The following is a 274,211-nucleotide window of genomic DNA, read 5'->3' as shown; positions in this document are numbered from 1 at the left end:
ATGGGGGTCTCCGCCGCCGCGGCAGCCGCGGCAGCCGCCGGCGCCGCGGTCTCGAGTACCAGCGGCTCCGCGCTCTGCCGCGCTCCCGGCCGATCGCCCGCGTTTGCCGGGCGCGCCCCGTGCTGCCTCAGCCCCCGCCTCCTCCTCTGCCCGGGAGAGGAGGGATTTGTGCCGGGAGAGGTTTCTTAGTCGCCCCTTTCCATCGGCAGCACTTTTAAAAGCATTTAATCCGCCCGGTGCAGCCTTCAGAGGTAATTGACAAAGTCCTTAATCTGCGCTGTTAACGGTCTGCCCTTGTGGCTTTTGACCGGGAGGCGCCCACACGACCCGACGCCGCGTTCCTCACGGGCCGCCCCCTCCCCGGGCCGCCTCGGGCTCCTGACCGACTGCCACCCCCGTCCCTCTGTGCGGCCCCTTATCTTCTGCTCCCCCAGCTTCAGAATAGACCCCCCTATTCCCTGCCCCCCGCTTCTCCCCAAAGCTGTTTCCCGGCTCCCAGGGCGCCTTGGCCCGCCACGCTGTTCCCTGGCACCATCTTCGTCTCTCTCCTGCCGGCTGCCAGTCTGTCGCCCCATCTCCTTCCCTCTCCCGGCCCCTCACGGATGCAGCAGACTACCTGGGGGTGGGGGTCCGGGGCACTCCCTGCCCCTTGCCACCTAAGCAGACTGTCACTCACCCAGAGAAGCTGGGTTCACAAACTGCCAGCTGTTTGTCCCCAGCCTCCTCTTCCTTCCAGGGCTGCCTGCCGGCCTCACCTGCTGCCCCACCCCCTCTGCCCCAAGGGAGGCAGCCCAGCGACCCGGAGTGGGTCCCACGGCACTAGCTGGGAGTCAGGGGACCCGGGTTGGAGTCCTGGCCCCGTGGCTCTTTCTGGATGGCATCTCTCCCCGGAGGCCTTTCCTGTGGATTGGCAGGTGATGGCTTGGGCCATCAGGCTTGGGCAGAGGGGTGTAGTGGAAAGCACAGGGCCCTGGCCAGATGGCCTGGGGCAAGCAGCTGTGCCTCTGAGCCTCAGTTTCCCCATGGATGCTAAAAGGTTAACAGCACGTTCTTCAGAAGGGCTCTTGTGAAGTTCTGAGAGATAGTGGATTGAAACACCTCAGCAACTTTCCCACTATGACTTGGGCAGATTTCCTGTCTTCTCCAAGCCTCAATTTTCTCATTGAATAAGAAATCACAATCTCCCCCTTCTAAATGGGGGAACTGTGAGGTTTGTAGGCATGAGGATGAGACGGCAAATCGATTCCAGTTTGGGGAGAGGACGTAAACTCCAGACGTGTCTATGCACAGACAGAAGACCACGCTGGGGGGACCCTGAACTGAGATTCTAAGTGTTGGGAGGGATACAAAGGACCAAAAGAGTTTCAGGGTATCTGCTCTGGGTGGGCGGGGAAGGCGTCCTGGAGAAGGAGGGGTGTGAGCCAGGCTGTGAAGGTGGGGACAACTGGATGTTGGGGGGAAGGCATTTTGTGAAGCCAAAAAGCAAAGGCGGAGGATGGAGAGCGACAGTAGCCTGCACGGGCAGGTACCAACCGGAGGCCGCTGGCTGGAGCATCGCCTCCCAGGCCTGCAGAAGGGCGGTAGGACAGCTAAGCGGGGGCCACCTAGCGGCTCCTCCTGGCACTGTTTGCTGTCAGGCTGTCTCACATGCTCGGCCATAGACTCCTCACTTTCCTGCCCGCGGGGCTGTGGTGAGTGCATGTGTCGGCGTGGTCTTCACCCATCACCCCCTCTGTGATGAGGCCCCTGCTCAGCCCCCCAGAAGAACAGTCAGCCCTGGCGCAGCTCTGCCAGGAGCCTGCAGGCGTTTGCTCAGCGCCTTACACACTGCCCTCACCTGACACGCTTGGGGTGGTGTCTTGGGGAGGGGAGGGGCCCCCCTGTTCAGCGGCCCAAGGAGACCTCAGTGAGCAAAAGTGCAGCTGACCCCGCAGAGGGGACAGTGCCCCGCCCTCTGATTTCCTTTGGACAAAGTTGGTGTCCACAGAGCCCCAGGGATCAGCCCACGTGTGCTCAGCGGGATAGAGTGGGATCAGGGCTTTCCAGCCAGCCCAAGATAGGGCATTCCAGGAACCAGCCAGGACCTCAGGGGAGCCGGAACCCAGGACCCCCCAGGCTGCTCTGGCACCCCAACTGCCCACTCCCTGCGCGTCCACTCACCCTTCTCCCTCTGGCTCACCGATTCCCCGTGTTCTTGTCTTTCCCGCCCGTGGCCACCTAGGTGTGATGGCCCCACCAACAGAAAGCTCTCGTCTGGGATTTTTAGTTTAAATTCCAGAGAGACGGGCTGTGTTTCGACCTGCTCATCCTTTGGAGCCGGGACACGTCAATCATAGGTCATTAGCCGGCCGAAGACAGCTGTCCTTGGTCAGGTGCCCACCATAGTCCAAAGGAGGGCATGGCTGTGGGATCCTGACGCAGGGCGCCCCCCTTAGCAGGCAGTGGGTACAGGGCAGGCAGTGAGACATGCCAACATGAGGAAGGTGGAAAGGAAGAGAGCCTTCTCATCAAGGAGATGAGAGAGTGTCCAGAGACGCTGGGTGACAGCATCCAGGTTACTTCTGTTTGACCGACTGTGATCCGTTGCCCATCTTCCCTACACTCAGCCCTGTGCCAGGCACGCTGTATCCTCCCAGCCACCCTCATAAACGAGAGCTATTGGTATCCTCATTTTATGGATGACAAAACTGACTCCAAATGGTAAGTTACATAACTTGGGTAAGAGTGCTCTTGGTAAAATGATGTAAATAATAGCTACTTTTCAGGAAGCATTTTTCATGTTCTGTGTACCATTCATTAGCAATGTATCTCTTTTTTTGTTTTGTTTTTTTTCTGTGGTACGCGGGCCTCTCACTGTTGTGGCCTTTCCCGTTGCGGAGCACAGGCTCCGGACGCGCAGGCTCAGAGGACATGGCTCACGGGCCCAGCCGCTCCACGGCATGTGGGATCTTCCCGGACCGGGGCACGAACCCGTGTCCCCTGCATCGGCAGGCGGACTCTCAACCACTGTGCCACCAGGGAAGCCCCAGCAATATATCTTATTTCATGTAATCCTCACCAAACGCCTATGGGTGTCATTAATATTCCCATTTTATAGATGAGGCAACTGAAGCTCAGAGAGGTTAAGTAACTCGGCCAAGATCACACAGCAACTGATGGGACCAGAATCTGAACCCAGGGCTCTGCACTGCTGGAGTGTATCTCCCTTTCTCCCCTGCCTCCATCCTTTTGGTTGGCTAGAGCTGGGCCTGAGACCAGTGAACGTGGAGCTCAGTGAAAGTGGGCTGAATGTTGAATACTTTTGTCTCATGGGGCCCCAGGGACCGGCTGGCAGGGTTGTTGGGACCTCTGGCCTTCGTCCACCCAGCCTCTGCCCCACGCTGCCGAGGGCACTCAACTCTCACTGAAAAGCTGTCTCAACTTAACTCTGACAGTCACATTTATCATTAAAAATAAATTTATCTTGGCTTCCCGTGGCATGGAAAGCTACTGAGCAGTGATTCAATGGGCTTGTCACCCCTCACGGTTAGGCACGGGGAGAGGAGCAACTGGATGGTCTCCAAGGCCAGCTCCTCATTTTCTGCGGCTGGAGCCAGAAACGTACAGTGAGCTGACATTTAATTTAGCATCCAACATACCTTGACATAAACCCATAATACAAAGGCGGGGGCGGGAGTGGGGACTGCCAAGCCCGGTGGGTGTAGGGACATTCCAAGTGACAGGGCGGGTTTCTTTCTTTCTATTTTGTATTTTGCTTTGTCAACACTGAGTGGCGGATGACAGACTAGAGGCCGCGATCAAAGGCGAGAGTGAGTATGGAGAGAACGTGCGTGTGTGAGTGTGTGAGGTCTTGGCGTTGATGAGCCGTGCACGGGCCGGTGGGTCTGCACCCCGAGTCCACTGGGATTCTGTGTGTGGCATCTCTGCGGCGTGCCCTTCGGAGGGAACCAGAGAAACCCGTGCCAAGGCTGGGCCCTCAAGGCTGCGTCTGGAACCCGGGAGAGGGATAACTCAGGCAGAATGGGCGAGATGGGACCTCCCCATGGGTCTCCGAGACATAATCAGTGCCCTGGAAATATGGAGCAGGACAGGAACACCGTTATTTTAAAAGCTGGAGGCACAGTTCCGGCTTTTTATTCAGCAGAACATCCTGATGGAATATTTGGGTGTGAAAAGCTGAGGCTCAGGCTTGGCCAGGGAGGGGAGGGCAGGACCCAGGAGGGAGGCTAGTAACCCAGGGAGAAATGTGGTTTTGGCAGAAGCAGCTGGAAGGGGAGGGGCCGTGAGGGAGGGAGAAGGGAGGCAGAAGGAACAAGAGAGGGAGAGGTTGAAGCCCACCCAGCCCGGATGGGGGCCTCGCAGGAGATCCCATCTGTCACCACGCCCGCCCCCCCCCGCCCCCCCCCCCCCCCCCCCCCCCCCCCCGTCTTTGGTAAGAGTCTGCTCTGCACGACAGCCTGTGTTCGCAAGGCTTTGGGGGAAATGGAGGGAGTGGGCCCCGCCCCCGCCAAGGTCAGCGCAAGGCGAGGTGAAAGAAAGGTCCAAAGGTCCGGCTATGGGAGGGCAGGGGAGGGATGCTACAGAGGTCCAGAATTCGGGCCAAGCAGGAAATCCGACCAGCAGGTGACCTGACCTGGAGCCGTTTCCGTTTTCATTTTAGAGGAATCAGGATAGGTGCCGTTTTATTGCATGCCCACTGTGCCAAGCACCATGCAGGTGACTTGGATTTTCTCACTGAAACCCTCACAAGAACCTAAGAGGCAGATGCTCTTAGTTCTTCCGCCATCTCACAGATAAAGGAACAACTAAAGTACGTGAAGGCCAAGTACCTTGCTCAAGGTTACGCATCTGATAAACATCACAGCTTGAATTTGAGCTCTGCAATTTGGCCCCAGAGCCCACTTCTCCAGAACCCACAGCTGCCGAATTCCCTATGCAGCGAAAGCTTGGGTTACCAATGCTTGTTGTTGAATGAAAGGAACTGGGCGTGGAAAACAAAAATCTTGCAGCCAACAAAAATCAACCATCCAAACAAAACTCCTAACTTACAAGCGGCCAGACTTTCCAAAATGGCATGACTTGTTTTCTGCTGCTTTCTGTGTGCTGTAAGATACTGGATCCACCATCTCGAGTTCCCGCAGTGCTAATCCTGTCGGTCACTATGTCTGCCAACTCTCACTCATGGTGATTGTTTCCCCGTGTGTTTTGTAATTTTGGATTGTGTGTTCCTTCTTTGTTAGAGCTTGATTTTTGGGAATCCAGTGTGTTCTGGGATGAGAATTTGTCCTTCCCTAGAAGAATGGCTTTTGTTTCCACTGGGCACCTGAGGACGCTCTGAACTCAGGGCTACTTTAAGTTCTCACCCTGCATATAGAATAAATTCAAACCCCAAATCTTCATGAGAACAGACCTGTAGTTTTTAGTCTAAAGTGGAAACTTTTAAAAAAAAAATTATTTATTTTTGGCTGTATTGGGTCTTCGTTGCTGCACGCAGGCTTTCTCTAGTTGCGGCGAGCGGGGGTACTCTTCCTCGTGGAGCACAGGCTCCTCATTGTGGTGGCTTCTCTTGCTGTGGATCACGGGCTCTAGGCACGCGGGCTCACTAGTTGTGGCTCCCAGGCTCTAGAGCACAGGCTCAGTAATTGTGGTACACGGGTTTCGTTGCTCCGTGGCATGTGGGATCTTCCCGGACCAGGGCTCGAACCTGTGTCCCCTACACTGACAGACGGATTCTTAACCACTGCACCACCAGGGAAGTCCCTAAAGTGGAAGCTTTTACACACATTGTAAAGCAACTATACTCCAATTAAAAAAAAAAAAAAAAGTGGAAACTTTTTCCTTGTTCTCTTCCCTTCCCCCAAAGCTGGAATTTTTCCTACTTTCTGCCCATCTCCCTGCAGGTTCCCTGCCACCTTTTGGTTTCTAGCCACTGTTGATCGCCTTTTTTTTTTTCAGTTTAGCTACACATTTAAAAGAATATTTGTGATATCATATCCAACTTTTGTAGGCTCTTTTGTTGTAGGCATCTAGTCTACCATATTATTGAAAAGTCCCTTCTTCTCTCATGCCTATTTACCTTTTTTAACTTAAAAGAATAAAGTCTAATTTATATATGATGAAATGCACAGATCTCAAGGGTAGAGTCTGGTGAATTTCGGCCACCACACCTGTCATCTCCATCAGCCTAGAAAGTTCCCTCACGGCCCTCCCCCGACGCACTGCCCACCCGCCGTGGCCCGAGGTAACCAGCGCTCTGATTTCTGTCGCCATCGCTTCGTTCTGCCTTTTCTTACTTTCCGTGTAATGGAAGCACATGGCGTGTTGCTCTTTTGGATCTGACGTCCCTCGCTCAGCGTTAGGCTGATGAGATTCATCCACGTTGTGTATTTCAGTAGTTTGTTCCTTTTTATTGCAATAGTATTTTATTTATGGTCCTGCATAATTGGCTTAACCGCTTTCCTGGTGATGGACATTTGGGACGTTTCCATTTGGGGCTGTCAAGCCCAGTGTGGCTGTGAACATTTGTACGCCCATGCTGGTACACATGTGTACACATTCCTTGGAATTGCTGGGTGATGGGATGGGAGTAAGTTTAACTGTTTATGAAACAGCCAGATTGCTTTCCAATGTGGCCATACCGTCTGACACCCCACTAGCGGTATCTGGGCGGCAGGCGCCCTGTATCTCACACCTGGTTTTCTCCCGGTGTACCTGTGGGTACCGCGTGGGTAATGGTGGCTCTGGTGTGTCTGCTGGAAGCCCCCTTGCTCACTCACTCAGTCATTCCACAGATATCTCCTGAGCACCTGTCCCGCAGGCCTACCCCCACCTGCCTTGCCCCACCCCCACCTGCCTTGCCCCATTCATCTGGGCCTCAGGGTGGCCGGGCAGCCCTCCCCCATGTGCCGCTCTGCTCTTGCGGGTGGTGTCCTTTCCTATCATGCCTGCCAGAGGGTCTGTGTTGCAGCCGTGGCCGGGAGGGCAGCTCAGCTGTCATCTGTGCTCCAGAGTTGGCATCCTGGTCAAACCTCAGAAATGTGTCAGCGTGGGGAGGGGCCTGTCGATCATCGTTCTATTTCCCATTCCACCACTCCCCCACTTTCCAGGTACACCGCCCGGCACCCACCAGCATCAAAGGCCGAGGGCCGTGCCCTCATGAAACAATGGCCAAATGGCTTCCCAGCGTGCTTGTAGCACTTGCTGTTCTCATTAGCACCATGAGGGGTAGAATAAATTCAAAGCCTCAGTCTCCATGAGAGCAAGCCTGTGGCCACACATTTGCGGGAGACACTTTTTCCTTGTTTTTCTCCTGGCCCCTTTACCTGCAGGTGGATTTGTTCTCAGTCTGCCTGTTCACTGAGGGTGTGGCCCTGGCTTTCTGCTGGGTTCTGACTCCCTGCCTTCCTGGAGCCTAAGGCCTTGGAGTGGGAGGGTCCAGGTGCTCCCCATCTCATGCGCCAGGTCTCACCCGGAGTGCCAGGTGAGGCCAGATAGACAGAGCCCAGCAGGTAGACCGGCCCCTGAGAGCTCCTGCGGGTGAGAATGTCCCAAGCCTCAGCAGGGATTGGGTCACCCTCTGGCGGGGCCCAGGGCTCAAGAGCCGTTGTTCCCATGCGATCCATGCCCCCTTCTGGAGACCCATCTGAAAGCCCCCCACACACCCCCAGCACCCTGCACCAGACCAGCTGAGTTCCAGGGAGAGTGCTTGCTCTCTCCCCTCTTCCCTCACTTCCCATGTCCAACCCCTCAAAGAGTTCTTTCAACAAATATTTATTGAGCACCTACTATGTGGAGCTTAATTCTAATGAACAAATAAGATACTTTCAAACGGTGATACATGCTCTAGGAAAATAAAACAGGGTGCTGTCATACAGGGTGGTTGGGGAGGAGGTGGTGCTTGAAGGACAAGAAGGAGCCATGGGAGGCTCTGAGAGAGGGCCCTCCAGGCAGACGTGCCAGCAGGTGCAAAGGCCCTGAGGTAGGATCGAGATCTGCATATGTTAAGACCTGACAAAGGCCTTGTGGTTGGAGCACAGTGGACAAGGGGGCAGAGGTGAGGTTGGAGAGGGAAGGAGGGCTGGATGATGGCAGGGCAGGGAATGAGTTTGGATTTTACACTGGTTGCATTGAGAAACCATCAGAAGATTGTAACAGGGACATGGTGTGAGCTGATGGATGTTTTTGTGAGTTCATTTTGGCTGCCCTGTTGAAGCTGGGCTTCAGGAGGCTCTGGGTGGGAGGGCAGGGACCACGGAGGTTGCTTGCAGCCCTCTTAGTAAGAGATGGAGGCAGCTCAGACTGGGGAGTTAGCAGTGGATATGGAAAGAAGTGGACAGATGTGGGACACGTTTTAGAGATGGAGCCAGTAGGCCTGGCCGATGGAGTGGATGCGGGAAATGATGTAAAGGGAGAGAGCAAGGGTGATGCTGAGGTCTGGGGCCCGAGACCCAGGTGGATGTATGGTGGTGCCACTTACCAAGACAGGGGAAGCCCAGGGGAGGCGTGCTGGGGCTCTTTGATCCGGAGTTCTGTCCCTGCCATGTTAAGTGTGGGGTGCCTGGTAGACCTCGCAGAAGGGCATGGAGTGGGCATCAGTACCAAACCTGGGGTTCCAGGGAGAGGTCCAGGCTGGAGTCATCAACTCTGAGCCAGGAGACGAGGTCACAAGCAGGTGGTGGGCTCTGGAGTAGATGGAATTATTGCTCCCTCTTAGGGAATCACGCAGCCATGCCCCTTGCCTGGTAACTCTCCTGTACCTCCCACCCCATTGACATTGGACTTGGCCATGTGACTTGCTTTGGTTCCTGGAATGCGCGCAGAAGCGCAGTGATGTTCTGAGCCCAGACCTTGAGAGATACCCTCCGGCACTTGTCTCATGACCTTCAAAAGCACATGCCCTGGGAAGCCACTGGTCCAAGGGGTTGAGAGACATGAGGCACAGGCCTGAACCCAGCAGAGCCGCAAACCAGAAAAACTTATGCTGCTGCAGTAAGTCATCGAGTGTTGGGAGTGGTTATTACACAGCATTGCTGCAGCCGGAGCTGACTAATGCACAAACAGAGGCAGGGCCAGCTCCTCCTTCCCAGGGCAGGGGGGAGGAGGAAATGCAGCCATGCACCTGTGGGCTCAGTGCAGGACCTGGTGCACAGTGAGTGCTCAGCCAACACCATTTAGTGTCACTAACATGGAATTAACTGTGAATCTAAACCAGAGATGTTCCCCTAAGTGTCTTCCCAACCCTGGATTCCTCATGGTCGCCCCTGCCACAATCTGTCCTGTCTATGTTTCTTTCTTCGATTTCATCAGTTTTTCCAGTTGTAGAAATCACCTGTTTTAGTTGTGCCCAGAGACAATCCTGGCTTCCATTTGGGGTTCTTCCTTCCAGTCTTTTCTAAGTATTTACCGGACACTATGGGCCACGGGACCAGCAACGTCTTGGGAATCTATTTGTATGTACTGATATAAAACACACACGGTGGAGGGACTTCCCTGGTGGCGCAGTGGATAAGACTCCGCACTCCCAATGCAGGGGGCCCGGGTTCGATCCCTGTTCAGGGAACTAGATCCCACATGCATGCCGTGACTAAGGAGCCCGGATGCTGCAACTAAGGAGCTGGTGAGCTGCAACTACGGAGACTGCCTGCCGCAACTAAGACCCAGCGCAACCAAATAAATAGTAAAAATTTTTTAAATAAATAAAATTTAAAAAAAAAGAGCATTAGTAAAACAAAACAAAACAAAACAAAAACACACACACATGGGGAGAGGATCTTGGTGGTGTTTTTTTTTTTTGGTGGTGTTTTTGTGGGCAGGCCCGTGGAGTTGAGATGGGAAAATACCAGCAGCATTTATTCAATGTTTACCAGATACCAGTGCAGCGGGCACTGCTGGATCTCTGCCCACGTGGGCACTCACCACGCACGGTTCCAGAATGTGCGGAGACCAGCAACTGCACCCTCTCCCCGAAGGGCAGCCCTTGGTGAACGACAGAGGGGAGTCGGGGGAGAGTGAAGGGTAAATACCCCAGCTCCCTCACTCTCTGGCAAGGACATGGTCTACCCCATTTCCCAGAGTCCCCCTGGGGACCAGTGCTCCAGGTGCCACGGTACAATCTGATACACGACACACCCAGTGCAGGCTGCCTTCCCTCCCCTGCCTCACCCTCCTACTCTACTGGCAGCGCTTCTTGGGATCACCTCCAAATAAACCTCTTGTATTTACATCTCTGCTTCTGGGGAAGCCAACATAAGGCAACCGGGTGCTGTGTGTATAGGCTTTACGTGTACCTCTGTCCCCTCTCACAGTGATCCAGCAAATTCTAGCGTAACCATATTCTTGTGTTACCTCTACTGCTACTGTACGCCAGACACTGACCGTGGCCAAAGCGCTGATGGAAGTGGCCCAGCGTCTGTGCCCCAGCGACCAGGTCTCACCCTCAACCCAGAGGAGGGCCTCAGGCTGAAGTGGAGAAGGTTATTTCCGGCACGCATCACGTTTTACCATATGGAGATCATACCATACATACCATTGCATAACCTGATCGTGAGGACCGTCCCATGTTCTTAAAGATTCCAGAACTCACTTTTAGAGTGAAGCCTGCGTAATGATGCTATTAGCTAATATGTACGGAAGATGATCTCTCTTTCAGGAACTGAGCTTAGCCTGCGCCAGGTGCTAACTCATCAGACCCTTACAGGGGCCCGTAGCTAAGTCCCGTTATTCTCCCCACTGACAGAAGAGGAAGTAGAGGCACAGAGAGGTCACAATTGTAGACTGGAGATTTATATCCGGGAGTTGGGGCTGGGGACACAGCGTTTATAAGCCTCGCTTATTTTTGGACATTTACTTCTATTTTCTAGTTGTTGTAAACAATGCACAGCTAACAGCCTCACCTCCCCTTCCAACCCCCCGCCCGGCCCCCATTGCTGTCGGCCTTGCTAATTTCTTCCTTAAGGTGGATTTCCAGGAAGAGAATTACAGGGTCAAAGGACGGGACTGTCTTTAACACTCTTCAATCCCAATTCCCCTGCTCTGGCCTTGCTTTTGGAATCTCTTACCTTCTTTCCCACACTGTCTTGAGCCAAGCGTCACTGGGAAGCGTCAAGACTTGGCCTCTCTCCACCTGGTTCCAACCTGCCCAAGTCTGCACCTGACCTCCAGCCCGACATCCCAGGTCCTGACTTGTGTCCCCTCTGAGGAGGGCCGAGGCTCTCAATGAGGCAGCTTTCTCTCGGAAAGGATGGGAGAGGAGGGGAGGATCTTAATGGAGGGATTGTGGCTGCTCCTGGCACACAGTAGGGGCTTGGTTATCATTGAATGAATGAGTGAATGAATGAACAAGACCCCTGGCCTGCCTGGATCCACTTCTGGTTCCCCAGCAGCTCCTTGTGAAGCAGCCCCCCCGACTCTGGAGCCCACAGGGGCAGCTCCCCACCACTGGGTGGGGAGACAGGAGGGAAGGGGACATGCAGACCCAAACCCCTCGGTCTGCAACCAAAGCCCTACGGCTATCCCTGGTTTCATCCCCACTGTGCACCTTTCCTGACAACTGCTTTTCTTTCTGAGATGGGTGCTCCAGCCAGGGCACCTTTGCTTAAGCCAGACCTGCTCCCCAGCGTACCTTGGAGCTCAGTTTTCAAGTCTGGACAACCAGGGAACAAAAATACCTATTGTACTGGTTATCGACTGTGGCATTACAAATTACCCCCAAACTAAGCAGCTTGAAACAACAAATGTTTATTTTCTCACACAGTTCATGAGGGTCAGGACTTCGGGAGCAGCTTCGCTGGGTGGTTCTTGCTCAGCGTCCCCCAGGAGGATGCAGTGAAAATGCCGGCTGGGGCTGCATCATCTGAAGGCTTGACTGGGGCTGGAGGACCCACTTCCAAGGTGGAACACTCACATGGCTGCTTGGCGGGAAGCCTCAGCTCCTCACCACATGGCCCTCTCTAGAGGATGACTTGAGCATCCTCACAGTATGGCCCCTGGCTTTCCCCAGAGCAGGGGATCAGAGAGAGCAAAAGAAGCCACAGTGTCTTTTATGACCCATGGTTAGAAGTCACACTCCATCATTTCCTCCACATTTTGTTCATTAGAAGTGAGCACCTAGGTACAGTCCACATTCAAGGGCAGGGGAATTAGGTTTGCCCTAAGAGAGGGATGGAAATTCTTTAAAACCACCAGAGCTGCCTCCCAAGGGTGCTGAGAACACATGGAGATGTGCCTGACAAGCACTGAGCCTGGTGCTGGGCACCTGCAGGCCCTCAGTCCATGGTGACTCTGTTGTTTTATTGTAACTACCAGCACTCAGCCTGATTACAATTACCCAGCACCCAGCACCCAGTCTATGTCAAATGGCACCAACAGCTGAGTCAAAACTGGGAACCAGAGTGGATTTGTTCACAGCCTAAAAGAATGGTGCACCTGGGAGATCCAGCTGCATGCAACGAATGCAAGAGGACTTTCTGCTTTAGGGGTTCAGGAGGAGAAATGAGGCAGTCGCCTGGAACACTCGTCCAGGCTGTGCCCTGCACAAGGGCGCCTGGCCGAGAAAGGTGGTGGGAGCTGAAATGGGTGTCTTCTTCTAATTCATTCAAAAGCACCAGGTGGGACGGTGGGGCCCCAGAGGCATTAGCCCCAGAACATTCGAACCAGCAGCAATTCCCAGGAGAGACTGAGACTCTGGACACAAGAGTGTGTCTGACGGGCGGGAGGGGTTGAGTTCAGCTCAGCAAGGGGAAGGGGACTTCTCTCCGTGTCAGATCTGAGATGCAAGGCTGAGTCCAGCACTCACGTGGACACAGCTACCAGGGCTGGGTCCCCCTCGCACTGCTGCCTCCTGGGGCAGGAGCCTGCTCAGGGGGCTGCGGGTAGGACCTGCAGGCACAGCATTGGAGCCCCCTGCTCCTGGGGCCCTGAGAGCCCACCCCGAAGACTCCAGCACTAACCAGGACTCTGAGCGAGGGCTGGGGCCTGCCCTGGGCCAGGTGGACCCTCTAGAAGCATCTGATTCATCCTGGGAGCCTACACGTAGCTGTCATCACCACTACCACGACCGCCACTTCTGGGGGGTAAGGGCAGCTTCTGGAACTTAACCCCAAAGCAGGCACCATTCAGCCACAACAAGCCCCACAGTGTCAGGAGGGACGGTGGGAGGTAAAGGCCCCTCCCCGTGCTGACTGACCCCTGCCCCTCCAGGGTCAGAGACCCCTCGCTCTGACGGCGTGAGGATCCCTGCCCTCTGGGCTCACCTGGTCTCTTGCTCCCCACTGTGTAGTCAATCCAGAGCCTGGCTCAGGCATAACTCCACTGGGCCTCCAGCTCCTGGCTCTCCCCCTGGGGACTGCCATGCCCCCTTGGCCTGAGCTGGGGGGTGCTGGGCCCCCCAAGGAGTGCACCTCTAACACAAGCCCACGCAGCCAGCCCTGCCCACCTGTCATAGCTGCCCCCGCTGAGTTACAGGTTACAAACCCCCTGGCCCAGGGCAAGGGAAGGACAGCCCTGCCCAGAGTGTCTGCTCTGTGCCCGGCAGTTATCAGGCAGACTGTCCCCTCCCTCCAGGGTGCTCAGGTGATGGGAAAGAGCAAGGAGTGGGGGAGCCATAGGGGGAGGGGTGGCTCAGGGCTGTGTGGCGGGAGCTGGGGCCTCCCAGCTGCCCCCAGCTCCTGGCACCAGCTCTGTTCTGCCCGGAGCCCCATGGCTGAGCCCTCAGCTCAGACCTGACAGCCATTCGAATCCCGCCCCAGGCTGGCGGCCGCCCCTGGCTGGGAGGGGGCACTGAGCCACCCGGAGAGCTAGTTTGGAGTCCCCATTCGTTGTGGATGGCATCACGGTGCCAGCAGGAGATTAACTACACCCGGCGGGTCCCCGGCAGCCAGCCCCAGCGCCCCCAAAGAAGGCAGCTACCTATTAAGGCGAGTCCTGGGAAGAGGGCCAGGTGGGAGGAAGGTTAATCAAGCCTCCTGATTGTAAATCGTCCGAAGGTGCTGCCCTCGTCGTGAACAGGCAGACCGGGGCCTGCCTCCGCGGCTCAGCAGGGCTTCTCCCTGCTGGCACCGCGCTGGGTAATGTGCTTTCGGCATAACTTTATTTAAATTCACATTTCCATCATCCCCCCAGAGGAGCCCGCAAGAGAGCTGAGCTGCTTGGTGTAAGCCGGGAAAGGATTAGATGGGGTGGGTGCGATTTTTCCCCTTTTATTTTCCCTTAGTGATGGAGATGAGGTTATAGGAGGCAGCTGTTCTAGAATCCTACAGCATCAGAGTCAGAGGGCCGTGAGAGGCCATCCAGCCTGAACATCCCCCCAGTGTCCAGATGGGAAACTGAGGCCACAGAGGCCCTCAGCACACACAGCAGAGCTCCCTCGCCGGCTTCCTTCCCTGACTAACCCCGGGGCGGGTGTCGAGGAAAGGCCCAGAGCCCAGGTCTTTGCCCCTTTGCTAATTGGCAGGTGGGACAATTTCCCTCGAAGCCGCCTGAGCAACAAGCCGACCAGCTGAAACCCCCCAGAGACCCAGCCCTTCCCCTGCTGTGCTGCTGGGTGAGCTCGTCAGTCACCGTTCTCCGGAGCACAGCTGGGGCCTCATTTCCTCTGCAGGAGGCCCCCAGGGCCTGGCAAAGGCCGGGGCCTCCCAGGAGCGGAGGAAGGGGCAGGCCCAGGCGCAGGGCCAGATCTAGCAACCAGGAACGTGGCTCCCGGGGGAGGCCGAAGCCTGACAGAGGCTGTCTACAGGAGATGGAGCATTGTAAGGCGGGGTGGGGGGAGCGGGGAGGAGGCAGGGGGAGGCAGGGAGAGGGGGAGTCCAGAGAGGGGAGCTGGCCCTCCTGGCCCTCTGCTGCCCACCTGGAGGGTGGGGGAAGCGTAGCGCTGAAGGCAGGCTGCAGCAGGGGAGAGGAGGTTAGCTGCGTTTGGGATGAAACTCTTAGCCTTACGAATGCCAAAAATGTTCAAGGAAGCATCTGGTTTTGTTTTTTTCAATTTCCCCCATTATCAACAGCTTGCGTGCTGCGGAGAGGGCTGCAGCCCAGCCTGGATGTGCCCACTGCCAAGAGGCCTTGCCAGCCTGGTAGCAGCGGGTTGTGTGTGTGTGAGGACCGCCTCCTCCGAGCAGCCCGTGGGACCCGCAGCTCAGCCACTCACGTGAGGCTCGGGAAAGCTCTTCACCTCCGAGGCTCCTCCTCTGAGACCCGTATGAGGGGGCTTTTGGCTTGTCCTTAACTGGACTCCAACCCACTGGGATGTACTGGGTCCTCTCCTCTAGGGTGAGCACTTTCCATCCAGGGCGGTGGGTGGCAGGGTGGCCTCCTGCATGGATCCCAAGGCTCTGGGCTTCCACCACTCGTGCCCAGCATGGGCACTCTCCTACAAGTCCATGGACCAACATTTTGTCCCGTTCCAGGGCCTGTGCTGAGTCCTGACCCAGAGCGGTTGAGACACCCACCTATGGTTGCACAGCCAGGCAGTGACCTTGTGCTGCCCCCATTTGGGTGTCCCCGTGACCAGGCTGACGGCCCCAGGGAGGTGCTGGGTAGAACCTGGACCGAGAGTCAGGCACCTTGCATTCTAGACCAATGCCTCCTGAACTGTGCTCCGTGACCTCTGTCCAGTCACATCCCCTCTCTGGCCCCAGTTTCCCCATCTGCTAATCAGGTTTACCTCTTAGGACCACTGCGGAGGTCAAAGAAGACAAGGGCTGTGAAGTCAGTCTGCGGAGGAGGTAGTGAGTCACACACTCAGATGGTATCGGGGCAGGCGGGTATGTGAGGTGGCCCAGGGAAGGGCGACTGGGGTGGGGGGGAGGGGACAAGGGGTGTGCCAGTTTCCTCCAGCTGGTCTGCCACCTTCTGGCCACCTTTGTCCCTGCAGCGGGGGCCAATTATGAGAGGTTAATGCAGTGCTATGTAGGCAGGCAGACACGGGTTCCTGTCCCTACCTCACCACTTACCAACTGGCCTTGATCTTGAGGAGGTGACTTTGCCAGTCTGAGCCTCAATTTTCTCATCTGTAAATAGGATGATAACACAAGAAGCCACACCTCCTTGGGTGGCCATGAAGATGCAATGAGATAAGGCTCATCGACTCTTTAGGACAGGGCTTGGCACACAGCAAGGGCTCAGTAAATCCTGGGTGCTGTTGTTACTATCATTACTTCCACCACCACCACTATCACCACCACCACCATCATCACTACCACGACCATCACCACTATCACCATCATCACCACCATCACCATCATCACCACCACCATCACCACCATCACCACCACAACCATCATCACCACCATCACCACCATCATCACCACCATCACCACCACCATCACCATCACCACCACCACCACCATCATCACCACCATCACCACCACCATCACCATCATCACCACCATCACCACCACTACCATCATCACCACCACCATCACCACCATCACCACCACCACCACCATCATCACCATCACCATCACCACCATCACCATCATCACCACCATCACCATCACCACCACCATCACCACCACAACCATCATCACCACCATCACCACCATCATCACCATCATCACCATCACCACCATCACCACCATCACCACCACCACCATCATCACCACCATCACCACCACCATCACCACTATCACCATCACCACCACCATCACCATCATCACCACCAGTATCACCACCACCGCCATCAGCACCACCACCACCACCATCACCACCACCATCATCACCACCACCATCACCACCACCATCACCACCACCACCATCACCGTCACCACCATCACCACCAGTATCACCACCACCGCCATCAGCACCACCACTATCACCACCACCACCACCATCACCACCACCACCACCACCATCACCACTACCATCACCACTACCATCACCATCACCACCACCACCACCATCATCACCACCATCACCGCCATCACCGCCATCACCGCCATCACCGCCATCACCACCATCACCACCACCACCATCACCGCCACCACCGCCATCACCACCACCACCACCATCACCACCACCACCACCACCATCACCACTACCATCACCATCACCACCGCTATCACCATCACCACCACCACCACCATCATCACCACCATCACTGCCATCACCACCATCACCACCATCACCACTATCACCATCACCACCACCACCACCATCATCACCACCATCACTGCCATCACCACCATCACCACCATCACCATCATCACCACCACCACCATCACCACCACCATCACCATCACCACTGCTATCACCATCACCACCACTACCACCATCATCACCACATCACCACCATCACCACTATTGCCACCACACCTCCCTGTTACTTTTACACAAAAGTCCTCATTCCCCCCCTTTCACCCCAACCCTACTCTCCCCATAGACCATCAGGTACACCCCCAGGGCCTGGGCTGATTCTGAGTGGGCCCTTGAGCATTGGAGCTCTCTACCCAGCTCACAGGGCCCAGTGTTAATGCCTTGATTATCATCCCAGCTCAGGCCCGCCCAGTGGGACCTGCTTATGAAGTAAGGGCCTATCTTTAGCCCGGATTTCCTGCTGGCCTCCCTCTGCCCCCCGCCCGCCAGTCAGCCCCCTTTTCCATAAATTATCAACATCAAACCTAAGAGGGCTCACAGAGGACCAGGATGGGGTAAACCATGGACATGGCTACCCCAGGGCTCCAGCCCCAAAGGCACCTGGATAAGGGGGTGAGACAGACTCTGCAGGATAAGATTTGGCCAGGAACTCAAGATCCTGCCCCAGACCCCGGTCACCCCACCCCAGAGGCCCCTGTGGGAGATTGGTTCCAGGGACAATGATGGTGAATGGGAGGTGAAATGGGACTTGAGTGTGCCTCCGATTCCAGAAGGTTCTGTGGAGAGTTCTACCTAGTCCTGAGCAGCTCAGGTCTAAACTGCCCCGACTAAAGTGAGCTCAGAGGTGGTTCTGACCCCCAGGTGTCCACCCCGAGTCTGCCAGGAAAGGAAAAGTCGGTTTTCACCTCAGGCCCCAAGAGAAGGGGTATGGGAACAGGGGTGGGGTGTGACTGTTCTACCCTCTCTGGGCCGGGGCCTGGACTGTCCACTCAGGCTGTGATGGGAGGACGGGGCCCCCAAAGACCGAGAAGGAGAGGAGAGAGCTGTGGTCATGGGCTCTGACAGCCCCGCACAGCTCCCTCAAGCATGGTGGCCCGGAGGAGAGGCTTCCTCTGGACCCTGACGGGCGAGCAGAGTGAGGGCGTTTGGCCTCCTCTCCCCGGAGGCCAGCAGGTGCGACCTTGCCCTGGAGTTGTCTCTCAGCTCACACGACTGGTGAGGAGGGCTCAGGCCAGGGCAGAGAGAACAGGTGGCCTGAGGCCAGGATGGGCTCTGCCGTCCACAGGGCAGAATGGGAATCTCCAGCTCCTAGAATCTTCCAACTACTGAATCTGGGGACCAGAGGATCTTAGAATCATGAAATCATGGGCCTCCCAGGATGTTTGGGATAATATATATATTTTTAAGAGAGATAACAAATGACAAAGGAATTCGGTAATTCTTCCCAAACGTGAGGACGGCCGATTGCTCTGTGCCATCTTGGAGGGTGGGTGTGGGGTATCTGGGAGGGGGTGGAAACACAGAGAGGGCTGGAGAGGCTGCCAGGACACCTGCTGCTTCCTGGGTGAGAGCCAGAGACTGACACCCACTCCAGATGTTGCCAAGCCCCCCTGCTCCCTCCTTCTCCTGCTAACTCCATCCCTGTGGCTGGGTCCCCGCTGGCCTGGGATGTGGCTGAGGCCAGGAGGAGGCCCCAGCCCAGCGCCCCCTCCCCCAGGCCCAGCTACACTTTCCCCATCTTCAAATGGGGTCTCTGGATTCGATTTCAGCTGATACGCTCTGTTTAAAGGAGACCTTTTAAGGAACCCCGCAGTCTAAGAGCAGAGTTGTTCTGGGTTGGGGGGCAGGGTGTGCTGAAGGGCCCTGGGCCCCTTCTGGGCTCCCAATTTCCTCCTTCAGCCCCTCCTGCCTTCAACACCCCAAAGCCGCCCCACAGAACCTGAGATTGGGAGACGCCTTTAACCCCTGGCCTGGATGGATGCTCTGCAGACGTAACACCCACACTTCTGCACATTGGAAAGCCCTCGGATTCTAGGATGGTGGGTGAGCCCCTCAGATTCCAAGGGAGCCTGGGCTCCTTGCCAGCCTGGCCATCAGCTCTGTTCGTGTCTATAACCACCGGAGCAGGGGCCCCAGATGTCAGCGGGTGGAGGTGACTGAAGGAGGTGGGAGTTGGCGTGTCTGCTCCGAGGAAGGGGCCCTTCTGAGCGCCGACCTCGGGACACTTGGGGCTACGCGGCGCTGCTCTGGGACCCAGGGGACCAGGCCTGGCCCAAAGCAGGTGCTTAATAAATAGAGATTGAATAACTGGCACGGAAGGGGGTGGCCCATCTCGCATCTTGGCCTGAAGCCAGCTTCCTGGGTGATGCCAGGAATCTGACAGTGGAGCCAGCACGCCGTGGGCATTGGGAGGGTCAGCTGGTGTGGGGGGGGTGTCCCCCGAGAGCTATCAAGTGCCCTCTGTGATGTGTCCTGAGGGAGAGAGACCCCAGCAGGGCGGGAACTTGCTTGGGGGTCTGACCTGGTCAGGAAGGGTCCCCTGAGCAAGTGACAAGGAGCAGGTGAGATGGGAAGGCTAACAGGTGTTACAGGTGAGGAGAGGAGGGAGCCAGGGCCCTGTGCTGGGGTGGGGGGCTGTGGGGGAGAGGAGGAGAGGGGAAGGGTGTGTAATGGGGGCTGCAGGGCAAAGGGACCAGACTCTGTGTCCCCTGCAAGCCCTGCTGGGGAGAGAACCGGGAACTCACTGATGGTTTTATAGAGGGGCTTGATGTGATCAGATGGCGCTTCTGGAAGTCCACTCTGATGGTGATAGGAGACGGACTGGGGGCCAACCAGGGGTCAGAAGAGGTGCTGGCCACCTGGGCCAGCCTGGGGAGAGGAGACGGAGTGCGGAGGACAGAGCTGCAGGGACTTAGGAAGGACAGTGTCAGAAACAGGTGAAGGAGAGGCGGGTGTCATGAGTGACCCTAAGACTGGCAGGTGGCCCAGGCATTTCAATGATGGGGTGCTAGTCACTTCAACAGGAAACCCGGGTGAGAACCAGGCTTGGTGAGTAGATCTGAAGCTTCCTACTGACACAGTGGGTTGGGGGAGCCCCTGACTCATTCCATGCGGCAAGTTAGAGGCCACAGTTAGAGGCAGTTAGAGGTCCAGGTGCTGGACTGAAGGTGCAGGTCTGTATCATCGCTGCACGCGGGGTGATCATGGACGCAAGATCCCAGGGCCGAGTCTCAGGGACTCCCAGCTTGAGAATCCTAGGTGGCCATCCTGGGCAGGTCGCCTGCCGCTTGGCTGAGGGGAGCTTCCTTCGTCAAGGGCCGGTGCGGGACATCAGTAAGGACTGGTGGCCTCCTTGTGGGAAGCCCCCAGGATCTGGGTGGCTCTGAGAGTAGGCTGCAGCCACGAAGTCGTGTGGATGGTGGAGAGCGCCAAAGCGAGTCCTGTGTCTCACGTGACTTTGTCAGAACTCACAGCCGCTAGGGCCATTTAGATGCAGGAGAGTCCGTAGCAGCCCTTCCAAGATGCCGTGAATCTGAGAATCTGTGACCTCTGGTTCTCAGACACTGATCTCAGAGTCAATGATTGGGACCCATCACAAGCAAAGCTCCCGGGGGGCCGTCCCTGTGCCCCTCTCCTAAGGATGCCTCCAGCTGACCTTCCACCCTCAGCAGTGGCCCCTGACACTAGTGGGGGGTCAGAAGATGGAGGGAGAAGTGGGGGGGACGAGGGGCAGGCCTCCCGCATCTGTCCCACAGGCTGGGGGCTGCTTGGAAAGGGACCAGGCAGCCTGAGTTGCGTCCCTGCCCACGCAGCCCCTCAGACATCCTCATAATATTAATATTATTAATATTAATATTAATCATGAAAGGGCCTGCACTTGGCTCCAGCAGGAGCTTGGAATGCCAAGTTGTCCCCCGCAGACAGATGAGGGAGCATTTGGGCTGCCTCGGTCAGGGCGGCTCGCCTGCAGCCTGCACCCGCCCTTGAGGGGCTGTCTGGGCCGCCTTTAAGAATGCTTTGTTAAGCACCATTAAATATGCATCGTCCCCATGAAACTTTAATGTCCCATTAAAGGTGTCACATTTTTCACCTCCTGGGTTGAGGGAGGGTTGAGCTGCTGAGTGCTGACATCTGGCACTGGGGACCCAGGCCCAGCCCCTCGGCCATCGCCTGGGCCTTGGACAAGGCACAGCTGGGAGACACCGTCCAAGGGTGTGGATTGTGCCCCAAACCTCATGCACCCACCCGTGCCCCGAGGATGGGGGGCTCCTCCATAAGAGTTTCTCCTCTGGACAAAGCTGGGGTCAGCAAACTTTTCCTGTAAAGGGCTGGCAGTGAATGCTTTAGGCGTTGTGTGTACATCTTTGATTTCTTTTGGCAAACCTTTAAAAATATGAACACCCTTAGCTCACAGCCTGGAGTTGAATTTAACTCTGGGCTGTAGTTTGCCAACCCCTGGGCTACCATATTGTGCCTAGAGATGGGGGAGCAAAGGACTTTGGAATCAGGCAGACATGGGCCAGGGCTGGTGACCTTTGAAATATTCAGCAACCTGTTCATCTTTGTTCCAACAATCAGAACAGGTGCCCCCTGAGACCTGTTACCCTGCCTGGGTCCTCCTGGCTTTGCTGCCCACCACCCATCCTGTGGAGAACCCTCACCTCTGGCCATCTGTTTTCTCTCTTAGTGTAAAGTGGGTACACAAACAGGGCCTCAGAAGACTGTCATGAGAATCAGAGATAAGGTGGGGAAACACTGACCAAAGCATGCTAGGAGTTTATACCACAGGCTGCCCATCAGAACCACCCAGGTCCTGAAAAATTTCTGGGGGCAAAACCACAGTGAACCAACAAGGCAAGGTTGTCTGCTTTAACCACATCTGTTCAATGTAGTATTAGAAGTTCTAGCCACAGCAAGAAAAAGAAATGAGAGGCGTCCATCAGAGAAATGAAAATCAAAACTGGAGATACCACTTCACAACCATTAGGATGGCTATGATTTAAAACAAAACAAGGGGGTTTCCCTGGTGGCGCAGTGGTTGAGAGTCCGCCTGCCGATGCAGGGGACGCGGGTTCGTGCCCCGGTCCGGGAAGATCCCACGTGCCGCGGAGCGGCTGGGCCCATGAGCCATGGCCGCTGAGCCTGCGCGTCCGGAGCCTGTGCTCCGCAATGGGAGAGGCCACAACAGTGAGAGGCCCGCGTACCGCAAAAAACAAACAAACAAAAAAAAACCAGAAAATAACAAGTGTTAGTGGGGATGTGGAGAAATTGGACTCCTGTGCACTGCTGGTAAAAATGTAAAATGGTGGCTCCTTAAAAATAGAATTACTGTATGATCATCAATTCCACTTCTGGGTATATTCCAAGAAAAATGTATTCCCAAAAGAACTGAGAGCAGGGTCTCAAAGAGGTATTTGTACACCCGCATTCTTAGCAGTATTATTCACAATAGCTGAAAGATGGAAGCAGTCTAGATGTCCATCAATGGACGAACGGATGGACAAAATATGGTACATCCATACAATGGAGAATTATTGAGCCATAAAAAGGAATGACGTTCTGATACATGTTACAATGTGGATGAACCTCAGAATCATTATGGCAAGTAAGAGAAGCCAGACACCAAAGGCTGAATATGTATGATTCCATTTATACGAAATACCCAGAATAGGAAAGTACACAGAGACACAAAGTAGAATAAGTGGCTGCTAGAGGCTGGGGGGAGGGGTTGGAGGAGGAGAGAATGGAGACTGACTGCTTTCTGGGTTTCCACTGGGGTGATGGAAAAGTTCTGGAACCAGATAGTGGAGATGGTTGCACAGCACTGTAGAAGTAGTGAATTCCATTGAACTGTACACTTTAAAATGGTTAAAACGGGGCTTCCCGGGTGGCGCAGTGGTTGAGAGTCCGCCTGCCGATGCAGGGGACACGGGTTCGTGCCCCGGTCGGGGAAGATCCCACATGCCGCGGAGCGGCTGGGCCCGTGAGCCATGGCCGCTGAGCCTGCATGTCCGGAGCCTGTGCTCCGCAACGGGAGAGGCCGCAGCAGTGAGAGGCCCAAGTACCGCAAAAAAAAAAAAAAAAAAAAAAAAGGTTAAAACGGTAAATTTTATGTTTTGTGTATTTTACCTCTGTAAACAAATACCAGGAGATATCCGGGCTGGTGGAACCGGACGGTGCCGTGTGGGACCCAGGAATCTGGGCCTCTGATGTAGAGCCAGGGTTGGGGGGCAGCCACCTAAGGGAGGGCCTTCAGGAAGCGTACGTTTGGAGAGGAAGCTCATGGGTGGGGGGCATAAGCCAGTGAGGCGAGCAGTTTCCCTCCAACCCTCTGTTTTGTTGAGCCCTTGGGGACGAGCAGCATGGACGCTGCCCGCTAAGACAGGAAGGCTGTGCGGTCGAGCTGGCAGTCTGCAGAGAAAGGGCGGGCAGAGTCGGCTCACTGCTTAGCTGGGTTATGGTGACGATTCGTAGACCAGGGTGGCGAAGACCTTTTGCTCCATGCAGAGGCAGGACTCCAAGACCAAGCCCCAGAGAGGAGCCTGAAGTGGCCACACCCGTGCAGGCCCTGAGCGAGGACACAACGGCTGGGGGCACGGGCAGGAAGTGTTGCTGGGCGAGGGCCCCAGCCTGACGGACGGGAAGGTGGCCCAGAGCACGGGCTGGGGTCCCAGTTCTGCCGCCACAAGCTGTGCGACCTCAGATGGGACACCTCCCTCTCCCAGCTTTTAAATGAAGCCGTGAAGGCGCTCTCCTTCCTGCGGTGGCAAAGCTGAGAGGGGGCCGCGCGTGGGCCTGGCATGGGGTGGCCATTCTCCTGGTGGTGGCTGGAAGGGCAGCCTGCACGTTGCTGCCCCGGCCTGACCTGATGGGGTGCGGCAGGCAGGCCTCCCAAGATGGATGCCCAGCTCCAGCCTCCCCTCCCCTCTCTCCTTCAGGGTGCACAGAAGAGGCTCCACGCGGTTTCTGAGCTTGGAGAAGGAGGCCTGAGGTCCAGCAATCCACGGGTGGTCAAGAACACTCAGAACAGCCTCTGAGGAACAGTGGAAGGGACGGGAGATACCTAGTTTCCAAAATTGTTTATCAGGAATCTACACCAGCCAGACAACTCACACATGTTCAAGAAGTGAATGAATGAGTGAGTGAATGAATGAGTTGTGGACGGGGGAATGAATGAGTGAATGGCTCTCTGCCCCTGGTGGTGGACATTTGCCTATTTTTTTTTTTTTACTGAAGTATAGTTAATTTACAATGCTGTGTTAGTTTCCGGTGTACAGCAAAGTGATTCAGTTATACATACACATATATCTATTCTTTTTCAGATTCTTTTCCCATATAGGTTATTACAGAGTATTGAGTAGAGTTCCCTGTGCTATACAGTAGGTTCCTGTTGATTATCTAGTTTATATATAGTAGTGTGTATATGTTAATCCCAAACTCCTAATTTATCCCTCCTCCCACCCTCCCTTTCCCCTTTGGTAACCATAAGTTTGTTTTCTATGTCTGTGAGTCTGTTTCTGTTTTGTAAATAAGTTCGTTTCATTTTTTTTTTAGATTCCACATATAAATGATATCATATGATATTTGTCTTTGTCTGACTTACTTCACTTAGTATGACAGCCGCTAGGTTCATCCATGTTGCTGCCAATGGCATTATTTCGTTCTTTTTAATGGCTGAGTAGTATTCCATTGTACATGCGTACAACATCTTCTTTATCCATTCCTCTGTCGATGAACATTTAGGTTGCTTCCATGTCTTGGCTATTTGTTCACCCATTCTTTTTTTTTTTGGCAGTACACGGGCCTCTCACTGTTGTGGCCTCTCCCGTTGCGGAGCACAGGCTCCGGACGCGCAGGCCCAGCGGCCATGGCTCAAGGGCCCAGCCGCCCGGCGGCGTGTGGGACCTTCCCGGACCTGGGCACGAACCCGCGTCCCCTGCATCGGCAGACGGACTCTCAACTACTGCGCCACCAGGGAAGCCCCATTCACCCAATTCTTAGCAAAGGTCTTGGGTTGCTTGGTCCGCCTGCTCCTAGGACTTGGGTGGTAGAAACAGATTTAAAAATGGAAAGAACAAGAAGGGTCCGTGTCCCGATCTCACCTCTGCGGAGGTAGTTCTGTGGCCTCGGTCGCGTCACTTCTTTTGTTGGCCTCCGTATTCTTGTCTGGAAATGGGGTCACTATGCCTCACTCCGAAGGTCCGAAGGTCCCCAGATGGACCTGGCACATCAGAAGCTTTCGGAAAGCGTAGCTGCTGCTGGACTAGTGGTTCTCATCGTCTTCACCTCGTTTAACCCTCGAGACCACCCTGGAGGCAAGAGTTGGGGCCTCCCCCTCCATTTTCCAGATATAGAAACTGAGGCAGGAGAGTGGTGAGCTGGCCTGGGGTGGGAGGTCACAGCCCCTCCCATCTGTCTGACCTCAGGCACTGCTGTCAGGTGGTCCATCGTTCTGTGTCCTGAGCACTGGGGCAGGGGGATGACCACACACACGCCCCTCACCTGAGGACCAAGGACACTACCCCATAGCTAGCATGACAGTGGGCCCAGGACTCCAGCAGCTTCACCCAAGCTCCCCTGAGGAGGCTCAGACCCCATAGCTCTACTCCCCCCAGCGCCCCGGATCTCCGGTGTCCCCCATTCTCTGGGTGTCCCCCTGTGTCCCTGTCTCTGTTTCTGGGTGTATGTGTCGTGGTGGGGGTCTCAGTCTCTCCCTTTCTCTGTACTGTATCTCTGTGTGTCTCCGTGTTATGTATTTATCTGTGTCTGTCTCTCTCCATCCCTCTGTCTCTGTGGATTTCTGCCTGTATCTCTCTGTGTCGTTTCTCTCCGTGTATGAGTATCTCTCTCTGTTTTCGGCTGTTAATCTGTGTTTCCCTAGGTCTCTCGTGTCTCTCTGGGTCAGTCTCTCCCCCTCCCTCCTTCTGTCCCTCTCCTTCGGTGGAATATCGATCAGCCTGGCTTATTAAGCCTCATTATCTCTCAGAACATTTGCCTTTGAAATTCCAGCGGGTGGGCTGGGACCTCGGGTAGCACAGCCCACTGGGGGCCCAGCCGGAGGGGTGCTGGGTCCACTTCCCACTTCCCATTTGTGCAGATGTCAGACCAGCCTTCTTGAGGTCTCTGCCAGCCCCTGCGGCTCCCCGGCTGTGGGCAGCCGTCGCCTGTGACAGTGACAGTGACGGGGGCAGGGCAGGGCCATTCCAGGAAGCGTCGCTGTAGAAGAGAGTGGTGTGCAGGGAGAAGCAATGGTCCCAGCACCATGGCTGGGGACTCCCCTCCAGGCCACCCAGGGCTGATCCCCTCCCGGCGTGCTGCGGGGAAGAGGAATTGACCTAGGTCTGAGGGCACCGGGGTTCACTGAGGCCCCAGAACAGCAAGTCCCTGGCTGCTAACCCAGCCCGGCTTCCTTCCAGAGTGTAGTTGCCCACCCTTGGGCTGGGGGTGGTGGTCCCCTGCTCCCAGCAGCCTCCCATCGGCCCCAGCCCCAGCCTCTACCTCCTGCACATCCCCAGGTTGTTTAAATGACAGTCCCTCCATCAGGCCTGGAGGCTGGGGACACAGCTGTGGCCACAGCTGGGACCCTTCAGTGCAGACCCTGCCACCTCCCCGGTGGGACAGGAGGGGCGATCCCCTCCCTTCCTGGCTCAGCCCCACCTCCAGGACAAAGCCCAGACTCGTGCCTGTGGGTCTGCCGTGCCCACCTCTCCAGCCCCATGTCTCACTCCTCCCCCAACCCCCGCCCCGCCAGGAGCAGCCACCCAGCCTTCCCTTCACACACACTACACACAGATACTCTGTGTCTTTATTTCCTCAGGGCCTTTGCACAAGCTGCCCTTCTGCCTAGACCACTCTTCCCTGCCCGTCATCAGCAGCTGACTGTAGCTCTGGTTGATCCTTGGGTCCAGTCTTCCCCGACGGCCCGTGCCGGTTCCTGAACTTCCATCACAGCCCATGGCCAAGGACTGCGCACTCTGCTTCCTGCAGCTGTGGCCAGAGTCATGTCTGTGTGCATCCCCATGGTATCCCCTCCTCCAGTTCCACTGGCCCCAAGCGGGCACCCATTGAGGAAGGGGTGGAAATGCTTCCAGAGCTCAGTGTAGGAGGACCTGCCTCTCCGGGGCTTCCTTGGGGACCACACAGACTTTCCCTGAGCCGTGCTGTCACCTGTAAGCCCTGCATTCCCAGCTCTGCCCCTGCGGGAGGAGACAGGGAGCGGGAGACACAGAGGCAGCCCCTCGACGGCCCCATGATGGGGACTCCCCTGCCTTGGTCCCAGGCAAGTGGGGGGCCGTGGGGAGCTCCCATGGGGCAGCAGGAGCCAGGACAGCGATGTCCACCAGGCCACGAACCCTGGCCGTTCCGGCCGCTCCCACCTTTTGCTTTGGGCCACGTTTCACGCTCACTCCTGCCCAAACTCCAGGGACTTCTGCTCATTGTAGTTGATCATGGCCAGAGGATCACAGGTTTGGAAACGTGACCAAGACTTTCTCTCTCAAGCCCTGCCTGGGCTCAGAGAGAAGAGAGAAGCTTCACTTAATGATCCCTCAGGCCGTCACCTGATAGCTGCCAGCCTGGTGGGACGTGGCCCTTCTCCCAAGGTGAGGCCACACGGGCTCTTGGGGCGGGAGCAGTCTCCAGTGATGCTGGTGTCACACCTTCGATGGGTACGTCTTCCTTGAGAATGCAGACAGGTGAGTGGTTTCTTCCAGATGTGAAACACTCCACCATCAAGGCCCCTCGGTGGGAGAGGCAGTTTCCACAGAGGGCCAGTCCATTTTCACACCCTGTGAATCTCTCGTGGTCAGCAGTACCAGCCTGGGGGAGCAGGTCCAAAGGGCAGGGCTGGGTGGCCATGGTCATAATAGTAACAACTTTAGACACTGGAAGTTGGCTCCCCAAGTCCTCATAATGGCCCTTGGAGGTGGTACCATTTCATACCCATTTTACAGAGGAAAAGACTGAGGCTTCCACCGAGTTGTCCAGTGACTTGTCCAAAGTCACACAGCTAGTAAGAGGGACTGGAAGGGAGGTCTCTCTGGCTCCAAAGGCCAAGGTCTTTACTACCGAGAACCAGCGTGAAGCACATGCTCAAGGCTGGGGGTCTGACTCCTGGGGCCACAAGGGATTCTGCACGTGAACTTCAGAGAACACAGACCCTGAGCACAGGGGGCACCAGGCGCTGCCAGGACTGTGGGCAGGAAGGTCGAGTTCACGAGGGTGTTGCCCTATGAAGGGCATGGCTCATCCATGACGGGGGCGGGTCTTGGCCTGGGTGTGGACCCCAGGACAGGGGCAGCTGGGTCTGTGTCCCAGCTGGGACAGGCAGAGAAATTCAAATATATCTTCATTGACTCATGGCCACTCGAGGTGTCAACCAGTACAAGGCATTCATTCATTCATTTATTCAGTGACTATTTAAATGCCTCCTTTGTGCCAGGCACTGGGTAAGACTCTAAGGACACACAGTAAAAAGGCAACGTCGCCACCCACATGGAGCTTCTGTTCAAGTAGGGGAGGTGGATTGGGAGGAAGCATGGCTTGATGCAGTGGGGACAGGGCCTGGGCAGAGACTAGAGCATCTGTGGAGGGGTGTTAGGGAAGATGGAGGTCACACACACACACACATGCACACACACGCTCACATGTGTGCACCCACGGTTCCTGGGCCCTGACTCTGGGCTCTGGGGCTCCTTCACCCTCACGTTTACTGGTTTTTTACTGCAGAGGCCTCTTAGACGTCTGAGATGAGGCCTGAAGGAGGTGTGAGAGTGAGCTAAGATCGCAGGGATAAGTGTTCCAGGCAGTGGGAACAGCCTGTGTGCGGGGTTTTGAGGGACTGAAACAAGCCCAGATTGTCCCAGGGCTAGAAGGGAGCTGGGCTGGGGGTGCTGAAGGGACTGGATCCGGGTCCTGCCGCCCCACTTCCAGGGGCATGACGTCGGGCAAGTCTCCTCTGGCCGCTGAGCCTGTTTGCTTATTTGTGAAATGTCCCATCAGCATGACTGGTTGGTAACAAGCCCAGAATTGCCTTGGCTTAAAAGCTCTGGGGACCAGGCGAATGGAAGCTCCACCATTTGGAGGGAGAGCAGAGCCGGGGGTCCCACACCCACATGTACCTGCTCTGGTCCAGAAGTGGCCCCCTACCTCCCCGTCAGCTTTCCTTTGCCACACGTCTGTGTCTAACTTCGAGAGGTGACAGCCCCCAGAAGCGGGGTGTTGGATCCCACTTCCCAGGGTGTTGTGAGAATGGCAGCTGCCTTGTCTGGAGCCGATGCCCCGTATAGGCAGGAATGACTCTTCCAGAAGTGACTCCCCAACCCTGCCCCTCTGTTTCCTCCTCCCTCCACTGGGCGGCTTGATCCAAACCTCAGCCACCCAGCCATATCCATGGGCCAATGGTCACATCATTTACAGAATCGTTTTCTTTGAATGCACTCGTTTGTTTGCTCGCTTTGCAAGGCAAGGAGAGGGGCCCTAATCCAGGAACGTCTAATTGTCCCTCTGCGCGTGGGGAGTTATCCGGGTGTGCAGGGCCATAGGGGTATATATATCCAAGTCTTACCCACTGTACCCCCGTCGAGAGTCCCACTGCATAAAAGATACATGAGGCCCTGAGCTACATTTTCCATGGTGAGACGTGTATTAGACATGATACAGTATGTGGGATAATGAAGGCGTGTCACTTTGGCACCTACAATATGCCCCGTGGCTTCCTAGTAGAGAGCAGGGAACAGAGGGGACGCCGGCCTCTGAGTGAGGACACGCCAGCCCCAGGAGAGCCCATGCAGGACAGTGGGTGAGATCCCAGGGCTTAGCGCCTGGCTGGACTGGGTTTGAATCCTGGCTCTTCCACTTTCCAGATGTGTGACTTACAGCAAGTAAGGTAGAGGCTTTGGTGTTCGGCCGGGTGCCCAGAGTCCCCTTTATTGGCACTGTTGCCCGTCTGCCAGCTTCTCTGGCTTTGCTGATAACAGTCTACAGCCACTGGCTGGTGGGTGGGTACAGAAGCCCAGCCTGGTCCTCTGATGAGACAAAGGCCAAGGGTATAGTCCCGGCTCCAGCGCTCCTCACAGCACCAGGCTGAGTCCGGGCCTCACCTGAAATCACACGCTTGTCTGCCTTCTCTCCCTCCCCGTCCTGCTTCCCCCACTCCTTCTGGCTTCTCCTGGGAGCACTTCCTTCATAAAATCACTTGCCCTGAAATCCTTGACTCAGCTCTGCTCCTGGAAGACCTCGCCTAAGACAGCAGGTGACTTTGCCTCTCTGAGCCTCACTTACCTCACCTGTAAAATGGACAGACATAACATTCCCTGCTGCAAGCAGTTAGCACGAAGGGCCTTAGTGTAGGCCCTGGCACACAGTAAGTGCTCACTAAATGAAATCTCTTCTGATTGCTGTGGAATGCATAGCAGTCCTGTCAGTATGGATACTCAGGAACGAGACACTGCCTCTCAGGCAGTGGAGGGTGTCCCGGGTCACCTACACAGTGGTTGAGCAGAAGCGGCTTTAGAAAACGTCTGTAGCCCCTCTGAGCCCCGTCCCACCCACCCCTTCCCATCAGAGGGGTTCTCATCCTTGGCTCTGTGATTTAACTGCCCCTCTGACTCTCAGGCCGTGCGTTGGTGCCTTGGGGGGTGGTCAGTTACGAGAGTGGGTTTGGCCTCTGACACGGTCATTTCCTGGAGCTGTGGTCTAGGCCACGTGGGGCTCTGGATTAGAGAGTGTAGGCATTTTATTGTGAAGCCGTCCTCATTGCGGGGGGGCTTGAGGGTCTCTGCACAGACGGCAGAGCCGATAGGCTGTCAGAAAAAAGAGCCATCGGTGGGGGCCACCTGGATCTCATCCCCACCCTGGGCCACCCACCTCGGCCAGAGAAGACTCAACTGGCTGGGGAGCCCAGGGCAAGTCATATGGTCTCCCGGGGCTTGTGGCCACGTCCGTAAAGAGGGACATAAGTGAATAAGGGATCAAGGTAGGAACATGCCCTTGCCCCAGAGCAGGCCATGGTGAGCCTCTCTTCCAAGTCCAAGGGAGAAAATTGTGCAGTTCTGCAAACTGCTTCAGAAAAAGAAAAGGAGGGACTTCCCTCCTTTTCCAGTGGTTAAGACTCCTCGCTTCCAATGCAGGGGACGTGGATTCAATCCCTGGTTAGGGGACGAAGATCCCGTGTGTCGCGTGGAATGGCAAAAAAAAAAAAAAAAGGAAAAAAGAAAAGGTCAGGCTGGGGCGAGGCCGCACCCCACCACATCCATGATGAGGGCAGTGCCGGCCGTTGGATGGGGCTCCCCACTACGGGCCTCACTGTGCTCTCTCAGTCCACCCCCACCCCCCAACCCCGGGGAGGGGTGCCACTACTCCCCCAGTTCTGATGAGGAAAAGGCCGCCCAGCCTGTGAAAAGAGGGGACTCACGGCCAACCAGAGCTGAACTCTAACCACTGGCTGGCCGCGCCCACTTCTCAGGAGCCACGACTCACACTGGTCCCTCCAAGGCTCTGTCCCCGCCTGGGGGGTATTTGGGACCTGAGGACTTTGCTCACACCTGGGCCTGGCTTCCGCGACCCCCAGGCCACATCTCAAACCTTCAGTTGGTGTTTCCTGCACCATCAGAGCTGCCTTTAGTCTTATTAAGTCAGCAGCCCCGTGGAAGGAGGGCGTCAGCCTCCTTCTGCCTCTCCCCCCACCCCTCCCCCTGCCCCACGCCCCTCGCTGCACCTTTCATCACAGGGAAAAAACTCCCAAGAAGATGACTAACATCAACTCAGCCCGAGTCACCAAGACAACCTTCCCTGCCCACCACTGGCGGGCAGGGAGGAGAGGCTGGAGGGGCGACCCCACCCACACCCGTGGTGCCCACCCTCCAGCGGGTCCCGCCAGGAGAGGCTGGGACAGCGGGCACCCCTGCCACGGGGCTGTCAGCCTGGCTTGCAAGCTGCAGCTTTCATCTGCGAGACGCCTTTGAAGCAGATTTGATTCTCTCAGGTTCCCGGTGGCAAGATAATTGAGGAGGGGGTGACGAGTTGACGGAACGAAATCCTCTCCACTGTGGAAGGACCTCGGTCATGGCTGCTTCCCCCTGCTGCTTGCTGCCTCGTTCGGCCCAGGCCCGAATCTGGAGGTCCAGAGCCCTGGGGAAGGACAGCACATGGGCCAGGACCAGGGGCCCGAGGGGTCAGACCTGCCTGAGTGCGAACCTCAGCTCCGCTGTTTCTAAGCTGTGTGACGTTGGGCAAGCTACTTAGCTTTGCTGAGCCCCAGGACTGACCAGACACCAGTTACAGCCTTCGTGGGGTTGTTGAGACATCAAACGAGACACAGTGTGGACAGTCCCTCCCATGAACCTGGCACCTAGGAAGCGCTCAGTCGAGGAAAGGGGCTACTGTGGATGTCAGATCTGTTTCTGTCCCCACCCCACCCTCTGGAAGGGAAGGGGACAGATGTTTACGCAGAGCCTGCGGGCCACCAGCCCCTGTTCAGTGTTGCAGCAGCGATGCCCAGCGTTAGACCCTGTTTGCAGTTGGTTTGTGTAACGGGTGGGGCTCAGAGAGCGAGCTACTGCCCGCAGCACTCAGCAGGGAGGGTGAGGCAGTGCAATCCTGCCAGGCTGCTGTGATTCGAAGCCCAGGGTCTTCCCCAGAGCCTGCACTCTTCAAGCCGCCCCAAGTTTCCGTGGCTTCAGCAGCAGGGGATGCAGGGCCTGCAATTAACGGTGGGGACACTGGAGTCTCCATGAGGGTCCACGGCCCTCAGAGAGCCCCAGTCTCCTCATGACCACCCCTTCCTCCTACTCTGGGCCTCTTCCTGGGTGGTGGCCAGGCTTTCTACCTACCTCCTGTCCTTGTGGTGACCTCAGAACTGTGACAGAATCCCTGAGAGACACACAGAATCCAATCATCTGTCATTAGGAGTCCTCCATGGCAGCAGCCCTAACTGAGAGGAGGGATATGAAGAGCTCAGGACAGAAGGAATCAGTAAACTGATTAGCTGAATCCAATCTACCGGGGAAGGGGAGGACAGGATGGGGGGCTTCAGGCTGGGCTGAGCAAAGAGGAGAATGAAGGGCCCAGGGGCACATCCCCACCAGCCAGGGAGCCCCGGGAACCTGATCTTTCCAGGCTGGGTTAGCATCTTTCAGCCTCAAGAAGCTTTAGAATTAAGAACAGGCACCTTTGTGTCTTCCCTGGCCGCCCAGTGGTTAAGACTCCATGCTTCCACTGCAGGGGACACTGGTTCGATCCCTGGTCAGGGAACTAAGATCCCACATGCCACGCAGTGCAGCCACAGGGAAGAAAAAAAAAAGGCACTTTTAAGAGAATCAAAACAACATTAATATCTTTGTCTTTAGTGTGTGCAGGTTGGGTGGCTTAAGCATTTGTAAGTTTCAGGATTTGCCGATTAAAGCACTAGTCAACCTTGCAATTCGAATTTAAAATATGAAATTGAGTACTTGATCAAGACTTGGGATTTCAGGTTATACTCTTAGGAAGTTTGTAAACAGTGCTGGAGTTTACCACATTTACAAATTCCATGTATTAGATGTGCAAAGGATGTACTTAATTTTGCTGAGAGGCTGCCTTCTCAGTCCGATCGTTGAAGTACTTAAAAGAAAACTGGATATATTCAATTTACTTATGCAGTTTCAAATGCTTAAAGCAGTTTGATTAACTAGTTTTGTAAATGGGACCAAAGAGTAATCAAATGGCCCTTAAAAGAGACTGTTCAGTTGTGTTACATTTATAAATATAGAAATAGAAATAGAATAGTAAGATGTAAGGTGAACTTAAGAAAGAACAACATTTTTGTGTTTGGTTGTGTTTTTTTTTGGCCACACCACGTGGCTTACGGGATCTTAGTTCTCCAACCAGGGATTGAACCCAGGCCCTCGGCAGTGAAAGCACCTAGTCCTAACCACTGAACTGCCAGGGAAGTCCCAGAATAACATTTTTTCATATGGCACATTCATGAATCAAATCTGAATGTTTAAAGCCAAAGTCATTGTCTCAGCCATCTTTTCTGTGCACAAAAGTCACCCAGGGAGCAAACCAATCACAAGCCCACATTCCTGCCCCCGTTCAAAACTTATCCCTCCCGTGTACCCCACCTGCCATGTCCCTTCCCAAAGGTGAGCTCTGGAGGTGACAGGCCTGGCTGTACTCATGGGTTTATGGTTAACAGGCTAATGTCTGGCTTCAGCGGGAAACACTTGGCCCTTTGACCTTGGCCTTGGTCTCTAATGGTGGGGCTGCCCCGAGGCCTTTAGTTGACCCTCCTGTTCAAGGGGGGGAAGGAGCTCCAGTCATAACTAGGAAGTGTTCAAGGTACCCAACAAGGTAACAAAAGCTAACACGGCTATGGTGTTATTAACGCCAGGGATATTAACTCATGAGATGGCCAGAACAACCCATTTCAGATGAGGGGGCGGAGAACAACCCATTTCAGATGAGGGGGCGGAGACACAGAGCTGTGGGTGGCAAAGCTGGGACGAGGCTCCCAAGAGTCTGGTGGCAGGACTTTGGGTCTTCATCACGCTCTTTTCCTTCAGTATCTCCTCCATCCTCCCACCTGTGGGAAGTAGACATTATCGTCCCATTGTGCAGATAGTCAACTGAGGCTCAGAGAGTCTAGAGCCTTGCTCAAGGCTGCATGGCCAGCATGGGACAGACTCAGTAGCTTCTGGCCCTTCCAACCTCTGTGTAACCCAAATCCGGTGGGGGGAGATGGATTTCCACATACAGTCCTCAAATGGTTTTGTAATAATTATTGTCATGGCCAATGTTTTGCAGGCAGAGGACAGGGGCTCAGAGTGCACGCAGCAGAGAGACCTGGACTGGTCTGGGGACAGGGGAGGCCGGGTGGGTGCAAGGGAGGGAGATGGGGGGCAGGCTGGAGTGGGTAAAGGGACCAGGATGGGCAGCACCCTGGAGGTGCTTCCTGCCTTTGGACTTTCTCCTGAGAAGAGCTAGAGGCGATTGAAGGGCTCTGAGCACGGAAGAGACATGGTTGGACTTAGGTTTGTAAACCATCCATCATGGGAGGGCAGCAAGACAAGACAGGGAGACCAGAGAGGGGCTGCCTTTGACGTCCAGGTGAGGGAGCTGGAGCCCGGGCCAGCCTAGTGGCTGGAAAACTGAGCCAGCTGGGTGCGTTGAGGTTGGTTCAGTTGGCAGCCTGGACAGGGTTTGGCAAGGGTGGAGTGGGGGAGGGACTGGACATCAAGGAGGACCTCCAGGGCCTGCTTGGGCCCTGGCACGTGTGTGGACCCCCTGGCCTGCCATACCAGGACCCCAAGCCGAGGGCCTTCTGCTGGCCTGGAGTACAGCATGGAGAGCAGCCTGAGGGACAGAGAAGCATAGCCACAGGGCCAGCTACAACAAACTGGCCTCCGTCGAGCCCCCCAGCCTGGCTTGAGGTGCCCTCACAGCGACCTGAACCGCTTAACACCCCCCAGAGGCATCCGGGTAATTCAGTCTCTGTGTTTATTTCCACGGTGAGTGCCTCTGAATCTTTCAACTTGACTGCTGACTGTATCAAAATTCCCGTGGTAATTGGATCAGGTGCAGTATTTTCCATGAGGATATTAAATCAGGCCTTCTGCCCGCATCCAGAACGATCCGCTTCAGAATATAAAGACGCAGGCGATGGCATTACCCAAGGTATTTTTCCTCCTTTAAACTTTCTCCCCCGCTCTTAACCAGGGCAACTCTTTATTTGTTGCCAAATAAATTGGGTCGTCCTCCCCTCCCCCAGTTATCAGCCAAATGAAAGGAAAGATTCCTGCGGGTCGAAGAGGGAGGCCGGGAGTGTGAGGGAGGCGGGCAGGGGTGTGGGACGGCAGAGCCCAGGTTTGCTCAGGACTGTCCCACCTCTAGGGGACCTGTGGGCCCAGGCAGAGTGGCCAACAGTGTGTGTGTTGGTGGGTGGCGGGAGAGGGCGGGGGGACAACCAGCCACTTCCCTGTCCCCCAGTCTCTGCATCAGGCCCCTGGGAAGGCCACATGGAGGGGGACGTTCTGGGCACGGGGATGGGAGCCCCCGGTCAGCCAACCTTCAAAGTGGGATGTTTGGACCATCTGTAAACACCGTAGGAGAGAGCTCCAGGACACAGCAAGACTCAGGGCTGGGAGGTGGAAACTCAAAGACATTTAGTTGTTTAAAAAAATAAAGAGGGGAGGCTGTTAAGGTCACATCAGGAGTTGAGGAGGCCACGTTAAAACTGCTGTCATTTGGAACAAGACAGGGATGGTGGTTGCCCGACAGTGTGAATGTGGTACATGCCACTGGACTGTGTGCCTTAAAATGCTTACTTCTACGCTATGAGTCTCATGTTCCTTCAGAACAGGGGCTCTGCTAAATGCCACGTTACCCGCCACTGACTCGTTTCAACTGTTCAGCCAGCATTGATTGAGCCTCTGCTCTGTACCAGGCGCTGACCTAGGCTATGGGGATGCAACAGCGAGCAAAACACAGGTGCTGCCCTTGGAGAGCTGGCACCAGGGAAGGGGGGACAGAAGACAGCGGTGGGGGAAGGCCCGAGCACAGCAGGACCCATCAGGACCTCAGCTTTTACTTTCAGTGAGCTGGGAGCCACGGGAGGGTTCTGAGCAGAGGAGGGTCTTGACCTGGCAACAGTATCCCTCTGGCTACTGAGTGCGGGATGGAATGCAGGGGACAGGAAGTCAGCCCAGGGACCCCAGGTGGGAGGTCAGTGCAGTCATCTAGGTAAGAGTCGGTGGTGGAAATACAGATTAAAACCACAAAGAGATCTAGTACATAGCCACCAGAGTGGCTAAAATTAAAGACAGACATAACCAAGTGTTGACATGCACCTGTAGCAGCCAGAACTCTCATATGTTGCTGTGGACATGTAATGTTACGGCCGCTTTGAAGACGTACTTGGCGGTTTCTGGTAAAGTTAAATGTACTTCTACCCTACAACACAACAATTCCACTCACAGCCATATACCCTAGAGAAATGAGTGCTTTTATTCACAAAAAGACACATACAAGCAGCTTTATTCACAATAGCCCCAAATTAGAAACAGCTCAAATGTCCATCCGCAGGAGAATGGATGAAAAAATTGTGTATCCACACGATGAAATACTACACAGCAATGAAAAAGAAGGCACCCCTGATACATACAGTGACATGGATGCATCTCCTATACACTAATGTCAAACAAATTAGAAAACAGACACAAAAGAGTACATATTATATGATTGCATTTTTCTGAAGTTCTAGAACCTGCAAAGTAACCTACAGTGACAGAAGTGCAGCTTTGTTTGCAAAGGTGTTAATGACAGGGAGGGAGCATGAGGGAGCTTTCCCCAGTGACAAACATTCTTGGTCTTGATCCTGGTGGTGGGTTTTTTTTTTTTTTTTTTTTTTGCGGTACGCAGGACTCTCACTGCTGTGGCCTCTCCCGTTGCGGAGCACAGGCTCCGGACGCGCAGGCTCAGTGGCCATGGCTCACGGGCCCAGCTGCTCCGCGGCATGTGGGATCTCCCCGGACCGGGGCGGGAACCTGTGTCCCCTGCATCGGCAGGCGGACTCTCAACCACTGCGCCACCAGGGAAGCCCACCCTGCTGGTGTTTTTACATACCCATGTAAAAATTCATCAAGCTATGTACTTATGTGTGCATTTCACCAAATGTGAATTACATCTTGGGAAAAAAATTGTCATAGGATGAAAGAGAAAGAATCCAGGCTCCAACCAGGTGCCAGTGTGGTAGGTGTGCAGGTGGAAACAAAGGGCCTGCAGAAACTTACTTCCCTCCATGCGCTCACTGCACTGGGGTCTGGGCACCTTGTAATTCCAGCTACCTCCTGCCCTTTCCCGAGGACCCCGCCCCTTACTCTGGGTGAAGGCAGCCCGGGTGACCAGATGCCTGCCTTAAAGAGGGCAGGTGGCCTGAGGAAGTGCTTATTTATTTTGGGGACTCAGCCCGTTTGTGTAATGGGAGAGGGGCTGGTGGTGAGCATCGCGGGACCAGCTTCCCGATTATAACCTCATAACGGGCACTGGCTATTCGGGAGATGTTGATATTTATGGAATAAATACGACGTGATTTATGGCTCTATCTCCCTCTGATGTCCCATCTGATATGCAATTCAATTTCTTTTATTGTCTTTGGGCTTTTGCCATGGAGGAGAATGCATAAATAAATAAATATATGGGTAAATGGCAGCCGGCAGGCCAGGCCGGGGCTGCCAGCCCACCGTCTCCATTCCCATATTAGGCCCATCTATCACGCTTTATGAAGCCTGAGCCTGTCCCCCGGCTGGGACGGGAGCAGTCATGCTGGTCACTCCCTGTTATTTAGAGGTCTCTGCTGGCAGGCTGCCCTGCCCACCTTCTGCCTGCCACCGGGCCGAGGCGTCCCTACTCAGGACCGAAACCAGTGCCACTCGCTTGCAGGGACCCCTGAGGTCCAGATGTACCAGCTCTTCTGCGGGTGGAGAACACTGAAGACTCGTGACATGTGCCCCCTGCCCGCTCTCCCGTGGGGACCCCACGCCAAGTGGCCAGGCCGTGCTTCTGCTTGGGAAACAAACCACATCTTGAAAACCAAGAAGCGGCACCTCTGAGCCCTGGGGGCCTGGGTAAGTCACCCTGCCTGACCCCTGTCTCCTCACCTGTGGAGGGGGCAGCGGCCTTTATCCCGGGGCTGCTTCCAAGATGCAGGGAGGCCCTGCGCACGCTCGCGGCACAGGGCTGGGCGTTCATTCTGCACAAACGTTGCCCGGGCACTGACTGGTTGAGGGGCCTCGGGAGTGGGCAGACCCCAGCCCTGCCCTCAGCCAGCCCTGTTCTGGGGGTGACAGAAGGGCTCAGTGGCTGGTTCCCTGCCCCTTGCTGAGGACACAGCTGGAGAGCCCTGAGGCTGGCTTCAAGGCTGCCCTCTACAGCCTCTCTGTGGCCCCCCATCTCATGTGGACTCCTGTCCATGATTTGAGTAGCCTGCAGTGCCCACCCTGTGCCCCTCGGGGACGGTCCTCCAGGGGCCAGCCTCTGGCCTCGAGTCCCACTCCGCGATGTGCTCCCGTCCTGTGTCTCTCCATCCCAGCAGTAGACTCGGAGCCCCGCACGCCCCCAGCCGGGCCAGGCCACAAGGTCTAGGACAAGCACCGCTAACTTCAGGCTCCAGGGGATGCGTCCCTCACCCCGCATCAGTTCCCGCCACTCTTCCTCCTCTACCTCCCACGGAGCCTGCTTGCGGGACCCCACGTGTCTCAGGGCTCCACGGACTTCAGACCATGTCTGTGCCCACCCCCAGCCCAGGTCCCAGCACACACCACACACAGACACACACCACACACACCCGCCCATACCCCACATCGATCTCACACACACACAGCTCACACTCACAAAACACACACCTCTCATGTACGCACACACACGTGAATGCACACACATCCAAACGGAAGCCTGACAGCTCCGGCACACCCCTGACACAGCCGTGCGGGAAGGGCAATTTGCAAAGATGATCCCCATTGAAGAGATAAATTTCCCTGCTGGAGAGCAGGACGGACAATCGACCACAGCTTTGGAAAGGAAGGGGGTGCGGTGGGGAGGTGATCCAGTGGCAGGAACAGCGCATGTGCAAGGGCTTCATGGCCCAGGCAGAGCACCCAGGATGCTCTCGGGGGGAGAGCATGCTGGGGGGCCACCCTACATGTGGTTTGTTCTGGAAATCAGGAAAGGTGGGGGAGGGCAGGCATGGAGGCTGCTAGAGAATCCAAGAGAACTGAGTTCAAAACCCCACCTGACCTCTCCCAGCCAGGTAACACTGGGCTACTTTGCTTCCTGTGCCTCAGTCTCCTCATCCGAGGCGTGGGGCCGATACCTGCACCCTAGTAGGAGCCCCGTGAGAAGGAGCCAGATGGTTTGCGTGTCAGGTGGTCAGGGACAGGCCCTGTCCGAGGCGGGGAGGGTGAGCGGTCAACATTCAAGGGTGCAGCAAAGGGGGGCCCCCTAACCGCCCGGTCCCCACGGCTACCCTCACCTGTGGGAGGTACCCTCTCCACCTGCCTGTCCTCCAGGCGCCCCACTCTCCTGGGGGAGGCACAGATTCGGCAGCCTTACCGTTTTATTTTCTAGATGCTCCTGCCCCTGCCTTGGCCTTGGACCGGCCCCAGCAGGCGGCACAAATTTCCCGCAGCCCCTGCAAAGCCCCATTAAGCTGACACCAGGAATGCAAATGGCTCCTTGTGGCCCCAGGCTGAGAACCCCAGCCTCTCCCTGACGTTTGTCAGGTTCACGTTTTCAAAATAAAGCCACGTGAAGGGTGAGGTGCATTTGCAGATCACTTCCCAGTCATGGGTCATGGGCTTGCGAGATCCTTCCCCACCCTTGGCCTTCACCCCCATTTACGGGCAGCCTCACCCGCAAAGAAGAGCCCAGCTGGAGCCTGGGCCTCGCTGCCAGATTTCTTTCTCCTTCCTTCCCTCCCTCGATCCAGTCTGCTTTCCTGCACTCATTCATTCACTCTGTACTATTTATGGACCTCCTAGTGTACACCCTGCCTTGGGTGCACGTCAGGGACAGAGCGGGAAGCTACAGGATTCTTGTTCTCTGGGACCGGGAAATAGGGACATGAAAATAATGATGGGTCTAGAAGTGCCATGAAGTCAGGGGGCGGGGCAACCTGAGGAAGTGACATTATCCCGAGGCCTGAGTCCTAGAGGAGGAGCAAGAATCAGGCTGGTGAGAAGAGCAGAGGAGCGTTTCAGGCAGAGGGACTGGCAGGTGCCAAAGTCCTGGGGTTGGAGGGGACCTGGAAAGCCTGAAGGTCGGAAGGTGCTGGCCGACGATGTGGGAGTTCTGGAGTCTTAGGAGCTGAGGTCTCAGAGACCACCCTTACCAGAGAGCAATGGGAGCCTCTGTAGGGTCGTGCCAGGCCCTGGGGGCAGACAGGGGTCCAACTCAGGCCTGGGCGTCCCATCCTGTTTCCAGCGGTGCTCACGGCAATGTTTAAGAATCCCTGGGGCAGCTGGAGTGCAGGTGTGGCTTATCTGCGCCTTCCCTTCCCTTGCTAGGTTCTGCTGTTGACTTATAATTTCCATTTCCTTGTCCTCAGCAGAAAGAGCTTGGAAGTGAAATTACTGTTTAAGGGTAGCTTCCCTGCGGTGGGGACTGCTGGCACAGACAAGTGTCTGCGTGGAGCTCCTCACTCCACTGGGGACTCTGTGCCCTCATCTGCTGCTTTGTGCCCCATGGATTCATCCCACAAGTGTCCCTGCTGGGCAGAGAAAGGGGGGCAGCACAGTTGCCTCCCTCAGGAAGCTCCCAGTCTGATGGGAGAGACAGATCACAGACAAACAAGCAAGTCTGTGTATGTGTCACAGGTTAGGAAGGAAAACACTGCCCAGTGCAGGAGTAGGAAGCACAGGGGAAGGTCAAGGAAGGTCTGGGCCGGACTCTCCATATCGGGACCCTGGGGCAGGGAGGGACACAGAAATCTGCAGGAGCAGTGCTCCAGGCATAAGGCACAGCACGTGCAAAAGCCTTGAGGTGGGAATGCGCTGTGTGTGTTTGGGAAGGAGGCCCGTGTGGCCGGAGCTGAGTGGCCAAAAGGAGAGGGTGACAGGTGCAGTGGGAGAAATGGGGAGCGGGATATCAGGATGTGCCTACTTCTGAGAGGGCAAGGGCCCCAGAACTGGGGGCAGAGGTTGTGTAGGGAGAACCCAGGGAGCAGAAGCCCTCACTTCCCACATGCATGCATTCATTCGTCACCATCATAATCACTGTCATCATCACCATCATCACCATCATCACCATCACCATCATCATCACCATCATCACCATCACCACCATCATCACCATCACCACCATCACCATCACCATCATCATCACCATCATCATCACCGTCACCATCACCACCATCATCACCACCATCACCATCATCACCATCACCATCATCATCACCATCATCATCACCATCATCATCACCGTCACCATCACCACCATCACCACCATCATCATCACCATCACCACCATCATCACCATCATCACCATCACCACCATCACCACCATCATCACCATCACCACCACCATCATCACCGTCACCACCATCACCACCACCATCACCATCATCACCACCATCACCACCACCATCATCACCATCACCATCATCATCATCACCACCACCATCACCATCACCATCACCACCATCACCATCATCACCACCATCACCACCATCATCACCATCATCACCATCACCATCATCACCATCATCACCACCATCACCACCATCACCACCACCATCATCACCATCACCATCATCATCATCACCACCACCATCACCATCACCATCATCACCATCATCACCATCACCACCATCATCATCACCATCACCACCATCACCATCACCATCATCATCACCATCATCACCACCATCATCATCACCATCATCACCATCACCACCATCACCATCATCATCACCATCATCATCACCATCATCACCACCATCATCACCATCACCATCATCACCATCACCACCATCACCATCATCATCACCATCATCATCACCATCATCACCACCATCATCACCATCACCATCATCACCGTCACCACCATCACCACCATCACCACCATCATCATCACCGTCACCACCATCACCACCATCATCACCATCACCATCATCACCACCATCACCACCATCATCATCACCATCATCACCATCACCATCATCACCATCATCACCACCATCATCACCATCACCATCATCATCATCACCACCACCATCACCATCACCATCACCATCATCACCATCATCACCATCACCATCATCATCACCATCATCACCATCACCACCATCACCACCACCACCATCATCATCACCATCACCACCATCATCACCATCACCATCATCACCACCATCATCATCACCATCACCACCATCACCATCACCACCATCACCATCATCATCACCATCACCACCATCATCACCATCACCATCATCACCACCATCATCATCACCATCAGCATCATCACCATCACCACCATCACCATCATCATCACCATCACCACCATCATCACCACCACCACCATCATCATCACCATCACCACCATCATCACCATCATCATCACCATCATCATCACCATCATCACCACCATCATCATCACCATCACCACCATCACCATCACCACCATCACCATCACCACCATAACCACCATCACCACCATCACCATCACCATCATCACCACCATCACCACCATCACCATCATCACCATCATCACCATCACCACCATCATCATCACCATCATCACCATCATCACCATCACCACCATCATCATCACCATCACCACCATCATCACCACCATTATCACCATCATCACCATCACCACCATCATCATCACCACCACCATCACCACCATCATCACCATCATCACCACCATCATCACCACCATCACCATCATCACCACCATCATCACCATCATCGTCAATCACACTTACATCCATTCGTTCACTATCCATCCATCCATCCATCCCTCCATCCATCCATCCATTCATTCAGATGCTCTCATTCTTCATGTACTTTTCATTCACTTACCATCCATTTAATATTCGTCATCCTTCATTCATTCACTAGGCATTCTGCAAGCACCCACCCGGGGGATGAGTCACACCCCTCCTGCCTACCCTCCAGGGGCCCCTAGTTGGGGGAGCGGTGCAGACAAATAAGAAAACCCACTGAGGAGCAGCTGGGCTCTGTGATCTACCCACAGGGTGGGCTCCATGGCCTTGTGTTCCTGGCTGGCCTGTGTTGTGGGTGACTTTGGCTGCGTGTGGGCAATGTCAGGCACAGCAGAGACATGTCTGTGTGGACTCGGCCGTGGGGTTTCCCCAGGGAGTGCCAGGCCCAAGGATTTCCATGCTGGACCCTGAGTGTCCAGAGGAAGTGGGAGGGGACCTAGCAGGGGCCAGAGGCTGGATCTAGGGCAGGAGCCTCTCACTGGGGAGCGGGTAGCCTGGACCCCTGGGAGAGGTTGGAGAAGGGAAGCTGCTCTCTGGCAGTCCCCACGTGGAGTCCAGCTCTTCATCAGGACATGTGGGGCTGGCCCTTGCCCACCCCACCAGCCCCAACCTGCTTCTTCCCAAACTCCCATATCCAGCCACCCTGGACTTCCTTCAGTTCTTCGGTTTTGTCTCCAAGCCTTTCACATGCTGTTTCCTCTTCTGGAATGCTCATCCCCATCTCCTTTACTGGCTATCTCCTCCTCTCTGGGTCTCAGCTGAGACCTCACCTCTTCCAGGAAGCCTTCCCTGACTTCTCCAGACTGGGGTAAGCACCTTCTCTTTACTCTCTCTTCCCCAGTGCTCTGATCACTCTGTGTTATAATCACCAGTTTCTTATTGGGACCCCCCCAAGTGCAGGGACAGTTTCACCAATTCATCACTCTGTCCCCTGTGCCCAGCCCAGGGCATGGCACACGGACTAAGTAAATGTCTGTCCAGCGAGTGAATGAATGATGAGTGGACAGCCTTTTTTTTTTTTTAGAAATTTATTTATTTTTGGCAGTGTTGGGTCTTTGTTCCTTCACGCGGGCTTTCTCTAGTTGCGGCAAGTGGGGGCTACTCTTTGTTGCAGTGTGTGGGCTTCTCATTGCAGTGGCTTCTCTTGTTTCACAGTACGGGCTCTAGGCATGCGGGCTTCAGCAGTTGTGGCATGTGGGCTCAGTAGTTGTGGCTCACGGGGTCTAGAGTGTAGGCTTAGTAGTTGTGGCGCACGGGCTTAGCTGCTCTGCAGCATGTGGGATCTTCCTGGACCAGGGATCGAAGCCATGTCCCCGGCATCGGCAGGCAGATTCTTAACCACTGCGCCACCAGGGAAGTCCCAACAGCCATTGTTACCTCCTTTGGAGCCCAGCCTCTGGCCCCTGCACCACCCACAAGGGGGTGCATCATTTATCCATCTGGGCCCCTTGGATTTGAAGGGCTATCCAGGGTTGACTCAATCCCAGGCCCAGGCCCTGCTCGGGCTGGGGACAGAGGAGGGTTGAGACACTTGCTGTACTGAGGGGTGGCATGTCCCAAGGCCAACCATGTCCCTGGGCCTGTCTGAACTTGTTAACTCCAGGGAGAAGATGTTCTCTGAGGGTGACAGCTGAGGGGTCCCTGTCAGCTCCCATCAGTGTGAGCCCTCCCTCTCCACCCTGCCTCTCATCCCATCTTTCAGGTCTCCACTGTGCTGTCACCTCTTCCAAGAAGCCTCCCCTGATTGCCCAAACTAAACTTAGCCCCTCATCCTGGCCCCTTAGTGTGGTGTGGTCCCCTCAAGAGCGATTGCTAGGAGCTGGGCAAGGTCAGGGAGCACCCGGCTGGAGCCTCTTAAAGGAGCCATCATCTCCGGCCCTGCTCCTGTAGGATCAGCCTTTGCCAGCCATGTGGTTCCTGCTTGTTCCCCAAACATTCCCTGAACTATGCCCAGCTCAGGTCCTGGGGACAGGGGGTGATGCACACAAGGTCCCTGCCCGCCAAGAACTCACGACCCACGGCAGCCGCAGATCCTCTACAGGACGAAGCCCCTGCTCATCACCATGGTGCCCAGCACCCCACGTCATCTGGCCTCTGCACCCTGCTCCAGCCTCACCCCCAGGACCAAGTCCCCACCCAGAGTTGCAAACACACAACAGGTTTGCCCTCCCCATTCAGACATCTGAGCCTTTGCACAAGCTGTGCCTCCTGCCTGAGATGCCCTTTCCCCTACTCATCCTTTACAACTTGGTCTATTTATCACCTCTTCTAGGAAGCACCCTCCACCTGCAGGCAGAACTAGCCACCCCACCCTCCCTACACCCCAAGCCCCCCATGCACCACCTTCCGTTACATCCTATCAGCCTCTTCATGGACATCAATAGATGTGGTGTCTCTCCCTCACTAGGGGGTGGGATGGGGGTGTCTAATTCAGCTCTGTGTCTCCAACACAGTGCAGGGTACACAGTGGGCAAGAGTACACGTTTGCTGAGGAACAAACGAATGGAAAACACGTGGCCACAATCCAGTCTTATGAAACAGGCAAGAACAAGCCTTGGAATGTCATCAGGCTGTTTCTTAGTGCCCTGTCTCCCTCTCCAGTCAGACCAAGGGCTCATAGAGAGCAGGATCCTGTCTTCATTGTAGTGATAACAGTTTATTGCCCACCCTCTCCACCCTCACCATGCTGAGCTCGGCACCAAGCACTTGGCAAGTGCTTAGGTGTTTGCAGCAGGAAGGACTGAATGCAGAGAGGTAAGTGCTCAGGGGATGGATGGAAAGACACTGGAAGTGCTGACATCTAGGACATTGCAGAACTGACCCACCTGGGAAGCTGCCACCACCTGAGGCTCTGGGAGCTCACTCTGTAACTGCAATCCAGGGGGCAGAAATACGAGTCAGGAGCTCACGGCTGCTGCTACCACCACACAAAGCCCTCTCGACCCCCACAGAGCTGGAGAATGGGAAGCACGCTGCTACAGAAAGCCTCCTCCTCTGTGACCTCACCTGCCACCAGAAAAAAATCACAGAAGGGCAGAGGATGGCCTCTGCCCACTTTTACGTTCCCAGTCTCAAGCAAGGACATCTGATGGGAAGGACCTAGCTGTAAAGGCTGCAGCTGAAAGATAGTCCTGAGCGTGTTTAGGACGTTTATTACTATTTTCCTTGGAGTTTTTCTGGGAAGGGCTGCTAAGTTTTATCAAGTGTTTTCTCTAGCATCTATTGATATGAGCATCTGGCTTTCTCCTTTGATTTATTAATTTTAATGAATGGAGCATATAAGGGGGCATGTCCTGCGGGTGGGGGGAGGGAAGGTCTTTCTCTGAGGTGATGTTTGTGATGAGACCAGGTATCCTCGGTCACAAATGTCAGCTTAGAATCTCTGCTTTGAGAGCAGAGAATAGCCAGCAGCAGAAGCACTTTTCAGAGTGAATGGAACAGTGGAAACTTAAGGATCTACCCCTAGGGTGACTTAATTGCTGGGAGGAGACGTGCAACGGGAAAGACCAGGTAAAGACCCTGATGCCCCCTTTTATTTCAGGACTTGAAAGGCACTAGTGAGCAGTTTCCATGTCATGAACGGCCATTGAAACCTCACAAGCACGGTAATGAACCTGCATCATTACCAATCCCTTTTTACAGACGAGGACACCGAGGGTCAAAGAGCCAGGGTCCCCCAGCAGAGCCAGGGCAAAGCAGCTGGGGCTGACTCCCAAGCCGAGCACTCCCGGGCACGGCCACCAGGGGGGGTGAGCGCCCAGGGACGGAGCGGTCGGGAGGTTGGGGGGCGCTGCCCGCCGTCTGTCCCTCCCTCCCGCCATGGGTCCCGCCCGCCGGGGGAGGCGCGTACTGGGGCCCCGCGCGCGGTCCGCGCCCACCGGAGCGGGAGACGAGGCGGGCGCGCGGAGCCGGGCGTGCTCGGCCGGACCGCAAGGGCGTCGGTGCCCTGGACGATGGCGGCGGTGGCTGCGCTCCTGCTGGGTCTGGCGCTCCTGACGCCGCGGGCGGCCGGCGCGGGCATGGGCGCGTGTTACGACGACGTGGGGCGCCCGCAGCGCTGCCTGCCCGTGTTCGAGAACGCGGCGTTCGGCCGGCTAGCCGAGGCCTCCCACACGTGCGGCCGCCCGCCCGAGGACTTCTGTCCGCACGTGGGCGCTCAGGGAGCCGGGGCGCAGTGCCAGCGCTGCGACGCCGCCGACCCCGAGCGCCACCACAACGCCTCCTACCTCACCGACTTCCACAGCCAGGACGACAGCACCTGGTGGCAGAGCCCGTCCATGGCCTTTGGGGTGCAGTACCCCACCTCGGTCAACATCACTCTCAACCTGGGTAAGCGCGGGCTCAGGGCACCGCCATCACCTCGTCCCCTGTGCCCACCATCGGGGGCTCGAGGCTGCGCGCCCTGGGTTAGCTGTAGGATCCAGATATGGGGGGCCTCAGGAAAGGGACCTGTGCCCCCCACTATCTGGAAGGATAGACTGATGAGTGTCTCTTGGGGCTGGGAGGGGTGGGAAGCCTCCTGGGAGCCCTTTACAGAGCAGCGGATCTGGGTGCGAGGACCATGCCCTGTAGTGATTGTCCATCCTAGACCCAGAGCTGTTGTGGGCAAAGAAGGGAGGTGACCCACCAGGGGGTGAACTAGTCGGCTCTCTGGGGCAGGGGCTCCTAATCTTGGGGCATCTGGTTGACTTCTGGGGTTCAGTGAATCCCCGAGGCTGTGTGCCGTCCCTGGGGGTGATCTTGGGGACAGAGCCAGTGTGTTCATCACCGAGAAGGTTGCCCTCAGGGCAGGAGCCAAGTTTCACCCGGCCGTTGGGTAACTGGACCGGATGGCATGGCCTCTCTGCTGTGCCCAAGCCTCTCCACCCAACCCCACGCCATGGTGCGAGAGCCCTTAGGTCCCCGGGAATCACGATCCCGAGTCTGGACCCAGCACTTCACTCACGGCACCTCCCCCATTTCAGGGAATGGGAATAACCACCTCCCCCCCGACCCCTGGCTCCGTAGCCCTTTCAGGGAGGGAGTGTTTCCATTGGTCCACACTCCGTTATCTGTGGGTTCAGAATCTCCCAAAGCTCTGAAAACTCAAAAGTATTTTTTTTTATATTTATTTATTTATTTGGCTGCGCTGAGTCTTAGCTTGTGGCACAAGGGCTCTTAGTTGAGGCATGCATGCTGGATCTAGTTCCCTGACCAGGGATCGAACCCAGGCCCCCCGCACTGGGAGCATGGAGTCTTAACCGCTGGACCAGTGGGGAAGCCCCTCAAAGTATTTTTATAACTCATTTCGGCTGCTAAACCTGACCTGAGGCTACTTATAGACCTTGTTGATCCTAGAGTGAATAGTCATACATTCTGTTCCTGAGATGTTTGAACATGGCTGTTAGCCCCAGACCCGGCTGGAGGTGTTAACACAATGCATGGCATAAGGACTGCATCATCTCTCTGAAGTCTGAAGAGTTCTGAATTCTAAACCACATCCGGAGCCAAACGGTTTCGATAAGGAATTATGGGAATGTATCCCTATTTTTCAGATGAGAAAATTGAGGTTCAGAGAGGTTAAGTCTTTTGCCCAAAGACACACAGCTGCTAAATGATACTGACATCCGTGTGTATCCAAGATCAGAGCATAAACTTCTTGACGTGAATTCCACCCATCAGTGGAGTTGGCTTTTCCTAGCTCTGGGTGACAGTGCCTTGGGGAGGGCTGGGGAATGGCACTGAAGTGGTAGGGGGGACACCGAGCCTTCTCAGAAAAGCAGGCTGGTACCCACTGCCACCCCAAGAAGCTCGGTTGCTCTGAGGCCTTGTTACCACCCATTGACCTGTCGGGCTCTCCAGGTGGGGCTTGTCGATGGGATGGGAGGGATGGGATGGGACGGGTCTCTCTACCCAGGCGTGCGACAGGAAACCAGTGGGGGGAGAGAGGTTGGGGGAGCTGGCTAGACTGGCCTGGCAGGACCCCAAGGCCACAGGGGAAGGAATCTGGGATAGGATGGGGTCTGTGGGAGACAGTTTGTTCCATGACAGAGGATGCGGGATTGGCTGATGTGTTGCTTGTGTGGGTGGAACCTGGATCAGATGAGGGGCTCAGGCCAGGCACAGACGAGGCAGGAGCGGGCGGGGGAGGGTCTACGTGTTTGGATTTGGGGCAGTTCCCGCTTACACTTGGTGTGTGCCAGGCCCTACGCCACACACACACACACACACCATCGTTCTTCCCATCGTGTTGTGTAACACCAGGCATGTGGGAGGGGCTCTGGAAGGGTCTGTACAGTGAATGAATGAAGGAGGCCCCCACCTCCTCCGTCCTGTGCCCCGGGCCCAGCTCGGGTCTCTCCTTTGTCTGCCTCAGGCCACAGAAGGGGCTTTACACTCAAGCCCAGCACAGCCACTCACTGGGCAGACGCCACCCCCTCCCCGTGCCTCGGTTTCCTCCCTGTGAAATGGGGTGAGAGTTGCCACCTCTCGGGCAGTGTGCAGGTCCTGTGAGCTCAGGTAGGCCAAGCGCTTACAGGAGCAGGGACAGTCCTTGTGTGTGACCAACAGGACTCTGCTGAGAGCGGCTCAGGCTGAGGTTCCCCTTGGGATGGCCTCTTCCAAAGGGATTGAGAAATGTTCTCCCAGCTGGCTCTCAAAAGACATCCTGACCCTGGTCCCATTTATGCAGGAGGGGTTCTGGGGATCCACAGCAGCCCCAGACAGACGTGGCCCACGTCTGGTTCCGTTCAAATTTGGTTTTCTCCACGCTGAGCCACAGGTCGCTTAATATCAGGGGAGGAAGAGTTCTGGGATCATCAGGGTATACCCGGTGGGGGCCGGGTGGGTCCTCAGTCAAGGTGGGCGGGAGCCTCTCCTAGCCCTCAGGCCGCCTCTGCTGGCTCTGCCCCCTCTCTCCTTGACCTCGTTGGAGGGAGGAGTGGGCAGCGGCTCTGGCCCCGGCCTCCTGGAGGGAGTGGGGTGAGGCCGGGGGAGGGGCAGGCGGCCGGTCAGCCCTGGATGGAGGTCGCTGCTTTCCCAGCCCCCTGCGAGCTCGCAGACATCTGTTCCAAATCCCTGAGTCCTGTCGCTAAGTTGAGCCTTCCTGTCTGGGATGAAAGGCAGCAGCGGGGTCTGGTGGCTCCCAGCCCTCCACGGAGGCCATGGGAAGTGAGCAGGCTGGAGCCTTGTAGTGGGTGTGTGGGAGGTGGATGGTCATCAGGGGTAACAGTATTCAGGGGGCCCTCACCACGTGCTAGGGACCCCACTAAGTCAGCACCCCATCCCGGCACCGTTTGTTCTTTTTCTTTGACCACGCCGTGCGGCATGTGGAATCTTAGTTCCGCGACCGGGGATTGAACCCGTGCCCCCTGCATTGGGAGCGTGGAGTCTTAACCACTGGACCACCAGGGAAGTCCCCGTTTGTTCTTTTATAGACAGGGAAACTGAGGCTGCGTTTGGGGATGATAAACGTCCAGGTTGTGCCTCAGCTTTCGGCTGGCCTCAGGGGAGTCTCCCTTCTTGCTTGTACACTTTCTTGGATTCCTGAGAAGCTACTGGAAAGACCATTAAGTCCCTGAGCAGGTGAGTTCTGAGCCCCTGAGCGAGGGGCAGGTTTCTCCAGCCTCAGATCCCGGCTGGGGGCTGCCCGTGTGCAGGGCCAGTTCTCCCTGCATCCCTTCGGCATCGGCTCCATCTTCATGGCGCCAGAAGACGAGCTGGGCCCCGGGAACGATGTGGATGAAGATTTATGCTCAGGGGACACACCCGGGGTGAGCGGGCCTCTCGGAGATGTGAAGGGTGGCGGGAGTTGACAAAAGAGTGGAGGGCATCCCAGGTCAAGGGGAGCCAGCAAGCCGCTCTGTGTGTTCTTGGACCTGCACGGCCTGGATGGCCAGAGCGGAGGGGACAAGAGGACAGCGGGGCCTGGCCCAGTGGGAGCTGGACGTCAGAAGGACCTGCCGGCCCCGGTGGAGCCCGACGCCGGCTGGGTCTCCTGAGCTTTGACTCCACTGCGTCTTCCTGTCGAGTGGGCGGCCGTGTTTGCATTGGACGAGGCCAGTGCCGGGGCGCCAAGTCCTCCTTCCTTCTCCCTGGGGGTTCTGGCTGGAATGCCGGGCCCCAGTCAGGTCAGGGGTCAAGGCAGCGGCCCTGATTAGCCTCTACCGCAGAAGCAGCCCCCCATGGCCCTGGGCCCAGCTGGCCCTGGCTGGCCTCGCCCCCATCTGGGCTCAGGATGGACCCAGCAGTTGCAGGAGTGGGAAGTCCCAAAGCCCAGGAAGGATGCAGGCAGCCTCCAGATGTCCCCTCCCTCCCCTCCCGCTCTGGCTGCACCAGCTGCGCTTCAGCAGGGCTGAGGATGGGTCGAGACTGCCTCTGTCCTCCTGGTCTTTGCCTTTGCTGTTGCATCTGCCCGGCAAAGCTTCCTGTTCCCGCCTTCTCCTGGATAACCCGTATCTCATTCATAAACAGAACAGCCTAGTGCCTACTGCGTGCCAGTCCCTGTACCAAGCCCTGGGGATGCAACAGCGGACAGGCCGCTATCTGCCCCACTAGGCTTTGAGGTCACCTCCTACAGGAAGCCCTCAGCCCCCAGGATTGGGCAGAGAGCCTGCCTGTATGCTCTGGCAGCCCCTCACCCTTCCCCCGTCACAGTCTAGATCCTAGGCGTGAGGTTTTTGTTTGTTTGTGTCCATCACTGGCTCCAGGCTTCAGAGGGAATGCCTGTTTTCACAGCTGCACCCCAGCGCCCAGTGCAGGGCCCCCTGCACAGTGGTGCTGTTGGTTGGGTGGATGGATGGAATGACAGCATTTAGTCATACGTGTGCCGGGGACTGTGGTAAGTGCTTTGCAGGCATTTACTCACGAAGCCCTTTTATTGTGATGCCCATTTTGCAAATGGGGAAATGGAGTCACTGTGTTCAAGACACTTGCCCATTTCACTGGAGGGAGGTTAGGTCTTTTGCCCAAGGCAACAGAGCTGCTAGGCAGTGGAGCGGGGATGTGAACCCCAGCACATCATGGCTACACTGTATTTCCTCCCTGGAAACAAGGAATGAGTGGATGAACGCATGAATGAATAACTCCCCAGCCTTCCAGATCCATCCCAGACTCTTAAGCTGTGGCTCCGCCCTTCCTCCTGGCCCTGCCCCGCACCTGGGCACCCCAGGGCTCCAGCCGCTTCACCTGCCTCCCTTCCCCTGCTCTCTCTCATCTCCCCGCCAGCTGTGCCCTCTCCCCATCTCATGCCCCTGGCTTTGCCTGTTGGGATCATGGTCGACATTTGGGGCTCCACCTGCACCTCCAGCCCAGTCTCCCACCTGAGCCCTTGACCAGGTCATTCAAGCATCCTCCTGAAAGCCGACCGTTGAATGTCACACATGGGCCCCAAACTTAGGGTCCAAAAGTAAAGGTGCACCGTGTAACCCATATCCATAGCAGCATTATTCACGATAACTGAAGAGTGGAAGCAACCCAAGTGTCCGCTGATGAACGAATAAGCCAAGTGTGGCACAGCCATACAATGGAATATTTTTCAGCCTTAAAAAGGAAGGAGATTCTGACACGTGCTGCTACGTGGATGAACCGCGAAGACATTATGCTCAGTGAGATAAGCCAGACACAGGACAAACACTCTATGATTCCACTCATATGAGTCCCTAAACGAGTCACATTCATAGAGACAGAAGGCAGAATGGTGGTTGCCAGGGGCTGGGGGAGGAAAGAAGGGGAAGTGAGTGTTTAATGGGTATGGAGTTTCAGTTTGGGAAGATGAAAAAGTTCTGAAGATGGATGGTGGCCGTGGTTGCACAACAGTGAGTGTGCTTAATACCAGTGATCCATGTGCTTAAAAATGATTAAGATGGTAAATTTTATGTTATATATATATATTTAAAGTTAAAAAGTAAAGGCATCCTTCTTCCTTCCCCCTCATCTCTCCATGCACCAAAGCAAGGAACTCAGGAATCCGCTGCAGTTCTTCCCTCCTCATCCTTTGATTTCAGCATTCGCCAGATCACTAGATCATTCTCTAGAATGTTCCTTGTCTTTGCCTTCCTCTCCATCGTTCCCACTCAGCCCCTCATCTGTTCCCTGATTGATTGCAATGGTCTTAAATGCCCTGACACCTCTCTTTGCAGACTTGTAGTTTGTACGTTTCAGTCATGGCTGCATTCAGACTGGACCTCAGAATCCTTCTTAACACAAAGCCCTAGGCAATAATCAATCAGACGAAATCTGTTCACTCTCCCCAGGTTAGACAATAGGCTTGACAATCTTGATATCCATATTTGGGGTTTAGACTCTTGGCCCAAAGTTGAGGGAACTGTCGTGGGCCTAGCTCTGATTCAGCCAGGCTCTCACGGTGTCTGGCACTGTGGTCACAGGGATTCCCCAGCTCTTCACAGGGATTCAGCGAGCCCCAAATTGCCAAGAGCTAGGATGGGAGAGGAAGACGAGAACAGTGGATGGCCAGATGCTAGGGCGGAGGAGCCCTGCTGTGATGCCTCCTGCAGGCTGGGAGCAGCTCTCCCCACCTGGTTCTCATGCCCACAGTGGGCAGGGCAGCCTCGCCCACGCATTTCCGCTCAGCTCCCCACCCTGTCCCCTCCAGCCCCATCCCCAGGCCACTGCTCCCCAGATGGCTCCAATTAAAGGGCTTTGTTTTGTTTCCATTTTCCCAAAATAAGCCTCTCCTTCGGAGCTCGTTCTGCTCGGTCAGTGCCGGATGTGGGCCAGCCTGCTTTTATGGCCGCCCTGGTGTCATTCCTGTTGGGCTTTACGTCCCAGCTGGCTGGAGAGGACATGGCTTGGTGTTCCTGGTGCTGGCTTGGGCGACCTCTGCAGTTTTCATGGGCACTGGCACCTCCTTCCTGGGCAGCCCTTTCTCTCTGAGCATTGAATGGAGGGGTGGCTGGTTCGACAACCTGGGGTCAGACAAGCCTGAAGTTGAGCAGAGACTCAGCTGTTTTCTGCGTGACCTTGTGCGAGACCCTTTCTCCTGCCTGAACCTCGGGTTCCTTGTTAGTAAGATGTGCACGGTTATGGAACTGTTTGGGGGTCTCTGAGATAGAGTGTGCATAGAGCACTTAACAAGGTGCCTGGCACATAGTAGGTGCTCACTAAATGCTGGCTGTTGTTCAACAGACTCATTCGGGGGGTCGTGATTGGCAGAACCCTGTGACAGCCTCGGTCATGTTGTCAGGCCTGCCTGTCTCAACTTGTTCACTGGATTGTAACCTCCTTAAAGGTACAAATCATGCTTCATCTGGCAAGCATTTATGGAGCACCTACTGTGTACCTGGCATTGTGCTCAGCTCTGAGGATTCACTGCCCCGTCCCAAGGAGGGCACAGACTAGTGGGAGGGATGAGCAGGTCTTTACAGAACAGGGTGAAGAGGCTCAGGGCAGCTGGGGAGCACCAGTGAGGCACCCAAACCCACAGCTCCAGGGATGAGTAGCCATCAGGGAAGGCGGGAGAAAGGTGTTCCACGCAGGACTCAGGCTGGGGCAATTGATCAGTCTGCTAAACCAGTGGGATGAGCAGGGATGCACGGAAGCCAGCCAGGTGAGGAGCGGAGGGAACAGCGTTCCAGGCAGAGGGAACAGCCTATTGGGTGGCTGGGAGTTGAGATCCGTGTGGTCCCAAGCAGTATCACTCCGCAGTTAACAGGTGGGGATGACGTTTTGGCCCAGATTTTTTGATGGGAGCACACCTGTCTCAATCACCCTGAAGCTTCATTGGCCCCTGGAGCTTGCAAGGGTCTGGGTTGAGGCTGCAAATTTAATTCTTGTCACTGTTCAGAAGATCTCAGGGCCAGTTCCTTCCCCAGCCTTCGGGTTGCCTTTGGCAGAAACCTTTTTCATCGCAAAGCAGGGATTAAGTTGCTTTCTTAGCCCTTCTAATTAACTCTTGGCCCTTCTGTTAACTCTTGTAACAGAAAGTCCCTGCCGCGCCTCTGTGACGTACCTGCATCTTCTCGCACCTGCCTTGGCAAGGAAAGGGAAAAGCCGCGATGTTTCCTAGTGTGCGGTGTTGCTTATTTGCATGAAATCCCGGTGGCTGCCTTTTTCCAATCACGCTTCTAGCTGCCAGCTACCTTTTAAGTGGCTCCAGGTTCCCCTCCTGAGAGGTGTCTGGCTGCTAGATGTTTACAGAGGAATCTGGGCCTGTGGACCCACGGCGACCTCCACACAACATCCTTTCGTGAACGCGCACCTGGGGCAAGTCCTCACCTGGTTCCGAGGTCTGACTCCTGCTCAGAACAGAAGCGGCCGCCCCAGACACCGGCTCCGTTGGCAACACATGCTTTCTTTGAAGGAGCTTGGAGTGACAGTGCCAGGCTGTGCTGTAATGTAACTTTGAAAAACATCTTAAAACAGAACATGGCAAGGCGGTTGCTTTTTAAATTTTTTTTTAATTTGTGTTTTCTCCAGTTTTTAAATTAGAACAAACTTCATGAGAAAAAATTGGGAAAATGTAGAACACTTGAAAAGGGAAGAAAAGTCGCTGAGTCCTCTGCCCTGAGGACAGCCATGCTCATGCATTCGATGTCTTTCTTTTCTGCTTGTTCTTTAGGGATTTTTAAATATCATCTGACGATTCTAAACGTAAGGTCGTTTGTCTTTTTTTTTTTCATTCAACATTTTCACTTTCCCATGTAATATAAACTCACTGTCAGCTGTTTCCGTGGTTGCAATCACCCTGTGAGTTTATCCCTACAATTTATTGAATCCTTATGGTTCCACTTTTTTCCCTATTCTAAAAAAATTCCTTGATGAACTTCTTGATTTAGGTTCCATGCCTTGTTCGAATTCCCAGAAGTGGGATTTTTTTTTTTTTTCACCAAAGGCCAGGAATATTTTTATGGCCCTGCGTCTGTGTCACTACACTGCATTCCCAAGGGGCCAATAGGTATGCTTTTGCCGCAGTTTTTTCTTTTATTGTGGTAAAATACACATAACATAAAATTTATTACCTTAACCATTTTTAAATGTGCAGTTCACTGGTATTAAGTATATTCACATTGTTGTATTATTGTTGTATATTCTCCACCATCCACCCACAGAATTTTTTCATCTTCCTAAACTGAAACTCTGTCCCCATTAAATACTATTACTCTCTCCCCTCACCCACCATTCTACTTTCTGTCTCTATATATTCCACTCCTCTAGGGGCTTCATATAGGTGGAATCATATAGTATTTGTCTTTTGATGACTGGCCTAATTTGCATCACATCATGTCCTCAGGCAGGGTTCACGCATGTTGTAGCATGTGTCAGAATTTCCTTCCTTTTTAAGGCTGAATACTATTTCACTGGGTGCATGGACCACATTTTGTTTTTTAATTAATTAATTTATTTTGGGCTGCGTTGGGTCTTCGTTGCTGCGCGTGGGCTTTCTTTAGTTGTGGCACGAGGGCTCAGTAGTTGTGGCTCGCGGGCTTAGTTGCTCCGCGGCATGTGGGATCTTCCTGGACCAGGGCTCGAACCCGTGTCCCCTGCCTTGGCAGGCGGATTCCTAACCACTGCACCGCCAGGGAAGTCCCTGGACCACATTTTGTTTATTCGTCATCTGTTGATGGACACATGGGTTGCTTCTACGTCTTGGCTATTGTGTGTAATGCTGCTATGAACATGTGTGTCCAAATATCTCTTCAAGACCCTGCTTTCAGTACTCTGGGGTCTATACTCAGTAGTGGAATTGCTGGATCATATGGTAAGTCTATTTTAAATTTTTCGTGGAACCGCCAAACTGTTTTCCAAAGGAAATGCACCATTTTGTACTCCTACTAGTGGTGCACAAGGGTTCCAACTTTTCCACACCCTCACCAATGCTTGTTATTGTCATCTGATTTTTTAAAATATATTTATTTATTTACTTAATTTACTTATTTTGGCTGTGCCGCGTCTTAGTTGCGGCATGCATGTGGGATCTAGTTCCTCGACCACGGATTGAACCCGGGCCCCCTGCATTGGGAGCGTGGAGTCTTAACCACTGGACCACCAGGGAAGTCCCTGTTATCTGTTTTTTTAAAAAATAATAGCCGTCCTAATGGATGTGAGGACCAATTTTTAAAAATATATGTAACAGCTTTATGGAGATATAATTTACTGTCCCATTCACCCGATTCAAGCATACAATTCAGTGCTCTTTAGTATTATTCCTAGAATTGTATACCCATCACCACAATCCATTTTTGAACATTTTTATCATCCCCATTAACGTCCCCCTGTGCATGTTAGCAGTCACCTCCCCCTGCCAAGTGTTCACCCAACACCCCAGGCCCTGAAAACCACGAATCTACTTTCTGTCTTTCTGGATTTGCCTATTCAGGACATTTAATGTAGGTGAAATCATACATTATATAGTCTTTGGGATTAGCTTCTTTTATTTATCACAATATTTTCAAGGTTCATCCACATTGTAGCATGTGTCAGTACTTTATTCCTTTTTCTTGCCAAATGACATTCCTTTGTATGACATACCACATTTTATTTATTCGTCTGTCTGTTGACGAACATTTGAGTTGTTTCCATTCTTTGCATTTTATGAGTACCGCTGCTCTGAACATTGGTGTACAGGTTTTTGTGAGGACGTATGTTTTCATTTCGCCTGGGGACACGCCTAGGAGTGAGATTGCTGAGTCATGTGGTAACTCTGTGTTTAACATTTTGAGAAACCACCAGACTGCTTTCCAAAGCAACTGCACCGTTTTACATCTTCACCAGCTGTGTACGACGAGGCTTCCGATTTCTCCACCTCCTTGCCAACACTTATTTTCGTCTGTCTCTTTTATTTTATCCATCTTAAGGGAGTGAAGTGGTATCTCATTGTGGCTTATGATGTTGAGCATCTTCTCATGTGCTCATTGACCATTGATATATCTGTTTTGGAGAAATGCCTGGTAGATCCTTTTTTCTGTTTTCCATTTTTAAATTGGGTTATCTGTGGTTTTTTTTTTTTTTTTTTTGGCTGCGCTGCACACCTTCGAGATCTTAGTTCCCCGACCAGGGATCGAACCCGTGCCCCCTGCAGTGAAAGCATGGAGTCTTAACCACTGGACCTCCAGGGAATTCCCGGGTTGTCTGTCGTTTTATTTTTGAGTTGTAAGAATTCTTTAAATATTCTAGATAAATCCCTTAACAGATTTAATGCTTTGCAAATATTTTCTGCTATTCTGTGGGTTGGCTTTTCATTTTTCTCAGTGGTGTCTTTAGAAGGACAAATTTTTTGATTTTGATGACGTTCAATTCATCTGTTTTTTTTCCTTTGTCAGCTGTGCTTTTGGTGTCACATCTAAGAAGGCTTTGCCTAACCCAGGTCATGAAGATTTACTCCTGTATTTTCTTGTAAGAGTTTTATAGATTTAGCTCTCACTTTGGGCCGAGATGTTTAAACAGAGGATTGAAGTGACTTCTCCTCAGTGCGTAAGGGAGACTGTGGACAGTGACAGAGAGGTGGCAGCAGCGGGAAAGGCCTCCTGGGGTATCTGGGACCAGGGCAGAACAGCCAGAGGGAAGAAAGCAGATGTGGGAAAAGGGTGGAGAGAAGTTCGGAGCAGCTCTGGGGAATGGGAGGGCGCCCTCTCTTGGTCATTCATTCGTTCATTAGTCCATCGGTTTTTCTGCTCTTAGGCGCTGCTTGCTGACACCTGTCGGGGCAGGTGAGGATGTAGGCGGCTGTCCTCCCCACCCGCCCTGCTCCCCAGTCGCATGCGCCTTCCCATCCCAGCCTCCCAGCTCTGAGTAACTGTGGTGGATCTGGAGCCATTGTGAGCGCTCCTGCGGCATAAAGGTGGCAGCTGGGCAGAGAGGAGGGCAGGGTGGGGCCTGAAGATCCCACACCTTGACGTCAGCAGGGTGGGGGAGGGGAGCAGGACTAAAGCCGATGGAGAGGCCACTGGGAGGGGGGAGGGATTGAGCAGAGGGGGCCGAGGAGGGGACCCAGGGTGGGCTGGAAGGAGCAACCCAGGAGCAAGACCCAGGAGGCAGGGCCAGGAGTGTGGGCTGCACGGAGGCCTGGGAAGGGGGCTTCCAAGTAACAGCGATGATCCATGGCCCAGGAAGTAAGGCAAGGCGTGGTCCCCTGGCTGTGACCACAAGGGGCTCTTGGTTGCAAGAGCAGTTTCTGTCGAGTGACCCAGAGAAGCTGCATTGCAGTGGACTGAGGGTTAAATTGGGAGATGAGACCATGGGGCCAACAGATACAGACTTCTCTTAAGAACTTTGGATCAAACAGAAGTTAGATGGAAGCAGGAGACAGACAGGGGTTCGGGGGGGTTGTGTTAGGATTGCGGGGGCGGGGGGGCTTGAAACAGGCATGTCTCCAGACTCCAGGGGTCTAAAATCACTGGGAGGGAATGAGACCAAAAGGCACAGGTGGAAGGTTTGGTTTTTTGGAGTGTAGTAAAAGAAATGACTTTCTAATGGTAGAGCAGGCTTCTTCAGGATGTGGCAACATCCCATTGCTGGAGATAGTTGAGCAGAAAGAGATGGCTGCCTGTCAGGGGTGTTACTCTGCAGATTTCTGTGCAGGGAGACAAACGGGCCTAGTTAAGGGATGGCAAGTACTTGGGAAGCATGCCAGCATTGTCCTCTCCTGTATCCTTGACAGGCATCACTAATTAATCATGGCACACCCAGCACGGTGCTCCAGGCAGCCTCTAACGATCCATCCAAGATAGTATACGCAGCACAGCCGTTCTGCTCTCCCTGGACCAGGATTCTGACGCTCCCTTCCCTTCTGTAAAATGGGTCCACGTCTTCCCACTGCAGGGAAAGCTTACGAGATCACCTACGTGCGGCTGAAGTTCCACACCAGCCGCCCTGAGAGCTTCGCCATCTACAAGCGCACCCAGGCCGGCGGTCCCTGGGAGCCCTACCAGTACTACAGCGCCTCCTGCCAGACGACCTACGGCAAGCCCGAGGGCCAGTACCTGCGCCCCGGCGAGGACGAGCGCATGGCCTTCTGCACCTCCGAGTTCAGCGACATCTCCCCGTTGAGCGGCGGCAACGTGGCCTTCTCCACCCTGGAGGGCCGGCCCAGTGCCTACAACTTTGAGGAGAGCCCCGTGTTGCAGGTCAGAGAGGAGTGGGGCTGGGCGGGGGCCGGGTTGGGGCAGGGGCTGTGCTGGACACTCAGGTCCAGGGGACCACAGAGAAGTCTAAAAGGGCAGGACGACACAGGGGACTGTGAGACCTCCCGTGGTTTTCAGATTTGAAACAGCAGAAGCTTTTGTTGTATCTGAATCTTTTGTGGATGACTGATAATGAAATAGATGGAAGAGGGTGCCCTGTGACAGCCGCCAACTCAGCTGACCCCTTCCTTAGGCAGGTGTGGAAACTGAGGCCCGGAGTGGGGAAAGGACTTCCCAAGGGCACACGTGGGTTGGTGGAAGGGCCCAGCGCAGACCCTGAGGGTCCTGACTCCTAGCTGGAGGTTCTGCTAGAACTCCCTGCTGGGAGCCCCGCTTCCCCGCTCTGTGATGGATGGCGTTGCCTGCCCTGTGTGTCTCCAAGGGCTGTGACGGGGATAAAAGGGAAAACACGAAAAGAACGTGAGTTTGGAGTCATAGAGTCCTGGGATCTGTGCCGTCAGGCAGAGCTACCCAGCAGAACTTCCTGCAGCGACAGAAATGATCCCTAGCAACACCCTCCGGTATGGTACACGAGCCACGTGTCTGTCTGTAGAACACATGGAATGTGACTAGCACGACTGAGGAATTGAATTTTCATTGTTATTTCATTTTAATGAAGTTTAAACAGCCACATGGGGCCAGCAGCTGCCACGTTGGACAGCCAACTATAAAGTGACCCGCACAGTGCGTGTCCTAGAAGAGATGCTCATTCACGCTTTGAAGATAAGGGTTCGTGGTAGCTCACCCGTCTCATCCTCGTGGCAGAGAGCATGGCAGGCTTGTGGCTGTGTGCATCCATACAGGGCCCCCATCCTGCCCACCCGGGTCTACTCAGCTTTGTGGCCCTACCAGTATAAGCACCCACGCATGTCCACATTTCTGTGCGTCAGTGACGGTTCATCTGTGGCTGTGGTGGTCTGTTTGATGTTTCGGGGCATTGGACGGCCCTCTAGTCCACTTCCCTGCGTTCTGACAGACCTCTGCCGAGAAAAACTGCTATCTTCTTCCCTCGACATATTCAGAGCATTTCCTTTGCCTGTCTGGGATAATGAGGGGGCTGGGATTAGAATCCCGTTTGTTTCTGGAGGGAACACGGAGACCCAGAAAGAGGTTGTGCCCCACCCAGGCTGTCCAGCACAAGAAAACACGGTGTCAGCTGGCTTGAGGTCCCCAAGACCACCCTCAGCTTCAGTGATTCACTGGAAGGACTCACAGAATTCAGAAAAGCCGCTGTACTCACGGTGACGATTTACTACAGTGAAAGGATACAGACTGAAACCAACAAAGGGAACAGATACATGGGACAGGTCCAGGAGAGATCAGGCATGGGGCTTCTGGGTGTCCTCTCCTAGTGGAGTCGTGGCGGCAGTGCTGATTTCTCCCAGCAACTGCATGTGACAAGTGCATTGCCAACCAGGGAAGCTCACCTGTGCCTTGGAGTCCAGGGTTTTTATTGGGGGCCAGCCACATGCACATGGCGGACAGCCTATGGCTGACCTTGATCTCCAGCCCCTCCAGAGAGCAGGTGGATTCTGTGTGGCCCAAGGCCTCCCCATAAATCACATTGTCAGCATTGACCATCTGGGGTGGCCCAGGGCCCCAGGTGAACAAAGTTACTCTTATCAAGGAGGACATTCTGAGGGCTTGCAGGTGACCCCCCAGGAGTGGGGGGCAAAGGTCAGAACTCTCTCAGGCAAGGTTAATCCTTTCTGGCACAAAGTCTTATCTCCAGACGCCCAGGCCCTGCTTATCCCATTAAAAACGTTCACTTGTGGGCTTCCCTGGTGGCGCAGTGGTTGAGAGTCCGCCTGCCGATGCAGGGGACACGGGTTCGTGCCCCGGTCCGGGAAGATCCCACATGCCGCGGAGCGGCTGGGCCCGTGAGCCATGGCCGCTGAGCCTGCGCGTCCGGAGCCTGTGCTCCGCAACGGGAGAGGTCACAACAGTGAGAGGCCCGCGTACCACAAAAAAAAAAAAAAAAAAGTTCACCTGTGCTCATCACATGATTCTGTTGAAAATGACAGTTTCTTCTCCATGGGGCTCCAAGCTCTGTAGATTAGAAAACATCGGCCAAGGGCATCTGAAGACAAGCACAAGGGCGGGGCACCTGCTCTGCCTGCATCTGTGCTATCTGGACAGAGGGGCCCCCTGACTTGTTGCCGCTTATGTCCTGGATGCTGTCCCTAACGGGAAAACAGCCTTTTCAGAAATGAGATCCTTGCAGCCCCCAGGCAGAAGGACAGAGAAGGACAAAAAAAGCCAAGCCCCCCCTCCCCTTCTCTCCCCTCTGGGCACCCCCCCCAGGGTGGGGCTTCCTCTAAGGACGTGGAGCGTTGGGGGTGTGGGGTAACGAACGATGTGTCCATGCGGCTGCTGTGTCTTGGGTCCCTCTGTCCTCCATGGGGGCCAAGGACTTGGGGAGAAGGCTGACCCTCTCTGGGCTGCTTGGAGACGAAGCTCCTGCCTGCCGCTTTTGCAGTTAACGCTGCATCCTGGCTCCCACGTCTGTCCAGAGTCAACCCGAGAGCCCACTTGTAGGTTTAGCTGGGCCACTGCAAGTTGCAGGAGCTCCTTGCCTCTGCGTACTGGGGCTCCGGTTTGCCCCCAAAGTTACCTCTAAGGCATCGGGGAGTCACCCGTACAATTTGGGCTAAGGGAACAAATTCCCCTTCTCTCTCCCAGCTCCCTTGCTGGTGTCTCAGGGAGATTTTGATGCTGTTCCTATCACCATTGTCTTCAAGACTGATGGAGCAGGTCAGAGGCTGCAAAGCAGATGCAGGAACCCAAAGAGGGGTCACTGCAGGCCGAGACCTTGGGCAGGTCATTGCCCTCTGGGCTCCATTAGTATGATGAGGGCGTTGGAGTAGATGCAGGAAGGCAGGCTACCTAGTAGCGAAAGCTGGGACCCTGGGGTCAGATAGACCCGAATCCCAGCTCTGCGTGCACCAGCCGTGCAACTAGGAAGCAGAGTACTTACCCTCACTGATCCTGAGTCTTCCCATCTGTAAAGCATGGGTAAGAATAACACCTCCCTGTGGGGTTATGGTGAGGACCTGAGCCATAACCACACAATACGCGTCAGCTACTGCACCTTCCAGCTTGGACACCAGCTGGTTTGGGTTCTCTAGGGGCACTTTTTCTGCAGAAAGAAAAGACTCTTAGACCATCAGTTGTGCTCTGCTGGGCTCCCACCCCGGGCCTTAGCCCCTTTGCTCCTCAGCTGCTTCAGGGACCGACCAGCAGCATCAGTACCACCTGGGCACGTGTGGAAATACAGAGTCTCAGGCCCCACCTCTGATCAGAAGCTGCATTTTAACCTGATCCCTGAATGCACACTGACGTTTGGGAAGTGATTCGGGGAGTGACTCCCCGGAGGTTTACAAACTCAGCTGAGCGCTGAGGTCCCCTCTGAAGCTTTCTGGTCCTGGACCCCTCCCTGGCTGAAGCATCCTCGGGCAGAGGCCCTGGGCCCCAGGCCGCGGGCTCGAGAGGTGCTGAGCCCAAGGGGATCGGAGAGGCCCGCGGGCCTGAGTCGCGCTGGGGTGAGAAGTCAGACTTTGCCAGTTCATTTTCTGTCCTGATGAGCTTGGTTGCTGAACCAGCAGCTGCTGGGCTGAGTTAAAATGCTGGAGCTGACATTCAGCTGGAGCTACCTCTGATGATAACAGCAGGCAGACGAAAATGTCGGCGTTCACGTGGGCTCTCCCCCACCCCCCACCAGCTCTTCCAGGGCGAAGCCTCTCATTCCGCCACGAGCAGGTGTTTATCGAGTGCCCGCTGTGCACCCGGCAGAGCCCGCGCTGGGGATGCAGTGAGAACCAGGGGCCCTGAGTCCTTGTTCTCTTGGGGCTGTGTTCTGGTGGAACAGATGTCACCTGGGGCAGGTGCCCTGTCTGTGGGAGCCTGATACTTGAAACGTGAGAAGCCTGTAAACCCAGGGCCCACCCCACGCCAGGGCGCTGGGACGCATCTTCCCTCAGCTGCCCTCTAGAGCGGGGGTGCGGTCCCGCTGAGGAGTCAGGTAACCTGCGTGACACGGTTTTAGATGGGCTGCTCCGGCACCTCGACCACGTGCCGGATTCCGTGCCCCGCCGCTGACACTGGCCGTCCTCCTCCAGCACCCTCCTGGAGCCGACATTATTCCTTGTCCTATTTCACAGATGGGGAAATGGAGGCTCTGAGACATTGAGCAAACTCCCCAAAGTTGCACGGTTAGGAAGGGGCCGGGCATCCAGGTTGGTGTGACCCAGAAGCACAGGCTCCTTAGTTCTGCAGTGTCCTCGGAATTTGTCTGTGTCTGGCGTGTCCCTGTGTCCCAGAAGATGCCCCGGGGAGCCGGCAGACGCTCAGGAACCCGCTGATGGAGCCCTTTCCCGTGCATCTTGTCCCCCAGGACTGGGTCACCAGCACCGAGTTCCTCATCTCCCTAGACCGGCTCAACACGTTTGGGGATGACATCTTCAAGGACCCCAAGGTGCTGCAGTCCTACTACTACGCTGTGTCCGACTTCTCTGTGGGCGGCAGGTAGGCGGGAAGCAGGGCGGCGGCCGGGACGCTGGACGGGGTGGCGGCTGCCACGTGGGCTCACCCGGTGGCTACCGTGGAGGGTAAAGAAACCACTTCTGGTGCCGCAGGGGGAAAAGAGCAGGAGCCTGGTTCCCGGGCCCGGCGTTCGAGGCCTCCGTGACCCGCCTGCCTCCCGCCTCCCAGCCCCGTTCCTGCTGCTTTTCCCACGTCAGCTGTGTTTCCGCTGCTGTCGGCGGGACACACCGGCCCTCTGCACCTGTGGTTTCCTCTGCCTGGTGGTCCGTCCCCCTTTCTTTTCTTCCTTCCTTTTTTTTTTTTTTTGTTTTGTTTTGTTTTGCGGTACGCGGGCCTCTCACTGTCGTGGCCCCTCCCACTGCGGAGCACAGGCTCCAGACGCGCAGGCTCAGCGGCCATGGCTCACGGGCCCAGCTGCTCCGCGGCATGTGGGATCCCCCCGGACCGGGGCACGAACCCGTGTCCCCTGCATCGGCAGGCGGACTCTCAACCACTGCGCCACCAGGGAAGCCCCCAAGCATGTTTAATAAGGCCTTCAGGCATCTCCAAACAGTACGAACGGTTCAGGCCGCTCCAAAGCCCCACGGCCAGTGACCCAGACAGGTCACCGAGGAGGGAGGCACCGCACTTCTGACCCTTCTCATGTGAGGAGAGTCGGGCTGTTCCGTCGGGACCCCTGGCCCTGGCCTACATACTCCTGCAGCTTCGATCGGTGCACATTGTAGTTTAAGCATCTCGCCTCTCCAAGAAGCAGGGGCCATCCTGTACACACATGGCCACTTGGTACTGGGCCCTCCAGGCACAAATTACGTCTTCAATGTAAACACTCCCTCATCAGGCTCCTTCCTGGAAAGGAGAGAGGAGACAGATGTGTTCCCGCCCCAGGCAGACAGGAACCAGATCAGTCCCCAGTAATCATGTCGCACGCCCCAGATTAACAAGGATAGGAAGCCAGGGCAGGGTGTGCTGGCTGTCAGGGAGACCACCCTGCAGATGGGGACCCTGCGGGAGGTCAGGGGGACCACCCTGCAGATGGGGACCTGGCGAGGCTGGAGATGTGAGGGGCAAGCATCCCAGGTGGAAGAGCCAGCATGTACGAGACCCAGGCTTGACGAACGAGGCAACGGCTCTGCAGCTGGAACAGGGGGCATAGAGACGGCCGGAAGATTGTCGGGGCCGTGGACCAAGTTTATGCAGTCAGTGGGAAGCTGCTGAGGATTTGGCCAGGGTAGTGACAGGGATAGATTTCTAAGGCACCCCAACCCTTGCCATCGCAGGGGCACAGACAAGAGGAGAGAGAAGAAGCTGGTTGGGCAGAGCTGGTGGTAGGATGGGAGAAGTGTGGATCTGAAAGCTATTTAGGGTGGGAAGCCAGCTCCATGTGGGAGTGGTGGCCCATGGGGGTAGGGGGCGAGGGGCTTCCAAAATTCAAGGACGTTTAGGTGGCGTTCGGAGAGGTGAAGATGTCTGGGAAGGGAGCACGGGCACAACTGCCTACACGCAGGGTGTCTGCACCCTCTGGAGGCTGGCGCTCGGGAGTGAAGGGGAAATGGGGGGTGTCTGTGGGGGCCCCTCTGCTTCTCCTCCTCCCCTGCCACTCCCACACTTGATTCAGGTCAAACCGCCCGGGAGCAGGGCCTCTCCACGGATGGTGGATGGTGGTGAGCTACAGCGTCTGCCATCAGGGGGCTTCAGGACAGAGAACATCCGGGCCCCAGCTGCCAAAGCTGGACCACCCTCAGGCCAGCAGCTGGCTGGGGGGCAGTGGCCCGGCAGCCTGTGTCCCACAGTGGCCTGTAGGACTTTCACTCTTTCCCTTGGGATCAGAGGGCTTTGTGGAGGAGGGAGTGTTGGCAATATCCCCTTGGGGCCGTGGGTGTTCCCTTGTCCCAAGACTGCCTGGTGCCCGCCTCACCCCTGCTGGAAGTTCTGGGCATTACCTGCCTACCCTGAGCTCCCAGGGAGGCCAGGCGAGGAAATAGTGCTCTGTGACCTTCCCAAGCCCTGTGTCCCCAGTCCATGGGTACTGGCAGTGGCCAGAGGTTCTTCAACATCCATTTGGGACAGAGCGTGGAGCAGAGCTTATGGGGAGACACCAGATGGCCGTAGAGGAGTGTCTAGGAGCTCAGGGTCTGCGTGGAGTAGGAGAGAACGGGGTTCAGATTCTAGCTCTGCCACGTAGCATTGGCCACCTCATGGTCTGAGCCTCAGTTTCCTCATCTGTGCAATGTGCATAGTTATGGCCCCTCCTGCTGCAGTGGTGAAACTCCAGAGACATGACATGAGCTGGTTGCTCTGTTGGGGGCCGCTACAGAGGAAGGCTGGGAGCTGGAGCCACGGCCATCGTCTGTGTGCCTCAGCCTGGCCGCCCGGGATGGGGGCGATGACCCCACCGGGTCAGGCTCAGCCGAGCACACTGTGTGGCCCCCTGAGCACCTTTGTTCCTGCCTGATTCCACCTGTCTGACTCTGCGGGAGCGGGGGTGGGACAGGCCCAGGGCTGCCCTCAAAGGCACAGGCTCACTGGGGTCTTGAGATGAGCTGGGGGCTGTCCTGTGTAAGGCGCAATCTCCTTCTCATCCCTTTAGACACGAAGGAGGGGGCGTGAGGCGCCTTCCTGGCTGCCTCCACCTCCCACCCACTGCCCTGAGAGCTGGCCCACCCTCTAGCCAGGAGACTGAGATGACTTCTTCCTGGGTCCCCCTCGGCCCCTGGGTGTGGTGCCTTCAGTGGCAGCATCGAGAGCTTGACCATTACTAACTGGTGGCCTCGGGCAGCCTCTCTGCCTCGGTTCCTCCATCTGTTAAATGGGGATCATAGTGGGCTTGTGAAGACGCGATGGGCTTACGCGTGTACAGAGCTCAGAACAGCCCGGCGCGGTGGGTTCCGTTACTGTTGTCCCGGGCACATAGCAGGAGTTCAATAAAGCTCCGTAGCTGAGCGGTAGAACGAGGAGCTCACCCCAAGGCGGGGCTACCTGGTGATGAACCCCTTCTCCGCCGGCACCTCCCCAGCTGCCAGACACCCCCCACCCCCGTGTTCTTTTCCCAGGTGCAAGTGCAACGGGCACGCCAGCGAGTGTGGCCCCAACGAGGAGGGCCGGCTGGTCTGCCGATGCCAGCACAACACCGTGGGCACGGACTGCGAGCGCTGCCTGCCCTTCTTCCAGGACCGCCCGTGGGCCCGGGGCACAGCCGAGGCGGCCAGCGAGTGTCTGCGTAAGTGTCCTGGGACTTCGGTGGCCGGAGGCCGGGGGTGCAGGCCGGGAGACAAACTCCCCATCCCTGGCAGCGGGGCTGCTCCTGGGGGGCCTGGCCGCAGCTTTTGGGGCTCTAAATCCTGTGCAGGTATGAGGACGAGCTGAGGGGGGGCCGGAGGGGGCACGTGATCCTCCGTGCTCGCCCCCCCAGGCAGCCCCTCAGACCCAGTCTCCCCAGGTAGAGGCATGCGTGGCAGGAGGGCTGAGAAGGACCCCCAACTTGTTCCTTTGTGTCAACTGCTCCAACCACAGCTGTCGATCAAAGCCAGGCCACCCCAGGTCCTGGGGTGCTGACCTGCCCACCCAGCCTCTCCTGCAGGCCCCCAGGCAGCCCTTCGCTGCCCCGGCCCCCATGCGACGTGGCTGGCGCTGCCTATCCTCACAGACACGCTGGAGAGGATGTTGCCATCATACTTTTTCCAGGGATGGGGGGCCGCGCATGGGGTGGGGGGCTCCTCCCAGCCTGGCGTGCCCCTCCAGCTTCCCTCTGTCCACAAGCCCTGCCCTCCGACAGTCATCTGGCTTGCTCCGGGCTCCCATGAGTGGCTGGTTGTCGCTGGGCACCAGACTCCACCTGGCTCTGCTGCTGGCAGGAGGCATGTCTTCATGTGTAGGCGCTCCTGACGGCTCAGCCTCTGGACCCACTGTGCTCCTGGGCTGCTGGCATGTAGAGCTGGGGTGGGGAGAGGACGGCTTGTTCCATGGAACAGGATGCTGTCTGCAGGAGCTTCCCGGGGCCACTGTGGCCCTAATGAGTTCCTGCTGCCCGTGCTGGCCTGCCTCCACCAGGAAGTCCTCTCGGGGTCAAGGAAGCTGGCTGGCTCACCCGTTCTGAGGCTGGGGCTCTCTCCATGGTGGGGACACAAAAGGCCAGATTGCTTCTCCCGTCAGGTCCTCACCCCTGAGGTCACATCTCTGTCCTCCCAGCCTGGAACCTGCGTTTCGTGCCTGACCCCTCACGCTCCCCAGTCCAGGCAGCCCCTGAGCCGCACTCACATCCCCCCAACCCATCTGACTGTGTCCTTCTACGCGGTCGACACTGTGGTCCGGCCGGTCACCCCTCGTCTGAGCGTCTGAAGCCGCCACCCCCCTGCTCTCTCAGCCCCCGCACCCGCCTGCCGCCCAGCTGAAGGCACTTGCAGGTGCAGGTGCGATTATATTCATCTACCGAGCCCCTTGCTCCCAGGTGAAGCCCACTCACCACGGCTGGCTGCCCAGCCTCCCTGGATCAAGCCCTGGCTGACCCCTTGACCTCACAACTGCCCCTGCGCCCCTCCCCGTCCCAGCACAGTGCACAACGTCCCCACCCTCTGCCCTGCCCATCACGTGACGTGCCACCCTCCCACGCCACACTGGGTGAACCTTGCTTCTCTGCCTGTGCCACAACTATCCTCTCCCCTCCTGCCTGGGACTCTCCCTTCCCTCTCCTCCCCTCCTTTGCCTGGACACTTCCTGCTCACCCTTCAGGTCCCACTTAGCTGTGACTTCCTCCAGGAAGGCAGCTGTAGGGCCCTCCTTTCACCTCCCGGAGCCTCCCTGCCTCTCCCATCACAGCCCTTCACCTGCAGGATATCCACCTGCTTGCTGCATCTGACCTCCATCAAACAGTGGGACCATGTGTGCGGGCACTGGTCCACACCATGCTGGGCTCACCACGGGAGCCAAGACGGAGCCGATCTTTGGTACATACTTTTTTTTTTTTTTTTAACATGAATGTACTTTGTTTTTTTATTTATTTAGTTTTGGCGGCATTGGGTCTTTGTTGCTGCGCGAGGGCTTCTCATTGCGGTGGCTTCTCTTGTTGTGGAGCACGGGCTCTAGGTGTGCAGGCTTCAGTAGTTGTGGCACGTGGGCTCAGCAGTTGTGGCTCGTGAGCTCTAGAGCGCAGGCTCAGTAGTTGTGGCGCACGGGCTTAGTTGCTCCGCCGCATATGGGATCTTCCCGGACCAGGGCTCGAACCCATGTCCCCTGCATTGGCAGGCAGATTCTTAACCACTGTGCCACCAGGGAAGTCCCTTTGGTACATACTTTTTAAAAACGTAGGAAAAGTAAGCTGGGACGAAGTGAGAGAGTGGTGTGAACTAATATATACTACCTAATGTAAAATAGATAGCTAGTGGGAAGCAGCCACATGGCACAGGGAGATCAGCTCGGTGCTTTGTGACCACCTAGAGGGGTAGGATAGGGAGGGAGGGAGGGAGGGAGACGCAAGAGGGAAGAGATATGGGAACATATGTATATGTATAACTGATTCATTCTGTTATAAAGCAGAAACAACACACCATTGTAAAGCAATTAAACTCCAGTAAAGATGTTTTTTAAAAAACGTATTTATGAGTGAATGAAAGGTGACTTGTATTTTCCATGCTTCTGAGTGACCTCATGGTCACTGGGGATCAGATTCACATACTCTTATGGCTCAGAGGATCCACAGGAGATCTTGGAGGGAGCCACGCTGCCACTCGAGAAGGTAGCCAGTCTGTGATCCATGACCAGGTGACTGTACGTCCTGGCTTGCCTGGGAGGGTCCTGTGTGTGGGTATATTTATTAATGGTGCCCCCTTTGTTCTCGAGAGTGTCCTGTTTTGGAAGATCAATTGACTGGTCTCCAGATCCTTGATCAAGCCAGGCCTGAACTCCATCCTTGCCCTTCCTCCAGCTGCCTGCTCACTCACCACAAGGAAGCTGATTGGCCCATACTCCCCTCCTACCATGTGCTGCGGCCTCTCTCACACACCCTCCCCCACCTCCTGCCCACAGCTTGCAACTGCAGCGGCCGCTCTGAGGAGTGCATGTTTGACCGGGAGCTCTTCCGCAGCTCGGGCCATGGTGGGCGTTGCCTCCACTGCCGTGACCACACAGCCGGGCCACGCTGTGAGCGCTGCCGGGAGAACTTCTATCGCTGGAAGCCACAGATGCCATGCCAGCCCTGTGACTGCCACCCAGCAGGTGAGTGGGCCGCACTGCCCCGACCCCCACCCTCGCCCACCGCCACGGGCTCCTGCTGCCCTGTGTCCTTCCTCCCCAGGCTCTCTGCACCTCCAGTGCAATGACTCTGGCACCTGCACGTGCAAGCCCACGGTGACGGGCTGGAAGTGTGACCGCTGCCTGCCCGGGTTCCACTCGCTCAGTGAGGGCGGCTGCAGGTGAGGGCGGTGGGGACAGTGGGTGTAGATGACCCAGCAAGGGCGCACGGTGGTGGATTTGGACTGAATGATGGGAAGCAGGAGGGGGAGTCCCAAGCCCCTCAGAAGGCAGAGTTGGCAGCAGGCGGTTACCCGGGGGCGGAAGAGGAGGAAGGGATGAAGGCTGACCCCCTGGGGTTCTGCTTCAGGCACCTGGGCGAAGGGAGGCCATTCATGGCAAGGGGAGCACAGGGTGGGGAGAGGCTGAGTCTGCAGTGCTCGTGGGGCATCCAGGGGGACAGAGATCGGCAGGGGCTACTGGCGTCTGGACCTCAGAAGAGGGTCTAACGCTTTACTATCACTTGATTGAGAAAATACACAATGACCCAAAAAAATAAAGCCCTTATAAATTCAGAAGTACTATTAAATGATCTTGGCTTTGGTTCATTGCACCAGTCTCCTTGTATATTTGAAAGGTAGTGGAAATGCCGTTGGGGAGGTTTGGGGAGTCTCAGATCTCTCTCAAAATAGTCATTCAGGCATAAAACTGGCCATTAGGTGGGGACCTGGATGCTTCCCCAGGGTCTCTATGGCCTCTGGGCCTCCGTACATGCCACTTCTCCTACCCTGGAGCATTCTCTTCTCCCTCAACACCCTGCCTCTCCCCAGCCTGTGTCTGAACAAAGTCCTGCTCATCCTTTAATTTTCAGTCAAGGTACAACTCCCCACCTTGTTCCCACTCCAGACACCTCATTGGTGCTGCCACAGCCTCTTCTTGTACATCCTCTCCAATAGCTTTTATCAAAGTACAGCATCTACCTGTTTGCCTGTCCATCCTCACTGGACTCTAGGCTCTGTGAGGACAGGGACCGTGTCTTACCAGATGGGGGATGGATGGATGGATGGGTAGATGGATGGGTGGGTGGATGGAAAATGCATGGATGGGTAAGTGAATAGGTGTGTGGGTGGGATGGATAGAAGGATGGAAGGATGAATAAATGGATCAGTGGTTGGAAGGATGCACAGATGGATGAATGCGTGGATGGATAAGCAGGTGGGTAGGCAGAGGGATCACTGTTCAGGTGAGTGGGTGGGTCACTTCCTTCACTCAGTGGGAACAGTAGAGCCAGTGGGCAGGCTCTTGGGTCAGCCTGCCTCCTGTTCCTCTCGGGCGTGGGGAAGGATAGAGAGATTCCTTCCAAGGAGGGTGGGCTATTCCCACACTGGAGTTGCTCGTTGGATGCTTTCCTCTTGTCCTCTCTCTTTGGCAGACCCTGTACCTGCAATCCCGCTGGCAGCCTGGGCACCTGTGATCCCCGCAGTGGCCGCTGTCCCTGCAAAGAGAATGTGGAAGGCAACCTGTGTGACAGGTGGGTGAACCAATCCAGTAATAAGCCTGCTGGAAGTGACCTCAGTGGTGGTGGGAGGAGCAGGGGCCATCACCCTCCCAGACGTGGGCAACCCCACCACCTGGCACCCTTCCTGGAGCACCATGTATCTGACACCCAGGAAGTTATCTAAAGACTTTGCAATACCATTTATACTTTGACCCACCACCACTGAGAGTTCATAAGCTGTGAAAATACATCTTTTTTCCCCTATCTCAGAATCCTGAAAAGAAAGAGCTAGAAAGGGTAGGAGAGACCATCTAATCCAGGGAGAGCAGATACATGGTACTCGTACCACAACCCTCCCATCTCACACTCAGGGCAGACATCACTAGTAGAGCGCTACCACAACCCTCCCATCTCACACCCAGGGCAGACATCACCAATGGACCACAGCAGTTTACCATGAGCTCTACTGTAACCTCAGAATCCTTCTCTACGCCCTGCTCCAAGAAGCTCCCACCAGTTGAGCTGAGATTCAAGCTTGTTTGCCATCCTTGCCATCCTATCATGGTACAAGCGGAGCTTCTAAGGCTCGACGAGGCAGAAGGACTTTTCCCTGCCCTTCCTCCTTGATGTGTTTAGGGGGCCTCCTAGCCCCAGCAACGGGCTGGCAGACAAATGTGGGTTTACGAACTTGGGCACATTCTGTCCCCTCTTCCTGGCTTCATCTCCAACCTCTGAAGCCTTTGCAGCCAGCGTGGGGTGTGCCAGGGCCTCTTTGATCCTCTGGCCATGGGAACCTGACACAGCAGTATATTGTGGACTCTACCCTTGCCGGACTATGTTGGGCCTCTACTGGTTCAGGAAGAAGCCCGGCCTTGACTCTCACCTTGTCCACGCGGGGCCTGTGGGTCCTGGGGTGGGAGGTGGACTCCCTGCCGGGTCTTCCTCCCCCAAGACCCCTCAAGCTGAAGAGACAGAGTGGAGTTGGGGGACTAGATCCCACTAGCTCTACTCCACTGCCTCGTACCTTGAAGAGGTCTGCCTCTGAGCCTCACTTTACCTGTTTGTGAGATGGGGGGGGCTGGTGAGATGTGTTCGTTGGAGCTGGCCCAGCTTTGGGGTAGTTGGCATCTTCTTATGAATTGGATTCCTCCACCTGGGTCGGCCCGAATGGAGCCCTCATGGTGCAAACCAGGAATATGTGTTTGTAAAAGGCCTCTGCAGGGCTCCTGGGAGAAATGGCTGATTCTGGGGCTGGGGTGGGGAAAACACAGGATGAGCCCGAAGCATCTTGTAGAAAGCAGGGAAGTGCTTAAAAACAAAACCAGACAAAGACAAACCCAGAAAACCCCAAACCAGGATGGGGGCCCGTGTCAAACGGACATGAGCGCCAACCTGAAAGAGTTCCCAGAGCTGGAACAAAATAAGTAACAACAATATCGGATTATAACCCAAAGTATAAAATAAACATCCATGAGTCCACACTGATATAAATAGATGAGTGAATAAATAAATACAGGGGGATGAAGGGACAACTCTTCCTGGCAGAAGAATTCCACGTTAGAAATGGAGAAGGGATGAGGGAAATATTAAAGTACTGTTACAATATCAGAGTAACGATCGCTGTAGGCCAGAGACGCTGATGAATGCTGAAATTCGTGGGCAGAACTTGAGGGAGAAACAGGATATTTGCATGGCCCCCAAATATCTCCCTCAAAATATTTACTAATTACTGTGGTGCTTTCACCATAGGTCCACGATGCTTTGATTACTGCCCCCCTCCCAGAGGTGGAGTTTAATTTCCTTCCCCTTGACCCTGGGCTAGATTTAGTGACTTTTTTTGACGGCTAGAATATGGCAGTTTTGCAGTGGAGAAACCTGGCAGGGACTTCCCTGGTGGTCCAGTGGTTAAGACTCCGCACTCCCAATGCAGGGGGCCCGGGTTCGATCCCTGGTCAGGGAAGCAGATCCCACATGCCACAAGTAAGAGTTCGCATGCCGCAACTAAAGATCCCGCACGTGGCAACGAAGATCCTGTGTGCTGCAACTAAGACCTGGCACAGCCAAATAAATATTAAAAAAAAGAAAGAAAGAAAGAAAAGAAACCCAGCAGGCAGCGCCTTAACTAAATGGTGAAGGTTAACTTTACCAGTGACGTCATACATGACCAGTGATGTCATACATTACCAGTGACATCACACACCTATCATTTACCCTGATACGATGTGAGAAGACGGGCACTTCGCCTCTATTTCTTCCCCAAACCCACAGCCCCAGTCTAATCTTGAAAAACACCAGACAAACCCAAATGGTGGACGTTCTACGAAATATCTGACCAGTACTGTCAAAAGTGTCCAGGAAAGACCGAGAAGCTGTTACAAATGAGATGAAGGACACCACTAAATGCGATGTCATGTCCTGGATGGGATCCTGGAGCAGAAAACAGACATTTGTGGAAAAGGGGGAGAAATCCTAATAAAATCTGGGGTTTAGGAAGTAACGTTAATCAGTGTTAACTTCTTGGCTTTAATAAACGTACCCTGGTAATGGCAGATGTTAACATTAGGAAAAGCTGGGTGAAGAGGCCATGGGAGCTCGTGTCTACAATCTTTGCAACTCTTCTGTAAATCTGAGATTAAAACAACTTTCCCCGGTGATTCTGGGCTCCGGTTAGTCTAGCTGGGATCCCCCGAATGTAGCCAATTCATCTGGCCCCCGTGGGCATGTCCACCTCCATTGCAGATGTCGCCCGGGCACATTTAGCCTGCAGTCCCACAGTCCAGCCGGCTGCAGCAGCTGCTTCTGCTACGGCCACTCCAGGGCGTGTGCGGCCGCTGCCCACTTCCGGGAGCACCACGTCCTCTCCGACTTCCGCCGAGGTAAGAAGTGCCCCCACTGCAGCCACCTCCGAGGGGTCTGCTCCCAGTGCAGCTGGGACGGGCGGTCCTGGGTCCTGCTCTGGGGAGATCCTGCGATGGTGGTGTGGGTGGGTGTGGAAAGGAGGGGGCAGCCTCGGGCTCCAGCCCGGGCGTCTCCCGCAGGCCCACACACCGGCCATGCGCCTCGGGGTCCTTCAGTACCCCCAGCACCTACCTGCATCCCTCGGCTCCCTCCTGGCCGCTGCCGTCTTCCTCAGCCTCCAGCAGGGGTAGGGGGTGGGCACCTGGCAGCCTTTGGAGCCTGTGGGGGAATTTCCAGTTGCTCCTTGGCCCCCTAGTGCTGGGGATCCGGGCTCAATCCCCTGGCCTCCATTTATTGAGCACCTGCTATATGCTAGGCACCATGCTGACCTCGTTATGTCCGTGGAACCTCCTGGATTCCCTGGCAGGTAGATATTCTCATCCCCATTTTACAGATGAGGCACCTGAGGCCCAGAAAAGGAAGGTCACGTAACTTAGTTGTTGGCACCTTGGGTTCATCAGCTCCCGAGTTTTGCTCTTCACTGCTGTGCAGTTCTTCTTTCTAGGTCCAGGGGTGCTGTGGGGACCTGGGTCCCCAGCTCCAGGTGGCTCTTTGGAGCAGGAAAGCAGTGGAGCTCTGAACTCTGCATTAAATCATGGCCTGCGCGGGTCCCTGCCATGCCCACTGAGTCTCCCCACCCCAGCATCTCCCCCAGGGAGCTAGAACCTCAGGGCTGCCTCTGGGGCGCCCCAGATGCAGGGGGAGCAGTGCGCCCTCTGCTGGACACCACGCAGAAAGCAGGACGGAGCAGGGTTTGGAATGGGGACTGCCTTGTGGTCACTTGGGCTGTAGTCCAGGATGTCAGCGTCAGAAGGGACTCATTCTATAGATCCTAGAATAACATCCCGATCCTCCTCACTTGGAGCCAAGCCCTGGGTTTGGTCTCAGCATCTCACGTGATCTCACTAACACCCTTGGCCAGCAGTTCTCAAACGTTTTGATCTCTGGATCCCTTCATGCTCTTGAAAATTAGAGAGAACCTCACAGTCCTTTTGTTTATGTGGGTTGTTTATACGGATATTTTCTGTATTAGAAATTAAAACAGTAGTTTTTAAATATCTGTGTATTAATTCATTTACGGATGACCGTAGTAAACTTATAACAAAATATAACTTCTGCCTGTGAAAAATAACCCTCTTTTTAAAAGACAAAACACCTTGAGAAGAGCGCTACCCGTTTTACATTTTTGCACATCTCTTTAAGGTCTGGCTTAATAGAAGTCAGCTGATCCTTACCACGGCTTCTGCCATTTAGTCTGTTGTGATATCACACATCCTGTAGCTTCTGGAAAATTCTCACTGTAAGAAAGAGAATGAAAAACGCAAATAACATTTTAATGTTATTTAGAAGATAGTTTGACGCCATGGACCCCCTGAAAGAGCCTTTGGGATCTCCCAGGATATTCAAACCAACTTGAGAACTGCTACCGGGACCACAGTACCTCATTGCCTCCATTTTGCAGATGAGGCACTAACCGGCTTCAGAGAGGTTAAGTAACTTGCCCAGGGTCACACAGCCAGCAAAGGGGCAGAGCCTAGTCTAGCACGGAGGAGCCCCGGACTTCCCCTTTCTGACCTCCTTCTGTTTCTTCATCCCTCCCTCCTCACCCCTTGGGTGCCCCAGGTGTTGGGCCTCCACCGTATTCTCCAGCTGCCCCCCTGGAGAGCACCCTCTGGAGGTCACTTGCTCTGTGCCCGACTGTGCCTGGTGTACTGCCATCACCAGAGGGAGGGTGGACTGAACTGGGACTGGGTTCCCACCCTGACCTGGCCACTTCCTAACCAGGTGGCCTCCCTGGGTGCAGTGGGGCTCGTGGCACACACACCTGGAAGGACGGGGTGGTGAGGTCACGGGCGAGGAAATCCTCTGAAGACCTGAAGACAAGGTCTAGTCCAGTCTTGTTAGAGACTGCCCACAGTGGGGTCTCCGGGCTGTCCTCATGTCCTCATCATGTCCTCAAAGCCCAGTGAAGGGGACTTCCCTGGTGGTCCAGTGCTTAAGACTCCATGCTCCCAATGCAGGGGGCCCAGGTTCGATCCCTAGTCAGGGAACTAGATCCTGCATGCTGCAACTTGGAACCTACATGCTGCAACTAAAGATCCGGTGCGCCACAGTTAAGACCCGGCGCAGCCAAATAAATAAATATATATTTTTTTAAAAAAGAAAAAGGCCCACTGAAGGGGCAGGGCAGGCCCGGATGTCTGACTGTGCCCCAACAGAGCCCCGTCTCTGAGCCTCCCAGCTCCTCCTGGAGCCACCTCCCACCCCAAGACCCCCATCCTGATCTGGAATGGGGTTCCGAGCTGCCTGGCTCTGGGCACGGAGCGTTTGCTCGCACCAGCCAGTTCTCATCCCCCCCTGGCCTGTCTCTAGAACAGTCTCTCCCCTCCCTGGGTCCTGGTGTTTCAGGCTGCACTCAGGCCTCTGGGGGTCGTCCTTGGGACCCGGGAAAGGGTGTGAAGTGGGAGGGGGCAGAGGCCACCCTCCAGGGCCTCACCTCACAGGGGCCCTGTGTGTGTGTTTGCTGTCCAGGAGCCGAGGGCTGGCGGACCAGAAGCATGGGGGGCCCAGAGCATCCTGCACAGTGGAGCCCGAGAGGGCTTCTCCTGGACCCAGAGGGCAAGGAGGAGCTCACAGCACCAGGTACCTGCCTCCACAGGCAGGGGCAGGGCTGCCCGCGTCCATTTCCTGTGGCTGCTGTCCCAGATCACCACCAACTTAGTGGCTAAAAGCAACGCAGATGCATTCTTTTAGTGTTCTAGAGGTCGGGAGTTGAAAACGGGTCTTTCTGGGCTGAAGTCGAGGTGTCGGCTGGGCTGGGCTCCTTCTGGGGGAGGCTCGGGGGAGAATCCGTTGCCTGGCCTTTTCTAGCTTCTCGAGGTGGCCTGCATCCCTCTGCTCGTGGCCCCTTCCTCCTCCTTCAAAGCCGGTCAGATCTTTCTCACGTTGCATCTTCCTGACACCACCTCTTTTGCCTTCCTCTCCCATCTCTGAAGGCCCCTTGTGATTATGACACCACCTCTTTTGCCTTCCTCTCCCATCTCTGAAGGCCCCTTGTGATTACGTTGGGCCCAGCTGGATAATCTAAACTAATCTCTGCTTGAAGGTCCGGCTGATTAACAACCTTAATTGCCCCCGCCACGCAGCATAACATATTCACAGATTTCGGGGATCAGGACCTGGACACTTTGGGGGGCCATTTTCCTGCCGACCACGTGCCCCGCAGCCTCTGCTTCCTCATCACAGCCTTGCCACCCAGGGCTCCCTCAGACCACCGTCGCACCCCAGACAGTCCCTGCGCGTTTCCCATCAGCGTCTCACCCCGCCATGCCACCGCACCCCCATGCCCGGGACCATGGTATTCCTGTAGAAGCAAGAAGTTCTAGATTATTCTGAACCACTCCCCACCAACTAGGGCAGCTTTGGTCTCCTGGAAACCGTATCAGACCAGGAGCCTGGAGCCCATTCTTAGCTCCACTGTGGCCAGATTTGGGGTCCACTGGCTCCCTTCACCCAGTCCTGCCCTTTCCCTCTCTCTGCAAGAGGGGCTAGAGAGGGGCACTCAGACGTCTGAGGAACTGTGTAGATGCAGCACCCGTGTGCCCTGCAGTCAGGAAACAAAGGACATGGGGTCCTCGGGTCCTCTCCTGGGGCAGGTGTTCCAAGTTCAGAAGCCCGAGAGCAGAAAACACGCTCTGTTCCCTCGCTGCTTTGTCAACGGATTTAAGAAGAAGGAGTTATTCGCTCACGTGTTTGCTGGGTTCTCTGCTGGGTGCGCTGGGCACACTGCGGTGGGCAGGGCAGGTGGTGGGCGAACTCAACCGTTTTGATTTCACGCACACATCCAACAAACACTCTCGTGAGTACGGAAGGCCTGAAGGGAGGAAGGATGGGGTGTCTTTAGGTCCCTTTCCTTCTGAGTCATTATTTTCCGCCTAAGCACTTGGCTAATACAGAGAAATGACCAAGTAAGACGGGCCATGACAGGGCCCCTCGGTCCTTTATGCGTCTGCCTTCTTCCCACTGGGAGCAAGTTCTGATTCCCATGGGAAGTGTGGCCCTTGGGGGCTGTCAGTGCCCCTACTTAGTCACACGTGTAGCACGCTTGCCTGGTACTCGCTTTGAGCCTCACTAAATGCAGTGGATGCGGGTCCCTAGGGATTCTGAGCTCACGGTGTTGGGCGTCATGAGCGCTGTGTGCACGGGCAGGCAGGTGCCACCGCCTTGCGTACTGTGAGTTTCTCCTCTGCTCCTGTACAGGCTCCCTTGTCCCATGGCACTTCACTTACAAAACCCAAGTTCCATGATAAAAGTCTTAAGAGTGTCAAGATAGGGACAGCAGAGCGTTAAGCCAGGCGTGGGGCCCCAGGTAACTGCTGGGGTCACATGCCCAGGAAGCCAGCCCTGTCTGCGGAGGTATGAGTGGGCCACACTCAGCGTCTTCTGTGCAGGGACCCTTTGATTTTGTAGTTTTATCTTTCGAAGGTTTAATTGGCAATAAAATCAGTGTAGACATTTAAAATCCAGCTAATTAATTGAAGACCGTCAAAGCTGCCCTCTCTTGTCTTCAGAGAAGTTCCTGGGAGACCAGCGGTTCAGCTATGGGCAGCCCCTCACACTGACATTCCGGGGCCCCCCCAGGGCCTCCCCCATCCCTGTGAGGCTGAGGCTGGAAGGGGCGGGTCTGACCTTGACTCTGCGGCATTCCAGCTCGCCCAGCCCCCTGGACGCCAGGCAGCCGGGGGAGGTACAGCTCAAGTTCCTGTAAGTGTCCCGCTCTGTCCTGAGAGATGGGGTCGAGCAGTCGGGGTGGTCCCTGAGGTCCCTGGGGTCTGGGGGCTCCCGCCCTCCCCACTCCTGCTGGAGGATTCCTGGCACCACCTGCCCCGGGCCTCACGTTCTGCTTTGACCCCCTCCCCCTGCCAGGTTGCAAGAGACCTCCGAGGACGTGGACCCTCCGTTGCCGCCCTTCCACGTCCAGCGGCTGCTCACCAATCTGACTGCTCTGCGCATCCAGGCCAGTGGCCACAGTGCCAGCCCTGCCGGTGAGTAATGGTAGGGACACCCCCAGCCCCAAACCAGCTCGGCCCCTGGGCTCTTTCGTGCATAGCCTCGCTGAGTTCTCACAGCAGGCGATCATCGTCCCCGCTTTACCACGAAGGAGTCTGAGGCTCAGAGAGGTTGGGACACTTGCCCAAGTTCATGTAACCAGTAAGGGCAGCAGGAGGGGATGCTGAGCACAGAGGCAGGGGCTGGACAGGTGAGGGGCCTGAGGATGGACAGCTCTAAGGGACAGGTGCTTGGCCACAAGGCAGCCAAGAGCCTGGCGTGGTCGTACCATGGCAGAGTCCCCCACTGCCAGGAGGCCGCACCCTAGAGGGCCGGCCCTAGGTTGGTGCTGGCCGCAGGGGCCAGGCCAGGGTTCCCAGGGTATCGCTTCCCCCTGCTGGTGGTCGGAGGTGTTGCACCTAGAGAAAGCCTGGTTTCTAAACCCTCTGAACCAGCCAGCGAAGTCATCACAACTTCATCTGGGACTTCTCAGCACCTCCCATCCTGGTCACTGGGTGATTTTGCCCTGATGGTCCTCTGACTGTTCCTGGTTCCCTCATTTTTCCTCAATGTACTTTCTCTTCTCCCCACCCCGTGCCTGTACGTGCCTAGACCAGGGATCCTCCATGCCCCTTTTTAGAACAGATCTTTCATATGTAGCACCCCTTTTACTATCTGGAAATGAAATTCACAGATATTATAACCTAGACATAATTTTTTAAAAACAGTATAATATTCTAACTGTAGTACACAGAATAAATAAAAGGAAAGTAAGTGATATTTTTAAATAACCATATGAATTCCAGTCACTGCTTCTAGGAGGGTGATTTGAGAACCCCTGGCTTAGATGGGCAGCTTTTCCTGGGGCGCCTTTGAGTCCAAGACTTGGGGGTTGTAACCCAGCCCCCTCCAGCCCCAGACCTTCCTCCTCTTTGGGGCTGTGGTTTAATTGCCTTCACCCCCATCATCCTTGCCAGTACTCCCTGCTCCCCAGACCCCCCCCCCTTGCAGGAATTTCATTTTTACTCTTTCCAGCAGCTTCCAGAACTTCCTTCTGTCACTCACTCAGCCGTCAGTTAACAGATGTTTACAAAGCACCTACTTAGGCCAGGCCCGTGCTGGGGGTGAACTGGACACGCACGTGGACATATTGACACTCATCTCACCCCACCCCCCAAACCTCCTGTGCCCACTGATAACGTTCTGGGCTGTATCACTCCAGACCTTTCTGTGTGCGTGTACTTACATTTGTATTTTTTTAATAAAGAAATGTGATCCCACGGTATAGTGATCTGCCACTCGCTTTTTTCAGCTAACTGCATCCTGGAGGTTGCTGCTTGCCTTACGCGTAGAAAAGGCTGGCTCTGCATGTCCACCGCATATCACTCCGTGGTAGAGACGCCCCATAAAGTTTTACCCACCCCCCCCCACTCATACATATTGAAGTGGTTTCCAGCTTTTCACCATTGCCAACAGCGCTGCAGGGAACAGCTTCGTATAAAGGTCTTTTATCCTCGTGCAAGTGTGTCTTTAGGACACATTCCTCAAACTGGAAATGTTAGGTCAAAGAGTGTACATTTTACACTTTGACACATGCTATCAAATTTTGCTTCAGCAAGGCTGTACCAATCTATATTCTGATGACAGGTGTCCATTCTCCTTCCCTATTTACCTGCTCTGGTTTTCCTCCAGTGTTTGCAGAGAGTTTTTATATTTTGTCCCAAGTTGCTAGTTGTTTTCTGTGGGAAGGTTGGTCTGAGAGGAGCTACTCCCCTGTTACTAGGAGCAGGACCTCCTGGTTTGTATTCCCACAGTCCCGTGCCTGAGTTCCCCACACCCACATCCTCCACTGTCACTGACTGTAACATGCTCACCAATCTGAGGGTCGTGAATGATAGCAGTCTTTATTTATTTATTTTTTTTGCGGTACGCGGGCCTCTCACCGCTGTGGCCTCTCCCGTTGCGGAGCACAGGCTCAGTGGTCATGGCTCACGGGCCTAACGGCTCTGCGGCATGTGGGATCTTCCCGGACCGGGGCACGAACCTGTGTCCTCTGCATCGGCAGGCGGACTCTCAACCACTGTGCCACCAGGGAAGCCCAATAGCAGTCTTTAAATGTACACATCTTTAATAACCAGTGAGAGCGAATGTCTTTCTGTAAAATTCCCAGCCATATCTATTTCTCCTTCTGAAAATTACCTATATTTTCCTTTGCCCTTGGTCTGTTTTTTAAAAATTATAAGTGATCCATGGACTGCCTCTGTATACGTGGGCCAATAACCCTTTGCCTTTTACATATGTGAATAGGAAGATTTGGGGGAGAAACATGTGCATGGAACTCTCTCCTTCTCTCTCTCCTCGATCTGCAGGCCCAGTGTTCCTGACTGAGGTCCGGCTCACGTCGGCCCGGCGGGGACTCTCCCCGCCAGCCTCCTGGGTGGAGACTTGCTCGTGTCCCAGGGGCTACACGGGCCAGTTCTGTGAGTCCTGTGCTCTGGGATACAAGAGGGAGACACCACTGGGGGGTCCCTATGCCAGCTGTGTTCCCTGCACCTGTAACCAGCATGGCACCTGTGACCCCAACACAGGTGAGTCTCCCGGCATCCCCCCCCCCACCCCCGCAAGGCCTCCTGGGCCCACAGAACAGCGAGATGAGTACTGACCTGCACGGGGTCAGCTACTAGCATGTAAGTGATCACGAAAAACAATACTGATAAAATGGTGTCCTCGAGTCCCTCCAAGTGCCAGGCACCTTTTTATATGCTATGTCATTGAATCCTGCAAAAACCCCTGGCAGTGCCGGGGCCATTCCTGTCCCATCTTACAGATGAAGGACCTAAGGTGCAGGGAGGCTGCACGGCCAATAGGTGGCAGAGCTACTCCTCCCACAAGTTCAGTACCAGCTATTCATCCCCACTTGCAGCAGAGGAAACCTGGGGAAAGACCTCGCCCACAGTCACTGGGCAGGAGATGCCCGACAGGGGCTGGACGCTGGTCCCTCACACAGGAGGTGGGAGGGTCAGCACCCTGCTGCCCTCCTGGAGCTGCTGGGGTCTCTGAAAAGGGAATGCCTTTTCTCAGCTGGCAAAGCACAGTAACCTGGGAATGAACCGGCCAGCCAAGATGGGCATGCACCGGCAACATGAGGGGCCTCCCCGCTTCTTGTGCCCGTGGCAGGCATCACTAATCGAGCCAGATGAGACTTCATAGTCCTTCTATGCAGCGCTCCAGGAGAGTTGTCTCTTGAGACGGGACTAGTTTGTCATCCCTCAGAGCCCCTCGCCTTGGCATGACTTCCACCTCCATGTGGGCGAGTCCTCATCTGTAAAATGGGCACACCAGCCACTGCTGTCCACCCTGGATGGGAGGAGGAGTAGTGAGCACGTGGGTGCTGGGCCAAGAAAGCAGGGCAGGTGTGACAGCTCCCCCTGGATGCCACCCCTGCTCCGCTTGTCCGCCCTGCGTCCCCTCTCCTCCTGTTCACCTCAGTCCCTGCTGGGTGCTGCTGGGGGCCTCTGGGAAGTGCTGGTCTTGCTTATCCCCTTCTCGGCCGGGCTTCTCCCTTAGTCCCTGGCAGTGGCTCTGAGAAGACTCCAGATGCTGTGGGGCTGGAGAAGGGGGTTTGCAGAATCCCCTTCATTAGAAACCAGTGGGCAGAGACGGGGGTTCTGTTCTGTGAGACCAGGAAGCCTCTGGAAACCCATAGACCCCCTAAACGGGAGCCTCATGTCAAGGCCAGAATCCTGGATCTGTGTCACTGTCCCTGAAGTTAAGAGGACACGGAGGCTTCAATTAAAAAGATAAAGAGGACACAGGAAGAGGAAAAGGAAAACTGTGACAGCAAATGCTAGCTGTATCGTCAGCTGGTTCGGTTACGGGTTTGGGAATACAAAATAACAATGACGACAGCAATAATGATTGTGTGCAGGGCACTTTGACTGCGTGGCCTCATTGAATCCTGATGAAAACCTTTTGAGGTCAGAGCCATTTATGCCCATTTTGCAGGTGAGGACGTTGAGGCACAGGGGTGCCCAGGTTCACATGATCAGTAAGTGGTGGATGTGAACCTGGGGTGGACACTTCATCCCTGGGCTATGCTGCCTCCACCTTGGAAGTGTTGCCACCCCTTTTCTGCCTGGGACGCGCTCCGTGACCCCCACGGCCAGAAGCCTGCCTGCTGTCTCTGGAGCGTCTGGGCTCAGGCAGTGGTGACCAGGTGCTCGTCTTGCCCCTCAGGGATCTGCCTATGCGACCACCACACCGAGGGCCCGTCCTGTGAGCGCTGCTTGCCAGGTTTCTATGGCAACCCCTTCACAGGCCAAGCCGATGACTGCCAGCCCTGTCCGTGCCCTGCACAGTCGGCCTGCATGACCATCCCAGAGAGCAGAGAGGTGGTGTGTACCCACTGCCCCCCGGGCCAGAGAGGTGAGTGGCTCATGCCCTGGGGCCCTGCCTCTGCCCCGCCTCCAGGAGTGAGTCCTGGGTCTGGAGTGTGACAGATGACGGAGGGCCCAGCTTAGGGGTGACAGGCCTGACCTCTGGGGACACTGAGTCTCGTAGCCCCATAGCCAGGAGCCCGGGCTGAATGGGTTCCCGTCAGAACTTGGGCCACTGAACATACCACGTGGGATTTTGGAAATCCTTATGTCCGGTCCTGGCCCCGCAGAGCCTGGTTTAGTAGCTTAAGACAAAGCTCAGGAATCCGTATTCCTATCAATTTTCCCCCATAGTTAAGGTGGAAAACCTCTGATTGAACTTTCAGCTTTAAAAAAATGTCGTCGTGGGAATTCCCTGACAATCCAGTGGTTAGGACGCGGCGCTTTCACTGCCGTGGGCCTGGGTTCAATCCCTGGTCGGGGAACTAAGATCCCGCAAGCCACGTGGTGCATCAAATAAATAAATAAAATTGTAAACTGTCACCAGATAATGTGTGAAGCAGAAGTGTCCCCATCCCCAGCTCTCTCCCTGTTCCTCATTCCCACTCCAGGACTCAGAGTCATCCTAGGCATCTGATTTTTCTAAAAAAAAAAAGCGGCTTTATTGAGATATTATTCACATACGCTATGATTCACCCATTTAAAGTGTACAGTTCAATGGTTTTTCAGTATATGCCATTATTGACTTTTTTTTAATTTTGGCAAATACGCATAACATAAAATTTGCCATTTTAACCATTTTTAAGTGCACAGTTCACTGGCCTTAAGTACATTTACAGTGTTGCACAGCCATCACCACCTTCCATCCACGGGATTTTTCTTCATCATCCTGAATAGAAACGTCACACCCATTAAATTATTGTTGAACAGTTCTCCCTCCTCACAGCCCCTGCCATCCACCATTCTAGTTTCTGTCTCTGAATTTGACCATTCCGGGTGCCTCATGTAAGTGGACTCAGACAGCATTTGTCCTTTTATGTCTAGCTTCTTTGTTTCTTCTTCCTTCCTTCCTTCCTTCCTTGCTGCGTTGGGTCTTTGTTGCTGCGCGCGGGCTTTCTCTAGTTGTGGCGAGCGGGGGCTACTCTTCGTTGCGGTGCGCGGGCTTCTCATTGCCGTGGCTTCTCTTGTTGCAGAGCACGGGGCTCTAGGTGCGCGGACCTCAGTAGTTGTGGCACGCGGGCTCAGTAGTTGTGGCTCACGGACTCTAGAGCGCAAGCTCAGTAGTTGTGGCGCATGGGCTTAGTTGCTCCGCGGCATGTGGGATCTTCCCGGACCAGGGCTCGAACCCGTGTCCCCTGCATTGGCAGGCGATTCTTAACCACTGCGCCACCAGGGAAGTCCTGTGTCTGGCTTGTTTCACTTGGCATAATGTCCCAAGGTTCCCAGACATCTGGTTCTACATCTAGTACCTGTGGCTGCATCAGGACAGCCCATTATCTTGGTCCTGTCAGATGCCTGCTCTGTTGGGACCACTCTGAAAGCAGCTCCCTGATGGCTAGCAGGACTGGGGAGATGCCCCAGAGCAGGGGTCCCAAGAACGGAGGGAGTGAGGTCCCACCACAGGACCCTGCCCCCTGCCATCATGTTACCCCTTTGTTTCCATAAACTTCCCCACATTTTCTGGCTCCCTACCTGTGGCTTCCTCTGGTCTGCAACATGAGGGGATCCCACTCAGTGAGAGGGTGGACACTTAGAGAAGTTACCCAAGGGAGGATTTTGGGGAAGCAAGCCACTGCTGTCCACAGAGGGAACCCTGGGAAGGCTCCCTGGGGTCGACGTTAGGCCCTGGGGCTTTGTACCAGTTCCTGTCTTTATCACACCAGCATCCTTCAGGTCCCGCCAAAGCCCTCACCCAGACAGTCTGAGCCGGGACTGACCAGGGTCAAGCCCTGATCCCTGCCTGCCTCACTTGTCTACCATCCTGAACCCTTGCAGCTTGCCTCCTACCTGGGAGCTGTCCTCACTTGGTCCCAAGTGGATGGCAGGTTAACTATGGGGACCACATTCTTCACCAGCTTCAATCTCCCCCTTGCCCGTCTTACTTTTTTTTTTTGGCCGCGCTGCACAGCTTGTGGGATCTTAGTTCCCTGCCCAGGGATTGAACCCAGGCCCTCTGCAGTGAAAGCACGGAGTCCTAATCATTGAATTCCCCCCTCTTACTTCATTTCTATTTCAGAGTCTCAAAGCCAGACACTAGCCTCTACCTTGGACTCCATTCAGATTTTTCTTTTCCTTCCTTTTCTCTCTTTTTTTTTTTCACCTCTTCCTTAGTATTCCTCCTCTCCATGTTCAAGGTTGCCTGCCTTTAGTCGCATTAACTTGATTTCAACTGGACCAATGAACTTTGAGGATGCGGGAGCCCACAAGTATCTTTCACCACGACAGTAGCTATTTACCAAGAATGAACTGACACTGCATGAACCACATAGTCCAAGTGTGTCCTTTTATGCCCCATCTGTGTTCAGAGTGAATCTCCCAGGCCATGACCCTCCAGAAGCCTCCTCACACACCTTCTTTTCTGAGACTCACAGTAACCCTGGGGCTGAGAGATGAAGCAGCAGCCCCAGATCAAACCCAGGAAGCAAGGTGGGAGTATGAAATAAACGGTCCAGATGGAGTTCAGAAACCATGAGAAGCAGATAAAGGCAAAGGGGTCAGAAACCGCAAACGAAAAAGCCACCACAGCTGAGGGAGGGAGATGGGGGAGAGGATGAGGTACAGAAGGGTGAAGAGGAGGGTGACAGTGATGTTGAGATGGAGACAAGGAAGATGATGACGAAGGTGATGAATGATGAAGATGACGTCGACAAAGACGATGACGGCGATAATGATGAAGGTGATGGTCAAGGCGCTGATGAAGAGAATGGTGGTGATGATGGAAATGTGGGTGTTGACGTGATGACAAGGAGGGTGATGATGGTGAATGGGTGATAACAGCCACTACTGTGGAGCACCAGCCATGTGCCAGGATCTGTGCTAAGTGCTTTGCACAAGTGATCTCACCAAACCTTCTCAACAGTCCTTTGAGGTAGCTGCCATTATTGTCCCCGCTCTGCAGACAAGGAGCCCAAGTTCAGAGAGGCACGGTGACTTGCTTAAGACCACACAGCCTGCTAATGGCCCAGCTGGGCCCTGGCCCCAGGTCAGACTGACCCCAGAGCCCCTGCTCTGCTCCACAAGGAGACTTGAGGGAGCTCACTTTGGTTCATGCCCAGCCTCACCCTTCATGGACCCAGCGGGCTGGGTTCCTCAATCACACAAGGTTTCTCCTTTCCCAGGGTGGCGCTGTGAGATCTGTGATGATGGCTTTTTTGGGGACCCGCTGGGGCTCTCTGGGGCCCCCCAGCCTTGCCAGCTGTGTCAGTGCAGTGGGAACGTGGACCCCAACGCAGTGGGCAACTGTGACCCCCTGTCTGGCCACTGCCTGCGATGCCTACACAACACGACAGGTGCCCACTGTGAGAGCTGTGAGGAAGGCTTCTACGGGAGCGCCCTGTCCCCTCGGCCCGCAGACAAATGCGTGTGTGAGTACCCCCCTCCCAGACCCACAGGGTGGGACGTGGTGGGCCCCTTCTCCACCAGATCCAGCTGGCTGCTCTGCAAGGCTGTGCGACCTTAGGCAGGTTACTCACCTTCCCTGTTGCCTTGTCAAGAAAGTGTATGGGTTTGCTCTTCTCCGAGGTCTCTCAGCCTTGGGATCTGATCAACTCTGACCCTGTGATTTTTTTTTTTTTTTTCCTGCCCGGATAATTCAGCACTTACCTCACGCTCCACAGTTGGCATGCAAGACTGTCCCAGATGGCCTGCGGCACTCATCATGTTTGTCCTGCCCCTGGGCTTCCTGTCAGGCCGTGCCTCCCCACCGAGATGCTCAGCCCTCTATGCCCTCTCAGAGGGCCACAGCGTGCGTGAGCTCGTGGGAGGCTTCCAGAAGTGCTGCAGGGAGAAGCTCAGTATTTGCCCCAGACTCACTTGCTCCTGAGCCCTTGCTGTATATGGAGCACCCGTCGCCTCTTGTTTTATGGGGCCCAGGAGAGCAGAGACAAGTGGCCCAAAACAGTGGGAACAGAGGTCTGCCCCTAACCCCCAACCAAGTTTCTGGCCTTCTCTCCAGCCTGTGGGGATTCAGGGCAGGCTCAGAAGGGCCATCTGCCACCACGACTATTCTGGGCTGTCTCTCCAAGGACGTAGAAAATGGGCTGAGACTTGAGCCCAGCCCTAGAACCTTTTTTCAGAGACTGCTCAGGAGTCTGAGCTGAACGGGAGTCATCTCTGTGGGCTCCCCATCTTCTCTGCCTCTCCTGGGTCCCCAGAGGTTGAACGGATGATCGGCATGGTTCCCCACCACCCTTTCCTGCTCCCACCCCCAGCCTGCAGCTGCGACCAGGCGGGCTCAGTCGGCGAGCAGAGACCCTGTGACCCAGTGACCGGCCAGTGCACCTGCCTGCCTCATGTGACCGGACGGGACTGTGGCCACTGCAGCCCTGGCTTCTACGACCTCCAGCCTGGCGGGGGCTGCCGGAGGTGGGTGGGGTGAGGCTGTGGGTGCCCTTCCCCTGGGTGTTTCTCCAGGATGGACGAAGTCGCCAGGGAGCCTCCAGAGAGGGGCCTGGCTTGGCATGTGTCGTCCCAGGTCCACTGCCAGGTACACTGTGCCCTGCACTGAAGGGGGACAAAGGGACGGTCCCTTGGGGGTCAGATTCATGGCCCTGCCAACCCAGGCTGCAGGCCAAGAGCAGCCCTAAGGGATGCCCAGGTGGGCAGGGGCTGGTTGGGTCTCTGATTCCCTTCTCGGTAACTCTGTCGCTCTGTGACCTTTTGGGCCACAGCAGCAGCTTAGATACCATCTTTAGGGAGCAGTGGAGAACTCCAGGGAAATGCCCAGTGAAGCAAACAGGTTTCTTCCTGACCAGACTTCTCAGGCCTTTAATATGCTAATTGCATTGTGTCTTTCCAACTGAAGGGTATAGTCCAAATGTATATACGTCCCCATACCTTTTTTTAGGGGGTGGGGGGGGCATTTTATGAGACTGTGCTTTCCAGGGCACAGCTTGAGGGAAGCTGTTTGACATGTGCAGACACAGAGATGGGGCCTTGTCAACAGAGGCGTGATCACCAGCCCTAGCCGGCAGAGGTGGGACTGGGGATGGCCCAGAGCTGGACTCAGACCTGGGCCCCTTCCCTTATCGTAGCTGCAAGTGCCACCCGCTGGGCTCCCAGGAGAACCAGTGCCACCCCAAGACCGGGCAGTGCCCCTGCCGTCCAGGCGTCGAGGGCCAGGCCTGCGACAGATGCCAGCTGGGTTTCTTCGGCTTCTCCATCGAGGGCTGCCGGGGTAAGGAAGCCGGGTCCTTCCCAGGCTGCCTAGAGAGTGAGGCTTCTAGGAAAGAGGACCAACGGGGCAGACGGCCACGCAGCAGGAGAGAGATCAGATACGGGGCAGGTTTTCTTAGAGCAGCCGTGGGAACATGGAGTGAGTGAACAGCACAGAGGACAGCATGGGAGGCCAAGAATCTAGTCCTAGACTCCACTGCTGAATCCCTGTGTGCCTGGGGCCATCAGGTCACCTCTCTGGGCCTCATTTGTTTGGTTAGACTGTGTGGCAGTCCTAAACCTGACTGGTCCTCAGATCCCAGGGGCACTGAAATAACTCAGGCTCTCAGCCGTCACCTCCAGCCTTCTGAATCAGTCTCCCAGGAAGGACCCAGGAATGTACTTGAGCTGCCCACGGGGTCTGAAGCAGCCAGGCGCAAGGGTGCGGGGGACCTGGGGGTTCCAGTGTGGGGTGGCCATCGGGGCACCCAGTGCCGTCTGCCCCGCCCCCTAGCCTGCAGGTGCTCCCCGCTGGGCGCCGCCTCGGCCCAGTGTCACGAGAACAGCACGTGTGTGTGCAGGCCCGGCTTCGTGGGCTACAAGTGTGACCTCTGCCAGGACAACTTCTTCCTCACGGCCGGCGGCACACACTGCCAGGAGTGCCCGTCCTGCTACGCCCTGGTGAAGAAGGAGGTGAGCCCTCCCATCCAGGCCCTGCCCAGGGCCGCCCCACCTTCTGTTCATTTCACACCCCCAATGAGCACCAGCTCTGTGCTGGGCACCGGGAAATGCCCACTTACCCACAGCTCTCAGGCCTTCTAGGACCACCGTCCACCTCCTTCTTGTGCCCACCCAGCCATCTGGCCCAGCCCCACCTCTGCCCTTCCCTGGCTCCTGAGCGGACAGGAGAAAGGTGGCTTCTGTTGCATGTCCTTCCCCACCACCCAGGCCGAGGTCTCACACTTTCTCAAGTTCAATGGGAACGAGACCACAGAAGGCCCTTTGGGGGAGGGTCAGGAGGAAGGCAATGCCCATTATGGGACACAAGTAGTATCTCAGGCAGGGAGGTGGTGTCGTGCAGGGGTCAGGAGCATGACCTCTGGGGTTCCCCTACCCCCCCAACCCTGTTAGTTGTCACATGCCCAGGCAGGTGACAGCCTTGGTAAGTTTCAGTGTGTGTCTCCTACTCCAAAATGAAAACCTGCAGCCCCTTAACCTGAGTCCAGTGATGGTTCTGTAGAAAGATAGGATGGCGTGTGCTGAATATTAGGTACCACTCCCAGCGGTGCCTGGGCCAGCCCCCTAACCAAACCCAGTGACACATCTGCAGGAGAACAGGCGAATAGTCACACCAAGGGGGTAAATAAAGATCATAAGTAGCCTTGTTCAGAGCAGTTGTGTTTCTAATTGAGTGCAGGGTTTTTTCAACCTGATTTTGCCACCCAGTAAGGAATGGAAAGCTTTGCAGGTTTTCAGAGCGTTTTGGACTTTGGAATCGAGGACTGGGCTCGGGACCTGTATCCCCTGCCCCTTAGGGTGGTTACGAGGTGAATGTGAGCTGGTGCGTGGCCAGCGGTCGCTCATACCTGGCTCCTAGCAAGTGCCCCGTAAATGCGTGTATCGTTCATATGATTGAAAGAATGGGGCTAGGAGACGTGCAAAGCACACTCACTCAGCCTGCAAGGATCCTTGCAGGCAAAGCACACTCACTCAGCCTGCAAGGATCACATGCCTGCTCTGTGCCAAGTCCTGGGAACATAGCAAAACAGACAGAAACCCTCCTGGGGCTTCCCTTCCCATCCCTCCCTCAGTAGGGCAGAGGTGTGGTCGGCTGAATGCCAGCAGGTGCTGTGGGTATGAGAAGGGAAGGGACAGCTCCGAGGACAGGGTGGGCACAGTTGGTTCTCAGAGGTCCGGTGTGTGCTTAGCTTTGAGGCCCAGGGTGGGATTGGAGAAGGCAATGCTCGGGGGGGGCAGGCCAGGCTGAGGTTTCCAAGCAGGACTTCAGGCCACCAGCCTCACACACCGTTCCTTCCCTGACCCCTCCAGGCTGCCAAGCTAAAGGCCAGACTGACCCTGATGGAAGGGTGGCTGCAGGGGTCAAACTGTGGCAGGCCCTGGGGACCACTGGACATTCTACAGGGAGAGGCCCCACGGGGGGACGTCTACCAGGGCCACCCCCTGCTGCAAGGTACAGTGGGAGAGCAGAGTGGGAGACTGGGAGTCAGTGGGAGGGGGCTGGCTGGTCAGATACCTCCTTTGGAGCCCTTCAGTCTGACCTCAGTTGGGTTCACCCCTAGGAGAACTCACTTGCTGGGAGAGCCTGTCAGACCTCCCCAGCTAAGTGAGTTCCTCCTGCTATGCAGTCCTGTCATCCCACGGACCTCTCTTTCAACATCCCTCACCCAGTTGTATTTTGTAGCTTTATTAATATCAACCTCTGACTACAGCCTCGGTCCCCATGCCCCCTGCGCCACCTAGACTGCACCCATAAGCTCAGTGAGGACAGGGGGTGGGTTTATTCGTTGAGTCAGTCACTCAACAAATAATCGTTGGGGCGCTGTCCCAGGTGCTGAACAGGTAAAGTTCCTGCCGTCTTTGACTGTTGGCCGTTTTGCTCACTGCTGTATCCCCAGCATAGAAAATAAATGGGTAAATAAGAAAAAAGATTGTCATTAAGTCCACGTGGAATTTGTCCCTGGAACACTGAAATTTAGGAGCATCAAACGTGAATTGCTTATTTTGTTAAATTTCGCCTTCACAAGCACCTGTACTCCTGTAGCAGCCGTAGGTGAGCTGAGCACCTGTTTGCAAGACTAACAAAATAGGGAGCTGTCAGATGCTGTGCATTGAAACTCCCACCCTGAGCCACGCTGCGAATTACAGAGCTGACTCAAGGCGGGTTGTACTGCTGTCTCAGGTTCAGGAATTGTTTGCTGTGGATCTAGAAGGCCTGGATTCCTTCCAGTCCTTCCTGTGTGGCTGACTTTCTGTGTGGGGGACCTTGGGTCATGATTTGCCATCTCTGGGCCTCAGCCTTCGCATCTGTAAAATGGGGAGGCCTTTCCTTTGGAACCAGTGCTCAGGCCTGGTGATGGAGTCAAGCTGTGCCCAGGAGGAGTAGAGGACACAGATGGGGCCCCTTGAAGTTGCAGGCTTTATTGTGAAATCTCGACTGCTCTGTGACTCCTGGACTCTGGGCTTTCTGCAGGGGCCCAGGAAGACTTCCTGGAGCAGGTGACAGGCCTTGAGGGTGCTGTGAAGGCTGCCCAGGAGCAGCTGCAGGCACTGAGCAGGAAAGCCCACTGTGCCCAGGCCAGAGCTGAGAAGACCTGCATCCAGCTGGCAGACCTAGAGGCGGTGCTGGAGTCCTCAGAAGAGGAGATTCTGCATGCAGCCACCATCCTTGCATCTCTGGTACCCCAGGGGACCCCTCCCCAACTCCTCCCCTCTACTGAGCCTGGGGCATGCCCCCGCCCCCTGCCTTGGGAGGCTCAGTTTTTTCATCTGCAAAATAACGGTCACACAGTGCCTCCTCTGCCGATTCAGTGCGATAATATTTGCAAAGAACGAGCCGTATTCCAAGTAGACAGTGAATGCCCAGCAAGTGGTAGGCGTCGTTATTGTTATTTCCAAGCTCTAGGGCTCTGCCCACTGGATGCTGACTTTGTAGCTGGCTCTGAGCGTTTATGAAATAAGTGGCATGGCCCAGGTCTGCCCAACAAGTTAGCCAGATGTGGGCCCTGCCCTTCAGGGATGGACCATCAGTTTCCTCCTATTTCTCTCTCTTCTCTAAAGGCGATGCCTCAGGAAGGGCTCGGCCAGCCCACCAACTGGAGCCATCTGGCCATAGAGGCCCGTGCCCTCGCCAGGAGGTGAGCCCCCATGCCCTGGGAGCATGGTGAGGTCCTGGCCACACAACCATGAAGGGAGCCCAGCCCTTCTGCTGGGGGCTTCCAGGGTCAGGGCCAGCCCCATAGGTATCCCCACCCCGGGAGTTGGAATCACTTGAGTACAGAGCTGAAGTGACATCGCCATGGGAAGGAGAGGTGTGCAAGGATGGCATGAGATGCAGGGGTCGGGGTGGGGGTCTGCCGACATTGGTCGCCTGAAGGCATCTGAGAGCCTTCACTGGCTTTTTTTTTATAACAGCTTTACTGAGATATAATTCACATGTCCTGCAAGTCAACCAGTTCAAGTACAGTTCAGTGGTTTTCAGTGTATTCACAGAATCGTGCAACCATCTCCGCAGTCAGTTTTAGAACAGTTTCCTTACCCCAGAAACAGGTACCCATTAGGCGTCGCTCCCCATTCCTCTTCACCCTCCTCAGCCCCTGGTAACCACCAATCTACTTTCCGTCTCTATAGATTTGCCAATCTGGACGTTTCATATAAATGGAATCATACACATGGTCTTTTGTATCTGGCTTCTTTCATACAGCAAAATATTTTCAAGGTTCATGGCTATTGTACCATATATCAGTACTTCATTCTTTTTTACAACTCAATAATGTTCCATTGTACCAATATGCCACATTTTGTTTATCCAGTCATCCGTCGATGGACATTTGGGTTGTTTCATCCACTGCTTTTAAGAAGCAGCTTAAGATTCTAAAGACACAAGCTCTGAAGCAATTTGTCCCTTTAGCTGTACTTTAGGGACTGTAGGCCCATTTTACAGATGAGAAAAGAGACTCAGAGAAGTAAAGTGACTTGCTTAAGGACACGGGGTTAGAAGTGATAGAGCCAGACTCAAACCCAGGCTGTCTTTTCTGTGCTCTCTTTATTAGGGTAACCATATAATTTATTGTCCAAGCTGAGATTTTATGTGTGATCAAAGGCCCTATTATTTATTATGCCAGGACAACAGGCATAAACCCTATATAACAGGAGCGGGGGCACGGGTCCCCTTCCCATCAGTCTTCACTGTGCGTCAGGCAGAGGGAGGACAGGAGCCTGGTACCCGTGGCTGTACTCCCTTTGGGACAGCAAGAGGCCCATGCGGTGGCGGGGGGTGGGGGGTGGGCCCGGGCCCGCTCTGTGTCAGCCCCTGGTGATGGTCGGACGGGTGTTGTCATACAGTCACAGGGACACCACCACCAGGATTGAGGCCACTGCTCGGAGGGCCCTGCTCACCTCCAACAGCAGTTATGCGCTTCTCTGGAGTCTGGTGGAGGGGAGAACAGCCCTGGAGGCCCAGCAGGAGCTAGAGGACAGGTGAGGAGACCTCCCAGGTGTGGGTAGGAACTTGGGTTGGCTTCCTGAAGCCGGCAGGGCCTGGTCAGAGGCTGCTGGTTCCAGAACCGGCTTCCTTCCCTGAGTCCCGATGTTCTTTAGGGTGGGGTGTGATGCCTAGGGTCTTAGGCCTGCTTGGGGGTGCGATAGAGGAACCCACTCACGCCGGGGTGCAGCTTAGCCTCTGGAGAGAAGGAACGAGAACCTAAACAAGGAGGCCCCAGATCTGCTCCTCCTCGGCCCCCTGAAGCTCCCCTGCCCCTCCCCAGACCCCTGGGGAGCTCCTGTCAGGCACCAGCTTTCTTCTTGGCCTCTGCTTCTCTGCTGTGGGTGGCCCTCTTGTATCCAGCTCATTCAGAGGGTCAATGGAGACCCACAAACGTCTCACTGAGCCCAAGTGGATTTCCTAGATGAGAGAATCTGATTGGCCCAGCTTGGGTCAGGTGGCCAGTCCTGAGCCAATCGGTATGGCTGGGTGGATCACATGACCCACTCCCAGGGGTGGGGGGGCTGGCTTTCTGTAGAGGGATAAGGGATGGGAGGCACCCTGGGGACGGGGGGGGGGGGGGGGGGGGGGGGGGGGGGGGTGGTGGTCCAGCAGTACCCATGGTAGGGGGAGCTGGGTGGGGCAGGGTGTGGACAGCTGGACAGGAAAGCTGTCCTGGTTGATTGATTACAGCATTTCAGGGAGAAAGGGCCCCAGAACAGTCGTACAGCCCAGAGATCTCCATTTACCTGGAGAGCAACATGCTCAAGGTCCCTCAGGGGCATCAGGGCCTGGGCCGCTATCCCTCCAACAACACCGGGCATTTTCCTCTTCCTCATTCACCCAGAGGAGCCAAACATTTGCAAAACATGTGATTCTCAAGTGGAAACCAAGCGGGAGCTCCTTCAGAAAAGCGTGATTGAATTCAGTGAATGAGGAAACAAGAATGCAGTCCCTCGGCTGCCTTCCCCATTCATTAGACAGCTGCCAAGCAGCCAGTTTCCGAGGCCAGCTGCTGGGTACCGACTCCGCAGACGGCAGTTCTGCCCGGGAAGTTGCCAGAGCCCCTTCGACCGGGAGCTCCACTGGGGGGGCCGGGACAGCAATGGGGAGGGATGGCCTGCGTCCTGCTCCTGGGCCATCCTGCCTCTGTCTCCTCCCAGGTACCAGGAGGTACACGCGGCCCAGAGGGCGCTGGGCACGGCTGTGGCAGAGGTGCTGCCCGAAGCTGAGAGGGTGCTGGCCGCCGTGCAGCAAGTCGGCGCGGATGCAGCCCAGCGCCTGGCCTCACCGGCTGCCCCTGCAGCACCGGTCAGCTCAGCTGTCCTTGACGCTCTGCATACGGCGGTTGTGAGGGAGAACGTGGCAGCTGGGAAACCAGGGCGGCCCAGGCAGAGGCAGAGGGCGTGGCTTATTTCTAACTCCCTAGCAGTTGATTTAAAGATCTCAGCCAATCTTTGTTGTTGATTATAATGATAATATCAAGGCCGAGGCCTCTCCTTCATCACAGTGGCATTGGCAATGACACCAGACGGACGTGGGGCCAAATCCCAGCTCCGCCACTCTAGCTCTGTGACCTTGGCAAAGGACTTCCCATCCCTATGCCTCGGTTACTTTGTCCGTCTGTCGGCTAGAGCTCACGCATTTGGTTATTTCAGGCCTGCATCCATGAGGGGCTGGAGGGGATTCGTGAGCAATGCCCTCATCCTCTGTGTGCCTGTCACCCTATGCTGTTTACCTCTGGATAAATCAGCTCATCAGGCCTTCTCAGTAATCCTGAAATTCCAAAACTTGGGAGCTAAACTTTAAAAAAAAAGACTAAACTTATAGAAATGCATCTGGGGCCCAGCCTGCCCAGGACTGACGGCTCCCAGGCTGTTTGATCCTCCCACTGTGTGTGAAGAAGGAAAATGTAGGTGGTGACATGTTTGGCCCTGAGCACTGCCCCAGATACTGCTGAGGGCGTTAGGTAATAAGAAGTCCCCGCAGGAAATTCTGAATTCAGAAGTACGTCCGGCCCCAAGGTTTCAGCTAAGGGATTGTGAGCCTGGGGAAAGAAACACAGGTCCGGGAGGTTAGCCGAGTCTGCGCTTCTAGAAATTGCTGGTGCTAGAATCAGACCTCAAGTGAAGCTTCCCCAGTCTGGCTTCTCTCGCCCTGGCCCCTCTGCTTCTTAGGGTCCACGTGCAGCCCTGCCCCCCCACGGTCCCTGCCCCTGGGCTTCTCCCACCCAGTAGAGGACCTGCCCCTCGGACCTTCCCATCAGGCCTTGTCTGAGCCCTCCATCTCCCGGCAGCCTCAGAAGTCCCAGGCCAGGACCCTGGGCCTGAAGGTGCAGGCCCTGGAGAAGACGGTCACATCGAGAGAGCGCGTGGTCACCGAGGCTGCCCGGGCCCTCCAGGCCACCGCCCAGGCCGTGCTGCACAAGACAGAACCCCTTACGCAGGTGGGCTCTTGTCCTTTGAGGCAGCACCTGGAGAAAGTTGGGGCTGCCCCAGGCATGATCTGGGCTCAGGGGTTGCAGGGGGAGGGAAGGGCAAAGACCAGAAGTAGTTCTTTCCACCCCTCCAGTGCCTTCCCCCAAATTCCAGAGAACCTCAGTTAGCTCGTGCCAAGGCAGGAGGTCCTGATTTCCCAAGAAGGAGTAAAGGTGTGAGAGGAGGCAGGATGGACAGACAGACAGAGCCACGCCCACCACCCTTACTCAGTGTTAATTACAGCTGGGATGGGTCTCATTCACTTATTCTTGCATTCATTAGTTCACTTGCCAGATATTTCAGCGAGCACATACGTTGCTGTAGTGCGAAACCCCACTGTTTGGCATTTACAACCCAGGAGGGGAGGCAAGCCTAAATAGTCAGGGAATTCAAGAATCATGGAGTGAATTGAGCCCCAACCAGTGGTTTCCAACCTATTAAAGTATAAGCACCCCTTCAAGTGTGTTTTTTTTTTTAACTTTCCATCTTTCATCTAGACTTAGAAAAAGGTTGTGAAGAGAGCACAAAGAAGTCCCATATACCCTTCACGCAGATTCTCCTTCTGTTAATGTTTTACCCAGCCACCTTACAAGGATCAAAATAAGGAAATCAACATGATATATATAATACAATGAGCTAATATACAGACCTTTTTCAAATCCCAGCAGTGGCTTATCCCGTAGCCATCTTTTTTTTGCGGGGGCGGGCACGGAAGATCTTAGTTCCCTGACCAAGGATCGAACCCGTGCCCCGTACAGTGGAAGAGCAGGGTCTTAACCGCTGGACTGCCAGGGAAGTCCCCTGTATCCATCTTTATTTTCCTTTTAAAGACAAGAAACAAGGCAGAAAGCTGTTGCCTGCATCCGAACAGCTGGGCCTGGTGCCTGTCACATACTGGGAGACCTGTGCTGTGTCAGGGCCCCCTGGGGTGGTACCCATTGATTTAGTCCATCACCCTGGTCTGGGGCACAGATGAGGCCACAGCAGAGTCAGGACCAGCCCCTAGTGCGCAGTGCTCCAACACAGGGCCTCCCACCTTCCTCTCCCATCCTGCTAGGCATTTGGAGTAAGACTTAAGACACAAGGGGTCCCATGGCAGCATCTCGTGGCTCTTCGAACCCACACGATTGCGACCTCCCTGGCGGTCCAGTAGTCAAGACTCCTCCTTCCAATGCAGGGCATGCAGGTTCCATCCCTGATCGAGGAGGTAAGATCCCACATGCCTCACAGCCAAAAAACCCGAAGTATAAAACAGAAGGAGTATTGTAACAAATTCAACAAAGACTTTACCAAAAGAATTTTTTTAGACCCCGCATGACTGATGATGGATTGAAATTCACATCACATAAAATTACCCGTTTGAAAGTGTACAACACAGTGGCACTTAGCACATTCCCAGTGTTGTGCAATCACCACCTCTGTCTGGTTCCAAAACATTCATCACCCCAAAGGGCGACTGCTTACACCCATTAAGCTCTTCATTCCTCCCCCCTGCCCCAGCCCCTGGCGACTGCCCATCTGCTTTCTGTCTCTATGGATTTTCCTATTTCAGACATTTCATATAAATGGAATCGTGCCATATGTGACCTTTTGTGTCTGGCTGCTTTCACTTACCGTAATATTTTCTAGGTTCATCCACATCGTAGTATATATCAGCACTTCGTTCCCTTTCGTGGCTGAATAATATTCCTTTCTGTGGATACACCACATTTTGTGTATCTCTTCATCCATCAAACCCGTATTCTTTAAGTATCCAGCCTTTTTTTAGTGGCAACGGGGAAGAAACTAATTTTCTGTGAGTAAAAGTTGTCTAATAAACAGATTCTCGACTTCACATCCTCTGGCTGAGACGCAGCAGCATTCTGACAAGAAATTTTCAGTTGTCCATCTCTTTTAGTTCTTAGGTTCCAGTTTTCCTCGGAGCTTTGGTGAGACAGGTAACTTCTTGGGAGAGATATTCAAGGTTTAATATTGGTATAATAAAACAGATCAGATGTTCCTGGTAAACAGTATAATTCAGTGTCAGAGTTTTGGTGATGTTTTGGGACCTTGTACATGTGGGTTTGGTGCCCACCTGACCCCTCTCTGCCCAGCACACCTCCAGCATCACCTAACCAGACTCTCTCTTCTCTCTCCAGCTGCACCGGGAAGCCAGAGCTGCTCTGACCCGGGCTTCCTCATCTGTCCGGGCTGCCATGGTGACTGTCACAGGAGCCAGGACTCTGCTGGCTGACCTAGAAGGTATGTGTGCCCTGCTTAGCCCCAGGCTCATGGATGCACAGATGCCCATGACAGACACCAGGGCAGGCTTGGCTGCAGAGGACAGAAGTCCAGTCATGTGGGCATAAGCCAAGGAGACCATTCCCTCTGCCTCTAAGGACCTCCCTCTCCTGTGGCTGCTTTGTCCCTCCCCATCTCACATGCCACTCACCAGGTTCTTGCCTACGTGGCCGTCCATCATCAGACCACACACGCAGAGCCCCTCAGGACCAGATGGGAAGAGAATCTGATGCCATCAGCTGTCCATCCCTGATCTAGGCCACTCTGGCTGGGAGTCTGGTTACCTGGTACAAATATGGCTGCCCTGGTCCAATGTCCAGTGGGGCTATGGGCAGGGATGCAGCGTTTCTCTTTAGAACGTGGGTTGATGGGTTGATGCCAGTACAGGTCTCTTTTGAGCTGTAGGAAAATGAGGCCAAGTGCCCCCATTTTACAGTCGGGTAGACCAAGAAAGGAGATTTTACTGAATGAAATGTGGAACAGCCCCTAGCCTGCAGCTGCTCTGCCAAGAGAGGATCTGTGTTCAAATAAGTTTAGGAAATGTCACGTGCTATAGATCCCCCTGAGGCCTTGCAGTGCACACCAGAGAATATTAAAGGCTCTGAGAAGTCCTTCAATAAGGAAACCGGGTTCACTTTATGTAAACTTAATTTCCCCTAGCATTTATCAACACCCTGTAGAATTAGGGCTCCCCAGTGTGCACTTTTTTCTTTTTTTTGGCTGTGTTGGGTCTTCGTTGCTGCGCACGGGCTTTCTCTAGTCGTGGCGAGTGGGGGCTGCTCTTCGTTGCGGTGCGCGGCTTCTCACTGCAGTGGCTTCTCTTGTTTCAGAGCACGGGCTCTAGGCGCGAGGGCTTCAGTAGTTGCAGCGCGTAGGCTCAGTAGTTCTGGCTCGCGGGCTCTAGAGCTCAGGCTCAGTAGTTGTGGCGCACGGGCTTAGTTGCTCTGCGGCATGTGGGATCTTCCTGGACCAGGGCTCGAACCTGTGTCCCCTGCACTGGCAGGCGGATTCTTAACCACTGTGCCACCAGGGAAGTCCCCCCAGAGTGCACTTTAAGAAATGCCAATTTTGTGTACAGGAAGCAAAGTAGATCTAACTTTTGGATTATCTTCATAGAATGATTATGTAGTATTATGTCCCTGGATATTAGAAGGCTTGATTCTTTTTTTTTAAAAATATTTATTTATTTATTTATTGGCTGCATCGGGTCTTGGTTGCAGCCCACGGGATCTTTCGTTGCGATGCGTGGGCTTAGTTGCCCCACGGCATGTGGGATCTTAGTTCCCCGCCCAGGGATCGAACCCACGTCCCCTACACTGGAAGGTGGATTCTTAACCACTGGATCACCAGGGAAGTCCCCTTGATTCTTTTTAAATTTTGACTTTGTCTACTATAATCAGTACTCCTTAGGATAAATTTCCCTTAGAATTTTATCTGAAAGGAAATGAAAAAGTCTCTCTTTCTATATAGAAGGAAACTACTTCTTATTAGATAATAAAAACCTATGTGAATTGTAGAATTTCTCTTTTTGTCTTGGCTGCTAGGGGCTAAAAGGTAAATAGTGCATTTGGTACCTGCACCGTCACTACCCTAGTTTTCTGGCACTTCTCACCTTTCATCATCCCTCTAGTTACATATGGCCTTTGGTTTATCATTTTAATGGTCCAGTTTTTGGTCTGTTCATCACGATAAGCTGCCTCAAAGCCTATTTAGAAATGCGTGGTATGTAAAAAACAAAGAACTTAATGGATCTTGCTGTGTACTGTGCTATAGCTCCCATCTCTACCACTGGCCCAGGCATTGACCACCATGCAATTCTGTGACTTTAGTAAGTATCATAATATAACATGAATCTTTACACTCACAGGGCAGTATGTCTCACTCATTTGTTTTCCCTGGGTGAGCCTGAGAAGTTTACACACAGATCTTGTGCATCTCATACCTCTGCTCCCGTTGTCCAAGGGTCCGGGGTTGGTCAGACATCTGGCAGTGACCACCCAATGGGCTCTCCAGGCATGAGCCCAGCCCTCCTGACACAGCCTCGGTTGGCTTTACAGGAATGAAGCCAAGGTTTCCTCGGCCCAAGGACCAGGCCGCACTGAGGAGGCAGGCAGCCATCGTCCAGGACAGGCTCCTTGCAGAGTCCAAAAAGAAGACCAGGCAGGTGGAGAGGATGCTGGGAAATGCGGCATCTATCTCCTCCAGTGCCAAGAAGAAGGGCAGGGAAGCCGAGCTGTTGGCCAAGGACAGTGCCAAGGTCAGGGCCACGGATGTGACTCCAGGGGCATCCCTGCCTTCTGGGCGTGTGGGAGGCCTGTCATAGAAGAGGTGCCCTTCTGTAGGGTAAACGCCCCTTCTGTATGCAATGCTGAATACTCTGCACTTACTAAGGGGTCCCAGGCTCTGAGCTCTGGAGCTTCACGCGGGCGACCCTGTTGATTCCGCATGAAATAGATGTCACTGCTGTCCCCATGGGACAGGTGAGGACCCTGACGCCCAGCCCAGTTCAGTAACTTAACATAACCAGGACTCACACCTCGGTCTGTTTGGCTCTACTCCCTAAACTTCTAGACTTTTCTTGTTTAATTCGGGCCAAATTTGAACCAATAGGCGTCTTCCCAGCACCGTCGCTCAGGGCCCAAGTGAACTGCCTCTACAGCTCCCTAGAGACAGTGCTGGATTGAAGGAGTCCCCAGGCTTGGTTTCTGGTCCCGCCATTTTGATTGTGGCCAGCTCCTCCTCTCTGCACCTCTGTTTCCCCATCTGTAAATTACTGGAATTGCTCCTCTCGGGGGAGATGGGTAGTGTCCAGCAATCTGCACTTTGCCGGCATCTGGTACACAGCTGTTGAATGAATGAATGATCTAGTGCATGATCCATGACCGCTGGGCAGGGCGGTTACCCTTTACCTCTAAAAGGAACTTCTCCACTCACACTCCCCTCCCTGCTGCTGCCGCCCACCCCGTACGTAGCTCGCCAAGGCCTTGCTGAGGGAGGGGAAGCAAGAGCGCCGCCGGGCTGGCCGGCTCTCTAGCCAGACGCAGTCGATGCTCCAACAGGCCTCCCAGCAGGTGCTGGCCTCAGAAGCACGCAGACAGCAGCTAGAAGCAGCTGATCAGGTACGTGTGCTGAGACCCCAGCACTCCTTCTCCTGTGGTCCCGGGAGCCAGCCAGGAGCCGCTCAAGCTTTTCTTCCCCTCCCCCCCCAAAAGGTGGGTGCCGGGCTGAGCGAGATGGAGAAGCAGATCCGGGAATCACGCACCTCTCTGGAGAAGGACATCAAAGCCTTGTCGGAGCTGCTTGCCAGGCTGGGTAAGGAGACCCCAAGACCGGGCCCTGGCCCCCTGGGTCCACGGTGCATCTCCAGGATCTTCCTGGGAGGCCCCGTCCTGGGGAAGCTTGCCTCCTAGCCCTCCTGTCCGTGGCTCCCCCTATCCCGAGCCTTGTGCTCAATGACAAGCATTTGTAACCGCTCCAGGGCCCCCGGGGCGAGGCAGGGATGGTGTCCAGAAGCATGCTCACTTCGTCCTCCAGGGGCTGCTAGTCAGGAGGAGAGGAGAGACACAGAACACTCACCACCCACAGAACACCTGTAGGTACCAGGTGACTAGGTCCTCCCTCAGTGGTGGAGGGTTTCAGAGAAGGAGAGAGAATGTCACAGAAGCAAGTCTGGCATCGAGGATCAGGTGCTGGTTTGGAATCAGAGAGACTGGCATTCAAGTCTGGCATTTTCCCTTCCTTGGCTGTGAGACCTTGGGAAAATCACTCCACCTCTCTGAGCCTCAGTTCCCCCACCCGGGAAATGGGAGTAACGGTGGGGTAGTTTCGAGAGTGCTTTCCACACTGTGCGTGATGAGACAGTAAATCGTGAAAGGGACAGCCCCCAAGACGTGGAGCCCTCAGAGCAGGGGCGAAGGGACAGTGTCAGAGCAGTTAGGCTGAAATGAGCAAGCAGTTTTAAAAGTTGGGGTAGAATACACAAAACATAAAATTTGCCATTTTAGCCACCTTTCAGCGCACAGTTCAATGGCATCAGGCACAACCTCCACCTTATCGTACAGCCGTCGCCACCATCCATCTCCAGAACTTTCTCATCAGCCCAACATGAAACCTGCCCCCATTATACACAGACTCCCCATTCCGCCCTCCCCCAGCCCCTGGCAAGCCCTGTTCTACTTTCTGTCTCTGTGAATTTGGTACTGTAGGCACCTCACCTAAGTGGAACCATATAGTGTGTATACTTTTGTTACCGGCTTGTTTCGCTTAGTGTAACGTCCTCAAGGTCCATCCATGTAACAGCGTGCATTTCGGTTACCATGATCGATAAGACAAGGAAGAATCACCAGATTCTGCATTTTGCCTGGATGCCAGGCTCCACTAAGCTCTTCACACACATGATCGTATCTCATTTGAACTTTCGAGGCAAGGATCCCTGGGCTCTCGCTATTTTGCAGATGAGGAGACTAAGGCACAGAGAATTTAAATGATGTGCCCAGGGTCCCCCAGCCAGTCAGTGGAGAGGCTGCGGATCACGCTCAGGTCTGACCGATTCAGAGCGCCCGCTCGTAGCCACAGGTCTATACCCGCAAGAACTCAGCTCACTGGACACGATGCCCAGCATGAAACAAACGCTCTGTGTGGGTAAACCACTCTGGCCGTTGTCGTTGTCATTTATTCTCTCACGTCGGCACTATGCCTGACTCGGGGGTGCGGGAGTGACCACGCACACCTAGACCCTGTCCCCGTCCCAGGAGACCCAGCTGGGCAGTTAGAGTGGAGGCTGTAACCTCCTCAAAGGCCAGGCTGTTTGGACTTTCCCGTGGATGGTGGGACCTCTCCGAGTCTTGGCTGGGAGCAGGGCCTGCCCGGCAGCAGGGCTCAGCTTCTCTCTGCTTCTTCCTGCCCCGGGTCTCAGCTCTTGGCAGTCGCCTGTCCTCCAAACCAGCCTTCATTGCCCAGGAAACTCAGGGCCATGGGGAGCCCTGGGGCCCAGGGGGGTCCTGTGGGATTCGAAGGCATTGAGGATTTGTTTCTGTGACTCCAGCACTCTCCCACCTGGCTCAGCTGTCTTTCCATTGAATGCCACCTTAGTGACAAGGTGACAAAGGCCAGGTGGGGGAGACAGCCCGTGGACTCCGTGCCACCATCACCAAGTTCATACATGAGCACCCGGCCCCACCCCCTCGTTTTACACTTGGAGAGGCTCCTCCAGGAAGTCCTAACGTGTGCTGGGCCAGGACTGGAACCCTGCTGCCTGCTGCCCAGGCCTGCAGCCCCTCCCGCCCCGTCTGCCTCACCCACCCTCATTCTGATGCCAGAAACCTTTCTTTTCACCCTGATGTCCCCGCATCCTGGCCCACAAGTGCCATCTGTTAAGTGTGGGCTCTCAGTGAATTGAAATAGTGTGTGGGAGCAGCAGGCATTATGGGGCCTCTCCCACTCACACTGCTTTACGGATGAGGAAACTGGGTCTCAGGACTCACCCAAGGCCTTCATTTTTCAACGGTAATAGTAATACCAACAACAAAAATTAACAGTTGCCCAGTGCCACCCAGGGGGAAAGTTCCGGGGTCTGCACATAAGCCCGGTAGGGTGCCCAGGCCAGGCCCTTACCTGCCTCACCACGCCGCCCTCTCGGTCCCTTGCCTCCTGGTAGATCGTGGGCACTCGGAAACCTGGAGGGTTTGGGCTGGGGAGGGCTTCTGGGGATGGGGCCTGCAGGGGAGCCAGCCCACCCTGAGGCTGTCCGTGCCCCTCCACAGGATCACTGGACACCCTCGGAGCCCCCGCCCGGGCCCTGAATGAGACCCAGCGGGCGCTGGAGCGCCTGAGGCTGCAACTGGGCCCACCAGGGGTGCTGCCAGGGAAACTGAGGCTCTTGGAGCAGGAGTCTGAACAGCAGCAGCTGCAGATCCAGAGCTTCGAGAGCAACCTTGCTGAGATCCGTGCTGACAAGCAGAATCTGGAGGCCATTTTGCATAGCCTGCCCGAGAGCTGTGCCAGCTGGCAGTGAGGGCTGCCCGGACCCATGGTGCCCCCGGCCCAGGGCATGCACGCCCGCCACAGGTGCGCCATGCAGGCACACTGCCCAGATCCTGCTGCCGCGTACCCTCCCGAGTCTGTGCCTACACCCCCTCCACACCGGCAGGAGTGAGTGTGCATTCAGAGCTCACCCAGGCGGCTATGGTGTGCACACACCCATCGGTGTGCTCTCCCACCCCATACACACACACACACATGCACAGGTACGTGTGGACACGTGCCCGCGTGTGCAAGTCCATCCATGTGTGGTGCCCCCCTCTGGATGCTGGGGGTGTTTTATGTTATGTTATGTTATGTTATGTTATGTTATGTTATGTTATGTTAAATGCCCTGTGACACTGACATACTCAGGCAGCGTTGGTACCTGGGAGGCTGGGACCGGGCAGGGTCGGGGGGCCATCCGCAGAGATCCAGGGCGGGTTCAGCAAGAGCCAGAGCCCCCAGTCCCAGCCCTGCCGTCTGTCCTGCAGCCCCCTGACCAGTGTGTCGCCCGCCACGAACACCCAGCAGCTCTGCGTAGCTGAGGGAGCAGGCAGGTCAAAAGACACAGGATTCTGGGGGGTTCTCAGCAGAGGAACCTGAGGCCCAGGGCTCCTGGGGCCGTGGTGCAGCCTGCTAGGCCAGCCGGGCCGTGGCCCACCCATGCAGGGGTATCTTTGGCTTTGTGGAATACTTCCTTCTCAAGATCCTGGGACTGGGTCAGACTCACTGAAGGAATCACCTGCTCCAGGCCCGGTGCCCCTTTTGGGCCATGGCCTCGTGACCTGAGGGGGCCTGGGTCAGGGGGCTCAGACAGGTCGCTTGGATCTTCCCTTTGTGACCCTGCCAACCCTGGCTGGCCTTTGACCGATCGACACTTCCCAAACTGGCCCTGCAGCCCTGGGGCCCCATCTGCCACATGGGAGGCCCTGCTGGGCGTGGAGGCCTGGCTGCCTTTCTAACCTGTCAGGCTAGGGTCTCCCCCTGTGGCTAGGCCCTGCCCAGGGTTCCCGGCGTCTCCTCCTGGCACTCCTCCCCTTTCCCGGGCCCTCTTCCAGCAGACTGCGGGGCCTTGGCACTGGGAGGATGGGTGCCTCGGGGGGCCCAGCCCCTTCCCAGCGTTCTTCCTGTCCCCCAGCAGGGGTGACAGGCAGCACAGACCATTTCTGTTTAACCAGCTCTGTTTAACGTGGCAATAAAGGACCCCTTTACTAGCTGGTGGTGTGCCTTTGGTCCTCCGGTGCCGGTCGGCAGCAGGATCCCCGGTGTGGGTGCGGACTCACCGCCTGGCTGTGGGTGCACATCCCTCCCCCAACCAGTGAGTCAGTGGCAGAGGGTTCAGTGATTCTTCTTGGCCCACATGAGGTAGAAGGAAGGTGACAAAGCTGAGCCCATCGGCTTTGCCAGTGTCTTCCCGCTGGGGGGACTCTGCTGGGGTCCTGCAACCCCAAGCATCTGCCCTGTCCTCTCTGCTCCAGGGGGCTTATTAGGCAAAGTCTAGGGCCCGGGGGAGTTTGAGGGGTGGGGTACAGAGAGGTCCTCAGGTGACCTCCGGCTCAGGCTGGAGACACCGAGGCAGGAAAGGAACTCCAAACCAGTGTCCAGCAGCGCAGAAAGGCTCAGGGAGGGACACCAGTGAGGAGAGGAGGAGGGCTTAGGGCCAGGCCTCAAAGGGTGGGGAGACAGCGGGGAACATTCCAGGCAAGAGGGCGGGCAACAGCGCAGCATTTGCAGGGTAGGGGCCTGGCCCGCACGGGTCACTCCAGGAACTCGGGTCGCGGGCGGGATTACGGCATATGCTCAGTCAGGGCTCTTGACCACGAGGCCTGCCCCCCTCCCGGGTTGGTTTAAGCAGAAAAGGGGAGTTCGTTGGGAGGACTAGGGAGAGTCTCCTGGAATCCTGGGGTAGGAAGGGCTGCCAAGGCTCCGAGATGGTCAGGGGCCGGGGGCTTGCCTCTCCCTTCCCTCCCGCCCCTCCCCTTGGTCTGTGCCTCTGCTCTCTCTGCGTTTACTTTGTTTCCTTCTCTCTGCAGAGCAGCTTTCTTTGCTTTTCTTGTGCTGATGGAAGAGAATGTCCCCACTGCCCCCACCTGGACCCACCATGGCCCCCATGTTTACTTGTCATCAGGTCAAAAGCTTGGCAGAGACAAGCTGGAAAACTGACCTGATTCCAGCTTCCCAGGAGGGACCAACCCAGCTTAGGCCGGGTCCCCCCCCTACTCCTGTTCAGAAAATCAAGGGTCTCTGGGTCCAAGGCCATATAATGAGAGCTGGGCTGTGCCTTCCCCACCCCCGCAAACTCACTGGGGGAGAGCATTCAAAGAAGAGGTGCGCTCCTCCACGGAGAAACTGAAAACCGAGGCCAGGGGTGGGGGGGTGACGTGATGCACGTCAATGACCCAGGGAGTAAGCTGGAAGGTTTGGGAGGGAGGACGGGGGTGGGGAGGCCAAAACGGGAGGTTGCTGCTCTATTGTGAGTTCAATGATTGATGTCTGGTGTAAGTGGTGTCAAGGAGATGGGGGTGCTTTGCAGACCTCTGGGGCGGGGTCTGATGCCCCCAAACCCTCTTCCCTGTTACCCAGCTTCTCTGCTGACAGAGGCACACAGCTGTCCTGATGCCTGCTCTTGGCCTTAAACCTTTCTCTGCTCAAGCCGTGGGGGGCTCAGCAAGGCCCAGTCTCAGCATCCCCAATGGGTGGAGAACAGGCTTCCTCTCTGTTCCGCGGTGACATACCTCAGACCTGACATCTCGTGACTCATGCAGTCCAGTCACGCTTCGGGTGTAGAGAGCCACTCTCTGGCCCCAGAGGTGGGGCTGTGGCTGGGTGGAATGTGGCAGCTGCTGAACATCTGGCTAGCAATGCAGCCCAGCAGCTGAGCAGTTGAAGATGGGGTGGCCTCTGCCCTGCAGAACCGGTGACTGGGGCCAGCCAGCCCAGGGCAACAGGCTCTCTGAGCCTGAACCAGGCTCAGAAGTGCATTATGAGGGTCCCATTCTATGTCAGCTGTCTTCTCTGACCTCCAGACGGGACATGTCCCAGCAACCAAGGGTTATAACTCCTATCTGCTTAAACCACCCTGATGGTAATAAAATTTATAACAGCCCCTGCTGGGTGAAAAGCATTGTTTCCTCCATTCCATTCTGCAGAACAGAACTGCCGAGTCCTGTTTCACAGAGGTTTGAGAATTAAATGATGTAACACATATATCCTGGGTTGATCTGGCAAAGTGCCTGGTGCCCAGTGAGGGCTCAAGAAAAAAGGTTTTATTAACAGAACACTAATTCGTTCTCATTGATTTCAAGTGTCACTGATACCCTAGAGGCACTTTGTCATTATGCATTTTCTCAAGAAACTAAAAGTTTGTTCATCTTTCAAGAGTTCAGAGTAAAGTTTGGGAACCTAGGCCTCCCTTCCAAAAGTGCGTGCTGCGCAAAAGGCGAAAGGCACGTTACAGCTCCCGGCAGCTGGGACCCGCATTTGATCTTAAAGCCATCCCACGAAGTGCGTACTAAGGTCGCGCACGGTCTGTTTGAGGGGAAACCGCGGCCCGGAGCGGGAAGGGACTGGTCGAGGTTCCTGCAGGAGCGGAGAGGGAGGTGCTCACAGGCGGCCCCCGCGCCGTGCATTTTCCGCGTCCTCCAGCAGAGGGGCCGGCGGCGGGCTCGGCGTCCAGCATAATAGCCGCTTTGATGCCGGGCGGCGGGGAGGGGAGGAGAGGGGAGGCGGGCCGGGAGGGGTGGGAGGGAGGGGAGTGTCCGGCCGCCCGCGCCATCCCTCCGCCCCTCGGTCCCACCGCCACACGCCGCGCGAGCTCGGACTAGGCGCCCGCCCCTCCTCCTCGTCCTCGCCGCGGTCGCGAAGCCCCGAGCCGGCGGAAGCCCGGTGCTCACCATGTCGGTCGCGCTCAGCAACAGGTTCCAAGGTAGGCGCCGCTGTCCCCACGCTGTCCCGCGCCCCTGCCCACACCCGGCGTCCCCCGCCCGCCACCTGTGCGCACGGGGCGGTCGGTGGGGTCTGCCGCGCGCGGGAAGCGGGCGCGAGCCGAGGGCGCGCGGCCCGGGGAGACCCCCGCTTCCCCGGCCGCCTCTTTGTCTCCTCCAGGAGGGAAAGCGTTCGGTTTGCTCAAAGCCCGGCAGGAGAGGAGGCTGGCCGAGATCAACCGGGTAAGCGCGCGCCGCCGCCTTCGCTTTTCCAGCCGCGCCGCCTCCGAGGGCAGCTGGCGAGTCGGCCCTAAAGCTCCCAGCGCTCCGCGGGTCCCACCTCCGTCTGCGCGGCTGTGCCTGCCGCAAAATCGACCCCCCTTCCTCTCCTTCACCCGGGCTTCCCCCGATTTCTTTCCTCCAGCCCCCTCCCTGTGCCTCCAGGTAGGTCCCCCTCCACCCCGTCCACCGCCCTCTGGTCTCGGGTTGCAAGTTGTTACTCAAAGACTAGGGAGGTAGGGCCCTCCCGGGAGCTCTGATGCCAGCCCGGCCCACCGGCCCCGGGCTCCCCAGGAGCCAGCCTGGGACCAGCTGCAGGGACTTGGCGCTGGAAGGGACCCCTGATGTCTCGAGTAATTCCCAGTTTTACAGCGAGGGACGGAAGAGAGGCTCAGAGAGGTGAGGTGGCTGCCCCTAGATGGCACAGCAAGTCTGGGTCAGGCTGCAGTTAGAACCCTGGGCTCCAGACTCACAGGCCAGTGCTCTCTCCACCCAAAAAAAGGTTGGCCTCCTGCCTCTCCCCACCTCCAAACACACACACACACACACACACACACACACACACACACACACACACACACACACAAACTCCTTCTCACTCAGGCTTTTAGGAAAGGTTACCTTAGAGACTTGGTGCTTTTCATCCTGATCCTAGTGGATTTCTAAAAAGAAATCCTTCCGGCTGTTGCCAGGCACACAATGGGACGTTTTAGACCTTTGCTTAAACACCATTTAAATGGGCTCCCCTGGTGGCGCGGTGGTTGAGAGTCCGCCTGCCGATGCAGGGCACGCGGGTTCGTGCTCGGTCCGGGAGGATCCCACATGCCGCGGAGCGGCTGGGCCCTGTGAGCCATGGCCGCTGAGCCTGCGCGTCCGGAGCCTGTGCTCCGCAACGGGAGAGGCCACAACAGTGAGAGGCCCGCATACCACAAACAAACAAACAAAAAACCACCATTTAAATTCTAGAAGATAAGGAAAACTGTTAGGGCCTCTGCCTGGACTGGCCGAAACTCAAACGCAGCACAGCAAGACTGGGGCTCGGATCTGGTCTCCATTATGTACCAGCTCTGTGGTCCCCAGCGAGGACCTCTCATCACAGAGACCCTCATCGCAGGGTCTCCGTAAGGGCTCCACGAGGGAAGGCATGTTACGTGATTGGTCCAGCATCTAGCACAAGAGAAGACCTCCATGGATGGTACTAGGATTACTTCTTGAGGAGGATGTCTCCAGGTTTCCTTCTAACTGATTGCAGAATCATGCCCACTGAAACAAGGCTGGACGTTTCCCCTGCAGGCTCCCCCGGGCCACTGGACACCCAGCTCAGAGTCCCAAAGTGGAAAGCTGGTGAGGGTCAGCAGGGTCCTGGTGGAGTCCATGTGGAGGTGGGTCCACGGGCGGCAGCACGGTTGTAGTATAACTCTCGACAGGGGCTTGCAGTCTTAATTTGCTCCTTGATTTCCTTGGACTGCCTAGAGCTAGGCAGCCTGCCTGGTTTCATTCCACTGGCCGTAGGAATCCCATGGAGGGTTCTGGGGACCCCAGGGTCCCTCCAGGTAAACTCTGGCCTCCTTATCGCCATCCTCATCTGGCCTCTTAGTGCCATCTTGAGCACAGCTGAAAGGGAGCCTGGGCGTCTGGTTGGGGCTCTCGGGGGTCCAGGCTGCTGGGCTCCCCCCCAGTTCACTCTGCGGTCAGCTCAGCCTTGGTCTTGGCTGCTTTGGCCCTCTGGACAGGAGCCTGGAACCCTGACCTCATACAGCCCCCTGGGCCACTCAGCAGGCTGGGTTCCAAGCCAGTTGAATCCACCCACAGCCAGAGGACCCCGAGCCAGAGACAGCTGGAGATGGGGGAGAGGGGATTGTAGTTGGACAGACCAGAGGAGCTGAGAGTGTGTGGGACTTTCCATGCCAGCCCTGCCCTTGGGGGGATGGGGGGATTAGGTGGGGTGTGGAGGTGAGGCCACAGGGCTATTTTGGGAGGTGTACTGGCTTGGCTCAGAAAGGGGAGGGGCTGTGGCTCTCTGGGGCTGGTCTGGACAGCGCTGAGATTGGGGAAGGTGAACAAGAGGGGGCTGTGTCCAACCACCTCAGGACCCCAACGCCCAGAGAGGGCAAGCAGCTGGCCAAGGCCACACCGAAGCCAATGGCAGAGCTTCCAGCCTAGCGTCCTTTCCCTGACTGGATGCTACTCTGAGATCCACCGTGTGAGCCCGGGCTACGGTCAGGTTGCTGGGACCCAGGCTCTGGGCTTCCGGAGGAATGAGGCTCAGACCAGAAGCTTGAGCTGCTTCCCACCACAGCAGGTCAGGGTGGCCCCACCATGGTTTAGAGTCATGGGCAGAGGGGGCTGTTCACTGGCTCTGTGACCTTGGGCAAGTCACTTGAGATGACGGTGGTAGGTTTGTTGTGATTTTGCAACAGAGATAATCTATGTAAAGCACACAGGAGAGCTGGCTGCTGTCTTGATTGCTATCATTGGTTTGTTTGGGACTTAAAAGGGTGGGAGTGGAAACCCAGGGGCAAGGTCTGAGGTCGACTGGCTGCTCAGCCTGGACCAGACCCCTTTGTCTGGCAGAATCTTATCTTCCCCTGTCTGAAATGGGAGCAGAGACCCCTGCTCTGCTCTAAGTCCCTACAACAATCGGAGGAGATGAACAGGCTGAAGCTCCTTGCAGACACTTCAGGGAGTCGCTGTGTTTGAGGGTCTGAGTCGGTTTTACCCACGGCCATGGCCATGGTGGAAGTTCCCTTGGGTGGATGGATTCTGGAGGGAACCGCATTGGCAGTCCAGATTGCCTGTCTTTGGGGTGCAGCTTCACTGCCCCACTGGAGGGGGGCTTCTGGGGGGCTGGGCTGAACAGCTGCCCCAGTGGTCCCGTAGAAGCCAGAAGGCGTGAAGGATGGGGCTTTGTAACTCGCTGTATGTGCTTGGGCACTGCTGTGGCTGCTGCCTGGGGCAGAGCCCAGCCTGGCTATGAGCTCTGGAGGCTTCTCTGGGCCAACAGTTCCTCTGGGGCCTTTCTCCCCGCTGGGATGGGCCAACTTCCAGAGGGCAGCGGGGTAGCTCAGTCTTGGCTATTGTGCTTATAAGGGATTCAGGAGTCAAAATAGAAGGGGACTTGGGTGGACCTAAAGGTCCTGGTGGAACTGTATGAAAATGCACCTTTTTGGGGTTTCACTCTAGATTTTGCCCTCATTTTCTGAGCCCTTGGCGTGTGCCGGGCAGAGTGCCAGGCGTGCTTCAGACATTATCTCGTCGGATGTGCCGCACTCCAACCCTGCGAGTGTCTGTTCCCATTTTGCAGGAGACGTCAGAGGGCCTGAGTAAATTGCCTGGGTTTAAACGGCCACACTTGAACCCAGCCTCTTCTCTCCATTTCTGGCCTTGATTGGGGCTCCTCTGTATGTGCCCGCCCCACCTCCGGGCTGTACGTGTGTGCGCGCGCGTGTACGTGCTCGCGCGTGCTCTGCACCACTGGGGCGGGCAGGACCAGCGCGCGTCTCCTACTGCCCCCACATAGCTGACGTTCCCCGCGCCCTGAGGGCATGGCAGGTGACCCTGGGCCAGCCGGGGCCGGCCTTATATGGCAACGGGACAAGTTCCCTCCAGCTTCCCACAGGGACAGAGGGAAGCTGTGGGGCTGGGTGGGTGCCCAGGGTGCCCTTAGCCTTGGAATGGAGCAGGAAGACACTGGAGGATGGCGAGAGCCGTGGCTTTGCACCGGCCAGAGGCCAGGATCTTTAACAAAATAGCATGAGTGGTGCCTTTGCTCCGGACCTGGCGCTTGACATAAATCATCTCACTGACTCCTCTCAATGGAACACTTGATTAGATAGATGCCCAGCGAGAGTCTGTAAACATCCCCATGAGACAAGGATTACTAAGCCTCCCATTTTACAGATGAGGAAACAGAGGCTCAGCCAGGTGAAGTCACCCAGCCAGGAAGTGACACAGCCGGGATTCTGTCTCCGGACGCTGCCCCTGGCCCGCCCTGGCCTCTGTCCACCAGGTGGCTGTGGCCTCGCTGTGACACAGGCCTCTCTTGCTTATGTGGATAAGGATCTCTGGCTACTGTCCTGCCCTCTCAGCCGTCCTGGGTCGAATGAAGGGCACTCAGCATTCCCTGTAGCATTTCGGTGCCTGATGGTTATTTCAGAACCCACGTGGCACCTGTGCTGGGAAGAACTGGGTATGGCAGGCTGGATATCTCTACCTGGGGTGAGGCTTGTCCCCAGCCCCTCCCCCACCAGTGGGGGACCTCTGAGACCTGACCCAGGCACTACACAGGTGTGTCTCTTTTCCTGTGTACTGGCAGTGCCACCCTGTCCCTGCCCAGGTGAATGTGCCCAGCTGGCATCGCCGGGCACCCGTCTCTCTTGCTCTTCCTTAATATATTATAAGGGAGATGGTGATAAGGAGCCACGTGAGCCTCTGAGGATTCAGTGTCCCCGCAGGTCCAACCAGTCTCGACCTCGGTGTGGCCATGTCGCAGGAAGCTGGAGATGGAATTTCTGCAGGGTCTGCTTCATTTGTGTAGTCAGTGGAGGTGTTTTTCTCCAGCTGCCCCATCTATTGGCGAGGGCACAGCGTCCGGATGAGGCCCCAGAGCTGCCGTGGGGAATGTGAGCCTGCTGTCCTCGTGGGTGCACGTTACAGGCTCCTGCTACACGCCAGGCACCAGGCCGGGCGTCTATGGCCTGGCCCTGGCCCTTTAAGAGCCTGTGGGCTGCATCAGAGGCCACACGGCCAGGCATCGTGCTGCCTGTCCTTGGGGTTTTCCCCCAAGGCTTCAGCCACCAGCCCCTTGGATGGCCTCCGAGATGGTGCTTGTCTGCCAGCCCTAAAATTCTGCTGTGGCTAATTCATAAAGGCAAGCCCGGAGGGCCAGGAGCAGGTGCTAGAGGTACCAGCCCAGAAAGAGAGTTAAGTCAGGGTGGGCGTTGGGGGGGTGCAGGCAGGTGGCAAAGGTCTGGAGGCCAGGACACAGCAGGGGCTGCCAACCTCTGCTGGTTGGGGAAATAGCCCCTCCTGGTCATGAGCACTTGGACGGGGCTCTCTGGGGGTGGGGGGAGTCTCTAATGTGCGTCGGAGGTTGCAGATGACCAAGAGAGGCAGCAGTGAGCCCGTGCAGCTGCAGGCACCGTCCCTCGGGGCTGAGATGGGTGCACTCTGTCCTCCGTGGATGGCCAGTCACGACCAGTTCAGCCATAGGTATCCAAGGACAAAGCAAAGTTTGTCCTCGAGGAGCAATGACCAGAGGGTCATGACTCACCAGGAGGACTTCGTGGCACAGTAGGGGACAAAGAAAGTTGTGGGTGGGTCTCTTCTCTGCCCTTCCCCAAGAGTTGTCTCTCGGTGTGGCTTGAGTTTGGGCGATCCAAACACACAACGATAATCGCTAACCGTTAGTAAGTGTACTAGAAGCCAGGCTTTTTTATGCAGTTCACTCGTTTAACCTTTACACCAACCCAGTGAGGAGGTTCTATCTTTATGATTCCATTTTGCAGATGAGGAAACTAAGGCCCAGAGTGGTAAGGCAAGTTGCCCAGGGCCGCAGAGCTAGTAAGTGCTGGAGCTGGGACTTGAACCCTGGCAGCCCGAGTCAACCTCCCTGCCCTGTCCCTCTGCCTTGCACGCCCTGTACTTGCCTAGAGGAAGGATGGTTTAATCAAGACCTTGCCCTCTGGGCCTCAGTTTCCCCAGCTGTTGAACAAAGAGAACAAGCCGGATGCTCTGAGGAGTCCCTTCTGGGTCCTGTGGACTGGTGGATGTTGGAACAGCTCTGCCACCTCCCTGGGCCTGGCCTGTGGACACTGGCTTGAGAAGCGACTGCCTGGTTCAGAGCTTCCTGTTTTCAGCCCCAGGCTCCTCCCTGCTTGCATTTCCTGGTTCTTTGCCAGGGACTGACCAGGCCACCAAGGCCTCTAGACTTGCCACTCTCAGAGCCCAGGGGACCCCTGCATCCCTCATACCTGGAGGCCCTGACAGCAGCTTCTACAGCCTGAAAAACTTGTCTTTTGGGACGGTGGGTTGGAGTGGGAGAGGGGCTAGAATAAACCATCTACACACACCCCCATGCCCCTAGAGGGCTATAAAGTGGTTCCCTGGCCTCTGGAATAACATCTTTCTGCCCAAGAGGAAAGGTAACTCCCAGTATTGACTTTCTTTGCCCAGAAACCTGTGGCCAGGCCTTGTTTGGGGCAGGGAGGGAGCTGGGATGGTGAAGGGAGATAGACCTTGAATTGTGAAAACGTTGCGATCTTTAGTAAGCTGAGCGACCTCTCTGGGCCTCAGTTGTCCCATCTGTCAAATGGGAATACCCAAAAAAGGAGGAAGAGCAACCATAACCAGCTTAAGTTAGGGCAGGGGTTTCCTTCCTAATCTATTTAATAGTCAGTGATGGTCTGGATGATGAGCTGTGGGTTGTAAGTGGACTGAATGTATATAAATGTTAGCCGAATAATAATAATAAATCGCTCACATTTATTTAACATTTACTAAGTGCCGGGCCCTGTGTTAAGCACTTTAGGTATGTTTGCTTACATACTGTAATTCTCAGGACGAGCCTATGTGGTTAATACTTTTATCTTTCCTACAGACGAGGATACTGAGGCACAGGTACATGAAGTCATTTTCACACAGCACTAAGTGTGCTCAGACCTAGGCATTCTGGCTCCAGTTGGCCCTCTTTTTGTTTTTCTTCCAAACATCTGGAGTGACTTCTAGCTCCATCTCCTCTGCCTGGGGGCCCAGAGTTAGGGCAGGGCGGGGCGGGTACAAGGGATCCGCCCAGTGGGCGTGGCTGTGCCCTGAGGCTGAGCTAGGATATGGGGGGAGGACCCCTGGAGGGAGGAAGCTGTGGGCCTTGCATGAGCAGGAACCAGGAATCCAAAGCTGGGTGGTGGGGTGGGAGCTGGCAGCCCAGCCAGTGGAGCTCCTGTGCCTGCCACCCGCCTTCCTGCCTCCCCGGCCCCCTGGTCCACACAGCTGCCCCAAGCCCTGGGTCAGCAAGGGCTGCCCACCCACACGTGAACGAGTCAGCTGCTTCTCCCACCCCCGGTCACTCTGTGGCTCAAGCATTTGTCACTGTTGGCTCTAAGGAAATGTGTGTTTCCAATCTCTGAGGCCTCTCCAGCCTCTGTCATACACACACACACATGCATTTGCAAAGCTGCCTTTCCATTGCAGGGCTGAGAGTGGAGAAAGTCATTCTGGGCTGAACGGCAGTCTTCTCCATTCATTCAGTAATGTTTATTGAGCACCTGCTGTACGCTGGGCACTGCTGGGTGCTAGGCATCCGTGGGGCAGAGACAGTAAACACATCCTCCTGCATGTGTCCTGTGACCGAGGACCTGCCTCCTCTCAGCATCCTTCCAACACCCACTTCCTTGGGTCACTTCTACTCCCCAGCTCTCTGCAGGGAGGGAACCCAAGCAGCCTCTGCAGTGGAGCTTAATCCCAGCTCAGCCACCTGTGAGCTGTGCTTCCTTGATGAGCAAGTTGTTCATCCTTTCTGAGTCTCAATTCATTGACCCTTCCTGCAAATATTTATTGAGCACCTACTATGTAGAACCCAGCAGGGGGAGACAGGTAATGGACAACACCCTTAATAAGCAATGACACTGTAAATCGTGTTAGGAGATGACTCATCATGGTATAAAAGGTGTTATCTTAAGGTGGATTGGAAGTGGAGGAGGGGACTCCAGCGGACAGAGTGGATGGGGTTGGCCTCATTGAGATGGTGACAGTTGAGTAAAGACTTGAAGGAGGTGACATGCAGATATGTGCGCTCCAGGCAGGGCACACAGCTGGAGCAAAGGTCCCATGGTGGGAGCACGCCTGGCGTGGGAGAGGCATAGAAGGGAGGTCAGGGTGGCTGAGGCACCCACTCTGGTGGAGAGGGGTGGGGAGTTGGGGACAAAAATGAAATACCATGTTAGATGGTGATTGGTGCTAAGGAGAAAACCGGCTTCATCAGCGAAAAGACAATAATCCTGGAAGCCCCGGGGCTGCCGAGAGCATGGTCCTGGGGTCAGGTCTAGGGAGGGGTGTGGCTATCAAGCACCCTGTGGCTTAGGCTGAGCTCTTGTCTGTCTCTGTCCCTGTCTCATTTGCCTCCGAGACCCAGGACCATGTCCTACCCCTCGAACCCAATCTGTCTGGATCCCTAGAGGTGATCAGTGTATATTACAGACAGGCTCCAGGCTGGTGCGGGATTTCGGGTCAACCAGAGCCTGGGAATTTGGAGGACCCCCAGGTCTTTCCCCAGAGGTTCCCAGATGTTGAGCCTTACCTGGGTTCTTGTGCCTCCCCAGGAAGGCTTTCCAGTTCCTAATGTGGTGAAGTGAAGGGAACATAGGGGCAATGTGGTGAGTTGAACGTAGGCTAAATGGGTTCCACTTAAAAATTCGGAGATTGTGAAGTTCCTACTTTTACGAAATATCCTTTTCTGAACTCGTGGCAGCAGTCCATGGTCATCATTTAAAGTCTTTACTTGGCAAAATAAAATCTTGAGAGCCCAATATTAGCACCTTCCCCCACGCTTTTGTGTTTTTTTTGGAAATGTTTCTTTCTGCTTTACCCCAGAGTCTGGGAACCATTGGCCAATTTGTACCTCCGTTGGACAGATATGGGATCTGTGACCCCAGGAGGTGCCTGGGTTGCTCAGGGTCACAGACAAGAGTTAATTGCCCTACTTTTGGTCAGGGAATGGGGGTGGGGGCCTCAGTGGAGAAGACCTACGAGAGGAAGCCAAGAGGAAGGGGAGGACAGACAGAGCCAGCCGACAGGAGGGCAGCCTTCCAGGCTGCAGGGGAAGGTTCCAGCTCCGCGGAGCTAAGTGCAGGCAGGGCTGTGCATGGCACACGGTAATGAGGCTCTGAGTGAGGCTGTGGCCGAGCCAGCTGGACCCCATGGGCCCTGGAGTCTGATGGACACAGGTTCCAAACCAACCCTGAGCTTCCTCAGGGCCTGGGGACCCTGGACATGTTATTAGCTCTCTGGTCCTCCTGTTCTCACCTGTAAAATCAAATAACAGTGGCTGTGAGGATTGAATGGGATAACATAGTGCCTGCCAAAAGCAAGGGGGCTATCAGAGGCCCCCTGACCCAGCGAGGGAAGCCACATTGGCGGGGGGTTCCTTCTACTCAGTCAAAGGGTGCTGAGTTAGTGTGGAGGAACTTGAACCCTGGAAGGGATCAGATTCTGCCCTACACGGAATCGTACCTACTGTTTACTGAGCACGGACGCTCGAGCCAGGTGCTAACTGCCCGCAGTGGGTTGTCTCGATTGAGGGGTAGGTGCCTGAGGAGGTGGGTACCCGTGAGCCCATTTGACAGCTAGTAAGGAGGGGGCTGAGGATCCAGACCCAGAGGGCTTTATCCTCACTTAGGTTCTTGTCATTGTCCCATTCTACATTCCATTTACAGTGACTGGAGAGGTAGTGAGTTCCCTGTCCTAGGAGATGTGTAAGTACAGACTTGGTCATCATTTAGTGGGAAATGACGGCAGGAATTTAGAAACATATTGAGTGACGGACCCAGATAAATTTTTTTTCATTTAAAAGATCATTTGTTGAACTACAAGTATATATTTGTATGGAATGTTCCAAAATTTAGAATTAGAATTTTTTTAAACCCCTCAAAATGAACTTATAAGATGTCTTTGGTTGGCCTAGTCATAGTAGGAAAAACATTCAAGAGAATGGTAGAAACCCCAAGTTCAGCATACTGATTACCTCTGGGAAGGAAAAGAAATTGGATTAGGGAGGGGCAGAAGGGTCCTTCAAACGGTGTATTAGTTAGACCTCGATAACATTTAACATCATTTTGTTTTGTTTTATTTTATTTTATTTATTTATTTTTTGGCCGTGCCACGTGGCATGCGGGATCTTAGTTCCCCGACCAGGGAACGAACCCGTGTCCCCTGCAGTGGAGGCGTGAAGCCTTAACCACTGGACCGCCAGGGGAGTCCCTAACATCATTTTAAACAGGGACTTCCTGTAATTTTAGGATAAAATTTAAATTTATCCTAAAATTATCCTTTAGGATAGGGACCTTGTCTTATTCACCTTGGTCTCACCTGTTCCCTGGATGCCTAGAATAGAGCAGTGTGTGGTTCCTCAAAAACTGTTGAAGGAATGAAGGACTCACAGCCATGTCCAGTTGACTCAATGAGGAAAGCAAGGTCCAGGGAAGTAGACGGGATTTGTGGACTCTGGTGCCAGGATGGGAACACACCCTCTGTTTCCTCATCTGCATGCAGGTTCTAGGGACGCTTAAAGATTAGCAACAAGGCAAGTAAGATACCTGGCCACTGCGCCCAGCCTCGCAAGTGCTAATTGTTAGTTTTTTGTTTTAAAGCCGGATGCATACCTGCTCACTGCCCATCTTTAAGTGTCAGGGTAAGAGATAGATGCAGGCTCTAAAGTCAGACAGAGCTGACTTGAAGTTCTGGCTCTGTGAACCTCAGTTTCCTCATCTGTAAAATGGGAGTAATAATAGTTGCCACCTCTTGGGCCCACTGAGAGATCCGGAGCGACCATGTGGGTTAGTGCTTCATTCTGGGGGCTGTTGTTAGTCCCTTCCCATCTCCTCCCAACTCCATCTGGTTCTGAAAAGACTCGTTTGAGTCTCTCCAAGCATCTGAGGGGAAGGTGGGCCCTGTTTTACAGGTGAGGACGCAGGTGAGCGGGTAAGTGACCTCTCAAGCAGTGGACAGTTATTTTCTGACTAGAGAGAGACTAATAATAATGATATAGCAGTTGCTGTTCACTGAGCTGCTAAGAGTCCTATATACACTCTCCTTGGATTCTCATGCAAGAAGACGCTATGATAGTTATACCCATTTGGCAGATAAAGCAATAGAGATTCAAAGAGGGATCAGTTTGTTCAGGGTCACATACCTAAGAAGTTAATGCCAGGGCCAAGCCACGTGTCTTTGGTTGCCTCTGGGGGTTGACAGGAGGCCAGGACTACCACGGCCCTGCGCAGCCAAGCCCAGCCACCTGGCGGGGCCTGTGTGTTGGTGAGTTCTGCCTGCTGACCCCTTGCTCAGTGCTGTCCTCTCTCCTCTGTAGGAGTTCCTCTGTGACCAGAAGTACAGTGATGAAGAGAACCTGCCGGAAAAACTTGCAGCCTTTAAAGGTGAGCTGGGGCTGGCTGCCCACCCCCCACAGGAGAGCTGGGTGGGCCCCTACACCCCCTTATACAAATCCTCACCCGCAGGGCCAGGCTGCACCCGTGTTGCATCCACAATACCCCTCTTCCCGACGGGCTGTGAGACGGGACGCCCAGCCTGGGGGCACAGGCCGCTCGTCCCTCGCCTGCGGGCCCCGGCCTGCCCTGCCCTTCCCTCCCTTCTGCTGCCCAGCAGGGCTCAGGTTGGCTCCTGCCCGCCCCTGCCCAGGCCCTGCTCGCTCCCGGGGCCCCAGCACACAATCAGCTCTTTGTGGCAGCCCTTGTCTCTCCCCCTGCGCGGTGGAGCATCTTGGGAGCCCCTGCGGAGAATGGACGTTTGTGTCACCACAGTGGGGCAGGGGGCAGAGTTTCTGCCCATTGAATCTCGGCAGTACAGGATGAAAAGAAAACAGGGCCCGGGAGTCCGCGCGGGGAGGGGGCGGCATAAAGGTCCTTCTGTTCCGGGCCCTGGCGCTTGGTCCTCAGCCAGCGGCTCGAAAGGAGAGGAGCTGTGCACATAAGGAGTGGGACAGACCCACCTTTCCTGTCCGGGAGATGCACTCGCGCTGCGGGGGCCCTGGGCGCGCTGGGGGACCACGTGAACATCCTCCAGGCTGCGTCCCCCCTCCCCGCCCCCAGAGTCTTGGCAACGTGGACACCCTCCCTGCTCCAGGGCAAGGAACCTGCCAATGCTCCTCAGACCGCTTATAACGTAGCCATCCTTAGGCAGGACACCAGTGGCTAAGCATTTGCTGAGCGTGACCTTGTGTTCAGGGTTGCGATCTTCCTGCCTCATCCCAACCCAGCCAGGAGGGAGATGGTGGGAGCTTTAGTTTACAGATGAAGAAACTCAGGCTCAGAGAGGTGGGGTCATCTGCCTGGGGTCACACAGCTCACCTGTGGCAGAGTTGGGGCTTATACCCATATTGGTTTCACTCCAAAGCCCCTGCTTGTGACTGTTACACAATGGTGCTTTTTACATGGGAAGGAAGGAAGAGAAAGAAAGAAAGAGAGAGAAAGAGAGGGAAAGACAGAAAGACGGAAGGAAAGAAAAGAACTAGAAGAAAGAAAGGAAGGAAGGAAGAAAGAAAGAAAGGAAGGAAGGAAGGAAGGAAGAAAGAGAAAGAAAGAAAAGAAAGAGAAGAGAAGAAAAGAAAAGAAAAAAGAACTAGAACGAAGACACGCCCACCCCTGGCTGGTTCCCCTGCCCCATCCCTCTGCCCCTCCCCCTCCCAGTGCAAAGCAGGAGCAGCCAGTCCATTCCCTTCTCCCTGGATACCAATAGGGTCACTCTTCAGAGGTGGCTCTGAGAGGAGGGAGAGGTCCCAGGGGTCTAACGACCATTCTCCTTGTCTTCATTGGGCTGTAGGATAAGGGTCCATCCTGGGACCACAGGAGGTTACCTTGGAAGCCAAGGGACTACGGAGGTTTCAAATCATTCACTCATTTGATCTTCAAATGAGCCGTACTAGGCACCAGGCCATTTGGGGCCTGGGTACACAATGGAGAACACACAAGACGGCCCCTGGCCAAAGGAGCCGGTGTCCTAGTGGGGGAGGGGTGGTGAAGAGAGAGCAAGGAGGTAGAAAGTGTGTCATGGTAGCAGGTGCTTTGCAGGGGGCACTGACCGTGCCCAGTTAAAAAGGCTTGGGGCCCCTGAAGGCGTGAGGAGGGGCCCTGAGAATGCCCGGGAGGAACATGCCAGGCAGAGGGGCGGCAAGCCCGGGCTCAAGGGTCACTGGCAGGACCTTGGCTTTCTCGTGCTGGCTGCTGGTGCAGAATAGACCCTGTGGCTACTCAGGGCCACACGACTTGTTTGCACCCACTGCCTGGTCAGGAGACACCAAGCTCGTTGCTCTGGCCCCTTGATCAGGGAGGTTTAACTCCAAGTCTGTAGGTGAGGTTTGCGGGGAGGGTCTCTGCGCCCCGGGCACTGTATGTGCCACTTTGTAGTCAAGGGCAGGTCTGCGGGCATTTCTCCGGAGAGAGCATCAGATTCTCAGTGGCAGCCATGACCGCCCCCCCGCCACCAAAAGTTCAGAACTACAGGGACTTCTTAAATTGGGGGTTCTCACACCTAGCTGCCCATCTGAATCACCTGAGATACTCTGAAAACACACCAATTTCTGCCTCCCAAATCCTGCAGATCTGCATCTCCAGGGCCGGGGATTTATTCCAGTCACTTTACAGCCGACTCGGATGCAGCCAGCCCACACTGGGGGCCTGGGGGGAAGCCGCTGCCCTTCTTGGTACAGGGTCAGAGTGGCCCCCGGGCACCTTTCTCCATGGTGCCTGTGAGCAGGTGATGCAGGTGGGCAAGCCCTTTTCCCAGAGACAATGGTTTTCCCCAGAGGAATGACGGGACTTGTGTCAAGACCCCGACGTGGGGTGAGGAGGATGGTGTGGGCACTCTGGGGACCCAGCCAGCTGCCCTCAAGGGAGTCCCTGGGACCCTGCAGGGGGCAGCCCTGCTTCCCGGTTAATGCCAGTTTTTGCTCTGTGATTTCCAGAGAAGTACATGGAGTTTGACCTGAACAATGAGGGCGAGATTGGTGAGTGAGGCCTTGGGTGAGCCGGCGGGTGGGGTGGGGGAGAGTGCTCCGTGGGTAGGGGGTGTGGGCGTCCAGAGAACCCCACTGACTCACCTGCATGGGTGAGCGGCCTGGGGCTATATTTTGAGGGTGACAAGCACCGACTGAAGCTTCCCCGATGGGCCAGGCCAGCCAAGCTGGCCTTGAACTTGTCTGCCTTTCACCCTGGATCCCCTGCCCCCCAAACTCCTCTCCCCACTGCTTCCCTCCCCGACCCCAGCTCCCTGCCCACACCCCAGCCTCCCACCCCAGGTGCTCCCCGGACTCAGGATAGAGGTGCCACCCAGCCCAGGCCTGGAGATGCTCAGGCTGTTGCCACCCTGGCCCAGGGGGCTGGCATTTCCTTTGTCCCCAGGCCTGTCCTTCCATCTGAAAACTGTCCTGCAGTTGACAAGGGCCTTCCATGGACATTGGTCCTCTCCTCCAGCAGACCTTTATCGTGTCCTGCCGTCCAGGTGCTAGGGGTGACAGACACCTTTTCCATGGCACTTATGTTCACGACCATACCTTGACCTTCACCAGTAGTGTTATGACGCGGTCAAGGTCGGTTTAATTGTTCCCATTGTATGGATGAGGAAACCGAGGCTCAGAACAGTGAAAGGACTTGCTTGGGGCATGTGGTCATTAAGTGGTAGCCAGGGCCCAGATCCCAGCCTGTGGTTTCCGAGTGGGTTCTCCCTCCAGCGTTTCTCCCCCTCCTCTGTCTTCTCACATTTTTCTCCTTTTTGAATATTTTTATCCCTTTTTTTCTTAAAACGATGTATCAAATGAATACATCGTCATCATAAAACGTTTTGGAAATCACAGCAAAGCACAAAGACAAAAATACATCACCACAATCCCACCTCCCAGAAATAACTGTGATAAAGATTTTGGTTTATATCCTTCCATTCTTTGTTCTAATCACAAACACCGTTCAATACCATTTTAGGACCTCCTCTTAAAATTTTGTACAATATATTGTTAGTATTTTGACATATAATTCATTTTTTAAAAATATAATTAATGGCTGCGTGATATTACATTTGGGAACAGACTATAATTTATTCAGCCAATGCCTCAGTATCACCTATTTAAATGACGTCTGGTTTTAACTCATTGATAATCCCGTGAAGGACGTCTTTGTACATGAATCATTATCCACATTGCTGATTATTTCTTTAGAGTAAATCTCAGGAATTAGACCTTCTGGGTCAAAGGCTTTTGAAGCATCTTGCCAAATTGCCTTCCAGAAAGGTCTTGCCAATTTAGAGTGTGGCCAGCAGCGTGTAGGAGACCTTTCACTTCTTCCTGTAGAACACTGCCCAGCTTTCTTTGAAATGTCCTGGACATCCTGGCACCTGAGGGTCTGGCACCAGTCGTGCCAGCCCTGCCTCTCCGGTGAGCTTGCCCACTACTCCCCTGACCCTAAAATTGGCCCCTTGCTCCACCCGCACTCCCACTGTCCTTTGCTGACCTGCCCCATTGTTCACGGAACAATCCGAAGGAAATTGCCTCAGATCTTGGGAGCCAGGAGGTCAGAGGCACCAAGTCCTCCTGTAGTGACTCTGGTGCCTCCCTTGTTTTTCTTGAATTTTGTTCTTTTGTTGGTTTTCCTGCTCTGCGGGATGTTCTTGGCATCCTCTCCCTTCCAGCGAGGTGGAGCCAGGGACCGCAGGGTGGGAGTGGCAGGTGGGGAGAAGCTGCCACCGCGCCCTGGAAAGTAACTCCTGATGCCTGGGTCAGGCCGACTCCCTGACCCCACCTCACTGGGCCGTGACTTCCCGGGTAGCTGGAGCCGCAGGCTCACGGTCACCTGAACCTTAGGCAGCAGCAGAGAGAACAACAGAATGAAGAAGAGAGGCTGTGTTCCTGGGCACCTGCTGGGTGCCAGGTGTTTCTGCTGCATCCTCACTCCAGATGATCCCATCAACCCATTTTACCACTGATGGGAGGAGGGGCTCAGAGAGGTTAAGTAGTTTGTCCCGGGTCCCACAGCCAAGAATAGCAGAGCTGGGTTCCAACCCAAGTCTGTCTGACTTTAGAAGCCCAAGTCCCTAACCACTAGTCCATACTGCCTCCGCAGAGAGCAGGGAAGATGCGATGGGCTCATTCTCCCTGGAGGAGAAAAGCTGTCGACTGCAGTCTCCAGGGATGGACTCTCCTGCCGGGCTTGTTCTGGGCATGGGGGTGCCAGAGGGGAGCTTCCCTACACAGCCCGGCCCCCTGACTCCACTTAACGGCTCCGCTTTTCCTCCGGCAGACCTGATGTCTTTAAAGAGGATGATGGAGAAGCTTGGGGTCCCTAAGACCCACCTGGAGATGAAGAAGATGATCTCGGAGGTGACGGGCGGGGTCAGCGACACCATCTCCTACCGAGACTTTGTCAACGTGATGCTGGGGAAACGGTCAGCGGTCCTCAAGCTGTGAGTACCTCCCACCTCTCCTGGGACCTCTGGAGGCAAAGTCATAGTGTGTGGAGAGGCTCCTGGCTCGGGCGCCCCAGCCAGTCCCTGGCCAGGAGGTAATTCACTATGTGATCTGCTGGGCAAGATGCTTAACTTTGATGAACATGATTTTCTTATTTGTCAAATGGTCACATTAATATGTACCTTGCAGGCGAAATGAGCCTGTAGCAGAACCTCTGGTAGAATCAGTGCTCAGTAAGTGGCCGACTGTGATGGTGACGATGATGATAAATGCACTGCTGAAATCTTCTGAGCCTCAGCTTCCTTGTTTGTAGAGTGACTCTACCACCCCATGGGGTTGTGAGCATAACAGAGTCAAAAACCGGCTCCAAAGGGAGGTAGCGTTCAAATTTTGATGCTATTTCTTGCTACTGAAACGACCTTGGGCAAATTACTTTCCTTCACCTATAAGACAGAGATGGTCATAAATATCTTTTTTTTTGCGGTACGCGGGCCTCTTACTGTTGTGGCCTCTCCCGTTGCGGAGCACAGGCTCCGGACGCGCAGGCTCAGCGGCCATGGCTCACGGGCCCAGCCGCTCCACGGCATGTGGGATCTTCCCGGACCGGGGCACGAGCCCGCGTCCCCTGCATCGGCAGGCGGACTCTCAACCACTGCGCCACCAGGGAAGCCCCGGTCATAAATATCTTGCATGAAGTGTTGTCCTGAGGGTTAATGAGATAATATATATGAAGCGTCTAGCCCAGTACCTGGCTGATGGCAAACACCTATTGTATGGTGGCCAAAATCACACTTTGAGGGTATTTCCCCACTGGAGAGCAGCAGAGAAATTCCTTGGAGAGTCCCATGGTATGTGTTCAAGCTGTAAAGGACACTCACTTGGCTTTTATGCGATAAGATTAACTTTTTCTTAAAAAAATTGAAGTCTAGTTGATTTACGATATTGTGTTAGTTTCAGGTGTACAGCAAAATGATTCAGTTATACATATGCATGTTTTTTTCAGATTCTTTTCCATTATAGCTTATTACAAGTTACTGAATGTAGTTCCCTGTGCTACACAGTAAATCCTTGCTGTTTGTCTATTTTATATATAGTGGTGTGTATCTGTAAGATTAACTTCTTCAAATGGACCAGTGTAAAATATACCTGTCTCATTTTACATAGGGGGAAGCGGGGTGACCTGCTGGTAAGCCCACGGTTCAGGCTGGTCTGGTTGGAGTGTTTATTGTCGGGAGGGATGGGGCAGGAGGTGTGGTGGGAAAACCGCCCAGGTCAGATCACGCTGCACCCGAGAGGCCAGGTGGTAGCAATAAGAGTGGTGATGCTATTAAAAACCACACCTAAGATTTAGTGGACATTTACTATGTATTGGGCACTTCCAATTTGATACATCCAGTCTGCATAGTGACTCCTTAGATGTATCATTCATTCATTCAGCAAATATTTATTAAGCACCACCTGTGTGCCAGGAATTATGCTCGGTGCTGGGGACACATGAATTACTTACATTCTAATGGAAAGAGACAGACAAAAACAAACCAAAACACCAGATTGCAACAGTGCAATACAAAGAAAAATAAAGTGGGCGAGAGGAATAGAGAGGGGTGGCCTAGTAGGCAGAGAGGAGCTCATTGAGCAGGTGACATCTGACCTTCTGCGCGAGGGAGATGTGAAGAAATGAGCCATGTGAATATCTAGGGGAAAGCATTCCAGGCAGAGGAAGCGGCAAGTGCAGAGGCCCTTTTACGCTCAAGGAATAGCACAGAGGCCCGTGTGCCTGGAGTGCAGTGAGTGAAGGATGAGTCTGCAGAGATGGGCAGGGGCCGGGTGATGTGGGGCTTTGTAGGCCACGGTTGATCTAGCATTTTGTACTGCCGTGGAGGGATGCCATTGGCGTACTCTAAGCTAGGAACTGAGTTTTAAAAGGCCCCCTCCGACTGCGTTGGGGACAAGAGTGGCAGCAAGCAGGCCGGTAGGAGGCCCGTGCACTTGTGCAAGTCAGAAATGAGGCTCTCAGCCTGGAGAGGCTGTAGTGGAGGTGGGCAGGGGCTGTCAGAGTTGGGAGTGATTTGGGAGGTAGAGCTAGAAGGGTTGTTTCCAGGTTTAAAAGAAAACAAGGAGTCTGATGGTTATAAGGTCTGGGGTCTGAGTTAACTGAGTGATGGTGCTGTTTGCTTTGAGAAGAGAGCAGGGGGGAAGGTGGGAATTGAGCTCAGTTTTGATGTATTGAATTGGAAGAGCCCCTAGACACGCATGGGGAGGGGTTGTGGAGGGAACTGGCTGTGCAGATCTGGAGCTCAGAGATAAGCCGTTTGTGGACTATCACGCTTTGTTGTTGTTTTTTTTAATTTTATTTTTAAATTAATTTATTTATTGGCTGCGTCGGGTCTTCGTTGCTGCGCGTGGGCTACTCTTCGTTGCGGTGCACGGGCTTCTCATTGCGGTGGCTTCTCTTGTTGCGCAGCACGGGCTCTAGGCGTGTGGGCTTCAGTAGTTGTGGCACACTGGCTCGGTAGTTGTGGCTCGCGGGCTCTGGGGAGCAGGCTCAGTCGTTGTGGTGCACAGGCTTAGTTGCTCCACGGCATGTGGGATCTTCCCGGACCGGGGCTCGAACCCATGTCCCCTGCATTAGCAGGCAGGTTCTTAACCCCTGTGCCACCAGGGAAGCCCGACTATCACACTTTGGATGGGATTGAAGCCAGGGACTGAAGGAGCCCACCCAGGGAGGGAGTACAGAGGGTGAAGGGCACTGTCACTTGGAACAGCTCCAGGATGCAAGTGCTTTTGACATCCTCACTTTCAGTTGGAAACATTGAGCATCGGTGGGGTTGAGTGTCTTGCAGGAGTCACCAGCTGGGAAGGAGTAGGGCTGGATTCAAATCCAGGCGGTTTCCCTCCAGAGGCTATACTTTGAACCCCCATCCTCTTCTGCTGCCCAGATTTTACTGTCAGAGTAGTGGGAGGTTTTTGAAGATCTGAAGGGGTTTTGAGCGGAGCCACGGCCCAGCCGAGCTCTGCTTCCTCCAGGCAGTGTGCTCAGGGGAAGGCGCATGACCTAGAAGTCCGACGTCTCGAGTGAGTGTCGTCCTGCCTCGGGCTGCCTGTGTGACTCGGACGAGTCTCATTGCCCCTTTGTGTCTCAGCTTTCTCCTCTGTAAAATGGGACTAGCAGCCCCCTCTGTGGAGTTGCCGCATGGGCTTCTGGGAAAATCTCGCTGGAGAGTGGATGCAAGGGCATTCTGTGGAGGACCCTGCAGACGTGAGGGCTGGGATGATCTTTCCCTGGACGAGGAAAGGAGTCCTAATCCTGTTTTGTGTTTTCTTTCTTTTCTCCGTTTCTGAACCAGAGTCATGATGTTTGAAGGAAAAGCCAACGAGAGCAGCCCCAAGCCAGTTGGCCCCCCTCCAGAGAGAGACATTGCCAGCCTGCCCTGAGGACCCCCGCCTGGACCTGCCCCGCCCTCCCCACTCCTCTGTCTCCCTCGTGATCTCACTGCCTTTCTCGACTCATTGCGATGTGTCTTATTTGTTCTGTTTGGTCGTTGTGCGTTTGTTTTTTCGTCAGCAGAGTCAGTGATCTCTTTGTATAGCACAAGTTATCTGCCTTAAAGGGCTCTGGGTTGGGGAGTCCAGATCGCCTCCTTCTCTTTTCCCTGCATCTCCCCTCCCTGTGCAGAAGGGCTGACATTAAACCAAAACCAGAGGGGGCAGGGCCAGGACAGGGAGACCAGAAGCCTGTGATTCCCGCACTTGAAGCTGGTACTGTTTGTCCTTCCAGGTCACTGAGCTAAGTCCTGGTACCCTGGCCTGGCCCTGGTGAGGCCCTCTGCCCCTTTCAGAAGACCCTGGAGTCGGGATAAGGCTGCAGGGCCTCGTTAGGGTGTCCTCGGACAGCTCTGTGGTTCCAGTGCTCTTGGGTGGGCCAGGATGTGGCCACACAATGTCCCATCTCCTCAGCTGGTCCCCTCTCAGTCCACACTTCGTCTTATCCTTAGTGAGGTGACAGAAGGAGAAAAGGAGAGGGACTTGGCAATTTGAGCCCTTCAGGAAGGTTCCAGAGGAATCCTCTAGCCTTGCCCCCTGGCCACACCTTTACAGGCAGCTCAGAGGAAGGGTGCAGCTCCCCCTGACCCTTGCTGGGGCTTCAGAGGCAGAGGGGGTCCAGGGGCCTTGGGGGAGGGGATTCAGCTCAGTCTAGTCCCACCTTTTAGGGAGGATGTTGAGGGCTACAGGATAGGAGGATGAGGACTTAAATGCTCATGGCAAAGAGAGGCAGCACCACTGTTAAGCCAGGAGCTGAGAAATAGGTTGCCTTGCCTTTCTGATCCCCATCTGCCTGGAACCTGACTCTGCTTCCCCATTTGCCTTCACACCTTCCTTACACCATTCATTCATTCATTCATTCACTCACTCCGTCATTCAATAGGTATTTATTTACAACCTATTATAAGCTTTAAGTCCCCCCACTTTGTCCTGACATGTGCCATGTCCAGTGTCTCTCTAATTCATTATTCTGTTTCCAAATCACTCAAAACCTTGAGCTTGGGGATTAGATTGGGGTCACCTGTGTTTTTTATTATGGACTAGGGTTTTAGAGCCCTGACTCACCCTGTAGGTTAGCTGGGCCAGGCCTCTCAGTTCACAGGTGAGAAAACTGTGGTGACCCACAGGGATTAAGTGCCTTGCCCTAGGGCAGGGGTCAATCTGGAGATGGAAGATCCGGACCGGGGCCCAGGTGTTCAGATGCCCTGCCCATGCCTCAGTCAGTGATGAAAACAAGGGAAGGGGCGGAGAGGGGCAGTCTCCTAGGTCAACCCTTGGGCAAGGCCCTGGGCCAGGATTCACCCTTCCCAGTGCCTCTGAGGCAGCATCAGCAGGGACCCCAGCCTTGACCCCACCTGTATTCTGGACTCCCTCCCCCGCCCACTCAGGACTTAGATGCACTCATCCATTGAACATGTTTATTAACCACCTGTTATGGGCCAAGAGCTAAGAACCCAGTAGTGAAACGGACAGACTCATGGAATTTAGAGTCTAGTGGGGAAGTCTGACCCAGGTGATGAAAGTTAGGAAAGAGGAGGATATGAGGTGACTGCAGGGCAATCCTGGGGGGCCTAACTGGGCCCAACACTGGGCAGGGGTCTTGGAGAAGCCTTCACAAACCTGAAGCGGAGAGCTGTGGGGGCGCTGGAGCCCCTGGGAGCTCCCTGTGACTCCTCTGACCCGTAATCAAGGCCAAGGAGCTGACTTTACAGCAGCTGCAGGGAGTGGGCAGGTAGGGGATGGGGAAAAGGCCGGGTTGGGTTAATCCACTGGTCTCGACCAGTTTCAGGAACGAGATTATTTGGCCACGACTGGCTGATCTTCGGCCTAAGAAGGTACTTCAAATGCATAAGCCTAGTTGAAGTTTTAAACCCCAGCAGAACATTCCACCCTGTAATGTAAACTCTCACCCCACTCCCTCCCCTGCCTTTTTTTTTTTTTCTCTGAGATCTTAGATGAGCAATTGCCTGTCTCCACCCCTTCCCACTGCCTCTCCTTTCTGGGACAGGCTGAGACCTTTGAGCAAGGTAATGCCTTCCTTGACTACCCGTCATAGTCAGTGTATCTGTACCTCACTCAGACAGGAGGACAGAACCAACCAGGCTTATTTCAGCGGGTTACACACTTTACAAGACTGCAGGAAACCTTCTTAAGGGAGGAGAGCAAGTGGGTGTGTCCCCAGCTTCTAGAAAGGCAGGAAAAGAGTTCTCTCATTGGATGGGGAGTGTCCTGGGGAAACTTTACCAGCTCTTCATCATTTGGAATTCAACTTCCAGAGGGAGAGGGTCTCAAGAGTGGTCCCTGGAAAGGGGGTGGTGGTCTGCATGTATTTCAGGTTGTGGCTATTAGCTCTAGGACTCTTACTTCTCTGGCTAAGGGCTCAGCTTCTAGGAGTTCAGCTATCTTCTTTCTGAAAGACCAAATCTAACTAATGTAACCAGCAGCTTGGGGACTGCCGAGTATGGCTCTGTCCCTGCCATTCAAAAGGAAGGAGTGTGTCGGGCAAGTTCAAGTGGATGCAGTATGTGTGTGCGTGTGCGTGTTGAGTATGTGTGGTACTGGACTGGAAATAAAACAGACAAACTTATCAACGTCTTGACTGGTGTATTTTGGGGGTGGTTCCGGGGTCAGCAAATTCAGAAGAGCTAGCTGATATAGTGACACGACTGAATGTCTCCTGTGTGCCTTTACTCCTCACAGCAACCCCATGAGTAAGGTTCTATTATATCATCCTAGTTTGATAAATGAGAAGCAGGCTTGGAGCAGATAAGCAGTTTGCTGAAAACCAAATAGTAAGTGGCAGAATACACCGCCCCCCCCCCCACCCGGAGCTGACCCATGGTCTCCAAGTTAAGAATCTCTGTCCTAGAGCATTTATAATATAATTCAACTACAAAAATCTCTACGTAGGACTGTGTAATAGCCAGCAATCAGCAAGGCTGAATTCTAATCCAGCCTTCACCACTTTCTGACTGAGGGGCATTGGGGAATTTTCGTAACTTCTCTGCGCTCCCAGCTGCCTCATCAATTAAATGGCAATGATAACTGCTAGGTGACTAGGATGTCTTTGCGCAGTGTTTCGCGCAGTTTCCAGGCTTGTTACTCCAACGAATAAACAAAGCTGATCGCTGGGGCCCTTTAATATCCCCTTTCAGCCTTCAGACACGTAAGGGTCTCCTTGGCGAGAACCCGGCCCCCCGACTTTCTGAGAACCTTTTTCCTCCACACTCCTGTAAAGCCTTTCTCAGAAGCTACAGCCCCTTGGAAATATTTGTCAAGTTCCCAACTCCTCTGAAAATCGGAACTATTAATAACCACCTACATCCAAAGACTACCGCGAAGTTTCAACGAAACGAACGTGGAGGACTCACGCCTGCACTTCCCAGCGTGAGAAAACCAACAGGAAGCAAGCGCGCTCCACCTGAAAACGCGGTAGCGGCACCTGAAACGCTCCCGGGCGCAGGCGCAAAGACGCCGGGCCACGCCCCATACTCTGTCAGAGCCGGCAATGGGAGGCGGCGGCCAGAAGAGCTCGCGACTTTAGACGGTCCCTCCACCTCCCTCGGCCCGAAACGTGTGATGTCATCAAAGCGCGCCGGAAAGTGCGTCATGCCCGCGCGCCGCTAGAGCTGAGGGAAGGAAGTTGGCCTGGGGGCTGCCTGGGCTGTGTCTGCAAGGGCGCTGGCAGCTGCGGTAGCTGCTTTGACCTGTCGAGGGCGGCGCGATGGGAGACGAAATGGATGCCGTGATCCCCGAGCGGGAGATGAAGGTCAGACACTGGCCGGGGCCTCCCTCCCTTCCTTAGTTCTGGTGTTGCCTTGGAGCCCCGCTGACCCGGGAAGCTCGGATGTCCGCTGACCCGACCCGCCCCCCCCCCGACCCCGCGCCTCCTGCTTGAACAATTTGCCGCTTTCAGAATTCTCATTATTGCGTCCTGGAGCGCTCTTCAGTGCAGTCGGCGTGAAAACCCCACCGAATGCGGTTTCCGCGTCCCCTGTTGGTCTTGTGCGAGCCTCTTGAGTTATCCTAGCCCCTTTAATGTGGTGATTGGAGTAGTGGTACTAACTACTGTTTATTGAGCGTTTACTGTGCAAGGCACTGATAATTATCACAGCGACCCCATGGAATACTTGTTAATGTAGAGGAGCAAATTGAGGCTCGGAAAGTAACTTACCCAAAGCCGCATTTGACAAGCGGGCTGAAAACCAGATTGTTGTTACTGTTTTTAAGACCCTCCTCTCTCGCTGTACTAGTAAGGCGGTCCACGCTTGCCTAGTGCAGAGCCAGGATTCATCACTTATCCTACAAGGGCTTTAGTTAACTAGAATCGGAGGGCTGTTTCGGGACTGGAAATCAGCCTGAAGTCAGGAGACTTGAGAGGGCCAGGTGATCCAAATGATGGTTGTAAACACCCGAAAGGAAATAAGTTGTAGGAATATTTTAGGCATTTGAACAACAAATCACTGAAATGCATTTTAGGGAGTAGTAATCCACACCATGTTTAGAATAGTGATGCTCTCGTTCTTCTTGAGAATCACCGCCAAGGGTGAGCAACCCAGTGAGAGTGTGCCATATTTCATATGCTGGAGCAGAAGGATAAAAAGGTTTTAGAACCACAGACTTAGAAAATGATGGCCTCCCTTTGAGTTTCTGATTACAAGACCCAAGTAGGATATTTGGGATTATCAGGATGAGAATTAACAAAAAAGGTTGAAAATTTTGTGGTCTGACCTGGAAAGCCGTGTGGATTTCTGATCACCGTACTCCGTTGGAATTAAGAGTATTTCAGTTAATCTTTTAGCAAATATGTATTAAACATTGAATCCAAGGAAATTAGTATGTGGGGTGTGTTAGGGATCCTGGATGAAGCACCGTAAATGGACACAAATGAAGGCTGAGAAAGGCTGTCTTTGGCTTTTACACTTTTTAGAGTGTAAGCAAAAGGAGATTCATATTCTTTTCACCAAAACCTTGACTTAAAGATAGGCTTAGAATTGAAGAAAAAAAAATGTGTGTGTATATATATATATATATATATATATATATATATATATAAAACAACTTAACATAATGCTTGGTAAACGTATGGAACTCTTTTTACCAAGAAGTGGTACACACTGAAAAGTCTTTGAAAGCAGATCAATAAATTCATGGAAGACTGGATGAATCAGACATTGACAGGAGGTTGGGGAAGGCTCCCAGGCCCTGAGGGGCTAAGGACCATGAAAATGGGAGGAAATGAAAACTGGAAATAGGTGGGGGGTGGAGGTGGCCCTGGATGTGGCAGAGGTGATGGCGCAGTTGTGGGAGGGAAGCAGAGTGTTGTGGGGTGAGGCTCTGGAAGTGGACGAGGCAAGCCATGTTGGCCTTATAGCCTGTGTTAAGGGGTTTGGACTTGATTTTAGATGTCCTCATAGCATCTAGGTATGTTTATAGGTCTTGAACACCAAGAGATTGACCTCTTCTGTGGTGGGAGTTTTGTTTAGTGTCTGATGCAGGTAAGCCAGTTTGGGATTCGGTTACCATTCAGTGGCCATTATCTCCATGTATCTTTGTTGAGTACTGCACTGGTAGTTTGAGCTTACAGGGTAGTTGAGTGATGCTTTCAATATTTAACAACAATTTATTAAGCACTACTCTGTATCGTAAGACATACCATGAAATAGGACAAGATTGTAAATTAAAAAGTGCAGCTTGTGTGGTGGTTCAGACAATAAATTAGCTAGGAATTCAGAAAAGGAAGACATCAGTGTTATCTGGGTTAGTCAAGGAAGGCTTTATGAAAGAATTTTTTAAATTTAATTTATTCAGTAAATACTAATAAGCACTATACCGGGTGCCACAATATCACAGGAAGCTTAGAAATGACTGAGCCACACAGCCCTTACCCTCAGGGTAATGTATATTTTGTTGTACTGGAATTGGGTGTACTGAAATATAATGACAGATGTGATTTAATTTCCTGTCTTCCCTGAAGTGATCTTGCTTTGACCCCGCCCCACAGGATTTTCAGTTTAGAGCCCTGAAGAAGGTGAGAATCTTTGACTCCCCCGAGGAGTTGCCCAAGGAACGCTCGAATCTGCTTGCCGTGTCCAACAAGTATGGCCTGGTCTTCGCTGGTGGAGCCAGTGGGTTGCAGATTTTTCCTACTAAAATTCTTCTTATTCAGAATAAACCTGGCGATGATCCCAATAAGATAGGTAAGTTCCTTGGTTTGTGTTGCGTGATAGAGGAGTGAAGTGCTAATGTCACTTGATTTACAAGAAATCATTCTAGTAGTAAAACTGCTGTTAGTCCTGAGATTGACCCCAAAGAAGAGGAAGTTCTAGGTAGGCTTCTGGAAGCCCTCTTGGGTGTTCTCTTTGGTCCATTGTATTTCTCTTTTGAAGAGCTGCCCCTCTGAGCTCAAAGGGAAGAACAGCTTACCGTTGTGCCATGCTCAGTTGAACTTGGGTTCCAGCTCCCTGGGAGAAGAGTTTCATCGCGTGGCTTTTTAGTTGTCACAACAGCGCCATCCAAACAAATGGGAATGTGTGCTCTTTGGAGCATTGTTGCAAAAATACGGTACAGGGCACTGTTTTCAACAAGGGCTACAGCCACAGTTAGTTTTCTCAGGTCAGATGAGGAAGAGTCCCTATGATACTTAATGCAACATCATACATCTGTAAGAAAGCTACGATTTATCTGTACAACTTGTTATCAGGGTGTGTGCATATTTTTATGTAGATGTAAAAATTGTTTTACATAGACCTGAATAGAGAGTTTGTGGCTTATGCTTAGAACATTCCATTTTCTGCTTTGTGTTTTTTTATGTTTTCATAGTGGATAAAGTTCAGAGCTTGCTAGTTCCTATGAAATTCCCGATACATCACCTGGCCCTGAGTTGTGATAACCTCACACTTTCCGTGTGCATGATGTCCAGTGAATATGGTTCCATTATTGCTTTTTTTGATGTTCGCACTTTCTCAAATGAGGTAAGCTGCTGGCAAACTGTAGGGACCTAAGAAGATTTCCTGGTATTGAATCGTAACCTAGAAGTTCTTGGTTGGCCTTTGAATTCTTTTTCTAGATTAAAATATGGGTTTTTAAAAGGTCCTTAATTATAGAATCATAGATCTTTGGAGGTAGAGGTGACTTCAAGAAATTATTTCATAATACCACCTGCCCCAAGATGTTATCATTTCTCATTTATATATGAGACAGCCAGAGCCCAGGGACCCTTAGGTGACTTGCCCAAGGCCATAGAGTTAGTAGTTAATGTCAGAAGTTCCTACATCCTGGATCTCTGGCCTCCTAATATAGTGTTCTTCCATTCCAGGCCGTTTAGTAATGATAATAGTCAATAATATTGAGTGTTTATACTGACTTTGTGCCAGGCCCTGTACTAGTGCTTGACATGCCTTGTTCTCATTCATGCCTACCCTTCATGGCCTTATGCAGTAGGTACTGTCATCTTCATTTCATAGGTAGAGAAACAGGCCCAAAGAGTTTAAGTATTTGGGGTTCTTGTGTGTCTGTTTGTTTGGGGTACCTTTTATATCAATAATCTTTCATTAACCTTCCACAACAAATCTTCAGTGAAGCTCTTTTGGAATTTTGAAGGCTTTGGTGGTCTCTGCATACCAGTTAAAATAGGTATAATATTTTAAGATGCGAGCTCTCTAAAATTCAAGGGCCCAGCAGTATTAAGAAGCAGAGCCCAGATCTTTATTTAGTGTCTGCTCTTTACGGATTGTTTTGCGTTTGTGTATTCCTTTGTTGCGAGTCCCTCTGAGTACGCCATAACGATTGATTGCCGTTTTCAAAGCTGTGTTAAAATTGTCTGTAACAAATAGACTGTTGTGCAGAGCTGCGTTTGTTTTTCATGGTCGTGGAGAAAGGTGAACCGTAATTCGAGAAAACTTGCACATTCAGTAATTTTCTTTGACTATGAAATGTCTCTGTACTTACTAATTTACTAATTTATTTTTGCTTCTGGGCATGTGTTTTAAAAGGCCAAACAGCAGAAACGCCCGTTTGCGTATCATAAGCTCCTGAAAGATGCAGGAGGCATGGTGATCGATATGAAGTGGAACCCTACTGTTTCCTCCATGGTGGCAGTTTGCCTGGCTGATGGCAGCATTGCTGTCCTGCAGATCACAGAGACAGTGAAAGTGTGTGCGACTCTTCCTTCCACAGTGGGAGTAACATCTGGTGAGTAATAAAGTCTTCTCCTCTGTAACATATGGTAATGGTGATCTAGTTAAAATTTAATCTCTGGAAAAAAAGCAAATGGAGTTTTTTGTCATATTTGTTGTTCTTTGGTAGAAGTGGAGAGAGTGTTTTTTATTTCCATAGTTAATGCCCTTGAAGCCAAATAGCATACATGATTTAACTTGAATGTGCTTGGGTTTTCTGGAGAAAGAAATATTTTAGTATAGTTGGTTTAGAACTGTGTTGTTGAGAATAATTGTTTTGATCTAAAAGGGTCGTACTCTGACACAGTCATTTGTACCTTTGAGGAAAAGCATTAGAAAATATCAAACAGGAGCAAGAGAATGACATCTTGATATTTGAGAACCTTCTGTATTCTCCTTGTTTTATCTAAAGACTACAAAGTTTTCTGTATTTTACAGCTTTCTGGGCAGTACTCCACTGAAAAAGCATTTTTAACAGCTGATTCAGTGGCCCAGTGATAAATCACAATTGGCTTGTATCATCGAAATGATCTTTCTTTTTTCACTGTGCCAAGTAAGGATGATCCCACAGTCTTCCATGGACTGACAGAGGAACAAGAAGTGGTTATTATGTAGCTGTTTTGGTACAGATCTCATTGGTTTGCTCCATTTTATTCAGTTTTTAATTGGTAGCATTCTCTTCTTTACCCAGTCTGCTGGAGCCCCAAAGGAAAGCAGCTGGCAGTGGGGAAACAGAATGGAACTGTGGTCCAGTATCTTCCTGTAAGTCTTGCCTTGGACTTCAGAACTTTTTTACTTAAGTTACCCACTGTTTTGGGGGTGGTTTGGGAGTATCTTTGCTGTTTTTTTCTATTAAAATGTAATTTACGCTCATTGCAACAAATCTGTCAGTACACAAGTGAACGCAGGAAAGAGTGTTGCATGTCCACTCTGTCAGCTTCCCCTGTGGTCTTCCAGAGGTGATATCCATGAATATTCTTCAGTGTAAATGGACAAAGAATCCATATATATCTGGTCACACCCGAATGGGAAGGAGGGGTTCACAGGCAATGCCAAGGCCTGTGCTGTTGTGTATTCCTCCTGTTCTCTGAGGGGTTGCAAAGTGGTGGATGTGGTGGAATAGGTTTGAGGTTAAGGTTTTGTTTCTTCTTTGTCATCACAAAAAGTTGTTATGTGACATTTGGTACATATTCTTCTAGGGCATTAGCCTGTAAAAAGTTAATACAGGGCTTCCCTGGTGGCGCAGCGGTTGAGAGTCCGCCTGCCGATGCAGGGGACACGGGTTCGTGCCCCGGTCCGGGAAGATCCCACATGCCGCGGAACGGCTGGGCCCGTGAGCCATGGCCGCTGAGCCTGCGCGTCCGGAGCCTGTGCTCCGCAACGGGAGAGGCCACAACAGGGAGAGGCCCGCGTACCGCAAAAAAAAAAAAGAAAAGTTAATACAGTTGGTTTAATTTTATTGTTTGCTTTTTTTTTTTTTTTTTTTAACTTAATAGTGTATTGGAGGGACTTCCCTGGCGGTCCAGTGGTCAGGACTCTGCTCTTCCACTGCAGGGGGCATAGGTTCGATCCCTGATCGGGGAACTAAGATTCCTCATGCTGTGCACTGCGGCCAAAAAAAAGTGTATTGGAGTCTTTTTTCCCAGCTCATTACATATAGAGCTACTTCATTCTTTTGAATGGCTGCATAGGAGTCCACTCTGTGAATATCTCTGTTCCATTATTGATGGTTATCTGTATCGGTGTGAGTGGTTTTGCTACTCTGAGTGGTATTGCATTGAGCATCCTCACCACCTGCATTGATCCCGTTGCTGGGAGTGTTTCCATAGGGTAGGATTCTAGAAGTGGGCATCCACTCGTCTCTGTATTCATTCTCTCCTGGCTGGGGAGATGAGACTTAGGTGGTTTCTAGGGGAACTTACTGGATTTGACAGTTTCATTGGTTTGGGGATTGTTTCATTCGACTCTGTTTTTTTTTCAAATCTCTTTCAGACTTTGCAGGAGAAAAAAGTCATTCCTTGTCCTCCATTTTATGAGGCAGATCATCCTGTCAGAGGTAACACACATCTGCTTTTCTTATTGGGCTGACCTCTAATGAGGTGATGTCCGTATTGCAGAAATTTCAGATCATGTGGTGTACCTGCATACCTGATCAGGGAAGTGTTGGTGCCTCCTGTATGAAAACTCCCATTATTTCAGTTAGCTAATTAAGTCGCTGTAACAATAATCCTCTGGTAGACACCTGTGTCTCTTGGTAAATGACATTAAATGGATCCTGATTTTTTAATTAGAATTCTTCATTATTTGCCTTGATTATAATCCACCGGAAAAAAAAAAAATACCACTTTGGGATGAATTTGGGCTTCTTGAGTCTTTGTGAATTGTATTTAGTTAGTGAAATCGGGACCTTTTTAAAAGCTATAGGAGTTGGATTTTTTTTTTTTATCCATGAGATGGTAATATAATGTACAGGGGTTATTCCAAGCACAAGATGGTTTATTAGGATGTGTGTCTTTCAGTTCTGGATGTGCTGTGGATCGGTACATATGAATTCACAATAGTATATGCTGCTGCAGACGGGACCTTGGAAACTGCTCCCGATGTGGTGATGGCTCTACTCCCGGTATGTCTATGAGAAGGATGTCTCTGTTATTTGAGAATTTTAGAAGTCTTCTAATAAAGTTCGCAGTTAGGCTTCAGTTTCCTTTTCTTGCTGGCAGTGGTCGTGCAACTTGAGGTGTAAGATTTTAATGCTGCACTGGGAGCCTAGGGACCGAAATGGTGGTGTTCACTTAGAGCATGTTCTACTGTTGAGTCACAAGGTGAAAAAAGCCCTAAAACTTACTTTGCTTAAGTTGCAAACTGTGAGTTGTGGCAGATGTTAACGTGATAAAGACATTTTAGAGAAGCAAGAAAGCACCTTGATTTTCAAAATTCGTTCACTTATTTATTCATCAGATATTTATCAAATGCCTGCACAGTGTGCTTTAAAGCTGAGAACGCAGCTGCCACCAAGGCAAAGTCTTGCTTTCGTGGATCTTGCATTCGGATGAACGTGCTAGTCCACAGACAAGTGTCGGATCAAGGAGTGATAGGAGTGATGGAGGAAATAAAGCAGGGTAAGGGGTGGTTGATGACTGGCGTGTGATTTAGCTTGGGTGGTCAAGGAAGGCCTCTGAGGAAGAGCCATTTGAGTGAGGGAGGGAGTATTCTGAAGGACAAAGAAGGACCTGAATAATAAGATCTACACTGTCTTCCTAAATTGCAGTGGCATTAAAAACAGCAAATGAGGCAGGGCTTATATTTCCAAATCATGTTAACTTTCAAAGTCTAGAAAAACATTAAATACATACATAAAAGTCTAACAAAAGTGGGAGTGGCACTAGTCATTCTGTTTCGCAACCTTGTTTTACTTAGTAAATGGCAACTACCTTTCTACCTCAGTAAATCTGAATTTTGCTTTTGGGCAGATAATCAATTTATTTAGCGCTTCCCCTACTGTTGGATACTCAGGTTGCTTTCAGTTTTTCCCTGTTTTGAAGAATACTGACACTCTTTTATGTGCACTTAATGGGATTATGTTTATTTTTTAGGGTAAATACCTAGAAATGAATTTGCTAGGTCAAGCAGTATATGCTCTTTTGATATAGGCTTTTGAAAACACTGCCGAAGTATCTTTTAGAAAAGTTGTATCAGTTTGTACTCCTACCACGGTTGGAATTACCAGTTTCCCAATATGTGTGTCAATATGCAATGGTACCATTTTTAATCTTTGCCAATCTGATATGAGAAAAAAGTGCCTTGTTTTTATTAACTCTTTTGGGTTCCTGACAATATTGAATTTTAAAAATAAGTTTATTAAGATGCCTTACTTCAAGATATTATTAAGATTTTCTTTTCCCAGGGATAATATTAACACTAGCATTTATTGAATACTACTTATGTTCCGTGTTAGACTGGGTTAGATGCTTTATATGTATCCTTTCATATCTCACAACAGCCTTTGATGTAGGTTTTTTAGGTCCATCATACATGAGAGAAAACATTATCAGAGAGGTTGAGTAATCTGTCCATGCTAAAGTGACAGAAAACTTTGAATTCAGTTTGGTCAGTGGCCAATGCTTCTGTTCTTTGTACTGCTCAGTGCTGCCTTTATATAGTGTCTATATATTTTGAATGAATTTTCTCATAAAACTTAAATGATTTTATCTTTTGAGATTCTTAACTGTGTAGGATTCAAGAAAAATCGCCCATGAGATTTTTTTTTTCTCGTTCTGTTCATTGTAGAAAAAAGAAGAAAAGCACCCAGAAGTGTTTGTGAACTTTATGGAGCCCTGCTACGGCAGCTGTACAGAGAGGCAGCATCATTACTACCTCAGCTACATTGAAGAATGGTGAGCCGCGTACCCAGGGAGGGTACAACCTGCCCTCACTGTCAGGTCACCCCTGAGTCACTTGGTCCTGCTTGTTCTGTTTTGTTTCCTTTCTGTAAGGGAGGAAAATAGAGGCTGGAGATACCCCGAACGTTTTCAGCTCATGCTAGATAATGCCTTTCTGACTACTACTTCTGTTTTCCCAGTCTTGAATTATTTAGCTCAAATACATACTAAACTTAGAAATCCCATTTTCTCATTAACTCCGGTGATGACTTAAGAAAATACTGATATTTAAGGAACATACTGAAGTTTCCCTCTGAGCAGAAGTGTCCCTTTATAAGATAGATGACTTGAAGCAAAGCTTCTGTTCCTCTAATTAGATTATTCTTTCTACAGGGGGGTATTATATTTATTGGGAACTCTGACTTGATTCTGTTGTGTCTCTCCTTTGTCTTAAGTAGGGAGGCAGTTGGCTGAGTCTCCAGGGCTCTAGCCTATGAACTGAAAAATAAAGCTTTACATCCAAAATCTTCTTACCTTTCTTCAGCCGGGTAGAAAACCTTGCTTTTCTCCTTCACGTCCCAATGAAAGCCTTGTAGATGCTACCAGTGACTCAAGTCAAGGTACAACTGTTGCTGTTTGAATTTAATGGTCTTCCGGTTTTATTCTTTGAAGGGATTTAGTGCTGGCAGCATCTGCGGCTTCAACAGAAGTTAGTATCCTTGCTCGACAAAGCAGCCAGGTAAGTGTCTCTCTTTTGTCACTTTTATGTGATACCTTTCTGAGAAAGATTTTGGAGGGGTTTAACTGAAGTTAAGATTTAGATGAAGTCGCATCCCTTTTAATGAGTTTCTGGATGAGAGCACAGCTTAAATGACCAAGAGCCCTGGATCAAATGGCTTGGATATTGCATTGGACAAACATGGGTGTTAGATTTAGCCGTTCCTTCAATGTCATCAAAAGCCCTTCTGTTAGGTTAGGATGTATCCACTGTGTGTGGAAACATACTAGGAATCAGCCTCCAATAGGAGTGTACCTGGATGTGTAGGAAGTTTTTTCTGCCTTGTTCTGTTCAACCGTCTTTATTTTCTTCCTATTACTTGAACCTGCCTCTTCTATTTGGTTAACTATAACCCATCCTTGACTATGGAAGAGAGACATGCAAATCAAACCAAATTGTGACTCATCTGAAATACTTTCTGTTTGACTTTGGAAAACTGCCAGAAAGCTAAAAGCACCTGTGCGGTTAAGCACCCATCTCCCTTCTTCCCCTTTGTGCTCTTTGCAGGCCAGGGTGGGCTGAAGTTGTCGTGGTAAGCTCTCCTGAGCTCTGGTAGATTATGCACAGTGACTACACAGGAGACACAATGAAAGGGAAGCTTTTCTTTCTTTCTTTCTTTCTTTAATTACATAATTAGTAAAGGCCAGGTAATGGTTGTATTAAATTTGGGTACACATCAAGAATAAACTTTTTTTTTCCCAGAAGCCACAAAACATTTTTTTTTAATTAATTAATTTATTTATTTTTGCTGTGTTGGGTCTTTGTTTCTGTGTGAGGGCTTTCTCTAGTTGGCGGCGAGCGGGAGCCACTCTTCATTGCGGTGCGCGGGCCTCTCACTATCGCGGCCTCTCTTGCTGCGGAGCACAGGCTCCAGACGCGCAGGCTCAGTAGTTGTGGCTCACGGGCCCAGTTGCTTCGCGGCATGTGGGATCTTCCCAGACCAGGGCTCGAACCCATGTCCCCTGCATTGGCAGGCAGATTCTCAACCACTGTGCCACCAGGGAAGCCCCACAAAACATTTTGAATAATTGATCATATCAAGTCAGATGTAGAAATGACATTGCACTGTTTCTGACATTGTAATAAAGCTGGATAATGACACAGTTTTAAACCATCAAAGCAAAACTGCAAAATACTGGCAAATATGTATACATGTATATGAAGTCACTAACTGAAATAACTCAGGTCAAAGAGAAGCTCAGAGGTACAGTTGCAGACTACTTAGAAATAACGGCAGAGACAAACTAAAAACATACGGAGCTGTTCTTAAAGAATAAGAGAGAATGAAAACTCAATAAGCTACAGGAGACCAAATCAATAAAATGTTTTATTTAAAACGTGAGCCAAATTTTAGTGCCTCTGCTGCATTTTGTAAAGGATTATAAGAAAAGGATGCAGAGAATTTTGAATATGGGTCAGTTACCTATTCACCTAATCAAAGTGAGTACAGAATTCTGCTAATTTTAAATATTTTTTCTTATTGCTAAGAAAACCAGGAGAATGACCTAAAATTTGTTTCGCTTCTGAACATTAAAATGATGGGCTATTTTTCTGCTACTGTCTTGGTGTGTCGTAGGTACTGTCTTGGTGTGTCTTAGGTACTAGGTGTGTCTTGGTACTGTCTTAGGTGTGGCCACATGACTGAGTTCTACCTATTCCAATGGGAGCAGCAGTTTCTGTGCTAATTCTAGGCCCGGCCACCAGGAACTGTGGGTCTTCTCCATTTGTTCTTCTCTTTGTCACCTGGATACAGAGTTGGTTAAGGACTAAAATAATGGCTTGTGTAGCCACAAATGAGGAGCTTGGATCCCTGAATAAAGCTGGTAGGACAGCCACTCTGCCAACTTGAATACCCAGTCAAACTCCAAAAATCTTCTGTGATGTTGGCTAGTGCATATTCGGATCTATATTTGTTACAGGGTGTTGGTATACCCTCAATAGTGAACTAGGCCAAAAGAAAGCAAATAATATGTGGACCAATAAAATCAGATGAAGTAGTATGTGTATCAGAATTTGACACTGCAAATTAAATACCACTACATTAAATAACGCATTAAGCAAAAGAATCACATGCAGTAAGCAAGTGGAGTTTATTCCAGGGGTACATTTTCTATCTCATATGTAAATTGTCTAAGTGGCAACTCCTCTTGTATTTTTAAGAGGCATCTTAAACTAATACTGGTCTGTAACTAACTCTTGTTTTTCTCCCAATACCTGCTCCTCCCTCAAGTTTTTCCCTTCTTTGTAGGTTAATCTCCATTCCATCAATTGCTCAAGCAAAAATTATGGTGTCACCTCTGACTCTCTTTCTCTCACATCTCACATCTATCAAAAGGTAATGTTTGGCCTACTTGCAAAATGCATCTGCATTCTGACCATTTCTCACAACTCCTCAGCCAGAAACTTTTCTTTTTAAAAGTCTACCTTGAGTTTAAAAATGTTTTGTGCACCCCATGCACAGGTACATATGCCTCTTCAGTCATTCAACATTTATCCATCCTTCTCTGGGCAGCAAGGTGGCCAACCGTGAGTGCGTAGTCCTCAGGGTCACAGGCCAGAGTTCAGTCTGATTTGCTGCTCTTGGATTAACTTCAGTCACAATTTCTCAGTAGCACAAATATTTTATGTATTCACACATTGAAAAACACTTTTATTTTTGCTTTTTATCAAAATAATTATGTTCATGGTTGAAGAATCAAATAGTGGAGAAAGGCTTATAAGTGAAAAATCACCACTGCCCATCCTGTCCTGATCTGTCCTGTTCTCGAAAGGGGACCACTTTTTTTGCGTTACGCGGGCCTCTCACTGTTTGTGGCCTCTCCCGTCGCGGAGCACAGGCTCCGGACGCACAGGCTCAGCGGCCATGGCTCACGGGCCCAGCCACTCGGTGGCATGTGGGATCCTCCCAGACCAGGGCACAAACCCGTGTCCCCTGCATCGGCAGGCGGACTCTCAACCACGAAAGGGGACCACTTTTAACTTGTAAACTTTTTCTTTTAATGGTTACCTCCTTATCCCTAAATAATAATTTGCTTTATCACTAGTTGTTGATTATTAATGTTAAACTATTGGGCTGTTAGGGCAAATGAGGATTTAGCTCACATGTGGCCTTCAAACCCTCCCTCCTTCCTTTCAGTAGGGTTATAGCACTGTTTCAGTTTCTTCTGTTTGTTATCTTTGAACTTTAAGTAATCATTTTTACCTTCGTTTCTTACGGTATTCCCATATAGCATCTCTCTTGATCTTCCGAGCTGTGAGAGGAACATGTCAGCGCCCCACCCTTGCCTTTAGCACACCTTCCCCACTCCCACCTGTAAGCTGTTGTCATCTGTGTCTCGTCTTTCGCAAAATCAAAGCTGACGCTGTTTGTATTCTGTTCTGTAGTGATTAGCAAGCCTTCTTTATTTTGTCTATAGATTGCTTTTCCAAGTTGGAATCCATTTTGTTTACGTTATTATGAATGTGACTGTTGACTCCATAGCTAAGTCATGGAGCATAATTATGTTCCCTTTCCTGAGCAGTTTTTTTGTTTTTCTGTTTCTCATTGAGCATTATTCCCCTTTGATTCATGCTGCCCAGTTTTGGTCAACGTTGAAAGGTTAGATTTTTAAAAACCAGGAATCATTTGTTGCAAGGAACAGATCCCACTCGAGCAAACTTGAACGAAAGGGGAGTTTATTGGAAAGATGTGGTGGTTTCTCAAGGAATCCAGTGGCAGGATGATTGGCCAGTGTGAGGAACTGACACCAGGAACCAGGAAGACAAGAACTAAGGTTACCTTGTGTCTCTGTGGTCGAGTGAGCACAGGGCATCTGGCCAGCTTTATAAGCTGCTCTGCTCAAGACCTCACTGGAGATCCCCTGGAGATCCTGGTTCCCGTCCCAGATTTCTAGGAGCAGCTACTGACTGGCTTAGTGCAGCTATTAGATTCACCCTCTGTGTTCAGGAGTCTACCTGGTTGTGGTGGACAGTACTTCAGAGAGTGTTCACAGTAGTGGTTATTTATTCACAAGGCAGGAGCTTCGTATGCCAGGAACAGACAGAGAGGTTGACTTGGAAAAGTAACCCCTCGCTTGCTGGGGGACTCATAGCTTTTAGACTGTTTTTCCAGATTTCAGAGTCTCAGTCAACATATAACTCTAAACCACGTGAGCTGTCTTTTTTCTTCTCTCCCGTTGAGCAGTGCTGGAGAAGGCTCTAACCAACATGGCATTTTCTTCTTCTCCTTGTTCTTTTGTCCAGAGTAATTGGGAATCTTGGCTGCTGGAGGATTCTAGCCGAGCTGAACTGCCTGTGACAGACAAGAGTGATGATTCCTTGCCCATGGGAGTTGCCATAGATTACACCAACCAAGTGGAAATCACCATCAGTAAGTATAGTCTGACATAGCTTAGCGCAGAAGTGGTCTTCTTCCCATCATGCTTAATATTCAAATCCAGCTCTGCGTTTTCATGACAGAATCTACTCTGCTGTGCACTTTTAACTTGTACCATGTTTCTACTTAAAGAGTGAGACAGCGCGTTGTACAACGCTCGTCTAATTTGAACGGATATTCGTTGACCGAGGTCACATACTCTGTGTGTCTGAGTATCTGAGTGTTGGCGTGTCTGTGTGTGCTTTAGAATACGGCTAAAACACACAGTGCTGATTTCATAGCTTTGTCTCTGTGCCCCTTCCAGGTTCCCAGTGCCTCCCAAGGGGACAGCGCCCCACGGCACTTGGGTGCTACATACCAATACTTGGTTCGAAGGCCTGGTTAGAAAGTGGAGGCCTCAGGCACAGGCTTCCAGATGGGGCCTGAGCACATGCTTTGAGTCTGTCTTCTCCCCTGCTGAGGCTCGGCAGGGCCGCAGTCCCCTGAAATGTGAAAGTGAGACAAGACATTTTTTCTCACAGATCTAGAGAACAAACTAGTGGTTACCAGTGGGGAGAGGGAAGAGCTGGGCAATATCGAGGTGGGGGAGTGGGAGGTACAGACTGTTGGGTGTAAGACAGGCTACAAGGGTGTATTGTACAACATGGGGGAAATACAGCCAATGTTTTGTAATAACTATAAATGGAGTGTGACCTTTAAAAATTGTATAAAAAAATAAAGTAAGAGAATAACAAAAAAGAGAGCAAAGGAAACAGCATAACCAACAACATAACGAAAAGGCAGCCTGTGGAATGGGAAAAAAAATTACAAACCATATATCTGATAAGGGGTTAACATCCAAAATATATAAGGGACTCATACAACTCAATAGCAGAATAAAACAAAGTAAACAACCTGATTAGAAAATGGGCAGAGGACCTGAATAGACGTTTTTCCAAAAAAGATGTACAGATGGCCAACAGGTATACGAAAAGGTGCTCAACGTCACTAAGTACCAGGGAAATGCAAATCAAAACCATAGTGAGTTATCACCTCACACCTCTTAGGACGGCTGTTATCAAAAAGCTAAGTGATACCAAGTGTTAGCAAAGATGTGGAGAAAAGGGAATCCTTGGATACACTGCTGGTGGGAATGTAAACTGGTGCAGCCAGTATGGAATAGAGCATGGAGGCTCCTCAAAAAATTAAAAATAGGGCCTCCCTGGTGGCGCAGTGGTTGAGAGTCCGCCTGCCGATGCAGGGGACACGGGTTCGTGCCCCGGTCCGGGAGGATCCCACGTGCCGCGGAGCGGCTGGGCCCGTGAGCCACGGCCGCTGAGCCTGCGCGTCCGGAGCCTGTGCTCCGCAACGGGAGAGGCCACAACAGTGAGAGGCCTGTGTATTGCAAACAAACAAACAAACAAAAAAATTTAAAATAGAACTCCCATGTGAGCCAGCAGTTCCACTTCCCTTTCCAAAGGAAGTGAAATCAGGGTTTTGAAGAAATAGCTGCACTTCTATATTCATTGCAATGTTCTTACCACAGACAAGATACGGAAGCAGCCAAAGTGTCCATCAGTGGATGAATGGATAGAGGGAATGTGTTGTATATATACAATGGACTGTTCAGCCATGAAAAGGAAATCCTGTCATTTGCAACAACACGGATGGACCTTGAGTGAAATAAGTCAGACACAGAAAGACAAATACTGCACGATCTCAGTTATATGTGGAATCTAAAAAAGTTACACTCAGAGAAACAGAGAGCAGGAATGGTGGTGGCCAGGGACTAGAGGGTGGAGGAAATGGGGTGGTGTTGGTCAGAGGGTAGAAACGTTCAATTATATTATGAATAAGGTCTGGGGATCTATACTTGAAATATACTAAGGGCGTAGATCTTAACATAGACACACTACTATATATAAAATAGGTAACTAATAAGGACCTGCCCTATAGCCCAGGGAACTCTACTTAATACTCTGTTATGACCTATATGGAAAAAGAATCTAAAAGAGAATGGATATATGTGTGTGTATAACTGATTCAGTGTAGCAGAAACTAACACAACATTGTAAATCAACTATACTCCAATAAAAATTTTTAAAAAAAGTTTTCACCACACACACAAAATGGTAAAGTACGTGAGGTGGTGGATGTGTTAATTAGTCTGGTTGTGGTGATCATTTCACAGCGTATACATTCATCAGACCATCATGTTGTATACCGTAAACATGTACGATGTTTGTCAGTTTTATCCCAATAAAACTGGGAAAAAATATTTGTTTACAAAAAGCCATATTCTTTGGGCTTTGGGCTTCATTTTAGAAAGGTGTACCCGTCAGACACCACTGAGTTCCTTGTCCTTTCCCTGGTCAGGCTGTTTGGTCTACTCTGATTCTCGTAAAGACTTAATTGACAAGATACATGCTTATGATTCAGCTGTGAGTGAATATAAAGTAGTGGGACTCACTTCTCTGTGCCCTGCCGTGTGTTTTCCAAAGAGGCTCGTCTGTCTTTTTTTTTTTAACTAAAGGAGTCGCTTCCTGGAGACTCCTGTCTTGGTCAGGGGAATGCTAAACCTACCTCCCAAACACCAGGACACACGTAAAAATCAGAGGTTTGGGAGTCAGAGCCACTGCAGGACTGCTAGGGCTTCCCTGTAGGGCTGGTGGGACGGTGGCCATCTGATCGTGGCAGTAGCCCTTCTTTAAGGAGCTGTTTCATAAAAGGCTGTTCAGATCCAAATCAGAGCAAACCGACTCGAGCTACTGTAGAGATGAGTCCTGTGAAGAGTGTTTTGCTTCCGGCAGTCTTCCGCTTCTGGGCCCAGGCCCTTCAATCGACTTGGCCCTTTTATCACCTTTGTTTTCTTTTTTAACAGACGATGAGACGACTCTTCCTCCTGCTCCAGTTCTTATGTTACTTTCAACAGATGGTGTGCTTTGTCCATTTTACATGATCAATCAAAATCCTGGTGTTAGGTCCCTCCTCAGGACACCAGAGCGGCTCTCATTGGAAGGAGAGCGACAACCCAAGTCACCAGGTGCGTACCTCCCCCCATTTTGGCCGAGAGGGGATACCGAGGGCTTGTACGGGAGTATTTGCTGGGATGAATACTGTGAGGACACACAGTGGTTATCTTTATCAGCCGGTCTGTCTTATCGAGGCAGGACTCATCTTTTCCTCACACACATGCACATACTTGCCTTCTCTCACCCCCAAGCTTTATTCTCCAGCCTTTACTTTAGAGAAAAAGGAATCTCAGCCCGATGGATCCCATTAGGTAATTTACTGACAGTATCCTATTATAAGACCCTATATTATATGGTCTGAAACCTAACATGTTTAATCATGAGAGGTTGGTTAAATAAATGATTGTACATCCATACAGTGAAATGCCATGTAACTATTAAAAATGTTACATTTATTGACAAGGAAAGGACAGAACATATTGTAAAAGAGCACTGTATACTCTGATTCCTTTTTTATGAGAAAAATATGTACATAGAAAAAATACTTGAAAGATGTTAAAATCTAAATAGTGGCTATTGCTGGGTGATGAGAACATGGGAATTTTCTCTTTGTATTTAATTTTCTTTAGTTTATTTTTCCCTTTCTCTTTGAAGATATCACTTAAGTAATATATGTTTATTGGAGAAAAATTAGAAAATACAAAGACAGAACCACTTCAGAACCCATCAAGCAATACAGCCAGTCAGCATTTTGGTACATATGCTTCAGATGCATAAATGCATGCATGTAAGTGCCAATCTGCGTCTTCAGAATTCTCACAACGGCAGTGGGTCACTTGTGAGAACAGAATGAACTTTCTAGAAGGGCATTGTTTCATATTGTGGAATTTTACTAATATTTCTTTCTTTGAATTTTGTGAGTATATAACTAGTAAGTTTTTTCTCTTCTAATGTAGCTAAAAAAGCTCATACTGCCACCAATTCTATATCTAGGAAGAAATGTTGACCAGTTGGGTTGGATGTGGTGGAGAACACTTAGGGGATCTTTTCTCACTGCTTCCCAATGCAGAGTGAGTTGTACTTCATAAATAGAGCCACTCAGATACTTGGGCTCCTATCAACTGGCAGAGTGACCCCAAGTAATGTACCGGGTGCCTTGCATAGACTGTATCAGTGTTGTTGTGTTGGGATATCTCCTTTTCTGCAGTGTGTACTCTGAGTTATTTTTTCCCCTTTAAGCGGTCCTGAGTCCCATGCACTACCTATACTCAGTTGCTGGGTCTGTCTGTAACAAGCAGTGTACCCTGTGAAGTTGGGAGCCTGTGGGATGATGTTTGTTTCTGAGCACAGTTCAGTGTGAGGGGCTTGCTACAAGCCCCTTATTCCCTGAGCGCGAGCAAAGACCAGTTTTACTGTTTGCCTCTCCTAGAGAAACCCCGTGTTCCCTCATGCTTAGCCCAGAGGTAACAGCCATGTTTAGATGAGAGGAAGAGAGCCACTGGAGGGGGAGGAGGTGTCCCACCAGCTCACCAGCTCTAGCTGAAGCTGGCTCATGGGTTCAGAGGACATCAGTGCTTCTGCTTGCTCCCACACTCCAGCGCCAAGGATGCTGGGTCAAATGATCACAAAGAGCAGCATGATGGTTTTCAGATATTTAGTTCCATTTTCAGTGGGGAAGATGCCTGTGCTTTCTCTGGGGTTTGGCATATGCTTTTTGTATTGGTCTACTAAATGCATGGAAGTGATTGACACATATGCTTGGGTCTCTAAAGAGGTAAGCTGTTGTTGGTTCCATATTTATTGTGTAAAGGAAGTATTAACAGAATAGATAGGCTTGCATTATATACTGTCGTCGAAGTGACAGTTTACCTGGGGGTCGTTGTTTTCAGAAAGTGGCATTTTCATACTTGTATCCTAAGTATTTCCTTGCTTTAGACATAGTGAAGATAAACTGTCACCTCTGACAATTTGGAAGAACCAAGACCCATAAATGTATTGATTAAAAAATACTGCTTTCTTAGTTAGTTATTTAATTTGGAGAATTAACATGTTTATAGAAAGTTTGGAAAATAGAAAAAATTTTAAACTTGCCTTTTATGGTATTCTCTTGCAGTGCTTTTTCATAAACATCTTCATAGTTGTGATTATATTGTATACATAATTGGTATGCTGGTCTTTTATTTAAATTTTAAGTGTTTTCCAGGTTCTTAAGTAATTTTTATGATTCATTTAGGAGTGTTTAACACTCTGTTGAATATATTTTACCATTTGGGTTGTATTAAATATCTTTTTCATTTTTTAGGTTATTTCCGTAGTCTTTATTCTTAAAATTGGGCTTACTAGGTACATGTTCTGTGATTTTTGAGGCAAAATGCTAAAACGCTTTCTAAAAGACTGTGCTAAAAAGGTACCTAGTAGTGATAAAAAGTTTCAGGTTTGTTTTACCCTTTCAAACATAGGGGATTATATATATTTTTATTTTGATAATTTAGAGGACAGGCAAAAATATGCCTCTTTTAAATTTGTATTTCTTTGATTAGAGAGACAATATATTTTCTTTTTATGAATTAGATTCCCAGCTTATATCTATTGACGTCTCAACTTTTTTTAAATCTCAATTTGTATGAGCTTTAAAAAAAATAAAACATATTACTTGTCATTTGCTGCAAATTTTTTTTCATTTACCTTTTGGTTGTATAACTATTTCTGTACATAGTCAAATCTTTATCTTTTGTGTTTTTTTCGGGGGGGTCACTTTTAGGTTTATCAAGTTGATAGACTCTAAGAGACAACTCACTTTTTGCCTCCTTTGTTTTGAGATATAGTTATATATATGCTTTTGTACATGTGTGTATCTTTAATTAACCTAGAGTTGTTTTAGTGACTCTTATGAGGTGTAAGTCTGAATTAAAGGTTTTTCCTGATAATAAAATATTGCAGAATAACTTATTTTTCACTGTAACTTTGAGAAGTGTATTTTTTCTACATTACTCAAGTGGGTGTTCATGAATTCCTATTAGTCTAATGTCTTTTTGCATTTCCTTTTTCCTTCAGAGTTTTAGACATCTTACCATATGGAATATTTGCTATGGAAAGTCCAACATCAACTCCATTTCCCTTTTTTTTTTTCCCCTTGTGGAACGAGAACCATTATTTCTGGCTTCATTCTTCCACAAACCCACTTGCTTTCTGTGATGTGGACCTCCACTGTTACGGGGTTAACTTCTCCCTTCCTTTTTCTCCATATTTCCCATTGCAGGAAGTACTCCCACTACTCCCACCTCCTCTCAGGCCCCGCAGAAGCTCGATGCGGCAGCAGCCGTAGCTCCTGCCTCCGTTCTGCCTTCATCACCGGCTGCTCCCACCTCCACCTTCTCTTTGCCTTCCGCCGTGGGAGCCCCTGCTGTGTTCTCCTTTGGTTCTTCATCCTTGAAGTCATCTGGTTCTGTCACTGGGGAGGCCCCTCCGTGTTCCAGTGCCTCTGACAATTCCAAAGCAGCCTTGGGCCCTGGAGCATCCTCCTTCTCTTTTGTTCCTCCTCCTCAAGCCTCCCTCGTGCTCACCCCTGCGGCCTCTCCCATGGCACCCTCAGCTGCCTCATTCTCCTTTGGATCATCGGGTTTTAAGCCTACCCTGGAAAGCACGCCAGTGCCAAGCGTGTCTGCTCCAAACACAGGAATGAAGCCCACCTTCCCACCATCAGCCTCTGCAGTGAAGGTCAACCTTAGCGAAAAGTAGGTAACACTTAAAGTTTGACGGGTAGAAATATCGCTTGTTGTTCACTAGAAATAGAGTCGCTGTGAGTGGAGTTATTGAATAGATTTTCTTTTCCTTTTTCCCATAGTAATACTTGCAAATGGTAAAAATGCAAACAACATAAAGGTTTGCATTTCATCAGTGGACAGAGTCCAGAGATGTCTCTTAGAATTTTTTTTTTTTAACATTAGAAGTTTATATTTAAATGTTTGTTTTGCTCTTGCAGGTTTTAAATGTAGGAGGTATTCCTTACTTTTAAAAAATGAAGCAATACAGACTATATGTCCCTCAAGGAAATTGAATCTCTCTAGTCCTTTTTCTCCCTTGTGTCCACTCTTGACTCTCTGAACTGTTTTCCACATAGCCACTGAGTGATCTTGTGAAATTGTAAATACATCAGATGACAGTCCCCAGCGGCTTCTCATTGCTGTTTGAGTACAATCCAAACACTTCAGCGTGGTATTCCACTTTCCTCCAGATCTGGGTCCTACTAACTCACTCATATCTTACTTTTTACTTCTTTATCTGCTTGTTTTGTTCTCACCACTAGCATGTAAGCTTCTTGAGTGAAGTAATCCCTTATACCTTGTAACCCTTCCTAAGATAGCCATTGAGTGTAAACGCTACCAGTTTTCCCCCACTCTTCTGTATTCTCTCTTATTACTGTGAAGGGGCTGCTGGCCGCTGTCATTGTTAATATTAAATTTGCCACGCAGCCACTTCATTCTAAAGGTTGCCTAGTATTCCATTTTGTGGCCACACCGTAATTTATTTGACCAGTCATCTGATGCTGGTTGTTTACATTGTTCACAGACGTTTGCTCTTTAGGTGGAACTTACCTCCCCTGCCCAGTAGATGGTCAGCATCCCAAAGAGGGTGACCTGCTCTGCTCTTCCTTCCTCATTCCCCAGAGATGATCACCCCACGACAAGTTCTCAGTAATTTCCTTGGCAAAGGGAGAGCACTAAACTCTCCTAAGTCCCGTAGAGTCCCACCCTCTTTCTTTACTCAGCTTGATAGAATCGACAATAAATGTTTTATGCCATGATAAACTGTTTCATCATCATGTCAGGTACTTATTAGATATTTTCACTGAATTTTTCATTGCAAATAAGCAGATGATAAATGCTTTCATGCAGCTTTCACCTTTCATAAGAAATAGCTAAACGTTTGCATTTCCTGAAGGCAAAAAAGTATGGATAGTAAGTTATCCTTTGATGATCGCTCATGACCAATGTGAAAGGATCTCACAGCAGCAGGCCATTTTGATCCATTCGGGCTTCCATTTTCAGGTTCACGGCCGCGGCCACCTCTGCTCCTGTTCACAACTCACAGAGCTCACCCTCAATGCTGCCGTTCTCCTCGGTCTCCAAGCCAGCATCCTCTGGACCTCTCAGCCACCCTGCACCTCTCTCGGCATCATCCGGTTCCTTGTCATCCAAGTCCTCAGTCTCTTCCTCACTATCGGGTATGATTTTAAGCAAACTGCTTTAGAGCTCAATCCTGAATTCCCAGATGAATATTTTTCCAAGCTGTGGGACTTCCCTGGCGGTCCAGTGGTCAGGACTCCGCGCTTTCACTCCCAGGGGTGCGGATCCAATCCCTGTTTGGGGAACTAAATCCTGTAAGCTACACGGCACGGCCAAAAAAAATTTTCCCAAGTTGTTTAAAAATCCTTACTTTTAAGGACTGTTGTTTAAATCCTTTTTCTTGCTCCCTGTAACTCACACTGAAGTTCTGTGGCTTCTGTACTCTGGATTGGGAAGGTTCACAGTGGCCTCAGTGCTGCCATGCTGTCTCCATCTTGTTGTGGGACATTTATCTTCACGCAGAGCCTGCCCTACGTGAAGGTCAGTCACAGAGCAAGTCTTTAAGCCACATAGATGAGAAGGAGCCTACGGTGGCTTTATGCTTATTTTCTCTGATGACGGACTGTCTTTGGGTTTTCACACTCAGCCCTACCGCAAGCAAATTTATTAAATAGAGATCATAAATGGGAATAATGATTATAGCCAAGTTGAAGTGCGTTATAAAACCCCACGAGTAAATGTTCCCAGCCTATCTCTTTCTTCCTTCAAACCTGCAGAAAGGTTGCATAAATTATATTCTGAATACCGTGCCCTTCCCTGAGTCAACACTTGCGAATATTTTGCACCATTTGCTTTATGTCTTTCCTTTTTAATGTAATTTTTTTCTAAAACATTTGAAAGTTAATCGCAGACATGAAACACTTCACCCCTAGGAACTTCAGTATGTTTCCTAAAAATAAGGGTACTCAATACATTGTCACACTGAGGAAATTTAACAGTAATCCAGTCTACAGCCGGTATTCACATTTCCACAGTTGTCCTTTTAATGTTCTTTGGAGTCGTTTTTTCCCTCCCTCCAATCCAGGAGCCACTCAAGGACCACACGTTATATTCCGATTTTGTCTCGTTAGTCTCAACCAGTTTCTCACCTTTTTTGTCTTTCTCAACATTAACATTCGTGAAGAGGTCAGGCCAGTTAGTTTTGTGGACAGTCCCTCAATTTGGATTTGAGAGTTTCCACATGCTGAGATTCGCATGAAACATTTTGAGCAGTAATACCACATAGGTGATGTGCATCACATCACATGATTTCTTTTTGTCCTGACGTAAGTGATGTCAGTTTGCTCACATGGTTGGGATGGTGTTTGTCAGATCTGTCTCAGTTTTTAAGTTGATTGCTTCGATGAATTCCAGTGATGATATCTAGCCAGACATACTTGGATAGCCATTTGGTGTTTGAGCGTCAGGAATAATTTTATCTTGATAGATATTGAGCAAGCATTGAGCTGTGAAATTCCTGAAATCTTCTCTCTTACCTATTGCTCAGGAGAGAGAGCTGCCTTGTGGCATTTGCCAAAGTCACCTCATTCTGGGACTTGTCATCAAATTCTGAAAAGCACCTGTCTGTGACCCAAAAAATTAACAAGCCTTCCTTTAGTCTTTTCCCATGTCTTTACAGTTTGGGAGAGAGGAGATGTACCGTGACACACGTACATTTTCTCCGTTTCCACCGCTTACCACCCAGATCTCCCTACCCCCATTGACATATTTAATTCTTACAGTTTGGTGGGTCTTGCATTATTGGATTGCAATCCCACTTGTACACTGGACGCAGTGGGGGATCCCCTCCCTGTCCGTTTAATCAGGCTCTCTGGAGATGAGGCTTGGGTATGGGTTTTGGTTTATTTTTTTTAAAGAACTCCTAGGTGATTCTAATGCACAACAGGGTAAGACTTGTCCTAGAGGCTTCCAGGAGGGTCCTGAAGACCTTGTGAGTTCTTACAGGGTGATGGGGATTACTGTTCTGGTGGTCTTTAAACTTTGCCCCCAGTTCCCAGAGGTGCATCAGGAGCCTCTGTGGGGAGTAAGGATGGGCCAAGCGGGCAGCCTCCTGGACCTGCACACCGTCCACACACCTATGATCAGAGACACTCCAGCTCTACCTGCTTTACAAAGGAGTTTCCCGTTTTAAAATGTAATATGTGTTTTTTAGTTATTTGGGAACTGTGGGTGTCACTCTTGGTAACAAAGATCATAAATGGGGGCTAGGGACAATGAGAAACATTTTTTTAAGATTTGAGGAAAGGATGTTTGTGATAGGAGAAATAATGGGAATAAATACTGTTGGTTTTAACTGACTTCTTGTTCTAGCAGGGCGGTCTGCTCAGGGTAGTCCAAGTGCAGTGCCGTCAACGGTACAGAAATCACCCAGGATAACCCCTCCGGTGGCCAAGTCAGGCTCTCCCCAGGTATGTTTAAACTCAACCTACAATGCTGTGTTTATTAATTTACTGCCCAAAACATACATGTTTATAAAATGGGTTTTTGTGTTTTAGAATTCACACCTTTGAAATAGTATGTAGGATTATGTGATAGGAAATACCAAAGTATGATCTTTGAATATTTGTAATGTGAGCTCATAAAAGCCATCTGTCTCAACCCTAGAGTCTTAGAATTGTTTTCTCTGTTGGTTCCTGAACTTATCCATGTTATGTTCCGTTTATTGAATTCTCTTTATGTCTGAAGACTGTGGTGTAGCACCTGATTTTTTTCTGTCATTCCCAAAGTAACCAAGAAATCTACCCACTGCCTTCTTTTTCTTTTTCTTTCCATAACAACTCAGTTTATTTTAGTTGCTTAGTTTTTTACTAACATAGAATACACATCGGGGTAAAAAAGGATACATGTGACACGTGTCCACCTCAGTGAATTGTCACCAGCTGAATACACCTTGGTAACTAACACCCAGATCAAGAAATAGAACATACTAGGGTCCCAGAGTCCCCCTCACGTTCCCCTTTCTGGTCACAGCTCTTGCCAAACGGGCCTCACTTATGATTTCTAACAGCATAGCTTAGTTTAGCTTGTTTGTACCTTCTGTAAGGTGGAACCATACAGTGTATATTCTCGTGTCTGACTGTTGTGCTCAGCATTACGTTTGTGAGAGTTTTCTTTATCATTGTTGCTGTATGGAATTCATTGGGCGACTCTGCTACAAGTTTCATTCCATCCTTGACAGGCATTTGAGTAGCTTCTGGGTTTAAGTCATTGTGAATAGTGTTGTTATAACCATGCTAGCTGACGTCTTTGGGTTAATATGTGTGTGCGTTTTTGCTGGGCAGATACCTAGGAGTGGAATTGTTGGGTCATAGAATATTCATGTGTTCCTCTTCAGTACATTCCTACCAGGAGCATGTGAGTTCAGCTGCTCCACATCCTCGCCAGCCTTTGTATTTTTCATTGTTTATTTTTGTTGTATTTTGTGGTTTTGATTAGTATTTCCCTGATGACTAGTAAAATTCAGCTTTTTTTTTTTTCATATGACTCTTAGCCATTTGACTGTCTTCTTTTATGGGGTGTCTTTTGGGTTGTCTGTTTCTTACCGATCTGTAAGAGTTCGTTCCTTGTTGGGTATGCACATGCATGTGCAAACACATACGTACGATGCAAATACTAATACTTTCTCTCTCTGAATTGCCGTTACGTTTTCCTCGTGGTGTCCTTTGGTGACTACAGTTCTTAATTTCAGTATAATTCAATGTATCAATTTTTCTTTTATAATGAGTGCTTTTTGTGTTCTGTTTTAGAAATCATTTCTTATTCCAAGGTCAAAAAGACGTTTTCCTGGGCTTCCCTGGTGGCACGGTGGTTGAGAGTCCGCCTGCCGATGCAGGGGACGCGGGTTCGTGCCCCGGTCCGGGAGGATCCCACATGCCGCGGAGCGGCTGGGCCCGTGAGCCATGGCCGCTGAGCCTGCGCGTCCGGAGCCTGTGCTCCGCAACGGGAGAGGCCACAACAGTGAGAGGCCCGCGTACCGCAAAAAAAAAAAAAAAAAAAAAGATGTTTTCCTGTGTTTTCTGAAAGTTTTATTATTTTACTTTTCATACTTAGACCTGCAGTCTGTCATCTCCATTTATTTTTATGGTTTAACTTAAAGAGCATTTTCTGTCCATTTCCCACTTGATTACTTGAGTGTCCTCAGAACAGGAGTCATGTCTTTTCCTTCTGTCCCTCTCCCAGTCAACCTCCTTCCTGCCCCCAGCACACACCTGTACAGGCTCCACAGTAAATGGCCAGTTTACAGGTGTAGCTTTTGGCATAAAGCATGACACATGGCATTTATTAAATAAAGCTGTTTTAATGAATGCTTATGCAGTCTGAAAACTCTCCATGTGTTAATTGCTGTAGGTATCAAATAATCTGAAAGCCATCTCAAGTTATAACATCTCCAAAGCAGAATCCTTGATTTCCATCTTCCCCAGACCCTGTTCCTTTTCTAGTATTCCCATGTCAGTAAGCAGCACTAACCAGGTAGTTTGCTCTACCCCCAGTCCAGAAGTCATCCTAGATTCCTCTCTTTAATAGCACCTCCCCCAGTCCATACTAGCAAAGGTCTTGCCAGCTCTGCTCTGTGATGTGTCATATGTCATAAATCCACATCTCTGTCCCCTGCTAACATCGTATTTCAGACCATTATCATCTTTTCCCTCATTAGCCTCCTGACTCCTCTTCCTACTTCTTTTCCTACCTGTCACTGTCATCCATGCTCTATTTAGCAGTAGGAGGGATCTTTTAATATCATAAATCAGAATAGTTTAAACTCTCCTAAAACTCCGCTAGTACTTTTCCAACACACTTAGAATAAAATCCAGACTCCCTGGAATAGCTTTACACGACCTGCCTCTGCCTGCCCCCGGCTCCCTCCCTGACTTGTTGTGCCCACATTCACTTTATATCTTTGCCTCACACTTGCCGAAGTCTTTCCTGCCTCACGTTCTTTGCACTTGCTCTTCTCACTGCCTGGAGGTGCTTCCCCTAGAGCTTTCCATAGCTTTCTCCCTTTCTTCAGGTCTCAGTGCAGAGGCAGTGATCAGTGAGGGCTTTGGGGCTGTCTCATGTCAAGCAGTGCCCACTTTTATTCTCTCTATATGTTCCTGTTTACTTTTTTCATATCACTTACCACTAGCTGAAATTACCTGAGTTGTTTACCTCTTATTATATGTCTTGTCCCAGTAGATTGTGAGTTCCATGAGAGTAGGGACCTCATCTACCTTGTTTACCTCTATCTAGAGCATATCTTTTTTTTTTTTTTTTTTTTGCGGTACGCGGGCCGCTCACCGTTGCGGCCTCTCCCATTGTGGAGCACAGGCTCCGGACGCACAGGCTCAGCGGCCGTGGCTCACGGGCCCAGCCGCTCCGCGGCACGTGGGATCCTCCCGGACCGGGGCACGAACCCGCGTCCCCCGCATCAGCAGGCAGACCCCCAACCCCTGGGCCACCAGGGAAGCCCTAGAGCATATCTTATACCAGGAAGGTGCCCAGTAAATAGGGGTTCAAAAGAGTGAATGGTGGAACAGTGATGGTATTGTGAGAGCGCCACACCTGTGACAGACACTGAGCCACCTGCTCCAGGAAGTCATCACTTGGGGGGTGGGGTGCACTTTAAAACCTTTGCCTTTCATTTCAGGCAAAATCACTTCAGCCTCCTGTTACAGAAAAGCAGGGACATCAGTGGAAAGAGTCAGACCCTGTGATGGCTGGAATCGGGGAGGAGGTAAATTTGTTCCTGCAGATTTTTCCAGAAGTAGCTCTGATAGTGAGACTTGACTGGCTCTGAGTGTGGACTCATACGTGACTGTTTTATTCTGGCATTGAGCCTTGGCTTGTCCCGGGAGTCTGCGCTGTTAGTGGGCCCGGTAGCAGTGACATGACTGCCATGCCATTCAGACTGAGCCGTCTCCTCATTTGTGGCCTCTACAGATCACTCACTTTCAGAAGGAGTTGGAAGAGCTGAAAGCCCGAACTTCCAAAGCCTGTTTCCAAGTGGGCACTTCTGAGGAGATGAGGATGCTGCGAACAGAATCAGATGACCTGCACACCTTTCTTTTGGAGATTAAAGAGACCACAGAGGTTTGTGTTTTTGATATTCTTCCTAAGTTGAATCGCACATTTGCAAATTGTTGTCCTAATACTCCACGGATATATATATTTTCTCTCTTCAAGAACCACCAGTGTTGTTTTTTATGTGGATGAGTGGTTTACCTAGGAATGCCTGACTTCAAATCCTACCTTTAGCACTTAATAATAAATTATGTGACTTTGGGCAAATTATTCCAGCTATTCTATGTTTTAGTTTTCTCATGTGGAAAATGGAATAATAAGTACTTTCTACCCCATTGACACTTACAAGGCATTCCATAAAAGTTTATTTTAGCTGTTAATTTAGTTTAGATACATATATATATGTGTATATATATATATTTTTTTTCGGTACGCGGGCCTCTCACTGCTGGGGCCCCTCCCGTTGCGGAGCACAGGCTCCGGACGCTCAGGCTCAGCGGCCATGGCTCACGGGCCCAGCCGCTCCGCGGCATGTGGGATCTTCCCGGACCGGGGACCGAACCCGTGTCTCCTGCATCAGCAGGCGGACTCTCAACCACCGCGCCACCAGGGAAGCCCTAGTTTAGATATATTTGAAAATTTACTAAGTTTTTTTTCTTGGTACAAAAGCAGACTTTAATGAAGATACTGTGGGTCATTTACAGGAGAAAATTTACTGTTTTTTATGGTAAATTGTTAGGTTATAAAGGGTTAGGTTTAAAGTAAAAGCAGGATACTTAAGAGCATATACAGTATAAAAATAACAAATATTTGTTGTTAACTGTTTATTTACTCTGTTACAATTATTACTACTTACTATGTGCCAGGCATATATATATTATCTCATTGAATCCTCACAGCTTTTCTGTGTCGTAAGCACTATTATTCTTTTTGTTTTGCAAGAACAGGAAACCAAGGCTTAGAGAGATGAAGTAATTTGCCCAAAGCCACCCAGTTACTGAGTTATAGAGCCAGGATCCCAGTTCAGACTGCCTGACTCCAGAGCTCTGGTCTTAAGTAACACACTTGGAAAGAGGAAAGTTCTCAAGGGTGGGGAAGGGATAAATTGGGCATTTGGGATTAATAGACACTACTATATGTAAAGTAGATAGACAACAAGGACCTACTGTATAGCACAGGGAACTATATTCAATATCTTGTAATAACCCATAATGGAAAAGAATCTGAAAAAGAATATACATATATATATGTATATATAACTGAATCACTTTGTTGTACACTTGAAACATCGTAAATAAACTATACTTCAATAAAATTTTTAAAAATTAAAAAAAAAAGAGGAAAGTTCTCCACGGTTTTAACAGTGATGACCTTTAGATGGCAGGATCACCAGTACTTATCTTATTTCCTGAGTTTCTGATCATTAGAGGATGTATTTTTTTTAGTGAGGAAGGAAAAAAAAATGAGCATTAGTATCTTTCTTTCCAAGCAGTGAAATTCACTTTTTGCTATATTCGTATGTTCATCATGTTAAATATTTGAGAAATACCACCTTCCTTGATCTAGAAAGAAAGGTTTATTTCTTGGAAATAACTTTTGTATCAATTCATCCTCGTACCTTTTCTAGTCTCTTCATGGAGATATAAGTACCCTGAAAACAACTTTACTTGAGAGCTTTGCTGGTGTTGAAGAAGCCAGAGAACAAAATGAGAGAAACCGTGACTCTGGGTATCTGCACTTGCTCTATAAGAGGCCGCTGGACCCCAGGAGTGAGGCTCAGCTCCAGGTAAGGGAGAGCCCCGCCAGAGCTGCTGAGAACAGACTCCTAGACAGGTACTCCTTTGGGAGGTACAGGCTTGCCCAACTGCTTGTAAAGTTGTTCATTTCCTGCGAGTGTTGACCCACTTGGCATAGACTCCCTTCACTGTCACAAAGAAAATGGCACTTTCCCACTTAAGGTTTTTTGGATTAAACAAAAACATAATTCTTAATTAAACCTTAAGATTGGTAGAGAGTAGCTGTTGAAAAAGATATATTTAAAAATCAAATCAGGAATAATAATTATTAAACTAGCAACTGTTCATTGGGCACCAAGTACCCAAGTACTCTGTGAGGTGTGTTTTTTTTTTTTTAATAAATGCATTCGTTTATTTATTTATTTTTGGCTGCATTGGGTCTTCTTTGCTGCACGCGGGCTTTCTCTAGTTGTAGTGAGCGGGGGCTACTCTTTGTTGAGGTGCACAGGCTTCTCATTGTGGTGGCTTCTCTTGTTGCGGAGCATGGGCTCTAGGCGCGTGGGTTTCAGTAGTTGTGGCACACGGGCTCAGTAGTTGTGGCTCGTGGGCTCTAGAGCACAGGCTCAGTAGTTGTAGCGCACGGGCTTAGTTGCTCCGCAGCATGTGGGATCTTCCCAGACCAGGGCTCAGACCCGTGTCCCCTGCATTGGCAGGCGGATTCTTAACCACTGCGCCACCAGGGAAGCCCTGTGAGGTGTTTTTTAATACATTATTTCTAGTCTTCAAAACCTGCTGCTCTGCAAGGTGAGAGTTACTGATCCCACTGTACGGATAAGGAACTGGAATATCATAGGCTAAGGAGCTTGCCCAAGGTAATGTTGATACTAGTAAGAGTGGGACCAGAATCGAAACTTCTGCCTGCCGGGGCTCCTTCCTGTAACTATTAGCAAAGTTACTTTTCTCATTCTTAATTATTCCTATATTCTCTTTGAGCGAAATCTGAGTTTTGTTTCCATCTTTCAATTTATTCAAAATTGTTGCATCACAGCTTTAGTAGGGGTCATCTCCCACCACCTTGCATTTCCCTAGAATCAGGTAGGAAAGGGTGCAGGGGTGGCAGCACTGGCCTTCCTCACCTGGGACCTGAGGGCCTGTGAGTGTGGTGAACCCCCTCCTGCCTCGGCGGATTTGAGGCTGCAGACTCTACTGTTGCTGTCATTTCCATCCCACACCTGGTAAGCATAGTGACAGTAGGAAAATGAAAGAAGTGGAGGCCTCCCAGAAAGGTTGAGGAACCCCTGCTGTGTCCTGCCACCCTTGAGGTATTCCTAGGTGTGTCCTTCTCCTGGGGATGGTAACCCACTTAGCAGAGAGTGCCGACCACCTGCCTACCACTCATCAAATTACAGGCCTCCGCATTGAATCTGGTTACTCTTTCTTCCTATGTGCCTTTTCACCCCTTGCTCTGTGTGCAAACGAAAAGAATTCAGCTTTGGGTGAACCACTTTCCCCATTCAAGGGAAATAATTTTCTCTTTTCCACAGTGCTAAGTAGATAATAATAGCTAGCATTTATTGAATGCATACCATATACAAAAGAAAGATAAGGAATCAGAGACACAGGAACTACCCAAGTCTCACCACTAATAAGTGCTGGACCCTGGAGCCTGGGGGGTCTGGCTCAGAGCCTATGGTGTTCAACACTACACTACAGCTGGATTAGTAGCAGCAGAAAGATCGACTTGTAAATATAACGTGGGGTGTGTTGCTATGGGATTGCAGATGGGGGAGCAGCTAAGCCACAGAAAAATATTTGTGATAGGCCTTAAAAGAAAAGTTTTTTTTCCTGGCAGACAAAGTTGGGAGGGCATTCAGAAGAAACAAGATCAGTTAACGCACAGAGGTATGGTCACATTTGAAGTGTCCACAGTAAAGGGCCTCCCTGTAGTCATGGAGCATTGAGTTGAAATTTGTATTTGATGCTAAGGTTACTGCTGCTTCCTAGAATCAGCCTGGCTCTCTTTACATGACATTTTCTTCTTCAGTTAGGACACATACCCTTGTCCGAAAATAATTTTGAAAATACAGTTAAACACATTGAGATCTTTGTACAGATGTAAAGAGTGTTTTCCACTGTAAAGTACATTGTCTTCATCTGTATACATGTTTAATGGAATGCTATATTTTTTTAGTTTTTGAGAGTCAAATGGTATAGCCATGAAGGTTAACACTGGACCAATATTTAAAGAAAATTATTGCAGGCCTAAAATGAGTTAATAGGTAAGACTTTTAATAATGGCAAACTCAGTTTCTAGTGCTGGTACTATTCTTTGTTTTTGAGAAATGAGCTTTTCGCCACTGGTGAGATGACTTATGTGTTCTACTCTATGAATAGATAGGTGCAGAAGTATCTCCACCACTGCTTTGTAGAATAATTTTGTCTGTATTACAGTTAATTTCATGGGTGGGAGAGCAAAAGCTAAGTGGGTGCCCTGTCGGAGTAACAGAGTGCAGTGGAAAATTCCTAGGCCATGTGGAGATACTTTACAGGAGCTGAAAATGAGAACTAAGCAAGAACATTGGTTCCCTAGAGGCCCCAGGCCGATCCGCCCTTTCTGTTTCCCTTTTCTTCACACCACCTCTCTGTCACACGCTTTAAAAGGTTTGAGTTGCTGTTTTTCCTTTGAATTATAACATTCTAATATTGTATTAAAGCCTATTACGTTTTCCTTGTTCATTATGGTTCTCAGTATGAAAAGACTTCAAAGTCATTTTAACTGTTTTGATACACCTTCCTGCAAGCTACTGGACAACTGAGTCATTTTGACGTTTCATTTGTTTCTTGTAGGAAATTCGGCGCCTTCATCAGTATGTGAAATTTGCTGTCCAAGATGTGAATGATGTTCTAGACTTGGAGTGGGATCGGCATCTGGAACAAAAGAAAAAACAAAAGTGAGCGAGGTCTCTCATCCACTGTGTAGATAATTGCTGTAGCCCTTTTAAAATCACTTAGGAGGAGTGATTTTTAAAAATTTAAAAATTTTTTTAAAAAAATTTTTTTTAAAAATTTTTAAAAAATTTTTTTTAAAAATTTTAAAAAAGGAGCCCTTTTTTATAAATCACTTAGGAGGATTTATAAAAAACCCTACAAAGGTTCATCCTCTTTGACCCTCAGTCATTATACGTCTAGAAATTTGTTCTACATAAATAATAGCAATATTCACAATAATTTACATAGAACAGTTTATATTACAGCGCAATTTATGAGAGTGAAAAATTGGATTCAACCTAGTTACCCAAAAGTTAGAGGAGTGGCTAATAAATCTGGTCACATTTTTTTCTTAATGCAGAATACTGTGTAGCCGTTGAATCTCACATTCTCAGAAAAATCATATTAAATATATTTTGTGTTACATGAACTATACAAGATACATAATTCTGTAACTAATTATTAGGTATAAAATATGAAAAAGGTAAGACATAAAATCATACTAGGTGACCTCGTTGTGGAGGTCTAATGTAGAAAAGGCTGGAAATAAATCTGTCAAAATACTCATAGTTACACCTGCAAGACGAGATCAAGAGGAATGTTTCTTTTATACTTTTCTGTATATTCCAAATTTCCTTTGGAGGAAACATTCCTAATTAGTATGGATAACTAAAAGGATGAGAGGAGTGGTAACAGAAGTAGAGGAAAATCTTCTATCCTGATCTTCCATCCGTGGATATTTGGTTTTATGCCTCGTGTTTTCCAGAAGGAATAGAATGCAGTACATTGTGAAAGCAGTAAGGTGCCCACAAGAAATGTGAAAACCAGGTCAGCCCTCCAAATGCTAGATTTCTGAAACACCTATACTTGATTAATGTGATTAGCCTTGTAAGGAAACAAACCAGGAAATGGTCTATTCACTTGTTTACAAAGCTGTGAGGTCACAGACTTTTAAGTGGGGCAACCTGGGTGTTGTGTCAGGGGCAGGGCTAGAAGGTGTTTAAAATTCAGTAAACAAAATTCAATACATTATATTCCACAATGTGGAGAAAAGGCTTTGTGCCCGACATGAGGAGCATGGATATGGGACGACAGAGGTGAACATTGATCCTCCAGACACTGGCAGGGGGAAGGTTCTGTGGCCTGGAGCACTTGTCCCCGTGGGCAGTTGGGCCCCTTTAGAGATTTCAGAGCTTACTCCCCTAGTTCTGAATTCGTGTTCCTCCCCATGTGAGAGAATGGCTTGACCTGACAGTGAGAACATTCTGCTCTGCTTGACAGTTGGATTTCTCTTTGCTAATTAATAAGTTGGCTTTTTTAAAAGTGCATGATGGGGAATTCCCTAGCAATCCAGTTCTTAAGACTCCGTGCTTCCACTGCAGGGGGCACTGGTTCCATCCCTGGTCGGGGAACTAAGATCCCACAAGCTGCGCGGCCAATAAAATAAAATAAAATATTTTAAAATGAAAATAAACAATAAAAAGAGCATGATGCTTACAGAGAAGCCAGGCTCTTTGTTCTCCTTTAAACAACCCCATGGATTTTCTACTTAACGTGCTTCCCCCCCCCCCCCCCTGCACTTGGGCTTTCTCTGGTTGCTGCGAGCGGGGGCCACTCTTCGTTCGTTGTGGTGTGCAGGCTTCTCATTGCGGTGGCTTCTCTTGTTGCGGAACGCAGGCTCTATCTAGGCACACGGGCTTCAGTAGTTGTGGCTCATGGGCTTAGTTGCTCCCCGGCATGTGGTATCTTCCTGGACCAGGGCTCAACCCATGTCCCCTGCATTGGCAGGCAGATTCTTAACCACTGCACTGCTAGGGAAGTCCCTTAATGTGCTTTTTTTAAGTTCCCTTTCTGTAGAGTTCAGATTCTTAAATCTGTACAATTTTCTAGCACTCCTCTGTTTTGGGCCCTTCTCTAAATATTACCTTGTACCCTATTGAAATGCCTGTTAAAAATATATGTTGAACTAACTACCTTGTCACCAGAAAGAAGGGAACAGTTGTCCCTGGCTTCTTGTAATTCTTTTGGGTGGGTGACCCCCCTGCTGCTAAATCGTGTGCTGTTCCTCTGTTTCTTTCTTTTTTTTTTTTAACATCTTTATTGGGGTATAATTGCTTTACAATGGTGTGTTAGTTTCTGCTCTATAACAAAGTGAATCAGTTGTGCATATACATATGTTCCCATATCTCTTCCCTCTTGCGTCTCCCTCCCTCCCACCCTCCCTATCTATCCCAACCCTCCAGGCGGTCACAAAGCACCGAGCTGATCTCCCTGTGCTATGCGGCTGCATCCCACTAGCTATCTACCTTACGTTTGTTAGTGTATATATGTCCATGCCTCTCTCTCGCTTTGTCACAGCTCACCCTTCCCCCTCCCCATATCCTCAAGTCCGTTCTCCAGTAGGTCTGTGTCTTTATTCCTGTCTTACCCCTAGGTTCTTCATGACTTTTTTTTTCTTAAATTCCATATATATGTGTTAGCATATGGTATTTGTCTTTCTCTTTCTGACTTACTTCACTCTGTATGACAGACTCTAGGTCTATCCACCTCATAAATAGCTCAATTTTGTTTCTTTTTATGGCTAATATTCCATTGTATATATGTGCCACATCTTCTTTATCCATTCATCTGTCGATGGACACTTAGGTTGCTTCCATGTCCTGGCTATTGTAGAGCTGCAATGAACATTGTGGTACCTGACTCGTTCTGAATGATGGTTTTCTCAGGGTATATGCCCAGTAGTGGGATTGCTGGGTCATATGGTAGTTCTATTTGTAGTTTTTTAAGGAACCTCCATACTGTTCTCCATAGTGGCTGAGCCAATTCACATTCCCACCAGCAGTGCAAGAGGGTTCCCTTTTCTCCACACCCTCTCCAGCATTTATTGTTTCTAGATTTCTTGATGATGGCCATTCTGACTGGTGTGAGATGATATCTCATTGTAGTTTTGATTTGCATTTCTCTAATGATTAATGATGTTGAGCATTCTTTCATGTGTTTGTTGGCAGTCTGTGTATCTTCTTTGGAGAAATGTCTATTTAGGTCTTCTGCCCATTTTTGGATTGGGTTGTTTATTTTTTTGTTATTGAGCTGCATGAGCTGCTTGTAAATTTTGGAGATTAATCCTTTGTCAGTTGCTTCATTTGCAAATATTTTCTCCCATTCTGAGGGTTGTCTTTTGGTCTTGTTTATGGTTTCCTTTGCTGTGCAAAAGCTTTGAAGTTTCATGAGGTCCCATTTGTTTATTTTTGTTTTTATTTCCATTTCTCTAGGAGGTGGGTCAGAAAGGATCTTGCTGTGATTTATGTCATAGAGTGTTCTGCCTATGTTTTCCTCTAAGAGTTTGATAGTTTCTGGCCTTACATTTAGGTCTTTAATCCATTTTGAGCTTATTTTTGTGTCTGGTGTTAGGGAGTGATCTAATCTCATACTTTTACATGTACCTGTCCAGTTTTCCCAGCACCACTTATTGAAGAGGCTGTCCTTTCTCCACTGTACATTCCTGCCTCCTTTATCAAAGATAAGGTGACCATATGTGCGTGGGTTTATCTCTGGGCTTTCTATCCTGTTCCATTGATCTATCTTTCTGTTTTTGTGCCAGTACCATACTGTCTTGATTACTGTAGCTTTGTAGTATCGTCTGAAGTCAGGGAGCCTGATTCCTCCAGCTCCGTTTTTCGTTCTCAAGATTGCTTTGGCTATTCGGGGTCTTTTGTGTTTCCATACAAATTGTGAAATTTTTTGTTCTAGTTCTGTGAAATATGCCAGTGGTAGTTTGATAGGGATTGCATTGAATCTATAGATTGCTTTGGGTAGTAGAGTCATTTTCACAATGTTGATTCTTCCAGTCCAAGAACATGGTTTATCTCTCCATCTATTTGTATCATCTTTAATTTCTTTCATCAGTGTCTTATAATTTTCTGCATACAGGTCTTCTGTCTCCTTAGGTAGGTTTATTCCTAGATATTTTATTCTTTTTGTTGCAATGGTAAATGGGAGTGTTTTCTTGATTTCACTTTCAGATTTTTCGTCATTAGTGTATAGGAATGCAAGAGATTTCTGTGCATTAATTTTGTATCCTGCAACTTTACCAAATTCATTGATTATCTCTAGTAGTTTCCTGGTGGCATCTTTAGGATTCTCTATGTATAGTATCATGTCATCTGCAAACAGTGACAGCTTTACTTCTTCTTTTCCAATTTGGATTCCTTTTATTTCGTTTTCTTCTCTGATTGCTGTGGCTAAAACTTCCAAAACTATGTTGAATAAGAGTGGTGAGAGTGGGCAACCTTGTCTTGTTCTTGATCTTAGTGGAAATGCTTTCAGTTTTTCACCATTGAGGATGATGTTGGCTGTGGGCTTGTCATATATGGCCTTTATTATGTTGAGGAAAGTTCCCTCTATGCCTACTTTCTGCAGGATTTTTATCATAAATGGGTGTTGAATTTTGTCAAAAGCTTTCTCTGCATCTATTGAGATGATCATATGGTTTTTCTCCTTCAATTTGTTAATATGGTTTATCACATTGATAGATTTGCATATATTGAAGAATCCTTGCATTCCTGGAATAAACCCCACTTGATCATGGTGTATGATCCTTTTAATGTGCTGTTGGATGCTGTTTGCTAGTATTTTGTTGAGGATTTTTGCATCTATGTGCATCAGTGATATTGGCCTGTAGTTTTCTTTCTTTGTGACATCCTTATCTGGTTTTGGTATCAAGGTGATGGTGGCCTCATAGAAGGAATTTGGGAGTGTTCCTCCCTCTACTATATTTTGGAAGAGTTTGAGAAGGATAGGTGTTAGCTATTCTCTAAATGTTTGATAGAATTCACCTGTGAAGCCATCTGGTCCTGGACTTTTGTTTGTTGGAAGATTTTTAATCACAGTTTCAATTTCAGTGCTTGTGATTGGTCTGTTCATATTTTCTATTTCTTCCTGATTCAGTCTTGGCAGGTTGTGCATTTCTAAGAATTTGTCCATTTCTTCCAGGTTGTCCATTTTATTGGCATAGAGTTGCTTGTAGTAATCTCTCATGATCTTTTTTATTTCTGCAGTGTCAGTTGTTACTTCTCCTTTTTCATTTCTAATTCTGTTGATTTTAGTCTTCTCCCTTTCTTTCTTGATGAGTCTGGCTAATGGTTTGTCAATTTTGTTTATTTTCTCAAAGAACCAGCTTTTAGTTTTATTGATCTTTGCTATTGTTTGCTTCATTTCTTTTTCGTTTATTTCTGATCTGATTTTTATGATTTCTTTCCTTCTGCTAACTTTGGGGTTTTTTTTGTTCTTCTTTCTCTAATTGCTTTAGGTGCAAGGTTAGGTTGTTTATTCGAGATGTTTCCTGCTTCTTCAGGGGGGCTTGTATTGCTATAAACTTCCCTCTTAGAACTGCTTTTGCTGCATCCCATAGGTTTTGGGTCGTTGTGTCCCCATTGTCATTTGTTTCTAGGTATTTTTTTGACAGCACTCTGAAGAAATGACTGACTCCCTAGATTTCCCTGTACCCTTGGGCTTTTTCTTTTTATTTCATATAATTTACATACAGAGAAATATGCATATCCTAAATATATAGCTGGATGAATTTTCCCCCATTTCTTCCCTGGAACCCATCTGAGGTTCTGTCTGGCTGTGCTGTCCTCTGCTGCAGGCCCGGTCCTGCACATCCTAAGCTGCTCTTTCCTCCTTACACTTTATCCTCGTTAGGCTTTCATCCCCTTTTTATGTTCTAGTAATTTCTTGATGTTTCTTTCCCACTAGTGGTTCTCCAGTTCAGTCTTCTCACTGTTACAGTTGTAGTCTTTTTTTTTTCCATTCGGTGGGGAGTGCCTTTACTTGAACCATTCACATTTAATTCTTTCCTCCTTGCTCTCAACAGGCGCTTGTTTGTGCCAGAGCGAGAGACACTGTTTAACACCCTTGCCAACAACCGGGAAATCATCAACCAACAGAGGAAGAGGCTGAATCACCTGGTGGATAGTCTCCAGCAGCTCCGTCTTTATAACCAGACCTCCCAGTGGGGCCTTCCCTTGGATGCCCCCTCTCAGAGCGGCACTCACAGGTGTGCAGGAGGATGGGCCTGTTAATGCCACAGGCACTCAGTAAATGTGGTTTGACGAGCGGATAAATAGAGTTAGGTGGAGCAGTCTTAGCATGCTTCACACGTGGCTTTGAAAGTGACTCTGCCGTCTTTCACCTGTGTGAGCCTGGTCCGATTCCTCACCCTCTCTGATCCTTTGTTCCTTTGCCAAAAAGTAGGGCTAACAGTACGTGCCTCATGGCATTACTGGAGAGTTTAAAACTAAGTCTTTAAAGCACCTAGTAGTGTGCCTGATGAAACAGATGCTCAATAGATGGTAACAGATACTATAGTCACAGGATTATTGTTCAATTGAAAACTAACTCTCAGGATTAGGTTGACCAATTTGTCTTGAAGCTCAGATTTATCATTTTGCAAGAGTGTGGAGATTTCACACCCTGCAGTTAGACAGTTTACCCCTGAAGTTACCAAGGTGGTCTTGTGTTTCTGCCTTTAGGCTGAATGTGTAGATTTTAATTGCCCTTCCTGCTGGAGCCCCGTTGGTGGTGTGTTTGCTCTGGGGTTCGGATATAATATTAAGACTGTGATCTCTTTCCTCTTGGATTAATTTCCTTGATTGGTCAGATTTTCCATTTCTGTATTGGGATGCTCTCATATCTTGCCTTTATATTTAGGAGGATAATGTACCACCACCACCACCCCGATTTCTCGGGTCGTAGTTGGTTCATATGTAACACTATCCTATTTCAGTTTTGACAGTGACCTCGAAAGCCTGCGCAATGCTTTGTTGAAAACCACCATAGACTTTCAAACCAAACCCTTGCCCAAAGTCGCAGGTAAATGAGTTCTTCCCGGTCTTTAAACTCTCTTTGTTCTCTTTCATCTACTGACATCTTAAAAACCGAGTCTTATGCATTTATGGGTTCATGAATTTCTTGCAGCTAAACTGTCCCCCGTGAAACAGGCACAGCTGAGAAACTTCTTGGCCAAGAGGAAGACCCCACCGGTGAGATCTACTGCTCCAGGTAGAGGAAACTGGTCCTGAATTTTTAGGATAAACCATATAGTACATGGTGTGGGAGTAGGATGGTGTGTGTGTGTGTGTGTGTGTGTGTGTGTGTGTGTGTGTGTGTGTGTGTTTTCCTTTCGTTCTTGATGGGAGACAGAAAATGTCCCTGTCATCCATTTGAATATTGGGGTAAGAAGCAGCTTATACATGGTCAATGAAGCAGTTCAAGGTAGTTATTCTGGCTTTTACACTGTGTTTTCTGTAGTCCTTAGGTTCTGTGGCAGTGGTTCTCAAGGGTTTTGGGGGAAGCTGAGCTGGCTCCAGGGGTCCTAGCCTCTGCTTTAGCTAGAGAAGCTTTACTTTTCTGATTGGTATGGGGTTTTGAGTAAGGCTGCATTTGAAAAAAGATGTTCTAAGAAAGAAGAAAAAAAAACTACAGATTAGGGAACGATGGCTAAAAACACTTGCTGAAAAGAAGCCATATACCTGATAAAAAATACTTTGTCATGAAATTATCTATATAATTACCTGAATCTGCTTTTAAAGAAATATTTGTTAGATGCAACTTTAGGCATAACCCTGCTTTGCTCTAGTGCCTGTAACTGCTTTTTCCTTTGAAACTATGTTTTGAGTTGAAATTTTTATTTTTTTGGCTGCCTTGGATCTTCGTTGCTGCGCGCGGGCTTTCTCTAGTTGTGGGGAGCAGGGGCTACTCTTCCTTGTGGTGCGCGGGCTTCCCATTGCGGTGGCTTCTCCTGTTGCGGAGCATGGGCTCTAGGCGCGGGCTCGGCACGCGTAGCCAAGCTTTTTGGAAAATCAGGATCCAGTTCAGGATTGTACATTGCATTAAGCCGCTGTCCTCTTTAGTCTCCTTTATTTTTCCTTTTCGATAGTTTTACTACTTAGCTTGCCTCCCCAAACACCGTAATTTGGTTTTGCCTGTTTTTTGGGCTTTGGATACTGTGGAAGTCCATTTATTTACTCTCTGGATGGGTTTCTCTTACTCTACGTGAGGTTTCTAAGAGTCCTCCATGTTGCTGCAGGTAGCTGTTTGTTTTGGCTGCCTCGGTGTATAAATATACTGCGTTTGTTTATCCATTCTCCTTTCGGTGGACATTCACTGTTTGCAGCTTCTCGCTGTAACGTAGTAGAATGTTGCTCTGAACATTCTTGTGCTTGTCCCTTGGGGTACACGTGTATGTCTTTTCTGTGGTCTTGTGGCTCCGAGTGGAATTGTGTCTCGTACCCTGTCCCTGTGCTCAGCTTCAGATTCTGCGTGCAGTTCTCTTGTAGCAAGTCACACTTGGCCATCAGTGTATGAATATTCCAGCTGTTCCACAGCCTTGCCAAGCTTGATATTATCAATCTTTTTCCTTTTAACTCTGCTGGTGTCACCCTTTTATATATTTAATTACCATTTGGGTATCTTCTTTTGTGAAGTGCCTGATTAAATCCTTTGCTCATCTGTCTGTTGGATAATCTGTCTTGCTGATTTGTAAAAGTTTTTATCAGTTCTTGATACCAGCGTTTTGTTGGTCATACCAGTTTGTAGTTATTCACTTTGTTGCTTTTTAGCCTCTTAGTATCTTTTGGCAAAGAGAAGTTCTTAACTTTAAAACAGATTTTTCAGCCTTTTCTTTTATGGTCAGTTCCTGTCGTTCTGTTGAAGAAATCTTTCTCTACCTCTAGGTAACAAGAGTATGTATGCACCTTTATTATTGTCTAGAAATGTTAATGCTTTGCCTTTCAAATTTAGATCTGCTATCTACCTGAGATTGATTTTTTTAAACAACTTTATTGAGGTATGATTTGCGTGTCATAACATTCACCTGTTGTAAGTGTGTAGTTTGACGATTTTTGGTAAATGTACTGAATTGTATAACCATCACCACATTCCAGTTTTAAAACATTTCCATCACTTAAGAAGTTGCCTCATGCTGTTTGTAATCAGTTCCTATTCTGCTCCCAGCAACCACTGATCCGTTTTCTTGCTCTGTGGAACTGCCTTTTTTAGAAACTGCGTATAAATAGAATCATATGTAGTCTTTTGCTTTAGCTTCTTTCCCTTAGTATAACTTTAAGGTTCACCCATGATGTGTATCATGTATTAGTAGTTCATTCCTTTTTATTGCTGAATGGTATTCCATCGTATGGGTAGACCATATTTCGTTTATACTATCTGGAATTGATTTTTGTGTATGGCTCTCATGTCATTTTTTTGTATTTAGATATCTGATTGTCCCAACGCTGTCGAGTGAAGATTCTTCCTCCCCGCTTAGTGGCCGCCTTTGTTGTAAACCGGTTTTCCTTATACTGTAGGTCTGATGGTCTGTACACTGATTAGAAGCCACTGCCACCGCTCTGCCTCAGTTAACTGGTGCTAAAATAAGTCTCAATACTGGTTTTTCCCTAAATCCTAAAGCTATGCTGTTCAATATGGTAGCCTATTCAAAATTGAATGAAAATTAAATAAAGTAAAAAATCCAGTTAATCCCAGCAGCCACATTTCAAGTGCTCACTAGGTACACGTGACTAGTGGTTACCGTAATGGGAAACGCAGACATAGAACATTTCATCATCACAGAAATTTCTACAGTCTCGAGTAGGGGTTGGCAAACTGTTTCTTAAAGAGCTGGATAGTAAATATGTAGTAAACATGTAGTTTCTATGGTACCTAGTGAACTCTGCCCGTGTAATAGGAAAGCAACCACAGACTGTATGTAAACAGATGGGCATGCCTATGCTTCAGTAAAACTTTATTTATAAAAGCAAGCAGCTAGCTCATGGTTGTAGTTTGCTGACCCATGATCTAGAATGTTTTGGCTCTTCTTGGTGCTTTCCGTTTCCATATTAACATTATAATTACCTTGTTAAGTTCTACCACCCTCAGCCCTCAAAGAGTTGAGATTTTGATGGGGATTGTATTGAATCTCTAAATTGACTTAGAAGAATTGACATTTGTACAGTGTTGATCTTTCATTTCCTAGACAGGATGTATGTTTATTCGGGTCTTTAATTTTTCTAAATGTTTTCTGCATGGAGGACGTGCACATCTTTTGTTAGATTTATTCCTAAGTTTGATATTTTTGATGCTTTTATAATGATGGGGGCTTTTTCCTTAAATTTCACTTTATGTTTTATTTTATGTTAGATATAGTATATAGAAATGTACTAGATTTTTGGGTATGTTGACTGAATCTAGCATCTTGGCTAACTCATTTCAAATAATACGTCTGTAGCTATTTCTTGGACTTTCTGTGGAAACAATTACACCTTCCATGGATATGAACACTTTTGTTTCTGCTTTTTATTTAATTTTCTTACCTTGTTTCACTGGCTAGGACCTCCAATGCAAAGTCCAATAAAAGGGGTGAGTAGGCATCCTTGCCTCTATCTCAAAGGGAACAGTTTCTGTAGTTCCTCATAAGATATGAGGTTTGCTGCGTCTACTGACATGATCATGATTTCTGCCCCTTCTCCTTCCTGTTAATGTGGCTTTCTGCCTGTCCTGATCTGAGCTAGCATTTAAGCAGAGTAAGATTCTTTAGGTTTCAGTGGGGCCCCCTTTCTAGTGCCAGGAAGGTAGCTGCAGCCTTGATCACAGCGGGAAGCAGCATGTGTCAGCTGCGGAGGCAGCGTCATTGGGACAGTTGAGCAGACCGGGCTCCTGACCTCTGCAAGCGAGCATGGCCATTGCATTTTTCAATTGATGGGTGTCCCTCCACCCCAATCCAATGAATGGCATCAGAAGGATGAAGGAAGGAAACTGAGAGAACCCCCAGGTGGTATCAGACCTTGGGAGTGAAAGTTATTTCCGTTTTCTATCCAGTTCCTGAAGGTGATGAGTCTGAGTCATCTCTTGTTGCTATTAACTCTCAGGAAGTGGGATTTTAGAGAAATTAGTGAGAGCAGTGTGGCCCTACGAGAGTGTGGGGTTTATATTAGTTTTCTGTGGATGCCGTGTAACAAATTATCACAAATGTAGTGGCCTATAACACCACCTGTTTATGATCTCACAGTTGTGTGTGTCAGAAGTCCAGGCGCAGCGTGGCCCTGCTGGGTCCTCTGCTCGGGGCTCACAGGCTGAAATCAGTGTTGGCTGGTCTGAGCTCTCATCTAAAGGCTCTGGGGAAGATCCCGCTTCTGAGTTGTTGGCAGAATTCGGTTCCTTGCAGCTATAAGGCTGAGGTCCTCGTTTGCTTTGCACGTGCCCCCGACCCCCTTCATCTGCAGTCCAGCAACAGCACATTGAATGCTTCTGTGCCCCCACTTCTGCCACCTCTCTCTGCTTCCTCTTGTGCTTCTTTTCTCTACCTTTAAGGGCTCTTGAGATTTTACACTGGGCCCACCTGGAAAATCCAGGCTGACCTCTCTGTTCTAAGGTCAACTGATCAGTAATCTTAATCGTGTCTGCAAAATCCCTTTGGCCATGTAATATAACCATCTAACAGAACATAACCATGGGCGTGGCACTGGGGGCAAGGGTCGTGGGGTCAAAATTCTACCTAGCACAGGGTATTTTATATATAACAGAGTATTGTTAAGAACATGGTCTTTCGAGTCGGATACACGCCAGGTTTGAATTCCGGCTCTACCACTTACCAACTTTGTGACCTTGGGCAAATTACTGAGCCTTTCTATAACCGTAAAGTCAGATAACAGGAATTTCTAATTTAGATGCTTTGAGCAGTACCTGGTACCAGGTAAGTTCTCAATAAATGTTAACTGCAGTTTTACTGGTGGTGCTGGTGGTTATGGAGGGACTTGCTAAGTGACCCTGCGGCACAGTGACCTGCGTCAGAACACTTCGGTACAGTGCTGTCCCGTAGGACTTGCTGCAGCGGTGACGATGTTCTGCGTCTGTGCTCTCCAGTACAGCAGTTAAGCTGTGGCTGTTGAGCACTTCAGAGGGGGCTGGTGCAACTTAGGATTCCAAATTTTCATGGATTTACTTTGCGTTACTTTGAATCTAAATAGCCACGCATGGCTGGTGCAGCCTAGCAGCAGCGCTAGCACACAGCGTTGGTTTTCACTTGCATTTATTTATGTTCCGGTCCCATGATGACAAATAAAATCTTGCAGAGTGATGTGCCTATAGGGCAAATAAGTCAGTAAATAGTAGCGATACTTTAACGTAACTTGAGGAGGAGAGAGGGCTGCTTTTTGTTTGGTTTTGGTTTTTTTCCAATATACAGACAGTAACATGACTTCTGAAATTCACGGTAGAAAGTAACATGGCGTATTACCCCATAGTTTATGGAAGGAAAAAACAGGGAAGGTGAAAATCAATCGTCGATTTCAGTGATTTTTTTTGTTTTAACCTAATTGATTCAGAAGAATGATTAGATTTATGTGGCGGTGTTTGAGACCCTCAACATTGAGGACATGATGTCTTTTCGAGTTTGCGTTAGGCCTGTTCTCAGAAGTTTATTGTTGGAAAGCAGTGGCAGCACTGCGACTGTTTACTCTGCTCTGGAAGCTTGTCTGTTGCTTTTCTGAGACGGTGTTATTGCCTGTGAACTTCCTGCTTTTACACCAGCATGCATCCCCTCTCTCACCTCACATCATTTTTTTTGTTTAACAGCCAAAATGTTCTTGTCCTACACAGCTCGGTTTTGTAAAGCCCATTTGAGCAAAAAGTATCTTTGTTCGCATTCAGCAGCAGCTGCTTCCACATAAAATAAGTAATAATTAAGTCAATTTATAAATTGGATATTTCTCTAGCGGCAGTGAAAATTACATAGCTTTTGGACTTGAATTGTCTTTTGGACTCGAATTGTCTAAGTTGTGTTTTGTTTTGGGCTTTGTAGCCAGCCTGTCTCGGTCAGCTTTCCTGTCTCAGAGGTATTATGAAGACTTGGATGAAGTCAGCTCAACGTCATCCATTTCCCAGTCTCTGGAAGGTGAAGACACACGGGCATCCTGTAAGGATGACGACGCAGTGGTCCAGGTTCCCCGGCATGCTCCCGTGGTTCGGACGCCTTCCATCCAGCCCAGTCTTTTGCCCCAGGCGACTCCTTTTGCTAAATCTCACCTGATTCATGGTTCACCAGGTGTGATGGGAACTTCAGGTAAGTAAACAATGAGACAGGAAATGATCTTTTTTTCCCTAAGAGATCTCTAACTCCTGTAACTGGGTTTTATATTATCACACCCATAAGTCATGGGTTCCAGCCCATTTCTGTTAATATTCTAGAAATTACAGGGCAGATTCAAGAGGTGTGTTCCCCTTGAAAGTGGTTGGTAGGACCTGAGGAAGAGGATACCCTGCAAGGTTCACAGTTACTGCTTTACTGTGGAGCACAACTTGTGCCTTTCACGTCCCACCTCATTTCAGCTCCTCCGTTGTAGCCGTGTTGTGCCTCAGAGTTCACCAGCCAGAATGCTCATTGTCTGTGTTGGCTCGCTGATGTGACCTGTGTTGTGCTGTCACACCTTATTTCAGAGCATCAGGACTTTGTATTGCAGTGACTTCTAAGAGGACAAAGCCGGGCATGAGGTACCAGAATGGAGAGATTTTATGAGAGGAGAGCAGGACATTGCTCTGTTTTGGCACAAAAGTTATATCTTGCTCAGTGTCAGAGGAAATGATCGTGTGAAGTATTTTCACTAATAGAAGTAGGCAGGCAAATTGCCTGCAGCATCTTTGAAAGGTAAAAGGGCCAGCCTGTCAGGTTGCCAGTACTTTCCTGTGTTAATGCTTAAGGATTTTTAATCGTAGCATTTTCCCTGCAACCACACATGGAGAATTTACCGTTTTAATTTTTGTGTTTTCTTCTTCTCTGACCCACTCTCTCACTTAATTTATCTTTTTTCCTCAGTGTCTGCACCTGCTAGCAAAATTATTCCCCAAGGGGCTGATAGCACAATGCTTGCAACAAAAACCGTGAAGCATGGCGCCCCTGGCCCTTCCCACCCCATCTCTGCTCCCCAGGCGGCCGCTGCAGCAGCCCTGAGACGGCAGATGGCCAGTCAGGCGCCAGGTAAAAACATCTATGCAGGGGCTGATGGTGAGCTGTCTGAGCCCCAGGCCAGGACACAGGTGCCAAGAAATGGCGGGCTCTCTTTGCTGCCCTTCAGAAGAGAAGGCTGATGTGACAGGTCTCTCACCTTTTGGGGGAGAGAGTTCTGTGAAGGCAGAGACTTAGTCGGGAACTTTCCTTTTAAGGGGCAGTATTATCCGCCACATTCAGTCAAGTGGGAGATCAGTGGGGTTTTTTGATGGAGTTGTTGATCCCTACTTTTGAATAATGTCTGCTTTAGGCCCAAAATTAATCTTCGCAGTTAGATCACCTAATAACATTAGAGTTGTCTGATGGTATCTGAAGGATCCCAGCCACCCTCTGAGGTGGGTATAAGTATGCCCATTTTGCTTTTGAGTAATGTAAGGTTTGGAGAGGTGAAGGTCACCTGACCAATACGTAACAAAACCCAGACTCCCAACCCTGTGTTCTTTGTATTGTAGTACAGCTTTTTCTTAAGACTGCAAATTTAAGATGGAAACTTGACAGATGAAAACTCTAAGAAGCTAATCAGCTTTTGCATTTTGTCAGTGGTTTGTGGCTATCCGTAATTTTCTGCATTAAGATTTATAGGTAGTTCGCCTCGGGACCTCAGTTATCACTAGCTATCAATCTTTACAAGCCAGTGGTTCTCAGCCAGAGGCTATTTTGCCCCACCCATCTCCCCTCCAACAGTTGGCAGTGTTGCTGCCATTTAGTGGAAGGCTGCAAAAAAAATCCTGAATGCACAAGACAGCCCCACAGCAGAGGATTATCCAGCCCCAAAATGTCAATAGTGCCAAGGTTGAGAAACTCGGCTATAAATCAAATATTTTTGTTTTAGCTGAATAAAATTATTTTTTAGTTCTGTAACTGCTTAGAACACATACCAGTTTAGACTAAAATTTTAAAAGACTAAAAAAAGTGATGGTTTTATTTAGACAAAAAAGAATTGCCATTATATAATAATAAAAGATTTCTAAGAAAAGTTCAAATATTAAAACCCTTATTAAGCCATCTAAAATAGAAATGAAAGAGCAGAAACCGGAGAACTTTTTAAGGCACTTTTGAGCCGTCTGAAAAAATAAGAAACCTTTGATGTTTTAAATATTTGTTGGACCAAGCAGAATCTACCATTGTGCTGAACAGGCCCCAAATCAAGCTGATTGAGTTGGTTATTTATAAACTTAAATCTGTCAGGATTTAGGATTATTCCACTCTCAGCAGGAGGTGGTGTGATGTCTGTTATCATTTTGGAAGCAAATATGTCTAAGGCGTAGGCACCTCTGAATGTGAAGGATGAAATACATGCAGTCATGGGCAGGATGTCCCCGGTTACCTCTCTGAACGAGGGAGTGAAGTGAGCTGCCGTGGACCCACCGTCCTACCTGGGCTACAGCTTTCAACTTTGCCCAGAGTATAGTTGGAAGAGATCTAAGAGCTTTGCTTAGACCTTCTTAATAGTTAATTACGAAATATCATTGTCTTGGGCCACAGCTTTAAATTGTAAGACACAAAAAAGGAGATATGAAAGCTGACAAGCCTAAGATAGGTAAGTAGGTGTCAAGTCAATCCCTGTTGCCATTCCGTAATTCAGGCCTCTTGGCCTCACTTTTCACATGTTATTCATCGTGTCTGTCTCACTAAGGCATGAGCTTCTTTGGACAGGGAACTATGTTTTAGACATTTTTTTGTATTCCCAGCACCCGAGCCTGACAATAATAAGCTCATGCGAAAGAACGGTTGGATGAATGAATGCATGATGGACGGCAGAAGCCCTTAGTCCGAGCACTGCTAATCCTCTAGCTCCTTCTGCCCTTCTCCAGAGCGAGCCAGCAGTATGGCAGGTATCTCGGCTCTGCTGTATAAAAGCTGGCTAGGGAATTCCTTTTTTCTAAACTAGTACATTTGATTAAGTTGCATAAAGCTTCGCCAAGTAATCGTTATGAGTGGAGTAGGCCATGTGCTCCACTGAGCACAGAATTTAGGCAGAACAGCCTAAATTTCCTTTACATAGTAAGTTGGCTTTCTGCTTGAGCTTGTGTCCTAGTGATTCATTATACCTGGCTAGAATTTTTGATCCTTTACTGCAATTAATGTGCCTTTCTCTTCTCTATTTAAATAGCTGTCAGTGCTTTGACCGAATCAACTTTGAAGAATGTCCCTCAAGTGGTAAATGTGCAGGAGTTGAAGAGTAATCCTACAGCCCCCTCTGCAGCGATGGGGTAAGTTACTACTTTTCCGTGTTTAAGCCCGTGAATTATTCTGCAGTAGTGGTGAACTGCCTGCAGGGAGCAGCATTGCCACTGTCAGAGTGTCACTGTTTCTCCTGCAGAACTTTAGGTTATAAGAGGGGTGGAGTGGACAGCTAATCTTGGGTACACAGTAGGGTTTTCAGGAGATTGTCCTCTTCAACTGGCAGTAACAGTTGCCTCATAAACCTTCGAAGTCTTGGTGATATATACTCAGTATGCTGTTTGTCATGTGTAAGTCTACATATGATACACATTACAGTTATTAAGTCAGGTAAGGTGTAGGGTTTGAGTTTTGATCTTTTTTGTTTTTTAATACTCCTGGGGCTCCTGAGTTGGCAGTTCGACTCTAATGCAGACTGTTGATTCTGAAAACCCAGTGATGATCTTGAGATTGACGGTCTCTCCTCCCTTCCTTCCTGTCTCCAGGCATTCCTGTTCTTTCAAGTTTCTCATACCTTTTGTATGAAAAAACAATCTTTTAAAAGGCACCGGCTCTGTTTGGAGACTTCTAGCTTGACTTCATGCCATATCTGAGGGCCGGATCGTCGGTGCCAGAGCTGACTTTTCTTAGGCCTGAATCTGTGTTTAGAATTCAAGGCATTGACTCCGTGTCACTGTTCTGGGCAGCACGGTTCATAGAATATGCTTGTGCCCTGTTGCTCTGTGTATTTGCAGCCAGGAGCTCTTGAGTGTGGCTGAAGAAGGAAGAGTTGAGGGCCGTTCCCTCAGTCTGAATGTAGGGATCGTGAGAACCAGTGTCATTCAGGCATTTAGAGTCTGGTGCCCATTACTAGTCCAGCGGTGAGATGAACAGCCACAGACCCTGTGTTTTTTCCAGTTTACATTAGCTCTCTCCTACTCCCCCTGCCCCCAGGTCTGCTCACGGTTCTGTTTTGGCTTTATCGAGTGGCCCTGCTGCACTAGTCCACTGGCCTCTTTTTTCCACATTGGTCCATTTATCAACACTGCCAGGAATTTCTTAGTTATCTCAGGGCCATACTAACAGCCAAAAACAAGCCTTCTCGCTTTCCTATCTTGTAGTGACCTTGAAGCTTTGGTATGCTGTTTAGACCAAGATGGCATTTGTGGTCGTTGTGAACTTCTCAAGGGAAAGAACTATGCATTAGAGTTTGGGAATTATAGCCAGATTCCTAGTGTAGTGTAGGCAAAGAAAAGCCACTGCAAGGCAGAATATTACATAAGACAGGAAAATCCAGCTTAATGGTGAAAGAAATATGGTCTGGTATTTCTGAGATATTTTAGCTGTTAACCATGTATGAGAAGCACCTATTGGTGATTTCCTTTATCTTATCTCAGGCTTTGTTTCCCTCCAGGGTTCATCTGAGCTAATCATTGATAAGGGCTTTGTTAAAGGAGCAATGCTGAGTTTGCCCTTTTTTCTGACTTAAGAAAAATAGACACAAAACTTAAAAAGGAATCAAAGAAAATCTCTTCCTCTCCCACAGAATTTGGACTCTGGTGCAGTTATTTAACTTGTAAGCCCAGAGTGGTGCCTGGAATGCAGTTCCTTTTTAATAACCACTTGTTGAATAATAGGTGAATCTAAGCATAATTGACAAGTGGAAATTGGTATTTACCACCTCCCCCAATAAGAAAGCTTGAGAGGGAATTACATTCATTATAAAATTACTTTCAGATTCTCTTAAGCAGTAGTTTGGTAAGTGTATTTTAAATATTTAATTTTGCATTTAACTTTTTCTGAGTAATATCTTAAAGAGATTTATTATAAGATGAGCTTACACATTTCTTGCAAATCAAAACTACAGTGAGGTATCACCCCACACGGTCAGAAGGGCCATCATCAAAAAATCTACAGGGCTTCCCTGGTGGCGCAGTGGTTGAGAATCTGCCTGCCGATGCAGGGGACACGGGTTCGTGCCCCGGTCTGGGAAGATCCCACATGCCACAGAGCGGCTAGGCCCGTGAGCCATGGCCGCTGAGCCTGTGCATCCGGAGCCTGTGCTCTGCAACGGGAGAGGCCACAACAGGGAGAGGCCCACATACCGCAAAAAAAAAAAAAAAAAAAAAAAAAAAAAATCTACAAACAATAAATGCTGGAGAGGGTGTGCAGAAAAGGAAACTGTCCTACACTGTGGGTGGGAATGTAAATTGGTTAGTCACTATGCAGAACAGTATGGAGGCTCCTTAAAAAACTAAAAACAGAACTACCATGTGACCCAGCAATCCCACTACTGGGCATATACCCGGAGAAAACCGTAATTCAAAAAGATACATGCATCCCAGTGTTCACTGAAGCACTGTCTACAATAGCCAAGACACGGAAGCAACCTAAATGTCCATCGACAGAGGAATGGATAAAGCAGATGTGGTACATGTATACAATGGGATATTACTCAGCCATAAAAAAGAACAAAATAATGCCATTTGCAGCAACGTGGGTGGACCTAGAGATTGTCATACTGAGTGAAGTAAGTCAGACACAGAAAGGCAAATATCATATGATATCACTTATATGTGGACTTTTAAAAAAAAGCGTACAAATGAACTTAACAAGACAGAAGTAGAGTCATGGAGGTAGAAAACAAACTTATGGTTACGAGGGGATAAGGGGGGGAGTGATAAATTGGGAGACTAGGACTAACATATACACACTACTATGTATAAAATAGATAACTAAATAAGAACCTGCTGTGTAGCACAGGGAACTCTACTCAATACTCTGTAATGACCTATATGGGAAAAGAATCTAATAAAAAAGAGGAGTGGATATATGTGTATGTATAACCGATTCACTTTGCTCTACACCTGAAACTAACACAGCATTGTAAATCAACTGTACTCCAATAAAAATTTTAAAACAAAAGCAAACAAACAAAAAAGATGAGCTTATACATTTCTGCCGTTGGTATGTCTTATGTTCATTGGCCTCATCCCTTATATTCACCTCCTGTTTTCAGGAAGAGGGTTTATATGGAGCAAACCCATGGCTATCTAGACTCCTCTCTAGTGCTCAGTCACTTGATTCAGCAGGTTCCTAAGGGGTGTCTGCCATGAGCATGATAACACCCTGGGTATTTGGGATCCAGTCATGAGTAAGACATACCAGGTCCCCGCTTTCCCGGCACTTAGATCTTAACAAGACAGCCACTAAACGACCCATTACATCGACAGTTCTCTAACTGCAGTGTAATGAGTTGGATGAAGGAGACGTACAAGGTGCTAAGAAGGCACACAGTGAGGCCATCTGGTTGAATCTGGGGCTGATGAGGAGGTTGGGAAGGAAAAGGTGTTTTAGCTGAAAGTTGAGCAGTGACCAGAAGCTGCCAGGCAGAGTAGAGAGAAGATTGTTATAAACAGAGGGTGCAGGATGTGTAAAAGCCCAGACCTGGGAAAGGACAGAGCATGTTTGAGGTGAAGGTAAAAGAAGGCCAGTATGTCTAGAGACCTGGCAGGAAATGGAGGATGAGGAAAGCAGGGCCGAATGAGGTTAGAAATACGGTGGGATTTTTGGTTGGTTGGGTTTTTTTCCAAAGCACACCGGATAGATCATTACTTCCAGGAATTTTGGCATTCGTTTATTCATTCTTTCTACAAATACTTTATGAGCATTTCCTGTATGCCACACACTGTTCTAGGTGCCAGGGATAAAGCAGTTAACAAAACAAAAAACCCCAAAGCCTGCCCTTGTCACAGAGAGACAGATGGTACGTAAAATATATAGTATTTTAGGTGGTGATAGGTATGATGGAGAAAATTAAAGCAGAGAAGGGGTTTAGGGACTGTTGTCTGGACATGGGTTGCAATTTTAAATAGGAACAAGGAAGGCGCTATTCATACATGGCCAGTGACTAAAATATCTCAGAAATATCAGACCAGATTTCTTTCACCATTAAGCTGGATTCTCCCGCCTTATGTAATATTTTGCCTTGCAGTGTCTTTTGACACATAACATTTGAATAAAGACCAAAGACAAGAGAGCAGGTCGCATGAATATCCTAAGGAAGAAAGCCCCAAGCACCAGGCCTGTAGTGAGAGCGTGTCTGGCAGGTTCAGGAAGGAGCCAGACAGTCACTGGTGGCTGGAGGGAGAGGGATAGCAGGGCTGGGGCCCGGGATACAGGTCTTGTAACATCTAGTAAGCCTCAGTCAGGACCTGGCTGACCAATGGATGTTGAGCAAACTGATCGGATTTATGTTTCCTTTATTAAAAGCAATTTTAGCAATTTTTTAAAATATTGGGGCGTGGGCTTCCCTGGTGGCGCAGTGGTTGAGAGTCCGCCTGCCGATGCAGGGGACCACGGGTTTGTGCCCCGGTCCGGGAAGATCCCACATGCCGCGGAACGGCTGGGCCCGTGAGCCATGGCCGCTGAGCCTGCGTGTCCAAAGCCTGTGCTCTGCAACGGGAGAGGCCACAACAGTGAGAGGCCTGCGTACCGCAAAAATAAAAAAAAATTGGGGCGTAATTAACACACAGTAAAATTCACCTTTTTTTAGTGTGAAATTCCATGAGCTTTGATAAGTGCAGATAGTTCTCTTGACCTATGGTTTTAGCAGGAGGCTTCTGGTTCTTATATTGAGAATAGATGAAAAGGGCTGGAGTGAGGAATGGTAGAAACAGGGAGAACAGTTAGGAAGCTTTTTTTTTTTTAATTGTAAAATATATGTATAACAAAATTTATTAATTTAACCATTTTTAAGTGTACAGTGACATTAAGTACATTTACAGTGTTGTGTAACCTTCACCACTATCTGTTTCCAGAACTTTTTCATTATCTCATACAGAAACTGTAGCCATTAAATAGTAACTCTTTACTCCCCCTTCCCTCTAGTGTCTGGTAGCCTTTATTCTACGTTCTGTCTCTAAGAATTTGTCTGTTCTACGTACATCATATAAGTAGAATCATACAGTATTTGTCCTTTTGCGTCTGGCTTATTTCGCTCGAATTTTCGAGATTTATCCATGTTGTAGCGTATGTCAGAATTTCATTCCTTTTATGGCTGAATAATATTCCATTGTATGCATATGTCCTGTTTTACTTATCCATTCATCTGTAAGTTGACACTTGGGTGTTTCGCTTCTTCTTGTACAAGTATCTGTTGGAGCCCTTGCTTTCAGTTATTTGGGGTAATGTTTTAGGAGTGGAATTGCTAGATCATATGGTAATTCTGCATTTAGCTTTTTGAGCTAAACGTAGTTCAAACTGTTTTCCAAAGCAGCTGCACCATTTTACATTCCCATTAGCAATGTATGAGGTTCCAATTTCTCCACACCCTCACTAATATTTGTTATTGTCCATCTTTTTGATTATAGCTCTCCTAATGGGTGGTATCTCCTTGTGGTTTTGATATGCATTTCCCTTATGACTAATGAATGATAATTGGGAGTCTATTCATGTGCTTATTGGCCATTTGTATCTTCTTTAGAGACATGTCTATTTAGATCCTTTGCCTGTTTTTTAATTGGGTTATTTATCTTAATTGTTGAGGTGTCATATTCTTTGTGTAATCTAGATTCAAGTCCCTTATCAGATACATGATTTGTGAATATGTTTTCCCATTCTTTGCATAGTTTTCACTCTCTTGATAGTGTCCTTTAGAACAACAAAATTTTTAATTTTGATGAAATTCAGTTTATTTATTTCTTTTGTTGCTTGTGCTATAGGTGTCTTACATATAGGTATGTGTTTAAGAAACCATTGCTTAATCCAAGATCATAAAGATTTACTCCTGTGTTTTCTTCTAAGTTTTATTGTTTGAGCTCTCACATTTAGGTCTTTGATCTGTTTTGAGTTAATTTTTGTAAATAGTGTGACTTTGTGGTCCAACATCTTTCTTTTACATGTGGGTATTCAGTTGTCCCAGCACCATTTGCAGAAAAGACTCTTTTCTTTTCCCTCTTTGAATTGTCTTGGTGCCCTTGTCAGATTGATCAGTTTTCTTTTTTTTTTTTTTTTTTTTTTTTTTGCGGTATGCGGGCCTCTCACTGCTGTGGCCTCTCCCACCGCGGAGCACAGGCTCCGGATGCACAGGCCCAGCCGCTCTGCAGCATGTGGGATCCTCCTGGACCGGGGCACGAACCCGTGTCCCCTGCGTCAGCAGGCAGACTCTCAACCACTGCGCCACCAGGGAAGCCCAATTGATCGGTTTTCTAATGTTAAACCAATTGTTGGTAATGATGTATTGTCCTTTTTTTTAATACATGGTTGGATTCAATTTGCTAAAATTTTGTTAAGAATTTTTTCATGTCTTAATGAGCGATATTGGTCTGTAGATTTCGGTTTTTTGTAATATCTTTGTTTCATTCTGTTATCAGAGTAGTGCTGGCCTTACAAAATGAGTTGGGGAGTGTTCCTTCCTTTTCAGTTTCGTGGAAGAGTTTATGTAGATTTGTTATTATTTCATCCTTAAGTGTTTGGTAGAATTCACCACTGAAGTCATTTTGGCTTGGAAATTTCGGTTTCTTTAGTAGATATAGGACTATTCAGCTTATCCACTTCTTGAGTGAACTTTGGTAGTTTGTGTCTTCCAAGAAATTTGTTCATTTCATTTGAGTTGTCAAATTTATTGGCATGACGTTTTTTGTAATAGTCACTGATTATCATCCTTTTAATGTGGATAGAATTCATGATTTCAGTTCCCTCTTTCCTGTTAGTGGTAATTTGTGTCTTTTTTTACCTCATCAGTCTAGCTAGAGGTTTATCAATTTTATTCATCTCAAAGAAACCAGCTTTTGGTTTCATTGATTTTTTTTTTCCTATTACTTTTTTACTTGGTCTTTATTATTTCATTTTCCTCTTACTTTGGGTTTTATTTACTCTTTTTTCTAGTTTCTTAAGGTAGAAGCTAATGTCATTGATTTGAGACTGTTCTTTTCTAATACAGGCATTTTAGTGCTATAAATTTCCCTCTAAGAATTGCTTTGGCTACATCCCACAGATTTTGTATATGTTATTTTTCGTTTTCATTCAGTTCAAAATACTTTTTTTTTATATACTTATGGATTATTTTAAAGTGTGTTATTTAGTTTCTAAATAACTGGACATTTTCTAAATATCTTTTTGTTATTGATTTTCAATTTAATTATTGTGGTCAGAGAACATGCTTTGTATGACTTGAATTCTTTAGATTTATTCAGACTTCTTCTATGGCCCATAACTGGGATCAGCAAGGGTTTTTTTTAAGGGCCATATAGTAAATATTTTAAGTTTGTGGGACATATAGTCTCTGTCTCAACTCTGCCATTGCAGCCTGAACACAGCTGTAGACAAACTGTAAATGAATGGGCATGGGCTTTGTTACAGTAAAACTTTATTTACAAAAACAGGCAGCTGGTCTTTGGTCTGTAGTTTGCCAGTCCCTGACCTAGAATATCAATCATCTTGGTAAATGTTCTGTGTGCACTTGAAGAGAACATGTATTCTACTCTTGTTGGTTGGAGTGTTCCATAAATGTCAAGTAAGTTAAGGTGGTTGATAGTGATAATTTTCTGTCTGCTTGTTCCATCAATTAATGAGAATGGTGTTGGTATTTTCAACTATAGTTGTGGATTTATTTTCCTTACAGTTCTATCAGTTTTTGCTTCATGTTGAAGTTCTGTTATTAGTTACATAAATGTTTAGGATTGTTACATACTCTTGATGAAATGACCCAGTTTGTTATTACAAAATAACTCTCTTTCTCCCTTGTAAGATTAACTGCTCTGAAATCTACTTTCTCCTATGTTAATGTAGCCAGTCCAGCTTTCTTTGTTTAGTGCTAGTGTGGTATAGCTTTTTTATCCTTCCTTCTATTTTAGACCTATCTTGTGTCTTTATATTTAAAATGGGTTTCTTGTAGACAGCATGTCGTTGGATCTTTTTTTTTTATCCAATCTGACAGTCTGTGACTTTTAATTGGAGTACTTAGGTCATTTACATTTAATGTGATTATTAACATGTTTGGGTTTTAATCTGTTATATTGCTATTTGTTTTCTGTCTGTCCCATTTGTTCTGTGTTCCATTTTCCTCTTTTTCTGCCTTCTTTTGGATTGAGTGATATTTTTATGATTCTCTTATCTTTTTCGTTGGCTTATTAGCTATACCTCTGTGTGTTATTTAAGTAGTTGCATTAGGGTTTATAGTACACATCTTTAACTTATCACAGTCTATCTTCAAGTGTGATTATACTGTTAAAATATAGTGAAAGAATCTATAACAGTATTCTTCTGTTTCTCCCCTCCCCACCTTTGTGCTATTATTGTATATTTTCCTTCTACCTATGTTATAAATACCATGATATGTTGTTATAAATAGTTGATTATCTTTTAAACAGAACTAAATTAGAAGAAAAATATCTTTTCTTTTCCCATATAGTTATCATTTCCGGTGTTCTTCATTGCTTTGTTCAGTCCCAGGTTTCCATCCGGTATGATTTTCCTTCTGCTCAAGGACTTCTTTAACATTTCTTCAGGTTTAGATCTGAATTCTTCCATCTTTTGTGTGTATTCCAGAGTCTTTATTTCATCTTTATTTTTGAAAGATATTTTTCCTAAGTAAGGAATTTTAGGTTGACAGTTTTTTCCTTCACTCACTTAAAGATGTTGCCCCACTTTAAAAATAATAACTACAGTAATTACCATAACCTTAAAAAAAACTTTCATTCTTTTATTTTTCTTACTACAAATGTTCATTGTAGATAGTATGAAAATCTCAGGTAGTTAAAAAAGAACAAAATTTAAATTACCTTTATTCCCACTGCAAACATTTAATCACTGTTTACATGTTTCTTCATCTTTATTCCATGAAAATTTAGTTTTTTAAAGTAAAATTTGGAGGGAGTTCCCTGGTGCTCTAGTGGCTAGGATTCCTCATTTTGACTGCCGTGGCCTGGTTCAATCCCTGGTCAGGGAACTGAGATACCGCAAGCTGCATGGTGTGGGCACATAAACTTAATTGTTAACATTTTTCCATGTCATTATAAATTCTTAACAATCCTGTTTTCATATTTAATATACGTCTTTTTTAAAGCTCTAATGCAGTTCCAGCTTGCATTATTTAAGTTACTTGGCACCTTGACATGCGTGCAAAAACTACAGTTTGATTTAGCAGACTTTTAGATGATATTTTGGAAAGCATTTGAGTCTTCAGAGACATAAAATTTCCCAATAGGGCACAGTAGTTGGTGGTAACAAGACATAAGAAACGCCTAAAAGTGAACTGATAGCTTTTTTTTTCTCTACTGACTGATATTCAGGGATGTGCTTCTTATGTTGTTACAAACAATGCTAAAATAATTTGACACTTAGATAATTTTGCATGCTTGCAGCCATATCTGTTGGATAAATTCTCAGTTGTAGGACTGCTGAGGCAAAGGAGATATCCATATATGTGAGTGTATATACATACATATAATTCTTATAATTGTCGTCAACTTTCTCTCAGTAGAGCTTATACCAATTTCTCCTTCCCACAAGCAGTGTATGACAATCTGGTTCCCCATATCTTTGCCAAGATTATCAAACTTTACGATTACTGCAGTCTGATAGGTGAAAAAATGAACTGAGAGCTTTTGTTTTCAATATCTTCTGTTATTTTCTTTTTCTCTCCTGATTTATTTCTTCAGTTGCTCTTGTTAAGTAGTCCTGTCCCCTTACTTGCTTCACCTTTAAATAATTACAAAAAATTCATAGTTCATTAAATACTTAACTTTAGCAGCTTTCACAGTTTAGATCCACTGTGTCATATGTGAAATTATAAAAAGATGTACGTGATAATGAATCAGACTTACCAAAATAAAACATAACCAGGTCTGTTGTTTTTTAAGCTCTTTAAAATGTTGAAATAGGTAGAAGAATGAGTAGTTGGCCCCTTTCACAACAATAGTATGAATATTTGCCTTGTTAAAGTTCATTAAAGTTTAAGGGACCACTAAGAAAGGGCCTAGGCAACATTTTAATGCTTCACAATCTTAACAACTCAATTTTATCATTGTGTGTAGAGTACACAGCCCTAGAATGTGTGTGCATTAGCCTGCCTGTGTCAGCGGGCAGTGCTGATAGGGTGTGGCATAAAAATTAAAAAATGGCTTTCCTGTGTTCAAGGCAGTGTTTGAACGAGGTTTGTTGTGACATTTTTTGATGTTTATCATACTTGATATGTTCACCTCCACTTGTGTATTAACTTTTATCAGGATGGTCTGGGTAATGGAAAGTCGGAGAACTTAAGTTCTGTTGCAGTTGTTTTTCTCCAAGAACCTAATTTTACTACTCTCAGTGCCCTGTGTAACTCCGTTCCTCCTTTCTAAAGCAGTGCCCTAGTGTTGGCAGTAGTATGAATGTCATTTGTAGACTCATGTAGTAAATATATGTGACAGTGCCATTTTCTGCCTGTGGTCCTTTGTTTTCAGTTGTGGAACAGAACATTTCAAATGAATTTCCAGTGATCTCTTTTCAGGTCCATACTGCTAGAAAGTAGAATACAGTCATCCAAAATAGGATAATTCCAAGTTCAGCATTTCCATCTTCTCTTGAACATTGCTAGCTGTTGATTTCCATTGTCTCGGTTCACAATCCCGCACAAGTCTTTGAACACATTTGTTTGGTAGTATACTGTTCTTTTCTGTTTGTGCTCTTAGATCACGGTGGGTCCGATTTAGTCCGTAGGTTTGTTAGCCGATTGCACTGAGCAGCGTTTCTCTGCAGGGTTGTCATATGGCCCGGTGTGTAAGTACCGTGAATCCTAATTTGGTGTGTTTGGGGATTTAGGACACCCAAGAGATGTATAGCATTATCGCGAGTAAATAGAACAGCAATTACTCCCAGTCTGCTCCGTGCATGACTTAATTCACCGTCATGTCATAACTAAGTTTAGGGTGCAAAAAATGTTCTCAAATTGGTGAACTGCTGCTTTTCTTTTTATTTGTAGTTTATTTTTTGCTTATCTTTAAGAAAGCGTGAAAGATTTTCATTGCCCTCGTGACTCGCCTGAGCTGCAGCCATTTTTCCACCGAAGTCTGCTGCGTCCGCCCAGGGATTTCTCAGTCCCAGCATCTCACTCACACATTCCTTTTCTCGTTGGAGAGTCAGCAGATGAGGGGAGCAGTGTCCCTGCGTACCTGTTTGGTAGAACATCTCAGGGGAACAGGGGTGTGTCTCTTCAGAGAGGCGCACGTTTACAGCTCCTGCTCTCTTCAGTAGGAAAATAAAGAGGTTCTGTTTCATTGAAAATAACTGCCTTTTTTCTTCTCTCTGAATCTAATAAAGTTTGCTTGGGAGGGTTCCTGTATTATTCCAGGAGAGTATCCTGAGGTGACTGTAAGCTTATTAAAATGTTTGATAATTCTTTTCTATGAGGCATGGGCTTATTTTTGTCTTTCCTCTTCCAAGTTAATCTTTCAATGGAAAATTATTAATTCTCCCTAAATGAGAGTTCTGAAAAATAAAACCAGGTCCTATAATTGCTATTCCTATGCATACTAGTCAAAGTAGCTCTGCGCTGAGGACAGATAGATTGATGGAAAGAATTGCTCCCAGGAGCCAAGAATAGAGCTTTGCGTTAAACAGGTGATTTTTTTCCGTCACATATTAACACTAAGTAATTACTGAAACAACAGTTCCCTGCTTACTGTGTTCAGGGGTAACAAAAGATGGTGAGAACTCTTTCTACACACACTGGATGCACTTTTCATACCATAGCAGAAGTGCAGGTCGGGAACGGAACCGTGGTATGTTTGACCCTCTTGTGTGCTGACACCGTGAGCGCTGGGCTCCCAGGGCTGGTAGCTGTGAGAAGCGGAGGTCTCTTCTTTGAGCCAGATCATATACATCCCATAGATCCTGTTGAACATTTTCTCAGGCTTGGAAAACAGAATCAGGAATTCCCCACGTGGTCCGGAATGGCGGTGGGTGTTGGGGAGGAGGTGTAGAAGGCTGCGTCTCCAGATAAGAAAAGGATCTACTTCTGAATATTCATAATTTTTTCCTAGGATTACAGGTCGCTGCTTTGACTTTTATGCTAAAGACCCAAATGTCATTTAAAGAATTTAGTCTGCAATCCGAAAAATGTCAAATGACTTTGATTAGGGTCCCAGACATCTATATTCTACCCCTAAGTTGATATTATTTTTTGGACAGAAGGTTGGCTCAGGGATGAATGTGATTTACGCCCAGTCGTGCCTTTCTCTTGAGCATATGCTTTGTGTTTTTCAGTTCTTCAGTGCCGTACTCCGCAGCCAAAGCACCTCACCCGATGTTGACCCCAGCGTCTGCTCACCAAGCTAAGCAGGTAACCTGCTGCTTTGGGCTTTACTGACGTGACCTGCAGTGACCGTCTTTGTAACTAAAGACAGTGCTGTACTAGGTCCTCATGTTGTTTAAAGGAACTGTAAGTCTGACAAAGGCCTGTGATCCTTTCTCCACAGTTTATGCCAGTCTTGACCTGGCAGGTCAGTTAGGACCTGATACTGTCTTTGTAGGCCATGTGACATCCTGCACCTAGTAATCTTGGGTCATAATTCTATATTTGTCTATGGGGTATCTGCATGGAGTTGAAATTTACTTTCATTTAACATTGTCTTAGTTAACCCATACAACAACCATATAGACAAGACAGGTGTTCAGCTATGTTTCACTAATGAAGAAGCCGGGGCTCAAGTGACTAACGTAGGCTTCCACGGTTTTTACTAAATGATGGAACCAGAGCTGGAACCCAAGTCTTCCAACTTCTTCCTATCCACTGCTTTGTTCGTTGTACCTTCCCGTGTCAGCATCCAGGGGATAGGTTCTCTTGCTTTCTCTTGCAATCCCTGTTTTTCAGACCTTGCATCTTCAGTGATGTGTGTTATGTCTACTTTCAGGCTGTTGCCTGATAAGCATTGTCTCTTACAAAGGTAGGTTATATTATGAACAGTTACGCAAGCCAGAAGAAAATCACAAGAGATGGTGAAAGGTAGACCAAGCTCTCTCGGAGACTTTCCCTAAGAAACCTGGTTGCTCTGCTACTCATCTCTGTCTCTAGAAATAATGGTAGATTGTGTTTGAGATTGAACATCAGAACTTGCCTATTGTGAGTTCTCAGACGTGGCTATCTACCTTAGCTTGCCGTGACTTAACGTGACACTTAAGTGGTTAGCATTTGGCCTTTCTTCTGGAGGTTTCCATGTTCACCTTGGAAGACACATGGTAAGGCACAAATCCTCTTGCCTTACCAAGAGAAAAGGAACATTGACTGGAGGTGGATAAGTTGAACAGTTTTGCTTTCTAACCTTATTATAAGTTTTGTTGAGAGCCAGGACCTATTTCATTCATTAACTTCTTCCTTCATTTGTGTATCAAATATCCCAGTGCCTTCTACGTGCCAAGTCTTGTGTTAGGCACTGAGGAAATAGCCACCAGCTAAACAGGCCTGACTCTGTTTTCTTGGTGCTTGTGGAATATTCCCATCTCTGATACGATCTTACATGTGGTAAGCATTTAAAAATACTGACTTAAATTGAAAAGGAAAAAACAAAATTAAACTAAATCAAAGTGTTTGTGCTTGCTTATTTTAAATTATGTTATCATTTTACATGTTCCTTTATTCCAAAGGCTCGTTTGCGGTTTCACATAAATGTCTTGCTCCTGTTATAGGGATCTCTGATAAACGCCTTAAAGCCGTCTGGGCCCACACCAGCGTCCAGTCAATTGTCATCTGGTGATAAAGCGTCAGGTAAGTTTGCACTTTTGTTTTAGTGAAAATAAAGGTGAAAGATATGCTCCACAGTAGAGTTGATTGTTGTGGATCACAAAGGCAGCTTGATGTGAAATCAAGTACAGTGAAGACATATTTGAAAGGCCTCAGTTGATGTAGAATATCCAGGAAATTAGTGAGCCCTTCAGCAGCTCTGCAGACCTCTGAAATATGAGAGCAATAGGAGAAAGCCTGCCTTTAAATGTTTTTCCTAAAAAGGAGCACCTGCCTTGCTGGATAATCAAAGTTTAGAGAGGAGTGGATCAGAATACTGAACTCTATTTCTTCTACTACAAAGGAAAGAAAAACTCTCTGCGTTTACAAGGACAATTCAGAAGCTGGTAAAACACAGAAAGTAAAATGGATCTGTTACAATATAAGATCTCAGAGTAGATAAAATTCAGTATTAAAAGACTGTGGCTTCACACGCTTCCAGCAGTCACGCAGGCGTAATTACTCTCAACCGAAATTAGTTTTTACAGTCACCATAAAGCGCTCTGACCAGGCATCCACGCCGCCCTAGCCCACTTGGCCTAGAAGTGTGCTTACACGTAGTGCCTAGTTTAATGTGGGCTCTTCCTCAGCAGCCCCTTTTGTTGACTCTGTGTTGGAGTCCCCTTCATTTGACATGTGCTACTTTCTGCTACAGCCCAGAAAATGCTAGACTGTGCTGCCCGCAGTCCAGCGTTCTCCCCATGCTCTGGACTCTAGCTTTTATTCTGATTCATGCTCTCCAGTGGGTCTTCAAGCCAATAAATTCTGTTCGAGATGCTGGACTTCACACTTTAGCAGCCTGCTTTCCGTAATCTCTACACAATCATACCATCATCCCAACTTCTCTGTAGTCAAATCTTTCTCATTGGATATTGGGTTTATCTTCAGAAGTATTCCTTGCACTCAGAAGAAAACCATTACTGTGTAAGCCCAAGTTGTATTCTAGAATTCGGATTAATGGAGGAGCACAGTTTTTATCATATAAGCCTTCCATGAGAAGGAGGTGTATAGCACTTCTTAACTAGCAGCTAAAACTTTATGTTAGAAGGGAAATTTCAGTGGAATTTGTCGAAGACTTTTGAATCATTTAGGATTCAAATTAAGAAATTTGTTTCCATTTCTAGCTAATATTTTAGAAAAATTTTTTGAAAGATTATGTATCTTAACCCCTTTCAAGGATTTTATTGGAGAGTTTTTTGTCACTCCTGAAGTTAAGAATCAAGGACCTCTAGGGGGCTTTGTTTTGTGCATGTCTAGGCAGTTAGCATGACTTGCGAAGAAATTTCTAGGATTCATCATTCAGTGATGATTGTGAAATATTCTCTGTCCTTGCTGTGTGTTTCCTCTGTCCTCACTTTCTGGAAACAGACTTTTTTTAAGTAGGAAAATTTCCCTGAAAAGTACTATTTAAGAGTTTGCAAAAACTTTCTTTAAAAAAAAAATGCATTTCTGAAACTTCTATAGAATAATTTCCTTATTAATAATGGAAATACCTTCATTGTTTTTCTGATTATAGAGCTATTTCAAGTCCACAAAAAGGCTATGGTGTAGAGCTATATAATGTAGAAAACGAAAGCTGCCCTATAAGTTCCCTGTTCCAGAGATAACAGCCCTCAGCGATTTGATGTGTATCTCTTGGGGTTTGATGTGTATTGTTTTTTTAAACAAAAATAGTCATATCCTGTATATATTGATATGTAATCTGTTTCCCCGCCCCCCCTAAAGTAAATATCATGTTCATCTTTCCAGATCTGATACAACTCTACCTCACTCATTTTAATGGTAGCCAAAGACTTCACTGTGCAGTTGTACCCTGTTAAGTTTTTTTTGTTTGTTTGTTTTTTGTGGTACGCGGGCCTCTCACTGTTGTGGCCTCTCCCGTTGCGGAGCACAGGCTCCAGAAGCGCAGGCTCAGCGGCCATGGCTCACGGGCCCAGCCGCTCCGCGGCATGTGGGATCTTCCCGGACCGGGGCACGAACCCGTGTCCCCTGCATCGGCAGGTGGACTCTCAACCACTGCGCCACCAGGGAATCCCTGATTTGGGCTTTTTAAATGTAATTCCCCCATTCCCCTCCTCCTTTTAAAAGTAGAGCGATAGGGGAAAGATTGTAGGTAATACCCCAGACTATTAATCAGTAGTTACAGTATATTGAATGTGGGAAGGATGATGGATTGCACTTTTAACTCTCTATACTCCTCTATATTACAGCAATCATACGTTACCTCTGTAATTTAAAAAAAAGAACTATTATTTAAATACAAAAAGTCTATGGAAAATACAGAAATGCGGAGAGAAAGCAAATAGCCATGAAGTCACTACTCAGAGATATTTAGTTAACCTATTTCTCTTTGGAATTTTGTTTTTCCTTTGGTATATATTACTTTTCGGTAATTGTAAAAGCTACTTTTAAAGCCTTAAATTTGAACTGCACTCCAGCTATTTTGACCTCTTTCCTGCAAAGGGGCAAGTGTGGCATGTCCTGGTTTGGAATTGACAGTGACTGAGCCAGAGAGCAAGTTCAGAGACCTTGAGGCAGCATGACTTAGGCAGCGCTGCGGCCACCGACTTGTCATAGAAAGTGCGTGACCTGGGGCTGCGCTCTACACGGCACCACGCATTCGCTGCCACAGAGAATTAAACTAAAATGGTGATTCTAACTGTTTTTTTGTAATGTTCTCATTTTTTTTCCATAATTTCAGGACCAGTGGCAACCAAGATAGAGACAGCTGTGACGTCTACCCCATCTGTTGTTGGGCAGTTCAGCAAGTCTTTCTCATTTTCTCCGTCAGGGTCAGTAGTGAACTAAATTTTGTGACATCACCAGCAACCTTACAGATAGCTGTCCCAAATCCTACAATCAGTAGGTATACTTACATGAAGCCAGAGTTCTTATCACTGCAGTGATGCGTTTGATAATAGTGACAGTAGTTTAGTGTCCTAATGTAAATCTCTTTCCCCTTTTTGATTCAAGTTTATACATGTGTTATTACATACTTGCTTATTTGTTTTGTTTTTTAGGATAGGCTCCATTTTCTTTGGATAGTGAGTCTGTGGTTGATCAGGTTTATCACACTGAGGTGTTTTCATTCTGACACCATCTGGGGGCTGGGTGAGAAGTTTGGATTGGCTTTGCTGCCTTGAGAGGTCATGTTCTATGCAACTTCTGAGAGATCAAGACAGTAGCCATTCGAAAATTTGGGTTTTATATAGATGTGGGGACATACATTTCTGTTTCATTTTTAAAAAAGTAATGATGGCTATACTTGTCAAGTTGAGTCATCTTTAAAAACAAAAGGGTCTTCTAACCCTCATTCCAAAGGAGGCTTTTATTAACCTTGGAAGGAGAGTGCCTTTTCTCTGTGCTATAAGCACTCATCTTGAAACCTGTGAGAGTCGCCAAAGCGTCCTTCCCCTTCAGGGGTGGAGTTAGGCTCTGTGTGGCTGAGATAAAAACCCATCCAAAGATTGTTTTTACTGTGAAGAGTTGCATGTTCAGTTCCATTAGAAAAGCCTCTTAAGCTCTTTCAGGTTATGCTTTTGTAACTGGAATCATATTGACCACAATCTCTTTTTCCTGACGTGAATTTGTTTCTTGAGCATCCTTCAACCTAACCCCTTAAAAGAAAGGAGGTGGTTAGAATAGAATTTGAGGGGAGGAAATTATATATATTTTACTGTCAATCGTTATGTTTTCTACTTCCCAAAGGTAGTTTGGAGCAAATTTTAAAGAGTAGGTCAGTGCCAGACTGCATCTTTTTTTTTTTCCTTAATAAATTTATTTATTTTATTTATTTAATTTTGGCTGCGTTGGGTCTTCATTGCTACGCGCGGGCTTTCTCTAGTTGCGGCGAGCGGGGGCTAATCTTTGTTGCGGTGTGCGGGCTTCTCCCAGCGGTGGCTTCTCTTATTGCAGAGCATGGGCTCTAGGCACGCGGTCTTCAGTAGTTGTGGCTCACGGGCTCAGTAGTAGTGGCTCACGGCTCTAGAGCACAGGCTACAGGCTCAGTAGTTGTGGCGCATGGGCTTAGTTGCTCCGCGGTATGTGGGATCTTCCCAGACCAGGGCTCGAACCCAGGTCACCTGAATTGGCAGGCAGATTCTTAACCACTGCACCACCAGGGAAGCCCTGGAGTTACTGCATCTTTTAATCTTTACTTCTGTGAACTGATAGTCTTCTTGCCATTTTTAAAATAACCTGAAAAGGTTTGGGTCATTGGGTCAGTGGCTTACCTCTATTAGATAAAATTTCTTCACCAAGTTTGAGACAAAGAAAGAGAATTGTTTTCTTTTTTGATGTGATGAAATGTTTAACACAACCTCTTAGGTGATCTTGGTCCATTTGACGAAGCCAATGATGGGTTAAAAAGACAACTCTAAGTCCAGTCCTTACCATTTCTTACCATATTTGGTATGCTTGGTCCCTTACATTTTAAAGCTGTAGAGTTTTAAATTTGCTATTTGAACTTTTCTCACAGTAAATAGTCTGTTCTGGCTCAGCTCGTGCTGCGTTTTCTTCTTTGGCCATGGTGTCTTCATTCATGGTGTAAAGAAAATATACAGAAAGAGACGACGTGATGACAGGAGTCAGAAAAGTTTTTGAGGGCCGTTTCCTGGTGGTCTAGTGGTTAGGATTCGGCGCTTTCACTGCCAACGGCCTGGCTTCAGTCCCTGGTTGGGGAACTGAGATCCCGCAAGCCGCGAGGTGTGGCCAAAATTTTAAAAAAAGAAAAGAAAAGCTTTTGAACCAAATTTCCCAGCCCAGAACTAAGCATTCTGTCAGAACGGCAGAGACAGTGGCTCCTGTTCCGTGCTGTCCGTCACCTCCCTGTGGCGTGCGCTGTCCTGACGCGCTCTTCGGTCTCGGTCTGGGTCACAGAGGTCCTCCAGCCTGTCTCGTCTTCCTCGCTAGGTGGGCCATCTGCTCTGGCCACTCTCCCCACAGAAACATTCCCAGTGCGTTTCTCCTACTCCTTTGCTTTCCTTGGAATAGGTCCCCACCCCAGAGCCTCCACCGTGGAAAGCCCAGCTGTTCCTCCAAGGTCTTCTCACCTGCTTCTCCCTTCTTACCTCACCCACAAATTGTCTCTCCCCGCTTAGAGAGCTTGCGATGGCTCTGCTGCTTCAGAGATAATGTGCTTTCACTTTGTTGACGTTTATCTTCTAGATTGTAAGTCCCTCGAGAACAGTTTGTGTGAATGAATTATAAAATGTACTTTAAAAGGGCAATGTTGTGCCTTGGGTTTGTTCACTTTTAGCTTCTTTTCTTCCCCTCCCTAGGACTGGCTTTAATTTTGGGATAGTCACACCGACACCGTCTTCTAATTTCACGGCCACACAAGGTACAGTCTCTGCATGGCATAGCGTTACTTCTGTGTTTCCCCCTAAACAAGTGCAGGTTTCGGGGGTCAGAAATGTTGGCATTTTGCTTGCCGCTGCGTCTTGCCTAAAGTATCTGCAGTTAACCTGGTGTTGATATTATGCATTAAAAATAGGCTAGATTTACGAAACTGGGGAAGGGCTTCTACTCTTCATAATTAAGTACAAGGAAAGGATTTGCTTCTAGAAAAGCAAGGCTGTGCTTTAAATGTGAATGTTTACATGTGAATTATTTTTTTCCATCTTTTTCCTATGTCACTTAAAATTTTATCAGTTCATAGGATGAGATAGACTTAATACTATAGATATCAAAGACTGAATTCGTCTTTTTTCCTTGATAACCTAGCAGAAAACACACTGGTCTCATGCATGTTGTTACAGATCTACCAACCAGCATGTTTTTAATGTTTAAAAGACTTTGAAGACCTATAAGGAAACCAGATGTACTTTTTAAGTGCCTTCCAGTTCTCAGTTTAAGTAATTAAGTTTACTTTTATTTTAAAAAGAAAGCTTTTATTATAAAAGTGATTGTTATATTTTATCATAAAAGTGATGTGTTCTAGAATCACACATTGTACCCTTAACCATTGCCATTCGGTTATATTTCCTTCTGGGGTTTTTGCTTCCACTCATTTCATTTAACACAATCTCTTGTGAGTTTTCCAGTATTATTGAAAATCTTGTGTAAATGTCATTTTTGATGGCCACATAATTTCTGTCTTGTGGATATGCCATAATTTATTTAACTATTCACCTTTTGGACATTTAGGCTCTTTCCAGGTTTTCCCTATGATAAATAAGACAATGACCATTTTTCATCTCTTCGTTCAACACATATTTTTATGAGCGCTTTCTACGTGTCAACCCAAGTGGTAGAAGTTTTTTTTAGTAAAAAAGAGATCTCCTAAAACCTCCTGGAGGGAGATTAGGGAGCTGAAAGCATAGCAGACTTCCTAAACCTGAGCTGTGTGTGGCACTTAAAGGGTTGTTGGTCTCATTCCTTTCTCTCTGGAGCAGTGATTCTTAAACTCTTCTGCCCACTTAGATGTGGCTGAATACCCTTGAGGCCCACCCTCTCCCCAGTCTCACTTTCTAGAAGAAAAACAACTCAATGATATAAAAAGATTGGAGAGGAACAGAATAATTTCAAAAATCCTAAATGAAATAAATTAGCAATAAAACACAATAGCAATTCCATAAACATTTTCATTAATACAAGAATGGACAACGATCCAAAATCATAAACAGCTCAGTACAACACCAGTGACACAAAGAGGGGTTTCTGGAAATTACCTGTATATAGTAGGGGCTTTGCAGTGTTCTCAGGAGTTTGTGATAGACAGACTTTTTTTTTTTTTTTTTTTTTTTTTTTGCGGTACGCGGGCCTCTCACTGTTGTGGCCTCTCCCGTTGCGGAGCACAGGCTCCGGACCGCGCAGGCTCAGCAGCCATGGCTCACAGGCCTAGCCGCTCCACGGCATGCGGGATCTTCCCGGACCGGGGCATGAACCCGTGTCCCCTGCATCGGCAGGTGGACTCTCAACCACTGCACCACCAGGGAAGCCCCTAGACAGACTTTTTAAAACAGCATGGAGTTAGAAACATCAACCAGCACTTTCCATAGACCAATTTCAGTTTGTAAGTATCAAATTAGTCGTTATTGATCAGTTTTTTGACCAGGCCTTGTGAATGCTTTACCTGTATTTCATTTAATCTTCGTAACAACTCTGTGAGGTACGTGCTGTTATTAGCTCTCTCTTCCAAATGGAGAAATTGAAGCCCAGAGAAGTCAATTAACTTTTCCAGAGTTGCACAGCCAGCAAGTGGCAGAGCCTTCAGCCTCAGAGCCCACATATGTCCTTGACCATCTGGCCACACTGCTGCCATGAAAGCACTTAGTGAGGAGAGCACTAGGAAGTAGCCCTTAATTATAGGTAAAAATGATTGCCTGTGGATTGACACTCTATCTGTCCATAAAACCAAAGGAGGAATTCCTGGTGGTCCAGTGGTTAGGACTCCGTGCTCTCACTGTCAAGGGCCTGGATTCAATCCCTGGTTGGGGAACTAAGATCCCACAAGCCGCGTGGTGCGGCCAAAAAAAAAAAAAAAAAAAAAAGGATCAATTCCTGGTCTCTCAGGAGGTCCATAGGCTGGTACTGTTGCCAGGGATGTAATTGCGGCACACACACGGGGGAAATGTGGGAAGATGCCTTTTCTTTCTCTTTTGGGCCACTAGGTTAATTTCATGTACTCTAGACAGAGGTGTATTTGTTATTATTTAATGGTCATAAAGAGAACATTCGTTCATCCCACCTCAGTGAGATGACTCAGAGCTAACGTTCCTGCGGAGAAGCATTTGTTCTGTCTTATGCTGTCAGAACAAGCTGTCCCTGACAGTATCAAGGGAGGAGAGAGGCTTCGGCTTAGAAAAGTCAGTGAGACTGTGATAGGTCATATTTTGTGAAATCCAGTCCATTTCCTAATTTATTTTTCTTGCTAGTGGCAGCACCCCCCGGCAAAGAGTCAAACCAGCTGGACACATTCTCCTTTGGCGGGACAGGCAAACCTTTTTACGAGGCCATTCCTGAAAGCTCACCTCCCTCGGGAATGACGACGTCAAGTAGCATGGGAGCCGCTGGTCCCTCTCCTGGGGAGTCTGCTCCATCCGGCGGCAGGCCCGTGGCACCTTCTGGAATTGCTCTTTCCACCCCCTCTGGCAAGGTGGAAGCTCCGCCGTCCAAGTTGGGAGAGCTCCTGTTTCCAAGTTCTCTGGCTGGAGAGACTCTAGGAAGTTTTTCAGGACTGCGGGTTGGCCAAGCAGATGATTCTACAAAGGCAGCCAGTAAGGCTTCATCCCCAGGCGGGACTGGTGCTAGTGCACAGCCCACCAAGACTTCGGCCGTCCCCTCCGGGTTTAGTTTCACCGGCCCCGTGGTGCTGGGGAAGCCCGCGGAGCCTCCCGTGACCTCCTCTGTGGCTGCCACCGCAGTGACCCTGGCGGCTGCGGCCGGCCCCAGCCCCGGCAGTTCCTCGACAGGCATCTTTGGCAGCCTGCCGCTCACCAGTGCGGGACCCTCCAGCGTAATCAGTTTTGCGGGGCTATCGCTAAGTGGTAGCAAGACGAGTTTTCCGTTCGGAGGCCAGCAGACAAGTAGTACAGCGCCGTCCTCTGCCGCTGCCGCTGCCACACCCCTTCCTACATCCCTCCCCGCCTTGTCGTTTGGCAGCCTCCTGAGTTCAGCATCTGCTCCCACCGTGCCCACGTCCTCCGGTAAAAGCACGGAAGCAGCCACGTCATCGGCTCTGCCTGAGAAGCCAGGTGGTAGTGAGGCCTTGGTGTCAACAGCCTCCCTCCTAGGGCAGCAGCCATCCGCCCAGCTTCCCCAGGCTCCTTCTCAAACGTCTGACTCTGTGAAGAAGGAGCCCGCTCTCGTCCAGCCTGTGGCCAGCAGCCCTGGTACAGCGGCGCCCAGTGCCACCGTCCTAGCGCCGTCCGCGGAGGCCACTCCGGCAGCCACCGGGGCCCCGGACGCCAAGACCGAACCGCCGTCCCCTGCCCCAACCCCGGCAGCGCCTGGGCAGATTGCCGTCGCAGCACCTGCCGTTCCAGGTGCCGGCCCCGTGGCCCCGGAAACATCCAGGCCTCCCGCCACCTCCAGCGCTGTTTCCGGTGATGCTCCAGGCCCAGCCACGGATCCCGCAGTGTTTGGGGCGGTCACTTCGGGCTCGCCTGTCTTTACGCAGCCGCCGGCCGCCAGCTCTAGCTCGGCTTTCAGCCAGCTCACTGGCCACACAGCCACTGCCCCCTCGGCGACCCCCATGTTTGGACAGGTGGCCGCCAGCACTGCCCCGAGCCTGTTCGGACAGCAGGCAGGCGGCATCGCCAGCACGGTGGCTGCCGCGCCGCAGGTCAGCGGCTCGGGGTTCGGCAGCCCAGCGTTTGGCACCTCCGCCCCGACGGTCTTTGGACAGACGAGCTTCGGGCAGGCCCCGGCCTTCGGGCAGCCGACCAGCAGCCCCGCGAGCGGCTTTTCCTTCAGTCAGCCCGGCTTCAGCTCCGTGCCGGCTTTTGGTCAGTCCGCGTCCCCCACCCCCGCGTCCACCAGCGGGAACGTGTTCGGTGCATCTTCAAGCGCCAGTAGCTCCAGCTCCTTCTCATTTGGACAGTCTTCTGCCAACACTGGAGGAGGGCTCTTTGGCCAGAGCAGCCCTCCTGCCTTTGGCCAGAGTCCTGGCTTTGGGCAGGGAAGCTCTGTGTTCGGTGGCACCTCAGCCACCACCACGACAGCGCCATCCTCTGGGTTTAGCTTTTGTCAAGCTTCAGGTAAGAATTTATAGAAGATTTTTACTTTGTTGTCCTCTGTATTATTTGAAACATTTGCAGCAAATCTGCATTAGTTTGGTGATTAAAAGAAAGGAAAGGAAAACAGAAGAGGCTCTGGAAAGTCCGGAAGGGAGCCTGGCCACTGGCAGTCTCGGGCATTTCTTTGGTCTAATCACTGCAGCTCCAGTTGTGCTTCTCAGCAAGTTCTCCACTCTCCTAGCCACCGGAGTGCCAGTTTCATGGGGGGCGAAAAACAGATGTAAAGTCATGGCAAATAACGAATGACTCATAAGTATGAAATTTTACATTGGCAAGGTGCTTTGGAGGTCATTATGTCCAAACCTGTCAGGCCTCGAGGTGACCGATCTAATGTCATTTAGTGCCACTACTGGAGCCAGGACTAGACTCCAGAGCTCCTCATCCTAGTCCTCTGTGCTGCCGGTATTTCATGTTTCCTCTGACACCACCTTGCTTTCTAGAAGGGCAAATAGTGACATTTGAGAAGTTGGATTATTTTTCTATTTTCAGTGTAATTCTTTTTTTTTTTTTTTGCGGTACGTGGACCTCTCACTGTTGTGGCCTCTCCCGTAGCGGCCTCTCCTGTTGCGGAGCACAGGCTCCGGACGCGCAGGCTCAGCGGCCATGGCTCACTGGCCCAGCCGCTTCGCGGCATGTGGGATCCTCCCGGACCGGGGCACAAACCCGTGTCCCCTGCATCGGCAGGCGGACTCTCAACCACTGCACCACCAGGGAAGCCCCAGTGTAATTCTTTTAAAGAAACAAATCTTTAAATTTTACTACTTTTGAAAGTAAAATGTAATCCTCACTATTGCATGTCCAATCTTAGCAGCTGCTTTTGCTCCTAAAGCCAGTAGACAGGACAACTCAAGTATCTCTTCTAATTTTCCTTTCTCCATGGTTATCTTATGAAAGGCATTTCTTCAGCCATCAGGCTCAGGGGATGAGGGGGCGGAATCAACGATCAGTGATTTGGTGGACAGGATTACAAGTAACTGCGTGTTCATTCCTTTGGTGAAAATTTATTTGAAACTGGTTCATAACTTACTAGAAAGGAAGTCATTTTCTTCCTGCCTTCAACAAATGTTTGTGAAGCTCCCACTATGTTCCACTACAAGAACACAGTGGTGCACGACAGTTTTGGGATCCACCTGATGCCCTGTGAAGAGGCTGCTTGGCCTGTTGGAGTGACGGGAGGAGATGTGATAAGTTGGTCTAGAGAACGGGCAGGGAAGAGGCCTTGTGGGTCTTAAAAGAGAGTAGGGTAGTTACCGCTATCGCTAGTGCATCTTTTTGTTCTGCAGTCAAAACTTGAGAATCCTCATTCACAAGTATAATCAAAACTATTTCAGTACAACTGAGAACCTCTGAAAAACCCTTCTTTCCTACAGGAGCTAGGTGGAAAGATAACCTGAGCAGCCTCTCCTCCAGCGCTGGTTGAGGAACTGAGCCTTGCCTGAGCTCCCTTGCCTAGACCAGTAGCAGAGACGAGCGTGGAACTCTTGTCCTCCAGCTCCTGATCTCGGGCTCTTTTGTTGTAAAATATAGTTCTTCCTGATTTTCCCAGGCCCTGTTAACTCAGCACCTCAACCACGTTCTGCCACCTAGAAGAAAGATAAACGACCCTGAAGGCATCTGGTATTTGAGATTAGAGGTAACCAGGGAGAAGGAATATTCATGATTTTAAGTCAGTCACTGGAAGCACTTCTTGGCAGCTGTAAGTCTAGGGGAGCTACGCTGAGAGTCCTCACCCACCTGGGGTTTGGTAGGAGACAAGGATTCAGTCCTTGGGACTTCGGGACTTTTTTTTACTATTCTAAAATTCTGGCAATGAAAAAAAAGGGTTTCTTTAAATTATTTACTCATAATTTTCTCCATTTCCTAGGTAGGAAAACAGACTTTCTTCACGAGTTGATTTACTGTGAGGCACTTAAGCACACCTGAATGCCATTTAAAGAGTAAAAAACAAAACTTTGATATTATAGAAGGGTCATCCAAATTAAACTTTGGTTTTCTTTTTATTTTACAGGTTTTGGGTCTAGTAATACTGGTTCTTTGTTTGGTCAAGCAGCCAGTACTGGTGGAACAGTCTTTGGCCAGGTAAATATGGATGTTTGCCTCTATTCATGTCAACATGTATCAAACCCATCTGCGTCGTTCCTATAGGATGCAATCGGTCATGTTCCCGTAGGATGTACACCGGTCCTGTAGGATGTAACCAGCCCCAACAAACAGCCCTGTGGTTCTCAAGCTCTGCCTTCTGTAGCTCCCTTGGGGATGCAGAAGTCTCAGCCTCCGATTCGAGAGAATCACTACAGTTTTGATCCTTGTGTGAAAATCCTCTCGGGAAGCACTTTAAAGTACATTGCCTGATTTCCATCCATCTTCTGCCTGTTGTTAGGCCAGGGATTGGCAAACTATGGCCCATGGGTTAAACCTGCTCCTTGGCCTTTTTTAAGGCCGTTGAGCTAAACGTTTTTATTTAAGTCGTTGTTTAAACACGATGCAGAAGAATATGTAGCAGAAGCTGTGTGTGGCCCCTGTGCGAAGCAGTATGTAGTCCAGGGGCCTTTCCGTGACCTGAGCCGTTTCACTTTGTCTAGCTAGTGGCTATCTATGTGCCGGGTGTGGTTTTAAGTGCTGTACACGCACTGAGTCCTGGAATCATTAGTACTCGTATAAGGTAACGCTGTTAGTATCCCCATTTGACAGATGAGGACACGGAGGACCCAGAGGGGTTAAATTTACTGTTGTGAAAGCTAGCTGCTGCATTTAGATCACAGTAACTTCATAAGGCACTCTGATATATTGGAAACGATTGTGACTCTCTAAAGGTGGGGTTGGTACTTGTCCAGTAGTTAAGAAAGTGGTAGCCATATTACGTTTCTTCCAAGTCTTGAGTAGGAGATTTTCTTTATCACCTTTTTCCTTAGAAGATGGGCCCTGCCCTAGTCAGTGATCCTTGACCGAGAAACAGAACTTCTGGTTTTCAAGTTCCCCACTGAAAACAGCTAAAGATGGCTACATAAAACGTACAAACCATAGTTTCAAAAGCACTTATAAACTAATAAGGTATTTAACCAAACCAGATTAAAGGGAAAATGGGAACCTGTAGAAGTGAGTGGAGCACAGAAGCCAGTTCTGCCCTGAGAGCATCTACTAATCTATTGACTATGTTAACAACACCAAAAGGGCAGAGGGGCAGACATCATTCACCAAGTCGTGTACAAAGTGGGAGGGCTAAAAGAGACCCTCCCCACGAGAAGCTGTGACTCCAGATTCACCGGTCTCGGCCTGAGAATGCGGCTTGACCCGATCCGAGGATGGCGGTGTCTCCAGATGTCTGGCAGAAGAGCACAGGCCACTCTGAAGAAAAGTAACTGTAGGCCTCAGATAATTTTTACGGACGTTGATTCCCACACGTAAATTCATCACAACAGGAAACAAGGAACTATGATCAAGAGCCAGAATAAACATGAGACACACATTTCCAGAGACTTCCTAGACTATAAAACAGCTGTGTTTTACGTGCCGTAAAGAAATAAAAGACAAACTTGAAAATACCAGGTACGGGAAGATCCCACATGCGGCGGAGTAACTAAGCCTGTGTGCCACAACTACTGAGCCCGCGAGCCTAGAGCTTGTGCTTCACAACAAGAGAAGCGACCGCAACGAGAAGCCCGTGCGCCGCAACGAAGAGTAGGCCCCGCTCGCCACAACTAGAAAAAGCCCCCGCGCGCAGCAACCAACGCAGCCAAAAAAAAAAGAAAAAAAAAGTTGAACATCATAAACAGTTATATGTCAAAATTCATTGAGCTCTGTACATAGAAAACTTAATAGAAAACACAACAGAAAGAAAAAGGACAAGAGACTTCATAAAAAAGGGTAGTGTTGGTTACACAGCATTGTGGAATGTATTCAATGCCACTGAATTATACACTTAAAATCCTTAAAATGTTGCCCCTGACCTGGGTCGAGTGGCACCTGGTTGCTGGTGCCTGTCTCATATCAGCCGGGGACAAAGCAACTCCTTGTTTATCCGAGCTTGGCTTTTGGTTTGTGCCCATGCCTGGTTCATGCCCCAGACGCATGGGGGAAAAAAAGCCTAAAATGGTAAGTTTCATGTATATTTTAGCACAATTTAGGAAAAGAGAGTAATAAGAAAACATTTTTTAAAAAGGATAGCCAGAGGACCATAAACATTCAACTTAATTAGTAACACAAAGTAAAACCACTAAGAGATGCATACCTGTAACGCAGCAGAAATTTAAAAGCCCAACAATGCCAAATGTCAGCAGATATGCAGAGCCACAGAAACTCACGTACACTCTTAGCTGGGGCGTGGGTTGGCACACCACCTTGGAAGATAGTCTGGTGTGATCTAGTGAAGCCCTGTGGTTCCACTCCTAGTTTGTTCTTTAGAGAAACTGATGCACCTGTGCGCCAGGGTACACTGTTACAATAACAGGACTAGAAGCAACCCAGACGGCTATGGCCATTCCACTGGGCAGATGAACTTATATTACTCTGTAGTAGAACGTTACTACGTTGTGGAAATGAACAAATTAGAGCTACGTGCGTGACTTTCAACAGGCATAAATTTTTTTTCTCTCTCTCGCAGGCATAATTTGAGCAAAGAGATTTGAAGCTTACTGTGATAAACTCCATATTGGTTACTGCCCTGCACCTCATGTTCTTCCTTCACAGAAATTATATTTGCAATTGGAGGGGCTAGAAATTCAAATGAGTTTTTTTTCTGTCATGGCAGGGGCTTTATCTGTTATATTTGTCACTGTATCCCCAGTGCTTAGGACTGTGGCTAGCGCAGGACAAGCATTGTAAAAATGAATGAATTTTCAGGTAGTAGGGGTATTCTCAGAAAAATCTAAGGATACAGGTAGATTCTGGCCAGGATATAGAAGAACTTCATTTTCATCATAATACCAAGAAAAATCCAGATGGTGTGAAAATCACACTAATTCTGTGGATATTAGAATTATCTAGTGCTGTGTAACAAATTACCCCAAAACTCAGTAGCATTCTCCAGTGGTTGGCTTGGCTGTTAGTTCCAACCTTAACTGGAACTCTTGGCTACAACATCTACATGTGGCTTCTCTGTATGGCCTGGGCTTCCTTACATCATGGTGGCTGGATTCCACGGAAGAATATTCTAAGAAAGAGAGGGAGCCAGGCAGGACCTGTCCTCAGAAGTCACAGAGCATCATGTATACTGCATCTTCTTGTTCAAGGGAGTCACAAAGCCCCACCCAGGTTCAAGGGGAGGGGAATAGACTTCACCTCTTGCTCTAGAAGAGCATTTAGGTCTAGAAATACTACTGTGACCATCTTTGGGAAATATAATCTGTCACGATGGGACCATCAAAACATGGCGGAAAGCCTTGTTGAATTGATTTACAGACAGGGGAGTTAATCGTAGGTGAGCTCGATGGTACAGCAGCTTTTGGGGGCAAATGTCAGGTCTGGGTTTAGGAAGTGGAAGAGAGGCCTTGCCGAAGGAAATTTACTGGCTGGAGAAGCCAGAGGAAGCTATTGGCAACAATGAGGGCAAACAAATGACCAATAAACACACGAAAAGATAATCAGTAGTATTATAAACATTAGGAAAATGAAAATCAAAACCATAATGAGATACCACTCCACAACCACTAGGAGGGCTATAATTTAAAAAAAAAAAAAAAAAACAAAGAATAACAAGTATTGACAAAGATTGGAGAGATTGGAACCCTCGTATATTGCTGGTTGGAATGGAAAATGGTACAGCCATTGTGGAAAACAGGTTCCTTGAAAAGCTAACCATAGAACTGTCATATGACCCAGCAGTAGAACTCAGACACTTGATCACCACTGCTCATTGCAGCATTATCCACAGTGGCCAAAAGATGGAAACAACCCAGTGTTCATCAGCAGAGGATTGGATAAACAACAGGTGGTCTGTTCGTACATAGGAATATTATTCAGCCTTCAAAAGGAATGAGGTTGTGATTCATATTACACATGAATAAATCGTGAATACATTACGTTAAGTAACATAAGCCAGATATAAAAGGACAAATACTGTGTGATTCCACTTGTATGGAATATTTAGAATAGGTAAATCCGTAGAGCCAGGAAGTAGATTAGAGCCTACCAGGAACTGGGGGGAGGAGGGACCAGGGAGTTCTTGTTTAATGGTTGCAGAATTTCGGTTTTGGTGATGAAAAATTTTAGAAATAGTGGTAATTGTTGGACAACATTGTGAATATAATTAATGCCACTCAATTGTATACTAAAAGATGATTAAAAGGGCAAGTTTTATGTCATACGTGTTTTACCACACGTTTTAAAACTTAAAGATGTAATATACCAAAACCATTGAATTTTATACTTTATAAATTTATTTATTTTTTATTTATTTATTTTTGGCTGGGTTGGGTCTTCGTTGCCACACGCGGGCTTTCTCTAGCTGCGGTGAGCAGGGGCCACTCTTCGTTGTGGTGCGTGGGCCTCTCGTTGTGATGGCTTCTCTTGTTGAGGAGCACAGGCTTTAGGTGCGCGGGCTTCAGTAGTTGTCGCTCGCGGACTCTAGAGCGCAGGCTCAGTAGTTGTGGCGCATGGGCTTAGTTGCTCCGCGGCATGTGGGATCTTCCTGGACCAGGGCTCGAACCCGTGTCCCCTGCATTGGCAGGCGGATTCTTAACCACTGTGCCACCAGGGAAGTCCTGAATTTTATACTTTAAATCAGTGAATTGTGTGGTATATGAATTATATCCCAGTAAAGCTGCTTTTAAAAAAACAACAACAACAAATTGGAGTCTGAAAGACTTGCAAGTTCAGTATAAGAATCCTCTATTCACCTCTCCCCCAATTTTGCTGAGAGAAAGTAAAGCAGAAAGAACTTGCAGTCTTGCAACCTCCTGTTCCCTGAAACTGTTGAATCCAAAGGTAGCACTCCAGCCTAACTGCCTTCTGGCTCCAGGCTCCAACGCTTACATGACAAATAACCTAAGCCCTAAGCAAAGACAGTGTTTGGCTAACCAGAGGTGAGTTCGGGCTAAATCTGTGAACCAGTTCCCGATCAACTGGACACTTAGGGCGATCTGAATAATTGCCTCCTCACTTTAGGACACAGACGAGAGTGGTCTCTCACTCTCTGGGGAACACGCTAGCATTCCTCAGTCACCACACCACCGTTCCTCTGTATAAAGTCCAGTATACCTAACAAACAAAAAAGGTATGTAACACATGAAGAAGCAAAATGAAAAGGGGGACCTACGGTCACACTTTAGAAATCAGCAAAAAAATAACCTACAGATGATCCAGTATTAGAACTAACAGGTAGAGACTTTATGATAACTGTTGTGCTCAAGGATTTACAGGAAAATAAAAGAATGGTTGAATAAGGAATCTCAGAAGAGAAATGGGAATTACAAAAACAAATAGAAAGTCAGTCTGTATCTGAAGTTTAAATCTAATATCCAAAATAAAAAACGATTAGACAGGTTAAACAGCAGAGTGAATACTACAGAAGAACAGTGAACTTGAAAATATGTCAATAGAAATTACCTAAAATGAAGCTCCGAGAGACTGGAAAAAAATTGGACGGAACATCAGTGACCTGTGCAACAGTATCAGGCAATTCAGCATAATGCAATCAGAGTCCCAAAAGGAGAGGAGACAGAATTGGTGAGAAAAAAATGTTTTGAAGAGACAATGGCCAGGCTTTTTCAAATTTGTTGAAGAACAGGAATCCACAAATCCAAGACACTCTGTGAACCTCAGAAAACCACCCCTGGGCACAACCTGGTTAAGCTTCTGAAAACCAAATACAAAAAGAAGATAAATTTTAAAGCAGCTGAAGAAAGAATATTGATGACATAAAGAGAAACAATGTATTGTGCAGTTAATAACGAGGTATTAAGTATATGACAGCTGGGGCAAAAAGGCAAAAAGAACATCTTTGCTACCTTGGAGCAAATCAGTGCTTCTCAACCGGTATCGATTTTGCCCCCGGGGGAATTTCACAATCACAACGTCTGGAGACACGTTTGATCCTCATGAGTGGGGGACGCTACTGGCATCTCGTGGGTAGAGGCTACACATCCTACAGCCCTCCAAAACAAAGAATTATGTGGCCCCAAATGTCAATAATGCCACTGCGAAGAAACCATTAGGAAGACAAAGATTTCTTAGGACACAAAAAAGCACTAACCATAAAAGAAGAAATTGAAAAACGGGATTTCATTAAAATTACAAACTTATGCTCATCAAAAGACTTTGTTATGAAAATGAAAAGGCAAGGTATAGACTGGGAGAAAATATTTACAATACATAAATTAAAGGACTTCTGTGCAGAATACATAAAGAACTCCTATGACTCAAATAAAAAGACACCTCAATTTTAAAATAAGCAAAATACTTGGACAGCTACTTTACAAAAGGGGCTATGCAGATGGCCAATAAGCACATGAAAACTTGCTCAGCATTGTTAGTCATCAGAGAAATGCAGATGAAAACCACGAGATACTGTGTCATACCTGTAGAATTACTGAAATTTAAGAACCAGCAAGACCAAATGTGGAAAAGATCTAGAGTGACTAGATCTCTTAACGCGTCGCTGGCTGGTGGGAAGGTAAAATGGTGTGGCCACTTTGGAAGACCATTTGGCAAATTCTCAGTAAGTTAAATATACACTCATTTTAGGGTTTAGCAATTCTAGTCCTAGGTATTCACCCAAAAGAAATGAAAATGTATACTCACAGACAGACTTCTATCAGAATGTTCATAGCAGCTTTGTTGATGATAGCCCACACCTGGAAACAGTCCAGATGTTCATCGGCAGGGGAATAGTAGACCCTGGCGTCCTCACACAGTGGAATACTATTCAGCAACAAGAAGGGAAGGACGGCTAATGGCATGCAGCCATAGGGGTGGCTCTCAAGAGCATATGTTGTGTCTAGCGAGGTCATTTAGGCAAGAAATGAAATAAAGGCATCCAGATTGGCAAGGAGGAAGTAAAACTATGCATCGGCAGGTAACATGATCATGTATATAGGAATCCCAAAGGAATCCACTACAGAACTAGAACTAATGAATGGGACCAGCAAGTTTTCAGGATGCAAAATCAATATATAAAAATTAATTGTATTTCTGTACATTTTCAACAAACCATCTGAAAATGAAATTAAGAAAACAATTGATTTTCAGTATCACGAAAAGGAGTAAAATACTTAGAAATACATTTAACAGAAGTGCAAAACGTGTGCTCTGAATACAATGAAACGTCGTTTAAAGAAATTAAAGGTGGTCTAAATAAGTGGAAGGCCATGCTGTGTTTATGGATCAGAAGATTTAATGTTGTTAAAATGGCAGTAGAGAACCAGGACTGTGAAAATTAATTTAACATTCATGCCGGGATTCAGTAATGAGTAAGACAGACAAAAGTGGCTATGTCCATAGAGCTTACATTTGGCGGGGTGGGGAGGGGTGTCAGTCTTTATTAAAACAGTTTCATTTCAAATAGTTAATTTAAGTACTATGAAGACAGTAAAGCAGGATGATGTGGCAGTAATCAGGGAAGCTGATTTAGGTTCGATAGTCAGGAAATGCCTTTCTGAAGAAGTCTCATAAATGTCTGTTTTTACGTTTGTTTCTTTGAATCAGGATCAAGTCAGCCTCACTCACTGAGATCGGCTGGTAGTTCTCTTCAGCCTCTGTATCTATAATTTGCCCTCCCAGGACCTCCCCTCTTTTATTTCCCCTCATAGTACAGTTGATGAACAAAGCAGATCGTTGGTCCTTTGGAGATCCCCGCAGTGTAGCGCCCTGTTACTTCCTGTGAAATGGTGCTTGGGTCTGGAGGCTGGACGAGATTCACAGGGTTTTTTGGCAACTTTATTAGGCTGCATCTTGAACACTAGCTCTCTATTCAATGATATAAAGGAATTAATTTTTTAGACACGATAATGTTATCATGGTTATGGTTGATGTTTTAGAGCTTTATGCTGGAAGATCCGTGGATGAAATGGTGAGATGTCTGGGATTTACTTCATACTAATAAAGGCTGAGGGGAAGAAGATGGGGCTCTAGGTAACACTCAACTGGCTGTGAGTTAGCGGGTGAAACTGGGTGATGGGTACATGGGTTCATTATGCTCCTCCATCTATACTTTTGAGATTTTCCATAATTTACAGTTTTAAAAACTGTTGTTATTTATCGTAGTTAAAATGAATGGAATACTCTAAACCCGCTTCTGAGGATGCAATAAGTGTCGATTCACATTCACTTCAGTGAAGTGCTACCCGTTTCTATTCATTTCTGCAGATATCCATTACTTTTCAAATGATGTTTTTAAAAATAAGTTGAGCCATCTGAAATTGCTGGGTTCGGTGGGGTTTTTGTTTTGGTTTTTTCCTTGTAGGGCAAAAATGTCCGTATATTGGCAGTTCCCTATGTTTCAGCCTGATGCGTGGAAGTCAGCCAAGAAACCTGATATTTTCTGTTTTCCGCGTGCACGCGTAGTTGTCACGTCTTCGTTCCTTTGAAAGTCAGTTTACTAGTTATCAAAGCCTGTGCTCTTATGGTTGGATTTCATTCCAAGTTTTAAAAAGCTGTTACTCATCATTAAATGGTTGTAGTAAACAGTTACTGTTGTTGTTAAAGAAGTTTAAAGAGGGAAAAAAAGAAAGGAGAGAGACAGGCAAGTACATTAAGTATGTTGCCCTCAGGTAAAAATTAGCTTGTCATGTCCAAGGCACAAAAGACTGGTGTGACTGTACCAAGTGCGGGGGGGTGATAGAAGACGATGCCAAGAGATGGATGGAGCCAAGTCATGTGTATCTTTCAGAATTTGTAAGCAGGAGTGAAATGTTTTGACTGCCATTTTCAAGGATTAATCCAGCTGCTGTGTGACCACAGATTGTAGGGGAAGCAGAACGTCAATAAAGTTGTCACATGGTCCAGGCAGAAAGTCACGGCACGGGGGCTCAGAGCAGGGATGTGCTGGGGCATGTTTCAGGGGCAGGCTGCTAGAGGTTTGACTGTTGTGGAGATTAAATAATTATTTGTAAAGTGCGTAGAAAAGTGCCTAGCACAGAGAAAGTGCTCGGTCATTGGTTCATTATCGTCATTGTCAAAATACTGAACAGGAACCATTTTTTGAGCGTGTAAATTACATTTTAGGCACTTTTCTGAAGGGCACTACCTTCCTAGCTCATTTATTGATATTTCACTCAGTGTTTTGAGGTGGGTGGTTTATTTTGCCAGAAAGAGGGACTTGTACACTTCTGGTTCCCCCCCTCCCCTTTGAAGGGACTCCTGTAAGGTTCCTGTGCACAGCGACCCATTTCTAATGGCCCATCGTATTCTACGTTATCAGCCAGGGAGATATCATACTTAACTCATCATTAATTGTCCCTCAAATCTAGCACTGGCCTCCCTTAAAGAACCAGTTTCTAAACAAAAATACAGTGTGTGGTGCCTGATACAGCTTTGTGTCAGCACGTGCTCACCATCCTCTGAGCATAAGATTTGCAAACTTGGACAGAATTCAGCTGCGGTCATCGTTTCAACAGTGGAGCTAATTTAAGCTCATTTCGGCAGTACTGGGGAAGTCATTACGAAATAAAAGCACGCAAATTGGGAGAAAAGACAGTGTGACTCCCTTATCGTCGGTTGCTGATGAGGTCAGCCAAACACTAGAGGAATTAAAATAATTGGTGCTCATCATAACCTAGACATGTTTTTAAACTTTCGCACTTGGGGGCGCTTTTGAGGGTTTGGTTTTCCTGCCCCTGGCGTCACGTCCAGCAGAGACTGCAGGCAGCAGGGCAGATGAACTGTTAAGACTCCCACCTGCCATAAATGATGTTTTCAGAGAACTGTGCACATAGAAGAACTTGAGAGCTTGTGACTGTAGAGAGTGTTCCTATGCAAAGGAGCTCAGCTTCCTTTGTGGGTGTTAGAGCATCTGCACCAGAACTAATCAGCCTTCTCTTGCTTCTTCCACTTGCACAGCTGTGAGTGCCTCCTCTCCGTGGATGTGGCCTGCCATTTTACCGTGACCTCTCATCTTATCGTGCTTCCCGTCCCTTTTGTTTTTTAGCAGTCGTCCTCTTCCAGTGGCAGCGTGTTTGGGTCTGGAAACACTGGAAGAGGGGGAGGTTTCTTCAGTGGCCTTGGGGGGAAACCCAGCCAAGATGCAGCCAACAAAAACCCATTCAGCTCGGCCAGCGGGGGCTTTGGATCTACAGCCACCCCAAGTAAGTTAAGAAAGTTTTCCCAGTCTCTTGGTCCCCTGATGTCATCGTCATCCTCGTGGTGTTATCAAAGCTTCAGTGACAAGTGTAGAAAGGAAAGAAAAGGTCTAGAAGGCCCATTTAAAATATCTACCCCAAAGCAGTGTGATCTGTTTTGATTTTGTTTTTTATCTTTGGTTTTCTAATGAGATGTCCTATATAATCACGGAAAGACATCAGAGCTTCAGGGAGAGAGGATCTGTGTATTGAGCTACTCCCCTCTTCTCTCCCAAGGCCCAGATTGCTCTGTTTCTTAGGATTGAAATGACTTGAAATGAATGCAAGCAGACAGGCGTAAAAGAGAGCAGCAGAACAAGCTGGGTGTGCTTGGAGGAGCATCTGGATTTTCATTTGTGTTGGACTCTCTTTGAATTTGCTTTAAAATTCAGCTACTGTAGAGAAGTGTCACACAAAAGTTGACGCTGTCATTATTTCCCATCTCTTACGTTTTTGTCTTATTTTCAAATGAAGCTGTATCTTTCTGCCGGCACTTTCTTCTCCAGCTGATTCCTTGTTGATGTCTGTTCATGGTTGGAAATGAAAGAAATGTGTTTGTTTAAATCTTCTAAAAAAATATATCCTGCTGCCAGTGGAGACTGAGATGGGAAGTCGGGCACCTGTCACCTTCATCTTCGCTTGTCTTGTTTAATACGCTGTACCAGAAGCTTCTCTCTTCTGTTGTGCTATACGCGATCTTAATGCGAGAGCTCGTGTTCCATAGACAGAACAGATGTTTCCTTGATATTAAGGCTCATGTAGTTAAAAAGCAAAACTCTTTGCTGAGACTCCTGGAGTCACAGATCAGTTATTTTGATGTCACTGTTCACCTAGTAATATATAAGGAGAGATTATAGTGAAGACCCACATAGCTTTAAACTTGTGAAATTATATAATCAGAAGTTTGTGTTCTGCTAGGAGGAATTTAGAACCCTTGAATGAAGGGATCTTGGAAGTCAAGTCTAGTAACAGTTTTCAGAAGCCGTTTCTGCAGATGAACTCTTACGCAGAATCCTGATACATAAAACAGAGAAAAACAGGGTATTCAGAAGCAGGGGCCAGGAACCAGCAGTGCTCCTGGGTGGTTTCCCCATCTTTTTCCCAGCTATCAGCACACAGCTGCAGGGCGCCATAGCACGTACTTTGAAAACATGATCCTCGGGTGTCAGTCTCCCTTTTCCAATCAAGAAACAAGCCCAGAATGGTTAGGTGATTTTTAGTTACAAAGCCAGAAAGTGGCAGACCTAGAACTCAGCCAGATCATGCATGAGGTGCCAAACACAGCGTCTAGCACAGAGCAGGCATTTGATAGAACATGCTAGTGAGAAATGTGCGTTTGTCCCATGGGCAGATTATCGTCTGCAAGATTGTGTTACTAGCCTATTTTGTTAAAACGTGGGTGTGTCATATCTTTGTAAAAAATCCTTTCCTCCTGTCAGATTCACCTTTAATGCCGTGGCTCTTACCTGGCAGAAAATGGCCTTCTCTCAGTGCTGGGCTGGAGCTGGCCTGTACCGGCTCAGGAGAGCCAGCTTGCACATTTCTCCCCAGCTCCCTGTTCAGTGACATCAGGTAGTAGTTATTTACACCATGGTAACTGGACAGTGCTACAGATCGGGGACAGACGCCCCCTGCCCAGCCCCGACCTGTTGTTCATAGGCACACCATTGTTTCTAATTCTTTAATTCTGGTTTAAAATAAACATATATCTGTTCTTGATACCAGACACCTGCGGGTCTTCATCTCCTAAAGGTCAGCTGTTGTAAACCAGCAGTTTACTTTCACATTTAAGGGAAGTTTAAGTGAATTTGAAAGTATGCAGGAAAGATTTAGCATTATTTTGGTTTTTAAAACTGCGTAATTTGCTAGTGAAACAGACAAGAGCTTCTGTAGCCCTGAGGACCAAGTGCAGGACGAGAGGAAGGAACAGTGGGGAAGGAGCTGGAAGGCCCCTGGGGAGGACACTGGCCTCGCCACGGAACTGAGAACGCTTTCTGCAGGTCACAGGGGCGGCCTCTTTCTCCTCGGGCGACCGTGCGGCGTGTGATCCTCTGAGCAGCACAGTTTCCTGCCCTGTGTGGATGGGCTCCCGGCTCTTTTCCTGCCTGCCAAACACTTCCTTCCCTGCTCTTTCCCTCTCCTTTTTCCCTGTCATCGTGGGGTGTGTCCCCATTGTCATCCAGGTTATCACAGGAGTCTCCAGACTCCCCTCTCTGCCTGCTGTCTCCTACACTGTGGTCTGGAAACCTGTACCAAATTGAATGTCTTAAAACTCTTTTATTTTGCCACTCTCCCTACTCAGAACCCTTTGGCAATGTCCCACTAACTATAGAACCAAGTCCAGACCAACTCCTTAGGCTATAATGCAGGGCCCTCCATGAGCCCTGACACACTTTTCTGACTTCAAATTCCTTCGCCTTCACACGCGCACACACACACACGCACCCTCACTTCTCCCTGCTTCAGTGCCAGGGTTCACACTGCTCCCCACACACCGCCCCTCTGAACCTGCCGTTCCTTTCAGCATGAATGTACGTCTTCCTCTGCAGCGTGGCCGAAAGGTCACGAGGATGCACAGTGATCTCGCCCTCTCTGGAATCCTGCAGCCCTTATGCTCTGTTCTTTCAGGAGCCGTCAGCAGAAGGGAACTCATCTTTACTGATCACCTGCTGTGCGCCAGTTGTTCAGTGTGTGCGGTCTAATCGCCTCTCACAACAGTATTTTCAGATGTGGCCGTCCCCATTTTACCAATAAGGAAGTAGGTTCAGAGTGGGAATGTTGACTTCCAGTGGTAACAGCCATTAAGTGGCATAAGGAGGGTTTCATCCTGGCATGTGTGCAGAGCTCTGATCCACTGTGTTACCTGCTGAGATCGTCTGGCCTCGCCATGGAATGGAACGCCTCCGCACGCGCCTTGTCCGACAGCCCTTGTGATCACTCCGCATGGCATCGAACATGCTCCCCTGCAGATAGATATCCGAGCACAGATTGGGCGGCCAGCAGTTCCCTTGGTGACATTTAGGCCCCAGGCTGCCTGGTCCTGGAGCTGCCCTCTTGAGGCCTGAGAAGTAATTGGAACTATGCATTGATCGAGAAAGACAAGCTAGGAACATTGGTGCTTGGAGTTGGCGTGTTCTGTATCCAGAAGCTCACACTAGAAAGGTTTCTTCTCTCTCTCTTCCCCGAGACTCTACCATAGATACAGTTAACCCCTGGGGGTCCTGTGAATTGCTGCCTGTAAGGCCCTATTGCCTCCTTGAGTCTTGTCCTGAAGATACTGGTGAGGACAATTCTCAGCACATTTTCTGCACAGGGGCTTGAAAGACATGTTTGTATGAGGATGAAGGAGTCATTTGATGAGAATCCTTTGGTCCCACAAGGCTCCTTCTACTACTGATCTTTAAGAGAATGTCTTGGGAAGGTATCCTGGACGAGGGCTTCCTGAGAACTGCCTCCTCAGTGTGTGTTGAATTCTCGTCTAGTGACTTTAGACCTGCAGAATGACGTGGGACCTGGTCTCTGTGATGTTATTTATATCAAATTTATATCAAGTATCAATTTAAATTGGGTCAGACCCTGTTGTTGGATTTTGCTAGTGTTTTTGCCAAATAAAAGACCATAGAGGATCCACGCTGCACCAGTGGGGGGAAGCCCAAAGCGGATGCCAGTGTGACCCATTCTTGGAACCCCCAGTGGAAGTCATCCGGTGGCTCTACAGAGACAGGCTTTCTTACTGGCTAGTTCACAAGTGAAGAAGTCTCTTCCACAGTGAAATATTGTTCCAACAGCCAAGACACCATATTCTCAAGAGCCAGAGACTGTTATTTTGGAGCCACTAGGAGAAAACTGAGAAGCACATTGTTGGCCATAGAGACAGAGAGAAGCAGACATCCCATCGTTTAATGCCACTTCGTTTCAGAGCAGCGTAAATAAATCCTAAAATGTTTCAACATGCAGAGCTCCTTTGGAGACTACAAATGACAGCTGTTACAACTTGAATGGCTTGATTCTAGTGATCTTTGCAAAATGAAAAGGGTTTAACTTTCTGCAGCTGACCTGCTCTGTTTTTTTGTATTGAACTTGATTGGGATAGGAAACATGATTGGCAGGAGAAAAGTTAAACAGAGAGGGAAGTCCTATTTTCTAGGACTACCTTATGCCTGACTAGGGGCTTTCCATACATTAATTCATTCAGTCTTCCCAGCAGCCTTGCCTGGGCACGGTGGCTGTCCCATTATATGTATGAGGAAACTGGGACTCGGGAAGGTTAAGTCCTTGCCCCACAGTTATTAGGTTTTCGAAGCCAGGGCTGACTGCACAACTCATTTATTCCACTGTCATATCTGTGAACATCTTAAAGACAAAGGAGTCTTAAAGAGATAAAGGGACAAAGAAGCCCGAAGACTTCTAAATATTCTCTGACTTCTCTAGAATTTGTCTTCCAGCACTGTCCCAGTAAAATCATTTCATCTCTGTATTTCTGATTTCTCCAAGAGGAGATCTAGCCTCTAATCTTGTACTTGAATTCGTTTGCTATTTGGAATTTTTGCCTTGGTAGCGCTAACAAAGTCAGAAAATTGCAGTCCTCTGTTCTTGAAATACCAAATAAAAGGAATGGCTGAGAAGCCTGGTTTTGTACTTCCATTGGAGGAATCTGATGTAACCTTCAGCCGGCTCACTAAGGGAAGGGTCAGACTGCTCAGGAGGGCATTTTGCAGACTCTACCAAAGGGTACATAGTCCCGTGCGACCGTTTGTGAAGGTGGTGAAAAGGAATCTGTTATCCACTCCTGCTCTCAGTGCCTGACCTACTCACAGCCAAGCTCCCAAACGGTCAGCAATAGCTTTACAGAGCAGGTGACCCTGCGGTGGTCGGAGGCTCTATGTTATCGGTGCCTATAGACATTTGAGGTGGTTGTGTCCCTGAGGTGAGGCTCCTCACTTCTTGGCCTGCAGATCGAGAGCACTGCAAGCGGAAGTAGTAACGGAGTTGCATCTCACACTGGGGTGGGATTGGCAGCAGAGCGAGATGAGAGACCCTGGCGCTGACGGGCTAGTGGTAGACCACCTCTTCAGACGGCTCGACTTGCAGAGTTACTCGCCCTCCACTCTTCTCCTTTCCGTCACCTTCTCTGTGAGCGCCTGACAGGCTTGGGGGAAGACTGGCCTGTGCAGGTGTTTGTAGGCCTCGCTTGGTGACATGGAGTCAATGCCCCATTGGCACCCGGAGCGTGTCATTTCAGCCTCCTGTCCATGCCTGTGGCTTTGGGCAGTGATCCCATTTCAGCAGAGCTTCTTGCTGCCTTACTGTGGGTGCAAACTCATTTTAATAAAACACGCATCCAAACATGGTGGGGAAATGTGAGTTATCCCTCCCCTCTCCCCTCGGAAAAGGGTGAAAGAAAAATTCCTGTCATTTAGTGTGCTGTTTGTACTCTCTCCAAGCACTTCTGTGTATTTGACTTTGGCTGTTTATATGTTGCCTGTCAGATTCACATTTCTTGTAACAAAATACTTCTCACCCATCTTGGTTTTTAGTAGTTCACTTCCTTATTTTTTTTTTAATTGATTAATTTATGTGGCTCCAGTGGGGTTTAGTTGCGGCACGCGGGATCTTCGTTGCAGCATGTGGGGTCTTTTGTTGTGGCACGCGGGCTTCTCTCTAGTTGCAGTGCACGGGCTCAGTAGTTGCAGCACACAGGCTCTCTAGTTGTGGCTCGCAGGCTCTAGAGTGTGCGGGCTCGGTAGTTGGCAGCGCACGGGCTTAGTTGCCCCGCGACGTGTGGGATCTTAGTTCCCCGACCAGGGATCGAACCTATGTCCCCTGCATTCGAAGGCGGATTCTTAACCACTGGACCACCAGGAAAGTCCCTCATTTCCGTTTTTCCTTTAAGTCTTGGAGCCGATTCAGTGTGTAGCTGCAGGAGCGACCCACTAGATAAGCCTCTGAAAGGTCAAGGGCTTAACTGAACCTCTTAGAAAGAGGAAATCAGACTGGAAGTCTTGCTGGCCCCTTACATTCTTCAGAGCATGCCTAGCTCCTGTCAGATCAGAGGTAGGAGCAGCAGGGTTTTTCCTATTTCGTCTGCCATTCTCTGTACAGATCAGGCAGTGGCAAGCATGCCCAGCTAGACTGGAAAAGCAGAACGCTGGAAGCCACCGCGCTCGGTTTGAATTCGCTCTTTGTTTTCTCTAGTTTGACAAAATTAGAAGTTGGTCTTCATACGAGGAGATCCATGAAAACCAGCCCTGTTCTTCCGAAGCAAATGGTCTCGTATGCAGCTGCGGGGTTGGTCCTGTGTTGGACATACCTGTGATACCTGTGGGCACGCAGGTACCTTTCTGCAGAAGAGCCCCTTCACTGGGACCTGTTGCGGCCCCGTTGTTTTGTGCCTGTAGAATCACGCCAGGAAATCCTGAGCCTGAGCACCAGAATGATTAAAAACTTGTCATCAAGATGCATGCAGGGCTTCCCTGGTGGCGCAGCGGTTGAGAGTCCGCCTGCCGATGCGGGGGACGCGGGTTCGTGCCCCGGTCCGGGAAGATCCCACATGCCGCGGAGCACACAAGGTCGTCTCAGCGACCTTGGATCCTCGACTTCTCTATCATTCCCTTCTCTGCAGACACCTAGTGAGGTTCCTTCCTTCTCTGTTCTGAGAAGCAGATAAGGACATTTTTCTCCCTCTGATCTCCCTCATACGTGTTCTTCATCTCTTCAGATACCTCTAACCTTTTTGGAAACAGTGGAGCCAAGACGTTTGGCGGCTTTGCCAGCTCATCATTTGGAGACCAGAAACCTGCTGGCACCTTTAGCTCTGGAGGAGGAAGTGTGGCCTCCCAAGGCTTTGGGTTTTCCACTCCAAGTAAAACAGGTACTCCTATGCCTGTTAGCTGTGGTTATTGTTAGATGTATATTTAACATTGCATAGACCTCTGGAAGGAGAGCTCTCTGGGGTGTTCTCAGGGGAGAGTATGGAGTATGGATGAAGGGACCTTTTCCCCAAAATTCATTCTCTAATTATTGAGCACCTACTACGTTTCTGACGCTGTTCTAGGTCTCCTGAGACATGTTAAAAAGCACAGAATGCATAGCATGCAGCCCTGAAGAGAACTTCATGTTTTCTTAGGGTAGAAAGCATTGTAAATATTTAGTTGCATTTAACAACCAAAGTGAGGGAACATGTAAGACCGTGATAGCTGAAATATAAACAAGAAAGCATCCTAAGTCAGATTTGCTTGGATGCCCATTCCCTGTGATGGGCAAGAGAGATTATTTATTTAATTTCTTATGTCCATATCATTTGTCCTCCTTCCCAAATCACTTTTTTTTGTACTTGTGAGTGTAACATACGTAAATGTATTGATATTCCTGTACATATACAGTATCCACATATCATAACTCTGCAGCTCAATTAATTTTTGCCGTTGGAATATACCCACGTAGTCAGGAATAAAGAACGTTACACTACTACTTTTTATCCCAGCTTTACTTTTAAAGTATACATTTATAAACTGTGTGGCTTCTTATAATCATGTATTATCACACTTATAATTAAAAATTTTAAAGAACAATATATGTTTACTTGCAAAACCGTACTTCATCTCTGTCAGCTGCCCCTCTATCCTATTTCTGTCTCTGAGATCTACAGAGGGGATCTGTGCATGCCTGCCCTTGTTGTGTGGAAGAGTGTGTGAAAAGACTTTTTTAAGGCAGGGGGTCAAGGGGGAGGATATTTGCTGAGCAAGCAGTTCTTCAAAATAAAGCAAATGCCCCGCAGGTGAGCGGGCAGGATACTTTTCCCTTGTGTGTATCTGAATTTATGGGGGGGTGTTGCAGAGGAAGGACCCTACCCGAGGAGCAGATGCCTGGGTGGCTCTGACTGAGGAGCAGAACTGCCCCAAATTAGTACCTGGAATCCCACCTTTTAGAACCGAAACTGCTGAGGTTTCTGCACGCACTGTGCACCTTTACTCAGACCCGTGCCTGGGCTGGGTTAGTCTACGAGTGCTAGTTTTTTTATACTCCTTCCTAGAATTTAAAATGGACTAGAAATGAGCATCACAGCTTTATTCTGCCGCCACCCTTCCCTGCAGTGAATGATTTAAAAATGAAAGGGCTACAAAGGTTTTGGTCCTGCTTGACAAGGCAAATATTATTTGACTAAGAAATTTTAGGTTATTAAGCATCAAGACTTTTAAATTTACTTTTTCAGGAACCTGATCATGTTTTCTTCGAGTCTTGTGTTTATCTTCTATGTTGTTCCTTATCCTGGGATCATGTCCCAGTTGATCTGAGAATTTGCCCCTTTTATTTTTGCAGTCTGAGAGAAAATGTGTCCTCCCACGTTTCAGAATATTTTTCCTATTTGATTACTTGCCCCATGAAACCACCTAGATTGAGGTCTCGAGGGATTTTTAGATTGATGGTTTGGATGGGTCTCTGAAATCCCAAAAGTGCCCATCCTCCCTTGAGTACAGTTGCAGTAGAAAATAATACCACTGGAGATCATTTGAGGAGAGAACAGGAAGTGGGACAGACTGAAAATGACCTTCCTGCCACCCCCAGTCCACTGGGGTCACCCCACTGCTCTGTCAGTGGAGTTGCTGGATTTGGTGGTAGTGGCAGGGGGCAGCGTGGCAGGTGGTGGTGAGGGGATGGGTAGTCTTGTGAGTCACTCAGCCCTGTTCCAATCCCAGCTCTACTGCTCACCAGCTGGCTCAGCATAGATGAGAGACATGTTCTCTGAGCCTCGGGGTCCTCACCTGTGAAGTAGGGAGTCCCAGGTTTGTTGGGAGGATTGAAACAAACTGGTGTACAGCACCTGGTACGTGGAGGGCCCTCAGTAAATCAGCAATCTTATTATCATTGAGTGCTACTAAATTTCTGTCTCTTCTGGAGGAGAAAAAATATAAGCATCTAATAAAATTGGAACCCCCCTAGCATCAGGAGTGAGTTGCCTGTCTCCAGAAATAAAGCCCAAGTGACCATTCTCTTCTGTTTCACGTAGCTGTGACATGGATTCGTTGTTTTGGGGGCATTGTGTGTGTGTGTGTGTGTGTGTGTGTGTGCGCGCGCGCGTGCCTGTGCGCTTAATCTCCTCCCCTTCCTGTCCAGTATACTTTCTGTATCATTGTGACTTCTCATTTTTCACTCACCTTCCACCAAGAACTCTGAACACTATTGAGTACAAGGCACTAGATAAAGGCCTGTGTGTCCAGGAAGAAAGTGTAACCAGATCTGTGATCAGTCTTAAATAATTCAACTGCAAGGGTTTTTTAGCACTTTTTTTTTTTTTTCCAGTCTGTTATATTTGTAACCCAACAGTCTCCATTATCATGGCTTGGAATTTCACTCAGGGTTTTAAAATACAGAATGTAAACCCAAACGTGAGCCCGCACAGAAAGCACCTTCTCAGTTGTGCTTCTGCTGTTCGTGGTAAATAAGCAAACGATTGAACCACAAAGTGGCAGCTAACTAAGGCATTCAGCCGACAGCTTTTCGTGTCCAGCGGTTGATCTTTCCTGTTGCAGGTGGCCGAAGCTTGTGCTGTGATTACGCTCATAGTAAGAAGGCCTGAGTGATCCCTCTGTCAACGGGATTCACTTTCTGAAGGGACGAGAATGAGGTCCCCGTCTCCCTGGGCAAATCGCCTCCTGGCTCTGCCTGGGCCACCACTCCTCCCTTCAGCATGTAGCTCCTGGGCCGATGGTCACTGTAAGAAATGCCCTTTAGAGCACACGTCCTGTACCATTTTGCTCTGTTCTGCTCAGTAGATACTCAACAAGTGTCTCTGCCGATAGCCTAGAGTGATGTATGTAGCATCTTGGGGTTTGGGACCCCTCCTCAGGAGCAGAAGGAACAGTTAGGGAAGGACCTTCTGTCTTCCCGCCTGATGGGCATCCAGCAATCAGGGGAGGTGGCCTGGGCACGCCTGGCCCTTCCTGTGCGGTCACCTGCATGCGTGCCACCCCTGCAGGCCTGTGTCCACATGAGTGAGAGCGCTGGGAGCCTGCCCAGGGGGTCGTGGACTCAGGGCTCTCCTCCCGGCTGATTGATGGCCTTATCACATTTATGCAGCAGCCATCCTCCAGACAAGAAACGGTGTGCTTTTTTATTGAGGAGTAGTTCCTGACTGCAGAGAGAGAGCATTTTTTAAAAATTCTTCTGTACAGGGAGAGAAAGACTCCTGTGAGAGATGTGAGAGCTCTCAGGCTCTAAATAAGTAAAAAGCACCTGGCCGAGCGTCAGCCTCTCCATCTCCTCTGTAACCCGGCTCGCAGATTCTCCCTGAGAGGGGATTTGAGCCTCTAATTTTATAATTTGTGTTTCCATGAAGCGAGATGCCTTGCCTATGTGATGATAAGTAATAAACTCTGACCACTTTGACAGCTGCGTAGGGATCGGCGCTTTTGAGCGTGACTTTTCAGTGAGGAGTCTCAGAACACGGCAGAGGGTCTGGGCGGGGGTCTGCGCGCATGGGGTTGGTTCTTGGTGGCCGTCGGATCTCACGAGGCTTGGAGCTGATGAGTTTAGCTTGCCTCTGGGAGGGATCAGGGAGCTCGCAGACAAACACGGAGTCTGCTGGATTCTTAGAACTCCGAGGAGCTCTCCTACGTGGACCCCAGACCCCTCTGCTAGAAATGGAGGGGCTGGTGGGTTGGGTTGGGTTGGGTTTGGGTTTGGGTTGGGTTTGTTATTTTGCTGGTAGAAAGGGTGTTGCCCTTTGCTATGGTGTTTTGAATTTGAGTTTCTAACGTACTTTCCCCTTTCTCCTCCCTCTTTTGATTTGGTTTCTCACTGCTCATTGTCTTCTCCTCCTGTCTCCTTCTCTCTTTCTCCCCGTTTCTGTTTGTTTGCCTCTGTTTTGCTCAGGTGGCTTCGGTGCTGCTCCAGTGTTTGGCAGCCCTCCTACTTTTGGGGGATCCCCTGGGTTTGGAGGGGTGCCAGCATTCGGTTCAGCCCCAGCCTTTACAAGCCCTCTGGGCTCGACGGGAGGCAAAGTGTTCGGAGAGGGTACCGCGGCCGCCAGCGCGGGAGGATTCGGGTAAGCCCCCCATAGAGGCCTGGGCAGACCCACAGGCTCAGGTCAGCAGAAGCACTGGGGCCCAGTACTGCTGCTTTGAAAAGAAAGTTCTTCTGTTTACCCTACTCTCGACTGAGCTGAAAGCCCCTCCCTTGAAATCAGCAAACCAGTCGCTCCAGGATTCCTGTTGTCTCCAGGGGAAGGTTCGTGTCTTCCAAGGCAGACTCTGTCCAGTACGCGGTGGACGTCCGCCGTGTTGCTGTCCCCTGATACGTGGCGTCGTGGCTGGCAGATCCCTGTTCTCCTGGTGGAGCTACAGGATTGGTTAGAGGAAGAGAAACAGTCTCACCGTGGCTGCTTTACAGCCAGGATTGCCCCTTGTGTGGTGACTTCTGTTAGGAGACTCTGAATGAATAGTTTCTAATCACATTCTTTCCTCTTGGGATTGTTGCGCAGAAGGCCCATTGTCCTCGAGCGAACAGCTCCTTGTGTCCCCTGCTCCGCTCCAGACCCCCAGAGTGGGTCTTCGGTGCACAGTCCCCTGGGCCAGTTTCCTTAGGCACTGCCTGGGCCCCGTGCGTGTTTCAGAGTCTCCATGACTGCTCAGCCTTCAAGGCGGCTCTCACTCCCTTGTGCATATCCTCACTTGAAAATGCCATATTAGAGATTTGCTTTTAAGGGTCCCAGAAATTCGGTCTGGTTACCAAAACCCCATGGAAAAAATAGCCTTCACCACACCACAAATTCCCAGTAAAATATATGTGGTGATGACTACAAAGTGTCTCCTTCAAAGGAGGTGTGGAGTCTGAGATTAACGTCTTACAGGCCTCTCGCTGTCCTTGTCCTCAGCACTGGCTCAGGATGTGTAAAGCTAGAGGGCTGGGGAGTGGAGCCAGGGGCTTGTTTGGGAGAGCTGTCAGGGTACATGGGATGAGGGTTGGCCAGGTGAAAGCATCTTTATCTTGAAAATAAACTCAAGTGGACTCCTTATTCATACCCTTTCCTCCCCATGAAAGGTGCTGGTGCAGCAGTGCTGGCGAATTTCAAGGAAAGTGAGCAAGTCGATGTACTGCTTCTTAGATTTCCTGCAGAGACCAATGGGTCTTTTAAGTTTCTCCCAGGAAGTCAGGAAACCCCAAGACTTAAAGTTAAGAAAAGCTTTTAAAGGAGAGTTGGGATCGACTTAAGCCGGTATCCTGGCAGGTTCTGACGGGCACTGTTCTCGCCAGTGGCCGCCCAGCACATAATGCTGCAGAGTTGGTGGAAGGTTCGTGGTTGACTAGGAATCTGGAGGGTTTTATTTATTTATTTGAAACCAGCTATTTTCTTCACTAGTAAAAAAAAAAAAAAAAAAAAAAAAAAAGTATCAGATTCTGCCTTGGCTGGGGGCTCTCCCACATAAATCCTGACTGGCTGGTTCCATTTTGTCCAGCAGAGCTGAGTTCCAGCTTTGGTTTGAAATCTCCGAAAGAGCCTGTCACCTTTTTTCAGGTCCCTGGCCAGGAAACTGTATCTGACCCCGACTGACATCTGAGGAGTTCCCACAGGCGTACATGAGAGACCCGAGGCAGGAGTGGGATTAGAGTAGGACCAGTGACCTGGAATTTCCAGACAGTGGAGGAGAACTCAAACACTGGGCAAGGAGGGGTTTCATATGGCGTCCCTTTATTTTTCTTCCCGAAGCTGAGGTGAAGGTTGGCTCTGGGCTCTAGCCTGTTTGTTCTGAGAGGCGGCCACTTTAAACCAAGCGAGTCACCTCGAATCACGCGAGTCTCACTTCCTGAGACTCGGGAGGGGGGGATGAGGCCGTCGGGCGGCAGAGTGACCGCGTGGCCACGCTTAACCGCAGCCTCATTTCTCGCCGGAACCCAGGTTCGGGAGCAGCAGCAACACCACGTCCTTCGGCACCCTCGCCAGTCAGAACGCCCCGACGTTCGGATCGCTGTCCCAACAGTCCTCTGCGTTCGGGGCCCAGGGCGCGGGATTCTCCGCCTTCGGGTCAGGCAGCGGAGGTAGGCAGCCAGACCTCTTCCCTCACCGTGGTCCCTCCTTTCGTCTCCTCAGTAAATGCCTGGACACCCCCGGCCCAAAAAAACAAGAATGGGTGGTTTTACCTGGCTGTTCAGTGTAGTATTTTAAAAGCCAAAAGTGCTTGAAAGACAAAATGTTCTTTTTAGGTTTTAATTAGATTTGTAACACTCTGCTGTTTCTTACCAAGTAAAGAAGTGGCTGACCTGATTTTTCTCTCAAGATTTGAGGACCCCCCAAAATAACCTTGATTTAAAAATCAGGTTCTACTAAACCGTGATTTAAAAATCAGACTCAAAAAATAAGATACAGAAAAAAATAAGACGTAGAGACTTTACAAAATGTCTTTCATTTGTTTGGCACTCCGCTTCTCCACATAGTACAGTGTGTGCATTCTGCTTTTATCCTTGCACCACAGTTATTAGACACAGAAGTTAGGCACCGTTATTATTTTACAAATGACACAAAAACTCCAAGGAACCAGTTTGCCCAAAGGGCCAGACGGTGAGCAGCAGAGCCAGGCCTAGAACCCGCGTGTCTTGCTGCTCTGGCCTCAAGAAGAAGAGGAAGCAAGTGGATGGGAGAAGTAGAAAAAACATATTTTCCCGACGCAGTGGATCTGTGTGGCACGGTGCAGCAGTGAGAGGGTGCCTACCCAAGACCCTCTGCCAGTGCCCGCCAGGGATGGGGGAAGAACCCTGAAATAAAAGACCACGGCACTTCCTGCCCACCCGGACCTGCAGGCAGTGCAGGAGGAGGGAGACAAAGGGAGGGAAACAATGCAGCCTAGAGACCACCTTTGTCTTCCAAGTGTGTGGTGGTGTTTTTTTTGGGTTTTCTGTTTGTTTTTTTCTTTTGGCTGCGTTGGGTCTTTGGGTCTTTGTTGCTGCGCGGGCTTTCTCTAGGTGTGACGAGCAGGAGCTACTCTTTGTTGCGGTGCAGGGGCTTCTCGTTGCGGTGGCTTCTCTTGTTGCAGAGCACAGGCTGTAGGCGTGTGGGCTTCCGTAGCTGCGGCATGCGGGCTCAGTAGTTGTGGCTCGAGGGCTCTAGAGCACAGGCTCAGTAGTTGTGGCACACGGGCTTAGTTGCTTCGCGGCATGTGGGATCTCCCCGGACCAGGGCTCGAACCCGTGTCTCCTGCATTGTCAGGCAGGTTCTTAACCACTGCGCCACGGGATGTCCTGTGTGTGTGTGTGTGTGTGTGTGTGTGTGTGTGTGTGTGTGTGTGTGTGTGTGTTTTAACTGCACCCTTTTCCTCTTTTTCAGGATTCAGCTTTGGATCATCTAGCTCGTAAGTATCTATCTTCAGTTATTTTGAGTCATTAACGAAGGATGAAAGAGTGTATGGTATGTGAAAATACTAGTTTCTGCTCTGTTTGTACGTTTTGTGCCCATTTTTCCTGGTTTAAAAGCTTGTCCTAGCAGCATGGTGGTCTGGCAGCAGGCTTTGGGTTCTGTGGACTTGCTGATCTCGGGCATGTGGCAGGAGGTGCCCGGCTTGGCCTCTCCTCAAGGGCTGAGCCTGAGAGAGAAGGTTGTGCCTTCTGATGAGCAAAGTCTGGAAGGCAGGACTCGAGAGATGCTTTTGCTTATTTTGCTGTTGGTGTCTCAGGAGCTTCCTGGGCTCCAAGCCGATTACCAAGTCTTATTTTTTTGATCCTCGCTCTATGCTTCTGTGTAGAACTGCATGACATTAAAAATTCAGGGTCCTGAGCTTTGAACACAGGGAGTGGCACAAGCCCCGAAGCCCTTCCTCAGAGCAGGAGCTGATATGCCTCTCCCGGCGCTTCCTTGCAGGTCTGTCCAGGGCTTTGGTGGCTGGAGAAGCTGAGTGGGTGTCGGTGTTCCTTTCCGTTCCTGTGACCAACTGCGTTCTCAGCTCCCCTTCGCTGAGAAACCCTGGAGCAGTCCTTTGAGCTGGACGTTCTCATTGAAATACACACCCCGAAAGCAACAGCAGAAACCAAACTCCAGAGATGCTTGATTGCTTGTTTTGTTTTCTATTTTGTGTTGGTTGTTCCCCACCCCCACCCCCCCCACCCCCCCGCCCCGCTATTAAACTGTTTCGCCTGTTTCCATACAGAATGTATGTGGGCTTTTTCAGGTCACAGCCAAGGAGAGAGGTTTCCTCATTTGTGTGGGTCTGAGAAACCTGCACAGCCTGCCATCAGCCAGCAGCACGTGTCTTCAAAGACGGCTGCCAAAAGGATCCAGCATAGGTTACGGATAGGCAGGCGCTTCTCCCAGACAGTCTCCCCTGGTCTCCTCGGACTGGGGCCCTCCCCAGGGGGAAGAGGTTGAGTGCTGGCCAGCGCCTTTTTGAGGCCATAACTCGGTGTCTTTTCTTCACATCCTTTTTGCTGTTGAGTATGAGGCCCCTCAAGGTGCCAACTGCGTGACTGAGTAGAGGGAAAGAAACTCACTTATGCAGGCATTAGCTGAGTTTCGGAAGAGGTATTAACACCTCAGAGTACAGGTAGCTGTGAGGCAGGTGTGGAAAACCTGCCAGGGGGTGCTGGTGACAGGTGTGCTGCCCTTGGAACACCTCTGCTCATCCTCTCAGTTTGGCTCTTGGGCTCTGTGTGTCCCACGGCTAATTTCTTATACTCTGGCGGCGAGGTGGACAGTTGATTGAGAAACAGCTTTTATCTCCAGTAGGTGACGGTGACATTGGTGACCACTCCTGGCTCCTGTCTACGAACCGCAGTGCACATAACCCTTGGGTAGACCCAGGAGTTGAGAAGATGTTGCTACTGCCCGATGCCACCAGGCAGGTGTTGGCTAGGGTGGCCTAGAGGTCGCGACTTTGGTCTCACTACAGTGCTTGTAATGCAGTGTTCTTAGGCCTGTGATGTCCTAGCCAGTTGCTGGCAAACAAGGACTGCCTTGCACCAAAGCATAGGCATAAGAATTTGTTATCTTTCAGGCTCAGAATAGGACAGCGCTTTGGCTTGGGTCATTAGCAGGGGAGGGTTGGAAAGGGACAGTTATTTAGATTTTTATATATTGGAAAGTTGTATTTTGAAAGGTGTTAATAAAAGTTTTCCATGTGATTGAATTCGTCACATTACAGCCAGTATGACCTGGCTGGTTCTGTTGGCTTGTTGGGAGGGTAGACCCCGGGGAGGTACCCTGGGCCACAGCCTGCCCTGCTGGTCCTCGCTCTGCTAGGGGCTCTGTGTAAAGTACAGACTCAGAAGCCCCAGTCTGGCAGATTGTGATTCAGTAGGACTGAAATTGGTACTGGACGCCCTCCGGCTGAAGGCAGTAGTTTCTTACTCTCATCAGAAGAGGAGCCTCCTAAGTGCGGCATGTTGGGTTTCAGGAATCCCAGGCCGGAATTGGGCCCCTGGGTGACTTATCCTGTTTTCTGTGCAGTTTATGAGAGGAGAGTGAGAGTCTGTTCGTATGTCCCATTAATCAGGGCGTCTGCCTCCTTCAAAGAGCTTGGACTTCAGTCATTTAACGGGTACCCTTTTTGGTTTTTGTGGAACTGAAGAGCCCGTCTCCACCTGTTCTCATGTGAGGCCCCCCCAGCCGCAGAGCCAGTCCCCAGACGTCCACACGGGGCTCATTCCTCCCACGTGTGCTCTCCCTAGTTCGTACACAGGGCCATCTTGAGGCAAAGGAATTCGAGCGTTGATGGGAACAGCTCGCGGTGGAGGGCCTTGCTTTAAGGGAGCAACGTGACTAAACGGCAGGAGCTGACCTGCCTCTGCGTGTCCTCCTCCTGACCGGCACCCAGACAGAGCCATCTCCTGCGCTTATGTTCCCCCCAGAGGCTCTTTTTTATAAATAGAAGCTGGTTTGGCCTAAACCCTTGACCTCAAATTCTCTGTGTAATCCTCCATCGAGGTGGCATGTGACATCTCTCCCTAAGGCCGTATCAGCTGAGCTCGGCCAGATAACACCCCCGCGCCCCCCCCCCCCCCCCCGCACTCACTGTCGGGCGCGGCGGCCACCAGGGAATGTATGGCTGGTGTGGGAGCCCCTCTGAGTTCCTTTTTTGGGGTCGATTTCGCTGGTGGGTGACAGGGGTCATCTCAGAGCGCAGCCAGCATGCGTCCCCTGAAACCCAAGCTCCCAGGATGCTGGGCAGGGAATGCACGGTGGCTCCAGCCTGCCCGGGGAGGAGACGGTGGGGCTGCGCCTTCCCCAAATAGGGGCAGACGGAGAGCAGCCGCGAGTGTGAGGGTCATGTCCCCGTGAGAAGGGACCGTGACCGCAGATGGGCCCGGGAGGGCGCCTGCTTAACCAAGCTGTGGCGCAGGAGGCCTCCACTTCAGTCTGAGATACTGCCTCAGCAGGGCTGAGTCCCTTCAAGCTGTGTTTTTGATAAGCTTCACAGGTGATTCCCACGCAGATGGTCCACGGTCCACGGTCCACATTTAGAGAAACCTTTTAATGGCAGTAACTATAAATATCTTCTTCCTGTGGAGCATCTGAAAGAGACCCGCACTCCCACGGCTGTGTTGATTTGGCCGTGAGTCCAGGGTAAGGGATCCTTCTGAAGCTGTTGATGAGGGGCACCGAGTTTAAGTTTCAGCTGCATTTTGGGCACCTGCTCAGAAAGGAAACACAAAAGCACAGGTGGGCTGTCAGCGCCTTCCTGTTCGGCAGCTTCTGAACGCCGCCTCTGTGAGGTCTCCCCGATCAACGGGTGGGGGGAGCTCCCCTCCTTGACCTCATCCTGTCTCCCGGCGCGACTCAGTCCCGCTGCCTCTGGTCGCCACGTTGTGCTTCAGACAAAGTACTGGAGGAGGAGGGGCAGGTGTCCTGCACCCTCCTGAGCTTGGCTCTGTCACCCTTTCCTTTTCTCTTCAGTTCCGTCAACTTGTGGGTTCCCGCTCGGTTTCCTCACATAGCGCCTGCCCAGTGCTCCCGGGCATCGGCCGGCTCTCCTGCTGCTTCTGGGTGTCACCTGCTGGGCGGAAAGCAGGGGCAGGTGTACCTCCCGGCCCCGGGCTTCCGGGATCAGTCTCCTCTTCCTCCTCCTACCCCGGTTCTCTCTGATTTGTCTGTTCCTTCATCACTCACAGGAGGAAAAAAAAGCAATTAGACTGAGATGGTTTTAGCCCCCAAACCTCCTCTGTCTTCAGAATGTTTCCTGCGGAACGTTTGTATACTCAGCCAAAATAAGAATGGTTCCACGGTCAGATAAGTTGGGGAAAAGAATGAACAGAGTGAAATTTAACACGTCTTTTTATCGGACTCTTTTGAGCCTTTAGTATGCAAATTTGCTTTGTAAATCAGTAAGATGCAATAGTCTGCCATTTCCCAAATACTTTTACCGTGGAACCTTTCTGCTGGAGCCAGCTTCCTTGAAACTCATCCTTGCTTCATTGTCGGTGTCGCTGGACAAAAAGCATAGCTTATTTACTTCCTGCAGGTTGTGTTTCCAATACACATTCCTCTCTCTCGTATTCAGTGATAATAGTAGTGGTAGTTCGTTGAATGATTACTGTCTGCATGTTTAACTTAACATCTTCCAGATGAGAGTGAGACCAAGAGAGTAAGCAGTTTGCTGAGTCCTAAGCCGGGCAGCGGTGGAGCCAGAAGGAACCGGGGCAGTGCCTGCTGCCCTGCCCCGCACCGCACCCGCCTGCCCTCGACTGGGCCCTGGCCGTCCACCGCTGGCTCTCGTGATCGTCCTCCCTCAAGGTGGTCGTTCATTCTAGAGGCAGTAGCTGCCCAGTTGTGCCAGGGACACTGCCAAGCCCAGCACATGCCTGTCGTGTCTACCCCCACGGAAAGGAGCTGACATTGGGTGTGGACCACGGTAAACGCGCTGCCGGTTGTGTAGTCGGTTGCCGCCGTTCTGCTGCTCCAACTTGTGCGTGATCCTCCGACTGAACCAAAACCCCAGCGGGGCGGGACGGGGGCGGGGCTGAGTCTGTGGTGCCGGCGTTGGCGCACACCATGTACAGATAGGGGCTCGCGTCCGCTTCCGGAGGAGGAAGGCGATCAGACCCCGGATGAAGCAGCTGGCCCCACGCCCTCCGGCTGTCCAGGCCCCTCCTTCCTCCGCCGTTTCCTGCGGGCTCTGGCTTTGAGGCTTTCCAGAGCCCCACAGGCGGTCGGCCACAGACCCACCGAGGCGGCAGTTACTCCATTGTTCCGCCCCTCTCTGCTCGTGAGTGGAGTCCCGTCCATTCCACAGCCCTGGCCAGAGATTCTCCACGTCGTTCGCGGCCCCGGCCCGCCAGCTGCAGACAGTGAGTCAGTGTGGTGATGGGGGCACGGGGCAGGCCCGAGCCGCACGTCGCGGCGAGTCCAGCTCATCGCTCCTCCCGGCCTCCCTCCACGTCCGCTCCCGCCGGCCCAAGCGGGAATCAAAGAAGCCGGCATCTGGGGGCCGAAGATGATCCTGTTCGATTCTATCCTCAATACAGAAGGGAATTCAGACCCAAAACAGGGAAGAAAGTGACTCAATCCAGCAAGTAGAGTTTATTGCTTAAGGTCATGTGTGTGTCTGGGCTCGAATCCCATCCTAGCTGTGTGACTTAAGGCAAGTCACTTAACCTCTCTGAGCCCCAGTTTTATCATCTGTAAAAAGGGGGAATGATAATGTATTTGTCTAGGTTTGCTGACGATTAAATGAGACATTATATATAAAGCTGGTGTTATTATCATCATCATCATCATTTATTAGAGTGAGAGCAGAAGGCTAAGTTCCCCATTCCTGACCCCCTTCTCATTTACGGCACTCAGTATAACGGCGGTAATCAAAGAGCTAAAATGAGTCTGCTGCAAGAGCTGAGTCGCTTGCTCTCGTAGCTGTTTACGCTCCAAAACCAGCGAGCTCAACTGTCCAGAGGTGAACTCTTGCTCAGGGCATTACAACTTAAAGATACGCAGGATGGCTCAGCTTGTGCGATAGATGTTCCCCGGATAAGAAAAGTATCCGCAGTTAAACTCGTGGTGAGCATTTTATTTTCATGTTTTCAGCCATGCAATAAAAATCAATTATTGAAAGTCACGGGAATTCCCTGGTGGCGCAGTGGTTAAGAATCCGCCTGTCAATGCAGGGGACACGGGTTCGAGCCCTGGTCCGGGAAGATCCCACATGCCGCGGAGCAGCTAAGCCCGCGAGCCACAGCTACTGAGCCTGCACTCTAGAGCCCGCGTGCCCCAACTACTGAAGCCCGTGTGCCTAGAGCCTGTGCTCCGCAACAAGAGAAGCCGCTGCAATGAGAAGCCCGCGCACCGCAACAAAGAGTAGCCCCCGCCCACCGCAACTAGAGAAAGCCCGCGCGCAGCGACGAAGACCCAACACAGCCAAAATTTAAAAATAAATAAATTTATTTTTAAAAAAAAGTCTCATCGTGGGAATCTAGCTATAACGTGGGTCCCTGTGGTCTCTGAAGGACTAAGGGGTGGCAGGAACACGTGGTCCATTTGAGACCTTGGCTTGTCCACGGGTGCTTGTCGCTCAAAGGTACAAACCAGTGGGCCCTGCCTCCTCCCACTTTTGGCAGTTCACCCAGAGCTGTCCCTCATCGCTCTTGGGTGTCCCTAAATGCCCTCTCTGCACAATTTTCCCCAATGGAATGGCACCCATGAAGGTGAGATTTCACTTTCCATTCCAGTGATCCATGTTAAAGTGAGGTCTCTCAAAATGCTCTGGACCTGAAACTGGAACCTGCAAATACACAGAAATTAAAACCCTGCCTTTGAAGAAGCTTCTAGTCTGATTTTTACTGTACTGATGAGCCTTTTCATGATGGTGTCCATCCACTGCCCCTTGGATATAAAATCAGAATGTACCTTGGGCTTCTCTCAAACTCATTTTTATTTCCAGTGGCTCATCTTACCTATAAAGGAGTATTTTGTGTCACAGTGATTGGATTGGGGTATCTGGAATGAGAAGGGGCCCCAGCTCTGCTCATCATTGAATGCTGGTCAGGGCCTCAGAGCAACTTGCCTGAGTAGATAGAGTTATTCTATCCGAAAGTCAATTTAATTTCCAGTTGGATTCTTAATCAAAGATGTTTATTTTATCTTAAAGCTAAACTTCTGTCAAGAACAAATAGAATAGTCAAAGTATACTTGACTTAGCTGCCTAGTAACAGGAAACAGGACCATGGGGACCTATGTTGTGGTGATCCGTTGCCATTTGTAAGTTTATTAATACTATCAAATAGTGAGTGACTCCTGTTTATTTCCTAGCACTAATATCAGATTGGAGAGGTAAGAGAGGCCAGAGGGCTGGAGAGGAAGACAAAATTTACACTGCTCATCCTTAAAGTAAAGCTCCTTCAATCTGTATCTTGGCTACTGACACCAGAGCTGTGGACCAAGTGCCCAAACCTCTAGGCAACATCCTTTAGGAGGGTCTATGGATCTAAAATGGAAGTCTGTTCTTCAACACAGAACTCCTTAGGTTTCCTTCACATGCAAGGAAAATGACTTACTGAGTTAGAAAAGGTTACCCGTATTAGGTATTCACAAGTTGAAAGCATGGGGAAAGTCTACAGGGGAACTCTAGGTCCCTGTTGAGATGTCTAGCTGTCGTGTAACTCTCCACTGCATGAGTGCCTGTCAAGAGGGTGGGAATTCTTGCAGTTTGGGGGAGGGCCAGATTTTTTTCAGCGAGCAGCGTTGCCTTGAATTGGTCATGGTTTTCAGTTGCTGCTTATGGATGAATTCATAAATTTTAGGGTTACTGTGGTTTTTCCTTTTGGTAGATCATTGTGTTCTTGTAAAATTGCTGCAGTAATAACCTTTAAAAAAAAAAATCAGTCCCTCTAATTCTTGGTTATTTCAGAGTTCTTTTCCTCCAGAAATTGTGGAAATGCGTGACACTGGCCTACAGATTCTTTTATTTCCAAGTAAGGTAACTTTGTTTCCAGCAAAATGAGTTAGTAGGTACCAGATTTACCTTCTTTCTGAAACAACTAAAATACCAATCAGTTTTCAAAACAGTTTGACATCAAACAGCAAACAACAGTGACCCCTGGGATTCAAGAAACAAATGAGGTGAGCCCTACAATTGCCCTAGTTTCCTGCCCAGGGAACATTTCCAGGTCACAGCACTGGGAAGAAGCATCCAAGTAGAGCCCAGTGGTCTTTGTGAGTTCATACGGCAAAGTATCAGAGAGGACAGGGCTGCACAGAGAGAGCTCTGGACTCTGCAGAGGGACTGTCTCAAGTACTAAGTACTGATCGGCGCATGCATGTGAGGAAATCCCATGTCTGGAGAAAACGCAACATGAAAGGATTAGAGGCAAAATCCTAAGAACTTTAGGGCATAAACTAGTGCTGGTTCCTATCAACCAAAGTGGAAAACCACAGTATTCACTTAGCATTGGATAGAGTACTCAGAAGGGTTTTACTTCAGTAGTAGGGGAAAATCAGTCATAACAAAATGCCACTCTTACCTAACAAAGCTTAGAAGCAAAGCCCAAATGAATAAGATCGTTACCGAGTAAGATCCCAGAACTAAGCTCATGAAACTTACAGGAATACAAAAGTACCCAGTACCCAACAAAATAAATTTCATAATTTCCAGCATCCAATCAAAGATTACCAAGTGTGCAAAAGGAGAAGTATCTGTAATGAGGAGAAAAATCAATTGAAACTAATCCAGAAGTGACCCAGATGATAAAATTAGTGGCCGAGAATTTTTCAATCATTATTAAAACTGTATATGTTTAAGAAGCTAAAAAAAAAAAAAAAGACTGAACATGTTAAATAGAGGCATGGAAGAGACCCAAATCAAACTAGAGATGAGAACTGTAATGTCTGAAATGAGAATATCCTGTATGGGATTAACACAATATTATACACTTCAGAGGAAGATTAGTGAGCTTGAAGGCATAGCAATAGGAACGACCCAAAATGAACCACACAAAGAAGCCTGAGAAAAAATTGGAATAGAGCATCAGTAAACTGAAGAACAACTTCAGGCATCCTGAGATGTGTGTAATGAGAGTCCTTGAAAAGGGAGGAGAGATGGGGGGAAAATACGAAAGACATCAGAAATGGTAACTACATGAGTAAATATAAAAAGGGAGGTGGGGGTATTTTTCAAGTCTCTAAAAGACAACTAAAGCAAAAATAATAACGTATTAAGGGTTTTATAACATGTAGTAAAAAAATTTATGACAACAATAACAGAAAGGCTGGGAGACAAGAAATGAAAATACACTGTTGTAGGGTTCATCAACTACCCCTGAAGCACTATGTTAGTTAAAGACAGATTATGGTAGGTTAAAGATGTATTGGTAAATCCTAAAGCAACCACCAAAATAGCACAACAAAGAGTTATAGCTCATAAACCAACAAAGGGGATAAAATGGAATCATTAAAACTAATCCAAAAGAAGGCAAAAAAAGAAGGGGGAAAGTAACAAAAGGAAAACAAACAGCGAGATAGTTGATGTAAACCCAGCCATATCAATAATCACATTCAATGTAAATGGTCTAATTCCCCAGTTAAAATCTCAAGATTGGCAGATTGGATAAAAAAGCAAGATCCGACTACTACATGCTGCCTGTAAGAAACCAACTTTTTATTTTATATTGGAGTATAGGTAATTAACAATGTTGTGTTAGTTTCAGGTGTACAGCAAAGTGATTCAGTTATACATACACATGTATCTATTCTTTTTCAAATACTTTTCCCATTTAGGTTGTTATGTAATATTGAACAGAGTTCCCTGTGCTATACAGTAGGTGCTTATTGGAAGAAACCAACTTTAAGACACAAGTAGGTTAAAAAGAAAAAGAGGGACGAAGATATCATGCCAACATAGATTTTTTTTAAAAGCTGGAGTAGCTGTATTTATATCAGTCAAAGAAGATTTCAGAACAAAGAATATTACCAGGGATAAACATGGTCATTTCATAATATGTCAATTCATGAAGAGGACATGAGTCCTGAATGTTTCTGTACCTAATAACAGCTTTAGGATACATAAAGCAAAACCATTAGAACTGCAAGGAGAAATAGATAAATCCACAATTCTAGTCAAAGGGTTCAACAACACTCTCAGTAATTGATAGAAGTAAACAGAAAATCAGTACGTCTTCGGAAGACTTGAACAACACTATCAACCAACTTGGACCTAATTGACACTTATAGAACACTCCACCCAACATCAGTAGAATATATGTTCTTCTCAAATGTACCAAGATAGACCATATTCCAAGTCATAAAACAAGTCTCAGTCAATTCAAAAGGAATCAAAGCATAGAAAATATGTTCTCTAGTGTATGAAATTAAATTAGAAATCAATAACAGAAAGATATCTGGAAAATCCCTAAATATTTGGAAGCTAAATAACACATTTTAAAATAACCCATTATTCAAAGAAGAAATTTAAAAGGAAATTAGAAAATGTTTATAACTGAATGAAAAATGAAAACACAACCAATCACAATTTGTGGTGCTAAGGAAGTACTTAGAGGGAAATTTATAATACTAAATGCCTATGTTTAAAAATGAAGAAAACTAAGAAACTAGAAAAGTAAATGAGACCCAAGATAGGCAGAAGACAGGAAATAAGGATCAGAGCAAAAATGAATAAAATAGAAAACAAAACAGGACAAAAAGGAGAAAAATCAATGAAACCAAAAACTGGTTCTTTGAGAAAAATCAATTAAGTTGATAAGCCTCTAGCCAGACTGATCAAGAAAAAAATAAATAACAAAAAACAAATTACCAATGTCAAGAATGAGAAAGGTGACATCACTACAGATTCTTCAGATATTAAGAAAGGTAATATTACAAATATCCTATGTCAATAAATTCAACTTAGATGAAATAGTCCTTGAAAAACAAATTATCAAAGCTCACTCAAGAAGAAATAGATAATCTGAATAGCCTTACAGCTACTAAAGAGATTGAATTTATTATCCAGAATTTTTCCATAAAGAAAATTCCAGGTCCGAATGGCTTTCCTGGTGAGGTCCAGCAAATACTTAAAGAAGAAATAATGCCAGTTATATACAAACTCTTCCAAAAAAATCGAAAAGAATGGAATGCATTCCAATTCGTTCTATGAGGCTAGCATTACTTTTATACCAAAACCCAACAAAGTTATATAATATAAATGAAAATGACAAATATCACTCACTTAGATAGATGTAAAGATTTTTAACAAAAGTTTAGGCATCAAATCCTAAATAATATTATAATATATTAAAAATATATAAAATATATATTTTATATAATATATTTAAAAAGATAATGCATAATGACCAAGTGGGGTTTGTTCTAGCAATTAATGGTTAAACATTTGAAAACCAATCAATACAATTAACAGAGTCAAAAATAAAAACCATGTGATCATCTCAATAGATACAGAAAAAGCATTTGATAAAATCCACTGTCCATCTCTGACAAAAATTCTCAGTGAAATAGAAATAAAAAGGAATTTCCTTGACCTGATAAAGGGCATCTAGGAAAAACCTACTTTTAATATCATACTTAATGATGAAAGAATGCTTTCACATCAGATTTGGAACAAGGCAAGAATATCCATTACCTCTTCTGTCCTACATTGTGCAGGAAGTTCTAGCCAATGCACTAAGGCAAGAAAAAGAAATATAGGGATCCAGATTAGAAAGGAAGAAGTTAAGCTTTGTTTGCAAATAACATGATCACATATATAGAAAATTCTATAAAATCTATAAAACTACTAAAACCAGTAAGTGATTTTAGCAAGGTTGCAGGATATAAGGTCAGTATAAAAAAAAACCAATTGTATTTCCACATACTAGCAATGAATAATTAAAAATTGAAATTTAAAAAGCAAATACCATTTACAGTAACATCAAATGCCTATTACTTAAGTATAAATCTGACAAGATGTACAAGACCTGTACACTGAAAACTATAAAATAATGCCGACTGAATTTAAAGAACACCCAAATAAAAGGAGAAATATATACTTATGAATAAGAAGACTCGATATTGTTAAGATGTCAGTTCTCTCCAAATTGATCTATAGATTCAGTGCAATCCCATGAAAATTCCAATAGGCTTTTGTGTGTGTGTGTGTAGCTGATTCTAAAATTCTTATGGAAATGAAAAGAACCTATAATAGCCAAAACAACATTAAAAAAGAAAAAGAGAACTTAAGCTATTTGACTTCTAAACTTACAAAGTTATGATATTTAAAACCATGCAATACTGGTGTCAAGATAAGCAAATAGATAAATTATACAGAATAGAAGGTTCAGAAATAGATGCACACATATGATCAGTTGATTTTTGACAAAGGTGAAAAGGCAATTCAGTGGAGGAAGGATAGTCTTCAGCAAATGGTGCTGAACAAGTGAGGGTATATAGAAATATAATTGATTTATATTAATTGTGTGCTCTGTAACTGTGATAAATTTGCTTATTAATGTGTGTGTGTATGTGTAGATTTCTTTGGATTATCTGCACACAGAGACATTTTGTTTCACTGTGAATAGTTTTCTTTTTCCTTAACAATTCTTTATGCATTTTATTTTTCTTTCTATTTTGCTCTGTGCACAAGGTAGAACAGAAGTGGTAAGAGTGGCCATCCTTATCTTGTTTCTCCTACCTGCCCTCCAGGCAGCCACAGTGATGTGCCATATTGCTGAGCCTTGGCGATGGAGAGTGTGGGGTGGGATGAAACTAGTACCCAAAGGGGTTTTCTGTAATACCCAGCTTTCTGGATTCTCAGGCTGGATTTTCAGGACCCCTGTCCAGCTAACAAAGAAGAGGTGCTTCTTCCTAGGGTGTCCATCTCCCCTCAGATCCCCCAGGGAAGGAAGATGGACTGTGGGCAGGATTCAGACCTTTCTGGGTTCCCTGACCATCAAACCCATCAATTCTGCCAACCCTACCACCATTTCTCACATCTGTAGTTCCTTTAGGAGCATCAGCTTCATGTCATGGGGTGGGAGGAGTTGGATTCTCCTCCTCCGTCACCATCAGAGGGTGAAGGAATGTGTCCACATGGCAGAATTACTGTGCCACACCGTGTGGAGCCATGTGTTAGGAGGACAGCTGAAGAAGCCTAGTCAGCCGCCCCTCATTTACCTTTACAGGAATTGTCAGGCTGTTTACAGGGAAATCCCTTCACCTTGCAGGTAACAACATCCTAAGTGCTGCGTTAATCACTCAGTCCACCTTGCCAGCTGCCATACTTATTCTCTATGAGACCCCGCCGTGCAGAGCTCCTAACTGATCAGAGGCACCAGAAGAAGTCCCAAAGGGAGCTCATTTTCCATTGCTGGCAGCCAGATCTGCAGCCAAAACCAAGTGATCGCTGAAAATCAGGGCAGGTGCCCCTGCCAGTAACCCACAGCCTCTGGGTCCCCCTCCTGTCTCCGCCACATCTTGTGATGGGCTTTATCCAGATTAAAAGAATCAGGGAAGCCCAAGGTTATACCTGTAAACACCTGCCCCTGAGGATATAATAAAGGACCTTATCAAAGGTCACCCTGAAGTCCAGATTCACTATGGCACTTCGGAAAATGCTTCCTCATACTCTTACCTTCTTCATGCATAGAGCTAATAATTTTCATTTCATGGAGAATAGCCTTTTATAAATGAGTTTTCTAGATGAGAAAAATTTCTCTCTTTAAGCACTTCGTATCTTATTATTTTAACCAGTTGGAGGGAAATCTTCCAAAGTGGACCACACATGGACGTCCTTGCACAGCTCTAGAATTTACCCATGTGTTGATGACTCGCCATGAGCAGCAGGGACGGGGCTGTAATTCTGGGACACCTCTGGGTAGTCAGGACCCGTGGAAGAATGGGTCAGAGAGAAATGCCTTAAAAAGGAAAGAAATGCTGACACCTGCTACAATATGAATGAGCCTTGAGGACAGGATGCTAAGTGTAAAAAAGCAGACACAAAAAGACAAAGTATATGATTCCACACATATGGGGTCCCTAGACTAGTCAGATTCATAGAGGCAGAAAGTACAGTGGTGGTTGCCAGGGGTACTGGGGAGAGGGGGATGGGAAGTTATGGTTTTTGGTTTTGATTTTTTAATTTATTTTATTTATTTTGGCTGCGTTGGGTCTTCATTGCTGCGCACAGTCTTTCTCTAGTTGCAGTGAGCAGGGGCTACTCTTCATCGCAGTGTACAAGCTTCTTGTGGAGCACGGGCTGTAGGCACGCGGGCTCAGTACTTGTGGCTCGCGAGCTCTAGAGCACAGGCTCAGTAGTTGTGGCACGTGGGCTTAGTTGCTCCGCGGCATGTGGGATCTTCCCAGACCAGGGCTTGAACCCGTGTCCCTTGCGTTGGCAGGCAGATTCTTAACCACTGCACCACCAGGGAAGCCCCGGGAGTTGTTGAATGAGTATAGAGTTTCTGTTGTGCAAGGTGAAAACGTTCTGGAGGTAGATGGCAATGATGGTTGCACAGCAATGTGGGTGTTGTGTTAATGGCACAGAACTGTATGCTGAAAAAGTGGTTAAGGTAGTAAATTGTATGTTACCACAATAATAATATACCATCCACATTCTCAGCTGAGGATGCCAAGACGTTCAGGGAGGGTAACCCACAAGCCAAGGTGTCAGGTGGTGGAGCCAGCAGTCTGACTCCAGGACCACACGCATCTGAGCTCAGGACAGTGGTAAACATTAACTGAGCCTTAAGCACCTGGTGGGCACAGGGCAAAGCCCACAGACACAGGCTGGCATGGCTGCAGGGAGGCCTGGCTGCCCACCTCGGGGAGGCTGCCACGAGGAGGGGTGCTGGAGTGAAGTAAACACGCTGCATCCCGAAGAACAGACAGTCCACCACTGGCTCTCTCCAGGGCAGCCTTTATTCTGCCTCATTTACACCCCTGAGTGTGATTGGACAAATACTGGCCAAAGTGATCCCAGGTCCCTCAGCACATCCAGCACAGAGGAGCAGTACTGCTTGTATTGTACCTTACCTTCCGTGTCTCAGCTGAAATTGGGGCAGAAAAGAAAACCATTTTAACGTCCGGGTTACAAAGTCAATATCAGCTAATGCCAGTTGGGCACCTGGCTACATGTGAGCACAGTAAGGCTGTGCTTACTGATCCTACTGAGTCCTCCCCCATGAAGAGAGCCCCTTAGCCCCATCTTGCAGATGAGGAAACTGAGGCTCGGGGGCTTACCCATATTAACAGCTCAAATGCCCTGAGCACTTACTATGTGTCAGGTACTGTTTCACATGCCTTGTATCCATTGACCTTTGAACACCCACCACAATCCTGGGGTAAGCTACCTTTTTCTTTTCCTTCATGCAATTTTAAATTTTAATAATTTCAGAACCATAAATTCTACAAACTTAATAAAATTTGACTGTTTAAGTATTTACAGTTCTTCTACACTTACTTAGGTTTGTGTATTTTGAATGATAGATTTTTTTGCTGAGGTATAGTTGATTTACAGTATTATATTGCTTTCAGATATACAACATAGTGATTCAGAATTTTTATAGATTTTACTCCATTTAAAGTTACTATGAAATTTTGGCTATATTCCCTGTGCTGTACAATATATCCTTGTAACTTATTTATTTTATACATAGTAGCCTGTACCTCTTAATCCCCTACCCCTGACCTGCCCCTTCCCTCTTCCCTCTCCCCACTGGTAACCACTAGTTTGTTCTCTCTATCTCTCAATCTGTTTCTGTTTTGTTATATTCACTCATTTGTTTTATTTTTTAGATTCCGCATGTAAGTGTTAACATACGATATTTGTCTTTCTCTGACTTATTTCAGTAAGAATAAACACTTCACATCCATCCATGTTGTTGCAAATGGCAAAAATTTTATTTTTTTTATGGCTGAGTAGTATTCCATTGTGTGTGTGTGTGTGTGTGTGTGTATGTGTGTGTGTGTGTGTGTGTGTGTGTGTGTGTATATATATGTATATGTATATATAACACCACATCTTCTTTATACATTCGTCTATTGATGGACACTTAGGTTGCTTCCATATCTTGGCTACTGTAAATAATGCTGCTATGAACATTGGAGTGCATGTGTTACTGAACCAAACTTGGGTCTCTTTGACTGTGTGCAGTAAAGCCAACCTGTTGACACGGGGTTGTGGTGAAGGAAATTACAGCATTTATTGCAGACACCAAACAAGGAGTCCGGGCAGCTAATGCTCAAAAGATCTGAACTCACCAGTGGCTTTCAGGGAAAGGTTTTTTAAAGACGGGGTGAAGGAGAGCGTTGCAGGGTGTGTGATCAGCTCGTGGACATTCTTGGGATTGGTTAGTGTTGAGTTAATAAGGAGTTAACATCATCAACCTTCTGATTCCAGCCAGTCTGGGGTCTGTGTGCTTGTGGGCACTGTACTGTTAACTTCTTCCACCTGGTTGGGGTTTCAGTATCTGAAAAACAGCTCAAAGGATATAGTTCAGAATACTATGTAGCCCCTGAGAAGGAACTAAAAGTCCTTGACTTTGTTTAACAGCCAAACTTATTATTTTGTCTTATGTGTTTCATTTGTTTCTGCATTTTCTCACTTCTCTGATTAAACATGTTCTTTGAAATGTGGGGAAGGCCTGGGAGGCTAAAGTTTGTCTATAGGCAAGAGGTAGGCAGGGGCTTCCCTGGTGGCGCAGTGGTTAAGAATCCGTCTGCCAATGCAGGGGACACGGGTTCGAACCCTGGCCCAGGAAGATCCCACATGCCGTGGAGCAACTAAGCCTGTGCACCACAACTACTGCCTGTGTTCTGGAGCCCACGAGCCACAACTACTGAGGCCCACGTGCCTAGAGCCCGTGCTCCTCAACAAGAGAAGCTACTGCAGTGAGAAGCCCGTGCACTGCAATGAAGAGTAGCCCCCACTCACCGCAATCAGAGAAAGCCCGTGCGCAGCAACGAAGACCCAACGCAGCCAAAAATTAAAAAATAAATATATAAAATAAATAAATTTATTTTAAAAAAAAAAAGAGGCAGGCAGAGGACATGGTGGGGGGTGGGGGTGGCAGGTGTCTGTCCCAGGAAGGCCCCATAGGGTTCTGCTTGGTTACACATGTATCTTTTTGAATTCGTGTTTTTGTTTTCTTTGGATATATACTCAGGAGTGGAATTGCTGGATCATATGGTAGTTCTATTTTCAGTTTTTTGAGGAACCTCTGTACTGTTTTGCATAATGGCTGCACCAATTTACATTCCTACCAACAGTGTACAAGGATCCCTGTTCTCCGCATCCTTGGCAACATTTATTATTTGTGGTTTTTCTGATGATGGCCATTCTAACAGGTGTGAGGTGATATCTCACTGTGGTTCTGATTTGCCTTTCTCTGATGATTAGTGATGCTCAACATCTTTCCTGTGCCTGTTGGCCATCTGCATTTCCACTTTGGAAAAATGTCTGTTCAGTTGTCCTGCCCATTTTTTATTCAGGTTGTTTGTTTTTTTGAAAATGAGTTGTATGAGCTGTTTATATATGTTGGATATTAATCCCTTATCAGTCATATCATTTGCAAATATTTTCTCCCAGTCAGTAGGTTGTCTTTTCGTTTTGTCAATGGTTTCAGAATTTCCTTCCTCTGCAATTTGTTTTTTCAATAGTTTGAGAAAATAAGTGTTAACTCTTCTCTAAATGTTTGGTAGAATTCACCTGTGAAGCCATCTGGTCCTGGACTTTGTGTTTATTGGGAGTTTTTTAAATTGCTGATTTAATTTCATTACTGATAATTGGTCTGTTCACGTTTCATATTTCTTCCTGGTTCAGTCTTGAGAGATTGTACATTTCTAGAAATTTGTCCATTTCTTCTAGATTTTCCATTTTATTGGCATGTAGTTGTTCATAGTAGTCTCTTATGATCCTTTGTGTTCCCATGGTGTCAGCTGTAGCTTCTCCTTTTTCATTTCTGATTTTATTGATTTGGGCCCTCTTTTATTCTTGATCAGTCTGGCTAAAGGTTTATCAATTTTGTTTATCTTTTCAAAGAACCAGCTCTTAAGTTTCATTGATTTTTCTATTTTTTTGGTCTCTATTTCATTTATTTCTGCTCCAATCTTTATGATTTCTTTCCTTCTACTAACTATGGGTTTTATTTGTTTGTTATTCCAGTTCCTTCAGGTGTAAAGTTTGGTTGTTTATTTGAGATTTTTCTTGTTTCCTGAGGTAGGCTTGTATCACTATAAACTTCCCTCTTAGAACTGCTTTTGCTGCATCCCATAGACTTTGGAACATTGTGTTTTCATTTTCATTTGTCTCCAGGTATTTTTGTTTCTCCTTTCATTTCTTCAGTCACCCATTGGTTGTTCAGTAGCATGTTATTTAGCCTCCACATGTCTTTGGGGGGCAGTTTTTTTCTTTTACTTGATTTCTAGTCTTCTAGCATTATGGTCGGAAAAGATGCTTGATATGATTTCACTTTTCTTAAATTTACCAGGACTTGTTTTGTGGCCTAGTTTGTGATCTGTCCTGCAGAATGTTCCATGTGCACTTGAATGTGTATTCTGCTGCTTTTAGATGGAATGGTCCATATGTATCTATTACGTCCATCTGGTCTAATGTGTCATTTAAGGCCAATGTTTACTTATTGGTTTTCTGTCTGGATGATCTGTCCGTTGGTTTAAGTGGGGAATTAACATCCCCTACTATTATTGTGTTGCTGTCAGTTTCTCGCTTTATGTCTGTTAATATTTGCTTTATGTATTTGGTGCTCCTTTTTGGGGTGCATATATATTTACAATTTGTTATATCTTCTTGGGTTGATCCGTTGATCATTATGTAATGTCCTTCTTTGTCTCTTGTTACAGTCTTTGTTTTAAAGTCTATTCTGTCTGATATAAGTATTGCTACCCCAGCATTCTTTTGATTTCCATTTGCATGGGATACTGTTTTCTATCCCGTCACTTTCAGTCTGTGTGTGTCTTTAGATCTGAAGTGAGTCCTGGGGTTAGTGCTGGCTCACTAGTGGGCAGAACCAGGTTCTGAGGTGGGTGGTTGTAAGGTCAGAGTTCCTAGAGCTATTGTCACCCTGCTGGTGGAGGCGGCGGGGGGGGGGGGGGCAGTTCATGACACAGCTGGGTTCAGGTTCTGGGGTGTCCCAAAGCTGGTGCTGGCTCACTGGTGAGTGGGGCTAGATCCCACGGTGGCTTGCTGAAGAGTCCAAGGTATCTCACAGATGGTGTTGGCCTACTGGTGGGTGGGGCCCAGGCCTGGAGGGTCCCAGGCTGGTGCCAGCCTGCTGATGTGTTATCTGGGTCCTGACAAGGCAGACCACAGGGCTTCAGTGGTCCTGGGGCTGGTGACCACTGATAGTGGGTGAATTTGGGGCCCAGGAGATTTCAGGGCTAGTACCAGACTACTGGTGGGCAAAGTCTGGTCCTGGAGTCTCTGGCTGCAGGACCCAGGGGTCCCAGAGCTTGTGTTGGCCCACTGGTGAGTGGGGTGAAATCCCAGGGCAACTGACTGAGGGGCCCAAGGTGTCTCAGAGCTGGTGGTGGCCTGCTGGTAGGGAGGGCCAAGGCTCAGTGGGTCCCAGAGCTGGTGCCAGCCTGCCAGTAGGTAGACTGGGTCCTGCTATGGCAGGTTGCAGGGCTGTAGTGGTCCTGGGACTGGGATTCTCCCACCAGTGGGCAGGCCAGGGCCCAGGGTTTCCTGAGTCTAATACTTGCCCACTTGTCTGTGAAGCTGGTCCTGTAGCTAGATCTGGCTCACTTATGGGCAGAGCCAGGGCCTAAGGGATTCCAGGACTGGTACCTGCCCACTGGTGTGTGGAGCTGGGTCCTGGAATCTCTGGCTGCAGGGCCCTAGGAATCCTAGGTCTAGTGCCCGTCCATTGGTGTGGGGGGCCGAGTCCTGGGCCTTCAGGTGAACAGGGCCATGTCCAGGGACAGCAGCTGTAGCCTCAGGGGATCTTAAGGCAGCCTGCCCACTGGTGGGTGAGGCCGTGTTCCTGCCCAGCTAGCAGCTTGGCCTGAGGTGTCCCAGAACAGGCGCCGACAGGCTGGTGGGCAGGGGCAGGTCCCAGCACTAATAAGCTGGAGGGAGGATTCCAACATGGCCCTCGCCATCCACATGGTAGAAGGAGCTCCCAGAAGTGGTTGCTGCTGGCATCTGTGTCCCCAGGGGGAGCTCCAGTTGCTTCCTGCCTCTCTGGGAGGCTCTCCAGGGTTAGCAGGTGGGTCTGATCCAGGCTCCTTTCAAATTTCTGCTTCTGCTCTGGGTCTCAGAGTGTGTGAGATTTTGTGTGCACCCTTTAAGAGTGGAGTTCCTATATTCCCCGCAGTCCTCTGGGCCTCCTGAATGTAAGCCCTGCTGGCCTTCAAGGACAGATGTTCTGGGGGCTCATCTTCCCATTGCAGGACCCCAGAGCTGGGAGCCTGATGTGGGGCTCAGACCCCTCATTCCTTGAGGGGAACCTCTGCAGTTGTAATTATTTTCTCGTTTCTGGGTCACCCACCCAGTGGTGTGTGTCTTTCCTATACTACGACTCTGCCTCCTCTGCCCGTCTCGTTGTGATTCCTGCTTTTATATCCTTTTTTTTAATTTTTTTTACTTTTTAAAATTTTTGACCGCACCGTGCAGCATGTGGGATCTTAGTTCCCCGACCAGGGATCGAACCCGGGACCCCTGCATTGGAAGGCAGAGTCTTAACCACTGGACCACCAGGGAAGTCCCCCCACTTTATATGTTTAGTCATAGATCTTTTCTGCTAGATTCTGGTCTTTCTCTTGAATAGTTTTTCCGTAAATAGTTGAAATTCTGGTGTACCTGTGGTAGGAGGTGAGCTCAGGGTCCTCCTACGCCACCATCTTGGACCAGAACCTCATTAAGCAACCACGTTTATCCCCATTCTCCATAACCGTATCCGTATATCTTGCTCAAGGTCACATGGCCAGGGAGGGGTGGAGCAGGCCTGCAAACCCCGCTGAGGTTGCCGTGACCCTCTCCTGCCTGTGCAGCCGGCTGTGTCAGAGGGAACAGGAGCTGCCATCTGGGGAGGCCCGAGAGCTCCCCTTGGCAGGCAGGGGCTCCTGCACGTGGCCTCCATCGTTCTCTCCTTCACGGAATCGTTTCTCAGTCATTCACGAGTGATGGGCACCTTCCAGAAAGCTGCTGCCGCTGCCGCACGCTTACCCCGGGCGTAAGCAGGCACCCCCTTCCCTCGTTGCTCCTAAAATAACAGGAGCTCCTTCACCAGGCCTGGCTCTACACCCGGCTGCTGTGTCTCCAGTTGGTCTGCAGCCCCCAGGGCGCTCTCCTAACTCAGAGCCTCTCCAGGCAGCCCTGCTTCCTCTCCCCGCGCTCACAAGGCCCAGACTCTCCGGTCCATTCTCCAAGTCTCCTCGAAAAGGCCTCTTCCTCGGGGAAGCCTTCCCCACCTCCCTTCGCAGTCCCTGCTGACTGTCAGCATCGCGCTAGTCCTTTGTAACATTTCATTTGTCTTCTCCTCGGGACTGTATGCTCCAGGCTGCTGCTTCTCAGGCACCCAGCAAAGTACCTCATTCACGGGAGATGATCAAAAGTGCGTTTGTCAAAAAGGAGGTGCTGGTGCGTGCCGTAGCACGGTGAACCTGAAAACGTGCTCGGTGCGGAAGCCAGGCACAAAAGACCACCCATCACGTGATTCCATCTGCATGAAATGAGAAGAGGGACATCTATAGAGACAGAAAGTAGATGAGTGGCTGCTTAGGTCTGGGTTGTTGGGGAGAGGGGCGGCGGGTGATAGCTAACAGGTACAGGGTTTCTTTTCGAGATGAAAATATCCCCAAATTTACTGGTGATGGCTACACAACTCTGTGAAGATACTAAAAACCGTAGAATTATACACTTTACGTGGGTGAATCATATGGTATGTGAATCATATCTCACTAAAGCCGTGAAAAAAGTTTTTTTAACACACCTGTCTGGCTGACGGGCTGGCATTCGGTGTGTGTTTGTTAAAGATGCTCAGTCCTGAATAACCAAGTCCTGTCATCGGGATGTTGCCATGACTTTTAGCCACAATGAAAGAGAGACGTCTCTGGTCTCTAATATAAACCAGGGTCCAGCATGACCGTTTTCAGGCAGCCCCTCCTGCACATTCAATACCGAGCACACCACCCCTACGCTTGGCTGGGTCCCGACAGGGGAGGGAAGGCTCGGGGTGCGTGTCCCAGCTTGCAGATTGGGAAACAGGCATGGGAGGTCTGGCGACCAGCCCGACCTCACTCAGCAAGACAAGTGGCAGCCAGGAATAGCGCAGGGCTTCGAACTGCGTCCCGTTTGCTGTAAACACCGAGCCACACCCCCCTTCATGTGTCTGATTTTAAAAGGGACCATAAAATAGGAGCCTGGTAGCAGTGGCACCGAAACCGAAGTTGGGCTCGAGCCGCTGGAGGAACTAATCCCGTCTCTGCGTTCCAGTCGGCAGGGACAAGTGGGGAAGGCCTGCCGGGTCGGAGCCGGGCCGGCTTCTGCCAGGACCGGTGTCAACTGCATGCATGTGCCTCTCTAGACACAGGCGCAGAGGCGGAGCTCATCACTCAGATGTGTTTTTTTGCGTTCAGTAATTTCCTTCTTCCAGTGCCAGCGGGGCTGCTGACGACTCGTGCGAAGCTCCGTGCTCAGGGACCTTCTGTGCCAGTTAATGAAGGAATGGTTAAGAGCAGTGTGGTAGAATCGGGGTGTGGAAGAGCTGGGGATGGTGTAGCCAAAAAAGCAGCGACAGAGCCGCGTCAAAAGACAGCTATTGGAAAGCAGCCCAGCTCTGTGACTTCCCAGCTGAGGCATCTTTAGCAAGACCCTCGGCCCTCTGGGAGGGTCAGTTTCCTCATCTGTAAACGGGGTACCATTCGATGAGGTTTGGGGTCAGAAAGGGGCCGTGGAAGAGCCAAGCGCTCGCCCTTTGCATGCGCTTTGTCTTGGGGGATTTCGTCGTGTCGATGATTCGGATGTGTCCTTAGTGGATGGTGTGTGGGCACTGTGGCCTGTTGCTACCCACAATGTTTGCCTTAATTGAGGGCCCGGACCCCAACCAGGTGGGAAACGGTCTCTTTGGGGCCATTCAGGCAGGATAGATGAGGACCAAGAGACAGCTCAAGCCGCAGGTGCGAGAGAGTGCCTGGGCCATTAGAAATGTCCAGGGGCCTGAGAGCGCCACCCGCCTTCGCCTTTCTGCAGCTGCCAGCAAGCTGTCTCCCTCTTGGACCCAAATGGGGTTTTCCTTCTAGGCCTCAGGGCCGAACCTACAGGGACTCTTTGTCCAGAGCGGAGGTTGGGCTCTACCCAGAAGTGACTTTACTGGTAGAAGGCAGGCTGGGTGTGAGGTTGCAGTGAGCCTGTTTCTCCGGGCGTCTTGGGGCAGGTCGGCCTGGCCCAGCCTGGACGGCCGGCTCCCCAGGCCTTGGCTCCTGGCGGGGGTGGGGAGAACGCTGCAACAGCTGGCTGGAGCCTGGTGTCTGTGTCTCATCCCAGTCTGGGACTTCTAAATTTAACCTGCTATCAGCTTGAGAGGCTGGAGGCTTCCACTGTGTGACGAAATGCCACTTGGAATCCATTTTACTCGTAACCACTCCCCCTGCGCATTCCCCTCCCAAATGTTACCCCCAAACGCAGGCAGCCGTCTGAGCGTCCTGCCATGTCAGTGTGAAGGTTCGATTGCCTGAGCAACTCTGAACCCTGATGGGATCCGGCTCAGCTCCCTCCTGCCACTGGCCGGGGCTGCACCCCGTTCTCTGTTCACACACACGCACACGCACACGCACACACCATGGTCTCACAGGCAGAGCGCAGGAGCTGAATCCACAATCGAAAGCCAAACCACGACAGTGAGCTGCACCACCCATAAGCCATCTGGGTGGAGGGCGGCCAGTGGAGCCTATTATGCAATTTCCTGCTCTGGTGTCTCAGAGGAGAGACACCCAGGAGATAGGATGCAGAATGCCGTTGGGTTGCTGCAGTGTGGGAAGCCCAGGGAAGAAACCAGCTCCCCGATGCCCAGAGTGAACGGGGCCCCTCGTGCTCCGTGGCGATGTTGAGAGGCCACCGCCCACCCAGCCGACGAGCCCGCGGCCTGCAACTGACCAGGCAGCCCCTCACAGGCAGGGACCGAGCGGGCTCACCGTGGGCCACGGAGAACTGACAGCACAGACTTCCTGTGGCGGGGGAGGAAGGCAATTGCTGCCTGGGGAACCCAGCATGGAGTGAGCCACAGGCGGGGGGGTTCTTCTTATTAATAGGTGCTGTTAATTATTGATCCCAGAACGTGTGCTCCACAATGACTCGCTGAGGTTGAGAGCACACAGGGGAAGGTTTGGGCCCTGGGGCCGGGGTTCAAATCCTGACTCTGCATCTTCCCAGGTGCGTGGCCTTGGGCAGCTTCTCGACTTCGGCTCTCCCTCAGTTTCCTCATCTGTGAAATGGGGATCGGGATAACATCTGGGGTGTTGTGAGGATTTGGTGAGTTAACACCCAGCAACCGAGTAGAATAGGGTGTTCTCACTGTGTCAGGTAGGAGGCGGCTACTCAGAGAACCCCCATCGTCCATACAAGGTAAACGGGGTCAGAGGGGCTCAGTGTCTTGCCCAGACTCACAACAATGACCTTGAATCCATGGTCCACCTTCAGAGCCCACATCCACTCCAGACCTCTGGGCTGCCCCACCTCTCATCCTTCCATAAGGAGGTTCCAATAGGAGGAGAAGATATTTACCATCAGTGCTCTGGCCACACGACCCCTTTCAGCAGCTACAGGCAAGGGCAGGTGCAGGGCCACGGCCTAGGTTGACCTTGACTTAGCAGCCGCGTCTCCACGTGAAGACAGGTTTGCAAGTCTGTGGGTAAGGACCCAGTCTAAACACTAACCCCTCTTGTCACACAGGTTTCTACTGTTTGCCAAAAAGCCAAGCTGCCCCCAAGTCCTAGCTGCACATCCAAGTCTCCTGCCCCTCCTCCACACAGGGCCCCAACCAGGGGGCACTTTGGGTGGGGACTGAGGTCCAGAGCTGTGGAGAACAGAGGATGCCATCTGTGAAGTGGCCCACCTCCTCCTGGGTTCCTCCAAGGCCCTTAGCACCAGAACCCCCAGGCTCCAGCCATATACCACCCCCCCCCCCCCAGATACATTCATTCCCCAGGCCAGAGATCCAGAGCCGTCAGCCCCCAAATGAACCGCCACTTCAGAAGCATCCAGCTCCTAGCCAGGCCTACTTGAAAATTACATTTTATTTCTCTTTGTGAATATTTGTTGTTGTTTTAAAAAGGTTCATTTTACATTTTCTTCAAGGGTCTTGTGCCTCCTAGTAAGTGCATTGGTCTGTTTTCACAGTACTCTCCACGACCACAGACGGTCCTTATTGCTGGAGGAGTGTGTCCACGCCGGGGAGGGGGACACCAGAGGGATCGGGGACCCAGGTGAGAAGCCTGCGCTCTGCGTTCCTGACATGAGAAGCCGAGGGACCAGACCCAAGCTAAGCCGAGCTTCCTTAGCGGGACCTGGAGCCTCCCCAGGGCCCTCCCAGCCCTGTCTTCCGAAAGGCTAGGAGGGGCAGAGAGCAAGGGGCCGGGCAGTGAGGGGCGGGGTGGGGCGGGGCAGCAGGGCTCCTCCCAACGGGCCCAGCCGTGGGCCCCTGCCCAGGGCCTGCTCACACGCAGGAAGCGCGGGCTTGGGGGACTCTGCCCCCAGACAGCTCAGGACCACCACTTACTGTTGGTTCCTACACCCACCCCTACCCTAGTAAGAACTCCTTAGCGATGACCCAGCCCAGAACCAGCACTCCGGTCCCTGACCCCTCGCCCAGGGCCCTTTCTCCTTTGTAGTGCAAGAAAGACCTGAGTGCAGAGAAGGGCCGTGCCATCAGGAGGCCAGGTCCCGTCCGCGGCAGCCAGCCACTGCCACCCTGACCCCTCCGCAGCCTGTGCCCGGGGGGCGGGCAGCTGGGACCCATCATGCCCCTCACTTGAGGCTGTGGCCTCTCTGGGTGGCAGGCCTCCCTCCGAACACACCAGGGGGAACTGGCACTTTCCAGGGGGAAGGTCCCGTCCCGGTCCTGACAGGGGTTCCCGAAGCACCAGGCCGGCAGCCGGCCGCACGAAGCTGTTTCCCGTCCAGAGTTTCCAGGAGAGCCGCACGCGTCCCGTCAGGACGATGGCTGGACGTTAAGCACCCCTCGAATAACTACAGTAGCCCGTGGGTAAAGGAGCAGAGCAGGGACTCCGTGCACCACGCCCGCCCACGCTGTCCCTGGGGCTCCTACATACGGCTCAGCTGCAGTAGAGATGGATTATTTCTCTCATCTGACGGTCTTCTGGGCTTGATCGTTATCGGTCTGAATGAGGAACCCAGGCGATGTAGCTGTGGGTTTGTCAAGCTTGGAGGAAGGGGGCCTCCCTCAGCAGGGTGTCCCCCCTCAGCTCCTGCAAGCAGCCTTCAAGGCAGACATTGCTAGAAAAGCTTGGCGACACTCAGGACCAGGTCCTGGGGCTCCAGAGGGCCCAGGACCCGAAGGAGGGTGACCTCAAGGACCAGCCTCAACCCCAGGCCCACTTCATCACCCTGGCCGTGGGTGCTGGCTCGCTTCTGTGAGGGCCGGCAGCAGGGGGTCTGCCCCTTGCCTCCCACCTCCCCAGCCTTACCAGGTCCAGGCATGCCCATCTGTGGGTGCCCTCACCTGCAGCACCGCGGTGCTTGGAGCCCATCCGCAGGCACCCCCCAGAGAGCCCGGGAATTCCCTGGGCTCCACCTATAACTCACGGGACCCTCCCTCTCTGCTCCTAGGCCCACCCAAGGCAAGTTCCGGCCGCAGAGGAGAGAGGAGAGAGGAGCCCCCCGCAGATCTACCCTGAGCCCGAGCTCACAGCTTGTCTCTGCAGGCACGGAGTAGGGTAAGGGTTCTACCTGGGGTGGAGAGAAGGGACTTTGGGGGCAGAATCTGCCTGTGGTTTCGGCTCGGCTAACGGAAGAACGAGCAGCCGTTTTAGATCTAAATCTGTAGCCCCGCCCCCTCCTCCCTCACCTCTGGCGGAAGATGCGAAGTCCAGCAGAAAAGACAAACTGCTCTCTTTGTTTCCGGTTTTTTCCTTTAAAATCGGCTTAAGGCAAAAGTTTGGCAAAGCAAGTCTACATAAGGCCGCGTGACAGAGGATGAGGGGAGCTGCCCGGGCGGGGCCGCCGCGGATCAGCCCCGGTGGCATCAGGCCCGGTGGCATCAGTCCCGGTGGGATCAGCCCCGGTGCGGTGCGACCAGGCTCATCACCAGCTCCTCCTCGTCCCACCCCTGAACCTCTTAAAGAGGCGTTAAAAAAAAAAAAGGAACAGAAAAAGCAGTTGTTTCAGGGAGTCTGTTGCAAGTGAATGACGGAAATTGCGAGGAGAGGAAAGGAGACCCAAGGTGACACTGAGGGCGCACGTGGAGTGGTCGGTCCCGCCCGGGTCTCCCCCCCTCCGCCAGGGAAGCAGGTCCCAGGAGGGCGGGGGGCCATCCCCGCGCGTTCGCACAGTGAGATCCGCCCGCTGGAGAAGGTAGAAAGGTTGTATTTTGCTGACCGACCGCAGAGTCCGTGCGGGTTGTTTGCGTGGTGTTATTACTTGGGTGTCACCTCGCGGGTGCCCGGGCTGTTACCGGTGCTTGGGCGGGATCACCACCAGCGCCGGCCCGTACTTGGGCCGCCACATGAGGACCTGAGCGTCGTTGGCATTGGGCTTGACCAGGGCGCTGGGCGGGATGGGCTCATTCTTGCTCAGGATTTGGGGCTGGTCCTGGGCGATGGGCTCCCGCAGCCGGGCGCGCTGGCCCAGGGGCCGGCTGGGGTTCACCTCGATGCTGAGCTGCATGCGCCAGCGCAGTGTCTGCAGAATGACCGTGTCGTTGGTCGAGGTGTTGGTGGCCACCAGCCACGTGACGAAGCTCTGGTCCCGGTAGACGCTGGTCAGCTTGGCCACGTTGCTCTCGCTGACGGGCACGGCCCACGTGACGCTGGGGTAAAAGTTGTCATTCATGCTGATGATGAACTTGGAGTCTCTCTTGGTGGGGCCCACGATGGTGCAGGTCTCCGTGGTGTTGCCGTACCAGGGGTAGTTCACCCCGTCCGAGTCGCTGATGGCCTCAATCTTGCCCTCCTGGAGGTCTGGGAGCTCCCAGCTAGACCTGAGGATGGGAAGGCCGGTTTACTCAGCCAGCCACGCACAGGCTCGTCTGCAGCCCCTTGTCCCTGGGGCTTACCTCCCCAGGGGGCCAGACAGTAAACAGACACCCAGCATCAGGTCAGGGAAGCGGGGCTCCCCTAGACATGGCCCCCCTCAAAAGCCACGGCCTGTTGTCTTGCATCATCTCAAATTGGTCTCCCCCGGAAACCACTGTAGACAGGGCTGGATTCTGGCTGGGCTTCGGGAAGCCCTAACTGCCCCTGCCCTCAAGGGAGGGGCCTGGGGGCAGCACACAGTAATGGGGGGCCCTAACCTGCGCTGTGCCCCCCCCGTCCCATGTCCCAGCGGCTGGTGGGACGGCCACATGCAACCCTGTGACCTTGGTTAGGGCGGAGGCCACTGGCCCCGAGAGGCTGGGGAGGGGCTACTCTCCTGGCCACACAGCGCGTCAGGGCCGCCTGGGTAGGAGTGCAAGTGGCAGAGAGTTTCTTTCTCTTGCTTTAGGGGCCCCCAGTGGCCGTGGGGCTGGCACATCTGGGAGTGATTTCAGCCCCTCATTGACCAGCGTGTGACCGGGGTCAAACGCCCGCCTGCCCCCGAGCTTTGGTGTCCAGCACCGGGGCCAGGGGCATGGGAACCAGCGCTCAGGGCCCTCGCCAAGGCTCTGGCCCCTCCCCTCCACATCTCCTCCACCACACGTGGGCCTGGGCTCCCTGGCCCTCCGCCCAGCAAGGCCAACACCGTGGGCGGTGCCCTCTTCTCCCCACCGCCCACCCTGCCCCCGCCTTGTTTCTGCTCCTGCCTGCCTAGAATAGGAAGCACAGCTCAGCCAGAATGGCTCCCACCTGGCTGGCCCCTGTCTTCGGAGCAGTAGAACCAAGAAAACCTAATCAGCCAGTCTCAAAACTCTGCTCTCAGTCCCAGCCTCGGGGCCAGCTTTACAACCAGTGCCTCCTGGACTTGCCGCAGCTGCCGGGGAACCTGCAGTTGCAGCTTTGGGCCGGGCTGAGAACCAGCAGCGCTTGGTCAGCCCGACCTGCCTGCAGGGGGCTCAGCCTCCTGGCAGCCGGGCTGTCCAGAGCTCGGACTCAGGAAACCTAGTGACCTTGCTGAAAGTCTCAGCCACCCTCTCACTGGTGTGAGACCCTGGGCAAAATCCCAGCCCTCCCTGGACCCCAGACTCATCACCCACTTCCCACCTGAGGTCATGGAAGGACACAGGCAGGAACATGCCAGTCCAGGGCAGGGCACAAGACAAATGCCAGTGATTGGTGCCTGCTAGCACCATTGCTGTCACTATTGTTACTATAATAATAACTCTGACAGAAGAGGACTGTCCTGAGTTGCTCTGAGGACACGTGGCTGGGGGCACAGCAGCGTCTGGGGAGCCCACCCCTTAGAAACTCATCAACAATCACATCCACCCCACCAGACAGATAAAGTAACGACAGCTGTGGGGGTGGGGGGGTCTTTTTCCCAAGTTGATTTAGCTAAGCAATCAGGCCTGGGCACCTGCCATTCCAAAGATCAGGACACTTTGCCCCCAGAATTCCGCACACCTGTGTACACCAGCGGTGCTCTCCAGAATATACTCCTTTACAAAATGCATTCCTGTTCATAGCAGCCTTATTCACAATAGCCAAAAGGTGGAAACAACTGAAGTGTCTGTCAACGGACGATGGATAAAGTGGTCTTTCCATGCAATGGAATATTATTATTCATCCTTAAAAAGGAAATTCTGACACATGCTACAACATGGATGAACCTTGAAGACATTATGCAAAGTGAAATAAGTCAGACACAAAAGGACAAATACTGTATGATTCCACATATATGAGGTCCCTAGAAGAGTCAAATTCATAGAAACAGAAAGTAGAATGGCGGTTGCCAGGGGCTGGGAGAGGGAAACGGGGGAGTCAGCGTTTCATGAGTGCGGAGTTTCAGTTGGGGCAGATGAAAATGTTCTGGAAATAGACACACAACAATGTGGATGTACTTAATGCTGCCAAACTTAAAAATGGTTAAGATGGTAAATTTTATGTGTATCTAATCACAATGTAAAAAATGCATCGTTTAATGTTAGCAGTTAGCAAATTTGGGGCCACTACAGGAGGGATGATCAGGGATGTGATTTTGCTAATTTTTCTGTTTATTTCATTAAAAAGGTCACAAAATTAGGGTAACACCTGCCTAGTAGGCCATCTCCTGCCCAGGGCCCTGAGCTCATCAAACGCCAAGGAGGAGATCACAGTCGTGAGCCGGCAGATTCGGCTGCCCCCGGGGGTGGCCGCCATGGACCAGAGAAGGGGGTCAGGGTCCCTGTCCCGAATTTCTCAGAAGCCTGTGCCCCACCCGTGCCCAGCCTCCTGTGGTGGAAGGCACCCCCTCTGTCTTCTCACAGTGGTTACACTTGCTTATAAAAGTGGTTTTTGTTTTGTTTTGTTTTTAAGGCAGAAAGCCATCTTGCCAAAAGACCTTTTCTCTTGCCTTTGCCCTCTTTCACTTCCTAAGAGCTGGCTTGCTGTGGGACGCGGGGTTGCCACCAGAATGGCCTCTCTCTCTCAGCCTCTGACCCCCAGCTTCAGGTTTCCTTTTCCGCCTCCCAGCCCCCAAATGCCCAGGCGCTGGCTCAGTCACACATGGGTGACAGTCCCCATGAGCTGGCAGACAGCCATGTCTCATGTGGGGTATTACTCAGAACCAGGGCCAAGGGCGTCTGTTTTCAAATCATCACACACCAGCTGGGCTGGCTCTGGGCCCCGTGGTCCAGTCTCCCTGTCAAGGTGGTGGAGGGAGCATGGTTAAGGGCACAGATTCTGAGGGACGTGGACCAGCCCGGGTCCAGTCTCCCCCCCCACCGGCTACTAGTCACAAATCTCTGAGCCCCACATTGGTTCACTGTGGATAACCGCACCCACCTTCAAGGTTTTTGAGATGATTAAATGCGTCAATATATATATTACCTGGTACATAGAAAACAGCAATACGTGGAAACTTCCGGAGACCATTGGAGTGACGCTTGCCTCTAACACTAATGGATTTGCCAGCCCTGATGTGACCTGAAGGCTTTTGACCTCATTTATGTTTTCAGATTATCCATGCTCTGAAAGGAATGATTCCATACAGCTCCTGCCTCTAAGACTTCCTGTTTGTTCTGGAATGACCTTGGGCTTCAAGGCAGACCCTCAGCTTTCCACCTTCTGGGCGGAGGGGTGAGTTTAGACCCTGGTCCTGCACACCCTGAGCCTTCTTGTTTGCAGAGCAAGGACAATACAGGTGCACATGCCAACGAAAGGTGTAGGCAAGGCTCCCAGCTCCGTGCCCGGCACACGGATGCCCAACCGGCAGATTTAGGTGGAGGAGGGGCATTTTGTGAACACGAGCAAACGCCCATTTCTGCCCCAGCACCTTCTCTCCAGACCTCAGGGCAGGTCGTGTCAGGCCTCCTACAGGCCAGCAGGAGGCCCTGGTCTCCCCCGTGTCCTCCCCCTTTGCTCACTGGCCTGTGCTGGTCTTTAGGGCAACACTGGCTACAGAATTTGTGGGACCAGGGGGTGAAGCGAAAATAGGAGGCCCCTTGTTCAAAAATAAAGAATTGCCACGCGGTGACAGCAGAGCATGGAACCACGCAAGGGGCCCTTCTGAGCACGGGGCCCAGTGGGACGGTGCAGTCCCCACGCCCGGGAAACTGGCCTGCTTCCGTGGGCCCTGTCACACTCCCACCCTCATCCCAGAGGTGTGGGAACCCAGAGGACAGCAGGCAAGTCCAGGCTTGAAGCTGGACCTCAGAACGCTTTCTGGGGCCCCCTTGCCGCACATCTGAGACAGACTCCTCAGCGTCCCTCAATGCCCATTCCTTCTGCAGCCCCATCCACCATGCACTCAACAGATGTTTGCAGGGACCTGCCATTGACGCTGGTCACGATGCTGTGAAAGGGAAACAGAGCTGCTGACCTGGTCATCGGTGATGCCAGGGGGGCCTGCACCCTCTGGGCACCCAGTACCATCCCTGACTCCCTCTCGCCTCCAGACTGCCCCCCTTCTGCTCTGCCTGCGCCCTGGCCACGACCCCTCACCTCTCCCAGCCTCCTCTTGCCACCTGCCATGCTCTCCTCCCTGAAGCCTGAGTGATCTTTAAAAACAGAGATCTGATGGAACTGTTCTCCCTCCAACCCTGTTAAGCCTGCCATGACTCCCCAAGGCCCTGAAAGCCAGATGCAGGTGAGGCCAAGGGTCTTGCACGCAAACACACACACACACACACACACACACACACACACACACACACACACACACACACACACACACACACACCCTCCCTCCCTCCCTCTCTCCCTCCCTCCCTCCCTCTCTCCCTCCCCAGGCTCCAGACCCACCAGCCATCCCTCTAATGGGCTGTGCCCTCCGGACTCAGCGTCTTTGGCCACGAGCAGCGTCCCCCGCCCCCTTCCTGTCCTAGCCAGTGGTACCCACGGCTCATCTCTGGAGCCCCCAGGGAAGCTCACCTGGACCCTTCACACGAGGCCTGGTGCCCCCATATTCAACCTTTGTCCTGCTGCTTCCTGGGACACGCACGGGGGTGATTTAATAATCATGCCACCCTTTGTTGACGACCTCACTCCCAGACAGACCACAGGGGCCGAGAAGCAGGGGCCAGGCCTCCAGAATCTATCCTGGTGCCCGGCCTAGAGTCAGACACGATAAGAGGCAGGTGGCCTGGATCAGTGGCGGTGGGCAGCCTGCCCCGTTTCTCCTTCAGGGCCTGAGCCCCACAAAGGGGTCCCAGTGATGAGTTTAGGGTGCCCAAAGCTGCCTCTGCTTGTGTACTTTCTCACCTGGAGCAGCTGCGGCTGGGACAGCCATGCCCAGCACTGGTCGTCCCCACTGCAACACTGGTGACAGTGGTCACGTTCCCTGAGCGCATCAGACGTGCTGGGCGCCCTGCGTACATACATCCACACAGGCTTCTCCTCAGTTACCCCAGGGCTGCAACTGAGGGTGTTTTATAGAGGAGACTTGGGGACATCAGAGGCCTGACCCAGGGAAGCCACCAGGCAGGACCCACAGCCCGAGCGAGCTCTTACCCATGGCCTCCAACGGCCCCTCACCCAGCACGCACACATATGCACACACACACGTGCACGCACATACACGTAGACACACACATACGGGTTCTTACCCATCTGGCTTCCAACAGACCCTCACCTGAAATACACACACACGCACGCACACACACGGCTCTGAGCAACATGACCTAGAGTGTGAGTCTGAGGGCCCTGGGAGCACACCTTTCCCAGCTACTTTGTGCCAGGCAGGGTGGCAAGCCTGGGCCTGAGCTCTCTCCTAGGCACGGGTGGACCCTTGTGCCCCCATGGGCCCTCGTCTCTCCCAGCTCTCTGACTGCATTTTGAATTCTGGACAACAGAGCACCTGGTCTCAGAGCAGAGTTCCCAAACTTCACATCTCTTTCCTCATTTTGGTCCTGTTTACATATCTCCTGTGCTATTATTCACTTAATTTTTTTCCTTGAAATTAATCACTTTTTTAAAAAACTCAACTTAATTTAGCTTTTCCTATGGAACACCTTTGAAATAACAGGCCGGATATATTGGGTATATATATATATTTTTTTCTAATACACATTAGAATAAATAGGTGGCTTGAAATTACAGTCATACTTAAGCTGAAACGAGTTCTCCTAAATATTATTTCACTTCCCACAAGTGGCACCGTTGGGCACTCTAAGAAACACATTTACAGATGGCGACTTGGGGCTCGAGGGCAAGAGGGCTGCCCAGGGCACAAGGTTCTTCTGCCCAGTGCTGGTTTTAGTGCCCTCCTGGGGGCCAGATGGGCGCTTAGGGATTTTCTCACCTGGTCCCCAATTTGACAGAGCTTACTGTTTTTTTGCAATTTGCAAAAAGTTCCAATTTTGTAGAATGTTTGCAATTTTACGAGAAATGAGGCCCAAGAGCCCCCTTCCGAACCAGACTGGGACCCTGGTTTCCCGACTCCTGCCCTGGGCGGCCGCCCCCTGTGCTGGCCCCTGCCCACCAGACAGGTCACCAGGAGCCCCTTCCCTGGGGGAGGAGCTGGAGGTGTCCCCTCCCCGCCTGCCCCTAGGGTCCCCCCAAACAAAAAACACCACTTTTTCTTCCCACCTTACCCTTCTTCGCCCAGGCCACACTCCCAGGGCCTAACACGAGGGGGAAAGGGCCAACAGCGCTTTGTTTTTGTTTAAAAAAAAAAAAAGCAAGCCATCGAGAAGTACAAAATGTGAGAAACGATGGGGCTTCCCTGGTGGGGCAGTGGTTGAGAGTCCGCCTGCCAATGCAGGGGACACGGGTTCATGCCCCGGTCTGGGAAGATCCCACATGCCACAGAGTGGCTAGGCCCGTGAGCCATGGCCGCTGAGCCTGCACGTCCGGAGCCTGTGCTCCAGCAGGCTCCAGCAGTTAGAGGCCCGCGTACCGCAAAAAAAAAAAAAAAAAAAAAAAAAAAAAAAAAAAGTGAGAAACGAAAGTCCTGTCTTCCGTGCTTCCGCCTCCCTCGCTGAGGTTACTCACCACGCTACACTCTGATAAACATCCTTCTAGAGCATCCTCCCTGCACATACACACAGTAAATGTTCCCGTTTCTAGCGCTTTTAACAAAAATGGATTCCTACCCTACATCTTTTACAACTTCTTTTAATGCAACGATGATAATAGGATAGGGGATCTCTAGCTTCTCTTCCTCATGTGGAAGAGCCTCAGCCTATTCTGCCCTGGAGACAGACCATAGTTTCACCCCCCACTGATGGACACTTGGGGTGCTCGTGGCTCTTCAGTGATGGACAGGGCCGGAGTCTCTGTCCCCACACATACGTCCTTCTGCCCTGCTTCCTGCATTCACGTATTCGTTAATTCACTTGCTCGGGAGATTTCTGTGTGTGCCTGCCATACTCCAGGCACCAGGCCAGGGGCTCAGTTTCTCTAAGACAGACTCTAAAAGTAGGACAAGAGAGTTGAAGGGCACGTGTGCTTGAAATTGTCGTGGACAAAGCCAAGCTCACCTTCCGGAAGCTGCGTAAATTGTACCCCCAGGAGCAGCACCGCTCCTGTCTACTCCCCCCGCCCCCCAGCAGGCATTACTGATCTTTTGTATTTTCACCCAGATCCGATCAGCAGAAACGAAAAGCATCTCCGTATGTCATTGCCGGTTCCCTGATCGCTGTGCTGTCAGAGCCTCCTCACATGTCTCTGGAAGCTGCCAGCTTTTGTCTTCAGCCCTCAGAAGGTGAGGGTGGGTGCGATCGCTTGGCCGGGGCCGGTCCAGGGGGAGTTCTATTGGGGCCAGGCCGTCCCCCCAAACTTCCTCCCACCCCAAAGCCTGGAAACGAGAACTTCCCTCTCCTGCCTCCGCCAGGGCCCCGCAGATGGGGGAGGCTGTCTTCCGCTCGCAGAGAGGAAGCATCGTCCTCAATTGTTCTGCACGGGCCCAGGCTGCAGGAAGAGGCCACATGGTCACAAGGGCCATTCCTCCTGACCCGGCCCCTGACCACTGGAGCAGAGCAAGCCTCCTGGGGCAAGTGGCCTCAGGTCTCAGCGGCCCTGGCCTCACCATAAAATCGGGACCTCGTGGGGTCCTTGGGAGACCAGAGAGTGAACGGGGAGCTGGGGCAGCCACACAGCATCACCCCAGCTCCAGCATCCCCTGGCCAGAGGCCTCAGGCCCCCCCGCCCCTGCCCAGCCCTTTCCCACCAGCCTCATAACCCTGTGACAGCAGATGTCACCACAGGTTCTGGCTGGAGAGACCCTCAGAGGTCTCGTCGCCCGAGATTCTCATACTGTAGGCGGGTATGTGAAACCCAACCCAGGAGAAGAAAGAACAGTAATGACTCCAACACGGCAATCTCTGTGCTGACTCTCTGCCAGGCACTGTGTAATTGATGATGAATTATTACTAGTTACGGTATGGAGAGCGACCACATATACTATCTCATTTAATCCCTCAAACAACCCTGCGATGAGGGACTGTTCTCCCCATTTCATAGAAGGAAACAGCGAGGCTCAGAAAGGTTGAGAGCCTGGCGCAAGCTCGCCACACCCGTGGACGGTGGAGCTGGAGCCATGCCTGGCTGGACAAGGGCACAGGCGGGTGGCACTGTCAACCCAGAGAGACCCCGTCTCCTGAGCTGCTCTCCTCCCCTCACCCCAAGCCTGACCTGTGGCAGAACCCTGAGCCAGAACCAACCCTGACCTTGGCCGTGGGCCAGATTCTCTGGGGGCTCCAGAAGAGGGCAAACTAGGGATAACGTGAAGCATCTCCCACACAGGGGAGAAACTGTGACTCGTCACCCGGAAGACTGCGTCAGCTGACAGGTGGCAGCTAAGGATTGTGGAGGGTGGGGTGGTGGATGCAGGCGGATTCCACAGTGTTCTGGGGGGGGGGGGGGTGGCTTTGAAAGCTCTGTGGGTTGGACCCCAAACCATATAGAATCCTCTCAAGCTGGCACAAGACACTCGCCGTCTTCTAGCTCTCGTCTGTAAGTCGGGGTATTACTGGGGTGGCATGTGGCATTGTTCCACTGCAAATATTTCCAACCCACGACGTTCAAAAGGGTTCTCCTCCTGGATTAGAGATTAATTTCAAGCAGGGATAACGTTTGGGGGTATTATGGGTTTTGCTTAAGTATTTGGAATTAATATTTTTAATACAAGCCCATTTGGCAAGAACAGAAGCCCTAACCTAACCTTTGCCAAATTGCCGTTCCCTCCCCAGGCCATTAAAGCCCGGTGCCCATGTGGGTTTCGTTTTAAGCCTTCAAATTGTCTGGGTCTAGCCCAGTCGTTCTCAACCAGGGGTGACTTCACACCCCTCCCGGGGACATGGGGCAGTGTCTGGAGACATGTTTGGTGGTCAGAACAGGGGGAGGGAGGCTGCTGGCATTGAGTGGCTAGAGACCAGGGACACTGCCCAACATCCTGCAGTGCACGGGACAGCCTGGTCCCGGCAAAGTTAGGGGACGGTTCCGGGCAGCCTGAGGCCGCTGGTCATCCCAGCGCTCACCATCCCTCACTTTCTTTCACATCACGGGTCTTAAAAGTATGAAGAAGCTTAGTTACCACAGGAGGTTTGGGGTAGGGGAGATGGGAAGGGTATTTTCATCACATCAAAATGCTTCCGTTTACATTCGAGCAGGTGCAGCTGTCCAGGCTTATTCCGGAGGGCGCCAGTTGAATACAGAGCCTCCCCATGGGCCGGAGGAACCGTGCTATTTGGTAATTCAGTTTCTTAATATAATTTTGTTGATTAATAATCAATCGAGCAGTTTCCAACTCAGCATTTCAGCCACGGGTGACCTACACCTGTCCTCTCCCCGAATCCTCCCAGCAGCCTAAGGGGGATTCTTACCCTGTTCACAGATGGCAAAAGCAAACCTCCAAGAGGTGACCTGCCGAGGCCCCAGAGCCAGTACTGGGCCGTAATTCTGACCCCGGGGCCTGAGCCCATTAACGACCAGTCCATCCTGCCCCTCCAGGGAGCCTCGAACTCTGCCCTTTCTCCAGGGCTGGTCCTATCCCAACCAGGAGTCCAGTGGACCCAGGAGAACGAGGTATGCGGGACACAGGGGTCCCTGCGCTGAAGGCGTGTCCCGAGAAGGGGAGGGAACAAAAGGAAACACATGGAACTCAAGGAAAACAGCCTTCAACCACTTGAAAACTCAAATCGTCCATGACTTACACTATTATTAAATTCTTAAAAGTCAGGGAGTGGGCCCTCTGTGAAAGAGGAAGACCTGGGCTGGGGAGAAAATTCCACACAAAGGGTAATTTACATCTGTCCAAATTCTGTCATTTCGGCCCTGATTCTCAACTCGTTACATATCCCATCACCCACTTCCCATCCGATAGAAGAATCAGAACAGTAATAGCACTGTTAAGGACGACAGTCACTTGCAGTAACTGTTGACCGTGGGCTTGGCGGAGTGCCGGCTGCGTGACCAATGTCATCTCCCGTAATTCAATAAGCCGTGGCGCAAGGACTGTGACTGGGCCCAGTTTGCAGACGAGGAAACCGAGGGTCAGAGTGGCTCAGGTCACACCCTGGAAAGTGGCAGAACCTGGACTCAAGCCCAGGTCTGCTTGACTGCAGTCTAGATGTGCACTGGGTTCCTCTAACCGGGAACCAAGGACTGGCACAGACAGAGAAAGGTCACCTCAGGTTCTCCTGATGCACGCCTGTCTCCAGCCATGGCGCTCGGATGGACTCAGAGCCAACAAAGGGAGCACAGGGCCTTGAAGACTCTGTAAACATCCCCCACCCACCCACCCCTGTGCACAGATGGGGAAGCTGAGGCTCCAAGCCAGGCCCACTCCCTCCCCACCACACCCCACGTCCGTCTCTGCAGAACTCAGTCCCTTTAGCTTTCCCCAACGTTCTTCCTCTTGGAGCTTGCATCTTTCCAAGTTCAGAAGGACCCTCTGGCTTCCTTACCCTTTCTAGGGAAGAAAACAAGCAGAGCCTAAAAGCCCTAGGAAAACCTATGTGTCTTGCCAGTTGCCCCAGAAGCCTTGCAAAGCCTGAGGAGGTTTTGGGCTTAAGGCTTCTTAGGGAAGGTCCACAGCAAATAACTAAGAATCACGTTTCCCTTCTTGGGATGGAGAGTCAGCCCCCAGCCTGGTTTAAGAGCCACTTGGAGAATTAGACTTGGATGTAGACGTCGGGTGGACCGAGGGGACCTGATGAGTGTCCAGATATGCGCCATGTGCACCTCTGGGGCGGTCATGGTTACACCTAGCTTTAAGTTTTTCCATGATCCTCCTGTTGGCCCCTGCAACTTCAGTCATCAAGTGGAGAAGCCACAAGATTTGGTGTCCCTTCCCCACCCTCTCTAATTTCAGCTGGCCCAGAATATTCTTTTTTTTTTTTTTTTTGTGGTACGCAGGCCTCTCACTGTCGTGGCCTCTCCCGTTGCGGAGCACAGGCTCCGGACGCGCAGGCTCAGCGGCCATGGCTCACGGGCCCAGCCGCTCCGCGGCACGTGGGATCTTCCCGGACCGGGGCACGAACCCGTGTCCCCTGCATCGGCAGGCGGACTCTCAACCTCTGTGCCACCAGGGAAGCCCAGGATATTCTTAAATCAGTGAAGAGTTCCAAGTCCTGCGGAAAGTCTACTCCATTCCTCACCTGCGGGACCGGGGAGGGATGCTGCACAGGGTAGAGACCCCGAGAGACAGGCTGTGGGCGAGTGTCCATGGCCAGCCATGGGAGTCACAGGGGTCAAGTCGGGGGGCTGCCCTTGGGGCCTGCCTGGTGCTCTCAGAAGTGTCCTCGTGCTCAGAAACAGCTATTGTCACCACGCTGTTTTAGGCGGCCCTTCAAGTTAAGTCACCTCCCCGTCTGTCTACAGCTGCTCTTGCCACACGCAGGATGACCATCTCTAGGGTCAGAGAACATGCCAGGGGCTCAGGGTGCCGCACCGAGAGGTACACCCTCCTGGGGACATTCTGGGGACTGGGCTGGACAGAAGAGGTCTGTGGGCTCCTCTCAGCTCTTAGGGGCCCACTGGAGCCTTCTGGACACAGACACTGGCTGTCCACATAAAGTGGCCTTCTGCTGCGGAGAGAGAAAACACTGCACTGAAAAGCACACCGGGTTTCTAAAACCCTCTCAAACAAAACGCCGTCCGGAACAGAGCAGGGTGTTCCCCCAGGTCCTGATGTGCCTCAGAAAACACCAGGGGACGAGTTCAGGTCCAACACAGGGCCCTGCACACTAAATCTGGAGGCTGCAGAGGCCCAGCTCTCCTTCCCTGAGTACCTGCCGCGTGTGCAGGTCTGAGCCGGGCCAAGCCGCCGCCTCTCTAGTGACCCGGGACAGCATGCGTGCTTTGCCAAAGAGGAACCTGGTGGAATGTCCTTCTGCTTTCTGGGCGTCTTGCAGGGAGGGTACGGGAACCACAGGGGGCCAGGGACAGTGGAAGGGACGGTCCTAGAGCCGTGACCCCAATCTGAATCTGATTAACAGGCAAGCCCTCTAGGTCACCTGGCCAAGGAGGAATCAGAGGCCACTTCCATGTCTGCCTAACACTTCCCTCTGGCCCTGATGGGACCCCTCTCTAACCCCGCCGAGCTCACCCCCAGACCCCCAAGCTCCCCCATCCCAGGGGCCCCCCGAAGCTTGCTCCTGAGCAGTACTCACATGCCCTGCTCCCCATACTGGTTGTAGAACTCCATGTGGCTGCACGCCTGAATCCAGCCAACTATCCAGGTCTCCTTCTTGGGGATGGGCGGCATGACCACCTGGGCCGAGGCACGGAAGTGGGGTGTCCGGTAGCGGAGCACCACGCTGGAGGACTCATCGATGCTGGTGGGGACGGGATCGATAGAGGCCTTGACATCGATCACCGTGATGCCTTCCCGGAAGACTCTGGCTTTGCCCCCGATGCTCTGAATACAGCCCATGGCACACAGTACGAGTCTGATCTCCAGGGAAGGCCAGCAGTCCCAGAGAAAATCGGGCATTGAAAGGATGGAGGCTGCCGGACCCAGTGCAGACGGTACAGCTCTCCAATCTCAAATCTCAAGACTGATATCCATAGGATAGAAAATTCACTGAGTGGAGGGGGTTTGCATATCACTACCTCGGGCCTGATTATAAATAAGGATTTTGCTGCATTTCAAGGGCCCTGGGTTCTCTCTTCTTCTGCTAGCAGTGGACAAAAATCACCGATATTCTTTGGGTTAAAAAAAGAAAAGTTTGGAGGTTAATGTCTAATCATGTTGTTCAGACATCCAGCCCTTCCTTCTGTGCCTCACACGCGGGGAACGCAGCTCAGAGACGCTCCCTGAAGTCTTGAGGCGAAGAAGGCAAATGCCGGCAGGCACATAAATAAGGAAGGCTCCGTCGCCTGCGCGGTGCCGCCACCCTCGCTGCAGAAGACCGACTTCCTGCCCTTCTGCCTTCCGCACGCGCTCGGGGCACACGCACCCGGCCGCTCGCCCAGCGCGGCCGAATCAATGGAAGAGCAGTTTCTGTTC

At 50.1% G+C, this 274,211-nt stretch overlaps 4 protein-coding genes, 1 long non-coding RNA gene and 1 other non-coding gene across 12 annotated transcripts; 5 read left to right on the top strand and 1 right to left on the bottom strand.

Annotated features, from left to right (window-relative positions):
* Nucleotides 1–47,459: 47,459 nt before the first annotated feature.
* Nucleotides 47,460–107,912, top strand: LAMC3 (laminin subunit gamma 3). The gene is made up of 28 exons (XM_032636317.1): nt 47,460–47,893; nt 60,320–60,624; nt 65,075–65,205; nt 68,274–68,440; nt 71,242–71,430; nt 71,510–71,627; nt 72,878–72,976; nt 75,683–75,819; nt 78,434–78,544; nt 80,473–80,665; nt 80,828–80,946; nt 83,320–83,538; nt 85,187–85,375; nt 88,665–88,910; nt 89,757–89,910; nt 90,579–90,721; nt 91,214–91,392; nt 92,749–92,890; nt 93,911–94,116; nt 94,498–94,574; nt 95,782–95,916; nt 97,084–97,231; nt 98,217–98,366; nt 100,536–100,638; nt 102,735–102,934; nt 103,650–103,796; nt 103,890–103,989; nt 106,440–107,912. The coding sequence occupies exons 1-28, from the start codon at nt 47,518–47,520 to the stop codon at nt 106,688–106,690; spliced, it is 4,734 nt and encodes a 1,577-aa protein (XP_032492208.1). The 5' UTR covers nt 47,460–47,517; the 3' UTR covers nt 106,691–107,912.
* Nucleotides 107,913–110,489: 2,577 nt separating this feature from the next.
* Nucleotides 110,490–133,207, top strand: AIF1L (allograft inflammatory factor 1 like). 2 transcript variants are annotated; one of them, XM_032636361.1, is made up of 6 exons: nt 110,490–110,623; nt 110,803–110,864; nt 121,978–122,044; nt 124,588–124,629; nt 126,911–127,073; nt 130,425–133,207. In XM_032636361.1, exons 1-6 carry the CDS (start codon nt 110,593–110,595, stop codon nt 130,510–130,512), a joined length of 453 nt encoding a protein of 150 aa, XP_032492252.1. In that variant the 5' UTR covers nt 110,490–110,592; the 3' UTR covers nt 130,513–133,207. The 2 variants fall into 2 exon arrangements, with proteins under 2 accessions (XP_032492252.1, XP_032492253.1); XM_032636362.1 differs by lacking the exon at nt 110,803–110,864 and having other exon boundaries at nt 110,529–110,623.
* Nucleotides 133,208–134,231: 1,024 nt separating this feature from the next.
* NUP214 (nucleoporin 214) lies at nt 134,232–234,249 on the top strand. Of its 6 annotated transcripts, XM_032634500.1 has the most exons (37): nt 134,232–134,389; nt 136,625–136,820; nt 137,443–137,594; nt 138,615–138,813; nt 139,489–139,559; nt 140,790–140,853; nt 141,317–141,420; nt 143,085–143,191; nt 143,849–143,915; nt 146,203–146,289; nt 148,197–148,323; nt 151,190–151,351; nt 154,540–155,014; nt 156,329–156,504; nt 158,717–158,814; nt 162,033–162,119; nt 162,326–162,475; nt 164,034–164,192; nt 166,990–167,093; nt 173,006–173,188; nt 173,918–174,003; nt 174,109–174,192; nt 179,987–180,247; nt 180,998–181,159; nt 183,303–183,402; nt 195,599–195,674; nt 197,018–197,096; nt 199,813–199,903; nt 202,391–202,452; nt 204,989–206,812; nt 208,860–208,930; nt 218,931–219,087; nt 225,839–225,991; nt 229,993–230,164; nt 232,016–232,155; nt 233,438–233,462; nt 233,969–234,249. In XM_032634500.1, the coding sequence occupies exons 1-37, from the start codon at nt 134,345–134,347 to the stop codon at nt 234,000–234,002; spliced, it is 6,390 nt and encodes a 2,129-aa protein (XP_032490391.1). In that variant the 5' UTR covers nt 134,232–134,344; the 3' UTR covers nt 234,003–234,249. The 6 variants fall into 6 exon arrangements, with proteins under 6 accessions (XP_032490391.1, XP_032490393.1, XP_032490395.1 ...); XM_032634502.1 differs by lacking the exon at nt 146,203–146,289 and having other exon boundaries at nt 158,720–158,814; XM_032634504.1 differs by lacking the exon at nt 146,203–146,289.
* Nucleotides 210,789–210,923, top strand: LOC116756189. The gene has a single exon (XR_004350562.1). It is a non-coding gene; the product is annotated as a small nucleolar RNA SNORA48 (small nucleolar RNA).
* A 23,300-nt stretch (nt 234,250–257,549) lies between the features above and the next one.
* Nucleotides 257,550–272,134, top strand: LOC116755373. Its single transcript, XR_004350342.1, has 4 exons — nt 257,550–259,924; nt 264,277–264,397; nt 268,342–268,463; nt 270,370–272,134. It is a non-coding gene; the product is annotated as an uncharacterized LOC116755373 (long non-coding RNA).
* Nucleotides 260,098–274,115, bottom strand: FAM78A (family with sequence similarity 78 member A). The gene is made up of 2 exons (XM_032634757.1): nt 273,373–274,115; nt 260,098–261,186 (listed from the first exon to the last, which is right to left on the bottom strand). Exons 1-2 carry the CDS (start codon nt 273,693–273,695, stop codon nt 260,658–260,660), a joined length of 852 nt encoding a protein of 283 aa, XP_032490648.1. The 5' UTR covers nt 273,696–274,115; the 3' UTR covers nt 260,098–260,657.
* Nucleotides 274,116–274,211: the final 96 nt, after the last annotated feature.

Source organism: Phocoena sinus, chromosome 6, assembly GCF_008692025.1.
Source record: "Phocoena sinus isolate mPhoSin1 chromosome 6, mPhoSin1.pri, whole genome shotgun sequence".
Taxonomy (NCBI): Eukaryota; Metazoa; Chordata; class Mammalia; order Artiodactyla; family Phocoenidae; genus Phocoena; species Phocoena sinus.
Note: the sequence above shows the minus strand (reverse complement) of the source record. Positions and strands in the feature narration are given on the sequence as shown.

Excerpts from the sequence above, each read along its gene's own strand:
- FAM78A (XM_032634757.1), bottom strand. The coding sequence starts at position 273,695 with ATGCCCGATTTTCTCTGGGACTGCTGGCCTTCCCTGGAGATCAGACTC. Across the intron at positions 261,187-273,372 it reads CAGTATGGGGAGCAGGGCAT|GTCTAGCTGGGAGCTCCCAG; the intron begins GTGAGTACTGCT and ends TCCCATCCTCAG.
- NUP214 (XM_032634498.1), top strand. The coding sequence starts at position 134,345 with ATGGGAGACGAAATGGATGCCGTGATCCCCGAGCGGGAGATGAAG. Across the intron at positions 173,189-173,917 it reads TCTCAGAGCGGCACTCACAG|TTTTGACAGTGACCTCGAAA; the intron begins GTGTGCAGGAGG and ends ATCCTATTTCAG. Across the intron at positions 174,193-179,986 it reads GGTGAGATCTACTGCTCCAG|CCAGCCTGTCTCGGTCAGCT; the intron begins GTAGAGGAAACT and ends TGGGCTTTGTAG.
- LAMC3 (XM_032636317.1), top strand. The coding sequence starts at position 47,518 with ATGGCGGCGGTGGCTGCGCTCCTGCTGGGTCTGGCGCTCCTGACGCCG. Across the intron at positions 91,393-92,748 it reads ACGCCCTGGTGAAGAAGGAG|GCTGCCAAGCTAAAGGCCAG; the intron begins GTGAGCCCTCCC and ends TGACCCCTCCAG. Across the intron at positions 92,891-93,910 it reads GGGCCACCCCCTGCTGCAAG|GGGCCCAGGAAGACTTCCTG; the intron begins GTACAGTGGGAG and ends GGCTTTCTGCAG.
- AIF1L (XM_032636361.1), top strand. The coding sequence starts at position 110,593 with ATGTCGGTCGCGCTCAGCAACAGGTTCCAAG. Across the intron at positions 110,624-110,802 it reads GCTCAGCAACAGGTTCCAAG|GAGGGAAAGCGTTCGGTTTG; the intron begins GTAGGCGCCGCT and ends TGTCTCCTCCAG. Across the intron at positions 127,074-130,424 it reads CGGTCAGCGGTCCTCAAGCT|AGTCATGATGTTTGAAGGAA; the intron begins GTGAGTACCTCC and ends TTTCTGAACCAG.